General features: G+C 32.7%; 7 protein-coding genes across 7 annotated transcripts; 3 read left to right on the top strand and 4 right to left on the bottom strand.

Annotated features, from left to right (window-relative positions):
- Positions 1 to 8,403: 8,403 nt before the first annotated feature.
- On the top strand, positions 8,404 to 20,913 carry LOC139488302 (uncharacterized). Its single transcript, XM_071273799.1, has 7 exons — positions 8,404 to 8,891; positions 10,396 to 10,484; positions 11,535 to 11,606; positions 12,430 to 12,513; positions 14,767 to 16,158; positions 17,051 to 17,249; positions 18,226 to 20,913. The coding sequence occupies exons 1-7, from the start codon at positions 8,510 to 8,512 to the stop codon at positions 19,278 to 19,280; spliced, it is 3,273 nt and encodes a 1,090-aa protein (XP_071129900.1). The 5' UTR covers positions 8,404 to 8,509; the 3' UTR covers positions 19,281 to 20,913.
- Positions 20,914 to 57,065: 36,152 nt separating this feature from the next.
- Positions 57,066 to 69,921, top strand: LOC139488299 (uncharacterized). The gene is made up of 7 exons (XM_071273797.1): positions 57,066 to 57,899; positions 59,404 to 59,492; positions 60,543 to 60,614; positions 61,438 to 61,521; positions 63,775 to 65,166; positions 66,059 to 66,257; positions 67,234 to 69,921. Exons 1-7 carry the CDS (start codon positions 57,518 to 57,520, stop codon positions 68,286 to 68,288), a joined length of 3,273 nt encoding a protein of 1,090 aa, XP_071129898.1. The 5' UTR covers positions 57,066 to 57,517; the 3' UTR covers positions 68,289 to 69,921.
- Positions 69,922 to 71,160: 1,239 nt separating this feature from the next.
- Positions 71,161 to 89,477, bottom strand: LOC139488301 (polycystin-2-like). The gene is made up of 5 exons (XM_071273798.1): positions 89,245 to 89,477; positions 81,862 to 82,036; positions 80,440 to 81,666; positions 76,052 to 76,184; positions 71,161 to 72,980 (listed from the first exon to the last, which is right to left on the bottom strand). Exons 1-5 carry the CDS (start codon positions 89,401 to 89,403, stop codon positions 72,977 to 72,979), a joined length of 1,698 nt encoding a protein of 565 aa, XP_071129899.1. The 5' UTR covers positions 89,404 to 89,477; the 3' UTR covers positions 71,161 to 72,976.
- Positions 89,478 to 91,501: 2,024 nt separating this feature from the next.
- LOC139489957 (polycystin family receptor for egg jelly-like) lies at positions 91,502 to 150,621 on the bottom strand. Its single transcript, XM_071276807.1, has 24 exons — positions 150,531 to 150,621; positions 150,213 to 150,272; positions 148,072 to 148,131; positions 141,519 to 141,578; positions 135,326 to 135,385; positions 131,523 to 131,653; positions 129,379 to 130,073; positions 127,622 to 127,809; positions 124,875 to 125,045; positions 124,520 to 124,681; positions 123,971 to 124,092; positions 122,366 to 122,530; positions 109,346 to 109,501; positions 108,001 to 108,135; positions 107,626 to 107,746; positions 106,919 to 107,166; positions 102,859 to 103,089; positions 102,223 to 102,679; positions 100,949 to 101,115; positions 97,854 to 98,087; positions 97,342 to 97,512; positions 94,758 to 94,918; positions 92,862 to 93,597; positions 91,502 to 91,630 (listed from the first exon to the last, which is right to left on the bottom strand). Exons 1-24 carry the CDS (start codon positions 150,619 to 150,621, stop codon positions 91,502 to 91,504), a joined length of 4,911 nt encoding a protein of 1,636 aa, XP_071132908.1.
- Positions 150,622 to 153,105: 2,484 nt separating this feature from the next.
- On the bottom strand, positions 153,106 to 214,532 carry LOC139489956 (uncharacterized). Its single transcript, XM_071276806.1, has 12 exons — positions 214,373 to 214,532; positions 212,509 to 212,844; positions 206,463 to 206,597; positions 194,768 to 194,857; positions 194,059 to 194,175; positions 192,762 to 192,973; positions 168,542 to 168,812; positions 158,888 to 158,992; positions 155,272 to 155,331; positions 154,491 to 154,550; positions 153,640 to 153,699; positions 153,106 to 153,173 (listed from the first exon to the last, which is right to left on the bottom strand). The coding sequence occupies exons 1-12, from the start codon at positions 214,395 to 214,397 to the stop codon at positions 153,106 to 153,108; spliced, it is 1,539 nt and encodes a 512-aa protein (XP_071132907.1). The 5' UTR covers positions 214,398 to 214,532.
- A 15,077-nt stretch (positions 214,533 to 229,609) lies between these two features.
- LOC139490316 (polycystin family receptor for egg jelly-like) lies at positions 229,610 to 241,777 on the top strand. The gene is made up of 5 exons (XM_071277145.1): positions 229,610 to 229,774; positions 231,301 to 231,461; positions 232,375 to 233,110; positions 233,798 to 233,918; positions 241,547 to 241,777. The coding sequence occupies exons 1-3, from the start codon at positions 229,676 to 229,678 to the stop codon at positions 233,039 to 233,041; spliced, it is 927 nt and encodes a 308-aa protein (XP_071133246.1). The 5' UTR covers positions 229,610 to 229,675; the 3' UTR covers positions 233,042 to 233,110; positions 233,798 to 233,918; positions 241,547 to 241,777.
- A 10,854-nt stretch (positions 241,778 to 252,631) lies between these two features.
- LOC139489955 (uncharacterized) lies at positions 252,632 to 256,188 on the bottom strand. The gene is made up of 3 exons (XM_071276804.1): positions 255,812 to 256,188; positions 253,338 to 253,522; positions 252,632 to 252,736 (listed from the first exon to the last, which is right to left on the bottom strand). The coding sequence occupies exons 1-3, from the start codon at positions 256,059 to 256,061 to the stop codon at positions 252,632 to 252,634; spliced, it is 540 nt and encodes a 179-aa protein (XP_071132905.1). The 5' UTR covers positions 256,062 to 256,188.
- Between the last annotated feature and the right edge of the window lie 18,903 nt (positions 256,189 to 275,091).

Here is a 275,091-nt window from a genome sequence, read left to right as displayed (position 1 = left end):
AACACCTTAAGAAATTAATGGAAAAAGAATGGAGTAAAAAAACTTCAATTTCAACACGGAACTTAATCACTTGCCTTCCGTCACATTTTGTGTATTAGTCAATGATTTGCTCTCAACTGATATATGAAGGTGGCACGGTAGTATTTCCTGGCCCATAGGGATAATGATAGCCTTTTTAGAATTTTCACCACTTTCTAACACTGCAAAAAAATCTACATTCACACTTAACTGAAGTACTTTCATTTTACTATTCAGAAATGAATTTGAATATGTATCATGACCGTTTACTTTTTTTGCTATTTTTAGAAACCTAAGGCCACTAGTAATTTTAGGTCTTTTATGGTGCAGTGAATACAAAATTCAAAAAAATTCTCAAAAATTCATTTTCATCTGTATGTAAAATTATTTCATATTTTTCTACACCTGATTCATCCCTCAGTTTGGGAAAGTATGTTCAGTTGATACTGTATTTTTTGTCCAATCACACTGTTTAGATACATTTACCTAAGTAGGGTACACAAAAGAGCAACCTAAATTCTGGAATGCAAATACTACCGTGCCACCTGAAATTACTACCTTTTTCGCTATTATATACACATATTTTCAATTAAAGTGCACTGATATATGCCACATACTTTGCTTGTATATGTTTATATTCTATATTTTTGTTGTTATTAAACATCAAATATACTTTTGTCAGAAAAGTCTTATTGTAAAATCAAATTAATAGACGGATAGTTTCAGTAAATATTCCGTGATATGTCAAGTCCGTTGCCACTTTCTCCATTAAGTCCAAATAAAAGACAAAAGTCGTTAAATTTTATGCAGTGCTTAATATGTCAAAAAAACTCGATTGAAATTTGGGTCAATTTACCAGTGTATCTTTTTTTGTATTTTTGTATCTGCATTGAATAAAAAAATGGACGAGGTGAACACCAAGATGTTTCATGTGATAGCTGTTAAATTGAAGAACTCCGTGCAGGCAGTTTATCATAGTTCATGCTACAAAAGTTTCACAAGTAAACATATTTCCCCCCTTTAGAGCGAGGAAGATTCTAATCTGATATTTAATGACGACATACAATTATCGGACTGTTGTCCCTCTGTTTCGGGTATTTGTACGCGTTCTAGAATGCAGTCGTTCAACTGGAGCGCTTGTATATTTTGTTGCAACAAAACATTTTAGAAAGATCAAAAGCTACTCAAGTTTGAATCAGATGAGCGTGTTAATAATTTTTTATCCGTGTCAGATAAAGTTAAAGTTAAAATAGTTTCCCGTCCATCTTTTAAATTTCAAACACTCTGTCATTCTGTTTGCATTACACATTATTTGCTAAAAACGAAAAAAAAAAAATCAAAAAAATCAAAACCCGTGGAAGCAGATATCTCAGATCACGATACTGCTTTTACTTATTTTATTTTGGCTTTTAATGGTCATTCCTCATGACACCGTTACTTGATAGATATAGATCTTTTCTTCCGGCAGATTCTACTTGTAAAATGCAGTCTAAACTCATTGATTTCTATAGAAATTCAGTTGTCAAACAACTTCAACAAGTTCAAAGCAAATATAACATAAAATTTAGTAGCAAAATAACTATTTGAGATGCCGTATCAGCTGCTAGTCAATTGAAAACTGACCTCTAAATATCAATGTCAACTGTAATAGACATAAATAACGGACAGATATTATGGAAGCAGTAATAATTGTGAAAAACCCCAAAAGCAATGAGTAGTCTATAAAAAACCCTGAAGTATCCGCAAATTCAATTTGAGTTCATATCTGACTGTATTGTTCTATTGTTTTGGTTTGATACTTCACCCAATATGATAGTTTAAAAAATAATTTTAAAGTATTGTCCTGCATGACACTTGATTTTTACCTGAAAAAAGAAATTTTTCATAAGATTAAGGTGCTCTAAACATTTTATAGGTTGAAAACTTAATTTTTGAAGTTTGGTTTATAAAACGTCGTTTTAGGAATTTGTTGTATAAAAAAATCTCAATGATTAAATTTCATGTATAATAACAAACATTACTGAAGCCAAAACAGTATCATTTGTATTTCGGTAGAGTTTAGAAATAGAAAAAATGTCAAAAAAGAAACCCTCCCAAATTTTCACAGATTTTTACATATGACCTTTGACCTCAATTTAAAAAAGATGTGACCATATCACGTTCTGACGACAGGCATATTATTATTGTACACGATTTCTTCTTTCCAATGATATATTATATAGGTGTGTGTTCGGTGGGGAGATTAATTAGAAAAAATATGCCTTCAGTCACCGCACTATAAATGAAGTAAGAATTTAGTTTAATTATTTTGGAAAATGTCTTTCAAGTGGCCTGAAAATCTCTCCTGCAACGGTAGCAACTATCGAATGCATATTTAAGTAATATAGTGGTTAGGTTTGGTCTAGACCCACACAATTTGGTTAACCTTTTTGAAGAAATTATCAATCAAGTTGACCTTTAAAGCTGTTCGGAGTTTATCTATATCTCTCTCAAATAGCTCTCATGTTAATAGAAAAAAAGCTAAAAATACTGGAAGACATGGTCCTTCAAGGGCAATGCTGCATGTCAGTAATCGATTGCCAATTTGAATTATAATTATTACATACAAGTATTTTAAGATCTTATCTTGCTGATCATATTTGCAACAGTTTCTCACTAATTCAATAAATAGAGTTTTAAAAAACGCATAAATGTAAAAGTCGTAAAAATGTTAATGTATGGAAAGTAGCCACTTTAAGGACTAGATTGATAATTTCAATTGTGTTAACTGAAATGTGGTGTGGTCTTAGTTTGCTGATCATATTTTTCGGTTATTATAGATTTAAAAAAAAATAAAAAAAAATAGGGAACAAAAACCCGCCAAGAAAATTGTCACGAGTAATTATTGTCAATTACGGTCATTAGGAACAAGTTGTAGACTTGATTTTGTTGGTAGTTATTATATTTTGCAGTTTATAAGTTTTATATCTACAGTTATAATAACGATTGGTTAACAACAACAATACCGATTTCATTTTTTTCAAAAATTATCTATATAAACTATGGAAATGACTTATTCATAATTTCCTGTCAAATCAAGTATTAGCATGACCAGGATTTGCACAGTTCAAGGATGATTTTATGAAACTTTAAAAAACAATGTTTGAAGCGATACATTGATGCATATCTTAATAAACGCATAGTATTCCTTATTCTTTAAAAAATGATGTTTTTAAATTCTATGTTAATGTCAAAACTATTTTATAAAGCCAACAGGTGTGCTCACAGTTATTCGTATAGGTTTTTTTAACTTCAAATCTTTATCTTTATCATCTTATATTTTTTTTTCTATATTTTTCATATTATTTTCGATTGGACTACATGTATTCAATGTGAAACACCATTGAGTTTTTTCAAATATTTTCATTTTTTGTTTAAAAGCACTTCTAAGGTTAAATTAGTATTTTTTCTGAATTTATAATGCTTTGAGTGTCGTTGTTCAACCAACTTTAGTGTGTAAGAATGTATGACTTGGTATAGTAATTTGAAATTGAAAATGAAATAATCCTTTCAAAAGCATTACGAAAGCCATCACGAGTTGGTTGACCATTATTGAATTATATCAGTGTTATAGATGAAGACAGCTAAGTCCCAATCGTTAAAACAACAATCACGTCCTACCTTTCTCCGAATGTGACCTTTTGAATTAGACTTACATCAGGTTTTGTACTAACATAAGCAACACGAAGGGTGCCATATTTTCAGCAGGATCTGTGCACCTGTCTGGAGACATGATATAACCCACGCTTTGTGGTGGGTTTGGTATTACTCAGTCTTTAGTGGTTTAAAATGTCTAGATTGTGTTTTGTATACACTGTTGTTTATTTGTTGGTCTTTTGTTTTATTTTTTTTTTTAGTTTTTTCTCGATTTTTAACTTCACTTTGGTATCTTTCTCTTACCTATTAGTGTATTTGTTTAGTATCCATCGGATTTATCTAGCAGTTCAAGCCAACATATGTTGGGTGTTGCTTGTATGTTGACCTCTTGAATGCCGTTCAATGGTAAGGAATGTTCACACTTTTGATCGTTTTCTCATTGATAATCATACCATTACATCCTTTATATTAATATAGGTCAAATTTGAATCTTTAGACAGACGTAACAAAGGTTCCTTCAATTCTAACGAATAAGTTTTTAGAACTTTTTCCGAACCAATGAATAAATACATCAAGTTTGAGAAGCATAAATACAAAGCACATGAGCAAAAATAAAAGAATACAAAAATTATACCATAGAACAATAACACATTAATGAGATGTATAAATACAGTGCCAAGACGAATGGATATTCCACCAAAAAAAGACTCAACAGTAAAATAAATATTACTAAAGACAAGACATATTAATATATAATACGATATTAAGATGATAAACAACGGTCAGCGTCCAAAATATATACTTCAAGACCATCGTGCATTATTTGTGAAGTTGATACAGATTTTTATCAAGAGTCTTTTAACCTTCCGATGAACTTTTAGAAAGAAAAAAAAACCGGGATGATAAACACGCATTTTTGTGAAAAATAAGAAAAAAAATATATATATAATTAAAAACCAATTGTTCAGAGAACAATTGAAGGTCTTTCCATCAAAACAATGTATTTTGATATGAAAAGTTGTGAAACTAAGTTTAAAATGTCATTTCAATCGTCAAATGATAGCTCCTAGTAAGCTGATTCCAAAAATATATTGTTTCCATACATTTTTTTTAAATAAGGGAGATAATTTGTTACTTCCGGTTTGAAAAATGTTACTTCCGATTATATTTGAATATTTACTTGACACTGATTCCAAAAATATCTGGTTCTATATACTTTTATATTAATAAAGTACAAAAAAATAGCTATTTCCGGTTTACAAAAGGTCACTTCCGGTTGTTTTTTACAAGGTTAAATGGTTTGATACCTTTTTCTAAAAGTTGTATATCTTTATCATGTATACATATAGAATAAAAGCAAAGGTCAAAATCTAGAACGTCAAATTAAGCTATGACCTTGAGATCAATTTCAAGGTCATAAACCAAGGACCTCAAATCAAAAGACCATAGGTCTTTATTATATTTAGTTAATGAGTTATATTACCAAACGCGTATTTTTAAATACAAGAGGGGAGAAAACTCCCTTTTACATTCAACGTACGCTTGCAATCAAAATTTACATCTTACGACATGTCGCAACTGACAATTTAGTAAAAATAATTTGTTGATATCTTATACAGTCTTTGGATATAAGTGAAAATAAGCCAAATTCAAATATTAGAATATGACCTTGACCTTTGACCTTGACCTAATTTTCATTTTTTGGGACCAAGGACCTCAAATCAAAAGATCCTAGGTCTCTATCACTTATGATTTATAAGATAGAAATTCATATCACTTATATCAGATGCATAAGGGGAAATAACTCTCATATGGAGCGGTCATATCGCTTCGGTCAAAATAGGACAAATCATGCGAAGGATATAACGAGCAATTTTGTAAAATAAATTTGTCATAATCTTTTACGGTTGCGAAGGAGATGCGCTAACAAGGAAAACAGTGTTTGGGGAGATAACTCCTACAAAGAAAAGTATTCGTTTACGCAGGGTAAATTTCAAAAGCGCATAAACTGTTCGATATAATATACCAAATATCTAAGCGACATATTGCGAAACAAATGTTTATCGCAAGAACAAAATTAGGCGGAAGAAAAAAAAAATAATCAGAAGAAAAACAATAGGTCTTTCCACAGAAAAGTGGAAAGACCTAATTACTGAAAACAGATCTCTGTGTGTTTCTAGATAAAGCTAGCATGCCTTTAAATAGTTTAATGTATATGAAGTGCTGTTGAAATTTATTGATTTAAAACAAACTGTTTTGGATATAAGTTTCATAAACTGTGAGTTCGTATGGGAATTTGAATAAGCGAGATATAAAAGCATGACGACTTAATTTATAAAAAACCCATTTTAAATGAAAAGTGTCGTCCATGCATGGTAGAAAACACAGTCGCAATAACTTATGAATAATAAAGAAAACAATAACTTACCTGAAATCCTGTAATTGGTATTTCATAAATGATTGCTGTGTTCAAACTTCCACCATTATCGCTCAATGCTATATTTACTTCATATATTCCATAATCCAAAGACTTACTTGAAAAGTCGGTGGTGGCAAATGTGATGGAATTACTACTGATTGGCTTTGATAAAGACTCACTGCCCGTGCTCGTATAGATCGTTGTTTGTGCTGAATTAGATGTAGTATCGGTGATGTTGATAGCAGCTGTTGTTACGGTTGGACTAAGGGTGATATAATTTTGTGAACCTGCTGCAAAATTTGGATTCCCTGTAGAAACATAAAAGCCTTTTTAATTACTAAATATTAGTAAATGATATTTGATTTTTTTGAACTTTGAAGATATCGAGGACATTTTGATTCGATAAAAAGGGCACCAGAAAAAATCAGCATGATATTTAAACAATTACCCTAGATAACTCTTATTACTAGGATAATATCATATCCATTTATTATATGTAATTAAAAGGATACAACAGACACAGCTTAGTCTGTCTCATTTCTTGATTAACATCTGGAAATTGACAATGAGGGTCGGTTGAAAAAAACCCTTACGACAACAGAGATGAGTTCAGCTTCCCAGTCGTGCAATTTACATTTCTATGTAGCAAAATTCCAGCAGCGTCTGCATACGGAGAATATATCTTCCAAGTAGAGATTTCCAATAAAATGACATACGTACCTAACTCGACGTACGCACGTAGCGGGACCGGTTATTGGTAACCTTTTAATTTCGTTAAATGCGTCATTCAAGTTTTAAATAAATATTCCTTATCTTTAAAACCTATTCATAATAAATTTAATCAATATCAAGTATTTCTAAGAAGATGAAAAACGAAAGAATTCATGATTTGTATATATCACGTGATTATTGACATGATGTCACGATTAAAACAGTAAAAAAAGGATTGACTCGTGAAACTGAAACAAAGAATAAAGAATAAAACCAGTAGTTTCTAGTATTTCAAAGTAAACTCCATGCTACATATCACAAATTAAGTATTACAGTTTCATAGAAAGTCTTAAAACAAGACCTTTTGTCTTGTCAAAGGCACAGAGTGTATGTAGACCCATTGGTGTTCATGACTGTATATCTAGCATATTATATGTAGTTTCTATAAAATGCAATGATACTTTATCGGCAAAAGATACATAATAATTTTTTTTTTTGGAATAAAAAAATAGTAAACTTCTTAAGAAAGGAAAAAAATTAATTCAATATGTAGTCTTTAATTTTTAAATCTCATGCTAGATGTCTAATGTTCAGACAATATTGTTTTTAAAAAGTATTTATGAAAGTCAAACGACAATCATCTCAGATTTTTTCGTGCAATATAATTTGTGATTATGGCCGGATCCAAGATATTTGAAAGACATGACGTTGCGTTTCTATGTATATTGTATTTATGATTCTATGCTAGTTTGAATAAATATTGAACCATACACTTGCTTGTATTTCTATTGAGAGCCAAAACCTAAACAAACTCAACATGGAGTACTAACACCTCAAAACCCAACAATGGTGCCGTGACTAACAGAGAGAGAGAATGGACATAAGCAGATTGAAAATCGTTGAGAGCGGGGAACAAAGCAGCGGTGACGAAAGTTTTTAACAAACTGATATGAATTTCTGCCCACAATAAATTATTCAATTAAATTATAGATTTTTTTGGTTTTAGATAGTCGAGTACACCTTTTACCTTCTGGTGTGTTGGAATTTACTTTAAACGCTTAAACTGTTAAAAAAAAAAAGACAACCTTCTCGCTTCGGAATTCATTATTTTAATATTTTCATGCTAAATTTTGTCTTGGTAGGTTTTACAATTCATATTTTGAGAAGAACTGAAATATGGGTCAAGTGAAATGAAAAAAATGATGGGTGTATTTTATTACAAGTTGCTTACTTACTTATCCCATTATCATATTTGTGTCAATACAAACATTCGAAATTTAAGTGCCAGTCTGCCTAAGGATCAGGCAATATCGTATTTTATGTAAACATGCATTGTTAAAAAACATCAACTCCTATACTTTTTTAGAAACCTTACATGACATAAATATTAAAAAAATGAAGCATTAGTTATGTTTTGTTATTGTGATTTATTTCCTGGTACCATGAAGTTGAGACTTATTCCTTATATACCTAAGTAAATTTATCACTTTTGAAAATTAATTTATAGCTATTACCAGATCTGTGTGATTATATCATTATGATTAATAAAACATATTATTACTTGTAATTCTGTCTTTCATCTTCTTTCAGTGGGTTTTTTTGTTTTTCTGATATTATTGATAGCAGAAAATTTTCCATATTTTAGCATGTTTTAATAGAGTTATCTCCCCTTTCGGAACTCTTTATGTTACTAATCATAACAAATGGACGTCACAGTTGACTAACATGACTGGCAGAAGATGTAATTTTTCTATTTTCTGTAACACAGAGTGTGGTTTTTCGCCGTATTTTCAAGAAGATCAAACTGATATATCTATTGCAAATTGTAGTAAAAATATTGAAAACCATCTGGCTTCAGTTGGGCTGAAGTCAGATGATATTCCTACAGAGGGACATTTGATATGCTTCAGGGTAGGAATTTTCTCTGCCTTGAAGTCATATGCTGTTTGCCCATTGCATCGATATGCATTAGGCATTTGTTGGAGAAAAAAGGCAGGCTGTTCACACCCTCAACACTCAGGAAAGGCTAAACCAGATAGAGCAGTGACCCTTGACATGAGCAGAGCCATTTCCATGTATGATGGAAAATTGGTTCCTGTTGGATCAGGTAATGAACAACAAATATTTTAGCACATTATTTTAAAAAATATAAACAGGTTTTGTCACAGGTATTGAGGTCATACATCAATCATAAATCTTTTAAAAAAAGGGGGGGGGGGGTATGAAAAGGGAACATTTCAAACTTGTCCCAAAAAAAAACAAACACAAAACTAAACAAACTATTGAAAATATTCTTAATAAGAATTCTTGCCGTTATATTTTGTGATGAACACTATCAGAGGTGAAAAAGGTGGCATGTGTAATGAATATTTAAAACTTTTTCGAACAGAACATTGATTTAAACAGTGAATATTTGTTTTCAAGGGGGGTTCAGGTCCGAACCCCCTGGCTACGGGTATGACATTTGAATAAATTTTATACATGCTTGTACATATTTTAGGCAGCAAGTGTTCATTGTATGTTTCTAATTCAATTTTAGTAAGAAGTATAAGGAGCAATAAAAAAGAAAGAATAATGCATCAAAATATTAGATACATTATATTATGTACAATTTATATCAGTGCGAGATTCTACAAATCAAAACACACTAGATATTTTTATATGATCAAAGTAGTCTGTTGCTGTCGTCAACAATGCACAAGGCCATGTACACACATAATGGACAAATAAACAACCATGTGGTTTTTGAATATGCATGTACATTGTACATGTATCTTGGAAAATACATTTATGTCTAAAATATTGAGTTTCTATTGAGAAAAAAAAACGTAAATCTCTCTCTATATAGGTAATATTCTTATATAATTTCATACTGCAATCAGCCATTTATTATACAAATACATTGTATCAGGTATAAGTTCATAAGTTGTTTACATGTAAAAATAAATTATCCAATATCCCCACTTCATGATGTTGAGCAAGCTGTATAGTAGGTTATTATTTGGCATGCAAGTACATTTATATTTTGGTCCACCTTTCATGCCTTTCATTCAGTTATGTGATTTTCTTTATAAGATCAGTTACAACTACATGTTCTTACAAATGTCAACAACTAAATTTTCAAACATGTATACAATGTATCATATGCTGATGTAAATTACTGGATAAACAGAATATAAATTTTATTTGTACTTCGGAGTTCCATGACTTCAGTCTAAGACTCTTGCTAATGAACAAAAAAAAAGGCTTGGAGAGGCTAAAGCATAATGAAGTCAATTTAATATCTTCCAACAATACATGTACATGTATTATATACATATAAATACTGCATTAATATAGAGACAAATAGTAAACTACAAGGCCTTCATCAATGAGCACACATTAGAATATGTCATTGTGCACTTACTTTATTTTTATAGAATGATATATATTTATTGAACACGTAACATAATTATATGATGATGAATATCATGATAGTAAATTATTGATTTTTGTAGGTTCATGTATTCATTTAAATATATGTCCTTCAGCCTTATTTTACAAAATGTTTTATACATGTACTGTATGTTGTATGTTCAACTCGTTAAATAAGTTTTTCTTTTTTTATGCAGGAATTTGCCGTAAATGTAGAACTGTCGTCTATGAACAAATTTCAAACTTACATGAAGAAGATATTGATTGTGATGCTTCAGAGCCAGAGGTTTGTAAAAAAAAATAGTTTTTAATATTATGAAAAAAAATATTTGTCAACTTTAAAAGGCATGATAATGACAAGAACGTGTTCAATTATTATAAATAATATCACTGCTTTGTAAAGAAGGGACATGCTGATCCCAACTTTTTATGTGCAAAAGAAACAAGAAGATATTATATGTTATTATACTTCACGTTAAAATGCCATATTTTGATTGACTAAGACAGGGGTGTCAATTTACTCTATCACATGGCTGAGCGGGTGACAATTTTTTTGAATGTTACCCTCTCGTCTACATTGTAGACCAATCAGAAATCGATAATTCAAAGAACAATGAATTGAATTTACATCAAGGAATTAAATACAATGCTTAAGTTCTACATTTTGGCTGAGATTTTATTATCGACTGTTAAAATAAATAAAATCTTGCTTGACTTTTGTTGTTTTTTTCTAATGCCCGTAACGTTTTTATATCCGTGACGTCATAGAAAATACTTTTATAATGAAAGTAATCTGTAAAAGCCAATAATGATAGGACATTCAGTATAATAAATTAAATAACACATAGCTGAGAGGGTGATAGAGCAGATTGGAACCCCTCGAAAAGGCATTGTCAACCTTAGGTTCGCCGCGGTTGACAATGTTTTCTCGGGGTACCAATCTGCTCTAACACCCTCTCAGCTATGTGTTATTTATATAATAGCCAATGACACAACCGATACACCAGAGACAAAAAATTGAAAATGACATAGAAAATCCACACAGTAACACTCCCTCTTTTCTTTTATAAGCCTTTAATGAGGCATGCTTACCAGAGCAAACACTAATCTCCAAGGTTTTAATTTAATCCAAATTTTAGTGAAAACTAGGAGAATGAATTACAAGCAAATCTAAATAGAAAAAAAATTATTCTTACCTTCATGGTCGAAAATATACAAAGATTGTAATGAGCAGAGCTACACAGGGATGTTATTTTTGTTTTTATTTTGCTTAAAAAATCTTAAAACTATCACTGATATAAATAACCATTTAGTCTATGACTTGATTTTTCAACAGTGTATACATGAAAACAGAGAAAAAACAAATGGAGGTTCAGAGAACCAAGCTAGCATGAGTAATAGTTGCAGGGTAAGTGTTTCAATTTGTTTCCATAGAATTAAGTTAAAAAAAAATCATGAACAGGAAAACATGATATAAGAATATGAGGTGACATACAATTATCTACACCAAAATGTAGTAATTGTAAATGTAATGTCTAAAAAAAAGTTGAAATGTAAAAAAACATGCACCTCTGTTTATTATGTGTGATTCAGCAAATGTTCATTCCACATTTCTGCGAATTTCTGGTATTTCCTGATTATCAGACAATGATTCAAATTGATATCTTAGCACTCAAAAATAATCTTTGAAAATGACAATTATGTTCATAGATATAGGAAGATGTGGTGTGAGTGCCAATGAGACAACTCTCCATCCAAATAACAATTTAAAAAAGTAAACCATTTTAGGTCAATTTACAGCCTTCAACACAGAACCTTGGCTCACAGCAAACAACAAGCTATAAAGGGCCCTGAAATTACTAATGCAAAACCATACAAAACAGAAAACCAAGGGTTTAATCTATATAAAAAACGAGAAACACGTATACATTACATAAACAACTGACACCTACTGTACATCAGATTCCTGACTTAGGACAGGTGCAAACATACATGTACCGGAAGCATATTATGCTATAAGCTGATCCATTTTGCCTTGTCAAAATACTGAGTAGCAAATGCAAGCACTGTATTTTGTATGATTCTATATTGTTCATCTCAATTAACATCTTGTATGAAAACTTTAGGGGATTTTTCACAGGTACTTGTTTACCTGTGGGTATTTTGTTTATTGAATAAATATAAAATATGCTTGTTAACCATTCAAACTTATCTACATCTATATTTTATAGGTTGACAGTGGTATTGGGAATGATGAGTATTTTCTGAGAGACAGGTCATCTGAGTCCTACAAGACCATAACAATAGATAGTCAGGTAATTCATGTTTTCTAAATAATCAAAATTATACATGTACATATAACTGTGAAAATTGTGTAAAGGGCATACAACATATTCATAAACATGTATGTTCATGCAGTCTGAAGGGAAAATGAAGATATTGCCATATAGTAATTATTCCCAAGAAAGACATCATTATACCAAATAATATTCATGTTTTATCCAACACTGTAGAAACGGGAGGGACATAGTGTTACCCAATACCTATTGGTATCTTTCTGTACTTATGTTTGCCTGAACCAAATTAATTAACGCATAACGCATAATACCTCAAAACACAATGAGAAAGATGAGGTATGATCATTCGAATGGTATTTACATGTTAATGTTCCATGAGGTACAAAATTGTATGTAGATATAGGAAGATGTGGTATAAGTGCCAGTGAGACAAATCTCCATTCAAGTTACTATTTATAAGAGTAAATCATTATTGATATATTATCATTACGGAGCCTTGGCTCACACGAACAGCAAGCTATAAAGGTCCCTAGGGGTACGTGTTAATGTTCCATATGGCCCAAAATAAAATATTGTTTGTTTCCCCAATCCCGACCAACCCTGCAAAAATGGTCCTACTCATGAAATTGTATTGGCAAAACTAAGTCAAATATTATTTTATTCATTTCTGATTTTCTGGCTTGCTGGATCATCTGATAATATTCAGGCTTTTCGGAAAAATAAAATTATTTACCTACCTACCTACCCACACCTGGCTTGGCAGGGTCGGGATTGGGGAAACAAACAATATATTGATTTAGGCCTATGGTAAAAAATGGTCAAGGTACAAAATGGCCAGGGTACGAGATTTTATGGTGCGAAATTACTGTAACTCATGTGGTTCTTTGATGTGGTCCAAAAGGTCCCAAATTAAACTAAGTTTGATTTTTGTAACAAAATGAAGGTCAAATTTAATAATGACGATTTCAACTTTTACTGTTCAGGAGTTATGGTTCTTGAAAGATTGAAAAATGGCATTTTCAGTCGTGTCCGTGCATTTACGCATGAACTGTTTAACCAAAGCTTTTCAAATTTTAATATGTTGTTACTGATGACAAAATAGAGGTCAAGTTCAATAATGACGATTTTGACTTTTACCGTTCAGGAGTTATGGTTCTTGAAAGAGTGAAAAATGGCTTTTCTAGTCGTGTCCCTACATTTACTCATGAACTGTTCAACTTAGCTTTTCAAATTTTAATATGTTGTTACTGATGACAAAATAGAGGTCAAGTTCAATAATGACGATTTTGACTTTTACCGTTCAGGAGTTATGGTTCTTGAAAGAGTGAAAAATGGCTTTTCTAGTCGTGTCCCTACATTTACTCATGAACTGTTCAACTTAGCTTTTCAAATTTTATTATGCTGTTACTGATGACAAAATGGAGGTCAAGTTTAATCATGACGATTTTGACTTTTACTGTTAGGAGTTATGGTTCTTGAAAGATTGAAAAATGGCATTTCCAGTTGTGTCCGTGCATTTACGCATGAACTCTTCAACCAAAGCTTCCCAAATTTTAATATGTTGTTTCTAATGACAAAATGGAGCTCAAGTTTAATAATGACAATTTTGACTTTTACCGTTCAGGAGTTATGGTTCTTGAAAGATTTAAAAATGGCATTTCCAGTAGTGTCCGTGCATTTACTCATGAACCATTCAACCTAAGCTTTTCAAATTTTAATATGTTGGTACTGATGACTAAATGGAGGTCAAATTTGATATTGATGATTTTCACTTTCACCGTTCATCAGTTATGGTTCTTGTGATATTGGCAGGATACAAATAAATGTTAATAAATCCGGTTTGCTGTCGTTGTGACAGCCTCTTGTTGATTATGGGCCCAGTTTTCAAGTTGGTCCAAATCTACGCCAGAAACCTTATCTGTGTCAACTATTTAATCCAAATTCAGAATTGTATCAAGCTTGAATGTTGTGTCCATACAGAAAATTACGTAATCAAATCTGCCGTAGACTTGGAGAAAACAAAAAACTGCCATAAATTTGATTTATTTGAAGATGTACCGTCACACTTGCAATAGATTAGTAATCTGCAATAGATTTAGAACCGGCCATATATTTGGAAACCTCCATAGATTTTAGTCACACATATATAATAGTGGCAATGTTCTATGTTTCAACATTGTGCCATTTAAGGCTTTTTATTAGGCTACTGTTTTGCATAAAAATTTACCTAATGTAAAATTATGTTGTCTACATACATGTACCTATTTTCAGGAATCATCACAAGGAACAAATTTGTCCCAGACATCTAACTGGAGTAATGAGGGAATGCCTGTAGATTTGAGTACATGCAATAACGTCCTGTCATCTCTATCTAAAGGGGAGATCAGCCCACTAAAATACCAACTCCAATCATCCATAGAGACGGTTAGTAAAACAACACAGCTGTATGTTGAAAGAAAGGCAGATGAGGCAATAAGTGCTGTTTTGAATGCTATTGCACCAGGTCAGAGTAGCATATTGCTAGCTCGTATTTTCAAACAAAAAGCAGACAATAATCAAGGCTCATCTGATAACTACTACGATGAAATGTTTAATTCCCTGATCAAATTGTACAATGAGGCAGATAACAATATTGTCAAGGAACAATTATTGTCAATTATGGCATCCAAAACAACAAAAGAACAACTTTTAAACAGAATTCCAGGACTAACCAAGTATAGAGTTGACAAAGTAAGGATGATGAATTTTCAGTCAATTTATGACCAACATGATCAACCTCCTGTGAAAAGATCAAGAATGGACCCTGTGAAACTTGAACATGCCTTGTCTTTCTTTTTTAACCCAGCTTTCCATCAAATTGTTTCCTATGGCACAAGAGATATAAAATTAGAATCAGGTGAAGTTATAACAGTACCAGAAGTAGTAAGAACAGCTTGTCATTCAACCTTGATTGATATGTATAACTCTTACAGTGAAGAAAATGAGTTTACTCCTTTGAGCCGTGCAACCTTATACAATATTCTTAATGTATGTTCTGCATCAAAGCGCCGAAATCTACATGGTCTTGATAACATAACAGCTGATGGACATAGTGGTTTTGAGTTAATAGAAAAACTTATTAAAGGTATTGAAAATGAAGATATCATATCCCGGGAAAAGAAAAATGAACTTATCCAACAACTGAAATCGGGCAAGGAATATTTGAAAGGGGACTATAAATTACACATATCTCCCAACTCAGAATGTGCTGACCACTGTATTAAATGGGGCCTTAGTGACCCCAAAGTGCCAAATTATCAGTCAAAGTGTGACCATGACCATTCAATCAAATGTGACAGATGTGACAATATATCGTCCGTTTTAATTAAGATATCAAACTTGCCATTTGGTTCTGATGACAAAACTGAGTTGAAACTTGCACTTGATCAAATAGAAAACTGGAAATGCCATATAATGAGAACTGTCAACCAAGACCTTGCCAGAACTGACATGTTTGATAATATGAGTGAATGTCAAGCAGTGATGGTGATTGATTGGGCAATGAAATTCCTCCCTTGCTCACACAGGGAAAAACAGTCAGATTGGTTTGGCCAAAAGGGATTATCATGGCATGTTGCAGTGTGCATCTATAAGGAGAAGAAGGATGATCAAGTTAATTTGAAGGTAATTTTAATCAGATTTTGCAATGTACTGAACATTTTTTTTATGGCCCCGTTTAAATTGATGGTGCCATATAGTTTTACCCTTATCCAACACTCTGCAATAAACCTTCAAATTTAAGCTTAGATCCTCAGCTGATTTTTTTCTATAATTTAGAATTTCAAGACTTTTGAAATTTGTTGAAATAACTGAACTCATCACAGTTACTTTTTTTCTATACACCTTCAGATTTTGAGCTGATTTTTTAGACTACTTTTATGTTTGTGTACACATGTGTTGTTGAAAATGCATTTCTTTCAAATTTTTGAGAGGCAGCCATTTGTGTACTTTTATTTTATAAAAAAAAAATGGATCATCCATGACAGACACTACTTAAAAATTCTGCTTGCATTGCTTTTCAAAATATTATTTTTGTAAATTGTAAGCATCTATTTTTTTTTTCAAACCTGTTTTTATGTAAAAATGTATGTGTGACAATTTCTGGCTTGAAACATACATATTACAAATGATTATAAAACTTTAGTTCAACACTTTCCATTCATAAATATCCACATCTACTCCTAGACCAGTGATGTTTAAGATTTCTACCATTCTATATAGCAAAATATTGAGCACTGAAATTTTACTCAAAGGAGAAAGGAAGGCTACTTCACACTTAGTGCATGCAACTTTCAACATCTATTTAAAGAATTAAATTAAAAACTGTAAGAATGACAATAATAAAGTAATTACTGTAAACCAACTTATTTTTGCGGATACTTTATTTTGTGTTTTACCCTTTCTTGACCGCCTTATTTTTCTACTCGCGAAAGTCGTGAAAATAAATCGCTCGCGAAAATAAGTTGGTTTACAGTATTCATATTTCATATTTTTTAATGAAGTCTTTTTCTTTCAGCACCAAACATTTGTTCATATTTTGGAAAGTGCAAGCAAGCAAGATTGGATTGCTGTAGCAGCTTTCATCAGACATACACTGAGTGAAATTAGTGTTCAGATGGGACATCTCAAAGAAGTGTTTCTGAGGTCTGACAATGCTGGTTGTTACCACTGTGGCAATTTATGGATAGCTTTAAATTGCATTTCCCAACAAACAGGTAATGATTAAAAATGCATTCAACCTAGTAATAAAAAAATATGACATGACTGCCAATGAGATATTTATCCCTCAACGACAAATATAAAAAAGAAGATGTGGTATAATTGCCAATGAGACAACTACCCACAAAAAGACCAAAATGACACAAACATTAACAACTATAGGTCACCATATGGCCTGCAACAATGAGCAAAGCCCATACCGCATATAGTCAGCTATAAAAGGCCCCAATTAGACAATGTAAAACAATTCAAACAAGAAAACTAACGGCCTTATTTATGTAATAAAATGACCGAACAACAAAGATAAATATTCATATGGTTACTGGTCACCATATGAGCTTTAACAATATTCATAACTATAAAAATTTAAAGAAAGCGCATCAAAAACTAGAAATGAAATTATTCATAAAAGAAATCTGACACCTAGAATGATTGTAAGTTGTACATTACTAGCGGGCAGATGTCATCTGACCTTGACCTCATTTTCATGGTTCAGTGGTCAAAGTAAAGTTTTTGAGTTTTGGTCTTTTTATCTAATATTATTTGCCAAAGGTCAACTATATTTGGTGAATGGAAGTATTTTATGATCTATATGTCAGTCTCGCAGGTTTTATTTGACCATGACCTCAATTTCACGGTTCATTGCACAGTGTTATGTTTTTGTATCTTGATCTTTTTGTCTTAAACATAAGTAATAGGTCATGTATATTTGTTGTATGGAAGCATTGTTAGCTGAACATGTCTGTCTGGCATGGTTAATATGACCTTGACCTCATTTTAAGGGTTCATTGGTCTTTGTCAGTTATCTTGGTTAATGTTAAGCTTATGTAACAGTTGTAATAAAGCTTAAAACTTAGGACTATCAACATAATATCAATGATTAGTAAAGAAGGCGTGACATTTCAGTGTGTGCACTCTTGTTATTTTTTTCTCAAGAACTTCAGAAATTTCAAATATGTCTTTGTATTGCAGGTATCAAAATAAAACGATATGACTACAGTGAGGCACAATCAGGAAAATCCTACTGTGATGCTAAAATTGCACATCTTCGACAGAAGATTAGAATGTATGTAGCAAATGGCAACAATGTTACAACAGCAGAGGAAATGAAGCAGGCTATAGATGAAGGATTAGGAGTTGCAGGATGTCAAGTGGCTGTAGTTGATGTGAATGCAGATCAGTCAGAGTTGCAAAAAGTGAAACACAAGTGGAGCGGTATAAACTCAATAACCAACCTGGAAGTGCATGAACATTCAATTACCCAATATAAAGCCTACAACATAGGCAATGGTAAATTAGTAGACAATGTCAACTCCTTATGCTCAACAGATTTATCCCAGGCATTGCCAAATCTTACTATAATTCAACCTTTCACAACACCAAAAGCCCATACTGGCAATATTTCAAAGCCAAAAGAAAACTCCGTCCAATCATCAGAATTAGCAAGCAGAATTTTTGTATGCACAGAGACAGGATGCATTTGTTCTTTCAAATCTTTTTCTGATTTTCAAAGACACAGAGACTTTGAAAAACATGTATACAAACTTGAAAAGATGTCAACGTACGATCACATCAGAATAAAATGGGCTGAGCAATGCAACCAAGAGAACATTGCCCTTTCTCTTAGCAGGACTTCAGTTTCTGGCAGTTCGACAAACTCTCCCATTCACCAAGGTTGGGCACTGAAGAAGGATAAAAAAGTGGTGCGATTTTCTAATGCAGTGAAGAACTATCTAGAAAATATTTTTGTTGAAGGAGATAGAACAGGTAAAAAAGCAAATCCGAATGTTGTTGCTAAAAAGATGAAGACTGCCAGGAATGAAGATGGTGAAAGACTATTTGCTCTAGAACAGTGTTTACAGCCAAGTCAGATAATGTCTTATTTCTCAAGATTGGCTTTATTAACCAGAACAGGAAAGAAGGTTGGCCGAACTGTAAGAATTGCTGATGCTTATGTTGATGATGACAATTTAGTTGACATTTTAAATGATATTGAGATGGACCATGTCAGAGAGCAAATTAGTTAAATTGTATTTAACTTTACCTTCATTTGCATATGTATGACAGATTTTGCATTTTGTTTAGTTCATAATGAGGCAAATATTCTGAACTTGTTATAATTTGTGCTATTACTAAATACTAACATGACAACATCATAATCATATATATACAGAATACTGCATGCCAAGGAATCTTGAGAACTAAGGACCCAACATGAGGGTTTTAAATTTCTTAATTTATTCTTATTTCGTCTAGTTCTATTTTATATCAATATAAATATATATAAATAAACCCTTGCATGTTGCAGAACAAATATGTCAAACGTATATTTGATGTCACTTTTAACATGTTAAAAAAGGTCATTTAAGACTAGATTTTTGTCTTCTTTTCAAAATGAATTTGATCAAGCATTGGTTGCTAAGGAATAACTTTTGTTGTTGTTAAATTGATATCATATCCCCCTCTTTGGTTGTTTAAAGAGAAAAAAATGGTTGTAATGAAATTTTTAGAACATGACAGTGTCAGATACTACTATAATAGTTAATGTAGGTCTCAGAACAATAATTATCTGGTATAAGAAGAAATGAAAAATTTTGAAAATATCTTCCTTTATTTGTTAATACATGTATGCATACAACTGTTTGTCAGTTATAAGTATGGGGGTGTTGAGGACCCATCACAATATTTTTAATGGTTTTTCTTAGATTTTGGTTAAAAATAGGTCTTCAGTTTAAAAAATACATGTTGATGGTATTTTTTTTATTATCTTTTTTTATTTTAATTATTTATTTCGTAACTAGGGGAGTTTATGTTTTTGTTGATGAAATGAGGATATCATTTTATTTACTTCTTTATATAGAATTTATTGATATCTGACCACTAAATTGTCACTTTTTGCACCAGAGAAAACAAATTTATAAAAAAAAATCATCAAATTTTGTTTGTTCATTTTGGTTGTTAAGCACATATTTTGGTTGCTATGTAATACTTTCTGGACCAAAAAATGTAACAATTGACAACACTTGAATGTGACTAGCTGAAATAAATCATATTTAGTCCATGTATATGCATTTAGACTAAAATATTGAATACATTTGTTACAATTTATTTTTTTAGCCTTGTTGCTATAGGGTAACTTTGTTGCTATGGTTACTCAATATTTGGAAAAAACCCACCGAGCTTTTATAAAATAATGAAAGTATGAATACTACTTCATCCATATTTAGTGACACCATGTGTGTGCTGTTCTGGTAATAGAAAATATTTGAACTTGATTTCTGGTCATTTTTGGCTTTTTTGGACATAACGGTCCATGAAGACCCTTCTGTACCTCAAAAATTCTAGAATGAAATAGAATTCCATCAAAACAGCTATTCTTCAAGAATATTTCATAGTTGAAAAAGTTGCTGTACAATGGAGAAGTACTACACTTTATCTGAACATTAGTTTTCATGACACTAAAAAAGTGAAAAACTGTGAGTTTTATGCTAATTTCAACAACTCGTTGCTTTGTAAAAATCATATGGCTCTGTTTCCATAGCAACCATATGTTATTGGTCCGAAAAGTATTTTTTTCTTCAAAACTTGTATTTGAGATGATTTGTGCAAGTTTTTATCAAAATCTGAGACTATCATGTTTTGGTCACTGCCTGATCCTTAGGCAGACTGGCACTTAATGGCAAATTATTTAAAGATTTAAAAAAAAAATGGTTTGGGTTGATAATTAGAATAAACTATATTCCAGCAAAAAATGCGTGTTTATAGAGCAAAACATATATGCAGTGTATTCTCCACTCCGTCATGCTTCAATGCAATAGGACGAAATACGTTGAGTTAGGTCGGTTATGTCGAGTAAAGCCATTTTATTGAAAATCTCTATAAAGACGATAATCCGGGACTTGTATTTCATATCATTATTTCCTTGATAGAGGGTTGCTATAAAATTGACAAGTCCGCGTCAGTATCATGGACAGGATCACCAGTGAAGGTGATACACGACTGAAAAAAAACAACATTTTCAATCATAGTTATACACTAGTATATGGGATTGACTGGTAGCAGGCTAGCCTCACTGAAATGTTACTGACGCTATCCCGAGTTGGATGACCATTATGTAATAACCGTTTCACAGATGATATCACATATGTTCCTTATGTCGTAACTACAATCCCCTTTGCTTTTTTTCACGTATGTGACCTACTGATTCAGACTATTTAACGGGTTTGTAATAACATGAGCAATGCAACGGGTGCCACACATGGAGTAGGATCTGCACATCCTTCTTGAGCATTTGAGATCACCCCCATTTTTTGGTGGGGTTCTTTTTGCCTAGTCTTTAAGTTTTCTATGTTGTGTCTTGTGTACCATAATTTGTCTGTTTGTCTTTTTCTTTTTTAGCCATAGCGTTGTCAGTTTACTTTTGATCTTTGAGTTTGAATGTCCCACTGTTAGCTTTCGCCCTTTTTTACTTGTACGTGCATTAATTACTATTCATATGCCAATAGTTAACTAGGTCTTCCAATATCAATGTTATGTGTGTGTTCATGTGGTTTAAAAGTATCCAAAAGTTAATGGTAAAAAATAAAAAAAATCTTCAATACTTTTGTCAAATAATTTTATTTGTTAATATAGTCTCACTATCACCTATATCTCCCCCCCCCCCCCGAAAAAAAAGGTTATACAAATCATTTTTTGATAAGGACAATAACTCCTATAGGGTGACAAATAGCAAATTCATCTATATGTATTCGGACCTATTTGCAGATCATCTCATGATAGTCAGTCTGCCTATGTAGTTTCTATATATCTACTACAGTTTTCAAAATAATATGCAATAACACAAATTTAAACAATTGATAAAAATTAATAACACTATCTTATATAAAGAGTTGACCAACGATTGCAGCAATATCATTTATATGTAAATCTTGCATTTGACTCATATTTGATCTTTTAAATTCTTTTATTCAATACAGTTTTAAAATTATCGACATAGAGCAAAACATCTTAAAAATCGTGTTAAAAGGCGATGTCTCAAAAAAAATAGTCCACTGACAATTTTAGTCACTGTACTCATCTTGTCTTGCGGATTATTTCTGCTATCTGCAATTTATATTATAATTTAAAAAAACAACAAGAAAACAATTACTCATATAAGAACTCGTCAGCCAGTTTTGATGTGAACAGGCAGAAGTTATATATTATAATATATCTTTATTCTAATTATGTCAGATGTTCTATTTCTAAATTGAGTTTTCAAGATAGTCGGTTTTATTGCCGTTTAATACAACAAGGGTTGTCAGGATTGGTCAAATGAAAGATCAACCATAATGAAAACAAGAAAACTTAATTCATGTACAAAATAATGGATTAAATTGAAGATTATGTCACAGGAGGAAACTAAAAACAAGACATAGATTGATATATACAATTTAAAAAAAAATCGAAAAATAAAAAAAAATGTTTTGTATAATTAAGTAAGATGAATTGGTTAAGAAATATTGATGCTTTAAAATTGAAGATTTGAAAGCGTCTACTGAAGTGCAATTTACAATGTTATCCGGTTGGTCCAGTTGGTAATAGTTCTTGGTTAATATGATTCTTTTCTGTACTGCAGAATGGAATTTGGAAGCTGCTCGAATTAGGATGTCTCGTTTGTCTTTTTTGTGAGATTAGTTTATTATGTTTAGGTATTGCAATTGTTTCGTGTTCAATTTTGAGTCTTTTCTTCTGTCAGAGAGACTGCGCCATTCAAGATGTTGTAACATGCTACCAACTCTTGAGGTTTTCTTTATTTGTTGGTAACAAAATGCGCAGCCCTCCTTTGAACTTTTTCAATGCTATCCATGTCATGTTGTAAGTATCGATCCCAAACAGAGCAAGCATACTCTTGTGATGGTCTTACTAGGGACTTATATGCTTGCTTTTTAATGAATGTTGAGCTTATATTCAGGTTCTTCTTTAGAAAGCCCAGGGTGCTATTAGATTTCTTGCAAATGTATGTTGTTTATGTGCACATCTCATTTTAGGTTGGAACTGATGGTAACTGATGATATCAAGTAACAAACGACATGTGGCGAGTTTTAACATGTTAGCGGGCGCCAAACCTTCTCATGACATGGGGGAGTTGTGGAGCAGTACATCCTATAAACAGCCAGTATGATTACTTCTTTATAGCAAGATAGAAAATTTACTTTAACGTATACATAACAAACATTTTAGAATCTTTGATCAGGCTAATTTTAACTACCTTGTACATCTGTAGCAAGAGCAATTCTGCAGGGGATTCAGAATATGTACCATAAATATTACCAGTCTATTGACTGGTTGACGATGGATAAAAATATTATTAACGTTAAAATAATCCAAACTAAATGAAAATGAAACAGTTTATACAAATGCATGTATAATTGATCGAATAAGACATTAAGGAAATAATTTTGCTTAATTCAACATCATCTGTAGCACCATGAAATTGATATCGTTTCACCTACGCTATATTAATATACCAGGCAAAAAAAGAAACTTCACATTGATTTTCAATTTGAAAATACCACATATATTAATTTCAGATATTTTCATGATTAAAACTAGTAACCTGAATTATTTATCTATCACATTTACTCATTTATAAAAATATCGGAAATGACCTGACGTCATTTTCTGATTTCAAACAAATAAACCATTTTTCAAAAAATTTACCTGTATAGAGTTGGAATCGAACACGATTGTTAACAAAAGATTAAAAATTAAAAAAGTTACACGTAAAACAAAGCCCCGTCTACGCCAAAATGAGAGAGAACGAGCTATCGGGGTGTTGGCAGCAGGAATGACTCAAGTGCAGGTTGTAAATCATTGTAATATCTCTAAAATGACTATTGCAAGGCTTAAGACTCGTCTTAGAGATACTGGCACAAGAAATGATCGCCCCGTAGTGGCAGGTCACGTGAAATGACGTTACATCAAGACAAACACATCTCATCATTCATCTCCGGAATCGATTTGTAAACGAGTCACAAACTGGACGACAAAGGTAGCACTCCACAGTTAGAAAATAAAATTTAAAATGAGCCACAAAATGTTTTATCATCTCCTATTCCTGGATTTCTAATACATTAACCTAACTGTTTGTGTTGTACATGTGCATATGTATGTAATCAGTAAATTCCATAGATTTGATTTTCAAAAGTTAAAAGAGTGAAAATTAATTCCTTTTATGTGTATCCATGGCAACATTCTGCATTTATTTACCATAAAATATTGCAAAAAGGGGGGTGGACATGTCACATATACCCCCAAAATTTGGATCAAACTAGAATTTCAATGCCTTTGAGTGATACCTTTTTAAAAACTGTTTTCTTAAATCTTCCTAATGATCAAATAAAAAATGTGTGTCTTTCGCCTCATGTTTTCGTAAAATCCAATCACAAAGTTCGTGCGATAAAAAGTTGGAAAAAAACCATTACAATAATTGCCGGACCAATGTACGGTAGGGACATGCAAATACGGACTGTCATACAGAAAACAGCTTATATTACATACATTACATAATCCTAATGTTCATATAAACCCAATACAAAGGCTATTTAATATTCAGCTATCCAAAAATGAATTTTATTGCACACTAGCTCTCATATTTGAAAAATCCACAGGAGCCAAAATGAGAAACTACACATCTAACTGTGGAGTGCTACCAAACCCACGGAAGACATAACAACAGAATATCTGCTCAAAAAGTTCGTAACCGATTGCGTCAAGTTGGTGTAAGAGCTCGCTGTCCGTTCAAGGGACCTATCCTTACGCAGCATCACTGGATGGCGCGACTTCAATCGACACGGGTACGGATTCGATGGAATAGGCAAACATGGAGACATGTTCTTTTTACCCATAAATCTAAATTCAACTTGAAATTTAGCGACGGCAGAGCCAGTGTCTACTTGAGACGCAATGAACGATTATCTGATGCGTGCGTGCAGGAAACCGATCGGTTTGGTGTGGCGGAATCATGGTATGGGGCGGAATTACCTACAAGGAACGCACCGAGCTCAAAATAATCGTTGGTAACCTAAATGCAACAAGGTATAGGGACGAAATTCTGGCTCCAGTTGTTCTCCCGTTTCCCCGAAGACATCGTTATAACCACATTTTTCAGCAGGAAAATGCCCGTTGTCACGTGGCACACATTTCGATGACCTTTTTAGAGATTACATTTGTAACCATATTATTCGAGTGTTGACTTGGCCAGCAATGTCTCCAGATTTATCACAAATTGAACATCTTTGGGACGAACTTGGACGACGTATCAGAAATAGCCAAAATCCACCCGGAAACGCTAGTCCAGCTCCGAACAGCACTTTTCAGGGAATGGAACAACCATCCCTCAATATTTTATTCGACGTCTTATTCGACGGAGGTGTCAGGCGGTCATAAATGCAAGAGGTGGTCATACAAGGTATTGACATGTTAACCCGGTTTCTATACTCGTCCTTTTAAAATTGTCCGAAAATGTGCAATATTGTTTTCAATAAAAAAAAAACACTTGTTATTGTTCTATTCAAAATTATGTTAGCTAACTATTCCATCAAATTTTTATCATTTTTTTGTCATAAAAAATTTAAATGATCTTATAAGCATGTAACGTTTTTTTTTTTTGCCTAGTATATTTTAGAATTTTTACGGCTTATTAGATGTTTGTACTTCTTTATCACCTATAATCCATTTTCAGTATTGCTACATACTATACATGTACATTTCAAACGTTTTTAATTTTTTGGAATATAATAAATTCCAGCTAATATAGAATAAAAAAGACAGAAAACGAAATTATTTTCATGAAATTCCGTTGATTGATGTGCACAAAATAATTTTGCAAATCGATGAAGATACCTATTCAAGTATCATATATGACAAATTATATAGCTTTAAGAAAGTTTCCTGTTTATTAGAGAACTTTTATGTATAAATTTATGTCTGCCATGTCAATCGTGTATTCAGTTATACAGTTATTCAGTTTAAGTTATAACAAAAGTCCTGGTCAATACCAACTGCGTGTAATGTACATCTGTATATTCATTACTGTAGTTTTACTATTCTTGTGATGTATAAATTACTGTGCCGTTTTGTTCATTTCATGTATATGTCATAAATCCCAATTGAATATAATTGTGCACTATGTATTGATATTAAGTAGAAATCAATTTTACCTATTATGTCACATAAGAGTAGCGACTAATTAAAAAAAGTGACACTAATTGTAAGAAAATACTAAGGGATTGATTGTTTCTGTCATTAAAAGATTATTACAAATTGAAAATTGTACATTAAAACTTGAATAAGCAACAACACATCAATCATTCTAAACGAATCAAATATTCTTTTCAAATGTCGTTTTAATTTGAATTCGGGATAAAAGAGGACCTAACAAGTCAATATTGTTTTCCTTGAAACATATTATATTGGACCTTTGTATCGTTTGGGGTGTTTGTTCAAACAAAAGACCTATAATTACAAGAAGGAACTACAGGTATAATCCATAGTATACACATTTATTAATGTTTTTTTGTTGCTACAGTAGATACATTAGCAAAAAAAAAAAAAAAGAAGCTAGAATATGTTTCAGTCATATGAAACTTAAAAAATTAAAGAAAAACATGATATGATTAAGATACCGAAATGGCTTAGTTTCAATATCAAACAAGTGAACATAAAATTTCTCGGGGGGATTGGTTAAATCGGCATAAATCTAAGGATGTCGAATTACTTATTCGGTACACTAATTCGCAATTATGTTCCCACTTGCCGTAAACTCATTCAATAAAGCTTTCGTTAGAAATTCAGCCACCAAACAGCGCAAGTGCTAGGTGATTAACGTGATTAATTAGAGAACGTAAAACATAAATATCAAAAATATCAAACTGAAGAGTAAAAGGCTCAAAATTACATTTCACCCAATTTCATCATTTTCCCGCCAAAATGTGGGTGTTGAGGCAAAATATTTTTTTCCTTCTATCGGTGACCTATGTTTTTCATTTGCTCATTCTATTGCAGCTTTTTATATTATAGTTTTGGATCAAGTTAAATAGAACGTTTTTTTGATATTCCGATAAAAATATGTCAAAACCTCTATTTTAACAATCATTTCATTGAAAAATGGTCCCTTTTACGTACCTGTTTGAATGTAAAATTTTGAGCTTAAATGGTCCGTGACCCGTTTTTTTTCAATCGATTAGATTCACTCTCTGTAAATAATAAAAAGAAACAAATATTACGGCACTTCTGATAGAAACTTCGAATAGTCCCGAGCTACCTTAAACGTATATCAAAATTAAAAAAAAAATTAAATAAAAAATTGAAGATGCACAAACTTGATCATATGTATTAACATATTATGTGAATTGTAATCTAGACACCATATATGTAGTTAATAATCGTAATTACCTCAGAACACAACCGACGGTCATTTAACCCGATATTAATAAAAGCAACTGTAGTATACGGCTGTTCAAAAGTATTAAATCGATTGAATAAAGCCCATCTGGGTTACAAAGTAAAACTGAGGTAAACACATAAACTATAAGAGGACAACAACGAAACAACAGAAACACTGAAGTGCAACAAAAAGAACAAACGACAATGAAACACACACAGAATCGAACTATGAGACAAGCGTTTGAGTATGTTATGAATAAAAAAACATGAATATATTATTAAATACTTAAAATTGAGAATGGAAATGGGGAATGTGTCAAAGAGACAACAACCCGACCAAATAAAAAACAACAGCAGAGGGTCACCCACAGGTCTTCAATGTAGCGAGAAATTCCCGCACCCGGAGGCGTCCTTCAGCTGGCCCCTTGAAAGCCCTTGAATGGATTAGTTTCAATATCAAATAAGTGAACGTGAACTTTCTCTCGGGAAAATTGGTTATATTATCAAAATCGTCATCAATCTAAGGATGTTGAATTTTCAAAAACGCTGTAAAATACGGTACACCCTTGGTGACACTAAGATAACGAATGTATTTCGTTTGAACTATTCCTTAACTCATTTTTGAACCAGGATGTAAAATGGAAAAATGGAACTTAAAAATGTCCAGAGTAAAAGTTTTTCAACATCGATGTTGCTGCGCATGGTCAAATACTTTTTTCTTTAACCCTTTAACCCCCAATCCCGCCTGTAGGCGTGATGGCGACAACCATTTTTTGATGGCCCGTATGACCCTCCATACTTTTTTTGAACTGCCCCAGCTGAACTGTCATGATAGCAGGGACTTCAACCAAGCAGTTCATGGTCCATCAACTCTTCTCAGATGTCTGTTCATGAAAATATTGCACTTTGGAAGCCGTTTAAGAGTTCAAAATCGGAAAAACATGAAAAGTAGCCAAAATCAGGTGGGGGTGGGCATCTTTTGATGGCCACTACGTAACTGGAAGTGACTGTTGGCAAAAACTATTATCATATATGCATGCATAGGTGGTATAGGAACACAACGAGGTATAATATGGCCAATAGGAATCTAGTCTGTAAAATCTAGGTCACCGTTTTGTCAAAAATCCATAAAAACGGACATTTAGGCAGACCTGACTTGACAATAATAAATCCCAAGCAAGACACTATAGTCCAATATACTCCCAGCTAGCATGAATGGACTACTGTAACTATAGGGTAATACTTGAATGACAAAAAAACACAGTCGTGTCAGTGTTCACCTCTCAAGGTCGTTTTGAAATCGGAAAATAGACGGAAAATTACCATTTTTCACTGGGGGTGGGTTCAAACCCACGAGAAAATATTCCACCTCCCACCCCACCCCCCACCGATGCCATCCGCCCCCAAATCCCAATAAGTAGTTTAATAGATGAGCATCAGTTACAGCATCAGGAGTTTGCTCATTTGCATATAATTTGCATATGTTTGCAAATTTTCGAAAATGCCTGATTTTCCAAAAATGTCTTGGGGGCGAATGAGTTAAGGAAGGAAATTAAAAAATTTTGTGTTATTTCCTTCCTTAATTTATTTTTTTTGCTTTTTGTATTTTTCTACAAATTTCCATTATTTCTTTATTTTGGCAACATTTTATTTATTAATTTGTTAAGCGAAATTTTATTTATCCCGGTGTTACAAGGGCGGGGTGTTATTTAAACCGGAGTAATTAACCAATTGCTGTATAAAAAATAAAATTGCTAATTTGTTTGTTAAAAAAATCTTTTTAAAAGTTCTCAGTGTTATTTTATTTGCAATTTGACAAACACTCATATACTGTTATATAGCATATGTTATTATTTTTTAATTATTTGAACACACCACTACTCATAATGACCAAGTTATCAACTACAAATGTATAAATGGGTAAAGACAATTAAGATATGACCAAAATGATTATTTAAAACAATCCAAGTTATGATAAAAACTCATAATTTTTGTTGCAGATGTCAATCAGGCCAATTTCAACCAAATCGCTGTTTCAAAATTGTTTCAACAGTTGCGTATTACGCTTGATTTAATTCCGATTTTATTGATATTGTTAAAACTCATCAAATAGTAAAGGTTTATAATGGGTATACCAGACGAGGGTTTCGTCTACACCCAACTCATCAGTGTTACATAAAGCAAAACAGTTACAATTGTAGAAGGTTTTTGGAGTATACCTGACGAGTGTTTCGTATTCATACAAATTATCAGTGTCACTTAAAGAAACACAGTTACAATTGTAGAGGGTTAAAAGAAAAACGAAGTTACAGAGCATTAAAAACCGAAAATTCAGAATGATTTTGTCAAATATGGCTAAGGCAATCTTTTGCCTGTAAAAAATCTACGTATTTCTAATAGTTTAACAGTGAATTAAAAAGGATATTTCATGTCACCACGACAGTGATGAATACTGGACTCCTGCTACCCTCGGGGAAGACACATACACCAGCAGTGGCATCCAATCAGTGCTTGTTAATAATCAGCAAACATACAAGGCCCCGTATTCACTAAAAGAGGGACGAAAGATACCAAAGGGACAGTCAAACTCATAAATCTAAAACAAACTGACAACGCCATGGCGAAAAATGAAAAAGACAAATAGACAAACAATAGTACACATGACACAACATAGAAAAATAAAGAATAAACAACACGAACCCCACCAAAAACTAGGGGTGATCCCAGGTGCTCCGGAAGGGTAAGCAGATCCTGCTCCACATGTGGCACCCGTCGTGTTGATTGTGTGATAACAAATATGGTAAATTGTTTAATTCGGCAGGTCACGTTCAAGAAAGGGAAGGGGATTGTAGTTACGACGTAAGGAACATATCCGATATCATTTGTGAAACGGTTATTCCATAACGGTCAACCAACTCGTGATGGCGTCCGTAAAATTTACGAAGGGATAATTTCAACTTCACTATTTGGAATTCTTGGTTTAATAGCTTCTTTGTGAACAACAACCCTCTATCAAGAAACTCATGATAGGAAATGCAAGCACGGCAATATTGTATCAATTGGGAGATATATACCCCGTATGCTGGAGATACTAAATATGCGATACATTGCAATGAGGAACTCCATGGAGACGCGCGGCTTAATACTCTTGAGAAATTTTATTTCCTAACTTTTTAAACACTTTTTGTGCAAATTGAAAATCTATCTCATTTATTCTACACTTAGATGCAAGGCATTTAGAAAATAAAAATAATTGCACGGTAAGCAACATCCATTAAAACAGCATTGCCAAACTGTATATTTTATGTTAGATTGCTATGTATGTTCTTGTTTATCTCATTTTTTTTAAATTTCATTCTAGATTGAAAAGTATGTGCCAAACCAAGACACAACTTTAATTTTGGTTAGAATGTGTCAATAGTTGTAATAAAACTTCTCTTAAATTATTTTTGATTATTTTGCCTGCGTATGACGTTTCCACAAAGAAACAAATGACTGCATAAACACTACAGTTTTTCTTTGTTTTTATAATAAAGTGCACATTAATACGTAATAGTGGCGTCATTTCACGAAAACTCTTATGTAATTCATTTATATTTCTTAATTTGATGCATTTTGGAATAGCATGTCCAAATTTGAAATAGGTCCTAAAAAATTTTTTTTCTTTAGTCAAAACCGGGTATTAATGCCATACGTTTTACTTTCGACGTGAGGAGTACAAATGTCAAAATATTTTTTTCTATCATGGCGCATTCAATAAAAAAAAAATTTGTGGTTCCTTTTTTATTTTTTAAGTCAGTCATATATTGTTCGGTTTTAAGAACACAGGATACATTTGTAAACATGTATCAATCTCCAGATATTCAACACTAGTACTCGCTTTAGTTTTTAATTGATATCTGTGCTTGAACTTTGTATACGGATGTGAATAATTCATTAGAGATAAATCATCATTTAGCATTGGATAAAATTTCACCAAACTATTGCTAAAAGCGATTTATTTTTTGCTACTTTACTCTCATAAACGATTGATAAAAAACAAATCATTTTATTTTGTTTAATATCTCGAAGCTAATGCCCCTTTAAACGGTACCTAGTCATAACAAAATATGGTCAAACTTCGGGTGAATATGATCGAATTCCACCAAATCCGCTTAGAAAATATCCGAAATCCGAACTACACGGACTACAGGTCACTGACGTTCACCCAATACGTAATTTGCAAGAAATATACAAATTCAAAGTGGTCCGGCAGTGCGATAAACGTAACGTATTGAATTACAGTAGAGTGAAATCTCCTGGATTCATTATGTGTGATACGACGCTTTATTGCAGGATAAATCAATATTATTGTATTTATATGACAGTTAATTAAATAAGCTGTATAATTTATTGCTTTTTCTAATTTTTCTATACATTGTGTTATTGGAAATACCTATGCTTGGATATGCTTTATTCACCTGCACGTATAGAAGCTAGTTGGTGTTCGTGGAGTTCCTGAAGCTCAATCTTGATTTTTCTGTGTAATGTTTTGTAGACTTAGTGTAGTCTTTTTGTCTTTTAGTGTTAACAACACCTACTGACATATATATGATGTAAATATCAAATTTCTCACAATATACAGGTATAACCATGATCCAGTTTCATATATGTAACCAAAATTTATATTTTCAATTTATGAATATTAATTGATTAGTCAAGTGTTCACTAATATTTAAGTCATGAATGCATTATGTATAGTGACAACTTTTCTATATTGCTTCTATAACAATAATGTGTGCAGGAATTCAGCATCGACAAACACCACAAGTAGCATTTGGGAGATAATTTAGGGAGAAATAAAAACATCCTTTCCACCAAAATAAATTAATCAATATTATTATCAAACTCTAGAAGCATTTATAACTAATTGCCTACCTACAAACAAATAGTACTGCAACTGACATCGAAAAAGACGCTTAGTTAACGAGTTTAATGGTCCGGAATAACACACGGCTGCAAATTGTTTTAAATGATAGAATAATATCTATATTTTAATTTCCGTCGGGTCGTAAAAAGTTTCTATGGTCACATTTTTGTATTTTATCCCTTTAATGGGGATACCCCACAATTTGTGGTTTTGGGTAGTTGCCTTAAAATCCAAAAATATATTTTTTGGTTAAATTTCCCGCTATTTTCGTAAATATTTTCTATGCACATATCATCAAGGATCATCGGAATGATGAAGACGTAAATATAATACCATCTCCAAGTAAAACTTTCAAACTTAAAGTTAGCTGTTTTTTAGGTAGAAATTTAACGCGTTTTTCTTTGAAAACGAGAAAACATATGATTCAAAAATAGTATTTGACATTTGAGAGGACAAAACATATTATTGCGATACTGCATGCAAATTTTGATGGGCAAATTCCAAACAATTTTGTCAAAAACTCAAAAATAAAAACATCATTTGTACCTTTTTTAATTACGGAAATTTCCTATCCGTCAATCAGCTCCACCATTTATATTTTCCTTCACCATCAATTTGATAGTTTCGATGTGATTATGTAGATTTTGTAGGAGAAGTTAATTTATTTTTGAGTGATTTGAATATATATAGTAGTTCTTTCGTGTATTTTCTGTAAATAAGTTATATTTTTGTTAATAAAATTTTGACTTTATATAAAAGTTAACCAAATCCTTCGGATAAGAGGTTTTTCCGGATAATGACTATAGTTGACATTGTGTGAAAATACATTGTATGTCAATGTTTAACCTCAGAGCAATTAATATGCATGCAAGTGGTCGGGGGAAAAGTACTATTGAAGATTCGCAGAGATTTGGTGTGTGACAAGGTGATGCTAAAACCAACTTCTCTTAATATTCTGCTTTCCGTGGGCGAATCATCAGTGATGTTATGAGACTTGCACCAGAAGGCAAAATTGGTGCGTCTTTAAATTAGATTGATTGATTGATTGTTGGTTGCTTAACGTCCAGTGACAAATATTTCATGCATGTTCAGGACGAGAACAAGTTAACAATAAAAACAATAGGTAGGTTTTGTCATAATAGAGGCCATTCGGGATGATGATCGGGAAAATTTAGACTGCCACTGGAAAATGATGGTATATTGGATTGGGACAGAAATTTTCCATTGCAACAGGCCACCTTCGGACTCCTCAAAGAGTTGATTCAAGGGTTTTAACATGCAAAGAACGTGACACTCCCTTTACACGAGGCATCGGACTTAACGTCCCCATTCTGACCGGACGTGACTGCGAACTTGATACATCCCGCACAGCCAAACGGACGCCCCACTTCGTTTTACTGCCGGTCGGGAGAAGACCAAGTGACCACATTTCAACAGAAAACAACAGAAATCCATACATGTGATCAAACTGATCGACATGTATCCTCACAACCTGACACTTTTATACGATCTCGCGCTCAGTTTCTTCCTTGTAGTTTGGATATGAAAACAGGGTTTTTATGTAAAAGACAAACCTTTAAAAAAAACCCAGAAAACTACGCAAAACTGAGTCCTCTAAACGTGTTGACAGTCTTTTAAGTTGTGCTTATTAATGTGAGTAATCATTTATCCATGCATAACCAAGTACTTATTGAAGTCAACACCTGTGCAATTAAGTAAAACGGTTACTGAAAAATTAGAATTTGAACTTGCTGTCAGTTCATTAATAACGATTGTTAGTGATGTGATTTGTTCTTCCATAAAAAAAAAAAGCCTTTCTCAAGTAGCACATCCTCTATATATACCGATCAATTTTACATTGTGACACCTTACAATTCAGACACAGTGGGGCCAAGGGATATGAAATAAAGAGTTCAGCTCTGAACTCAATTTAGGGGATGCCATATCTGCTGCAGGAAAATTGAAGTCTATGTTAAGACTTTCAGAATTACACCAAGGTGTGTCTGAAAATATTAAGGATACATTAAAAGAAGAACAATTACTTTACCCTGCCACCAGTGCTCTTATGAGCTATGTCCTCGTTTTGGTATTTCTATGGAAATGCATAGCTTGTTAATAGATATCGGAAGATGTGGTATGAGTGCCAATGATACAACACACCATCCAAGTCACAATTTATAAAAGTAAACCATTATAGGTCACGGTCCGGTCTTCGACACGGAGCCAACGCTCAAAAGTTCATTTGTTAGTTAATTGATAAAATTAACACAAAGGCGCTTCTGAACCGTATATTGTCCCTAAAGATAACAAAAATTCGTAAATGGATGGCTATTTCAAAATCAATCGTTTCTGTAGCAACATTCGCCCCATTACATTTTGGATTGGCAGTGCAGATACATCATGCATATGCATATGGGAATATGGGTCACTAACATTGATCGAAACTTTGTACTCACATTTCTTTTGTGTTTCCTTTGCAAAGGTAAGACTATATCTGACGAGTTTGACCGAATCATGACGGTATTTACGCTCCAGATAGCATTTGTACTCAAAAACTGTGTTTGCTTTGAACAAACTCTGTCCTACGCCGAACTTGTTCTTATAAAAAAGGGAAGTGTCTTGTAATGCTAATACGCGTACTGAATCCGCATATGATGACTAAGAGATTGATTCATGTCCCTATTTTATGAATACTTGAGCTATTGTGTGTCACTTTTAAAAGTTATACAAGGACCATGACTGATTTTGAATTACAACATTAGAAAATTGGCATTGCATTGTATAATTTTTCATCCTTCCCTTAAAAAATTAATGAGTTAACTTTTTTACCAGGATTATCCCACTAAAAAAATGTTCATGCACCAAACTGACTTTGTTTTACACTCATTTTTTTAAAACCTCGCATTCGCCTCGTGTGACTATAGTATAGTTTGTGTTATAACTGCCCTGTCTAGACTTTGCAAATACAAAATGTGTTTATCTATAACTAGATACTAATTTTCACAAAATACACAACCTTTAAGATGCAAAATTAAAAACACTGTTTCAGCGCTTGAATTTTGTTTTTTTCAAAGATAGAAAAAAATATTGAAATAGTTTGATAAACTGGTGTTTTATACTTTAGAAAATAATTCTGTAATATACTATAGTGAAATACTATACACAATATGAAAGTTTATGGATGTGAAAAGGTCAAGGCCACTTCTTCTTTTGCTATGTCTTAAATGGAAAAAAATCAGAAGGTTCCAAATCAACGCCATTTTTTAATGGCAGCTTTTCATATAAGTAGTCAAATTTGTCGTTTCAACATCGTTTCATACCATATGCTTATGATTGAATCGTTTTTGTAGCATTCTATTGAATAAATATCAGAATATTTCTCCTTTTTGTCCTTGTGGTTGAAATGTTGATATTTTTAGGTCTGACCTTTGACCTCAATTTCACAAAATTGTGACCACTCTGGATTTTTACGACCCAAATTTTCTTATTATACACGTTTTCCTCTTTCCATCGATATATAATTTAGGTGTGTGTTCTTCCGGACCATTAAAGTTTTAAAAAATGAACTCTGGTTGCAGTACTAAAACTTAAGTATTACTAAAATTTCTCGTTACAGTTGGTTGAGTAAATCCTTTTATAAACATCGTCAAAATTCAATATACATCGATGCATATCTAATAAAGTCAGTTACACAATACGAACATGATCAAGTAGATATGTAATAATTTTGTTATACAAGCGTAAGATACTAGATAATAATCTAATTAATAGAAAGTCGAAGCCATCTTTACATCTATAATTTGGCAACTTTAACTACTAATGCAAGTGTAGTTTTGGTGTTTATACGAGCTATTTTATATATATATATATATAACGGATGAATTCGAGGTATAATGATGAATTTAACGCAGTATTCTACGATTAGTTACTGATAATAAGTATGACTAACTTATGGGCAATTTACGGATTACTACGAGTATTTTACGGAATGATACTACCTATCGAAGGTTCAACGTGATAGCTTCGACCTTTTTACGTGTTATTCACTTATATTAACAAGTCATTACGGTTTCGCAATTTTCATATCTTTCCCCAAATCGTAAACAATACGTATAGATTATTATACATATCTAGTCGTGAAGTACTCTGGCTTCACCTAAATACACTCGTAATTATCCGTAAACTAATCATAAGCTTACCATAAGAAATCGTACAACAATGAATCGTTTCATGAAATCGATCTACGGGTTAATACGATTTGTTGCTATTTGTTAACGAGCAGTATACGAGACTAGCGGATTGTTTTAAAGTCCTTGATGGGGAAATAGGAAATATTTTGATAAATAGGAAATATTTTGATAGATCAATATATAAAATGTACATATGCCTCACGTTTCACGGATCCTTAAAAGTGTTTGCAAGTTGTTGCGATTTATGGCAAGTTATTCAAACTAGGTTCACACTGCAGATAAGATGAACTCGATAATTTAATTGCCCCAATTTCCTAGACCAAGCTTAACCAAAATGCTTAAGGAGGCCTGCTTACGACTTTACCCGACCGCCATACGACTATAATGACTTTAACCCGAATATTCTCAACTCCTTAATGATACCATCACGACTCCAACCGACAATTAATTGAATACATATTCGATTATTCCAATCAATTTACAATTTTGACACGATCTTTACCTGACTAGCTAGACATAATAAACTATGTTCGATCTTAGCCCGATACTGACAAGACTAGATGGACCTGATCGTGAAGAGTTATAAGTTATAGTCGGGAATCGGTTGGTGATGTACATTTTCAGGATCAAAATGTCTGAACTTTTTATGACCTGCTGCAGCAGAGGGTTATTAAGTATTACATTTGTCCGTTTGCAGTTCTTTAACTTTTAAATTAGTTTTCCCCTACGAAAAATAATAAAAATTATACACAATGCTCATTACCAAAACACATGTCATGTCCAAATTTCCGTTGCGTGACTCTTGTCGTTTTTGTGTTATGCCCCTTATAAGGTAAAATGCAAGATAAGACATTATCTATGTCACATGGACACATTTTTTTATTTATTTGGTTATCATTCATCAAGTTCATGGAATCTCTATATTTTTCGTACATTTATTCAATATCTTCATGGACATAGAGGAGTTGCATTCGTAGGCAAGGTGAATATAGCTCCGAAGAGACGGTTTAATAACTGTGACGAGTTTTTAAAAAGCATAGCAGGCGACTGGCTTAATAACTGCGACGAGCTTTAAAAGAGCATAGCAGACGACTGGCTTTCTAACTGTGAGTAGCTTTAAAAGAGCATAGCAGACGATTAAGAAGGTGTTGACGGCAAAGGGCGCCGATCAATCGAGATAAGTTAGTGGCTAATGTACAAGGCAATCACTATATGGGCAGTATGACAAACTGGTACATGAGCTCAACATACAGGACCCAAATCGTCATGAACTTTTCCGCAGAGTGGACGCTTAATTGTAATAGGAGTTTTGAAAGCGTTTTTAACCCAAATGGTATACATAACACCAATGTTTAGTAATTTGACATGCTTAACCATAATTGATAACTTAATTAGATTGGAAGCTGTTTTACACGAATAGTAGGAAGAGTTGACGCAAGCCGTGAGGACATTCAAACTCATGTGCTTCAGATTGGCGATGACTTACCAGCCATGAAACGATACTCATGCATGTTGAACACTGGATAAAAAGCACGTAAGCATAAAGTATCAAAAAGACTTTGTTGCACTGCACTGCAACGTCAAAGGATTCTTCTCAATTACATTACTGGCCATCGTAGCACAGATTACAAGTTCACATAGTTGCAAATGGAATTGCGTCGGACGTTCAACGTTTCAATCACACTAAAGACCTTAAACGAGGACAGCAACCACTGAATGGCGATAAGAAGAATACACCATACGTCATGAATAAATAACATGATGCATTAACATTGAAAAACCGGATGAAGCCATACTCCATACGTAACATAAATAAGACCAACGTAAGCACCATTTTAATTCAACAGCAGGTTTAGTTGAGTGATAAGACAGTTTGGTTAATGTCATTCATGGTATTATACAGTTACTTGTAATTTATCATAAAAGACGGACGAAAGATACCAGAGATCAAACTCAGAGATCAAACTCAAAGATTGAAAGCACACTGAATAAAGATCTTTATTGACAGATATTCACAGTAAAACAATGTCGTGAACAGAATTTCATAGGGAAATATTATCAAGACTTTCAGGTGACAAAATTTCCTAAACAAGGAAACAATTCATAATGACATATTGTCCTGGACATTTTTTCATTATGAAATAGTGTCTGCTTCTATTTATCTATACAAAAACAAATGCAAACAATAACGACGTGTTAGCTTTAAAAGTGTATTATGAATTTATTTTAATAGTTCATCATCAATTTCCATGTCTTTTGAAACCTTTTTTGTTTTATCTCAACACCATTTTGTCTTTATAAAAGGACGTAACACAACGTCAAATCGTGTATTGGAATAAGCCCAGCCTACTAACCTAATTTGAAATAAACAAGATTTTCATACGTATCTTGTAACCAATCATATTCCTAGAAATTTATAGGAGGTAAGATAACAATAAAATGCCCATTCATGTCGTTTCGATATCAAGCTGAAATTTCTGATTTTTTTCAGAAGACGTCCTGAAAGTGAAAAAAATACCATAAAAATAATAGACATCGCCAAAATACGGGTACTAAGATTTGATTGCCAATGACACAAATTACCACCTGACTCGAAAAAAACATGAATCTACGTTACCATAGGTCATCGTGTGGCCTTCAACAATGAACAATGTTTGTATGGTTTAGTAATAAATCTAAGGCCCGACATAACAAAATTCAAACGAGAATATCAGCTGTTTGATTCATGACATATTGGACAACAAATATCTTCGGCATGTAACCAACGACTACTGAACTATATGCTCCTGATTTGGTACAGGCATATGGCACGCCGTTTTTATATTTATTCAAATTTGAAGATATCTTATTTATTTAACAAGATATCTTATTAAGTATTAAGATATCTTTAATTTTTATAAAATATCTTATTTAATTTGAAAGTAAATAAGATATTTCTATTAGTTTATAAGATATCTCTATTAGTTTATAAGATATCTCTATAAGTTAATAAGATATCTCTATTAATTAATAAGATATCTTATAAAGTATATACGATATCTTACGTCTTTATAAAGATATCTTTTAAATACATACTTAATAAGATATCTTATTAATTAATAGAGATATCTTATAAACTAAAAGAGATGTCTTATTAACTTATGGAGATATCTTATATATTAAATAAGATATCTTTATAACCAATTAAATAAAATATCTCTATTAGTTAATAAGATATCTCTAAAAGTTTATAAGATATCTCTATTAGTTTATAAGATATCTTTATTAGTTTATAAGATATCTCTATTAGCTAATAAGATATCTTTATAAGTTAAAAAGATATCTCTAAAAGTTTATAAGATATCTCTATTAGTTTATAAGATATCTCTATAAGTTAATAAGATATCTCTATTAATTTATAAGATATCTTATAAAGTATATAAGATATCTTACTTCTTTATAAAGATATCTTTTAAATACATACTTTATAAGATATCTTATTAATTGATAGAGATATCTTATAAACTAATAGAGATATCTTATTAATTAATAGAGATATCTTATAAACTAATAGAAATATCTTATTTACTTATGGAGATATCTTATTAAGTAAAAAAGATATCTCTATTATTAACTATATAAAAGATATCTTATATAGTTTATAAGATATCTTATAAATTAATAGAGATATCTTATATTTTAAATAAGATATCTTATATATTTAATAAGATATCTTTATAAACATTTTAATAAGATATCTTATTTAATAAATCAGATATCTCAATTAATATATAATATATCTCATTTTCTTATTAAGATATCTCAATTAGTTTATAAGATATCTTATTTAACTAAATAAGATATCTCGAAATTGAATAAATATAATAACGGCGTGCCATACAGGCACGCCAAATGTAAGACGGAGGATTTAAACCATGTTTTTGAGCGTTAAACAGTACCATAAACAGGGTCATTAGTATAACATCACATTATTAGAATAGACTATTAGACACAACCGACACGTGCATCAATATTATCAAGGAGACAATTAACAGGTTCTTGTGTAATGTTTGATAATTTAAACTTAGAAACTTATATGATTTCTCTTCTTTTTTATAAGACGTGTCTCGGTACTTTTCTTTCCAAAATTTATCTTTTTAGTTTTGATGTTATATTTGTTATTTTCATCAGACTTTGTCAAATGTCTTATAGTTTGTAAATCTTATTTTTTTCTCCATTTTATTCGTTTGTTATGGAAAAGATAATTAATTACCAAGTTCAATTAATAGATTTTAGTTTGGGTTAACTTAATTTATACGATATATTTGGTTTACAGTTTAATTTAGAAGAAAAACCTACATAGCTAGATACATATCTATTTACTAACACAATTCTACATTTAGACGTATTGTAATTTTCATTGTTATTAATAAATGTTATTAGTATATCATTATTACAAACCTAATTTTGAATTATATTCTAATTGTTTTCTGCGTTTTTGGATTTTTTAAAGAAATTCAAATGTGACTCCACTTTGTGTGTTGATTTCTTCTGCTAAATCGGATGTGACTTTTTATACGCCCTGAAATATTTTGACGGGACGTATTATGGTTGACAAATGTCTGCGGTCCGTCCGTCTGTCCGTCTGTCTGTCTGGCGTCCACAGGTCACACCGTAGCTTGAGAACCAATTCTCCAAATTTCATGAAACTTAACAAAGTTACTTCTTATAATGGTCAGACAATCTGTAATATTTTTGGTGATAATAAGATTAAAACTGTTTGAGTTACGGGACTACATAACTAAAACTGGGAGTGTTTTTACAGATGTCGCGCTGTATCTGACAAACGATTTTCGACTGTTGCTTTCAACTATACACACTTCTTAGTTATATCACACCGTATCTTAAAAACCTTAAATGATTATTGCGTAAAACTTTACACAGTTCTTAACTATAGTAATCTAAAGATCTGTATAGTTTTTGGTGATCATAAATGTTTTAAATATCTTAGAGTCATTGAGTTTTTTTGTAAAAAAAATGTTGCACCGTATCTTAGAAACTATTTATGATTATTGCATAAACCTTTACACACAAGACAAAGGGCGTAACATGCGCTCATGGCGCAGCTGTTTATTATGTGCTGATTAATAGTTAGAGGAAGATGTGGTGTGAATGCCAATGAGACAATTCTCCATCCAAATAACAATTATAAAAGTTAACCATTATAGGTCAATGATCGAGAAAGGATCGTGTAGACATCGAGATTGGTCGGAATACAACAAAATTTTCCGTTCAGTACTCGATTATTGCGATCTTTGCTTGACTAATGTTTGATCATTTCCAGATTAACTCGACCAATGTCCAATCGCTTCCAGATCACTGCGACTTCTGTATTTATTTTACCGCAGACCAACTCGACCAATACCCGATCCCTTTGCGACAACATTCGACCACTCTGAAATGATCAGACATTAGTCGAGCAAAGGTCGAAATGATCGAGTACTGATCCGAAATTTTGTTGTATTCCGACCAATCTCGATCTCTACACGATCTTTTCCCGATCAATTCGACCGCTACTCGACGAATTCTTGATCTCTTCTCGAGTGACTTGCTTCTCGGTCCTTACTCGATTGTTTTTGACATGTCTAAAACTCTCGGGTAGATGGTCAGATCGATGACGAACAAGGTAGACTATCCCGAACATCCTTGTCGATTGGGTCAGACCAGTCTCCCGATCACGTAATTTGTCTTGATCGGGCTTGATCGAGTTGATCTGATCGGCAGTGTTAATCTAGCTTAACATGTACTTGTGTTAGCTTTAGAACTTTTTTTAATTAGTCTTGTGTGGACGCTACCCGCGTCTGGCGTGATAAATATAAACCTGGTACCTTTTGATAGCTATTATTTGTGTGTTTCTTTGTCCTATATGTTCTCCCATTTCTTTGTATTGTAGTCCTGTCATGTATTGTTGTCATTTTTATTATATTTAACACTGTCATAAAAGCGGGAACTTTGGCTAGCCACAAACCAAGTTCAACCCACTATTTTTTTCTTAAATGTCCTGTACCAAGTCAGGAAAATGGCCATTGTTTTATTATAAGTCATTTTTGTGTGTGTTACTTTTTAGTGTTGTGTTTCGTATGTGTCGTAGTTCTCCTCTTATATTTGCAAAATGATTTGATATGTTTTCCTCAGTTAGTTTGTAACCGGATATACCTTTATTTATCTGTTATTGGCTTTTATCTAGTTATCAGTAACTGAGATTACTCTCAGATCTGTACTTAGTGACTATTTTTAGATGAACAAGTACCTGGTCACATCAACTCTGTGTTTTTGTTGGATGTTTTTCTATTTGTTTTCATCTGATGAATTAAGACTTTTTCAACTTATGTTTATTGTTTGCTCTTATGTTGAACTGCTACACCACTGTCCCAGGTTATAGGGAAGGATGGGATCCCGCTAACATGTTAAACACCGCCATATTATGTATGTATGTGCCTGTCCAAAGTCAGGAGCCTGCAATTCAGTGTTTATCGTTTGTTGTGTTACATATTTGTTTTTCGCCCATTTTTTTTTACATATATTAAGTTGTTACTTTTCTCGTTTTAATTGTTTTACAATTTCATTTGGGCCTTTTATAGGTGACAATTTGGTATGGGCTTCGTTAATTGTTGAAGGCCGTAAGGCGAATTATAGTTAATAATTTCTGTGTCATTTGGTCTCTTGTGAAAAGTTGTGTCATTGACAATCATACCATAGAGGGTTTTAAATCAGTTGCAGCCTATATATTTGTCTGGCGTATTAAATTATAATCCGGGTACATTTGATAACTATTTGCATTTCAATTGACCAAACGACCAAATAATTTAAAAGGAAACTTTGTTTGATAAGATTGTGCTGAAGTGTTGTATTAAGAGTTGAAAAGTAAAATCTGTCAACAAAAACAAAAAGACCATCCAAAGCATGCATTTAATCTAAAACATCCAAATATTTTTTACACTCCAAGAAAAAAGTGAATTCCATTAATTTTATATGTTTATTACAAAAGTTGATCATAACTTGTTTGGTAGTGTTTAAGGACCTAGTGAATAAATAAACTTATCAGAGATACAATGATTAAAATTTTGTATTTGCGCTAGTTGCGCGTGTCGTCTTTAAAGACGCTCGAATAATAAAAAATATATAAAAGCCAAAAAAGTATAAAAGCTGTAGAGAACTGAGGACCATAAATTGTGATTTTTTTTGTCAAATACAGAAGGTAATCTTTAATACTATTAATTCCCAAAAGCACGGATTAGTTGTAGAACATTACACAAGGCCGAGATGAAACGATCTATTTTTTTGCGTGTAGTTTATTTAACCATTACATAGTAAGGAAATTTAAATGTTAAAAAGAATGCTTAAGCTGTAATGTGGTTATGATCATGATTGTTTACTATAAAGTCAAATAAAAAAATACCGAACTCCGAGGAAAATTCAAAATGGAAAGTTCCTACTCAAATTGGAAAATATAAAAAAAAAAAAAACAACACATCAAACGAATGGATAACGACTAACTATATGACTCTCTAAAACGCATACAGACGTGATTGTAGAAGAATTTAACATTGCATTTAAGAATTTCAGTGTAGTAGTTACGGTGTAACATCATCACATTAGTATCTGCTTTGTCGGCAGGTACAAACACAAACCGTTTTGCGTTTTTCGGTTATAAGCGATACTGAGACCGCGGTATGGGTGTATAACATCAAGTGATAATACTACGTTTACGGAAATCTAAAGTATACGTTTCGAAAAATTCTTTTTATCAATCTTCCGGAAAATTACCTGGTAGTAAATTATTTTAATATTTCAAATATGTTAGACCAATAATCTCATCATAGATACCAGGACTAAATTTTGTATATACGCCAGACGCGCGTTTCGTCTACAAAAGACTCATCAGTGACGCTCGAATCCAAAACAGTTGAAAAAAGCCAAATAAAGTACGAACTTGAAGAGCATTGAGATCTAAAACTCCTAAAAGTGTTCCAAAATACAGCTAAGGTAATCTATGCCTGAGGTAGAAAATCCTTAGTATTTCAAAAATTCTAAATTTTGTAAACAGTTAATTTATAATATAACAATATCATTGATAATTCATGTCAGCACAATGACAAAGCTCAAGCAATTCCTTAATAATTTTCTCGAAAAAGTAATAAATATTTTTTTTTCCAGAATCGCTACTATTTTCTCGGAAAAGTAAGGTATTTATTTCCGGAAACGGAGACTTTGTTTTGGAAGAAACGTCGTCTTTTTTACCCGGAAAAGTAATGCCAATGTGCGGAAACTTAAAACGCAGCGCGCTATAACACGACCATAAGAATCATATCTAAAATTCAACGATTAACAGTTTCAAGTATGAGGATTATTTTTTCTCCCCTGACCTTTGATGGTATTTGACCAATTTTACATAATAATGTATGCCTACCATTGGTTTTAAATATAGATAGATTGTCAAGTTAGGGAGGGATAAATCCTACTTTGTAAAGGATCACTCTGATTCAAACAAAAAATTCTCTGAAACTGATCTTATCAAGATGCTTGAAAAAAGAGATGATTTCAGCTTTTCAATTGTGAACTTTTCATTTCTAAGTAGCAACATTCCAGCAGCACCTGCATACGGGGTATATATCTCCCAATTGACACGATATTCCCGTGCTTGCATTCCCTATCATGATTTTCTTGACAGCTGCTCACAAGGAAACTATTAAATCAAGAGTTCCAAATGGTGAAGTTGAAATCTTCCCTTCGTAAATTTTACGGACGACATCACGAGTTGGTTAACCGTTATGGAATAACCGTTTCACAAATGATGTCGGATATGTTCCTTACGTCGCAACTACAATCCCCTTCCCTTTCATGAATGTGACCTACCGAATGAGGCTACTTACAAGATTCATTATCACATAAACAATACGACGGGTGCCACATGTGGAGCAGGATCTGCTTACCCTTCCAGAGCACCTGAGATCACCCCTAGTTTTTGGTGGGGTTCGTGTTGTTTATTCTTTAGTTTTTTATTTTGTTTCTTGTGTACTATTGTTTGTCTGTTTGTCTTTTTCATTTTTAGCCATGGCGTTGTCAGTTTATTTTAGATTTATGAGTTTTATAAAAGAGGGAGGAAAGATACCAAAGGGACAGTCAAACTGTTATTCCATAACGGTCAACCAACTCGTGATGGCGTCCGTAAAATTTACGAAGGGATGATTTCAACTTCACCATTTAGAACCCTTGGTTAAATAGCTTCCTTGTGAGCATCATGATATCATTAAAACTCATTGAATATGCTGTCTACAGTTGTTTAATAAAAGATGGGAATCTTCAAATTGGTAATATATGTTATTGCCTTTGTCGTTTATGAAGCGTTTCCAGTGGTTGGAATCTTATAAATTATATATTGTGATTGTGTTAACCTAAATATTGGTAAATGATACTTCTGAATTACTTACGTTGTCAGAAGCAGTATAGATTGATGTCCTTTAGACATTGCTATATTTTTTGGAGGTAGTCTTTACCAGTAAGAAGTTTAAACCGTTGTTTTTGGAATTCGTATTGCTCAATTTAGTTTTCATATGTTTTTTAAGTACCAAATAACACAAAACTTTCTTCCTAAAGTGTGAATCGGTTAAAAATTTAATTATTCTCAATTAAAAAAAAAAACACAAAAATAAACAAAACAAAAAACCAAACTTACTTGACCTCATGGGTATTATATCAGCAATTATGTAGTATAATTCACAAACATACTTACCATTTGATGTATTTACAAGAAAGACAAGCACAGAACAAACTATCCACAGTAACATCATGTTTCAGTGTCTTTCATTTCTTTACCGAACTAAGTGCAGTGGATTGCATTTCACAACTGATATGTGTTTGAGTATTGACCCAGCTTCGCATTTGTCTCAACCACTTTTAAAATCCTTTGTAAGTTTATTCATTGGATCAGCCGCGATATTAGTCTGTCTTAAATAATTAAATATATGAGATCGATTTCAAAAACTGTAAATTGAAGAAAACAAAAAGTTTATTTCCCTTGACAGAAAATGAATGTTAAGATTTTAATTTAATGTAATTGTTATAAAGATATTAGTGAAGTCAAAAAAAAAAGGGATAATGGATAATCTTCAGCCTTATTCAGTTGATTATGACTTAATTTCTCTCTCTATTGAGCACACGCTTGTCCTTTTACTTATGTTATATGAAAATGAATAATTATTATTGATATTTGCTAATCAAATATTCGAAGTGCATGACTATTTGTTATATAGATATAAACACCACGATGTCGGAAATTAAATTATACATCCTAATGTATTATGATTTAGGTTAAATTCTTAAAAAATACCTTTTCTGAATTATTGGAAGCTATTATTTTGCATTGAATATAACATTATGGTGACAATAAGATACACCTCTTTATGCTTACATTTCACACCATATGCCCCACTTCAAATACATTCATAGTAAAAAAAGGGGTATTCCAACTTTAAAAAAAGTCTTTAAAAGAGGAACGAAAGATACCAGAATTAAAGGATATTGATAACTTCTTATCTTTTTTCCTAAGAAGTTCCTGTATGAAGTCAGCCTCATAATAATAAAGAAACAAGTCGGCACAATTCGTTCCCATTGGAATGTCGATAGTCTGTTGAAAAACACGTCCTCCGTCAATCAAGAAATCCAGCATCTTGATAATGTCAGTTTCAGAGAATTTTTTGTTTGAATCAGAAGAGATCCTTTACAAAGTAGGATTTATCCCTTCCTAAGACAAGTTCTTTTTTATGAAACAAAGCAATACCAACTGTTTCAATAGAATGTGGAATACTTGCTTTAAAAGTGTTACTTTAAATCCTTAGATGTTTTCAAGGAATTTACGAGGCTAAATAATAAGTTATTTTTTTCTTAAATATAGTCTTATATGTTTCACAGTTAGCATATACATTCAGATATAAAACTTGGCTTGCAAACTTATAGCAAAAGAGCCACAAAAGTTAAATGTTTTGAAATTTGAAATGATAAGAAATGACCTAACGAAAAAATTCAAACTGGATATATCTTACTTCTGCTTATTATGTGCGTTTAAAGAATAACACAAATGGCATATTGATAATTATTTGACAATGAGTTTATAAAAACCTTTAAAATTTGAATAAGATTTCGTTTAACTGTTTACATGGTTATATCAAACCAATAATAATAAACACTACAATATCTAATTATTTCCTACATGTACAATTAGAAGAAATGAAACATACATGTACACATATGAAATAAATACAAGAAGAAACTTATATATTTAGTCTATTACGAATTATAATTCTGCATTAAATGTTTGCAATGCATTTTCCCCCCATAAATGAAACTTGTATTGCAGACTAATAGCAAAGGAGCCTCAAAGGTTCAACGTTTAACACGTGAAATAATGAGGCGCGACCAAATGAGAAAATTTCAAGATGGATAATTTTTACATCTGGAATTTTTATTAGTCGGTTCTGTCTCTGCGTGCATTAATTGTGGTTTTTTTTCCCGTTCTTTTAAAAAAAGATAAGTTTGCATGGTTATGAACATTACCATCTTTTTTGCCACAATATGCACCATTAGACTATCTATATTGGATTGAACATGGTTACAATTATTTAGTTTATTAATAATTCATGTCGTTTTGTTTGATATATATAACAGCTGACACGTGCATCAGTACTGTTCACATATTCATTTCAATCATATTTTCTATAAATGCGTTTAAAGAATTCCACAATTGACATAGCGATAATTATTAGAAAATGATTTTTAACAACCTTTAAAATTTGAATCGGATTTCGATTAACTGTTTACATAATTATAGTAAACCAATAATAATAAAGACGAAAATGTCTAATTATTTCTTAAAGGTACCAATTACAGTTTTTCATATATACATAATTAAAAATAAAACCTTAAACAGAAAAATCTAAATGTATAACCAGCCTCTTAGATTATATATAATTATAAACACATAGATACAATTTTTGAATACATTTTTTTTTAAATTCTAATACTTTTGTGAATTTGGTCCCAAAAAAACAGTCGATATCATTTGTATGGTTAAATGGCTCGATAGACATACAAATGTACTATTAAAGCTTTTTCAAAACTCAACTTAGGTTAGAACTTCCCCAGACAAAGTTGACATCAGAAGGAAAGAGAAGTTTAAAGAACATAAATAAAACTTGGTCTATGTTTTTATTTAGTTTCACGTTGGAAAGATTTTCCATTAATTGCTTTTACTTAGTTTGACTTGATATCAATATAGTGTGGCATTCACATAAAGGTTGTAAGGGCATACTATACAGTTACAGAAGAGGTAATAAGGTGGCTAACATAAAACGATATTGTAAAATCTTAACATGATTGTATTTTACAATTATGAATGACTAATTAAACTTGAAAACGGGAACATCGACCCCTCTTTTAAAAACAAGATATTTTGGCCTAATTATATATGGAGAATACTTGTGCCAACTTTTCTTTAAAAAACCCAACGAAATGTTTTAGATTTGATAACTTAAAGCAAAACACCATTTACTTTTACTTAAATCATGAAAATTATGCTTTAAAGAGGTTTCTCAAAGAATTGTTATTCAAATCATAATTATGTAGAGAAGATATTCAAAATCATTTTGCAAAAATCTGGTTGCGTTCATATTTTGAAACAAAAAGTTAGGTACGTACGTCTAAAATGATAGAAATGCCTTAGAAACATAAAATTTCCCGTAAATGACAAACATGTCGACAAAATTTATCGCTCAAAGTATTACTTGATCTATTTAACTTGACTGGGCGGAGTTTAACCCGTTCGCTCATTATAGACCATTCTATCTATAGAAAGGTGTTTTGGGATATACTCATCAATGAAGTGTCCAGTTATGGTCATAGATCCAGTTAAAATATGTAAAATCTATATCTGTTTCGCATAGTAAATAATGAGACATAGCCGTTGAGTTTCTTGTAAAGTGGAGTTTAAAAACATGTACAAATTTGTCTTATTTTGGAATTCGTGGATATAAAAGAAAAACAAAAATTACAACAGTTGCAAAAGCTGCATTCTATAATGTTTTGGTGCCACTAATAGGTGATTACAAATCAGTAATAATTATAACGGCAATCATCCTTATCAGGCACATCTTCGAGTAGACTGTCCTTTGGCAAATTGAAACGGAAGCTCCGCCCAATCAGTGGAAAACACATTGGTAATACTACATTAAGGTTTAGTCTTTATTACATATTTGAATAAGTTGTATGTAAACTTTCGCCAAAACTGTTTTGTATGACCTGAAAATAAACGAGAAAGTTCTCTTAATCCACAACATTGAATGTGATATATATGTCTTGTTCTTTCAGACATTGATACGTTTCTCTACAGGTCACAATACTGACGTTACCATTTTCATCGTACTTATGTTTGAAAATCAAACACCGTATTTGTCAGTTGATTGTTATTCATGAGGTTTTCATTCTCTTATTCTAAAAAGTTCAATGTCGTTTGCTGATATTTTTAATAGTTATTTTAGAAAGATATGTATTAATTCTGAAGCACTTTCAAATGCAGATGTGTATTTAGTACCAGGTTCTGTACTTAAGGGTTGAAAAAATGTCAAAAATCATTACCCGAAACTCTTCCTTTTTACCGCCACTTCTTTTGCCCAAGTACTTTCATAATTATACAACCGTACTTATGTACTATAATCGTAGCTGTCTACTTACACTGATCGAATGGTTTGTGTATGTACAGAAAAAACTGGGACAGCTATCATAGATAAAATACAGGCAATTGAATTGTATCTTAAAAACCGTTACAGCAAAGAAACTCTAAATATTAAGATTTACCTTTCCCTCTATATGTACCAAAATAAGTAGAAAACTCCTTATAGTAGGAAATACCCATAAAAATACCATTTGTCTGTATCAAATTTTGCCAATTAGCTGAAACAATATAAGAGAGAAACAAAACAAAACTGTAATACGCAAACAAGATTGTTGAAATAAAATAAACAAAATGTATTTATTCGGAAAATATTAATACTGTAAGAGATAGCTACTGTAAACAGCAATTGCTGATAAACAGTTAAAGACATACTAGATATAAGAAGATGTAGTATGAGTGCCAATTGCAATGAGACAACTCTCAAACCAAGTCACAATTTGTAAAAGTAAACCATTATACATTTGCGTAGGTCAATGTAAGGCATTCAACATGGAGCCTTCAACTTGGCTCACTTCGAACAGCAAGCAATAAAAGACCCCCAAAATGACTAATGTAAAACCATCCAAACAGGAAAACCAGTAGTATAATATATATATATATAAAAAAAAGAAACATCAACAAATGAAAACCACTGAACATTAAGAGTTGGTTTCATTTAATAAAAAAGCTTACGACTAAGATTGATCCATTCGGCAATCCTCGGTAGAATCCGCTACTATCTTTCTTAGACGAGAGTACCGAATCGGCAGAGTTGAGAAGAATGAGATTGATCGTAATTAGTTATCAAAGGTACCAGGATTATAATTTAGTACGCCAGACGCGCGTTTATAGTAATAAATGTCTTATATGACGATTCTTGACACACTTAAGTAATATTTTTGTCTTTCTTTTACCACTCTACAAATATGACTTTCAGTCAATATGACTGAAGCAATTTATGGACCAATTGTATCAGTAAAGGATTTTAGATGATTACAATTTCTATTTTATAACATTAACAAACTTTAAGGTCTCGCTCCACAATATTTGTTTGATTTAATTCCACCACTTACATTATACAAAGTATAATTTTTTTCTAAGTATTTACTTCTGTTATGTCTCAAAGACTTATTCTGTTCATCTAGTTATAAGAAACAGTACAAAACTGTTTAAGAAACAGTTATTAGACACCACTACAGACGCTTTTTTAGTAAGAATACATCATCTTTCCATGAAATTATAAATAATGCTTGCTTTTTTATTCTTATTCCTGCCTGGTGTCTGCCGTATATGGATACAGGAAAATAATGGTGTCAACGTTTGCTCCCATTAAAAATGTATGCTGGAATACACATCCTCAAAACCTAACAAAAAAATAAATTAGCAAAAATACCGAACTCCAAAGATAATTCAAACCGGAAAGATTTTTTAACAAATGGCTAAATCAAAAAACTTAAACACATCAAATTGAGAGAAAACAACTGTCATTTTCCTGACTTGGTACAGGCATTTTCTTATGTAGGAAATAGTGAATAAAACATAAATAGCAGTCAACAATTATTTATTAACTTAATCACTAGTTAAAAAAACCTAAATATGTCAAGAATGAAAAACAAAAAGAAATATGTATAGATAAAAACAATAGACAAGAATACAAAAATTTACCATAGAACAAGAGCACAATGACAAGCCACGTCAAATGTATATTACAAAAAAAAAAGACCATACAGTAAAAGTAATAATTAAAAAAATAATAAAAGAATACTATACCACGTTATTAAGATGATAAAAAGTCAGTTCCTAGAATATATACTTCCAAGACCATCGTGTATTATTCGTGTTAATTGGGAAGTTGATACGGAATATTTGTAAATGTCGTGTACTTGTTATTATTTTGTACAGGTTATTACTTGTACAAAATTTTCATACAAGTAATTACTTGTATGATGCCATCATACAGGTTATTACTTGTATAAATATAATTGTACAAGTAATAACCTGTACAAATTTTGTGGAGAAAAAGATAATAACTTGTACAAATCATTATTTTACTTTAGCCTATTTGAAGTTCACAACTTATCGTTCCCCTTTTAACATATAATTCATTATTTTGCCTAATAGGCGAGTGTCATTCAGACCTAAAAAAATATTTTTAATGCACCTATCTAACACAGAGCTATATTATATATCATTCGAAAGGAACAAATGTGTAGATTCCATTTTTCCCGGTCGTAAAAGTGAAATATGGTGCAATTTTTTTTAAATTGGGGTCAAAGGTCATTTATAAAAAATTGAAAGAATAACACTTTTGTAGTATCATTGTCTTATTTTAAGCAGCTAGTTATATAGCTAATTCAAATTTTACTTTACACGATACTATGATAACGTCTCTCTGATTCTTAGTTGCCTATCGTTCATGGTTTTGTGATAATTGACGTCATTTTGACGTTTTCACTCTGCTATAGGTAAAACGGTACTTTCTACAAAAACGACGTATAATAACAAATATTTGACCTTAAATGTGTTAATATTTACTATATTTGATGGTGTGCCATGTGAAATAAAATAAATATGATGAAATATTTGTAAGTTGGACGAGTAAAAGGGAGAGAAAACAACGCAATAAAGAGAGTAAAAAGTAGACGTCTTTGTCACATCAACAGTGAAAATAGTCTCCTGTTTGTTAACAGCCTACAAACCATGTCAAGATCGGAAATCACTATATCTTACATGTTTAATACAATACTTTAATTCCCGTTTTCAAGTAGACCTTGTTGACTATCATGCATGTCCAGATGGAGAATACAAGTGTATCATGCACTACCAGGACCACCTAACCAAATGCAGTGTACTGTGCCCTTTAAAGACAAAAAGAGCAGCTGAAGTGGCTTACCAACTCACTGATATATTTTTGCTTTTGGGAGCTCCACATAAACTGCAAAGTGATAATGGAAGGGAATTTATGGCTAATGTAATTACAGAACTTAAACTCCTTCGGCCAGAGCTTAAATTAGTGCATGTAAAATAGGTACAAAAATTGGAATAATGATCGCTTTCATGAGTCGAAATCAAATTGAAAAGATTCAGAGAAAGGAATTGACAATATTGGACACACCAGAGAACACAGAGGTTAACGTCAGAAAAGCAGTACAATTGCTTTCTTTAATTATATAAGTGGTGGCCAAGGTCATGTTCACTGCAGCTGTCGGGTTGGCTGTAAAACAGGCAAATGTAAATGCAAACAAATGAACTTATTGTGTAATTCAAGATGCCATGCTTCCTTGTCTTGTGCAAACAAATAGGTTTTTTAATCCATTAGGCTTGACTTATATTTCCAATATATATGATATTTTGTATGCAATATTTTGTCATGATGTGTGTTTGAAAATAAATGAATGGAGAATACCAATTTATTTTTGCTTTCAACGACCATGTCACTATGTACCAGAAGTCCGTATTTACATGGCATCTAGCAGTTTAGCTAAATTTGCACAAGGTGTCACTTTAGCTTATATTATTGCTTTGCGTCATTCGTTCATCTGTAATTTTCTAACATTTCAAAAATAATACTGATAAACACTTGAAAATAAGAACAGAAAAACAAACACAATATAAATTTCAAAATATACCAAAGATAGTGGGTTGTACAAGTTATTATCTTTTACTCCACAAAATTTGTACAGGTTATTACTTGTACAATTATATTTATACAAGTAATAACCTGTATGATGGCATCATACGAGTTATTACTTGTATGAAAATTTTGTACAAGTAATAACCTGTACAAAATAATAAAATGTACACGACATAAACAAGATCTCGGTCTCATCTTTTAAACTTTTTGCTCAGACACTGTTGATATTAAAAAAGTCTGTGTGGCAGCTACATGGTGTATTAAAATGGATGTATAGATAAACCTACAATTTTATTATACTGACAACACATGTTTGAGCAAAACAAAAAGACATACTTATGTACATGTAATAGGTAAAATTGTCAAAAACTGACGTAAAGCAGTCAACATAGTGTTATAATCCTAATCACAATAAACCAAATAACCATATAAAGATTTTATTGTGAAGCTTAATGTGACCTACCGAATTAAACTATTTACCGGATTTGTAATCACATAAGCAACACGACGGGTGCCACATGTGGAGCAGGATTTGCTTACCCTTCCGGAGCACCTGAGATCACCCCTAGTTTTTTGGTGGGGTTCGTGTTGTTTTTTCTTTAGTTTTCTATGTTGTGGCATGTGTACTATTGTTTTTCTGTTTGTCTTTTTCATTTTTAGCCATGGCGTTGTCAGTTTGTTTTGGATTTATCAGTTTGACTGTCCATTTGGTATCTTTCGTCCCTCTTTTAACACATATATGTGTAACATGTGTAATACAAGAATACAAAAAGTAATCATGATAACATACTATAAATATATAAATACTGCATAACGCCAACAGTATATTACCAGAAAAGGACTAAACTTTTAAAGGATTACTAGCTACGAGATCTATAAAAAATCTAATATATGTTTTTTGTTTCTCAATCAATAATGAAATGCAAATAGGGAAATAATAATTAGCTTTTAGCAGCCAATATGGTTCAATTTTGTCAAAATAAGCTAAAAAAAAACCATTGAATATAAAATATTCACTTGCAAGTAAATAATTCGATCTCATTGAAGCCGTATTCATGTGAACTTCAATTTAATCCCTCAGCTTGAGATGGATAACACTTTAATTGTATATGTAAAGTTATTTAATAAAGGAAACGAATATAAATATTGAGGTGAAACAAAGCTAAATAATTTGATTGACTGATTCGATCCACAAAAATTCATTCTTATACAGATAAAAACGATGATTGACATTTATTTTTAATCTATAATATGAAATTAAATAGACCTAGAATAATCCAACAGCACGAGTTTGCGTAATCTATTTATATCTATATTTATGTTTACATCGCTTATACATGTATGGTCATCGCATGATTTTAGAGGTCAACTCGATAATTAATTATATGGCGTCTTAACTATAATACATACGAAACAAAGCTACGTATTTTCATGCTCGTGTGCTGTTTATTATTTATTTTAGACTTTTACTAGTTTGGATAAATGTTTTTCATTGTTATAAATGAAATATGAGACAATTTGATTAAAATCGGTGAACATGAATTTGACAGCTAGTGCCCCTTTAAAAATAATATATAAAAAGACAAACAAAAAGAACATTATAATAGATATAGGAAGATGTGGTGTGAGTGCCAATGAGACAACTCTCCATCCAAATAACAATTGAAAAAAAGTAAACCATTATAGGTCAATGTACGGCCTTCAACACGGAGCCTTGGTTCACACCGTGGCTATAAAGGGCCCCAAAATTACTAGTGTAAAACCATTCAAACGGGAAAAAACAACGGTCTAATCTATATAAAAAAAAACGAGAAACGAGAAACATGTATAAATCACATAAACAAACGACAACAACTGTACATTAGATTCCTGACTTAGGACTGGTGCAAACATTTGCAGCGGGATTATTACGTTATAAGAAGAGTCCGAGGTTATAACACGTATACACAATGTACGTAATTATGTTATATACAACGTCAGAATCTAGAATATATACTTCCAGACCATCATGTATTATTTCTGAAATGATACGAATTAATCAACATGCGATTATAAACACACCAAACGAATGGATAATAACTGTCATATTCCTGACTTGGTACAGGCATTTTCTTATGTAGCAATGGTGGATTAAACCTGGTTTAAAAGCTAGCCAAACCGCTCACTTGTTTGGCAGTCGCATCAACAGACACAATTGATAAAAATGTCACAAATAGGGGTATAACAGCGACACGAGCCCCACCAAGAACTAGGGGTGATATCAGGTGCTCTGGAAGGTAAAGCAGATCCTGCTCCACATGGGGCACCCGTCGTGTTATTCTTGCTATTACAAAGGCGGTTAATAGCCGGTAGTTCACATTCGTGAAAAGAGAACACTTATATCCTGCTATCGACATTGAAGGAGCAAAAAACAAAACAATTATTTTTCAAGTCGATCTTTTTTTATAATTAAATTTTAATCGTTATTTAGTGAACAAAAAAAAACAAGCCTTAAACATGTTAAAGCAAATTATAAAAGCGGAAGTCCATTTAAACTGAAAAATCAAACGCTATCAATCAGACGAACAAATGGAAAATAACTGTCATATTCCATTCCTGATATAGTTAATGCATTTTTCGAAGAGAGCGTATTACCATGAACAAAATTGGTTTACATAAACTTAAAGACTAAGTCTTTCGAAAATATGCACACTTAATCATATCTAATTATTAATTTAAGTATTACAAATTTAAAATAAAGGGTCTTCTTTTTTAGGTACAGAAAGACATCAACATTTTGACTATTACTTTCCGGCGCACGCCTGAGTGAGGTTGCTTAATTTCATTTTTCTTTTACTAATTAAACTTTAAATTACAATTTTTATTCAATTTTTAATTTTTACATTTTTTATTCTATATTTTTTCTTAATTTTAAAGTGCCAGTCTGCCTAAGGATCAGGCAATATCGTATTTTATGTAAACATGCATTGTTAAAAAACATCAACTCCTATACTTTTTTAGAAACCTTACATGACATAAATATTAAAAAAATGAAGCATTAGTTATGTTTTGTTATTGTGATTTATTTCCTGGTACCATGAAGTTGAGACTTATTCCTTATATACCTAAGTAAATTTATCACTTTTGAAAATTAATTTATAGCTATTACCAGATCTGTGTGATTATATCATTATGATTAATAAAACATATTATTACTTGTAATTCTGTCTTTCATCTTCTTTCAGTGGGTTTTTTTGTTTTTCTGATATTATTGATAGCAGAAAATTTTCCATATTTTAGCATGTTTTAATAGAGTTATCTCCCCTTTCGGAACTCTTTATGTTACTAATCATAACAAATGGACGTCACAGTTGACTAACATGACTGGCAGAAGATGTAATTTTTCTATTTTCTGTAACACAGAGTGTGGTTTTTCGCCGTATTTTCAAGAAGATCAAACTGATATATCTATTGCAAATTGTAGTAAAAATATTGAAAACCATCTGGCTTCAGTTGGGCTGAAGTCAGATGATATTCCTACAGAGGGACATTTGATATGCTTCAGGGTAGGAATTTTCTCTGCCTTGAAGTCATATGCTGTTTGCCCATTGCATCGATATGCATTAGGCATTTGTTGGAGAAAAAAGGCAGGCTGTTCACACCCTCAACACTCAGGAAAGGCTAAACCAGATAGAGCAGTGACCCTTGACATGAGCAGAGCCATTTCCATGTATGATGGAAAATTGGTTCCTGTTGGATCAGGTAATGAACAACAAATATTTTAGCACATTATTTTAAAAAATATAAACAGGTTTTGTCACAGGTATTGAGGTCATACATCAATCATAAATCTTTTAAAAAAAGGGGGGGGGGGGTATGAAAAGGGAACATTTCAAACTTGTCCCAAAAAAAAACAAACACAAAACTAAACAAACTATTGAAAATATTCTTAATAAGAATTCTTGCCGTTATATTTTGTGATGAACACTATCAGAGGTGAAAAAGGTGGCATGTGTAATGAATATTTAAAACTTTTTCGAACAGAACATTGATTTAAACAGTGAATATTTGTTTTCAAGGGGGGTTCAGGTCCGAACCCCCTGGCTACGGGTATGACATTTGAATAAATTTTATACATGCTTGTACATATTTTAGGCAGCAAGTGTTCATTGTATGTTTCTAATTCAATTTTAGTAAGAAGTATAAGGAGCAATAAAAAAGAAAGAATAATGCATCAAAATATTAGATACATTATATTATGTACAATTTATATCAGTGCGAGATTCTACAAATCAAAACACACTAGATATTTTTATATGATCAAAGTAGTCTGTTGCTGTCGTCAACAATGCACAAGGCCATGTACACACATAATGGACAAATAAACAACCATGTGGTTTTTGAATATGCATGTACATTGTACATGTATCTTGGAAAATACATTTATGTCTAAAATATTGAGTTTCTATTGAGAAAAAAAAACGTAAATCTCTCTCTATATAGGTAATATTCTTATATAATTTCATACTGCAATCAGCCATTTATTATACAAATACATTGTATCAGGTATAAGTTCATAAGTTGTTTACATGTAAAAATAAATTATCCAATATCCCCACTTCATGATGTTGAGCAAGCTGTATAGTAGGTTATTATTTGGCATGCAAGTACATTTATATTTTGGTCCACCTTTCATGCCTTTCATTCAGTTATGTGATTTTCTTTATAAGATCAGTTACAACTACATGTTCTTACAAATGTCAACAACTAAATTTTCAAACATGTATACAATGTATCATATGCTGATGTAAATTACTGGATAAACAGAATATAAATTTTATTTGTACTTCGGAGTTCCATGACTTCAGTCTAAGACTCTTGCTAATGAACAAAAAAAAAGGCTTGGAGAGGCTAAAGCATAATGAAGTCAATTTAATATCTTCCAACAATACATGTACATGTATTATATACATATAAATACTGCATTAATATAGAGACAAATAGTAAACTACAAGGCCTTCATCAATGAGCACACATTAGAATATGTCATTGTGCACTTACTTTATTTTTATAGAATGATATATATTTATTGAACACGTAACATAATTATATGATGATGAATATCATGATAGTAAATTATTGATTTTTGTAGGTTCATGTATTCATTTAAATATATGTCCTTCAGCCTTATTTTACAAAATGTTTTATACATGTACTGTATGTTGTATGTTCAACTCGTTAAATAAGTTTTTCTTTTTTTATGCAGGAATTTGCCGTAAATGTAGAACTGTCGTCTATGAACAAATTTCAAACTTACATGAAGAAGATATTGATTGTGATGCTTCAGAGCCAGAGGTTTGTAAAAAAAAATAGTTTTTAATATTATGAAAAAAAATATTTGTCAACTTTAAAAGGCATGATAATGACAAGAACGTGTTCAATTATTATAAATAATATCACTGCTTTGTAAAGAAGGGACATGCTGATCCCAACTTTTTATGTGCAAAAGAAACAAGAAGATATTATATGTTATTATACTTCACGTTAAAATGCCATATTTTGATTGACTAAGACAGGGGTGTCAATTTACTCTATCACATGGCTGAGCGGGTGACAATTTTTTTGAATGTTACCCTCTCGTCTACATTGTAGACCAATCAGAAATCGATAATTCAAAGAACAATGAATTGAATTTACATCAAGGAATTAAATACAATGCTTAAGTTCTACATTTTGGCTGAGATTTTATTATCGACTGTTAAAATAAATAAAATCTTGCTTGACTTTTGTTGTTTTTTTCTAATGCCCGTAACGTTTTTATATCCGTGACGTCATAGAAAATACTTTTATAATGAAAGTAATCTGTAAAAGCCAATAATGATAGGACATTCAGTATAATAAATTAAATAACACATAGCTGAGAGGGTGATAGAGCAGATTGGAACCCCTCGAAAAGGCATTGTCAACCTTAGGTTCGCCGCGGTTGACAATGTTTTCTCGGGGTACCAATCTGCTCTAACACCCTCTCAGCTATGTGTTATTTATATAATAGCCAATGACACAACCGATACACCAGAGACAAAAAATTGAAAATGACATAGAAAATCCACACAGTAACACTCCCTCTTTTCTTTTATAAGCCTTTAATGAGGCATGCTTACCAGAGCAAACACTAATCTCCAAGGTTTTAATTTAATCCAAATTTTAGTGAAAACTAGGAGAATGAATTACAAGCAAATCTAAATAGAAAAAAAATTATTCTTACCTTCATGGTCGAAAATATACAAAGATTGTAATGAGCAGAGCTACACAGGGATGTTATTTTTGTTTTTATTTTGCTTAAAAAATCTTAAAACTATCACTGATATAAATAACCATTTAGTCTATGACTTGATTTTTCAACAGTGTATACATGAAAACAGAGAAAAAACAAATGGAGGTTCAGAGAACCAAGCTAGCATGAGTAATAGTTGCAGGGTAAGTGTTTCAATTTGTTTCCATAGAATTAAGTTAAAAAAAAATCATGAACAGGAAAACATGATATAAGAATATGAGGTGACATACAATTATCTACACCAAAATGTAGTAATTGTAAATGTAATGTCTAAAAAAAAGTTGAAATGTAAAAAAACATGCACCTCTGTTTATTATGTGTGATTCAGCAAATGTTCATTCCACATTTCTGCGAATTTCTGGTATTTCCTGATTATCAGACAATGATTCAAATTGATATCTTAGCACTCAAAAATAATCTTTGAAAATGACAATTATGTTCATAGATATAGGAAGATGTGGTGTGAGTGCCAATGAGACAACTCTCCATCCAAATAACAATTTAAAAAAGTAAACCATTTTAGGTCAATTTACAGCCTTCAACACAGAACCTTGGCTCACAGCAAACAACAAGCTATAAAGGGCCCTGAAATTACTAATGCAAAACCATACAAAACAGAAAACCAAGGGTTTAATCTATATAAAAAACGAGAAACACGTATACATTACATAAACAACTGACACCTACTGTACATCAGATTCCTGACTTAGGACAGGTGCAAACATACATGTACCGGAAGCATATTATGCTATAAGCTGATCCATTTTGCCTTGTCAAAATACTGAGTAGCAAATGCAAGCACTGTATTTTGTATGATTCTATATTGTTCATCTCAATTAACATCTTGTATGAAAACTTTAGGGGATTTTTCACAGGTACTTGTTTACCTGTGGGTATTTTGTTTATTGAATAAATATAAAATATGCTTGTTAACCATTCAAACTTATCTACATCTATATTTTATAGGTTGACAGTGGTATTGGGAATGATGAGTATTTTCTGAGAGACAGGTCATCTGAGTCCTACAAGACCATAACAATAGATAGTCAGGTAATTCATGTTTTCTAAATAATCAAAATTATACATGTACATATAACTGTGAAAATTGTGTAAAGGGCATACAACATATTCATAAACATGTATGTTCATGCAGTCTGAAGGGAAAATGAAGATATTGCCATATAGTAATTATTCCCAAGAAAGACATCATTATACCAAATAATATTCATGTTTTATCCAACACTGTAGAAACGGGAGGGACATAGTGTTACCCAATACCTATTGGTATCTTTCTGTACTTATGTTTGCCTGAACCAAATTAATTAACGCATAACGCATAATACCTCAAAACACAATGAGAAAGATGAGGTATGATCATTCGAATGGTATTTACATGTTAATGTTCCATGAGGTACAAAATTGTATGTAGATATAGGAAGATGTGGTATAAGTGCCAGTGAGACAAATCTCCATTCAAGTTACTATTTATAAGAGTAAATCATTATTGATATATTATCATTACGGAGCCTTGGCTCACACGAACAGCAAGCTATAAAGGTCCCTAGGGGTACGTGTTAATGTTCCATATGGCCCAAAATAAAATATTGTTTGTTTCCCCAATCCCGACCAACCCTGCAAAAATGGTCCTACTCATGAAATTGTATTGGCAAAACTAAGTCAAATATTATTTTATTCATTTCTGATTTTCTGGCTTGCTGGATCATCTGATAATATTCAGGCTTTTCGGAAAAATAAAATTATTTACCTACCTACCTACCCACACCTGGCTTGGCAGGGTCGGGATTGGGGAAACAAACAATATATTGATTTAGGCCTATGGTAAAAAATGGTCAAGGTACAAAATGGCCAGGGTACGAGATTTTATGGTGCGAAATTACTGTAACTCATGTGGTTCTTTGATGTGGTCCAAAAGGTCCCAAATTAAACTAAGTTTGATTTTTGTAACAAAATGAAGGTCAAATTTAATAATGACGATTTCAACTTTTACTGTTCAGGAGTTATGGTTCTTGAAAGATTGAAAAATGGCATTTTCAGTCGTGTCCGTGCATTTACGCATGAACTGTTTAACCAAAGCTTTTCAAATTTTAATATGTTGTTACTGATGACAAAATAGAGGTCAAGTTCAATAATGACGATTTTGACTTTTACCGTTCAGGAGTTATGGTTCTTGAAAGAGTGAAAAATGGCTTTTCTAGTCGTGTCCCTACATTTACTCATGAACTGTTCAACTTAGCTTTTCAAATTTTAATATGTTGTTACTGATGACAAAATAGAGGTCAAGTTCAATAATGACGATTTTGACTTTTACCGTTCAGGAGTTATGGTTCTTGAAAGAGTGAAAAATGGCTTTTCTAGTCGTGTCCCTACATTTACTCATGAACTGTTCAACTTAGCTTTTCAAATTTTATTATGCTGTTACTGATGACAAAATGGAGGTCAAGTTTAATCATGACGATTTTGACTTTTACTGTTAGGAGTTATGGTTCTTGAAAGATTGAAAAATGGCATTTCCAGTTGTGTCCGTGCATTTACGCATGAACTCTTCAACCAAAGCTTCCCAAATTTTAATATGTTGTTTCTAATGACAAAATGGAGCTCAAGTTTAATAATGACAATTTTGACTTTTACCGTTCAGGAGTTATGGTTCTTGAAAGATTTAAAAATGGCATTTCCAGTAGTGTCCGTGCATTTACTCATGAACCATTCAACCTAAGCTTTTCAAATTTTAATATGTTGGTACTGATGACTAAATGGAGGTCAAATTTGATATTGATGATTTTCACTTTCACCGTTCATCAGTTATGGTTCTTGTGATATTGGCAGGATACAAATAAATGTTAATAAATCCGGTTTGCTGTCGTTGTGACAGCCTCTTGTTGATTATGGGCCCAGTTTTCAAGTTGGTCCAAATCTACGCCAGAAACCTTATCTGTGTCAACTATTTAATCCAAATTCAGAATTGTATCAAGCTTGAATGTTGTGTCCATACAGAAAATTACGTAATCAAATCTGCCGTAGACTTGGAGAAAACAAAAAACTGCCATAAATTTGATTTATTTGAAGATGTACCGTCACACTTGCAATAGATTAGTAATCTGCAATAGATTTAGAACCGGCCATATATTTGGAAACCTCCATAGATTTTAGTCACACATATATAATAGTGGCAATGTTCTATGTTTCAACATTGTGCCATTTAAGGCTTTTTATTAGGCTACTGTTTTGCATAAAAATTTACCTAATGTAAAATTATGTTGTCTACATACATGTACCTATTTTCAGGAATCATCACAAGGAACAAATTTGTCCCAGACATCTAACTGGAGTAATGAGGGAATGCCTGTAGATTTGAGTACATGCAATAACGTCCTGTCATCTCTATCTAAAGGGGAGATCAGCCCACTAAAATACCAACTCCAATCATCCATAGAGACGGTTAGTAAAACAACACAGCTGTATGTTGAAAGAAAGGCAGATGAGGCAATAAGTGCTGTTTTGAATGCTATTGCACCAGGTCAGAGTAGCATATTGCTAGCTCGTATTTTCAAACAAAAAGCAGACAATAATCAAGGCTCATCTGATAACTACTACGATGAAATGTTTAATTCCCTGATCAAATTGTACAATGAGGCAGATAACAATATTGTCAAGGAACAATTATTGTCAATTATGGCATCCAAAACAACAAAAGAACAACTTTTAAACAGAATTCCAGGACTAACCAAGTATAGAGTTGACAAAGTAAGGATGATGAATTTTCAGTCAATTTATGACCAACATGATCAACCTCCTGTGAAAAGATCAAGAATGGACCCTGTGAAACTTGAACATGCCTTGTCTTTCTTTTTTAACCCAGCTTTCCATCAAATTGTTTCCTATGGCACAAGAGATATAAAATTAGAATCAGGTGAAGTTATAACAGTACCAGAAGTAGTAAGAACAGCTTGTCATTCAACCTTGATTGATATGTATAACTCTTACAGTGAAGAAAATGAGTTTACTCCTTTGAGCCGTGCAACCTTATACAATATTCTTAATGTATGTTCTGCATCAAAGCGCCGAAATCTACATGGTCTTGATAACATAACAGCTGATGGACATAGTGGTTTTGAGTTAATAGAAAAACTTATTAAAGGTATTGAAAATGAAGATATCATATCCCGGGAAAAGAAAAATGAACTTATCCAACAACTGAAATCGGGCAAGGAATATTTGAAAGGGGACTATAAATTACACATATCTCCCAACTCAGAATGTGCTGACCACTGTATTAAATGGGGCCTTAGTGACCCCAAAGTGCCAAATTATCAGTCAAAGTGTGACCATGACCATTCAATCAAATGTGACAGATGTGACAATATATCGTCCGTTTTAATTAAGATATCAAACTTGCCATTTGGTTCTGATGACAAAACTGAGTTGAAACTTGCACTTGATCAAATAGAAAACTGGAAATGCCATATAATGAGAACTGTCAACCAAGACCTTGCCAGAACTGACATGTTTGATAATATGAGTGAATGTCAAGCAGTGATGGTGATTGATTGGGCAATGAAATTCCTCCCTTGCTCACACAGGGAAAAACAGTCAGATTGGTTTGGCCAAAAGGGATTATCATGGCATGTTGCAGTGTGCATCTATAAGGAGAAGAAGGATGATCAAGTTAATTTGAAGGTAATTTTAATCAGATTTTGCAATGTACTGAACATTTTTTTTATGGCCCCGTTTAAATTGATGGTGCCATATAGTTTTACCCTTATCCAACACTCTGCAATAAACCTTCAAATTTAAGCTTAGATCCTCAGCTGATTTTTTTCTATAATTTAGAATTTCAAGACTTTTGAAATTTGTTGAAATAACTGAACTCATCACAGTTACTTTTTTTCTATACACCTTCAGATTTTGAGCTGATTTTTTAGACTACTTTTATGTTTGTGTACACATGTGTTGTTGAAAATGCATTTCTTTCAAATTTTTGAGAGGCAGCCATTTGTGTACTTTTATTTTATAAAAAAAAAATGGATCATCCATGACAGACACTACTTAAAAATTCTGCTTGCATTGCTTTTCAAAATATTATTTTTGTAAATTGTAAGCATCTATTTTTTTTTTCAAACCTGTTTTTATGTAAAAATGTATGTGTGACAATTTCTGGCTTGAAACATACATATTACAAATGATTATAAAACTTTAGTTCAACACTTTCCATTCATAAATATCCACATCTACTCCTAGACCAGTGATGTTTAAGATTTCTACCATTCTATATAGCAAAATATTGAGCACTGAAATTTTACTCAAAGGAGAAAGGAAGGCTACTTCACACTTAGTGCATGCAACTTTCAACATCTATTTAAAGAATTAAATTAAAAACTGTAAGAATGACAATAATAAAGTAATTACTGTAAACCAACTTATTTTTGCGGATACTTTATTTTGTGTTTTACCCTTTCTTGACCGCCTTATTTTTCTACTCGCGAAAGTCGTGAAAATAAATCGCTCGCGAAAATAAGTTGGTTTACAGTATTCATATTTCATATTTTTTAATGAAGTCTTTTTCTTTCAGCACCAAACATTTGTTCATATTTTGGAAAGTGCAAGCAAGCAAGATTGGATTGCTGTAGCAGCTTTCATCAGACATACACTGAGTGAAATTAGTGTTCAGATGGGACATCTCAAAGAAGTGTTTCTGAGGTCTGACAATGCTGGTTGTTACCACTGTGGCAATTTATGGATAGCTTTAAATTGCATTTCCCAACAAACAGGTAATGATTAAAAATGCATTCAACCTAGTAATAAAAAAATATGACATGACTGCCAATGAGATATTTATCCCTCAACGACAAATATAAAAAAGAAGATGTGGTATAATTGCCAATGAGACAACTACCCACAAAAAGACCAAAATGACACAAACATTAACAACTATAGGTCACCATATGGCCTGCAACAATGAGCAAAGCCCATACCGCATATAGTCAGCTATAAAAGGCCCCAATTAGACAATGTAAAACAATTCAAACAAGAAAACTAACGGCCTTATTTATGTAATAAAATGACCGAACAACAAAGATAAATATTCATATGGTTACTGGTCACCATATGAGCTTTAACAATATTCATAACTATAAAAATTTAAAGAAAGCGCATCAAAAACTAGAAATGAAATTATTCATAAAAGAAATCTGACACCTAGAATGATTGTAAGTTGTACATTACTAGCGGGCAGATGTCATCTGACCTTGACCTCATTTTCATGGTTCAGTGGTCAAAGTAAAGTTTTTGAGTTTTGGTCTTTTTATCTAATATTATTTGCCAAAGGTCAACTATATTTGGTGAATGGAAGTATTTTATGATCTATATGTCAGTCTCGCAGGTTTTATTTGACCATGACCTCAATTTCACGGTTCATTGCACAGTGTTATGTTTTTGTATCTTGATCTTTTTGTCTTAAACATAAGTAATAGGTCATGTATATTTGTTGTATGGAAGCATTGTTAGCTGAACATGTCTGTCTGGCATGGTTAATATGACCTTGACCTCATTTTAAGGGTTCATTGGTCTTTGTCAGTTATCTTGGTTAATGTTAAGCTTATGTAACAGTTGTAATAAAGCTTAAAACTTAGGACTATCAACATAATATCAATGATTAGTAAAGAAGGCGTGACATTTCAGTGTGTGCACTCTTGTTATTTTTTTCTCAAGAACTTCAGAAATTTCAAATATGTCTTTGTATTGCAGGTATCAAAATAAAACGATATGACTACAGTGAGGCACAATCAGGAAAATCCTACTGTGATGCTAAAATTGCACATCTTCGACAGAAGATTAGAATGTATGTAGCAAATGGCAACAATGTTACAACAGCAGAGGAAATGAAGCAGGCTATAGATGAAGGATTAGGAGTTGCAGGATGTCAAGTGGCTGTAGTTGATGTGAATGCAGATCAGTCAGAGTTGCAAAAAGTGAAACACAAGTGGAGCGGTATAAACTCAATAACCAACCTGGAAGTGCATGAACATTCAATTACCCAATATAAAGCCTACAACATAGGCAATGGTAAATTAGTAGACAATGTCAACTCCTTATGCTCAACAGATTTATCCCAGGCATTGCCAAATCTTACTATAATTCAACCTTTCACAACACCAAAAGCCCATACTGGCAATATTTCAAAGCCAAAAGAAAACTCCGTCCAATCATCAGAATTAGCAAGCAGAATTTTTGTATGCACAGAGACAGGATGCATTTGTTCTTTCAAATCTTTTTCTGATTTTCAAAGACACAGAGACTTTGAAAAACATGTATACAAACTTGAAAAGATGTCAACGTACGATCACATCAGAATAAAATGGGCTGAGCAATGCAACCAAGAGAACATTGCCCTTTCTCTTAGCAGGACTTCAGTTTCTGGCAGTTCGACAAACTCTCCCATTCACCAAGGTTGGGCACTGAAGAAGGATAAAAAAGTGGTGCGATTTTCTAATGCAGTGAAGAACTATCTAGAAAATATTTTTGTTGAAGGAGATAGAACAGGTAAAAAAGCAAATCCGAATGTTGTTGCTAAAAAGATGAAGACTGCCAGGAATGAAGATGGTGAAAGACTATTTGCTCTAGAACAGTGTTTACAGCCAAGTCAGATAATGTCTTATTTCTCAAGATTGGCTTTATTAACCAGAACAGGAAAGAAGGTTGGCCGAACTGTAAGAATTGCTGATGCTTATGTTGATGATGACAATTTAGTTGACATTTTAAATGATATTGAGATGGACCATGTCAGAGAGCAAATTAGTTAAATTGTATTTAACTTTACCTTCATTTGCATATGTATGACAGATTTTGCATTTTGTTTAGTTCATAATGAGGCAAATATTCTGAACTTGTTATAATTTGTGCTATTACTAAATACTAACATGACAACATCATAATCATATATATACAGAATACTGCATGCCAAGGAATCTTGAGAACTAAGGACCCAACATGAGGGTTTTAAATTTCTTAATTTATTCTTATTTCGTCTAGTTCTATTTTATATCAATATAAATATATATAAATAAACCCTTGCATGTTGCAGAACAAATATGTCAAACGTATATTTGATGTCACTTTTAACATGTTAAAAAAGGTCATTTAAGACTAGATTTTTGTCTTCTTTTCAAAATGAATTTGATCAAGCATTGGTTGCTAAGGAATAACTTTTGTTGTTGTTAAATTGATATCATATCCCCCTCTTTGGTTGTTTAAAGAGAAAAAAATGGTTGTAATGAAATTTTTAGAACATGACAGTGTCAGATACTACTATAATAGTTAATGTAGGTCTCAGAACAATAATTATCTGGTATAAGAAGAAATGAAAAATTTTGAAAATATCTTCCTTTATTTGTTAATACATGTATGCATACAACTGTTTGTCAGTTATAAGTATGGGGGTGTTGAGGACCCATCACAATATTTTTAATGGTTTTTCTTAGATTTTGGTTAAAAATAGGTCTTCAGTTTAAAAAATACATGTTGATGGTATTTTTTTTATTATCTTTTTTTATTTTAATTATTTATTTCGTAACTAGGGGAGTTTATGTTTTTGTTGATGAAATGAGGATATCATTTTATTTACTTCTTTATATAGAATTTATTGATATCTGACCACTAAATTGTCACTTTTTGCACCAGAGAAAACAAATTTATAAAAAAAAATCATCAAATTTTGTTTGTTCATTTTGGTTGTTAAGCACATATTTTGGTTGCTATGTAATACTTTCTGGACCAAAAAATGTAACAATTGACAACACTTGAATGTGACTAGCTGAAATAAATCATATTTAGTCCATGTATATGCATTTAGACTAAAATATTGAATACATTTGTTACAATTTATTTTTTTAGCCTTGTTGCTATAGGGTAACTTTGTTGCTATGGTTACTCAATATTTGGAAAAAACCCACCGAGCTTTTATAAAATAATGAAAGTATGAATACTACTTCATCCATATTTAGTGACACCATGTGTGTGCTGTTCTGGTAATAGAAAATATTTGAACTTGATTTCTGGTCATTTTTGGCTTTTTTGGACATAACGGTCCATGAAGACCCTTCTGTACCTCAAAAATTCTAGAATGAAATAGAATTCCATCAAAACAGCTATTCTTCAAGAATATTTCATAGTTGAAAAAGTTGCTGTACAATGGAGAAGTACTACACTTTATCTGAACATTAGTTTTCATGACACTAAAAAAGTGAAAAACTGTGAGTTTTATGCTAATTTCAACAACTCGTTGCTTTGTAAAAATCATATGGCTCTGTTTCCATAGCAACCATATGTTATTGGTCCGAAAAGTATTTTTTTCTTCAAAACTTGTATTTGAGATGATTTGTGCAAGTTTTTATCAAAATCTGAGACTATCATGTTTTGGTCACTGCCTGATCCTTAGGCAGACTGGCACTTAAGATAAAAACAATAGGCAAATTAATTTAAGTGAGAACATGTTTTAAGGAGTACTTCATGAGTTAGTGCATCCTTAATGTTGTCTGTAGAATTTCAGGTGGTAATTTATTCCAATCTTTGATTGTTTGGCTGAAGAATGAGAATTTAAACTGTCTTTGTTGCATTGGAGTTGTCTGTATGCTTGTTGATTAGTAGACCTAGTTTTGGACTGGCTTTTTATGAGAATATCCTGAGGTGGTATTGCAATTTCATTATTTATTACTTTGTGGAACATTTGAAGTCTGGTGTTTAGCTTTCGTTCTTGTAGGGTTTGCCAGTTTAGGTTTTTAAGCATTTCTAGATACACTGCTGTTGTTGTGAAATCTGTTGCAAGCACGTGATCACCATGTAAGTTTGCTGACTCATTGCAATATTACCCTCATATCTGATATTCATATGATTTTACCATGCCTCTAGAGACACAACGAATGTCTAACAAAAATGATAATTTATAACTCGTTAATTTACATTCTAATGGAATTAATTAAAATTCTAATAAAAAAGGGCAATATAAAATTAATTTCATAACTTTTAAATTTGATTTGGATATGAATGTTTAATGAAGTATTTTCCTTTTAAAATGTATAGTGAAAAAATACATAATCACTTACATTATTAAGGGGGGGGGGGGGGGGTGTTAAGGCGAATACTTTGTTAAAATTATGTACCAATCAATAGAAATAAGAAGATGTGGTATGAGTGCCAATGAGAAAACTTTCCATTCAAGTCACAATATATAAAAAGTAATAATATTTAGAAAGTCTGTTTCAAGCATGTCTAAACTTTTATTGCAATAGGACTGTCATATCAAATTTTTAACAATTTTGATATGGATGGCTAATATTTGTGAAATTTTAAATTATAGACCAATTTTCATAAAACAGTCGATTGTGGTAGGTATTATTAATACCAGTGTATCTTTTTTGCGCATACGCATACATTTTACTGAAAAAATCCACAGAAAGACAAAAGATCCTTTTAAAGCATTAATTAGCATCTCTGCCCCCGGCGACAGTTTAAAAAAAAATATTACCAAAAATGGGCAATTATTTCATCGGAAAGAGAAATTATTATCTAATTATTTATAACTAAACATATATTTTACCGCATATGCATGTTTACACAATTTAACGATAAAAAATGTATTTATTTTAAATGACATTTTCTTCTTTACTTTACCCTTCCTTTTGAAGGATGCGAGTCGAAATATTGTGTGTTCGTTGCAAATTACAGCTCTGACTTATTCCAAAGACAGGAAAACATATTTCATCCTAGCCCCCCTCCTAACATCAAATGGGAGTTCCCTAAAGTAAATTCAACCAATACAGGCCATATTTGTTTATAAAATAACCATTATTAATATATCCTAAAGTTAGGACCATCTTAAGACACCTAAATTGTTATTAATAAGTTAGACCAAGTCCTAGGATTGCGACAATGTTTGATAATTATGAAAAAAAAGATGTGGTATGATTGCCAATGAAACAGTTCTCCACGACAGATTTAAATGACACAGATATTAACAACTATATGTCACCGTACGGCCTTCAACAATGAGCAAAGCCCATACCGCATAGTAAGCTATAAATGCTCCGAATTGACAAAAGTAAAACAATTCATACGAGAAAACTAACGGTAAATGTACAAAAAATAAACAATAAACAAATATGTAACACATCAATCAAAGACCACTGACTTGCAGGATTCTGATATAGGGCAGGCAAATACATACAGAATGTGGCGGGGTTAAACATGTAAGCGGGATCCCAACCCTCTCCTAACTCGAAACAATGGTGTAACAGTACAACATAAGAATGAAATATAAAAATCAGTTGAAAAAGGCTTAACTCAGATGGACACAAATAGCAATGCATCTAACAATAACACAGTTGACGTGGCCGGGTACTTGTATATCCCAACAACAAAACGGCACTAAGTTCTGATCTGGGAGTACTCGCAGTTACTGAGAGTTAGTTCAACGCCACGAACAACTAATAAAAAATGATTACAATGTATCTATAAAAGTTTTGTGTTTTATTTAAGGAAAAAATTTAGCAAATAGATAAAAATACACAACCGTGTTTTTTTTCTGGAACCCATTTGAAATTGTCTGTAAGAGTTTTATATTCTGACTTATGGAAATTTAGCCTTATTAATCATTATAGTGTTGTCAACATGAGCATATTAAACACATATAGATCCAGATTTTACAATGAGACCCACCAGTTTGTATGGCAAGTCAAAGTACCACTTAAAAGATCCCCGTGTTCATTAAAAAAAAATGCATTGTACTGAAAAACAAACTATTAATTATGATAAAATGAAACAAGCCAAAGAACTAAATACAGCTATAAAATAGATGCAATAAGTATCTACAACATTTACAATGTTAGCAGTGATATTGTTAGCTTTTTTCAAAACTATCTGTACCCTTTTTTATTGGGAAAATATGCGTCATTTTTATCAAATTGGGAAATTTATAATAAACCATGAACTTGACTGGAACTTCAATTTGCAGACACCTTTAAAGAGGAAAACCCTCATTTGAAATAAGACCCCTTATTGTCAGTGATGATACATAAATTGATCCTCGAATCTGCACATATAGTCATTTTAGGCATGAAAAATGTATAAATGAGTGTTTTTCGGTTTGTATTCATGCACAATTACTACTGAGACTGCACTGTTTGGGAAAAAAGTTGTCTTTTTGGGAATAATTTTAAGCCATTTCTTATTCAAATTGGGATTCTCCTGTAATTTAAGGCAAACAATATCACTGGTTAGGGAAATTGAATAGTGATCATAAGTGTTCTGTTACAGTTGGAGTAACTACATTGGCGAAATCTTTTGATGAGATATTGAAACAGCTTGTTCGTTGAGAAATCATTATACATTTAACACGACTGTCATTTTAGCATAAGTTGTTAATGCACGTATCATTCTTCTGCTAAGTTAAACATTCACACTCATTGAAATGGCGGCAGAGCATCTGATATTTTGTTTACCTGCAATTAAATAATGGTAAAGTATCATTATTTATCATAATTTCTCCTTCTTAAAATCGTTACATCTCCAAATCTTGATAAAAAACTAAATTTTACATAAGTATAAAAAAAGACGATGTGGTATGATTGCCAATGAGACAACTGTCCACAAGAAACCAAAATGACACAGAAATTAACATGTGTCAGTCGATCATCCGTAGGAAGAAAGGAATATTGTATTCCCTTTCTTATTGGATAGATTCGAATACAATATATTTTATTTTATAGCCTGTGTGTATTTTCCCTTTTATGGTAAAGTATTTTATGCACATCAGTTTTGATCATGTCGTAAATAAATCAACTTTTCTTTCAATGAGTGTTAACATTTGATATACAACGTACCGAAATACGATTGTAAGCTCAGGCGCGGATCCAGAAGGGGGGGGGGGGGGGGGTTCCGGGGGTTGGAACCCCCCTTTTTTTGGCCGATCAATGCATTTGAATGGGAGTATATAGCTGGAACCCCCCCTTTACTCTGGGTTGGGAACCCCCCCTTTTTAAAATGGCTGGATCCGCCCCTGAAGCTACCTTTCTACATTTGTCGCTCCGCTCTAAAGAAATGTTCTTCCATTTACTCAAAAACAAAACAGTTTATTTTTGACACAAACAGACATTGATTCAGCTCGTTAATTTTCTTTCTTAGTTGAACATCCTTTCGAAAATTGTATAGTTTTAAGGGGTTGATCATTTACAGATACAGAAAAAACCAGGGACATATCAAAACAGGAAGACGGGTTATGATTAAGGATATAACTTTAAGTCACCGTACGGAATTCAACACTGAGCATGACCAATGTGTATACAATGTATGTAGTTAGCTATAAAAAAAAATGGCAGTGCAAAATGTGAACACTTCATGCGCTTCAAACGAGAATACCGACGGTCTGTTCTATGTTTCAACAAGAAAGAAAAATAAGTATGACAGAAGCTACAAAAAGACAAACATTGAATTATAGGGTCCTGACAGACACAAAATAAACATGGTGGGGTTTAAATGTTTGCGAGTACTACCACCTTCCCTGATCTATAGCAATGGTGTAACAGCACAACATTGGAAGTGAACTAAAAAATATTCAAAGGTTCAACAAGTTGAAATAAATTGATGATGTGTCAGAGGGAAAACTCTTTTTTTTTTTTATATTTCTTGTTTTTTTTGTACTTTAAAATCTTAATAGATATAGGAAGATGTGGTGTGAGTGCCAATGAGACAACTGTCCATACAAATAACAATTTAAAAAGTAAACCATTATAGGTTAAAGTACGGCCTTCAACACGGAGCCTTGGCTCACACCGAACAACAAGCTATAAAGGGCCCCAAAATTACTAGTGTAAAACCATTCAAACGGGAAAACCAACGGTCTAATCTATATAAACAAAACGAGAAACGAGAAACACGTATATATTACATAAACAAACGACAACTACTGTACATCAGATTCCTGACTTAGGACAGGTGCAAACATTTGCAGCGGGATTAAACGTTTTAATGGATCCAAACCTTCTCCCTTTTTCTGAAACAATAGCATAACATCACAACAAAGAAAAACATACGATAAAATATCAATTGGCAGACTTAACTCAATCAAAAATCGTATGATTAAACAATGAACGAATAAATTTGATCTGCGATATCTGAATACAAATGCACAGTTAATTAAATATTAGAGACAAACATTCATGACCAAAAAGCTAACAAACAAATTCAAACACAGGACATGACTCAGAAATATTTAACCAATCAATGTTCACTTTAGAAAAATGCCTAGTTTGCATTTAATTCAGTTGTATGTTGACTTTTTCTATAAAAAATATATAACTACATTGCCCTATTTTCCAGTTCAATACGTTTACATTTATTGAAAGTGTAATATTGAATTAGCTTGGCCCATTTTTCAATGTACAATGTATTCTCTCGTCTCTATGGCCGTTAATAACCCTCTTACAAAGACTATTACCTGTTAAAAGACACCGGTCCATCTTCCGTACACTCAATAAAGGTATTTCACTAAATCAAATTTGTTTAATTCGAATTAACCGGAATCATGTGCAATACGTATAGTCTTTAGTGTATACGTTTCACGATAATTAAAGTTATCTCTGGACCTTGAATCGCCAGACTTTATAAGTTTAAACGTGGTTTTAGTTTATTCATGTTAAATTCGGCTTGTGTTACATATGCTATATATAATTATTTGATTTAGCATCATTTGAGATATTTGTAATTCCTGGGAAGTTAATAGTAAGAAACATATTTGTTTGGCGTTTCAGCGATATTGCAAATGTTTCGCTTTTGAATGCCACCCTCAAGGGACTTTCCTTTTTGAATTTTCCTCGGAGTTCAGTATTTTTGTGCGATTTTACTTTTTCCTCAACTTATATTGTTAGATATCTTTTGAATTAATGCTCGAAACATCTTTTATGTCAATTCGACTTGTTCTTTGTTAGTCTGAAACATGACAAAGGTAATAATTCTATCGTTAATGTCATACGTGGTAGTTCTGATTAAGTGATATTACATCGAATGTTGTCCAGTCTCATGAACTTTGCAGTTCTACACTCAAATCTATGACACATATACACATTGTAGTACAATAAAGAATTTCTCGCTTCATTTATGACAAAATTAAAAAGAAAAGAAATATTGGCGTGCGTCTGTTTTCATGTGGTATATATCGATCGGAATTTAACCTTTTGATAATTTTATCAATGAATCTTTCAACTATTTTTTTTTTTTTACTTTATTGAATATTTTCCCTCTAAACACCCTTCTATCACTCTGACCGAACGATGACACAATTTACGGAAAATACATAAATACTTGCTATTTCAGAACAAATACGGAATTTAATCGTTTAAATATGGTGAGACAGTAGTCGTGATATTTTCAAATTACTATTCGATAGGTCTATGCTGTGTTAAACTTTATATTACTTCGGTTTTGTCAATTTTAAACCAGAATTTTTTACTTAAAATATTTCCTTCCTTTAAAAAGTAAGCACTCATTGTGTACACGGGAAAAAAATCATGCTTACTTATTGGTATCAAAAATACGTTTTGATCTCTTTTTGAAGTCTGTAGTAACTCGTTGAAACTTTTTATCATCATCAGAATCATTAAAGGCTTTTCTTATGTCGTACAGGATACCAATAGATGTATTCTGAAATGCTACAAAGAATTAAAAAGAAATAAAACATTATATTACTTCCTATTCTTGAAATATTCGTTTTTTAAGTTTTCCAGGTAACACGAAAAAAAATCTTACTATCTTATTCACAACATTTATGTTCTTGCTTGATGTGTCGTTTATGAGTTATTTTGATGTTTTTTTCGGCGTTTTTCTTTTGATCATTGCGCTCCTCTTTTATACTGCGTAGGGTTTATGATTAACGCCTTGGTATTTCCTCTCACGTTTTTCAGGAGTTATTTGAAAGAAAAATTAGAAGATAATAGATTAATCGCAAGAAGTTCATGTCAGTAATACAAACCGTTGGAGTTTATAGTTTCTGCGAAGCAACCTAATCTAGTGGAAGTGTGAACCAGATGTGGATACTAAAATATGTCAGATATCTATTAGATACAAACAATTTTGACTTCTCTACCCTTTACACTAGTATCCTAATTGTAAACTTAGATTGCAATAATTAGTCTAACTATATTCCATAAAAAAGAGACGGCTAATGCAGATACACATATTGTGTATGGGCAGGAGCAACATAAAGATTGGAACAAAAAATGGAATGTAATATTCACTGAAACTGATGTGATCAGTTTACTTGATGTTTTGAAATAACAACATTAGCATGGTTTCGTTTCAAGGACGTGTTTTTTTTAATAAACACTCGACAATCCTATTGGAATCATCCTGCTCTCCTTGTATAAATGTTTTTCTTTTTATTAGTATTAGACATTCATCATATAGGAGCTTCTAACGAAAAACTAATAAAACCTTGAATCATCATTTAATTTGACGATCCGCTTTCTAAATGATAACCTCTCTCTGAAAAAACTTTGGTGACTACTAGTATGTTGATTTATCTAATTGAACTTGGGTAGAAGTAAACTACAAATACAACTAATTCACCTTCAATTTTAGACTCACGTCTAGAAATTGACAATGAGGAGATATAGAGAACTAAGCTCTCCGACAAAAGAGACGAATTCATTTTCAAATATGAACTTTCAATTTTTTCTGAAGCAACATTCCAACATTGGTTGTATATGGAATAAAAATCTCTCTCATGTTGATACCGTATAACCGGGCTTCAGTTTTCTATCATGGTTTCCTTAACAGTGGTTTCCTGCTTACAAGGAAGCGTTTGACCCATGGTTTCAAGCCGTAGAGTCTAAATCATTCCTTCGAAAGTTGTACCGACTCTAAAAGAGACTATTTTGGAATATCTATGTCACAGAAGATATAGTTGCTAAAGCTGTGTATTTTTTTTATTTTACTTAATTATTTGTCTTCGTGCCATTATGTTTCTTTTTGTCGTATGAATTTTGACGTGACTCGGTATTTATGCATCCCGCCATCAGGTGATTTACTTTTTTTACTCTTACATTCCTGGTGCAGTTGTGTCCTGTGGTGCGATTGGCCATAAAGGTTATACAGGGTTGATTATTTTTGGCTGACCCTAAAAGTACCAATTCAGAGGCAGCAACCTAACAACAGGGAAGATAGATCTTAACCTGATGAACAATTTTACCACATGTCGGATTTGCTCTTTATGCTTTATTTTCAGAGATATATCCCAAAAACTTCATTGTACCCCCATATTCTAGAAATGGCGGCCATCTTGGATGATTGACAGGGTCATCAGATAAATTTTTTAAACTTCATACCCTAAGGATGATTTAGGTCAAGTTTGCCTTAGTTTGGCCTAGAAGTTTCAGAGGAGAAGATAACGGACAACGAAGACCACGACGGACGACGGACGCCAAGTTATGAGAAAAGCTCACTTGGCCCTTTTGGCCAGATGAGCTGAAAACTTGACAAAATCAAACGCTCGGCTATACCAGCATAGTAATACATTTGTCTGTTGGAGCATGAGTATGTGCGTCCATCCGTTCGTTTCCGGTCTATCAAATTAAAATACTTGGCGCTAAGCGATGCATTGGCATTATTATTCACCTTTACTAGAAATTGTGACGCTTACATAGAAATCATGATTGAGATCAGTTCATTCAACCACCCTCCACATATATACAAACATTTCTATTTTTGAGTTCTGGATGAAAGATGGCATCATTTTTCAACACTTCTAGAGGAAATGTCGAAGACAAAAAAGGTACGTTGATGGTCATGGTAACAACTACCTAATGATCTCCGTGAATAACATGTACAAACATGTTTCATTGAAAATCATTGTTAAAAACGCTCCAAATCGTTTTAGCTCTGTTTTAGAGAATAACATGACGATTCAGATAGTTGAATATCTAAAAAAACTTGAAGTCTGAACGGGGATCTGTACTAGACGCAAACTTTTACATTACGGGGTCTATGGAAAGTTGTCTCACTGGTAATTAACCACATCTTCATATTTTTATAACGAAGATTTAAGTAAATCCCATTCTTTTGTCAAGCTTAATGGGATGACACGTTTCAAGAAATCTGCATAATACAAACGTCTAAACATTTGATTCGTCCAATATTACTATAATTTACATAATTTTAGTATCTTTTGGATAGTATGCAATGATTAAACTAGAGGCTCTTAAAAGCCTGTGTCGCTCACCTTGGTCTATGTGTGTATTAATCAAAGGACACAGATGGATTCATGACAAAATTGTGTTTTGGTGATGGTGATGTGTTTGTAGATCTTACTTTTCTGAATATTCCCGCTGCTTACAATTATCTCTATCTATACTGAACTTGGCCCAGTAGTTACACTGGAAAATCTTTCGAAAAAATTTACAAAATTTATGAAAATTGTGAAAATTGACTATTAAGGGCAATAACTCCTTAAGGGGTCAACTGACCATTTTTGTCATGTGACTTTTTTTGTAGATCTTACTTTGCTAAACATTATTACTGTTTACAGTTAATCTCTATCTATAATAATATTCAAGATAATAACCAAAAGCTACAAAATTTTCTTAAAATTACCAACTCAGGGGCAGCAAACTAACAACGTATTGCCTGAATGGTCAGTGCAGATAGACTTTGGCCTTATGAACAATTGTACCCTTCAAATTTGCTCTAAATGCTTTGGTTTCAGGGATATATGCCAAAATCTACATTTTACCCCTATGCTCTATTTTTAGTCATGGCGTCCATCTTGGTTGGTTGGCCTAGTCACCGGACAAATTTTTCTAACTACATACCCCAATGATGTTTGTGGTCAAGTTTGGTTAAATTTGTATCAGTAGTTTCAGAGAAGAAGATTTTTATAAAAGTAAATGACGACGGACGACGGACGCCAAGTGATGAAAAAGCTCACTTGGCCCAGGTGAGCTAAAAATGAAATAACAAAAATACAGGACTTATCGAACAAAATGGTGGGTTAATTTTTATTTTGTAGCTAGCTTAACCTCCCGCCTGTAGAACAGTTGTATTGAGTTCCGTTATATTGGCAAAATTGCGAGAGCAACCAACCAGACATAATTGCTTAACGTGAAATAAATTGATCCAACAGCAAAAACTGTGTTAATATATTTCATATATTAATATATCAAATTGTTAAAAGTCTTGAGTATAGACAGATATATATCTAAATGAAAGAGTCCAATATTGCCGAATAATTGTTACTATGAGACCGTTCCTGTTCTATAAATTTAATGTAGAATGTGACATTAGAAGATCCATAAAGGAACAGTATTTTATTATCAAATTCGAGCCATGACTAAATGCGCATAAGGCTTTCAATAGCGTTACAATTGGTACTTAACTACCGTCTCATAGTTTATTCGCCTTTCATCTGAAGATTGTTGTAAAACATGAAAGAAATTGTGAAGATTAAATGCATTATCCGTTGTCACTACACATAGTCAGACATAAGAACCAAAAATTTGCGAAAGCAAATTTACAGATCTAACATTGTTGGGTTGATGTTTAGACGAGTTGTATATATATATATATATATATACAACATAGTTAAATCAAATAATCAAAAGTTGTTGTTTAAAGTAAATATAATCTAGTGAGGTATAGTAAACATAATGACTTTATGTCAGCTAAAAAATCCATATTACTTATAATTAAATAACAATAAAAAATATATATCCCTTCCGTTGGTATAAATAGAATCATCATAGATATTTAAATGGCATATATCCCTTTTACTTTTAAAATCGCACCACAATCTTATTATTAACATGCGATGGGCTCTCTTTAATAACTTATATCAATATCCTATACTTTTAAAATTCGTAATTATATTTCTTAAGAGACAAGAATTTTTTTGGTTGTTAGAAAAACACTTACGTTGCTTTTTGTAATTTGTCGTAGGTTCTGACTTCCTTACGAACATATTCTTAAATTTATTCCACAAAAATTCAATCAATTCTTCTGCCTTGCTTCGTTTGTTTATGGTATGTACTGCACTGATACTCTCACCAAGAATGGCTATAAACATGGTCAGTAATGTAAATACTATCAGCAGGATGAAAGTAAAGAAATAAAATTGTGCTATAATTGGATCCTTCTCATTTATTTCTGTGAATTTGCTCTTTCCAATCATGCTAATGAATAATGTTCCCATAGACTCAAATATATCACGATATGATTCAATATATTTTCCAAATAGCAAATATCCAAGAGCGGCATAACACAAAAATACGTAAAGAATAAAAATACCAAACCAGAATAAATCCTTTGCACAATTATTCAAAACCAGGAAAATCTTACTAAATCGTTTGTCATAGCCTAGAATACCGACCAATCTCAATGTTGAAAATGATAACAAAGTAGCATGCAGCAAATTAAACAACAAGTCCCATATTGCAATATGCTGAAAATTTATAAATTGCTTCGGATCTTCCTTGAATTTTTCCATGGTTTGTGATGCAAGAATATGACGTCCGGCATACATTGAAATGCACACAAAACTCAGGGTAATGCAAGAACAGTCTAGAATGTTCCAGATACTTTTAAAAAACGTTTTTCTCTTCTTTATAATACCTGACACGACCTTGCCTGTTAAAGCGACTAAAAATAATAAAAATAATATTTCGCAAATTAATGTGTAGATACCATTCGTACCAAGATGAAAATATATTCGGAATGGATATATAGTATACGAGGTAACTATTCCTCCTGTCTCAGGAAATTCTGCTAAAAACATGTTGTACGCCAATAGGTTGAGACCGGGTGCATATAAGTTGAACTCTAGATAAATAGCTCGTGTATTTCTATCAATCCATAAATAGTCTGTTAATTCGTTTAAAGTTCTGTTTGAAAAATCAAAGTTTACAGCTAGTTCCGTAATATATCCGCCACCTCCGTATGTGCTATAGCGTCCAGGTATGGGGATACCCCATATATCAACGGCACTCGTGAATTTCCACCCAGCATACGAAAATGAACGTGCCTCTCTTTCTTTGTCACATATACCACTCACCCAACCAAAACAAAAATCTCTGTTTTCTTCCATCGGTAAGTCATATTTCGGTCTCGTTCGAATTCTACCAAAAAATGAAAAGACTTCAGAAGCTGCAAATAAAAAGAAAATAACAATCTGTAAAAAATGTTTAGTAAAAGTGTTTGTTTCAAGCAAACATATTTAAATACTCTTTTTATTTTGTTACTACATGTACTATGATTGATGAATATAACCCAACCTTAAGTCGTAATGTAATTTGAATTTCATATGAACGTTATAATATAAGATAAAATGATTGTCCTTACAATTTGTGACCCGAAGTTGTCTCAGTCGAGGTGGTCCAACTCTGAAACTTGTCAAATCATGGAAATTTTGTCTTAGTCTCCAATGTAAACGTTCTCCTGTATAATCAGTTTCAGGATACAACTCTGGAAACGCTGTATATCGCAGCCATTTCATATAATCCTTGACGTGTGTTATCTAAAAAAAATATTAGTTTATGTGTTTCTTTATTTAATGCACTTATTTGTTTAAAGGATCTCCGTAATTACAATTTTAATCACACAAATTAGCAGAATCATATTTGCATCATGGCTACAACAATTAATTTTTTATACTAATATTCACGTATACTAATGACAAACGTTATATAGAAAGTATACCATTAAGCCTGACATATTTATAGAAAAGAACAACCCGTATTGTTTGCTCACACCTTAAATATGTCTCTTACTCCTTATAAACTAGATAATAAGTTCTTTCCACTTTTGTGAAAAGATATATTGTTTTTTCTTCTGATTACAATATTTTTTTCTTCTTCCGCCACAACGGTGCTTTGTGGTTTCGCTTTTGAATTGCGCTTTTGAAACTGACCCTGTTTAGCCGAACACTTTTTTGAAAGAGTTATCTCCCCAAACACTGTTTTTCTTGTGTACGCAACTCCTTCGTAACCGTTATAGATTATGACAAAATTAAATATTGAATAGAAACCATATGTTGTTTTTTTTAATAATTTATTTTTTTCTTCATGAATTTACAAGTATTAACATATATTTATCTTGAAGCACAATAAGCAAGCAAATGAAATAAATAAGCATACTAAGCATTCTATGAACTATCTCTTGGAAATCTATGGATTTACGTATAGTAATAACATTATCATTAATATAGTAATTATAGTAGTGCACGAAATATATGAGCATATGGTATGGTATAACAGTATACACATAATTTCAAATGCTCATATACATACATCTTTAAATTTAATTAATGACCTTAGCCCAAGGGTTCCAGTACAAGTTGTGTTCTTCCACACTTACGTATTTTGAAGAAATATGTTTCTCTAAAATCAAGTTTTCTTTTATGTAATTTTGAAGACCTTTTATATTTGGTTTTATATCTTGCATCTTACATCTGTAAATAAAGTACTTCGTCAGTAAGATAACTTTATTTTTAATAAAATTCAGTTGATAATTTTCATAGAGGCCAAAAATGACAATTTTCAAATTAAGTGGAATATCGATAAGAACCTTATCGAAAATACATGAATTTAGATTGTGCCAAATGTCGGTTACAATATGACAACCCCAAAGTAAATGTTCTATAGTTTCAGGCTCTTCCTTGCAAAATGTACACAAATCACAATTAACAAGCTTCATTTTAAAAAGTAAAGCATCTGTCCCTAAAATATAATGAATAATTCTATATTGAAACCAACATAACCTAGAGTTTTTTGAAACCTTGGTTACACACAAGTGTATTTTTTTCCAATTTTCTACAATTTTGTTAAGAATACCTTCCCATTTTTTCCTGCTTCAAAATCTGTAGGTAAAATTCCTTGATTTAAAATAGTATACATGTCCTTTGAGCCCTTTTCGGACTTGAAGAAAATATTAAAGTTAAAAGGTATATTAGCCTGATGTTTTTTTCTCTTTCAGTGTTGATTCCAATGTCTTGTAGCCACCTTTTTAGTGCTAATATAAGTCCATAAAACTGTAGAAAAATGGGTTTGAAATTAACATAATTTCAAAATTTTCATACGTTAATATATTTCCATTTTCATCTAACCGGTCATTTATAGTCCATACCCCATGATGTGCCCAATTTTTATAGTAAACGCTGACATTATCAATTTTAATATGTTCGTTATGCCATATAGATGTAGAAATGACTTCCTCAAAATAAAATGGATGTCCGAGTTTTGACATAGTTTTCCATGCATGAAAAACTTCATCCCAAAATTTGTTTTTTGATTTTTTAATAATTCCAAAATAAGCCAACTCTGTAAAATTTATATTTTGGGTGGAGGTAAATAATTGAATCCATTTAGATTTTGACTTAAATAATCTTCCAACCCAAGTAATTGAACCCTTGTATAAAATTACTCAAATCAATCATTTTTAGCCCCCCTCGGAAGTATTCCTGACTTAGAAGATCCCGCTTTATCTTGTCAGGCTTATCATCCCAAATGAATGAATACATTTTACTATTAAGTTGACTTATTATATTATCATCTGGACCTGGGATGGACAGGAACAGATGATTAAATTTTGATATAATTAATGATTTATAATTGTTATTTTACCAAACGGGGTAAGTGACTGTTTTGACATTTTTGTAATATTTTTTCTATTTCTTGTATTCGAGGAGCATAATTTAGATTTAACATTCTATCTAAATCAACACAAAAGTGATACCCAATAATTTGAAGGTACTGAAACCCCATTTCAGTCTCCACTTTACACATATTTTGTCTTCACTATGTTTTTTACTACCTATCCATATAACGTTTGTTTTGTCTTAGTTAATTTTCAGTCCTGATACCTCAGCATAGAATTGTAATACACGGAGATATGCATCCAGCGAGGAAGGCGACCCATCTAAAATAAGTGATGTGTCGTCTGCATATTGAGACAAGATATACTCTGAATCGTATCTCGTAATACCCTTTATCTCATCACTACCTCTTACTAAGATGCCTAATATTTCAGCACATAGCAAGAAAATGTAAGGAGATAAAGGACACCCTGTATACAGCCTCTCTCCACACGGAAAAAGTCTGACAGACAGCAGTTCTGGGTGACAGTAGATGTAACATCATTATAAAATGTTTTTATCCAGTTCATAATAGAGTCTCCAAAATTAAAATTCTTCAGTGTTTCAAAAAGAAAGGCCCATGATATAGAGTCAAAGGCCTTCTCAAAATCAATGAGTAATAAAATACCAGGGATATCATTTTCTGTAAATTGTAAAATATCATATATAAGTCTACAGTTCTCCCCAATAAATCTACCCGGGATTAAGCCTGTTTGATCAGAATCAATTATTCTGTTTAGAACTGACTTTATCCTCTCAGAAATACAACTAGAAGCTAGTTTGTATGTTGAATTCAAAAGTGTAATTGGACGCCATTTTTTTAAGAACTGTTTTGACTTGCCTTCTTTAGGAAAACCATCTGACCCAGGACTTTTATTATTTTTCATCCTAATCAAAGCTTGCGTTAATTCAGCAAAAGAAATGTTACCTTCTAATGATTCTTTTTCGATATCATTTAATTTAGATGTCAAAGATGGTAATTCCCTTGATAGGTTTACTTTTTTAAGGCATTCTTGTCTTTTGTAAATTTTTTCATAAAATATTTTTGATTATTTTAAAATTTCTTTTTGCTTTTCTACTACAGTATTTTCATCAGTAACTAGTTTTTTTTATAGTTTTGTTGACAAAGCTTTGTGTTTCTAAATTACAAAAGAAATTTGTTGGTCTCTCTCCTTCTTCAATCCATTGGGTTCTTGACCTAACATATTGACCTTTAACCTTGTTCTGTCTCAAAATTCTAAGTTGACATTTTTTGGCTTCTATTTCATCAAGAGTGTCCTCTATACTTACCTCATTTTCTAAATTTTGTATCTCCTCAGTCAGTTGGATTTCCTGTTTTGTCCTTTCTCTTTTTATACATGTTGAATAAGAAATAGTCTTATCGCTAATCTCAAGGAGAAGGGTCTCCAACAATAGTTGATCATTAATTGAAGAAACAATATCTAAATAATCAATACTATGTTAAGCATCCCCTCTATGCACTGGCATTTTGTATTGCTCAACTGTGTTAGTAATTTGTTGTTTAATTAGTTTTACATATTCAGGATCTTGAAGGAGAGAGTTATTAAACTTCCAGAGGCCTCTGCCTTTTATAAATTCATTTATTTTTAAAGTCAAAATCACTGGTGAATGATCTGACCTGTAGCTATTACCAATGTTTACTTCACAAATGTTATCTATAAGGCTTTCAGAAATCAAAAAGAAATCTAATCTAGATTGTTTAAAAGGGGTTTTCCTTCTCGATGTAAACCTTTTAACATGAGGGTATATTTCTCTGAATGGGTCGACAAGATTCTTATATTCTTTAATTTCTAAAATTTTCTCTCTAGATCTTGGATTGTTTATATTTATATAGTTATGGGTATCAAGGTTGAAATTTTGAACAATATTAAAGTCCCCACAAATAGTACAGAGCTGATTTCCAAAGAAATCTATAATTTCTGTTAAGTTGTCATAGAAGCAGGGAGTATCAATATTTGGCCCATAAACATTTATCAGAGTAAATCTCTTGTCTTCAATATATAAGATCCAATCCCACCAGATTGCCATCTCAATCTTTTTTAACTCTGTGTATTTTATAGTCAAAATTATTTTTAAACAGTATAGCAACTTCTCGTTTGTTTAAAGCAAATGAATTGAAAACACAATGGCATTTCCATTTTTTTTTATCAAAACTTCATCTTGTTCTATAAAGTGTGTATCCTGGAGACAATATATATTGAAATCTTTTGAATTAAGGTAATCAAAAATATCTCCCCGTTTTTCCTTCATGTGAAGTCCTTGACAATTATAGGACATTATTTTAATGTTTTTTTCCTTCCATCATGATATTTGTTCTTCAACTGTGAAGTATGATATTTGTAAAAACAAAGGAAAAATAGTTCATGCGAGACATCAGGACTGATTTCATAATATTTAACTTCCTGAAAAAAATATTCATATATATGCCAAATACCAGAAATCCATGTTTTGTAATAAAAATATACATAAAATAAACAAACAAAAAAGAAAAAGAAACACATTTAAAACATATAATATGAAACGAAGATATTTCTGATCTTAATGTAGATTTACATGTGTTCTAGGGGAGATAACTCAATGTGTTTTAGATCAAAATTAAGCCAGGCTAAGTTTTGTACTGATCTGCATAATAATATGTACTACATCTCAATATTTAAACACCATTTCTAAAAAACTTATAATTAATAAATTAGGTTTAAACATTAAATAATTGTGTCGACAAAAGAGAAGAGATCACACAAGAAGCACCTTAACCCCACAACATGTCCATTGTTATGTGCTTCTTTATCCGATCTGGTCAAGTTTTTCTTATGTTTATATCACATCACTACAACATGTGAGGTGTCACTTTGCATCTTTGGATTTAAATAAGCATACACAATTTGTTAATTTATTATAATTGAGATCAAAAACTAAATATTCATTTTTTAAAGCTCACCTTAAGGTATAAATTTCTATCCTCTTTTGAGTATTGAATGTACAAAATGTACATGTTTTATTTCAATCTTAATGTTTATTTTTAAGAAATGTAGAGTCTTAAAGGTATAAAAAAAAAAAGCACTTCGCACATCCTCCAATTGTTTATATATACACTTCTTAAGGTGATCTTATAAATTAACACACATTGAAATAGACTAAAGCATGCATTTTCTCTAGATATATAAACACCTGAACACAAAATGCGGAACGAAAAAAAAAAAAAACACATTAAAACATACAATACCTACACAGCTACTTTTGCATAGGTACTATTTCTGTACCAAAAACCTGTAGTACTGGAAATCTACTTTTAATATTCAGTACTATTTTGCTCCTTTAAAATTATTGTATTATTTAGGTACCTGTATTTTACAGTACTTGATTTTTAATTGCCATTTAAGTACTACAGATTTTTGGTTGCACGGTTACATTTTCAGAATTTTGAAAGTTTGTCTTTTTCAAATCTTATTAAGTTATGATGTTCAAACATGGAATACTGTGATCATTGTTGGTTTTATTTTTGTACCAATATTTTTAGTACAAATCAAGTACTGGAAAATACAAGTACATACATATTACAATTATTCAAAAGTAAAGAAATAGTACTAAATATTAAAAGTAAATTTCCAGTACTACATATTTTAAGTACAGAAATAGTACCGACGCAAAAGTAGCTGTGTATATGTAAGCTAAATCATGCATGCATTTATTCAACATAACAATAAAAGCCAAGAAAAAAAGCTATATATCAACCATATGTTTTTTAGAATCAGCGTACAATAAGCTATCATTTGACGTTGATATAACATTTTAAACCGGATTTTACTATTGCCATATCAAAAAACATGTTCTTTTGGTGGTTTTTAATTACATTATAGGTTGATATCATTATTATCAATATAACTATATTTAGTAGGAATTTACATCAGTGGTAACTTGGAGGCAAAGTAGTTTATCAATGTTCAAATCTCGTTAATCCATCTGGAATATACAAATCTAGAGAAAAACAAACAGAACCTGAGGGAATCGAAAAATCTACAAACCAATAGAAACCGAATGAGTCCACACATCATCCGCCATGTAAATCTATATTCAGTTTGATTGTCATAATAGGAAAAAGGACACAATTGATAAATTGACAGATCAGATGCAATTCTTGATTATAAGATTTCAGACCGCAATAACAGGACTTTGTGAGTTGAAACACAGACACCACAGTTCATGATGGTGACCGTAAAACAAAATTATAGTCGGTCTTCCTCCTGGAGTTGTTTCCGTCAGGATCACACTATTGTTAAAGAAAGCCAGTATCATGTAAACACGCATGCGCGTTACGTGTCAATTGAGATATGTAAACGTCAAACGATAGGGAAAAGGGTAAGTCCCTGTAGAGAATGGGAAGTTGACAGGAAATCGTCACGTATGTCATAAATCCTTGAAATATGATGTTAAAGAACGTTATGCATTTATGCTTGTTTTTTAAGAAAGAATATGTTTTCTTTCAGAGCACGCCAAAAGTTTTGCCTGATTTAGTTTAATAAGAAAAATGTATGCCCTGACACCTGTTTTTTAATTAAAAAAATGAGCGTAATGGCATTTATATTTGATAGAGATATCACATAACTTATTTCCTTTAATTGCTTAAGAAACGATAGAAATCTAGTTACAACACTACAACACTACACATTAATTCAGAAAATTAAGAAATACCAGAGTTAGTTTGTAAGATATACAACGTAAAGAGACACATACATTCTTTGGAGTGTTTTTAAAAAATAATTAATTTATTTAATATTAATTATTTTATCAAATACATATAGGATGAATTTATTAAAATGCACACAATATTTTGTTTCAAAAAAATTTCCAGAGTTCTTATTTTGAAAGTTTTTAAATTTGGCAAGCATCCACCAAATCATTTGAAACTTGTGAAATATATCAAGGACCAAATACACGCATTTCTAGTGTGAATGTGTCATATTAAATATTTGTCCTACCAGGGTTATTGTACAATGTATTTTGATTTGTTTAAATATTTTACCTTGCTCAATAAACGTAGTTTTTTGTAATTTGACTGTGAAGCATTACCTTACCTTGCCAAACTGCTGCAGTGTTTTATTTTCAGGAGTCAGAAGCCTGGTGGCAATGTTTTGATGAAAATTATAAGATCTGTCATCTTTATAACTGTAGCTTATGCTAAATATAATCCATAAACAGAAACACGTAATGAGGACTTGTTCTATACTTTCCATTATTTTTATTTCTTTATGCCTTTCGTTGCGAGCTTGTTCTATTTTCGAATGGTTTAGTGGTGACGCAGTCAATCGTTTATCTGCAAAAATTGTAAACATTTAGATAAACCTGCTATTTTCCTTTCACTTCACAGATATAGTCTTAAATAGTCACATTAATCTTAAAAAACCATCTGATAAGTCTGAAACTAAAAAAACGATAAGGCTTGTTAAGAGTTTAAGTTAACTTTCTGATATTCTGTTGTTTGAAATTCATTACCGTTCTGACATATTACTTGCAGTTAATACTGTACTGTCCAGTAGATGTTTAGACAATTCAGAATGTAATTATTTTGTACACGTAATTAACAACTACTGAACGGTCAGAACATTGACTGTTTATATCTTAATTGACTACAAATTTCTGAACAGTACCGAAGAGATTAAGTTTGATAGTTTACTGCAACACTGAACTTAAATTAATAATCCATTGTTCAGTTTTTTAAGGGGTGTTCAGATCAAAATGATCCTTACAGTTCAAAACTGGTTTATTAGTGCTTATTATATTTTATTTCTTTGCATTTCGATACAGACATGTGTGCATATTTTGGATACGAGAAATATCTCTACATGCCAGAAATAGATAACAGGCCACAACCGTAAGCGAAAACATTTTCTCATATGGTTTTGGCCTGTTATCAATATCTTCCATGAAGAGATATTTCTCGTATAACACCGCACGGAGTTTTATACCAAAAAGTGATATGAAGATTTTTATTACATTCTGAAGCGTACAAAAAGCTTTAAAATGTCTGATTTTGAAGTTTGACAACGAAACATGACATATGACGTCATACGTGTAATGTGGAAAAGATTAGATCAACGATCCGCTGAATTTTTAGTTTACACAATGACAGTGTTGACCATAAGAGAAAAAGGTTTAACAACTTGTGAGAATTGGATATTATTAGAGTACATAGTGTATTAGGGATTCCGCTTACATGTTTAACCCCGCCACATTATTTATGTATGTGCCTGTCCCAATTCAGGAGCCTGTCATTCAGCGGTTGTCGTTTGTTTATGTGTTACATATTTGTTTTTCGTTCATTTTTTTATTTAAATGAGGCCGTTAGTTTTCTCGTTTGAATTGTTTTACATTGTCATATTGGGGCCTTTTATAGCTGACTATGCGGTATGGGCTTTGCTCATTGTTGAAGGCCGTACGGTGACCTATAGTTGTTAATGTCTGTGTTATTTTGGTCTCTTGTGGACAGTTGTCTCGTTGGCAATCATACCACATCTTCTTTTTTTTTTTTTTTTTTTTTTATATATATACGATATATATGGGGTCAGTAAATTTCATATGGGGTGAGAGCCAAGCACACTGTTTAACGAATTTATCTTACCGACTATCTTAACATGTGGTATTTAGACTAGTGGGCTATCAAAGTGATCAAGTCTGCAATATTGAGAACCTACTGACAAATGCCAACAATAATAACTTGAAAGCTTTTGATGTGTTTTATGGATTTATTTCAATCGTTCATTATCAATTTCTACGATTATTGAAATCTTTCAGATTTTTCCTAACAAAAGGACGTAACATCACTACTTTCCGTGTATTGAAATAAACTACGCCTACTAACCCAATATGAAATATACACGGTCTCCACGCGATTGCATTTAACCAATCAAATTCAAAAACATGCATAGGAAGTAAGACAATACTTGCTTTGAGCTCTAGCTATTTTATTTTAATAGAAATAATAAACTCGAGTTGATATCAACAATTATCACTCGTTATGAAACCTATAAGTATCGTAGTCATGCATGCACCAAAAGTGAATTATACAAAGCCGAAATATGCATCATTCAGTTGTCTTTCAATTGAGATCCATGGTCAATATCCTACTTCTAAATCGACCAAAATCTAAAACGTTTTGAATAGTTGTTAGCAGAGACTATCTAACGAGCTAAATTCAAATTTATCCACGATTTTAGAATCCCATCAACGTACCAGTCTAAGGCAAATATAGTCATTAGTGGTAATGACAGACAAATTTGCGTTTTAAATATTTATATGCCAAGCAAATACATAAAAATGTCTCACATGCACCAATCACTTACTTATTTTGTATCCCAAAGTGTGCCTATAGTTTTTGAGAATGAATGACCTTTCAAGTCCTGTAGGTCTGAACTTGTTGGTTTGCTTTACTAACATTGCAAATACTGCAGACATAACTATGATCTATTAAATAAAACACAAGTTATCAACTATGTAACCAGTAATTCTCAATAAGGTGCCTTTAAACAGTAATGCATACGGGTCATAAAAACATAAACGGGATAAATTGTCTGAATCAGATGCAAATTTCGACATTTAATGTCTTGTCTAGAATGATTAGAAGATTTAAAATGCTTAAACAAAAGTTAAAGAGCTGATCAAACGAAAATATAGTCAAATCCGGACAAAGAAATCAGGTTGACATCAGGTTTCTTGAAGTTGAAATGCCTTTAAAAACAGCAAACTTAAAACAAACAATATCCGTACTTAAAAAAAAAACAGTTATTGGCATGGCACGGGTTATTTTCTTCTCATATATTTTATGATAGTATGATACTAAACCCCTAACAGGAGGGATTATGCCTGATATTCATATGATGAAGACATAATCTTTCAATCAGTTTAATTGAGGTCTGGAGCTGGTATGTCAGTTAACTGCTAGTAGTCTGTTGTTATTTATGTATTATTGTCATTTTTTTTTTATTTTCTTTTGTTACATCTTTTGACATCGGACTCGGACTTCTCTTGAACTGAATTTTAATGTGCGTATTGTTATGCGTTTACTTTTCTACATTGGCTAGAGGTATAAGGGGAGGGTTGAGATCTCATAAACATGATTAACCCCGCCAAGTCAGGAGCCTCTGGCCTTTGTTAGTCTTGTATGATTTTTAATTTTAGTTTCTTGTGTATAATTCGGAGTTTAGTATAACATCCATTATCCCTGTACAAGTATACATATTTTTAGGGGCCAGCTGAAGGACACCTACGGGTACGGGAATTCTCACTACATTGAAGACCAATTGGTGGCCTTTGGCTGTTGTCTGCTCTATGGTCGGGTTGTTGTCGCTTTGACACATTCCCCATTTCCTTTCTCAATTATTATTTAAATTCAGTACAATCGTAGACAAATTGTGTGTAATAAACATGATAAAATCAACGTTAACAATTTTACCATGTTGTCTAAATGATCCCGATATATTTGACAGCATTCGAAAAAATATTTGAAAAAACAATTACCACTTTCATTGACCGCAAATGTCGAAAGTATAAAAAAAACCATAAAATCCGGAAAAGAACAAAACACAAATTGGACTAAACTGGATAACAATATCCGTCTACTTTTAACAGATGATCAGTAAATTAGTTACAATAATGAAATATATATTTTAAATTTGTTAAACTATATGTTACTTACCTTCAATGGATCTAGTAGAAAGATCGAGCTAAAGAAAGACAGAAAAAACTGTCCAAGCCATCTCTCAGACTTATTTTTCCCCCATTCAACGCTATAAAGAGACAAGAAGACGGAACATGCTCCTATTCCTGATAGTGCCAAAATCCATGCTATATATTGAAACCAATATGGAAAAATAGTACTTTCAGTGTTGAAAAGTCCCTTTGAAACGAGAGGTTTCTCTAACTCACGACTCTCTGCCAATATTCTATCCAACCAAAAATCCAATACCGGTATTCTATATTTTCGTGAAGTATTTGTAGTGTCAGTAATGGTTTCCCTGTATTTACTTTTACTAAACATCAAAATTACTAATAAGGTGGTAGGTGTTGAAATTAGAGCAGATATTAATGCAATGTAACTTGCTGTCAGTGAGAATGAAAAGGGACCAACATGAATATCTGATCCAGCATTTGAATACTGGTCTTCATCACGAAAATATATTGCATTTCCTATCATTGTTAAAAAAACAAATAACAGGAAACATGTAAGTCTCTGACATCTTGTATAATGGCTGCTTGTCGGCCGGAAGAATATTGAAATCCACATATGGTTATCAGCCAAGTTTTCTTTTATTTTCAGGGTAAACATATTTGAGAACGTCGTGACATTTTCTTTTCCACAAACTGGTAGGATAGCATCTACACTGCTATCAACTGTATCTAAGCATAGCCATTTACCACATAGGAAAATAAACCTGCATGAAGATTTAAGATGTACATATCAAAGTTCAATGGAATTCATATAATATATTTACTTATTTACTAATTTGAATGAAAAATAACCGTATTCATTAAATTAGCGAGATAATGTATCTCACAATGCATTAAGGTTCCACTAAAGTCAAAATATAGGACACTTCATAAACATCTAAACTTTGCCTGTATTTTTCAACCTATAATGAATAAAGTCATAAACTATGAGAACATATGTTCATTTAAACATACTTTACATATACACATTGTGTAAATTGTCAATAAACTTGAAATTGTTATGTTGTGGCCAAACCGGTTTTTGGGGTGGACACTAAATTTTCAAAAAAATCTGCAGGCCTGAAAGACGACTTAATTTGCTTAACATTGGTATGGACGAATACTGTTACATGTAATGCAGGGCAAGCGAATGCTGATTTGTCACAAACATATGTTTTAATGGCATATTTGTCCAATTTCTGTATTGTACCTTCGATATTCGTTCACTTAGATACATGAAATTAAATGAAACTCGAAAATCAATACATTTTATAAAAAATCAACATGCGCTTGCCCTGCATTATATGTAATAGTATTCTTCCATACCAATTTTAAGCAAATTAAGTCGTCTTGCAGGCCTGCCGATTTTTTTGAAAATTTAGTGTTCACCCCAAGAACCGGTTTGGCCACAACATAACAATTTCAAGATTATTTAAAATTTATACAATGTGTATATGTAAAGTATGTTTAAATGAACATATGTTCTCATAGTTTATGACTTTATTCATTATAGGTTGAAAAATACAGGCAAAGTTTAGATGTTTATGAAGTGTCCTATATTTTGACTTTAGTGGAACCTTAACTAAAAGGTGAAAATGCATTCTAATTTTTCTGATGCGTATTTTTGGCAAAACAAAGTACCAAATACTTCATATTTGTTGAATTTGGAGGTTTTAAATTAGATTTCCGAGTGTTTGTTAGACGACACGGATTATTCCAAGGTTATGTCATATAAAGAAATAAAATTGTCAAACATTTTACTTGATGGACCCTTTTCGCCTCTAAAAGTTCACCATTGAAGATATATATTGTAACCTGGATTATCTGAACATCAATAAATGCAGTTTATGAATATAAACTACCCTGATTTAAATAATCACACTACCTTTCCCTCTTTTGTATGTCTTCAACATCAACACGAGTTAAATACCATGATGAAGACTCGCCCTCACCCGAGTTATCATGCCATATGTAAACATAGCTTAAGTCTCCTAGCGGATATGGTGTTGACATCAGGAAATGTACAACACTTGCAGCTGGTATTTCCTGAAATTGAAATCAAATGAGATTGTTTGAATACAAAACAAAGATACATGATGAAACGACAATATTGTTTTTCTTTATTTCCACAAAAAAACCGTAACAATTTAAAATGCGTATTAGGGATCCGTAAAAGGACAATACTTTCTCTTTGAATGTATATTACAATTTTATTGCAATGTGACATGGGAAAAACAGAAACTAGTTCTTCTAAAGTGAAACCCTTTGATTGCAATTTTAATTTATACACAATTATTGCCCTTCACCTGGCAAAATTGGAAACGATGATAAGATGTTTTAAAACGGTTTATTTTTATTTTTCTCTAAATGGTAAATTATTTTCATTTTTAAATTGGCATAATAAATTCCAATGGTCGGTGTCCTTTTTGAAAGCATCTATTCTATCAAAATTGAAATAAATGATACCACAGATACAGTTAATAAAATTGAGAATTGAAATTGGGAATGTGTCAAAGAGTCAAAAACCCAACCATAGAGCAGACAAAAGCCGGAGTCCACCAATGGGTCTTCAACGCAGCGAGAAGCTCCCGCAACGGAGGCGTCCTTCGGCTGGCCTCTAAACAAATATGTTTACTAGTTCAGTGATGATGGACGTCATACTAAACTCCGAATTATACACAAGAAACTAAAATTAAAAAGCATACAAGACTAACAAAGGCCAGAGGCTCCTGACTTGGAACAGGCGCAAAAATGCGGCGGGGTTAAACATGTTTTTGATATCTCAACCCTACCCCTATACCTCTTGCCGATATATAAAAAAACAAACGCATCACAATATACACAGTAAAACTCAGTTTCAGAGAAGTCAGAGTCCGCTGTCATAAGAGGTAACAAAAGAAAAGAAAAAAAATCTGCCTCATATAGATCCTTACTTTCATCTAGAAATTGACAATGAAGATTGGTTGAGAACTAAAGCGAATAAGATTAATCAACGAATTTGTATTGTTGTGAACAATGTATTAAGTCATTATATATATCAAAGTAACAAGTAAAATATGTGTGATTCGCATCAACTCCTGAAAGATATTGGGTGCATCAATAGGGTAAGCGTCTCCTGCTATGTATGCCTTTCCCGCCATGCAAATCCGTACTCGTCAAAATGTCATCAGGAGTAGAACACACTTGGTAAATCAACAGATCAGACTTACAAAGCGACATCTAACAGGCTATTATTTGAACTTGGAATTATTTTTAATTATGGAATTTGCATAATTTCTTGTGTTTAAAATTTTTTAATAAATTCCCTGATATTTGGTATTATGATCTTTTGAGCAGTTAATTACATTTTCCGTACAATGTATTTTGGTTACATAGTGTTGTGCGCGGCACAGTACATTCTATTGAAAATATAATATTTTCCTTGTAATAGACAGTGTTGTGCGCAGCACAGAACATTTCAGTACAGAATAAACATTGAATTTATTAAAAATTTCAATAACAAGAAATCAAGCAAATTCCATAATTAAAAATAATTCCAAGTTCAAATAATAGCCTGTTATCTGTAATATTACAATTTTGGAACTCTCGGTAAATTTACAGATCATTATATTCTGGTATCTTATAATCTAAGACCGCGAACAAATGTTTCTAATGAGTTGAGACACAGGCGATCGTATTGGTCAACACATTGGTGATTGTGACCATAAAATATGAAGTTTCAATTTCACTGGCTCGTCCTCATTACTCTGTTTCCTCAATTTTGTTTGTAAGTAGCACATCCGTTTTCAATGACGTCTGTATAGTGTAAACAGATTGGCAGTCATACTATATTTTCTTATTTCTTTATATATGCACAGATAGTATACTACTGTTGGGAAATTGGAAGTTGACAATTGAAAATTATCACGTTCGTAACAAAATACAGTTCAAAGTCCTTCACACATGACCGATTAAGATATCACATAATTATATTTGTTTTCTTTTCAAGGTCCGAAATTAACACTACAACAATAAGGATCTAGATCGCAGAAAAGAGGGACGAAAGATAGTCAAACTCATAGATTGAAAATAAACTGACAACGCTATGGCTAAAAATAAAAAAGACAACCAGACAGAGAATAGTACAGAAGACACAAAAAAGAAAACTAAAGACTAAGCAACACAAATCCCACCAAAAACTGGGGTTGATCTCAGATGGTCCGGAGGGGTAAACATATCCTGCTCCATATGTGGCACCCGTCGTGTTACTTATGTTATTACAATCCGTTAAATAGTCTAATTCGGTAGGTCACATTCGTGAAAAGGGATGGGCATTGTAGTTACGACATAAGGAAAAAAGTCAACTTTGATATCGAGAAAAACGAATGGCATTTAATCATATTCAAAACAAACTAAATAATATGATAAAACTGTTATGTGTGAAGATTTTACTTTTTTTTAACTTAAAACTAAAAAGAATACAGGCTTACCGATCTGACGCCATCATATAATTCCCGTATTCCTGTACCCCCATCTTTTCCATGAATTATAAAGCCTATCCTGGACTTTGTACCTGCCCCTCTCCTCATTCCTGTATAGACTGTTACAAGGTAATAATATGTGTCGTCCACGAAGTTGTCAATTAATGGAGTAACTCCCCACTAAAAAGATAGAAATCCTGACTGAATTCATGTTTATAAATTTTAGTAACATTCCAATTTTTTTATATTGTTTATTAGATTGTATCATATGTGTCACTGAAGACTTAAAATAGTTTTAAATCCATACTGGAGGATAAACAACATGATCAAAATATTTTTAAAATATTCCGTGCACAATGATTCTTAATTGTGTTTGCCTACAGTTAATTTTAGTAAAAACTTAAAAGCATAAAAAAACACCGGTTTTTATTCTTCATTGCATTTGATTTTGATACTTTAATTTTGTTTTATATTTTCAGTAGATCAACACTTACAAAAATAAATCAGTGAAACAATTTTACCCTTGCAATATCTCTCTTATCTTGATGTCTCGCCCAAATTAGTAACAGTACGTAAATCACTAATATCGTTATAATAGTCCCGATCACAGGACCTTGATTGGTTATATCAAAACGTAAGAACACTGTTGAGAAATCGATTGTATTTGGCGCCACATAAAAAGTGTTACCAAAGGTTAAACCAAAAGCTGGACGACATGTACATTCTATGATATCTTGCCTTGGAAACCAATCCATCTGAAAATAACCAACACAAATTTATATCAATATCACATACTCAAATTGTATTGCTCTAATTGATCCGCTACACTTTTTAGCTAGTTCCTTGCTATTGCATTATAAAGACTACACGAACCTTTACAGTGAAAGCTTACGAAAATGATTTAATTTTTTTTTTTTACATATATCTTATATCTTGTAATGTTTGCTGAGAATTATTTCTAGAATGGCAATTTAGAACGCAAATGAAAATAATAATATACAAGTTATGGACTGTCGCCTGTTCAGCTTTCCAGGTAAGTTGCCAGTTTCAGGTCAGAAATTTCAAAAACATCAGTACAACCAAATGCATACAACAAATAATAAACTCGCATTAACTCGTCTTAGTCAGAGTAATCCCACAGATGAAGCTCAGTCTATTTTTACATCTTGACCTATATCAAGCCTTTAATCATAATGACCAGTTAAGTATTATACTTTACGAGAAAATATATGATCTCAGCTTTCCATTTGTGAACTTCATACTGCTATATAGCAAATATCAGCACCTGCATATGGAGTATATATCTCCCAGGTATTCCAAAGAATCTGTTCCGTATAATGATGTACGGACTTTATCATGTTCAAATTATGTTTACCACAACCCCGTCCTCTGTTTATATTTTTCGATTATGACACTTTCGGTTGCGACTGATCAACGATTTTTTTCTTGTCAATGGTAATATGATGAATGTTTTTTGGTTAATCAGGTTTATATCACCTTTAGGAGCACGAAAGATCACACCGGTTTTTGTAGGATTTGACTCAGTCTTCGGTTCTTTTGTGTAGTGTTTTGTACACTGTTGTTTGTTTTTTTATCGTTTTTTTTTCTTTTGACCATTGGACTTTCTGTTAAACTTTAACGTTTGGTGTTCGATTGCTCCCTTTGCATCCTCTACTTCTTATTCCATTAATAGAGGATTGTGCTTACATTGAAGTTGTTGACCAAAAGGTTACTAATGGTCAAGGTGAAGTCATATCTTTACAAATATTGCAATGGTTTTCACCACAATTTCGTTCTCTTTCCCTTGACATCACTAAATGCGCCTTATCATCAAATGTGTACTGTTTTAAGCAGCATGACTGGTTCTCACCTTTATTTTAGTGTGTGGTGTGGTGTATACTGTTTTTTTGTCTGTTCATTGTTTTCATTTTAGTCATGATATTGTCATTTTTCTTTCGACCTAAGGACTTAATTGTTCCCAAGTATATTGTGTCTATTATTTTATTCCATTGATATTCAGTCAAATCTTTAAAACGTAGTAGCTAGCTAAAAAAACACACACAAATATAAAAGGTATCCATATGTGTTATACGCCGTTAGTTTTCTCGTTTGAATTGATTTACATTGTCTTATCGGGGCCTTTTATAGCTGACTATGCGGTATGGACTTTGCTCATTGTTGAAGGCCGTACGGTGACATATATTTGTTAATATCTGTGTCATTTTGGTCTTTTGTGGATAGTTGTCTCATTGGCAATCATACCACATCTTCTTTTTTTATACAGTTTATCGTATCGTAACATTAAAATCATTTTGTTCAATTGTTTCATTTAATAGACACCACTTAAGTATAGGATTTTGTAAACTTTTTTTTATATACACCTCAAAAATCCTAAAACCAGGAAATTAAACAAAGAAAAACAAACTTGTGTCTAATATTTAACTGTCGTTAAATTAATAAATACACATTGAAAACTTAGACCTTGTAAACAGATTAATTGTTATAATGTACCAATATGAGATGGACCTTTAAAGTTGTATACATTAGAGGCATTGTTAATGCATGCAAATACTACATCTACAACGACATTCATGAATTTGTAAAATTTCAATTAATGTGCATAAAAACTTACTATATTATTATGACCTGTTTTGTGTATATTTGCTTTTTGTATTCTCATTTTTTTAATGTTTGTGAATTGAAAATTCAAATATGGGGTATTCTAATTGGTTTATAGCAATATCCATTTCATAATTTTTTGAAATATTTATAATTAGTCTTTTTATTATTACATTTGTTTTACAGTCGAAACTGACTAATGAACATAAACTTTTCCTTATGAAGCCCCGAACAGCATTGCAAATCCTTACAATGTGTCTTTCCTTTTCTTGACGCGAGTATATGTTAATTTCATAAATATCAGTCACAAATAGTTATCAAAGGTACCAGGATTATAATTGAATATGCCAGACGAGCCTTTCGTCTACATAAAACTCATAAGTGACGCTCAGATCAAAATAGTTATAAAGCCAGACAAGTACAAAGTTGAAGAGCATTGAGGACCCAAAATTCCAAAATGTTGTGCCAAATACGGTTAAGGTAATCTATTCATGGGATAAGAAAATCCTTAGTTTTTTTTGAAAAAATCAAGTTTTGTAACAGAAAATTCATAAAAATGACCAAATCATTGATATTCATGCCAACACCGAAGTGCTGACTACTGGGCTAGTGATACCCTCGTTGACGAAACGTCCATTAGCAGTGACATCGACCAAGTGGTATAAATAGTTATCAAAGGTACAAGGATTATATTTTAATACGCCAGACGAGCGTTTCGTCTACATAAGACTCATCAGTGACGCTCATATCAAAATAGTTATAAAGCCAAACAAGTTCATAGTCGAAGAGCATTGAGGACCCAAAATTCCGAAATGTTGTGCCAAATAGTGATAAGGTAATATATTCTGGCGATAAGAAAATCCTTAGTTCTTGAAACGTCTGCCCTTTTTCTCGAAAAAACAAAGACAAAAACTCAGACTTAAGTTATTTTAGTATATCTCTACATTTAAATCATGTGGTAACAGTAAAAATCATGTAAAGATATAAGATTGATTACCTCGCAGTTGATTGAATCCCATGATTGTCTTTTGGGATCCCACTCTTTACAATTTGACGTCACTATATGCAGATTATATGGCATCAGTTCTGGTTCTGATATGTTGTATGACATATTAGCATATCTTCCGGTGATTGGTTCCCATACATAACCAAGGGATCCAAAACCTGTCAACCGAAGAAAAAAAATATACTAGACAATGACAACATACCATTCAGTATAGTACATTAAAGTACACATATCTTAGACGTTGATAGAGTAGATTGTTACCCCTCGAAAAAAAGTTGTTTTCTCGGAGCAACAGTTTGCTGTATAAACTTTTAAGCTATTTGTGAGTTACTTAATTTTTGTTAAAGTCAACTTAATACATGTGTAATATCACGATTAAATGGTTTCACTTATTTGAGTCTTTATCTCTACGTAGATTGTACGGACGCCATCACGAGTTGGTTCACCGTAATTGAATATCTGTTACAAAGACGATATCGGACATGTTCCTTATATCTTAACTACAATCCCGTTCCCTTTTCACGAAAGGGACCTACTGAATTAGACCTTTTACCTTTATTTGTGACAATTTTACTATGAAAAGTCTATCAAATATGCCAAAAAACGTCACTTTTCAGATCGATTTTGTCAAAAATGAAAGTGGCCGCATCCGTGTTCATCCTCAACCTTTATATATGTTGTGTATTATCATCCAATACAACTTACATTTCAATATTATGAATGAACACGAATGCGGCAACTTTCATTTTAGACGGAAACCGTCTAAAAATTAACCAAAATGCTAACATTTTGAAGAGTTCAGTAATTTAGCATGACTTAATGATGCTATAACGCGATATTTGTGCATTGTATTGTCAAAAACAGCTTATATTTATGTAGCAGAAGCATTTTACGTTCCAAAATATAGCTTAAAGATTACATTTTCACAATTCTCCAAAAATGCTATATTTTGGGGCCAAAAAAGGGTCTTACTGAACCTACTCCTTTGACACGACTGTCGTACAAGTGAGAGGTTTAGCGCTGTAAAACCAGGTTCAATCCACCATTTTCTACATTTGAAAATGCCTGTACCAAGTCTAGAATATGACAGTTTTTGTCCATTCGTTTTTTATGTGTTTTGTCATTTGATTTTACCATGTGATTAGGGACTTTTCGATTTGATTTTCCTCTGAGTTCAGTATTTTTGTGATTTTACTTTTTACCGTTAGAGCATCTAACTCAATTTCTTTACAGAATACGATTAATGTTTGTTCCTAATGGCTTACCCACTTTACTGTTTGCATGCAGGGCAACATGCATCTCACCCGTTGAAGAAAACAACTGAGGAGGGAAGCATATCATTCTGTCATTGTCAGGTGACGTTCTTCCTTTGGCGTCATAATTTAAGTGAGTTGGCTGCGAATCGAATTTGACATAGACGTCATATGACGTAACACAATCTGGAACGCCCTGTACTGGAAGAACTGACACACACACGTAGTCTCCATTGTCACGATAGAAAAATGAGTGGTAAAAGAGATTAGAAGCATCCCCTTCTGTGTACACAGGTATGTTCTGAGAAAACTGTAAAGCTCGAGTAGTTTGGTTAATTGCAACCATGAAATTGGCCGGAATAAAAGTTTCATAATTTTTATCTTTTAGAAACAACTTATGGACGTTTGACGTAACTAAAGCTGTGTCTGAACTACCGGCTATATACACATTCTGTGGGAAATCTGCAATCTACAATACAAAATAAAATATATTATATTTGATACTTGAAATGCAAATTACCAAAATGTCTAATTTTTTAATAGTAAACACACAGTACTAAAAGCGCTATTTCCAGTTGGTTGGTATACTAGCTTTTAGATCAACTATCATAAAAATAATTTGGAAATTGTAAAATTAGGCATTCTTACTCCAAGTGAAGTTATGTCATTCATATCGCCTAGCCTCATAGGAATTGTCGAGTTCTGGAGTATATCATTTGGTACTTCACTAAAGGAGCTCTCTTGAATTCTTGCTTTAATTATGTAAAGATTTACATGTTTTGTGTTGAAGATTGTTTTACAGCCTTTACATATCATATTCAATCCCTGGTCATTCATCACTTGCAAAGCTGTGTCGATTGATGTATCTGTTAATGATGCCTGAAAATATTGAGGAAAATAATTACTTATTACTTTAAACCTTTTTGATAAAACTTGAGGCAACAATAGTTTACCGATGTTCAATCTCATAAATCCATTAACTGCAAGAATTCAAAATGGAGCAAGATCTGGTGCGTTGAATGGGAAAGCGTCTCCTACTATATATTCATTATCTGCCTTGAGAATCCATACTAAGTCAAAATGTCGAATCTGTGAATAGGGCACAATCGGTAATTTAACGATTTGGCATTCCAACTGTTTTGATAAGAGTGCAATTGGGTCAAGATCTTTAACTGTTTTTACATAGGCGGTAATGGTAACGTTTTTTCCTGTAGCTCAGTCCATATCGTAAACTTGGATATGTATGATATCTCATTTCGAAGCTGTGACATTTTCGGGGTACGAAGTGAGATTACTTTTTCCGTAAATTAGCATACCCCGAACATCCTTTTGTGATGCGGCTCCTTGTGGTAAAATATCCCCCTTTTAACACAATAAGTTCTTTGAAAATTTAATACTTTGAACACATTTAATAGCTCCATAGGTTTTACACATTTATTCTATGTTTCTCTACTTTCCTAATCACCACAAATGGTTAAGTTCAGTCATTTGTAAAAAATAGAAACATGTCCAATATCACTACACAGAGATTTTATCTTTACACGTGACTTTTGAGTTCCTCATTTCGAGGCGAATTAGGGATGTTGTCCCAATTGATGAATCTTCTGTAGACTTCCATACTCTATCACTGAAGTCTACATACTGTGAGTGAACAAGAAATAGATAACAATTGGAAAAGTAAAATTATCACGTGTGTCGTAGTTTATAGCTGTGAAAAGCGTATGAATAGTTACAGTCATATTGATATTCTACAAGTTTATTTTAAACATTCTGTATTTATTACCACAATAATGCATTATCTCCCCAATAAAGCGGTAGCAGTTTCATTTTAAATTTTCGAGTTTCGTACAAAAAAGAATACTTAAATTAAGATTTTATATCGGTTTAAGGTATGGATAGCAGGTGAATGATTCCCTGTCGACGCAACCGGGATCGCTTCTTTTGAAGTTGGTGTGATTCAATCAGTTTTTGTTTGTTAGCTGAATTTTTATCCCCTTAATCGAGCTACGATATTTGAATATTGATAAACTACTGTCGCCTTGATTAATTTATTTTCGAAATATATATCATATCAATTCATATTTTTTTTTATGTTTTCCACTATTATGAAACATTCGTAGCAAAGCCACAATTTTGATGACTCAGATTATAGTTACCGATTGTCATAAATGTTTCTAGGTATGTTTTGAACCAAGTCTTTCTAATTGTAAAGTTGATGCCAATTCTGAAAAGTTTTTGCAGACAACATAAAATTTCCTAATGAATTATATTTGTTTCACAGATAATCAGTATCATGTTCACTTGCACTAGTAATTCCGTCTTTTTTTTTGTGATTGTGAAATCATTGAATGTGACGTATCATCGGAGGTTGGCTGTCCCTTATGGAGGAGGAAGTACATTCTACAGCATAAGAGTCCACTTTTTGTTTTCCGGTGGAAAGTTTTGTGTATGATTTTTGTTTTAGTTGGTCATTTTTCGTGGTGTTCTACAAGTGAGAGGTTTAGCTAGCTATAAAACCAGGTTCAATCCACCATTTTCTACATTTGAAAATGCCTGTACCAAGTCAGGAATATGACAGTTCTTGTCCATTCGTTTTTGATGCGTTTTGTTATTTGATTTTGCCATGTGATTATGGACTCTCCGAATTGATTTTCCTCTGAGTTCAGTATTTTTGTGATTTAACCTTTTATCTAGCTTTCTTCAACATACGGTTTTTGGTTGTCCCTTTGATTTATTCTGTATTTTGAATAAGTGACTAGGAATTTTCCTTTAAATATATATCAGAAAACGTGATATAGCTTTTGTTCAAATTGAAAATATGTGTGTGTGATATCGACTTTAAAGTCATATGACCCTTCAAATTTAACAAAAAAGTTGAATATGTTAACTATAGTAGAATGGCCCAGTTTTACTATAAAATACGTGTACATGGTTTTTCTGCTTAAATATTATCCTTTGTTTTATTATAATGTTTCGAAATGAACTGCTATAAAAGTCTTCCGTTCTCTTATTCGCCGACAACTTCTTCTCCGTATACAGTGACCTTAACCACTACACCTTTCGTCAGAAATTCGACAACTGCACAGCATAAGTGCAAAGGAATAAAGACAGAGATAAAAAAGTTAATTAACGTGGAGAGAAGATTTTACCAAAAAATCAATACACGAAATGATTTAATAATGACTAATTTAACAAGCAAATGGGTACTCGTGAAAAATTCAAATAAAAATACGTCGCTCTTTTATCTCACTTATTGTTTAAATGCTCCAAGATTTTGTGTTGAATGTTTATCAATAGGTAATGATTGATAAACTTCGGCACAAAGACCCGAAAGTGAGTAAGCTCCCAAATTTTACGATTAACAATCACAGAGTGAAATATTTAGTTGTCGATCGTATAATACTGTTTCATAATAAATATAAACAAGAATGTGTCCACAGTACCCGGATGCCCCCCTCGCACGATCATTTTTTTTTTATGTTCAGTGGACCGTGAAATTGGGGTAAAAATCTAATTTTGCATTTAAGGGGGATCGCGGGTCTAAATCATTTTTTCTAATTTAATATAGGATTTCTATATATTTTTCTATAAATGAACTTTATCTTATACTTAATAGAAAAATGAAATAAAAAAATGGGGTCACCGTTCATTTACGCTCACAATCTGCCTTCGAAAGAAGCATACATTTTTGTTAATGTCCTTTTTTTCTGTTTAACTGATAGGAGAAATAGCTGTAATATAGAAATAAAAAAATAACTAAATTACAGAAATCGCTTAAATTTTACAATTATTTAGTTTATGTACAGCTTATTCCAAAACAACAATAAAAAATATAGGTCACCGATGAGTTAAAAAAAACATTTCAATTTTAATGCCAAAAAATGGCATTTTTGCACCAAAGGGAGATAATCTGGAGCTTTTTCAATGATATCTGCATTTTAAAAGTCATCTGGGGCCAACAAGAATTGATTTTTTGGAATGATTTTAGTACCATATGATAAAGTAACAACTACTTAAGGTAATAAATAAAATTTGTAATGAAAAATAAATGTTTAATTTTTTTCTGAAAATCTTATACCCGCGAGCCTCCTTAAATATAGAAAGTTCATATCATAGGGAACATATGTACTAATTTTGAAGTTGATTGGACTTCAACTTCATCAAAAACTACCTTGACCACAAATTTTAACCTGAAACGGGACGAACGGTTGGACGGACGAACGGACGGACAAACTGAAGCACAAACTAGAAAACATAATGCCCCTCTACTATCGTAGGTAGGCCATAAAAAAAGAACGTGCACAGAGGACTTAGTTAAACATATATGTATGCATTAGTTAAACCATTTCCTTACATTTTATCAGAAACTCAATCCATACGATTTAAAATAAATGTCAATGTACATTACATTGTAGAAACCATGAATTTAAACTTTGGAAGTCGATACCGTTAACCTTAGGTTGAGCATTCAGGAACCGCCACAAACACCGTATTTATGTTAGCATTGGTTAACATGAAGTAAATACGAATATATGTTCAGGACTTAACAAATTCATAGTAGCAATAATAGCCGTTATAAAAAAAATTATTGTGTTATTGTGTAAATAAACTCATCATAGATACCAGGACTAAATTGTATTTGTATTTTTTTTCTTTGAAAACGAAAAATATATGGCTCCTCATGCCGTATATTTAAAATAATGAATACCAATATTTGTTTTTCCTCAAACTCGGCCTGTGATATTCTCGCCCTCAATAAGTATAGTCCAGTGCGCTCCTCTGGACTTAATTCACTATCTTCCATTTTACTGTAAGCATCATCTCCGTACATCTTTACAAAAAAGTCTACTTGTTTTCTTGCGTCAGCAGTTGTTGCAGATATCAATGGCAAACTTTTCTCCGGAAAATTTGATGTCAGTGTTGTTCCAACAACAGCAGACACTAATGTCATGATAGCTAAAAATATAATTGATTCCAATTCACTTTACTACAACAAATTTGTTTTTGAAACATTCCGAAATTTACCGCATGATACGAAATACATCAACATCAACATAGACAAGACAGTAACCAAACGTCAAAAATAAATGAAATCTACAGACGACCAAATGACCATAGGTGTCTAATTGGCAATATTGAACCGTCTTCTCATTTTATGGTGAACACAATTGAGCTTTCCTAATAACTACTTCTTTAAACAAGTTTTTCAGTCTTACTTAATACAACTGAAGAGTGAATTCCGTCTCACATTTCAATAAATAGAATATCAATATATTACATAACCTTTCATATAACGGTCTATTGAACAAAAGTTATCAAATAATAGAATAATAAATGTTGCTTCTCATAATTTAGTATCATCACTTTTAATTCTTTCATAACAAAATTTTCTAGTATTTTAGATATAGTTCTCACCAGTTGATGTTGAGTCTAAATGAAGGTCTGAGCTATCGAACACACCATTAGTTAATAATGCAGTTTCACTTGCGTTTTTTAAACTTGTAGCAAGATTTGTTAGTGCATTGGATCCTGAAATCTGAAAAACAAATGCAACGAATTAAATTAAATTAAGCTGTTTATGCAAAAAAAATTAAAATGATTTCGGCGAACATTTTTAATCATGAATATTCACACTTTCATCTGGAATAAACTAATTTCTTTTCATATTTCTTCTTTTTCTTTAATTTCGGAGAATGCAATATTTGCTTACTTATTTATAAAAATCTTACTTGCATCTCTTGATTTTAACTCATAATGTTTCGGCAATTTAATTCATTTTATAAGACTTACCCCTGCAAAGTTATTAACTAGTTTATTATCACTGAGTGCAGTGGCGAATGCAGTGGTTGCCATTTCTGTCATGTAAAACGTTGAGTCATCCGACATTAACTTAACTTCCATTTCTTTTGTCAAATTCTCAATAGCCTTGAAAAAATTAATTAAGTTTAAAATACTTGGTAATTCTTATTTGCATATCAGACTACCTTGATTCGGATAACTGTCAGGTATTATTAGTTATAGTGTGTAAGTGACATAATACGATATATACGGGGTCAGTAAATTCCATATGGGGTATAAGTGCAGCCCGAATCCTATTTGTAATTTACTGACCCCGTATATATCGTTTTAGGTCACTATCACACTATGTAACGAATTTATCTTACAGACTATCTTTATTTGTTGAATTTAGACCAAAGTTGTCTCATTTGCAATCATACTACATCTTCTTATGTTTATATTAAAGTGTTCAATTTTAAGAACCTACTTCCATTGTTCTGCACAAAAAACAAATGTTAACAATAACAATTTAATATAAACAAGCTTGATATAACAATATTAAACGGAACTTATAATACATTTAAATAATCAAATAGTGTCAAAGTCGGTAACCACTACTAACCGTGTATTGAAATAAACCCTGCCTCCCTACTAACCTAATATGGAATTATACGGTCTCCACGCGGACGATTTTACCAATCATATTCCTAGAAATGTATAGGAGGTACATGTAAGATAAGCCAAAGTTTATGACAAACGCGAGGATTTTAATTTTCCTATAGTTAACTTTCCAATTCTGTGTAGCAACATTCCAGCGGCACCAGCATATGGAGTATGTGTGTCTCAATTGGAACGTTACTCTAGAGCTAGCTCAAAGTACGTTGATTTTGTTGAACGAGGAATACTGCTTTCTCAAAAGTTGCTAAGAAAGGGCTATGAATCAATCTAATTAAGGTCATCACTCAAGAAATTTTTACGGTCGCCATCATAAGCCAATTGGCCATTATGACAAAAGTGTATCAGAAATCATATCTGATATTCTTCCTCAGTCATAATAACCTTCTATCATTACCCAATTGAACAAAGAAATAACACGACGGGTGTCGTATACGGTGTAGGAAATGCTTACCCTTCCGGAGCACCCGAATTCACTACCGGTTGTTTCTTATTTATTATTCATAACTGTTGATGTAAATGTCTTTTGGTTTTACGAGTCTTTGTTAACTCCTTGGTTTTGATTGTAATTGTCTTGACGTAGAATACGTATAATAAATTATTTGATTTTGTATAAATTAGACAATTATTGAATCAGTATTTAATATAAACAAACTTACTCGCTCAAATCAAATATACCCACCTGTACAATAACCACCTTAACAGGATCTTGATAATATTTTAGCAGATCATTCAGTATGTCGTCATATGGTTTTGTTCCATTCTTTGTGGCTTCCAATAATCCAGAAACCAATTCTAACGGATTGTCCGTGGTATTAAACGTCTCTGGTTGTATTGGCTAAAAAAATATAAGCTATACTATAAGTTACTTTTTTGTACACTAATAAAAGTTATAAATGCTAGTTGACATGACTATTTTTATCAAGTGACTCCAATTTTATAACGTTTAATTTCATAAAGATTATATCTTCTTTTCTATAATTTTTCAAATGTAAGGCATTATTTCATTGTATTGTTATCTTTATTATTTCTACTGTTGTAGTTCTTTTTGTTTCTGTTGTTGGATTATTGAGGTTTCCATTTTTGCAATTTTTCCAATATAAACAATAGATTTGGTTTGATTGCCAATGAGACAACTATCCACTAAAGTTCAAATGTAGTTGACATAAGAAAACTAAACTATAAAAATCAGTTGAAAAAGACTTAACTCATCAGATCGATATAAAGAAAAAACATCAAACAAAAACACAGACAGGACATGGCATGGTACATATCAATCCCTCATCCGAACAACAAAAAAATCACTAAGTACAGATCCGGGAGTACTTGCAACTACTGACAGCTTGTTCAAAGCCAAATACAACTAATAATAAGTATAAAAAATCATGTATCTAAGACTAAAATATCAATCAGTACGTATCCAACATCCAATGGATTTGTGATAGAGACATCATTAACAGTCTGAGAAAAACATGTCCTTGTGCAGTGCAAAAATATTAAAATCGACAGATTGTAGTATCGTGAAAGTACATTAGTGTATGTATAACAATAAGTTTTAGTATGGCTTTATTTTACTGATAACTAAATCAATATGTATACCAATAAAAACAATATTCATAGATTTCTTGACAGTGTTGAATAGGTAACCTATTATAATACGTTAATTTAAAGGAATGATAAGTGTACCCGTATCATATCTAAATTACCGGGCTCGGCTAACAACATCACCGTAAAATTAAGATATGCTATTCCGTTTTAAATAAGTTTTCTACAGGTACAGCCAAATTTTCTATTGAAGAATTCTCAAAAGATATTGTTAACAAAATCCCTGACTTCAGTTGGGATATATAAACATCGTAAATATAGAAAAGAAGAGATCAAAATGACACAGAAATTAACAACTATAGGTCACCTTAAGACGGTTGGGATATCGTAGACTTCGAATTAGCATTTCAATATTTGCAAATAAATTTCTACTTATCAAATGTCACACTATTTAGAAAGCAATTTGTTTTCAAACATGCGTATTTGTGTTACTGATAGCACATGTTATGACCTCATGATTTTGATATCTTTTTTTAAAGCGATAATGAAAACTATTAATACTCTAGGGCATTTGTATAAGATGCTATTGTGTGATGCTCTTATCACGTGTTATCTTACTGATTCAATCTTACTTCTATATACATGTGTGCGTATTGCAGCACCAATGTACCTAGTTCAAATTTTTAAACTGAAATCAGATAAAAACATGAATAATTCTTACTCCTTGAGAGGTCTTACTCAAGGTAATCTGATAGTTTCTAAGCCAAAAGCTGAGCGGTTTAAGAAAACTTTGGTTTATTCTAGATCAGTGTTATGGTATTGACAACGAAACAAAATACTTAAATTCTAAAACAAATTGATTTTTGATTTTTCTATCACATGTACCTTTAGCTCTTGCACAGTTAAGATCGTATCATGTAATCATTGATACATTGATCTGTTTGATTGTTAAAAATAACCAAAACATGCAGTAATGTGTAAATATCCTCTTTTGTTTTGTTATTTTTATGTCACTAACTTTTGAAATACAGAATGTTGTATTACTGATTTATTTTAATATTGATAAGGACACTATATTGACAGGGTCCGACTTTGTGGTGTTACATCTTACAGAGCCTATCTGGATTACTTTGTAACGAATTTAGCTAAAACCGAAGTTAAAGGACGTCCTATACTTGCAGTAAGATGGGGGTTGGTTTTTTGTTGTTGTCTCCGTTTTGACAAACACATTATAACTTTTACTGTGCATGTACTGATTTGAAGTCAAGGACGGTTCCATATGTTTTGTTTTTCTATAATCTTATCATGGTACTTTCTTATAAACGCAGTTTCACCAGACTACTTTAATTTTTATTTTCTGCTAAAAACAAAGTCTTTTATATTCGCGAAAATAAATCACTCGCGAAAATAAGTTGGTTTTCGGTATATCGTAACATAACGAAAACTTGATTAAGACGAATTCTTATGCTTCCATTTCGCAAAGTTTATAGTTAGATTGGTTTTAAATTTTTCTGGGTAAATTTAAAATATGATTCCCCATAGAGTTCCAATGGGAACTATTTGCCACAATGCCTTACATAAGCTGATGAACGTTTTTGTGGTCTACCAATCATGAATCATGTAAAACGTAAAACCTATAAGGTATTCAGGTTCAATTAGGTACATTTTTAAATAATAATTAATCCGATTCAAAGTTTCCAATACTAGTAAGTGTTAATCTCTGTGGTCATATATATGATTTTTTTTAAATCTACAATGCAGCCTTTTGTGAGAATTTAGATGAAATTTGCGTAGTGGTTTAAATTAAAACTACAGAATTACATTATTTCTTTCCCTGTTGAATATCAGATATGAGATATATTACTGAAAATGATTGCAACAGATTTTATTGATATGAATTATCAAAGGTACAAGGATTATAATTTACTACGGCAGACGCGCGTTTTGTCTACATAAGACTCATCAGTGACGCTCATATCAAAATATGTATAAAGCCAAACAAGTACAAAGTTAAAGAGCATTGGGGATCCAAAATTCTAGAAGGTTGTGCCAAATACAGCTAAGGTAATCTATGCCTGGGATAAGAAAATCCTTAGTTTTTGTAAGCAGGAAATTTATAAAAATGACCACATTATTGATATTCAGATCAACACCGAAGTGTTGACTACTGGGCTGGTGATACCCTCGGGGACGAAACGTTCACCAGCAGTGGCATCGACCCAGTGGTGTAAATAGTTATCGAAGGTACCAGGATTATAATTTACTACGGCAAACGCGCGTTTCGTCTACATAAGACTCATCAGTGACGCTCATATCAAAATATTTATAAAGCCAAACAAGTACAAAATTAAAGTTATCAATCTGGCCAAAGGTAGTTTTAATTCTAAAAAGCAAAATGTCTGTCTTATCAGATTTTGTGGTTAGTTTTTATATCGAGTAGAGAAATCATATTTTCACTAAACTAAGCTTTGACGGAAACTAGTTGATCAAAAACGTTCAGATATTTTTAACAAGATTCTAGAAATAGATATTTGACATGTTTGTGGCAATATTAGTTTACCTTTGTTCAAATCTATACCTATACTGCATAACAAGCTATAAATGCGACGACATGCAAAAGTGTAAAACAATTTAAAAGAGGGACGAAAGATACCAAACGGACAGTCAAACTCATAAATCTAAAATAAACTGACAACGCCATGGCTAAAAATGAAAAAGACAAACAATAGTACACATGACACAAAGAATAAATAACACGAACCCCACCAAAAACTAGGGGTGATCTCATGTGCTCCGGAAGGGTATGATGTTACGCACGGAACTGGTGACACTCAAGAAAAAATACCGTGTCATAAGCAACAATTGGTCACTATATTGTCGCTGCTACTAGAAAACATATACATTTAACATCAAAATAAGATTTTATAAATAACGTCATTTTTCTCGTGTCCCGCGTTACAAATAGATGCCGATATTTGGGCAAAATTTGCTGAAGATTGGTGATTTTTTCACCAAAAGTCAGCATTTTCGGGCAGCGCAACGTTCAACGTCATAGCATTGTGACGTCAAAAAATTTGAACACAACCAGTACTAGAAGCGAAGCAATGGGCCCCTGAATGAGATATTAAAAAGTGTCCAACAAGCAGGGAAATATTTAAGCCGAACTTACGGACTTGATTTTTATGAACAGAATACTGGTAAGTTAATCAATATTGGTATCAAAATTATGTACAAAGACTCGCCTTTTAAATCATTTATTTTTTTTCTTTGTTGTTACGTCGGTTTACACAGGTCGGAATTTGTCACAACTACAGTTTTCACACATTTTCCAGCACTAATCCGTCGAATGAGATTAAATCAATTTGTTATATTGAATAATTCCTTAATTCTATTTACCGCTTAAAAAATTACAAACCTTTCTTCGCATTTTGCGCCTTGAAACATGACAATGCGCCCAGGTTTGCACAAATTACAAACAAAACCGCATGTCCAATAAAATGTCCCATACATGGAACTCAGTTTTTGAAAGTTACACGTAACGTTACAGACGTTTTTTGTTGTTGATAATTGTCAAAATGATTAATGTATGCATTGTATGGCCTTTCGAGGGCCCTTGATTTGAATAAATAAATTAGTCTATTCAGAAGCGAGAAAAAAATTCGCTCCTAATAATTTGAAGATAATTTTATCTGTGAAAATCAATCGGATATTATTCAGTTGTTATTAAACTATTCAAGATTATCTGCAAGTGTTTGTATTTGTATTTATTTTTTGTCATCGTAAATCTGTCCTAATCGTATCTAAAATAACTTATATATTAAAACTTTCATAATTATTTCAGTGAAAAAAAAGGATGTCATCTAAGGAAGGACTTGAACAGTACAAACAAGAAAAGCTTTAAAAGCGACGAGAACAAAGGCTTGAATCTTATTACAGAAATAGAAATCTAAAGGAAAACGAATATTCTTTATCAGATGAGGCAGTACGACAAAGACAACATAGAGAGAAACAAGAGAAAGAACAAATGAGACGGGTCAAAGAAACGAAGAGAAAACGGAAATATAGAAAGAGAAAACGTGAAGAAAATATCAATGATCAAAGGCAAAACGAGGATTTAAATATGCGAAATTCTTTCGATAATAGAACAGAAAAACATCGGACATTGAAGAAACTGAAACTGGCCGTACCAAAGAGCCTAGACAGGCGGGTGACAACCATGGTCGCATACTTGCAAAATTCGAACTCGACGACTGTGAGAAAACTGCAATCTTCTGAAGTGATTTCTTTGCCGGAGGAAATAGAAGAACACAAAACATCAAAAACCTTGACGGAAGATTTAAAAATTGTTATTGACAACTGTAAGAGAAAAAGATCGGATGACTCTTTGAAAACGATGAATGTTATCATTTCATCAGTAAGTGGTGAAAAAATCAGTGACAATAAATGCAGAAAGAAACTGGCTAGGAAATTGGGATTACCGGTAAGAAGAGTTAGCCGTGGTCATGCAATAAGAACAAGAATACTTAAATCTGAAAAATTAAGCTGGACTTACACAAATAGAAAAACTAGATGAGATGCAATAATACCTGACACGAAGAAACGTATTTATGAGTTCTGGTGTAAGCCTGGTATTTCTCGTCCGACTGGTAACAAGGCAGATATCAAAAGGATCCGCATTGGTCCGAAAACTTATTCAAGCCACATGACACACATACTAGAAAAAACACAGACCGATGTGTATTTGAATAATATCGGAGAAATCCCCTCTATTAAAATAGCTCAAAGAATGTTTGAAAGGTGCAAACCCTACTTTGTGCGACCCGTCCGACCTAAGGATAGACAAACATGTTGCTGCAAGTACCATTTATAATTTAAAACTGTCTTTAAATCGTGTATGGAATTCCGAAAGAAACTTTTGATAGAAAATAAACCGAATGAATGCTATTCTACTCCTGTGTACGATTCAATATCTGATGTCGTTAATGCAACATTATACGAAAAAGTTGATGGTTCACACAATTTACAGTGCCTTAAAAGAAACTGTTTCGATTGTGGAGTTAAAATCTTGAATTTTCTGCCTTGTGAACTTGATGTATCTGACACTGCGGAATTTGTAAAGTGGGAAAAGTTTGAAAATGTAAGCGTTAATGTTAAAGGGAACAAAACCATAAAGAAACTAATGCTCGTGAAAAAAGAAAGTCAAGTTGGTGAGTTGTTTTCATATTTCAGAAAACTAATTGAAACTTTTCCAGTGCATCAGCACAGAGCTACATGGCAAAATGAACAATTTCAAAATCTTGTTAGAAATCTCCCAGAAAAGCAATGTGTTTGTGTGCATCACTTTAGTGAAAATTACAGGTGTTCCGAGCTTACCGAGATTCAAAGTGCTTACTTTCAAAAACCGAAAAGTTGGTCCATGTTACTATTCTACATAGACATGCATTGCTAGAATACGATGGTGTTGATAGTTCAGAAGACTTTCCTGAAATTATCACGGAACAATTTTTCGTTATAAGCCCAGACTTAGTTCATGATCAATACTTTGTTCACAAAGTCCAAAATTATATAGCGGAATATTTACAGTCGATTTCATATTCAGTAGAAACAATGCACGAGTTTACTGACAGGTGTACAGCCCAGTATAAGAGCAGACACTGTTTCGGAGATATTAGTCAAACAAGCGACGACTTTGGATATCAACATTTCACAAGAAATTTCTTCGAAACTTCCTATGCAAAAGGTATTTATAATAATTTAGTTTATTATCCTCGAACTTACTACTTTGATTGCCTTTAAATACAGTTGAATGTCAGTCCGTCTGTCAGTCTCTACGCTAGATATCTTGGACACAGATTTAATGATTTTTCTCACATTTTCGAGTACAATGGAATATATATAATTTAGCTTTTGATTGAATATTTATGAGTTATTTGTGTAAAATGTAAATATTTTAAAAACGGTCGGGTATTCACATTATCGGTAAACTGTTTTTTTTCAATCCGTCACATTATGGGTTAATGTTTGAAAACATTATTCTAGAAAGTTTTGTTTTTTAACATGTTTTTTTCTATTATATCGAATTTGAAATAAATGTATTTTGATAAAACATGTGCGTCGGACTAAATTACAGCTGACACAAAAATAAATACGTTGTATCAAGGAACAGGGCTTTTATTTCTGTTCTTCATCTTGGCAGTCGCTATAGTGTATTGAGTGTATCTGTTATATTTCTCATGACTTTCGGTATTGTTACTATTAAAAATTGTAAACCTTGAACGCGGTAAAATGGTAAGGTCCAATGTCATGCAGTTGACATAAAAAAAAAACTTATCTGTGCATTCCAGGACCACAATACGCTGCTGGATGAATTATTAAGAGACAAGCCGACTGTGCAATTTTACGCGGACAGACTCAGATAAGGACAGCAAAAGATCTCTATAAATACGCGAATTCATTTCTAACACAACCGAGGTCACATTGCATGAGAAGAATATTCCGATATGCGGAAACGATTCACCGTGACAACATACTGTCTATTAAGCCGGTGCCTATCATTCGATCTCTTCACCAAGTAAGAGCTAGTCGTGATTCTGCTAAAGGATTGATAAATATCAGTGAATTGTCTTGTTTCTGTGTAAACTGTTTTCATCACATGTATGACCAGTGTTATAATTCGATAAAAACTGGTGGTTATACTGAATGGGAAATGAAGCGAGAATACAGAGCGGATGCACAAGAAAATGAAGAAAATAAACAAGTGTCTTTGCAAGAATTAGTTTCGGTTGGTCAATTAGTTGCGTTATATACTGACGACGATGAGGAGGAGTACTACATGCTGAAAGTAGAGAAAAGCATGGAAACGTTACGCATTGACACAACGGATTCTTGGGGATCTTCACTCTCTGCGGGAACACCTGTGTTTCGTGGTCTATATTACAACAAAACGAACTCGCCTTTTCAATATCGTCTTGTGGACAGGAAAGCGGTTGTACCTGCTGCGTCAGTGGTCTATATTTGTTCGGAAGTAACCGCAAACAATGTCATTCGAAACACAGAAGAAACGCATTTAAATGTTTTAGAATGTATTAATGAAATAAAATGCTAGAAATTTATTAATCAGTATTTATCCCTATAAAGAAACAGAAGTTATAGAAACCAATAATATATGAAAATAGATACATGTACATGTAGGGAATGCTTTAAAGAGGTAACTAGAGGCTCTAAAGAGCCTGTGTCTCTCACCTTGGTCTATGTGAATATTAAACAAAGGAAGCAGATGGATTCATGACAAAATTGTGTTTTAGTGATGGTGATGTGTTTGTACATCTTACTTTACTGAACATTCTTGCTGCTTACAATTATCTCTATCTATAATGAACTTGGCCCAGTAGTTTCAGAGGAGAAGATTTTTGTAAAAGATAACAAGTTTTAGGAAAAATGGTTAAACATTGACTATAAAGGGCAATAACTCCTAAAGGGGTCAACTGACCATTTCGGTCATGTTGACTTATTTGTAGATCTTACTTTTCCGACATTTATTGCTTTTTACAGTTTATCTCTATGTATAAAAATATTCAAGATAATAACCAAAAACAGCAAAATTTCCTTAAAATTACCAATTCAGGGGCAGCAACCCAACAACGGGTTGTCCGATTCATCTGAAAATTTCAGGGCAGATAGATCTTGACCTGATAAACAATTTTACTTCATGTCAGATTTACTTTTAATGCTTTGGTTTTTGAGTTATATGCCAAAAACTGAATTTTACCCCTATGTTCTATTTTTAGCCGTGGCAGCCATCTTGGTTGGTTGACCGGGTCACGCCACACATTTTTTAAATTAGATATCCCAATGATGATTGTGGCCAAGTTTGGTTTAATTTGGCCCAGTAGTTTCAGAGGAGAAGATTTTTGTAAAAGATTACTAAGATTTACGAAAAATGGTTAAAAATTGACTATGAAGGGCAATAACTCCTAAAGGGGTCAACTGACCATTTCGGTCATGTTGACTTATTTGTAAATCTTACTTTGCTGAACATTATTGCTGTTTATAGTTTATCTCTATCTATAATAATATTCAAGATAATAACCAAAAACAGCAAAAATTCCCTAAAATTACCAATTCAGGGGCAGCATCCCAACAACGGGTTGTAGGATTCATCTGAAAATTTGAGGGCAGATAGATCTTGACCTGATACACAATTTTACCCCTTGTCAGATTTGCTCTTAATGCTTTGGTTTTTGAGTTATAAGCCAAAAACTGAATTTTACCCCTATGTTCTATTTTTAGCCGTGGCAGCCATCTTGGTTGGTTGACCGGGTCACGCCACACATTTTTTAAATTAGATATCCCAATGATGATTGTGGCCAAGTTTGGTTTAATTTGGCCCAGTAGTTTCAGAGGAGAAGATTTTTGTAAAAGATAACAAGTTTTAGGAAAAATGGTTAAACATTGACTATAAAGGGCAATAACTCCTAAAGGGGTCAACTGACCATTTCGGTCATGTTGACTTATTTTTAGATCTTACTTTTCCGACATTTATTGCTTTTTACAGTTTATCTCTATGTATAAAAATATTCAAGATAATAACCAAAAACAGCAAAATTTCCTTAAAATTACCAATTCAGGGGCAGCAACCCAACAACGGGTTGTCCGATTCATCTGAAAATTTCAGGGCAGATAGATCTTGACCTGATAAACAATTTTACTTCATGTCAGATTTACTTTTAATGCTTTGGTTTTTGAGTTATATGCCAAAAACTGAATTTTACCCCTATGTTCTATTTTTAGCCGTGGCAGCCATCTTGGTTGGTTGACCGGGTCACGCCACACATTTTTTAAATTAGATATCCCAATGATGATTGTGGCCAAGTTTGGTTTAATTTGGCCCAGTAGTTTCAGAGGAGAAGATTTTTGTAAAAGATTACTAAGATTTACGAAAAATGGTTAAAAATTGACTATGAAGGGCAATAACTCCTAAAGGGGTCAACTGACCATTTCGGTCATGTTGACTTATTTGTAAATCTTACTTTGCTGAACATTATTGCTGTTTATAGTTTATCTCTATCTATAATAATATTCAAGATAATAACCAAAAACAGCAAAAATTCCCTAAAATTACCAATTCAGGGGCAGTAACCCAACAACGGGTTGTAGGATTTATCTGAAAATTTGAGGGCAGATAGATCTTGACCTGATACACAATTTTATTCCATGTCAGATTTGCTCTAAATGCTTTGGTTTTTGAGTTATAAGCCAAAAACTGCATTTTACCCTATGTTCTATTTTTAGCCATGGCGGCCATCTTGGTTGGTTGGCGGGGTCACGCCACACTTTTTTTAAACTAGATACCCCAATGATGATTGTGGCCAAGTTTGGTATAATTTGGCCCAGTAGTTTCAGAGGAGAAGATTTTTGTAAAAGTTAACGACGACGGACGACGACGACGACGGACGCCAAGTGATGGGAAAAGCTCACTTGGCCCTTCGGGCCAGGTGAGCTAAAAACGAATTGGGGGACAATCATGACAAACCTAAATGCACACGTTAGTTTAACAACAAGCGACTTGGATAAAACGTCAGTCAAAAAGTGTATTTCGATGTTATTTTAATGTAACGTCAGGTATCACCAGTATCGTGCGTAACGTCTCAGCAGATCCTGCTCCACATGTGGCACCCGTCGTGTTGCTTATGTTATAACAAATACGGTAAATAGCCTAATTCGGTAGGTCACATTCATGAAAGGGAAGAGGATTGTAGTTACGACGTAAGGAACATATCCGATATCATTTGTGAAACGGCTATTCCATAACGGTCAACCAACTTGTGATGGCGTCCGTAAAATTTACGAAGGGATGATTTCAACTTCACCATTTGGAACTCTTTGTTTAATAGCTTCCTTGTGAGCAGCAACCCTCTATCAAGAAAATCATGATAGGAAATGCAAGCACGGGAATATCGTATCAATTGGGAGATATATACCCCGTATGCAGGTGCTGCTGGAATGTTGCTACTTAGAAATGGAAAGTTCACAATTGGAAAGCTGAAATCATCTCTTTCGTCGTAAAGTTTTGTTTTCAACCGACCCTCATTGTCAGTTTCTAGATGTAAGTCAAGATATGAGGCCGACTTAACTGTATCTGTAGTATCCTTTATCTCTAGTTCGAGATGGGAAAGATGCGTTCCACATAATCACCAAATTTTAAATTATTTAGTGAAAGAACATCATCTATATAGCGGAAAGTAAAGTTAAAGAATATTGCTAAGTTCTTATCTTTCTTCCTAAGAAGTTCATGCATGAAGTCAGCCTCATAATAATAAAGAAACAAGTCGGCAAGTTGAGGGGCACAGTTTGATCCCATTGGAATGCCGACAGTCTGTTGAAAAACACGTCCTCCGAACGTAACAAATATGTTGTCAATCAAGAAATCAAGCATCTTGATAATATCAGTTTCAGAGAATTTTTTGTTTGAATCAGAGTGATCCTTTACAAAGTAGGATTTATCCCTCCCTAAGACAAGATACCTGTGTCTACGTTGGCCATTCTTTTTTATCTACATTGGCCATTTCTTTTTTATGACATTTTTTGGCAGATTTGATATATTTTCGTATTTAGCTAGAATCGGAGCGTTTTTAATCATTACATCAGTTAAAATTTTTCACATAAACTAATTGGATCAATTGAAATGGACACTTAAGTGTTTAAAAAGTGTCCAAAATCTTTTGTCAGATGAACCTGAAATTTGAGCCCAAAATTGGCCATTACCGGACCTACTCCTTTGATACATATTATACAGCAATACACTACATGAACTGTATAACAGGTTCCTGAATCAGGCCAGGCACCTATAACATGTGTCCTTACCTTACATGAGACATAAATGTCATAACACAGCATCATACCGATTATAAGGATCAATTGAAAGAGATTTGACTCATCAGATCGATACAAATAAAGACAGCAGTAGTATACCGCTGTTCGAAAGACATAAATCAATTGAGAGAAAAAAAATCCGGGTTACAAACTAAAACTGAGGTTTACACATCAACTATAAGAGGAAAACAACGAAACAACAGAAACACTGATGTGCAACAAAAAAACAAAACGACAATGCAACACACACAGAAACGAACTATCAAAAAACAACTGTCATTTTCCTGACTTGGTACAGGACATTTTAAGAAAAACTGGTGGGTTGAACCTGGTTTTGCAGCTAGCCACACAAAAAAATCGAACAAAAAGTCTTTTCTTACAAACTTTCTATATCTGAGTGCACTCGTGGTTATTTAAAGCTAGGGCAAAGTCAATAACAAATAATCATATCATTTGTCCAAGTACTCATCCAATTGAAAAGGTTTATAGAAATCATAAACGGTCAAAGAAAACATAAATGATCTTTTGCAATGCCAAAATATAAGAATCGACGGAATACAGGATCGTGATAGATTTACATCAAAATGAGCAATAATGTTTAGTTATTTTTGTAACTATTTGATAACAAAATAAAAAAAAAATAGCAGTCTTAAATTAATAAAGAAGACAGTAAGATATCGACAGGATAAGTAAAAGAAAAAAAAAACAATAGTAATTAGATTGTGACATAGTATAATTATTCAATTCTAAAAAAATACAGAATTTGAATTTATTCGGTACAATTTTGTTAATAAGATAAAAACTTTAATATCTTATCGCCGAAACCTATAATTGTAATCCAACTCGTATCTTTAGATACCAAAAAACAAATCCTTACCACGATCTGCATTTTTTTTATCGATTACAATTAAGTTATTTGGTACTATTTGTCTTTGGTCATTTTTATAAATTCCTGTTGACAAAACTAAGGATTTTCTTATCCTAGGCATAGATTACCTTAGCCGTAGTTGGCAATTTTTTTTGGAATTTTGGATCCTCAATGCTTTTCAACTTTGTACTTGTTTGGCTTTATAAATATTTTGATATGAGCGTCACGGATGAGTCTAATGTAGACGAAACGCGCGTCTGGCGTACTTAATCATAATCCTGGTACCTTTGATAACTATAATCATAAATACATAAAATGATAATTATTTAAACCGATATACGAAATATGAATTTGGTAAGCACAGTTGGTTTTCATATGTTTAGGGGTATGGTGACTGTGAGTGTGTCTCTTACTTACTATTAATGCAATAGAAGCCACAATAATGGAAGCCTGGTAAATGATCTGCTTAGGATCATTGCTGATTCGTGCTTCAATCATGCCGTCATTTACTAGTTCGGTAATAGTGTTAATCAGCTCTGTATCTGATTGTGTAGATCTATCAGTATTAATGACATTATTAACCTGAAAATGATAAGATACAAAGTATTTTCATTTTTTTTCTCCACAAATAGAAAACAAGAATAGAACTGTAGATTGGTGGACGTCATTTTCCGATTTAAGTCATTATTTCACAGAATATTTTCAAATGCTATTTTAGATAATTTAGTTAGTCTTTAAAAAAATGTAAAATCACAAGAATACTGAACTCAGAGGAAAATCAATTCGGAAAGTCCATAATCACATGGCAAAATCAAATAACAAAACACATAAAAACGAATGGACAAGAACTGTCATATTCCTGACTTGGTACAGGCATTTTCAAATGTCGAAAATGGTGGATTAAACCTGGTTTTATAGCGCTAACCCTCTCACTTTGATGACAGTCTCATCAAATTCCGTTATATTTACAATGATGCGTTAACTAAACAGACACAATAAATAAAATATTCAAAATATGGGTACAGCAGTCATCATCGTGTAACAATTTTAAAAGGAACAATTTAACAGAACACAAAAACATCTATCTACAAACACATTCGTTGATTTGCGTGTCTGACGTCAGAAAATTTTATACGTCACATATATTTGTCGTTTAGTGTACATAAAAACCATTTTAAAATTTCACATGGCTAATGTTAGCATACAGGGTTACAAAATCAAAAGTATGTAAGAATAAATTTCAGAAATAGACCGATATTTGAAATAGTCCAACAGTTATATAGAATTTATAAGAATCCACAAATAGTTAATTCCACTACGCGATTGAATGATTTTGACGTTTGTGGTTCAACGTATTTTGTAATTCATAATAGAAATATATCATAATGACATAAAATAGAAATATATCATAATGACATAAAATAGAACAGTATCATACTGACGGGATCTTTTAAAGTACAGAGTCACGTTATAAGAACCAAAGAAATACAAAAAGTCGCATATACAAAACACACAACCAAAATATGAAAGACAATACAAACACATTGACGGGATGTATAAATACGGAGACACGTTAAACGGATATCACATAAGACAATCCAACAGTAAAAGTAATATTAATAATAGAACAAAGACAAATGAAAGAACAATAAAACACGTTGTTAAGATGATAAACAACATCAGTACGCAGAATCTATACATCAAGACCATCATGTATTATTTGCGAAAGTGATACGGAATATTTATCACCAAGGTTTTGGAACCTTCCGATGAACGTTTTTAAAAAAAGGACGAGACGTTCTTTGACATACCCCTGGTTCATCAACTTTCTACTCAGACACTGATGACGTTTTACAAAGTCTGAGTAGGAGCTTCAAGCCCTTTAATATCGAATAAGTTGGGAAATACATATCCCATATGCAGGTGAATTTGGTATATTGCTACTAAGGTGGGGGAAATTTATAATAATAAAACAGGTTGCTTATGTGCTGGGCAATAAAGTTTTCGAAAGGTGAGAATTACCGTTACTTGTAAATCCACTGTAGTGTATCCGTTGTAGAAATCTATGATATTAACCCTTATGATGCTATGAAAATTATTTTCTGGATCTCCTACTGCTAACGTTGTAATAATACTGCTGCCTTCTAAAATAAAGAATATTATTACTAAAAAACAGTTCGACGAAGATAAATCTTTCTTTTCAATATCCAGCAAAACTACATGGATATATTTTTAAAAAAGCAAAAATTCTTACTAAAGTGCAAGAGATTTACAAGTTAAACTGTTATTTTCTATTCTGACAAAGTTGCATTTCATCTTATTCATCAAGACTATTTTTTTTTTTTTGTTATTTATTTTTTTTCTTCTTTTGTTGTATTTTCATTATTTGCCTTATTTTCAAATTATATTTTTAATATTGTGTATTTTTGTATGATGATATATTCTTAAAATGATGACGAATAAATAGCTTAAAACTAAAGTCAAAGCTGGTCAGAGATACCTGAAAAAATATATTCTTCTTATCTTTTTATAATGAATATATATTATTAGTACGTATACACCAGTACAAACCTGACAACAAAGATTCAGCTATACCAGTCGTGGTGTTTCTCACATGATAGATAGAGTATGTTAACAATTCATTTCCATCATCTGCTCTGTTTTGTATATATCTGTATCCTTCATCAAACCAGTTTTTACAAGCTATAGTAAACTTAGTTTTAACAGTAATGCCTAAAAAAGAAACATTTGATATTTCTATTATCAAGAGAGCAGTATTATCTTTATTTTACCATGCGTGATCAATGGTTCGACTTCGGTTAGTACCAAATTTCAAATTATCTCATGCAGAACTACATATTCTTTTATCCGAATTGTTTTAAATCTCAATTCAAACAAAATTTAAACTATATAAATATATTCATACCTGTATTAGGAGTTATAGAACATGAACCACCATATGGTGGAGCATTCACAGACACGATATAATCTGCCTCCGATTTAGATCTCCCGGGTGTTCTGATCAATAGATGAAATCTTATTCTATCCATTTCTCGAAAGGCATCGGTTCTGATACCTATCTCATCAGCAGTGAGACCTAAAAAGTTCAAAATTACAAGAATGAGATCTTAACTATAGTTAAATGCGCTGATTTAGATACTGGAGTAGGAGAAATTGTGCCATATAGCATTTCTATTGTGCACACTTCAACAAGAAATCATTAATTAACATTAAAAACAAAATTTATAATATACAAATAACATCCAACCCTATAGTATGTAAATAAAAGCAACAGTAGTATATAAACTCCACATAGATACCAGGACTAAATTTAGTATATACGCCAGACGCGCGTTTCGTCTACAAAAGACTCATCAGTGACGCTCGAATCCAAAAAAGTTTAAAAGGCCAAATAAAGTACGAAGTTGAAGAGCCTCGAGGACCAAAATTCCTAAAGGTTTTGCCAAATACAGCTAAGGTAATCATCTATGCCTGAGGTAAAAAAGCCTTAGTATTTCAAAAAATTCAAAAATTGGTAAACAGTAAATTTATAAATATATATAACCATATCAATGACAATTCATGTCAGCACAAAAAGTGAAGACTACTGGGCTTGTGATACCCTCAGGGAAATAAATCTCCACCAGCATTGGCATCGACCCAGTGGTTGTAAATAAACTCATCATAGATACCAGGACTAAATTTAGTATAAACGTCAGACGCGCGTTTCGTCTACAAAGGACTCATCAGTGACGCTCGAATCCAAAAAAGTTAAAAAGGCCAAATAAAGTACGAAGTTGAAGAGCATTGAGGACCAAAGTTCCTAAAGGTTTTGCCAAATACAGCTAAGGTAATCTATGCCTGAGGTAGAAAAGCCTTAGTATTTCAAAACATTCAAAAATTGGTAAACAGTAAATTTATAAATATAACCATATCAATGACAATTCACGTCAGCACAAAGTGCTGACTACTGGGCTTGTGATACCCTCGGGGAAATAATTCTCCACCAGCAGTGGCATCGACCCAGTGGTTGTAAATAAACTCATCATTAGATACCAGGACTAAATTTAGAATATACTCCAGACGCGCGGTTTGAAACTAATTTAATTAATCAATAGAAAAAAAAACAAATCCGGGTTACAAGCTAAAACTGAGGGAAACGCATTAAATATAAGAGGAGAACAATGACACAACATTAAAATGTAACACACACAGAAAGGAACTAAGCATTAGACAAGATCCGATGAAAATAACAAATATATCATCAAAACTAAATAAAAAAAAGATAAAAAGATAAAAAATTACCGTGACACGTCTTATAGCAATGTGAATTCACACTCAAATACAAAAGGAAACAAACAACACAACAAAAACACGACGTTAAAATGTAACTACACAGAAACGAAGAATAATATAACAATGGCCATATTCCTGACTTGGTACAGGGCATTTTTTAAAGAAAAAATGGTGGGTTGAACCTGGTTTTGTGGCATGCCAAACCTCCCGCTTTAATGGAAATGTTAACTATAACATTAAAATGACAACATAACATTACAATACTACAATACAAATAAATAAGAGAACATGTTGGACAAAGAAACACACAAATAATAGCTAATAAAAGACACCAGGTTTAAATTTTAATACACCAGAAGTGCGTTATGTCCACACAAGACTAGCGAGTGACGCCCAGAAACAAAACTTTTGAAAGCCAAAACAAGTACAAAGTTGAACAGCACCGAGGACCAAAAGTTTAAAAAGTTGTGCCCAATACGGCTGGGGTTTTCTGCTTGGGATAAGAACATCCTTATTATTTAGAATAATTTATACTTTTGCAAACAGTAAATTTTATAAAATGACTATATAATAGACATACATGATAAAACTGAAGTATTAACTAATTACATAAAAAAAACCCGGATACATTACATAAACCAACACAAATAAATAAACACCCGTGATTGGGTTTCTAATAGAAATCGATGTTTGCTAATACACGTTTCCGTTTAACGATTTTATGAAAACATCACTGAACTATTACAAGGTTATTTTTTTACAGTGTTTTAAGAAATATACCTAGTTTTTCGCACATTTGATGTATAAAATCAATAAAATGTGTGGACTTTTGAAATCCACACTTACTTTGGCTTAAAATTATTCTATGAGAAATAAAAAAATATAACCATTACAGACATGTATTTAGTCATTATGTTTATGTTGAAACTTTGTCGCATTTATCTCATTAATGAATTTTATTTGTAATTCAGTAGTTTTGCTTTGAACTCAAGTTTAAGTACATTGATAGACCGTTCGTCTGATTATTAACACTGCTTTTTGTCGAATAATGTTTTATGTAGTTCTTGCTGCAATATTGCATTTATAAGGCTATAGCTATAGCCTGATGTAATGTGAGTTATGTTTAGCGTTTTTCGTCTGTAAAAGTATCAAGCGCTTACAAAGTTAAAACGTCGTGTAAACGACAAGAAGATAGAACTCTGAAACAATATGAAGAAATTTTTCAAAGATTCAAAGCGTATACGTAATTGGTCGTAAATACGTACAGTGTTTTTTTATTTAAATTTCATTACAATTTGTACTATGAATTAGCACAAATAACATGTTTTGCAGGTTTTGCAATAAGTTTTTATTAATATAACAAATGTGGTCACTTACTGGTCACTATAAGTAGTGACTGGTTGATTCTTGGTACAGAATTCAGACTGTCGAATACTTCTGTCGTGTGATTGTACACGAGTATTGACCACTCGTACTTGGTGTCTGATAAGCTACATTCTGGACAATCTGCATTAAGGATCAGTAAAGAGTTGAGGGACAACTTTGGAAGACAGTTCTTTCTGCACCTGAAATAAAAATTCAGAATTTACTCAATCTTATAGAAATTCCCCAACTCCCTAATTATCCGTTATCTTAAGGTCCGGTCGTTTGCTGCCCAGGATGTATCAATTCGTAGCTATATCCGCTTGGAATTTGGTTAAATATCTCGTGTAGGAAAAGTGTAACGCTTTCATTAACATTGTTTCTTTTATATTGCGCGTTTTGTCTGTTACTACAGTGACATTTATGACTTCAATGAAACTAATGTAGGTATAACTGATAAATAAGTATGCCATGGGTTTCATTGCAACACATTATTTAAAATCGTTCAAAAAAAGTTTCCTTTAAAAGTACAACGATTTAACTTTTATAAACTTATCATTTAAGGTTGTCAATTTAACACTGAAGTGAAGATTTTGGAATATTTTCTTTATTAGTACCAACATTTATGATGTCTTTGATCAATTAAGAAATAACTATGCATTCCTTAATAATTATGTGGACATATGGTTCCATCTTCTTATTTATACATTGCACTTACAAGTGTATTCGGAATAGTACAATATTCTGATTTTCTCAGATTGTTTATGACGTATGTACATTAAATCTGCTGGTTGTGTACAGTAACTGATTGATATATAATTCTGTGTAAACATGATTTTTTTTCATTGTAATTGGCTTTAAAATAGTTCCAGCACTCTTAGATTGTGTACTTTGTGTCTTTTTTGTTTTGTCTTTTTATTGATTGTTTTTGTTTTTTTGCACTTCGAATAGATCTGATGAGTCAAGCCTTCACAACAGTTTGGTCTGATGTTGCGCTGTTATACCATTGTCCGTAGTAAATGTTGAGCGCTGAGACACATATTCAAATCCACCACATTCTTTATGTGTCTATTTAATGTCAATTAAGATCCTGTAATTCAGTGTTGTTGGTTGTTGTTTGTCGTATTTGTTTTAGTTTATTATTTATTTTTGTACGTAAATGAGGTTGTTGGTTAATTCATTTGATTAGTTTTTCAGATTTCCTCATGTCGGGCCTTCCATAGTTTACTACTTGTATATGCTATGGGTTTTGCTCATTTGTCGAAGGGTAAACAGTGACCTATAGTTGCTAAAATCCACGTTCTTTTGTCTCTGTTGGATGATTGTGTAATTGGTAATTATACCTCATATATTTCTTTTTTTTTAATTATTTTCATAACAAACCATTACAAATTATGAAGACAACTGAACAACTGAAAGCGAAATTGAGTCGTGAAATTTTATATGTACCAAACAGTAAAATAATAAATATACCGAACTGCAAGGAAAATTCAAAACGAAAAATGACTAAGTCCCTCATCAAATGGCAAAAGTAAAAGCTCACCAAACGAATGGAAAACAACTGTCATATTCGTGACTTAGTACAGACATTTCCTTGTGCATATAATTCCATTAAATTAACAAAGATGTGTAAGCAAAACAAACAGACATAATAGGTAAAAATGTCACAAATTGGGGTACAGCAGTTAACGTTGTATTATAATCTTAACCACTATAAAAAAAACCAACACAAAATGGCATATAGACCTTCTAATATAACCATTAATACTTACAGTATGTTAATCGTCGGGGCGTGCCCAATTTGCACTTTTACAGCTTGAAGAGCAGTTGCTGATCTGATAGTGTCTGCACTTCCTAATAAGTTTTTATCCTTTATGTTTGTTATTTTCTTGGTTTTTACATGTAACAAATACCACGTATCTAAAGTAAGGTTTTCTGATGGTATTGTCCATTTTGCTCCCCATGAAGATTCATTGCAACTTGTTCCAAGGGTTATAATGTCTGGAGCTCCCGGTAACCCAAATTTCCCAAGAACTGTGTCCACTTGTGACTGGTTAAGACCTTTGCGACAACACCATTCATAGTTAAAAGGTACACTTTTGTATTTTTGAACTTTATCATATGTTACAGGACCAGCATCTATAACCAAATCATTATATTTGCTAATGTATCTAACTGAGCCTCCTTGAATACTTGTAATTATCGGCGGTAATTTATATTCAATGTAAATTTCGTCCTCCAAAAATTGGCCAGAATCTGTCAGATTAACAACCATTCTAAGCAAATAGTTTCCCTCTGGTATTGACTCTTTTCCAAAGGAGATTGCAGCAGATTTTGGCTGATTTCCTGGATTAGCAAAATATTTGTCTTTAATATATGTACCATTTTGGAGTTTTCGCCATAAATCCCAGTTGTAGTCCCTATGACTGTTTTGACAGATCAGTGCTACAACAACTTTGCTTGTTATCTAAAAGCACAAAAAATTTAATACAGTTGGTCCTACAATAAGTATTTGCTTTCAACTTTTTAAAAGCAATGATATTTTTTCGACCAAAAAACATATTCTACAGTAGTCAAAAGGCTATTTGTTTAATTGATTATCAAGATCCATCCATCCAGTGAAGTTTACGACTTCTACTGTATTTCCAGCCATCCTCTAACAGGGAAATCTTTAAAGCCGATTTCAACAAATTGAGCCCAAGAGCTACATGATTTTTTTTTTTATTATATTGCCTTATGTTAGATAACATACAATACTTTAAAACGAGCATATTTAAAGGATTCCAATCGGGGTCATACTTAGTTGCTTATATGATTGAATAATTGCAACTCTATATTTGTATAGCTTTCCTGATATGTCATTTCAATAATATTTACAAAACAAAATTATGTGTCCATAGGAAACCGATGTCATTTTTTGTTCGTACAACACTTATATTACATTTCAATATTCAATGAACCATGAAATCTGGGTCGAAACCCTATTTTCGCATATATATTAAACAGTTCACTTTTTAAGTGAACATGAATTTAGGTCACAAGCTATCATAAACAAAAACTTTAACCTACCGTTATTCAAAGATTGAACCTAATACGCGACGATAGAGTTAAAGGGATACAAACAGACGGACGGGTGAACAGACCGGAAAACATAAGACCCCTTTAGTATCAAAAGCGGAGAATATTAAAGTGTCACATGCAATCAATGAAATTCTAATGTTATGCATAAAAACGTACTTACTGGGAAATTATTGTGAAATTCTGTAAGCAAAATTCTATAAGGTTTAAAAAACTTGTGGGATTCAAGCCCTTGACTGCGTGAAATAATTCATGGGTGAACAGTCACACCATTTTTTAATAATAGTCAAACACTATAATGCGTTCATGAATTCTAGTTTGTACGGTGAACAGGTTAGTGGGTGGAGGGGGTATCTGTTGATACCAGCTGTTTCAATAACTTAAGAACCGTTTAAACATTGCTTCTCAAATTTTAATATTGGACACAATGGATTACCGAGGTCAAGTCTGATTTAAATGACTCGATAACAATTGAAAGATGATTAATGATCATTGATTACTTAAACATTAGAGAAAATGTTTTCAACGATAAATAATGTATTATATATGAATGAAATATTTAAATTTGAAAATTTGTATTATTTGCAGGTTATCGCTTTTTGGGACAGATATTACATTCAAAGAATTTATACATGTTTTTTGGTGGGGGACTAATAACTTAATAATATTGTTTTCTCTTCCAACAATCAAAAAACAAATTGAATTCCAAACATGTAGTACTTTTCTGCAGACCCGGACCTTTTTTTGGCTGGTTAGTCATACCGTATAATTTAGAATAAAAATATATTAACCTTTATCTGATCCTAACTAAATGCGAATATAGATGAATTAAACATACCGTATTATCATTAGTTATCAGCATGAGTAATGGATCGTTTTCATCTTTATGATTAGTACCGAATAGAGTTTTGATTTCAAAACAGTCAGACTCCATATAAACGGACGTTGTAGTATATCCAAAATCGGTACCTACAACATAGTTTGATGCAACAAAGTTGATTAAAAGAAGAGTATGCTACATGTACAATCATATTGTTGCAAGAAAGAATATATTTATAAAAAGAATTAAAACTAATTGTTCATGGAACAATTGAAGGTCTTTCCGTTTCAATTTTCTAAATAATTGGTAAGCAGCTTTTCAGTTTCGACGCATAACACTACTTGTACTTGGTAGATGCATATTATATCGATTGTGTTATTGCTCATTTCCATTGAAACATAGTACTGAAATGAGATTAAGCCCTGAACGGAAGAATATATACTGTAGTGATGAAAGTTGGGATCAGTTTTGATAACTAAATCAACTTCGAAGAAATTCATTTTATACTAAAGATAAGGCTTATCTGCATATTTAGTCTTGTGCGACTACAAAACAGTATTTAAATTAAAAGCAGAATATTTGAAATCGAACCTACCTTCCCTTTGCGATGAAGGTGATGTTGACAACCTTTCCACGGTTGTAAACTTTGTTGTATCTAACATATGGAGTAAACAAGTGTTTAATTATTATGCACGTTCTCAATATGTCTCAAAAGTATTGACCTTAGATCATCCTAGTATTGAAAAATTATACATGTCAGATGGATAATTATGTTTTCTGACGTCCTGTGTATGACAAACATACTTTTTTGTAGCCAAATATTGATATGAGCCTATCTTTTTTTTTAAATCCGAGTTCATGCAAGGGAGTTGAAAACAAATATTCTAAGAAAAGATATATAAATAGTCTGAAATTAGTATTCATGCCAAGTATTTCTTTATTTGAAACAAAGAACAATTCTTCACTATTTTTTGAAAAGTGCAAATTTAACAAAAAAAAAGGTAAATTCAATGGTAGTATTACACCTAGTAGAAGAATACGGTTCTTTGTATAGTACCATCTGATGCTTTTCATCTGTCATTAAAAAATTTCAAAAATTACATGTATCACATGCATATCTACAAATTTTTTGCATACGCGCATCTTTTCCAGTTTTGCCCGAAAACACTATTTTGGCAGATACATATATCGATTGTTTTATTGCTCTGTCCTAATGTCATCAAGTACCGAATTGTTTTGGATCATCGAAGGGCACAATGTATACCACAATAACGAAAGGCGGCAGTATCTGTTCTGATAGGTAACAACATTTTGATTAATTTTTATTATATTAAGGATAAGGCCTGTGTGCATATTGAGTCTTTTGTGACTACCAAACAGTATTTAATAATTTATAAATAAGCATTTCTGAAATTAGACATACCGTGCCTTTGTGTTGATGCTGATGTTGACAATCTTTCCACTGTTGTAACACTTGTTGTATCTAAAATATGGAGAAAACAATTGTTTAATTGTTATGCGCGTTCTCAATATGTCTCAAAAGTATTGAAGTCAGATCATCTTAGTATTGAAAAATTCTTCATATCAGATATAATTATGTTTTTCGAACGTCATGCGCATGACAACCATACTTTTTTTTTTTGGTCGCCAAATATTGATATTAGCCTAAATTTTTTTAATCCGAGTTCAAGGGAGTTGAAAAAATCCTTTTAAGAAACTTTGATTATAAGTATTCTTAATTTGGTATATTACAATACATCATTTAAACACAAAAACATAAGACCTGTCCTTTGTGTGATTTTTAAAATATTGTCGAACATGTTTGAATACCGTTTGTTCACAAATGCAGCAACAGTGTCCTCACTGACCACATGGAGCTTCCTTAGTTTAACGTATACAGGTCTAGTATAATAAAATGACTTTAGGTCATCTACGTATACATTTGTTAAATTTTAAAAGTATAACAGAATGGGCTGTGTGCTTATTTAGACTTGTGTGACTACAAAACAGTATTCAATTTTTAAATAAACATTTATGTAATTGAACATACCGTCAATTTGTGATGAGGTTGACGTTGACCACATTTCATTTGTTGTAAAAATTGTTGTATCTAAAATATAGGGAAAACAAGTGATTAAGTGTTTCGCACGTTCTCAAAATATCCCTGAAGAATGGACACCAGGTTTTCCTAGCATTAAAAAAGTGTATGTTTCAGATATAATTATGGATTTTTTTCCGGCGTAATGTGCATAAAAAACACACTTTTTTTTTATTTGTCGCCAAATATTGACATTATCCTATCTTTATTATATATCGGAGTTCAAGGGAGTTGAACAAAAATGTCTGAGAAAAGATATATAAATAGTCTTAAATTTGTATTCAAGAATGCATTCCTTGAACAAACAAAATCCAAACATTAAGCTTATCTTCTGTGTACATTTTTACATATTGTCGAACATGTTTAATACACTTTGTTCACCAATGCAGAGACAGTGTCGTCTGGTATACCTTTGTATACCAACGCAGACATCACTGACCAGATGGAGTATTCTTGTTTAACATGTACAATATATCAAAAAGAAGATGTGGTATGATTGCCAATGAGACAACTGTCCACAAGAGACCAAAATCACACAGATATTACCAACTATAGGTCACCGTACGGCCTCCAACAATGAGCAAAGCCCATACTGCATAGTCAGCTATCAAAGGCCCCGATAAGACAATGTAAAACAATTCAAACGAGAAAACTAACGGCCTTATTTATATAAATAAAATGAACGAAAAACAAATATGTAACACATAAACAAACGACAACCACTGAATTACAGGCTCCTGACTTGGGACAGGCACATATATAAACAAGACTGGTATGTAAAATGCATTCAGGTGACTTTCATGTTTTAAATTTGATAAATATAAAAGAATGGACGGTTTGCATCCTCCTTTGTATATCATTGTAGGTTTAATACCAACAATTCGTACTACGTCACATCCGGTTGCATACGAAACAGACTCTAAATATTCCATTGAATTTGATAGTTGTAGGAAATTAATCCTTAATTTCATTGCAGTAACAAATTTCTGGGTAATAAACATATATCTTGGATGTTTCAAATCACCATTCTTTAATATATTTGGTGTTTCTATAGAATATTTTGGAAACTTGAGGTTACATGGTTACTAAAACTTTTACACAGATAAAAAAAAAGAGGTAAACATTTGATTGGTTTACTTCCAGTGATGGTTATTTTTCTTAAATGCAATGACATGTTAAGTGAAAAATTGTCTATAGTACTCGACAGGATAAAACTTTACTCGTGCCAAGTAGTTCCTTATTTGAAACAAAGATAAATTCTGCACAATTGTTTGAAAAGTGCAAATTTAACAAAGACAAATAGGGTAAATTCAATGGTGGTATTTCACCTTGTAGAAGAATATGGTTCTTTGTATAGTACCACCTGATGCTCTTCATCCGTCATCAAAACATTTTCAAAATATTACATGTATCACATGCATATCTACACAATTTTTGCATGCACGCATCTTTTTCAATTTTTCCCCATCACACTATTTTGGCAGATAAATATATCAATTGTTTTATTGCTCTTTCCAAGTGTCACCAAGTACCGAATTGATTTGGAGCCCCGAAGGGCACTATGTATACCACAGTAATGAAAGGCGGTACCAGTTCTGATAGCTTACAACATTTCGATTAATTCTTGTTATATTAAAGATAAGGCCTGTGTGCATATTGAGCCTTGTGTGACTACCAAGCATATTTAAAAATTTTAAATAAGCCTTTATGAAATAAGACATACCGTCACTTTGTGATGAAGGTGATGTTGACAATCTTTCCACTGTTGTAACACTTGATGTATCTAAAATATAGGGAAACGAGTGTTTAATTATTATGCGCGTTCTCAATATGTCTCAAAAGTATTGACCTCAGATCATCCTAGTATTAAAAATTCTATTTGTCAGATATAATTATGTTTTTCTAACGTCATGTGCATGACAAACATACTTTTTTTTTTTTTTTTGTCGCCAAATATTGATATAGCATATTTTTTTAATCCGCGTTAAAGGGAGTTGAAAAAAATATTGTGGAACATATTTGAATACCCTTTGTTCACAACACTGACCTCACTGATCACATGGAATCTCCAAAATGACACAGACATTAACAACTATAGGTCACCATAAGGCCTCCAACAATGAGCAAAGCCCATACCGCATAGTCAGCTATCAAAGGCCCCGATAAGACAATGTAAAACAATTCAAACGAGAAAACTAACGGCCTTATTTATATAAATAAAATGAACGAAAAAAAATTATGTAACACATAAACAAACGACAACCACTGAATTACAGGCTCCTGATTTGGGACAGGCACATATATAAACAAGACTGGTATGTAAAATGACTTCAGGTGACTTTCATGTTTTAAATTTGATAAATATAACAGAATGGACGGTTTGCATCCTCCTTTGTATATCATTGTAGGTTTAATACCAACAATTCGTACTACGTCACATCCGGTTGCATACGAAACAGACTCTACATATTCCATTGAATTTGATAGTTGTAGGAAATTAATCCTTAATTTCATTGCAGTAACAAATTTCTGGGTAATAAACATATATCTTGGATGTTTCAAAGCACCATTCTTTAATATATTTGGTGTTTCTATAGAATATTTTGGAAACTTGAGGTTAAATGGTTAGATGTACTAAAACTTTTACACAGATAAAAAAAGAGGTAAACATTTGATTGGTTTACTTCCAGTGATGGTTATTTTTCTTAAATGCAATGACATGTTAAGTGAAAAATTGTCTATAGTACTCGACAGGATAAAACTTTACTCGTGCCAAGTAGTTCCTTATTTGAAACAAAGATAAATTTTGCACAATTGTTTGAAAAGTGCAAATTTAACAAAGACAAATAGGGTAAATTGAATGGTGGTATTTCACCTTGTAGAAGAATATGGTTCTTTGTATAGTTTCACCTGATGCTCTTCATCCGTCATCAAAACATTTTCAAAATATTACATGTATCACATGCATATCTACACAATTATTGCATACACGCATCTTTTTCAATTTTTCCCCATCACACTGTTTTGGCAGATACATATATCAATTGTTTTATTGCTCTTTTCAAGTGTCACCAAGTACCGAATTGATTTGGAGCCCCGAAGGGCACTATGTATACCACAGTAATGAAAGGCGGTACCAGTTCTGATAGCTTACAACATTTCGATTCATTCTTGTTATATTAAAGAAAAGGCCTGTGTGCATATTGAGCCTTGTGTGACTACCAAGCATATTTAAATATTTTAAATAAGCCTTTATGAAATAAGACATACCGTCACTTTGTGATGAAGGTGATGTTGACAATCTTTCCACTGTTGTAACACTTGATGTATCTAAAATATAGGGAAACGAGTGTTTAATTATTATGCGCGTTCTCAATATGTCTCAAAAGTATTGACCTCAGATCATCCTAGTATTAAAAATTCTATTTGTCAGATATAATTATGTTTTTCTAACGTCATGTGCATGACAAACATACTTTTGGTTTTTTTTTTTGTCGCCAAATATTGATATAGCATATTTTTTTAATCCGTGTTAAAGGGAGTTGAAAAAAATATTGTGGAACATATTTGAATACCCTTTGTTCACAACACTGACCTCACTGATCACATGGAATCTCCAAAATGACACAGACATTAACAACTATAGGTCACCATAAGGCCTCCAACAATGAGCAAAGCCCATACCGCATAGTCAGCTATCAAAGGCCCCGATAAGACAATGTAAAACAATTCAAACGAGAAAACTAAACGCCTTATTTATATAAATAAAATGAACGAAAAAAAATTATGTAACACATAAACAAACGACAACCACTGAATTACAGGCTCCTGACTTGGGACAGGCACATATATAAACAAGACTGGTATGTAAAATGACTTCAGGTGACTTTCATGTTTTAAATTTGATAAATATAACAGAATGGACAGTTTGCATCCTCCTTTGTATATCATTGTAGGTTTAATACCAACAATTCGTACTACGTCACATCTGGTTGCATACGAAACAGACTCTACATATTCCATTGAATTTGATAGTTGTAGGAAATTAATCCTTAATTTCATTGCAGTAACAAATTTCTGGGTAATAAACATATATCTTGGATGTTTCAAAGCACCATTCTTTAATATATTTGGTGTTTCTATAGAATATTTTGGAAACTTGAGGTTAAATGGTTACATGTACTAAAACTTTTACACAGATAAAAAAAAGAGGTAAACATTTGATTGGTTTACTTCCAGTGATGGTTATTTTTCTTAAATGCAATGACATGTTAAGTGAAAAATTGTCTATAGTACTCGACAGGATAAAACTTTACTCGTGCCAAGTAGTTCCTTATTTGAAACAAAGATAAATTTTGCACAATTGTTTGAAAAGTGCAAATTTAACAAAGACAAATAGGGTAAATTGAATGGTGGTATTTCACCTTGTAGAAGAATATGGTTCTTTGTATAGTTTCACCTGATGCTCTTCATCCGTCATCAAAACATTTTCAAAATATTACATGTATCACATGCATATCTACACAATTATTGCATACACGCATCTTTTTCAATTTTTCCCCATCACACTTTTTTGGCAGATACATATATCAATTGTTTTATTGCTCTTTTCAAGTGTCACCAAGTACCGAATTGATTTGGAGCCCCGAAGGGCACTATGTATACCACAGTAATGAAAGGCGGTACCAGTTCTGATAGCTTACAACATTTCGATTCATTCTTGTTATATTAAAGATAAGGCCTGTGTGCATATTGAGCCTTGTGTCACTACCAAGAATATTTAAATATTTTAAATAAGCCTTTATGAAATAAGACATACCGTCACTTTGTGATGAAGGTGATGTTGACAATCTTTCCACTGTTGTAACACTTGATGTATCTAAAATATAGGGAAACAAGTGTTTAATTATTATGCGCGTTCTCAATATGTCTCAAAAGTATTGACCTCAGATCATCCTAGTATTAAAAATTCTATTTGTCAGATACAATTATGTTTTTCTAACGTCATGTGCATAACAAACATACTTTTGGTTTTTTTTTTGTCGCCAAATATTGATATAGCATATTTTTTTTAACCGTGTTAAAGGGACTTGAAAAAAATATTGTGGAACACATTTGAATACCCTTTTTTCACAACACTGACCTCACTGATCACATGGAATCTCCAAAATGACACAGACATTAACAACTATAGGTCACCATAAGGCCTCCAACAATGAGCAAAGCCCATACTGCATAGTCAGCTATCAAAGGCCCCGATAAGACAATGTAAAACAATTCAAACGAGAAAACTAACGGCCTTATTTATATAAATAAAATGAACGAAAAAAAATTATGTCACACATAAACAAACGACAACCACTGAATTACAGGCTCCTGACTTGGGACAGGCACATATATAAACAAGACTGGTATGTAAAAATGACTTCAGGTGACTTTCATGTTTTAAATTTGATAAATATAACAGAATGGACGGTTTGCATCCTCCTTTGTATATCATTGTAGGTTTAATACCAACAATTCGTACTACGTCACATCCGGTTGCATACGAAACAGACTCTACATATTCCATTGAATTTGATAGTTGTAGGAAATTAATCCTTAATTTCATTGCAGTAACAAATTTCTGGGTAATAAACATATATCTTGGATGTTTCAAAGCACCATTCTTTAATATATTTGGTGTTTCTATAGAATATTTTGGAAACTTGAGGTTAAATGGTTACATGTACTAAAACTTTTACACAGATAAAAAAAAGAGGTAAACATTTGATTGGTTTACTTCCAGTGATGGTTATTTTTCTTAAATGCAATGACATGTTAAGTGAAAAATTGTCTATAGTACTCGACAGGATAAAACTTTACTCGTGCCAAGTAGTTCCTTATTTGAAACAAAGATAAATTTTGCACAATTGTTTGAAAAGTGCAAATTTAACAAAGACAAATAGGGTAAATTGAATGGTGGTATTTCACCTTGTAGAAGAATATGGTTCTTTGTATAGTTTCACCTGATGCTCTTCATCCGTCATCAAAACATTTTCAAAATATTACATGTATCACATGCATATCTACACAATTATTGCATACACGCATCTTTTTCAATTTTTCCCCATCACACTGTTTTGGCAGATACATATATCAATTGTTTTATTGCTCTTTTCAAGTGTCACCAAGTACCGAATTGATTTGGAGCCCCGAAGGGCACTATGTATACCACAGTAATGAAAGGCGGTACCAGTTCTGATAGCTTACAACATTTCGATTCATTCTTGTTATATTAAAGATAAGGCCTGTGTGCATATTGAGCCTTGTGTCACTACCAAGAATATTTAAATATTTTAAATAAGCCTTTATGAAATAAGACATACCGTCACTTTGTGTTGAAGGTGATGTTGACAATCTTTCCACTGTTGTAACACTTGATGTATCTAAAATATAGGGAAACAAGTGTTTAATTATTATGCGCGTTCTCAATATGTCTCAAAAGTATTGACCTCAGATCATCCTAGTATTAAAAATTCTATTTGTCAGATACAATTATGTTTTTCTAACGTCATGTGCATAACAAACATACTTTTGGTTTTTTTTTGTCGCCAAATATTGATATAGCATATTTTTTTTAACCGTGTTAAAGGGACTTGAAAAAAATATTGTGGAACACATTTGAATACCCTTTTTTCACAACACTGACCTCACTGATCACATGGAATCTCCAAAATGACACAGACATTAACAACTATAGGTCACCATAAGGCCTCCAACAATGAGCAAAGCCCATACTGCATAGTCAGCTATCAAAGGCCCCGATAAGACAATGTAAAACAATTCAAACGAGAAAACTAACGGCCTTATTTATATAAATAAAATGAACGAAAAAAAATTATGTCACACATAAACAAACGACAACCACTGAATTACAGGCTCCTGACTTGGGACAGGCACATATATAAACAAGACTGGTATGTAAAAATGACTTCAGGTGACTTTCATGTTTTAAATTTGATAAATATAACAGAATGGACGGTTTGCATCCTCCTTTGTATATCATTGTAGGTTTAATACCAACAATTCGTACTACGTCACATCCGGTTGCATACGAAACAGACTCTACATATTCCATTGAATTTGATAGTTGTAGGAAATTAATCCTTAATTTCATTGCAGTAACAAATTTCTGGGTAATAAACATATATCTTGGATGTTTCAAAGCACCATTCTTTAATATATTTGGTGTTTCTATAGAATATTTTGGAAACTTGAGGTTAAATGGTTACATGTACTAAAACTTTTACACAGATAAAAAAAAGAGGTAAACATTTGATTGGTTTACTTCCAGTGATGGTTATTTTTCTTAAATGCAATGACATGTTAAGTGAAAAATTGTCTATAGTACTCGACAGGATAAAACTTTACTCGTGCCAAGTAGTTCCTTATTTGAAACAAAGATAAATTTTGCACAATTGTTTGAAAAGTGCAAATTTAACAAAGACAAATAGGGTAAATTGAATGGTGGTATTTCACCTTGTAGAAGAATATGGTTCTTTGTATAGTTTCACCTGATGCTCTTCATCCGTCATCAAAACATTTTCAAAATATTACATGTATCACATGCATATCTACACAATTATTGCATACACGCATCTTTTTCAATTTTTCCCCATCACACTTTTTTGGCAGATACATATATCAATTGTTTTATTGCTCTTTTCAAGTGTCACCAAGTACCGAATTGATTTGGAGCCCCGAAGGGCACTATGTATACCACAGTAATGAAAGGCGGTACCAGTTCTGATAGCTTACAACATTTCGATTCATTCTTGTTATATTAAAGATAAGGCCTGTGTGCATATTGAGCCTTGTGTGACTACCAAGAATATTTAAATATTTTAAATAAGCCTTTATGAAATAAGGCATACCGTCACTTTGTGATGAAGGTGATGTTGACAATCTTTCCACTGTTGTAACACTTGATGTATCTAAAATATAGGGAAACAAGTGTTTAATTATTATGCGCGTTCTCAATATGTCTCAAAAGTATTGACCTCAGATCATCCTAGTATTAAAAATTCTATTTGTTAGATACAATTATGTTTTTCTAACGTCATGTGCATAACAAACATACTTTTGGTTTTTTTTTTGTCGCCAAATATTGATATAGCATATTTTTTTAATCCGTGTTAAAGGGAGTTGAAAAAATATTGTGGAACATATTTGAATACCCTTTGTTCACAACACTGACCTCACTGATCACATGGAATCTCCAAAATGACACAGACATTAACAACTATAGGTCACCATAAGGCCTCCAACAATGAGCAAAGCCCATACCGCATAGTCAGCTATCAAAGGCCCCGATAAGACAATGTAAAACAATTCAAACGAGAAAACTAACGGCCTTATTTATATAAATAAAATGAACGAAAAACAAATATGTAACACATAAACAAACGACAACCACTGAATTACAGGCTCCTTACTTGGGACAGGCACATATATAAACAAGACTGGTATGTAAAATGACTTCAGGTGACTTTCATGTTTTAAATTTGATAAATATAACAGAATGGACTGTTTGCATCCTCCTTTGTATATCATTGTAGGTTTAATACCAACAATTCGTACTACGTCACATCCGGTTGCATACGAAACAGAGTCTAAATATTCCATTGAATTTGATAGTTGTAGGAAATTAATCCTTAATTTCATTGCAGTAACAAATTTCTGGGTAATAAACATATATCTTGGATGTTTCAAAGCACCATTCTTTAATATATTTGGTGTTTCTATAGAATATTTTGGAAACTTGAGGTTACATGGTTACTAAACCTTTTTCACAGATAAAAAAAAAGAGGTAAACATTTGATTGGTTTACTTCCAGTGATGGTTATTTTTCTTAAATGCAATGACATGTTAAGTGAAAAATTGTCTATAGTACTCGACAGGATAAAACTTTACTCGTGCCAAGTAGTTCCTTATTTGAAACAAAGATAAATTTTGCACAATTGTTTGAAAAGTGCAAATTTAACAAAGACAAATAGGGTAAATTGAATGGTGGTATTTCACCTTGTAGAAGAATATGGTTCTTTGTATAGTTTCACCTGATGCTCTTCATCCGTCATCAAAACATTTTCAAAATATTACATGTATCACATGCATATCTACACAATTATTGCATACACGCATCTTTTTCAATTTTTCCCCATCACACTATTTTGGCAGATACATATATCAATTGTTTTATTGCTCTTTTCAAGTGTCACCAAGTACCGAATTGATTTGGAGCCCCGAAGGGCACTATGTATACCACAGTAATGAAAGGCGGTACCAGTTCTGATAGCCTACAACATTTCGATTAATTCTTGTTATATTAAAGATAAGGCCTGTGTGCATATTGAGCCTTGTGTCACTACCAAGAATATTTAAATATTTTAAATAAGCCTTTATGAAATAAGACATACCGTCACTTTGTGATGAAGGTGATGTTGACAATCTTTCCACTGTTGTAACACTTGATGTATCTAAAATATAGGGAAACAAGTGTTTAATTATTATGCGCGTTCTCAATATGTCTCAAAAGTATTGACCTCAGATCATCCTAGTATTAAAAATTCTATTTGTCAGATACAATTATGTTTTTCTAACGTCATGTGCATAACAAACATACTTTTGGTTTTTTTTTTTGTCGCCAAATATTGATATAGCATATTTTTTTAATCCGTGTTAAAGGGAGTTGAAAAAATATTGTGGAACATATTTGAATACCCTTTGTTCACAACACTGACCTCACTGATCACATGGAATCTCCAAAATGACACAGACATTAACAACTATAGGTCACCATAAGGCCTCCAACAATGAGCAAAGCCCATACCGCATAGTCAGCTATCAAAGGCCCCGATAAGACAATGTAAAACAATTCAAACGAGAAAACTAACGGCCTTATTTATATAAATAAAATGAACGAAAAACAAATATGTAACACATAAACAAACGACAACCACTGAATTACAGGCTCCTGACTTGGGACAGGCACATATATAAACAAGACTGGTACGTAAAATGACTTCAGGTGACTTTCATGTTTTAAATTTGATAAATATAACAGAATGGACGGTTTGCATCCTCCTTTGTATATCATTGTAGGTTTAATACCAACAATTCGTACTACGTCACATCCGGTTGCATACGAAACAGAGTCTAAATATTCCATTGAATTTGATAGTTGTAGGAAATTAATCCTTAATTTCATTGCAGTAACAAATTTCTGGGCAATAAACATATATCTTGGATGTTTCAAAGCACCATTCTTTAATATATTTGGTGTTTCTATAGAATATTTTGGAAACTTGAGGTTACATGGTTACTAAAACTTTTACACAGATAAAAAAAAAAGAGGTAAACATTTGATTGGTTTACTTCCAGTGATGGTTATTTTTCTTAAATGCAATGACATGTTAAGTGAAAAATTGTCTATAGTACTTGACAGGATAAAACTTTACTCGTGCCAAGTAGTTCCTTATTTGAAACAAAGATAAATTCTGCACAATTGTTTGAAAAGTGCAAATTTAACAAAGACAAATAGGGTAAATTCAAAGGTGGTATTTCACCTTGTAGAAGAATATGGTTCTTTGTATAGTACCACCTGATGCTCTTCATCCGTCATCAAAACATTTTCAAAATATTACATGTATCACATGCATATCTACACAATTTTTGCATGCACGAATCTTTTTCAATTTTTCCCCATCACACTATTTTGGCAGATACATATATCAATTGTTTTATTGCTCTTTCAAAGTGTCACCAAGTACTGATTTGATTTGGAGCCCCGAAGGGCACTATGTATACCACAGTAATGAAAGGCGGTACCAGTTCTGATAGCTTACAACATATCGATTAATTCTTGTTATATTAAAGATAAGGCCTGTGTGCATATTGAGCCTTGTGTGACTACCAAGCATATTTAAAAATTTTAAATAAGCCTTTATGAAATAAGACATACCGTCACTTTGTGATGAAGGTGATGTTGACAATCTTTCCACTGTTGTAACACTTGATGTATCTAAAATATAGGGAAACAAGTGTTTAATTATTATGCGCGTTCTCAATATGTCTCAAAAGTATTGACCTCAGATCATCCTAGTATTAAAAATTCTATTTGTCAGATATAATTATGTTTTTCTAACATCATGTGCATGACAAACATACTTTTGGTGGTTTTTTTTGTCGCCAAATATTGATATAGCATATTTTTTTAATCCGTGTTAAAGGGAGTTGAAAAAAATATTGTGGAACATATTTGAATACCCTTTGTTCACAACACTGACCTCACTGATCACATGGAATCTCCTGTGTTTGACGAGTACAGGTCAGGTATAACAAAATGACTTTAGGTCATCTACGTATACATTTGTTAAATTTGAAAAGTATAACAGAATGGCCTGTAGGTAACCTCTTTTGTATATCATTGAAGAAGAATGTGGTCTTATGTATAGTACCATCTGATTATTTTCATCAGTCATCATTTTTTTTAAAATAATTACGTGCATATGTAGAACATTGTTGCATGTACGTATCTTTTCAGTTTCTCCGCAAAACACCATTTTGATAGATGCATATATCAATTCTTTTTTGCTCCTACCAATTTTCAAAAAGTACAAAAAATAAGTTCAAGCGTCAAAGGGCATACTGTATACCGCAGTGATGAAAGGTTAACACTGATAGCTAACCCAATTTAGAGCAAACTAATTTTATATTAAAGATGAGGGCTGTGTGCATATTTAGTCTTATGTGACTACAAAACAGTTTTCTAATTTCAATTCAGCTTTTATGAAATTGAACATACCGTCAAGTTGTGATGAGGTTGACGTTGACCACCTTTCATTTGTTGTAAACATTGTTGTATCTGAAATATAGGGAAAAAATTAATTGTTACGCACGTTCTCAAAATATCCCTTAAAAATGGACGTAAGTTTTTCCTAGCAATAAAAAAGTGTACGTTTCAGATCTCATTATATTTTTCCGGCGTTAAGTCAATAAAAAACACACAAACACATAACAAAGATTTAAAAATAGTATAAAATTGGTATGCAATAATACATCCCTTAAAACATAAAAACATTAGATATATCTTCTGTGTACATTTTAAGATATTGTCGAACATGTCAAATACACTTTGCAGAGACAATTAATCATACATTTCATTGCAGTTACACATTCTGGGTCATAAACATATATCTTGGGTGTTTCAAATCATCATTATTTTTTTATTTGGTGTTTCTATAGAATATTTTGGAAACTTGAGGTTACATGGTTACTAAAGCTTGTAAACAGGTAAAAAAGAGGTAACAATTTGATTGGTTAACTTCCAGTGATGTTTTTTTTTCTTATATACATTAAAACTGTATGTGAAAGTTTGTCTATAATACTGGGCTGGATAAAACTTTACTCATGCCAAGTATTTCTTTATTTGAAACAAAGAACAATTCTTCACTATTTTTGGAAAAGTGCAAATTTAACAAAAACTAATAACTTAAAGGTAAATTCAATGGTAGTATTACACCTTGTAGAAGAATACGGATCTTTGTATAGTACCATCTGATGCTTTTCATCTGTCATTAAAACATTTTCAAAATATTACATGTATCACATGCATATCTACAAAATTTTCGCATTTATGAAATTGAACATACCGTCAATTTGTGATGAGGTTGACGTTGACCACATTTCATTTGTTGTAAAAAATGTTGTATCTAAAATATAGGGAAAACAAGTGATTAAGTGTTTCGCACGTTTTCAAAATATCCCTGAAGAATGGACATCAGGTTTTCCTAGCATTAAAAATGTGTACGTTTCAGATATAATTATGGATTTTTTCCAGCGTAATGTGCATAAAAAACACATTTTTTTATTTGTCGCCAAATATTGACATTATCCTTTCTTTTTTTTATCGGAGTTCAAGGGAGTTGAACAAAAATGTCTAAGAAAAGATATATAAATAGTCTTAAATTGGTATTCAAGAATGCAATCCTTAAACAAACAAAAACCAAACATTAAGCCTATCTTCTGTGTACATTTGTACACACTGTCAAACATGTTTAATACACTTTGTTCACCAATGCAGAGACAGGTTCGTCTGGTATACCTTTGTATACCAACGCAAACATCACTGACAAGATGGAATATTCTTGTTTAACATGTACAATATATCAAAAAGAAGATGTGGTATGATTGCTAATGAGACAACTGTCCACAAGAGACCAAAATGACACAGACATTAACAACTATAGGTCACCATACGGCCTTCAACAATGAACAAAGCCCATACCGCATAGTCAGCTATAAAAGGACCCGATAAGACAATGTAAAACAATTCAAACGAGAAAACTAACGGCCTTATTTATATAAAAAAAAATGAACGAAAAACAAATATGTAACACACGTACATAAACAAATGACAACCACTGAATTACAGGCTCCTGACTTGGTACAGGCACATACAAAAACAAGACTGGTATACAAAATGACAATTGACTTCAGGTGACTTTCATTTATTTTTAAATTTGATACATATAATAGAATGGACTGTGGGCAACCTCCTTTGTATATCATTGTAGATTTAATACCACCAATTCGTACTACGTCACATCCGGTTGCATACAAAACAGAGTCTAGAAAAAAATAATAATCCCTTGAATTTGACAGCTGTAGAAAAGTAATCCTACATTGCATTGCAGTAACACTTTTCTTGGTCATAAACATATATCTTGGATGTTTCAAAGCACCATTCTTTAATATATTTGGTGTTTCTATAGAATATTTTGGAAACTTGAGGTTACATGGTTACTAAAGCTTTTACACAGGTAAAAAAGAGGTGAGCATTTGATTGGTTTACTTCCAGTGATGGTTATTTGTCTTAAATGCAATGACATGTTATGTGGAAAATTGTCGACAGGATAAAGCTTTACTCGTGTCAAGTAGGACCTTATTTGAAACAAAGATAAATTCTGCACTATTGTTTGAAAAATGCAAATTTAACAAAGACTAATAGGGTAAATTCAAAGGTGGTATTTCACCTTGTAGAAGAATATGGTTCTTTGTATAGTACCACCTGATGCTCTTCATCCGTCATCAAAACATTTTCAAAATATTACATGTTTCACATGCATATCTACACAATTTTCGCATACACGCATCTTTTTCAATTTTTCCCCATCACACTATTTTGGCAGATACATATATCAATTGTTTTATTGCTCTTTTCAAGTGTCACCAAGTACCGAATTGATTTGGAGCCCCGAAAGGCACTATGTATACCACGGTAATGAAAGGCGGTACCAGTTCTGATACTTACAACATATCGATTAATTCTTGTTATATTAAAGATAAGGCCTGTGTGCATATTGAGCCTTGTGTGACTACCAAGCATATTTAAAAATTTCAAATAAGCCTTTATGAAGTTAGACATACCGTCACTTTGTGATGAAGGTGATGTTGACAATCTTTCCACTGTTGTAACACTTGATGTATCTAAAATATAGGGAAACAAGTGTATAATTATTATGCGCGTTCTCAATATGTCTCAAAAGTATTGACCTCAGATCATCCTAGTATTAAAAATTCTATATGTCAGATATTATTATGTTTTTCTAACGTCATGTGCATGACAAACATTCTTTTGGGGTTTTTTTGTCGCCAAATATTGATATATGATATTTTTTTTTAATCCGAGTTAAAGGGAGTTGAAAAAAATCCTTTTACGAAACTTTGAAAATAAGTAGTCTTAATTTGGTATAAAACAATAAGTCCTTTAAACACAAAAACATTAGACCTGTCTTCTGTGTGATTTTTCAAATATTGTGGAACATATTTGAATACCCTTTGTTCACCAATGCAGATACAGTGTCCTACGGTATATCTTTGTAATACAACACTGACCTCACTGATCACATGAAATCTCCTTTGTTTGACGTATACAGGTCAGACATAACAAAATGACTTTAGGTCATCTACGTATGCATTTGTTAAATTTGAAAAGTATAACAGAATGGCCTGTAGGTAACCTCCTTTGTATATCATTGAAGTAGAATGTGGTCTTATGTGTAGTACCATCTGATTATTTTCATCTGTCATAATTTTGAGAATTTTTTTTAAATAATTACGTGCATATGTAGAACATTGTTGCATGTACGTATCTTTTCAGTTTCTCCGCAAAACACCATTTTGATAGATGCATATATCGATTCTTTTTTGCTCCTACCAATTTTCAAAAAGTACCAAAATGAGTTTAAGCCTCAAAGGGCATACTGTTAACCCCAGTGATGAAAGGCTAACACTGATAGCCAACCCAATTTCGAGCAAACTTATTTTATATTAAAGATGAGGGGTGTGTGCATATTTAGTTTTATGTGACTACAAAACTGTTTTCTAATTTCAATTCAGCATTTATACGTCAATTTGTGATGAGGTTGACGTTGACCACCTTTCATTTGTTGTAAACATTGTTGTATCTCAAATATAGGGAAACAATTTATTGTTACGCACGTTCTCAAAATATCCCTTAAAAATGGACGTCAGTTTTTCCTAGTAATAAAAAAGTGTACTTTTCAGATATAATTATGTTTTTCCGGCGTTAAGTCAATAACAAACACACTTTTTGTTTATTTGTCGCCAAATATTGACATATCTTTTGAGTTTGAAGGAGTTGACAAAAGTTTTTTGTATAAAAAGATTTAAAAACAGTATAAAATTGGTATGCAATAATACATCCCTTCAAACACAAAAGCATTAGATATATCTTCTGTGTACATTTTAAGATATTGTCGAACATGTTAAATACACTTTGCAGAGACAGTTAATCCTATATTTCATTGCAGTAACACATTTCTGGATCATAAACATATATCTTGGGTGTTTCAAATCATCATTATTTTTTTATTTGGAGTTTCTATAGAATATTTTGGAAACTTGAGGTTACATGGTTACTAAAGCTTGTACACAGGTAAAAAAGAGGTAAACATTTGATTGGTTAACTTCCAGTGATGTTTTTTCTTATATACATTGAAACTGTATGTGAAAGTTTGTCTATAGTACTGGGCAGGAAAAACTTTACTCATGCCAATTATTTCTTTATTTGAAACAAAGATAAATTCTGCAATATTTTTTTGAAAAGTAAATTTTTAACAAAGAGTTATTGGGGAAAATCAATGGTGGTTTTAAACCTTGTAGAGGAATATGGTTCTTTTTAAAGTACCACCTGATGCTTTTCATCCGTCATCAAAATATTTTCAAATTATTACATATATCACATGCATGTGTTCAAAATTGTCGCATATACGCATTTTCTTTTATTTTTGCCCGAAAACACATTTTGACAGATACATATATCGATTGTTTTATTGCTCTTTCCAAGTGTCACCAAGTACCGAATTAAGTTTGAGCCCCGAAGGGCACAATGTAAACCACCATAATGAAAGGGTTACACTGATAGCTAACACCATTTCGATTAATTCTGGTTAATTAAAGATAAATCCTGTGTGCATATTGAGTCTGGTGAGACTACCAAACAGTATTTAGAAATTTCAAATAAGCACTTATGATATAAAACATACCGTCACTTTGTGATGATGTTGATGTCGACAATGTTTTCACTGTTGTAACTTCTGTTCTTTCTAAAATTTGGGAAAAACAAGTGATTAATTGTCACGTACGTTTTTAAAGTGTCCAAAAGAATCGACCTCAAGTCATCCTAGCATTGAAGATTTTAAGAAAAATTGGAAATAGATAGCCACAATTAGTATAACATAATAAATCCCTTAAACACAAAAAAAAAAAACCTCAGGCCTATCACTCTGTAAATTTTAGAATAGTGTCGAACCTGTTTAATATCCCTTTGCCCATTAATGTCAAAATAGTGTCCACAGATATACCTTTGTATACCAATGCAGACTTCACTGACCAGAGGTCATCTCCTGTGCTTAACATGTACGGGACTAGTATAACAAAAGTACTATAGGTCATTTCTGTTGTTTGTTAAATTTGTAAATAAGTATAACATAATGGCATGTGGGTATCCCTCTTTGATATCATTGTAGAAAAATATGATTCTGTGTATAGTACCACCTGATGCGTTTCGACAGTCATTAAACATTTATAAAAAAAAATATTAAGTGTATCACATTCATATCTATAAAATAGTCGCATGTACGCAACTTTTCAGTTTTGACGCAATAGTTATCAAAGGTACCAGGATTATAATTTAGTACGCCAGACGCGCGTTTCGTCTACATAAGACTCATCAGTGACGCTCATATCAAAATATTTATGAAGCCAAACAAGTACAAAGTTGAAGAGCATTGTGGATCACAAATTCCAAAAAGTTGTGCCAAATACGGGTAAGGTAATCTATGCCTGGGATAAGAAAATCCTTAGTTTTTCGAAAAATTCAAAGTTTTGTAAACAGAAAATTCATACAAATGACCACATGATTGATATTCATGTCAACACCGAAGTGTTGACTACTGGGCTGGTGATACCCCCGGGGACGAAAACACTATTTTGATAGATGCATATTATATCGATTGTTTAATTGTACATATCCATTGTCACAAAGCACCAAAATGAGATTGAGCCCCGAAGGCAAGAATGTATACTGCAGTGATGAAAGGTGGGATTTAATCTGATAACTAAAAAAAACTTCGAAGAAATTTATTTTATACTAAAGATAAGGCTTATCTGCACAATTAGTCTTGGTCGACTACAAAACAGTATTTAGATTAAAAGCAAAATATTTGAAATCGAACCTACCTTCCCTTTGTGATGAAGATGATGTTGACAACGTTTCCTTTGTTGTCACACTTGTTGTATCTAAAATATTGGGAAAACAAGTGTTTAATTGTTATGTGCGTTCTCAAAATGTATTAACAGTATTGACCTCAGATCATCCTAATATTGAAAATTCTACATGTCAGATATAATTAGGTTTTTCTAACGCCATGTGCATGACAAACATTCATTTGTTTTTATGTTGCCAAATATAGATATGAGCCTATATTTTTTTGATCCGGATAAAGGATTTCTTACAAAGAAACTTTGAAAATAAGTAGTCTTAATTTGGTATAAAACAATAAATCCTTTAAACACAAAAACATTAAATCTTTCTTCTGTGTGATTTTTAAAATATTGTCGAACATATTTGAACACACTTTGTTCACCAATGCAGAGACAGTTTCCTCCGGTATACCTTTGTTATACAAACCTGACCTCACTGATAAAACGGAATCTCCTTTGTTCAACATGTACAGGACTAGTAGAGCAAAATGAATTTTAGTCATCTACGTATTCATTTGTTAAATTTGATAAGGCGGGATCTGTTCTGATAGCTCACAATTTTTGATTCGAGCGTCACTGATGAGTCTTTTTGTAGACGAAACGCGTCTGGTGTAAATATTAAATTTTAATACTGGCATCTATGATGAGTTTATTACACATTTCGAATACATTAATTTTATATTAAAGATGAGGCATGTGTGCATATTTAGTTTTGTTTGACTACAAAACCATATTTAATTTCAAATAAGCTTTTATAGAAATGAACATACCCTCAATTTGTGATGAGGTTGACGTCAACCACCTTTCCTTTGTTGTTAAAATTGTTGTATCTAAAATGTTGGAAAACAAGTGATTAATTGTTACGCACGTTTTCAAAATATCCATTAAGAATGGACGTCAGGTTTTCCTAGCATTCAAACAAGTCTACGTTTCAGATATAATTATGTTTTCCCGGCATAATGTGCTTAACAAACATATTTATTGTTTATGTCTCCAAACATTGACATGCTGCTATCTTTTTTTTAATCGAAATTTAAAAATTTTGAATAAGTATATATAAATAGACTAAAATTGGTAGAAATAATACATCTATTAAACACAAAAACATTAGGTCTATCTTCTGTGTAAATTAAAAAAAAAGTGTCGAACATGTTTAATACACTTAGTTCACCAAGGCAGAGACAGTGCTCTCTGGTATACATTTGTATACCAACACAGACCTCACTGACCAGATTGAATCTATTTAACATTTAAAGGAGTGGTATACCAAATGACTTCAGGTGATTTTCATTTGTTAAAATGCACAAATAAAAAAGGAATGGACTGTGGACATCCTCCTTTGTATATCATTGTAGGTGTAATACCGCCAATTCATAGTACGTCACATCCGGTTGCATACGAAATAGGGTGGAAAAAAATATTCAATTGAATTAGACAGTTGTAGAAAATAATCCTAAAATTTCATTGCAGTAACAAATTTCTGGGTCATCAACATATATCTTGGGTATTTCAAAGCACCGTTATTTTTTTATTTGGTGTTTCTATAGAATATTTTGAAAACTTGAGGTAACATGGTTACTAAAACTACAAAGGTAAAACAGAAAACATTTGATTTGTTAACTTCCAGTGATGGTTATTTTCTTATATGCAATGAAATGGTATGTGAAAGTTTGTCTATAGTACTGGGTAGGATAAAACTTTACTCATGCCAAGTAGTTCCTTATTTGAAACAGAGACAAATTCTGCACAATTTATTGAAAAGTTCACTTTTAACAAAGACTTATAGGGGGAAATCAATGGTGGTATTAAACCTTGTAGAGGAATACGGTTCTTTGTATAGTACCACCTGATGCTTTTCATCAGTCATCAAAACATTATCAAAATATTACGTTTATCACATGCATATCTACAAAATTGTCGCATACACAAATCTTTTTTCAGTTTTGCCCAAAAACACTGTTTTGGCAGATTCATATATCGATTGTTGTTTTGCTCCTTCTCAGTGTCACCAAGTACCGAATAGAGTTTGAGCCCCGAAGGGTACAGTGTATGCCACAGAGTTGAAATGAAGTATCTGTTCTGATAGCTAACACCATTTCGATTAATTCCTGTTATATTAAAGATAAGGCCTGTGTGCATATTGAGTCTTGTGAGACAACCAACCAGTATTTAAAAATTTCGATTATGCATATATGAAATAAGACATACCGTCACTTTGTGATGATATTGATGTCGACAATGTTTTCACTGTTGTAATATCTGTTGTTTCTAAAATGTGTGAAAAACAAGTGATTAATTGTCACACACATTCTTAAAGTGTTCAAAAAAACCGACCTCAGGCCATCCTAGCATTGAATTTTTTAAGAAAAATTAAATATAAATAGCCAAAATTGGTATAACATAATACATGCTTTAAACACAAAAAAACCTCAGGCCTTTGTATTCACTCTGTAAATTTTAAAATAGTGTCGAACATGTTTTAAATCCCTTTTCCAAGTAATGCCAAAATAGTGAACTCCGATATACCTTTGTATACCAATGCAGATTTCACTGACCAGAAGTTATATCAACATTGCATTAACATGTACAGGACTAGTATAACAAAATGAGTTCAGATCATTTCCGTTTGTTAGATTTGATTAGTATAACATAATGGCCTGTGGGTACCCCTCTTTGTATATCATTGTAGAAAAATATAGTTGTGTGTATAGAACCTCCTGATGCTTTTCATCAGTCAACAAAAAATTCTCAAAAATATTAATTGTATCACATTCATATCTATAAAATTGTCGCATTTACGCAGCTTTTCGGTTTCATTGCAAAACACTGTTTTTGGTAGATGAAAATATCGATTGTTTTATTGCTCCTTCACATTGTAACAAAGTACAGAAACGAGTTCGAGCCACGAAGGGGACAATGTATACTGCAGTGATGAAAGGCGGGACCTGTTCGAGCAAATTCATTTCATACGAAAGATAAAAGCTGTTTGAATATTTAGTCTTGTGTGACTACAAAACAGTATTTAAATTTGAAATCAGCATATATAAAATCGAACATACCGTCACTTTGTGATGAAGTTGATGTCGATAACCTTTCTACTGTTGTAAACTGTGTTGTATCTACAATATGTGGAAAAGAAGTGATTAATTGTGACGCATATACTAAATTGTTCGACCTCAGGTAATCCTTGAATAGAAAAAGTCTACTTTTCATATATACTTATGTTTTACTGATTTAATGCGCATGCCAAATATACTTATATTTTTTGCCGCCAAAAATTGATATGAGTATATCCTTATTTAATCGGAGTTAATTAAGGAATGACTGTAATATTTTTTCCGTCTATGAAGAAATAACATAAAAAATTTGGTGCACACTGAATAACGCGCTGTCGAATAGACAGAAAAAATATTACAGTCATTTCTTATAATTTAATTCTAAATTCCATTTCAAACCGTAGAAAACCATGAAAAAACGTTGACGACGTCACGGTCACATGACTAAATGATGTCTATGGGCTGCTAACAAAATAACGTCAGCCAATTAGAAGACGCGTTACTTCCAAAATTAAATTATAGGGAGATGAAAAAAGTTTTTTTAAAAACGTTGAATATATATAGTTTTGAATTGGTATAAAATAATAAATTCCTTAAACATAAAAAACCTCAACCTATCTCCTTTGTTAATTTTAAAATGATGTCGTTCATATTTTCCAATCCTTTATCCATCAAAGCGAAAACAGTTTCCCCCGGTATACCTTTGTATACCAACGCTGAACTCACTGACCAGATGTTATCACTTTTGGTTCTAAAAAAAAAGCATTTCTGAAATTAGACATACCGTGCCTTTGTGTTGATGCTGATGTCGATAACCTGTCCACTGTTGTAAACTGTGTTGTATCTAAAATATGTGGAAAAGAAGTGATTAATTGGGACGCATGTTCTCAAAATGTACTAAATTGTTCGATCTCAGGTCATCCTAGCATCGAAAAAGTCTACGTTTTATATATATTTATGTTTTTCTAATTTAATGAACATGCCAAATATACTTATATTTTTTGCAGCCAAAAATTGATATGAGTATATCCTTTTTTAAACGGAGTTAAAGGGAGATGATAAAAGTTTTTAAAAAAAAGTTGAAAATATATAGTTTTGAATTGGCCATGGTATAGAATAATAAATTCCTTAAACAAAAAAAAACTCTATCTCCTTTGTTAATTTTAAAATGATGTCGATCATGTTTTCCAATGCTTTGTCCATCAAAGCGAAAACAGTTTCTCCCGGTATACCTTTGTATACCAACGCTGAACTCACTAACCAGATGTTATCTCCTTTGGTTAAGGTGTACAGTATTAGTATAATAGAATGAATAATAGAGAGGCAAAAGATACCAGAGGGACATTCAAACTCATAAGTCGAAAATAAACTGACATCGTCATGGCTAAAACAGAAAAAGACAAACAGAGAAACAATAGTAAACAAAACACATCATAAAAAACTAGACTAAGCAACACTAACCCCATCGGAAACTGAGGTGATCTCAGGTATTCCGGAAGGGTAATACGATCCTGGGAATTTTCTCTATATGTGGCATCTGTCGTTTTGCCCATGTAAGTACACTTCCGGTAATAAGTCTAATTCGGAAGGTCACATTCGTGAAAAGTGGACGGGATTTTAGTTACGACATTATGCACATATTCCTATTATCTGTGAAACGGTCGATTTTAAAATAGTGTCGAACATGTTTAAAATCCCTTTGGATTTGGTAAAACTTTTAGGAATTTTGGTCCTCAATGCTCTTCAACTTCGTACTTTATTTGGCCTTTTTAACTTTTTTGGATTCGAGCGCGCGTCTGGCGTATATACAAAATTTAGTCCTGGTATCTATGATGAGTTTATTTCCAGTAATGGTAAAATAGTGTCTTCCTGTATACATTTGTATACCAATACAGATTTCACTGACCAGAGGTTATCTCAACATTTCATTGACATGTACATCATTAAATATTTCCATACACCAAATATAGTAGACATTTTGCTTATAGTATCTGATATATGGACTTGACCACGAAAACGAAACCTTGTCCACTGATCTATGAAATGAGATCGAGGTCAAATCAAAACTTTCTGACGGGCATGATGCCCTTTCAAAGTACGCACATACTTAATATAGTTATCCTTTTACTCATAATAAGAAAGAAATTAAAATTATAAAAAATCTTAACTTTTTTTAAGTAATCACTGAACCATGAAAAAAGGTCAAGGACACTGAACATATGACAGACGGAAACTTCATAACATAAGGCATATATATACAAAGTATGAAGCATCAAGGTCTCCCATCTTCTAAAAAGCTTTTAAGAAGTAATTATAAGCTAACAACGTCGCCGCCGGATCACTATCCCTATGTCGAGCTTTCTGCAACTAAATTTTCAGGCTCGACAAACAAATTACTTCAGATCATTTCCATTTGTTAAATTTGATATAAGTATAATAGAATGGCATGTGGGTATCACCCTTTGCATATCGTTGTAGAAGAAAATAGTCCTATGTATAGTACCACCTGATGGCATTTGTCTCTGTGCTGTATAGATTAGTAACATGTTGATAGAATAACAAACAGAAATATCTCCCTAATAAGCAGATTTGCTTGCAGTGTGTTATGTAGATGACAATCCAAAATTGTGAATTAATCAAACAAAGATTCATATAAAGGATTAAAATCTAGGGCAAAGTAATATAAAACGATAGTCAGGTTTTGGGGCACGCGTGATTTTATAGGTTCGCATCATATGAGAGTCATGTCCTATATGCGATATTGACTATTGTCCTTTGATTTGTACATAGTTTTAATCATAATTTTCCACAACATTTGCTCTCAGTAATACAAAAGGATACACGTTTCACTTAATAAAATGTTTAGGAGTCCGGGAGCCAATATTCTATAATTTAGATTCGATTTACTGTGAATGTTTGATGTAACAACTGTATTTTGTATTTTTGTTATGAGCATCTTTAAACATATATGTTTGAAATGAGTACAAATCAGTGCCTTCGGGGAAAATTTAAATGTTAAAATTTACGTCATTGAATAAAATATGCGTGTGTTATCTGTTTTTCAATGTAAAAGAACTGTACATTGATTTACATCACTAAAAATACATAATTGATAATGATTTCAAACCAAACAGTTTATGACGTAGCAAAGGAAAACCCTGTTGGTTTAGTAATTTGAAATCGGGTTAAAACAAGGATCTATGACGTAAGTCACGTTTCAGTTTTTTTTCTTATTTCTGTTAATTGTCCATTGTTAAGCTGCAACATACCATCTGTAAATCATGTATCATATTACATTAAAGTATATCGATAAATAATGCCAGTAATTTCTCTCATTACGGCAATGAAATTGCCGAGGAAGGAATACATTTACTATAATGCTACTACATTGTCTGCGAGAAATTATTCCACACGTTCATTGGTCGGCACCATAAGTTTTCATCGTTGCAGTGAATATAAATCATTACGAACGCTTCATCTATGCCATGGATTCTATAGCTAATGCCAATATGAAACTATAACTGGTCACAAAACCAGGTTCAAACCTACATTTATTTTTAAAATGTCCTGTACCAAGTTAGGAAAATGGCAGTTATCTTATAGTTCGTTTCTGTGTGTGTTGCATTGTCGTTTGTTTTGTTCACTTCAGTGCACGTGTTTCTGTTGTTTCGTTGTTTTCCTCTTATAGTTGTTATGTTTCCCTCGGTTTTGATTTGTGACCTCGATTTGGTTTTGTCTTAATCGATTTATGACTTTCGAACAGCGGTATACTACTGTTGCCTTTATATATAATGTTGATTAAAACACATTTTGTTGTATAATTCGTGTGTCCGATACGCTTTTTGAAGATTTAACTTCATTAAAAACACTCGAATGTAAAAACGAAGAACCGGATCATGAGGGACCTTAAAAGGAAAGCCTGTTTTTTGTCGACAATACTAGTCTCACTCTGATTGGTGTTCTTTTAAATCCGATTTTTTCACTCCCGTTTTGTTTAATTAATATCTGAAAATGTGAGATGCAATATACCCTTATATTAAAATCAGCCCTAGTTTTTGGTGGGGTTCGTGTTGCTTATTATCTAGTTTTCTATGTTGTGTCATTATACTATTATTTGTCTGTTTGTTGTTTATATTTTTAGCCATGGCGTTGTCAGTATATTTTCGATTTATGGATTTGACTGTCCCTCTGGTATCTTTCGTCCCTCACTATATTGAATGTTCATTATTAAAATGTTTTTGTTTGGTTTTGTTTTTCTTACTAAAAATAATCTGCGTTTTTGCTTGATAACTCGTAACGGAATTTCCTTTTTATATTGTTTGACTTTTTGACATTTTAAGAATAAAGTGTTCTAAAATAAAAAAGAAATAAAGATATACTATTAGATAAAATATAATAACCGTTATCACAGAACTGTCCTTCCTTTCCACTTCCTGTACAGTTGCATTCTGGTCCTCTGTCTGATGCACCTGCACATGGAAACACACCACATGCTGGCCATGGTTCTACAAAGAAACGTGAATGTCAATGGTGACATTTACATATTTAATGTACATATTAATTGTATAAAATCCATTACAGAGTATTCAAAAAAAGATGCTTTCTAAATTCTTTTACGGTAAATGTGATTGACCTGTCAAAATACGGAGATACTGAAGTCATCTCTCTCCATCAGAAAAATAAACCCTTACAATAGTTGGGACAAGATCCCTAATGCGCCTTGAAATGAGGAACTCAAAAGTCACGTGTAAACAAAAATTCTCTGTGTAGTGATATTTGACACTTTTCTATGATAAACAAGTGACTGAGCTTAACCATTTGAGTTAATTTAGAAAGTAGGGGAACACAGAATAAATGTGTAAAATCTATGGAGCTATTAAATGTGTTCAAAGTATTAAATTTTCAAAGAACTTTTTGTGTTAAAAATGGGATTATTTACCATGAGGAGCCGCATCACAAAAGGATACTCGAGGTTTGCTAATTTACGGAAAAAGTAATCTCACTTCGTACCCCGAAAATTTAACCACATATGTCAAAATGTCTCAGCTTCGAAACGAGCCATCACACATATCCAAGTTAACGATATGGACTGAGCAACAGAAGAAAACGTTACCATTACGGCCTATGGAAAAACTAATGCGCATCTGTACCCAGTTACTACATCTTTACTTTAGGTTCCGTTTTGGTCCCCGTTATGTTCTATTTAATGTCCGACCTTTTAAATGAACCGAACATAATAACAGTACGATTATTTCTTATACAGTTATACATGTATGAAGTTAACTCGAAGAATTGTAAGATGCTGATTTGTAACTAAAATATACGCATTCGTTATTTCCACCTTGTAAAAGAGAGCTTTTATTAGCTGGATGATAATTGCCAGGTCTTCAAATATTCGTACGTTGCAATTTCCGTCAAATCATTATTATCAAAGTTCAAGGACGGATCATATCTTATTTTTAAGATGTCAGCTTTTTTGCATATTATTTCTTCTGAATAATACAACAAACTATGAAGACAAGAAAACCTTTAAGGTTGTACTTAGGTGAGGTTAGATGAAAACTAATAAATCAAGAATTAAAAATTGATACTATAAGCTGGTAGTGCATTCGTTAAGGATAAAAAAAAATAACTAAAAATATTGATAATTCATGGTCCTCCTTTTCGAGATATTTGAGATTCAAAATATGGCGGGAAAAGACTAACTCAGACTTTTACCTTATATTTGCATTGGTATTATTTGGGCCTCAGACAAAAATAGAGAAAATCAAGATTCTTCTAAAATTTTGGTAAATGACCTTTCTGAGCTATTTAGTCTTATATGAAAACAAAAATTGGGTGTTATGGGACAAAATATTTTACCTAGTATTGTATGGAAAAACACCAAGGAATCCAAACATTTGACACGAATTCTAAAACCTCACCTAAGTACATCCTTAAGACCCGGGATGAACAGTCGCTTATCAAAAGTACTTTAAAATATTGAATAATTAATTGACGTGTTCGATTACTCGACCGGGTCACACCAACGCCTCGTATTTGGCAGTTGCTGCTTCTCAATTAAGCAAGTGGCAATAAGAAGATAAGGGAGATATTGGTTGGCTCGGAGACAGAAAATGTGTAGGATGACATTTCGTATTGCGAACTGCTACCTTGTGAACAAGAGCGTTGAAAGTTTGGATCAGTGTGTCTGTCCATTAAAAAGCAGGCTTCGTTTCCATATTGCTTAAAAAGTTTCTCGACTTAACTATGCATTTTATTTGACGATGGACGCTAAACGTCACTATCATTTTCATAATAAAAATAAAGATCTTATATTGATATAGTGAGTAAAAAAAAATTGATATTTCTAAATCAACGGTGCGTTTGGTGTTATTTTGGTTAAGATTTGGTACCAATACATATGTGTTCTGGTTTTCCTATGTGGTTTTTTTTCACCAGACATGATAAACTTTTTTTTCTTTTCATCGGTGTGTTTATGTAACAAAAGTTTTAACACGTTTCCTTGGCCGGATATTTGTGAAAAGAAGCGGAGTTTGATCATAGACTACGGGGTTTACAGAAGTCATTAACCTATACCAGAACTGAGAACTAACAATTCACATCTGAATGGCAGAAGGGTATGTTCAAGTCACATATCCGACCTGACTTATTTATGAATTTGTGACAATCAAAAAACGAAATTTGAAGTCAAGCGCGAACACAAGATTTGTATTATTATCCGATTGTCCATGCACAACATGATCGTATTTCTATACCCCAATATATATATTAATTGCATGTAAGTGAGACATGCATTATTTATTTATTTGTTATTGTAACTGGAGAAGATAATTACCTGGTATCACAACTCTTTTATGTAAAATCAAAATATGAGAATAAAGTACAAATGTACGCATCGATGAACATCAAAATAGAAAATAGCTCGAAATGGTGTCACGTTTTGACTTACATTTCCTTATATTTAAATAAAAAATGAGAGTTAAACATATATGGATAATACCCACATCTGAATATGATATAAAATAGTTTTCTGCAAACAAAATATATTTTTGTTTACATAGTTATAATAATAGGATTTACGTAAAAGATAAATATTTAATTAGAAAATTTGCACTCACATGTAGTAACGTTATAAATAACTTCATTTTAGTGAAGGGCAGCATGCAATGCATTTGGTCTAAAAAAAACTTGTACTACGTATTTATTAAGTGAGAACATGAGTAACGATTGTCATATTATTCTTAAAATGAATATTAAAAAAATTATGTATTTTTAATTCTAAAACAATCCTATCGATGTCATGGATTCTTCTTTCTGTAAGATCGATACGACGAACTATTGCATTACTGTTTTACTTCTGTTGATAAACATAGATTGTAATGATACATGTCAGGACTGTTTGAGGGGGGAACGATTTCTTTAAAACATAAACACCAGTATTGTTATTATATTGCCATATATGCATGTAGTTGTAAATTGAAATTTTACTAGTAATTGTTTTATGATTGAAATTCCTATATAACTGTTAGCGTTTACGAAAATTTAACATTGTCAAGAATCAGTCCGGTCCGTAATGCGCATGCGTCACTGGTCATAGATTTTATCTATGAATTCGATATATAGAAGTCAACGGGAAATACATTTCAATTGACGATTTAAACATTTTCTTATAAAAAATTGGTTTCACCTTTGTTTGCATTATGTTCTTCAATATTTTAGCAAACAGGTAATATTTTTATTTATTTTTTCGGATTTTTCTTTCTTGATACCAATTTAACTTTAGTAACAGTCATTGTTACAAATACTTACATGGTAAAAAGTAATTGATAACCAATAAGGGCACATCTTTAAAAAATATTTTAAAATACTAAATCAAAGTACATTTATTTGACCTTGTTATCATTTAAAAGTAGAAAGATTGCAGAATCTTTTGATATAAGTTTCGACATTTAAAAATATATTACTCTTGATACCATCTTTAATACAAAAATGAACATTTTACCAATATTCAATGACGAGCGTCACGATTAGTGTAAAATGATATACACGAGCACTAAGATGTCATGCAGCGCTGTATATATCATTATACATCACAAAATAGATTTTTCGTATTTAAAATTAGTAATTTATAAATGTTTTAATTGGTATATGTTTAAAAATTTTACTGTACACGTTATCTTTGTTACAACTTAAATTATATACACATGTATAAATCTATATTTCGTATTAAACATAAATAAAATATTTAAAAAACAATGGTTTAAAATTAATCGTGCACTATTATTTTCAAATTAAAAAAAAACCAAATTGAAATACATTATAGTCAATATGTTTCAAATTTATTTATATGAAGATTTTATAAGTATTAGCAGCTTACTATCAGACTATACAAATATTCAAAATTAGGTAATGATAGTATAATCTCTATGAGAAGGTCACAACGTGACAAAACCAATAAAGTTAAGATTCGGTTAATTAAAAAGAAGTAATTGAGAGCTGCAGGTACATGAGGATATACTAAACAAGAGTAGGTGGTCGACTCTGGGTATAAGGATGTATCAATATCAATCATTCATCATAGTCATCATATATTTATATAAGGCCAAGAGATTCAGTGTACGAAACAATGAAACAAGAATAACTATATATTTTTCTCGATATGATGGCAAAACAGTACTGTAAATTGTTATAATAATAACTTGGAGCTTCTCTGTACCGGTTATACAATATATAACGTTTCCTTCAAAGATATGAGAGTTTAGTAAAAAAAAACAAACTAATATTTCGTGATAGAATAATAAAGGATATCGGGTATCAACCCATGACAGAAATATATAGTTTGATGACAAATTATTTCTTGAAAGAGAAAAAAAAATAAATACAGCATTACTCTTCACAAAAGAAGAATGACCAGTGTCGTATTCTTTCTTTCAAATTAAACACAGAATATAGTGCGTGTGGCATTTATTACTTGGTAGCATGATTAAGAGATCACTTTTGGGTGGTGCTTTAGATGAAATGGTTGACCAGTTTATAATACCCTTGATCTGAACATGGAAGAAAAATGTTAATATAACACTTCCATGATCTGTACATAGTATGCGATTGTTGCATTGTCCACTTGTAATATTGTAAAGTAAGATGTTTGATAACCTCCCGCGGAGTACATGTATGATAGGAGATAAACAACTTGTAAATAGTCGATCGATACATTTTTGTACAATATTGATACTTTTTGCTAGAATATTTTCTCTAAGAATCGCATCTCATATTTGTGCAATGATCAATGTGAGTTTGGTTTATTTCGTTCTCTACTATGCATAATTAAGATTGTTTGGTGTCGAGACATAGCGAGTTTATTTCATAAAGAGTTGTTTATTACGCCAATATTTTTATAAAGAAAATTTCAGTTAACATTTCTCGTATTGGTGCTTTTGGCAAAGACCTCCCCCCTTTTTCTCGATGGAAACAATTTGTATTTTAATTTTATTCCATATGTCAACTAATTAACGCCTTATTTGCCATGCATGGCGTTGTCAGTATTTTTAAGTGTTTTTTTTCGACTTGTTAGTCATGAGTGTCCCCTTGGTGTCTGCAGCCTCTGTTTTGAAAGATTGACCCGACCCGACGGACTACGCCATAAAAAAAAAAGAATATAAAATATGATTGATCATGCATTTTATATCAATCAACGAAGAATCTTGGCTATTCTTATGACCAACACTAGGCTTCTTTGTATGTCATTCTCTATAGGAGTATTAGTACTGAGTTCAAAACGTATTGTTCCAACTTCTCTTGTATCCCACAACCCTTTTAAGTAGAGTTTGCGCACTAGTATTCACAACTTGCATTGAGTTCATAGGCTTACAAGTTATTAAAGTTTGAAATTTGTATTAAGTATTGTACTTTTATGGTTATAGGACCTGAATTACTTCAGTTAACGTTCATGTCAGAAAAAAACGAGCCGCGTCTGTACGGGCTATCACAAGACAACCATTTCTGGTCGTAAGCATTACTTTCTTTACGTGTATAGACATTTTATTGATAACTATTCATAATATTACAATGGGATTGAATTGTAATATAGCCTAACGTCCTATGGTTCCTTTGTTAACATTTAGTATTGGATTGGGTCAAAATAATTGTTGTTGAGAAAAACACACTTATTTCTTTAAATGCAACTTATGTTTATGTACGAATAATATGACCGAATTATGTGATTATATATATTTGTTCCAAGCCAGGACCATGTAGCCTGAGTATTGCCATATCTAGGCGTTATTTGGTTATTTCTGTCATTTGGTTGCTGTCTCATTGCCGTTAACATCATCTTTTATTATAGCTCTCAATTAAAACACATTTATGTTATGCTTGTGACGTGACGACTTTTAAATTGATGAATGTTGCTCGAGTAAACGATTGCCGATTTATCGAATGAGCAAAACAAGGGGGAGCTATATTTATTTAACTGGCAAACTTTTATATCAAAGATTCAAACTACGAAAAGAAAAAAAGGACAAAAACCGACCTACAATTATTACAAGCGAAATGTTAAGTGGTATTAACACACACAATTTTTTTTTAAACAAATCCCAATCATTCCTCGAAAAAAAAATGATAATAAAAAATCTATTAAAAAAATAATAATATAAAACTTAAAACAAAAGACACTTTGTTAATTGTAACAACCAGCTAACGTATCAAAACTGAAATAAAATAGAGAATGGAAACAGGGAATGTGTCAAAGGGATAGCAGCTTGTTATAGATGCATTCATAAGCGCTCAATGGGTTTTACGAAAATTTTTAGAAAACTATATCCAAAATGTTAACATAGTCGGTTCTTGATATATTATCAATTTCCATGATATAATCAGAACATTTATTGTGTATGTTTATAACATGAATTTTAAGATAAGAGACAAAAAGTACAAGGTGCTAATTGCCAGACCTGGATATTTAACCACACACGCTAGGATAGATTGATAACAATGTAGGCTAGAGTTATCAGTCCTTGAAATAAATTTATTGACAAGATTGGATTACCTCCCTTAAACCGGACTAATTCTTGGCAATGACTTCGAAATTTTAGCATTGACCTTGATACATTTTTATATTTGTTTTTTTTATAGGTGTTTATCCTTTAAATTTTTTTCACCTTTTCGGTCATATAAATACAACTAATGTTAATATACCTTACATAAATCATAAACAGTTCTATAGAGTAACACGTTATCACATGACAAATGTATTTAACGACCAGTTTCAGCTTCGAACTAGTTCAGGATCGGTTTGAACATCAAATGCAGGAGGTGCTTCAAACAATTTAGAAACCGAAACCAGTTTAAATAAAACAAACACGACCATAGTTTAAAAAGGTCATTCAAGGGGAAGATACTGGAATACTGTAAATTAGTAACACAATTAGTAAAGTAAAGGATTTCAATAGAGATGATCGCACATATAAGGTTAAAAGGCAAGAGATTTTTATAACACAGAACATAAAATTAAATAATGAAATAAATTTTTCATGTTGTGCTTCTACTAAAACTTCCGAAAAGTGTCCAAGGAGAATATCATACATAAGTTTAAGAGACGAAGTTATAGAAACGAGGAAGTATATTATTGAAAATGGGAAACTGATGCATTTTAAAGACCTTAATTTTATGTAGTTTTAATTTGTGGCAGTCCATCCAATCAAACGGAGAACAGTTCCCCCTTTATAGTAACGAAACTCAATAAGTGATATGTTTTCAACGCATTAAAAAATGAAGAACCAAAATAGTTGAAAACACTTTGATGAAAACGGAACAATTTTCCTACAGAACCATATTTTTATTATTCGGTTTTGAAAAAGTTTGTCCCCGTATTAAAGTGACAATTTTTCTTCAATATGTTCATTTACAAGTATTAGTGTTTATTCAAAATAGATTTTTCGATCGTTTTCACGAGAACACAGATTTATGAATGTGACCTACCGAATTAGACTATTTACCGGATTTGTAATCACATAAGCAACACGACGGGTGCCACATGTGGAGCAGGATCTGCTTACCCTTCCGGAGCACCTGAGATCACCCCTAGTTTTTGGTGGGGTTCGTGTTGTTTATTCTTTAGTTTTCTATGTTGTGTCATACGTACTGTTGTTTTTCTGTTTGTCTTTTTCATTTTCAGCCATGGCGTTGTCAGTTTGTTTTAGATTTATGAGTTTGACTGTCCCTTTGGTATCTTTCGTCCCTCTTTTACATACACAATAAGAAATTGTCAGAATGCATATCTAATATTACATGTATTAGATTTAAAAAATATATACACGTTATCAATTACGGTCACCTATTCTGAAACAATGCTCCATATGTATACTTTGAGGTAATGAGACATTTTATTGCCGTGGTGACTGTCCGCGAATGCAGTAATCGACCTTTGATGTATTTGTGTTCATACACCTTCCTAATTTGTTTCTTTCAATTTAATGATTACAATTTTGGGTTATGAATTTCAAGATAAAGGTAATGGTTTTAGTCCAGTTGAAAAAATTGAAAACATGTATGTCTAAAGCTGTCGAACTGAATTAAAGACTCCTTTTAAAGGGACACTAGCTACGAGATGCATAAACAATTTAAATTATGTTTTTTTCGATCATTAATGAAAGTGACATAATGAAATACTAATTCGCTATTAGCAGCCAGTATGTTTCAATTTTGTCAAAATAAGCTAAGAAACATCGATGATGAATTATTCACTGGCAAATGAATAATTCGAACTCATTGAATCCGTATTCATGTGAACTTTAATTTAACCCCTTAGCTAGAGATGGATTATGCATGATTGATACGTGTTAGGCTATTAAAAGAGAATGGCAGCATTGAAAGTGAAACAAAGGTAAATCATTTGATTGACTGAATCGATCCACCAAAAATCATTCTTATACAAGTACAATCGAAAGTTCTTAACCTTAAATTGAAATCAAACTGACATAGAAAAATTCAATTGCAAGAGGTTCATATATCTATTTGTATTTAGGTTTATGTTCATATCGTGTTACGTGACCGTCGGTATTTTTTGGGGTCATCATCTCGATAGTTAGTTAGATGGCGTATAAGCTAAACTACATACCAAACGAAGCTACATTGTACATCTAATCGAGCCAATGCACTGTAAATTGCTTATTTTAGACTTTTTTATAAATTGAATGTTTGACTTTCTTATAAATCTCATATGAGAATTTGAGTCAAATCGGTGAATATGAATTTGACAGCTAGTGTCCCTTTAACTTATAAAAGTGTCCATATTTTGAGTTAGAACTGGTAGATTTTTCTATAATTTTGATTTAATATCTCCCAAACGTAGTTCACTACGCTGTAATAAAAATAATTGAGATAACGCACCAGTCAAGGGATTTTTGTAATTTGTATCTATTGTTCTGAAGAAATGCACTACAAAAAAAAACTCTGTAATCGAGCCTCGATATGGGGTAATATGTAATATAGTCGAAATGAATAGATTAATGCAAGTATTTTTATATAGATATAACCTGATTAGTTAAACTTTATGTATATTGAAACTACTATTAACCTGTATTATTGGAGTCTAAAATGAAAGTGGCCGCATTCGTGTTCATTCATAATATTGAAATGTAAGTTGTATTTGATGATATAACATAACATATACAAAGCTTGAGGATGAACACGGATGCGGCCACTTTCATTTTTGACAAAAAACATCTGAAAAGTGACGTTTTTTGGAATATTTTATAGATTTTTCATATTTAAGCTTCAATCGGAGCGTTTTTAATGACTAAATCAGCTAGAACTTTTACATAAACTAGTTGAATCAATATTTAAATAGACACTTAAGTGTTTAAAAAGTGTCCAAAATCTTTCGTTCGATGAACCTGAAATTTGAGGCCAAAATCGGCCCTTACCGGGCCTACTCCTTTATTATCTTATTTTGGCGAAAAGGACATATGGTTTGTGACGCATATATAATGCAAATTGGCTCCCCTGCATACCACCGAAAGAGAGAACGCATTGCTACAAATCGTTTATCATACCTCCTAATGTGAGTACATTGAACGTTATCATCAGTGCCACGTCATTTTCACTCAGACAGTGTTGAAGATTCTGTGAACCCCATAAACCATCCAATAACAGAACACACCCGGATGTATTGACAAACGGTGTCCAATAGTAAATTTTGTCATCAGTAAAGCCATAAATGAATGATCCAAACTTTGTATTATTACTGTCTGTCGTCCCGTCTGTCATAGATGAACCAGCTGGATAGAACTGGTAGCCCTGATTATTTCCACTTTCTGCTTTTATCTGAAATGGACGAATTACCCTTTTAATGTCTGCAGTATTATCACTATTGTTCTGGTTTAGTCAATTAATGCACTAGAAACATATGTAGTCTCTTACCGAAGTAAGAGCTAAGGTAAACATAAAGAAGAATTATTTTTTTAATTGTGTTATCCAGTTTGTGATATATGAAACAGCTTGATTTTTATTTTTCTCTGATCTCCGATTTTACCTACAAAATGAAATAACGACGTCGTTGAGGACTAGGAACAAATTCAATCAAATCATATGAAACAAAAAACATATCAGCTTGCTGATAATTTTTGCTATTTACTGTATCTATGATCATTCTGCTATAGTTTTGCCAAAAGCATTAGAAGGATAAAAATCGTCATTTAAGGACGATAACTTCAATAAAGAGTCGGCTGACAATTCGTCCATGTTGATTTTTTCGTAGATCTTTTTTATATCTTTTATTGTTTACAAGGTTATATGCAACCATTAAAAAAAGGAAAAAATAGTCAATTAAGTGCAATACAAAGCCAACTTCTATACTGAAGGAGCTATCAGACATTTTTCTCAAATTAGACATACTAGGTAGATCTTGACATTTAAACATATTTCCCTTGTCAGATTTTCTCTATTAGAACGTTTTAAAGATAATATACAAAACATACCGGCTATGTGTGTTGGTCGGCACGAATAAAATTGTTAAATGTGTTCTGGACATCATTAAAACCTTTCATAAAAATGTTGGTTGAAATGAGTATTGGTATTAATTTCAGAGAAACAGTTCAAGACGGACCTACGAACAATAGTCATAATCGTCATTTAAAGACAATTTATTCAGAAGAAAATACTGTTTAAATAAAAACTTGTATCTATGCTTTGCAGGTAGTCATATTAATATATATATATGTCTTAATTATAATACAATTTAAAACCCATGTGATCATAGCTGATACCTGACAAATAATTTCAATTAAAGAACCACTTAGTAGTATCTTAATAAATATAACGTGACGGTACCCAAATTGCACCTATTTTGACAGTTTTTTCATCTACGTTTTTTTATGATGAAAACAAAAATGTCCATTCTGTGTTTATTTTGTAGCCCTATCCTTCTTTATTATAAAGGTACACCAATTTGATTTTTATTCCATATGGAATCATAGAAAAATTGGTCTAAACTGACCTACAAACCATCAATGATTCTGAAATTAGGAGTACCCAAATTGCTTCCATGCTTAAATTCACATAGTCAAAAGTCTAATAACAGAGTATGGAACGCCGGAACTGTCTTATAGTGTAAATGTTTAATGTGTTTTGTCGATTTGCCTTTACGTCCTGTCATTTCTTCTTTATGTTATGTGCAGATACCTTTATTTCCTGACACGGCATCTCTTTGTTATGTAAAATTAGTAATTTGTTTGGTCAAACAATTGTATGATATGTCATTGCTAAACTTTGTTGTGTAAAATATGCATTTCATTATGCTGTAACTACTATATATTCTGTGAATAGTTCGAAACTTTATGATCAACCACCTTTTCATTCTCTTATATTTTATCTATGCTGTGTCTATTCTTCTTTTACGTAAAGTCAGTTAATATGTGCGTCCTGTCTCAAGTGTTATTGTTATGTCAAATGTTCTAAAGCTTTTGTTTTGATACACCTTTGTTCTATGTAAATCTCATGATATTATAGTATTTTGGCATTATGTTTTGTTTATACATATGTATCTCCAGTGAAAAACCAAATACATCATGGTATAATTCATATGCGTTTTGCCGAACAATTGGTACTCTCTTTGAGCATTTATTACGTCATGTGCAAATGCCATTTACATTATGTGCAAACAACTAAATAAATACGTTTTGTGCAAACCTCGTTTACCTTATGTGCAAACATCGTTCACCCTGTGTGCAAACATCGTTTACCCTGTGTGCAAACCTCGTTTACCTTATGTGCAAACACCTATTACGTGATGTGCAAATACCTATTAAGTTATGTATAAAAACTACATCATTATGTGCAAACACTATTACGTTATGTGCAAATACCGCTTACGTTATGTGCAAACACGTATTACGTTATGTCCAAACACCTATTACGTTATGTCCAAACACCAATTAAGTTATGTGCAAACACCTATTACGTTCTGGTAAACGCTTTTTTGACACAGATTAAAACAAAACGCATCAATGATATGCATTTTGAAAATGAGGAAAATTAAAAGTTTGACCTTTCTAACAAACTGTGGATTTTTATATTAATTATATTGATTGGTGTAAAAATGCTATATACATACAATGTATCTAGTTTTATGGGAAATTATTTTGCTCTACGCAAGAGTGTGCGTTATGCATCCATGCTTTGAAAATTTGTTTACTTTACTTGTTGAAAATTAAAACAAATATACAGACACGACTTTAGTTTTCAAATGGTGCAACCGAAAGGAACAATACGATATAAAATAAAAGATGTGGTACGAATGCTAATGTGACAACTCTTCACAAAAGACCAGGATGATTTGTTATTACCTTCCAAATAGGGTTTTCATCTAGCGTGAAACATGTACTTTTTTACTGTCTAGATTAATGCTACAAATGTAATGACGTCTCCCACGATTCATGTAGCAGCTAAGGAATCCTACAAATGTTTTAGATTTTTTTTTTTTCATATTAAAAACTGCATTATCCTGTAATCTACAAAAATGTTGCATACACATTTTTTTTTGAATGAAAGGGTTATCAGCCTTGTTTCACCTTCACTGGCCATACTCGAAATTAAATCCAGCAACTTGAAACTCCAGATAATGACTTTCATTTATCCGTATTTGGTCCGGTAACTTTTCGAACCGTGTCATCAAGAACGATACAAAAAAATAAATATTAAAGTAAATTGAAATGTTTTCTTCTATTATTCTTTTTATAAGTGATATGCATATCGTTTATTTTGTTGTCTATAAGAATAAATAAATAATTTCGTTGCTAAAATGGACATCTTAACATAATTTTCCTTTTGAATTTCAGAAAAAACCTGACTATCTATAAAAAAGATGTGGTATGAATGCCAATGAGACAATTCTCCACGAGAGACCAAATGACAAAGAAATAAATAACAATATATAGATCTTCGTATGGCCTTTAACAAAACACTCATACCGAATAGTCATCTACTCTATTTATTTTTCTACCCCATTTAATTTTTCACCAGTTAAAAAAAAATGGTTACAGTTAAGTAATTCGCTTTTATCCTGCAATTAGCTAGTTATTGCATACAAATAACAGATAAACAAATTTTTTTTTTTGCTTTGTTTGTACATGTACAAATAAATTTCCCTGCTACCCGTATCCATGTTGATCAATCGGTAATATATTTCTCTCTGGGTAATCTTCATTTTGGGGTTTTCTTCGAGTCCGCGTTTCAATAATTGTAAAAATCAAAGACAATGGTTAAGATTTAAACAACTTATGCTCAAATACCAGGTGTAAATTGTAAACAATATATGTACATTGTCAGAAATATAAAATGTATTAGTTCTCGCTGCGAAACAGGAGAAAATTCGGTAAGCCTCGCTTTTCGTCCTGTTTCTAAAGCTCGTACAAATAAATTTCACGTTTACCGACAAAGTACATTTATAATCAATACATTATTCCACAGTTGTTGATATATATAAACGAAGATGTGGTATGATTGCCAATGAGACAACTATCCACAAAAAGACCAAAATGACACAGACATTAAAACAACTATAGGTCACCGTACGGCCTGTTGATATAAATTTATCTTTTTGTTCAATATTTCAACGAATATCGTCGTATAAACTAGAAGCATCAACCTATTTTCCGAACGGAGAGTCATAAATTCAATGAATATTATTGCGGGATATACGGTATAAACGGTAAGCTTCGATGCGTTTAGTTATGAACGCGAATGGTTCGATAAATATAGCTAAATACACAATTAAGCCAAATGTTCATAAAAGGGATTTGCTGCACATCATTATTTAAGAAATCTTCTGTTTAAAAATTTAAAATTTCATACAAATATATTCTTTTGGATCTAAATGTTATCATTCTAAAATATGTTTTGACAGTTTCCGTTAAATATTGCCATTTTTAGATATATCGGTGCCCCTTTTCTCGGCTACTGTTAAAGCGAAACGGTTTTTTTTATTAATAGGTTGCGAGGCATGAAGTTCATATGATTCAATCCAAATTATCCTAAAAGTGCGGTAACAATCTTGAATTGATGCAATCTTGTTCGCCTTGAAATCGACGTAACATATTTAGTCAAAATTCTTAAAATAAAATCACCTATATAACGAAAAGAAAACCGTAAAGACTTTAACACGAAAGGGAAGGCTTAAATTCTTCTGTAATTTTCTTGCTACTAATTATAAATTAAGAAAGTCATGTTTTGTATTGTTGGAATTTCGGAACCCTCTTATTCATCCGTTTAAAGCACCATGAAACAATTGCCAGCTAACTCCCAGTTTTCAAAAATTCTTTAAATGTGCAGTATGTCATTGATACGGTTTGAGTTCTCAAAATGAATCAAGATAAAATAAAAATAACAAGACATTTATAAAAAATATAAAACCCTTGTTATGTTTTATCAATTTTTGAGAACATCTTTAGGTTGAAGATATTAATCAAAGTACTGAAGTACTGAACATCGGATGACCGCAAGTTCTAGTGGACGGTCACAAGCACTTGTCTTAGAAAACAAAATCACATCTCTTTACCTGAAAGTGACGTTAAAGTACAGATATATATATTTTTTCTGTGCGTGGATGATAAATTCAACCTCATCGTAGAAGTGATACAAATCAGTAAACTCTGGTTTTTTGTGTTATACATTATTTTAATATTTGTAAATTACAGTTAAAGGTATGTATAATTTTTATCCATTTGTATATCATTCTATTGCACTATATTAATTATAGTGCTGTGCAAGTGCATGGTGGACACTCTGCTGTAATAATTCGATTTTTCTGATAGATTGAATTTGAGTGGGCATTCATATTTTACAGCAAAACATTCAATGTCCCACGCAGAGAGAGGGAACAAAGACAGATAACTTTGCATGTGAGATTGCAAACGTTCTTATAAATATTAAATTTGTTTTGCTTTATTTATGTTTCTAACGAGTTTAACGACATTTTCATATCATTAATTTATGTTCAAAACACAAATTTAACTATGTGTATTATATTTCAGATCAAATGTTATTTATTCATGGTCGTTTTATTATGCATATATATTACACACTGAAATTGAAAATTGAAATATCAATCATTAATAAGTGTTTATTTGCATTGCTAATCTGCAATATGCACGATTTGTTTGCTAAAAAATGTTCCTGTACAATGTTTTCAAAAATGCACTAATGTATTTTATGACTTTTGTCAATCTAGGCACACCTCGAGAATCGTGTCTATATATTTGTAAATATTTTAATTTTCAACAAGTAAAGTGAACAAAATATAAAAAGAATGGATGTATAACGCACACTCTTTAAAGGGGCACTAGCTACGAGATATATAAAAAATATAAAGTTTGATTTTTTTCTGTTCAATCAATAATGAAAGTGAAAAAGTGAAATAACAATTCGCTTTTTGCAGCCAAAAAGGTTCAATTTTGTCAAATTACGCTAAGAAACATTGATAATTAGTAATTCACTTGCAAGTAAATGAGTCGACCTCTTTAAATCCGTATTCAAGTCAACTTCAATTTAACCCCTAGCTAGAGATTGACAACGCATGCATTGTACGTATACTGGTTATTTAAAGAAAAAGAATGTCAACAATGAAAGTGAAACTACGGTAAATCATTTGATTACTAATTCGATGCACATAAAATCATTCTTATACGGTTAAAAACAATGAGAAACATCTATTTTTAATCTATAAAATAAAATAAAACAGACCTATAAAAATCCAATTGCACGTGTTGGTTTAATCTATTCATATCTTTATTTATGTTTACATCGCTTATATGGTCATCTGAGGTCAAATCGATAGGTAATTAGATGGCGTCTTGACTAAAATACACACGAAACGAACGTATATTTTATCTACCCCATGCTCTGTAAACTGTTTATTTTAGACTTTTGATAGTTTGGATAAATGTTTTACATTGTTGTAAATCAAATATGTGAATTTATGTCAAATCGGTGACCATGAATTTGACAGCTAGTGCCCCTTTAAATAGAACAAAAAACTAAATATTTATATACCATTTTTATATCAATCAATATATAAAAATACTACATTTCCAATACTAAATCAACATCCCGATGCCACAGTGTGGGAACGGAATTGTACGGTTTTCTAATAAGTTGGTCATTCGGGAGACTGTCAAGCGGGGCTCCGACATTTGCAAAATAACAAGTTGCTTGATGAAAACTTTGATGAACTCTTATGCCACTATAAAACGTTTCTGTTTCAAGTTTTGATAGCTAAAACATTCTTTTTTGTAAATATGAACTAATAAAATAATAAGAAAGATATATGCATCCAAACGTTTTCCTTAGAATGGTGGAGCTCCGTGTAAAACAATCAAAATTGTCACACAACAGCGATCAAAAATGTCAAATAAACATCGAAATATCAATGTTTGCTACCTGAATTTTCACATGTACCTTTTCTGGTATATAGTCTTACCTGTCTGAAAGTTTCAAAGCCATTGTCCCAGTAGGAATCCAAATATTTTTATTTTCTCCATGTCGGATATTTTTATTGACTGTACAATCGCTTGCAAGTTTACTGTAATATCACTCGGAGCCTTCCTGTACAATCGCTTGGAGCTTTTCTTTTCATCGTTTGGACAACCAGACTACTAAGAAAGGAGTGTTACCTACTTTACCTTGTAATGACTTCACGATTCAGCTAACAAGCAAGCTAGTCAAAGGTATTAGCTTTACCTACACACTCATTGCATTTTGCTGTAATAGTTTCTTGTGGCATATGACTAATTATAACTCTTAAGTAGATAATGCTTACTACTACATCTCTTCTGCCACATTAATGATCAGTTTATGTTTTCCATGATACTTTTGTCATATAAATATTTATTAAAACTACTGCAATCCAATAAAATACATGTCTGGCATGATTTTTCTCTCCTTTTTCTGTTACGATTTAATAACTTACAGTTAGTTATTTGGTATTGTTATCAATTTTTTTAAAACCTAAATTACACACTCAAAAGTGTTACTGATGTTTGAAGCTTTTATTTGAATGGATGCAGCCTGCATTAGCGTATCCGGTATGCGGAGAGAGGGAGTTTAGGTGGTTGAAACCCCCTTTTTTCGATTTTTTTTTATTTTGTGGACGTTTCATGGTGTTCCGTGGTTTGGACCCCCTCCCCTTTTTTCAGAAAGGCGGGATCCGCACCTGGTCTGATATCGTCAATGATAGTGTTAAATGATAATCCGATCATTCAACAGATTTATTTTAGTTTGGTCTTGTGCTGTTCTAGTTTTGGGTAGAAATGAGCGCACAAATATTTTTCAACCCTGCCAATTTCTTTATGTACCTGTTCCAAGTCAAGAGCCCGTAGTTCAGTGGTTGTCGTTGGTTCATGTCTGTCATATATGTTTTTTCGTAAATTGTTTTATTATGAATTATACCGTCAGTTAAATTATTTTCATGTCGGGACCTTTTATAGTCGACTTTAATTACTTAAATCCATTCAGTATTTTTTTTAAACTTTGACAATCATATCACATCTCCTTATTTTTATATTGAAAATATAAATGTGGTTTCAATTGATAAAATGTTGTTCTCACTAAAAAAAAACAAAAAAACTGTTTCGTTCGTTTGTCGGATCTAAGACTACTATAACACATGTGTTATAGTAGTCTCAGGTCGGATGCTATAGTTGGGATTATTGAAAAGTTCCTGAATCATGACATTGATATAAAAAAAATCATGTTGAAGGATTTTGTGTTTTCTCTGTCTTTCAGATAACAAGTCCTCTCCCATCCTAGATAACATTTGATTTACTGGAGCTTTTTCTACCAGTAGCTATAGTAGCTATAGTAGCTATAGCTTGTGATAAACAGACATCTCATTTGAAATTATACCACATCTTCTTATTTTAATATCATGCTTATTTACATATACGTGTCTTTTCTTGGATCAGGGGTTAGCAACCACCATTCCACATTCGAATTCCTTTATCGAGTTATAGGCGAGTGATATGAGAGCCAAATTTACATTTTTAATGCACCTACCTAACACACGGCTAAATTATATATCACTAGAAAGCTAAGAATGTGTACTTTCTAAATATCCCGGTCGTCAAAAGAAATTATTGTGCATTTTTTTTAAATCGAGGTCAAAGGTCATGGGTGCAATTTCAATTCACGGATACTTCCAGTTGTAAAATTGGGTCAAAACAAATGCAAAAACGAAACAATTTTATAGGAATGCTGTATTACTGTTGGAAAAATACATTTCTATCATAATATTAATTAATTTTGGTTGATTTTAACGGTAACACATGTTACATAACGTTTTCTCTCGGAGTCTTTGAAAATCAACCATTTAAGTCACACAAATGTATCTGTAGTCGCCATTGCATTATATAAATCTTATAATACCTCCATATCATTTGATTGCACGTATTTACAAACATATATCTGCAAATTTGATATAAATAATCCGAAACAAAATATTTGAAGCAAGAGGAAAATATAACATATGACGTATTTTTAATTGTTTAGAAAAGTCCCATGATGAGCTGTTCATTAAAATTGAGGAAGCGTATGATCTCTTGTTAGTTTGAAAGCCTGCCAACCGCTTCAAGATCAGACAACCATAGAGCAGATTTTCTTTTATTATTGTAGTGCAATATGTTGATATAGAAAAAAGAAGAACACATTAACAACTCATACATCACTAAATCAGATATGATAAGAGTACTAACCAACATAACTTAAATGAGTAAAGTGCTACTAGTATATTTATATCAACAAATTGATAGTTTTAATATAAAACATCACAAGGAAAACATGATCACTCATTGTACGTCAAACTGTGTTTGATTTTTCTTCAGTCGGCCGCCGTGTATCTTGAGATAAATAATTAATCAAACAACACTTGACAAAGTAGTTTGTACTCTTTTTAAATTACGCTAGTGATGACGTTCGGCTACTTTGGCACTAAGTATAACTTTTGTTTTTTTATCTTGTTTCACCGCTTCAAACGGATGACAAGGCTATCCTAATATTGAACCTTTTATTTGGCTTTCTGATGTTAAAATCCCGTTAGCGTATAACCTAAATGATCGAAACGTCGGACCAATGGGATGTTGGACCATTTAGGTGTCGGAATATTGCGATATCGGAATATTATAGCTTCATTTAAACTTGTAATCTCATTATTCTTATCGGTCAACATATCCATACAAAGACAACTTCCTTGGCATGGGCATATATCAGTACAGCAGAGGTTTTGCTCAAAGCGGACACAAGATCTACTATATACAGATTGAATTAAAAAATTGGAATGGACATGAGGGATTTGTCAAAGAGACAACCGGCGCTAAAAAGCAGGCAACGGCTCAAAACCACCAATGGGTCGTCAATGCAGCAAGAAACTCCCAAATCTGGAGGCGTTCTTCAGCTGGCCCCTACACAAAAATGTACTAGTTTGAAATGATAATGCTTCGAAATATACTCAAGAAGTTAAAATAAAAGTTATACAAAACTAAGAAAGGCAAGAGGCTCCTGACTTGGGACAGGCGCAAAATTGCGGCGGGGTGAAATATGTTTTTGGAAATCTCAACCCTCCCCCTATACCCATACCAATGCGTGAACAGATCAAATCTTGTAGAAAGTCGAATGAAATCATACCGGACCGATGTTGCCTTTTAGCCAACCAAATTCATACGGAGGTCTGTTATTGTTTCTGTAGTTAGGTCGACATTGTCTTGGATAAAATTTTAACCCCCAGAAGAAAAATAATGCCATGTAGAATGGATGCCCCATTTTTATTGTTTCTAATCTCCTGATCAGTCAAACTTGTTGATAGTTATCAAAGGTGTGTCCATAAATACGGTGCATTTGTAGTGATAAACCTACATGAAAAAGAGTAAAAACAATATTTATAGATAATAGACATTCTACTAAAGCCATACATCTAAGAACTTTGTCAATAGGAATATCGTACGCTTTATTAACTACCGCAGATGTGTCATCATCTAAAAGCTTAAGACAATACAGAAATGTTTTTAAAGCAGATGGCATAATTTCAATTGAATAATCCAGTGAAATGTTTTTAGATAATGGATAAGGTGATTGGATTACAACTCTACCCCTATATCTGCTTCCGTAAAATACTAGTAGCTGCATAAAGTGCTTGCAACCAGTTTCACAGTCACTGCTCAGATCTTTAATTTTGACAGACCGTATATCGCATCATTTAAAACGGGTAATTTTCCGTCATTACGGCATATGACAAAATTATAGAGCTACTGTATACAATATTGGACGCATCTTGGCCTTGTTGAAGCTGTATGCATGTAACTATTAATTGACCATGGTTTTTTAGTTTTTGTTGAAGCTGATCATATGTTGTGTAGTTTTCTCGGCGGCGATCCTCGGGCAGAAATCAGTAAGCCCGGTTCACTGATCAAGTAATTAAAGTTGTTAACCAGAATACTTCCTTGTGTACAGGCACGTCATCTTTAATCGTCGAAATGTTAGTAAAAGCTGTTTTATGTTCAGAACTAAATAGCTCTTTAATTTCTGATTTCAAAGTTTGTAGCAAATATTTAGCGATGCAAGCTCGATGGTATAAAGATTTAATAGTAAAATTATCATGAGTTATTTTGTAAATCATATCATTGTAGGAGATATATGTAGTAACACTCAAAACAGCTTTAGTTTGCTCCTCAGAGGATACCTTATGAAGTTGTGTAACTTGCTTATAGGCTTTATACATTTGCAAAATATACAAACAGACAAATCAGAATGAGTTGTAGATCTGCTGCCCTCCGGGCTCGTTGATATATGAGAAGAGACTGGTCGGTAGAATTTGTACATGTAGTACAAAGTCTTTGTACAGACAAAACAGAAGATGATAGGTTGTGCTTACTTTTGAAATATTTATAGCAACTCTTATGATATTTTGTATTTTCAAATGGGATGTTTTCATTTTTTTCATATTCATCGACCAGTCTTCTGTAAACTTTATCTTTTCGTTTTCCCACTGCGGCAATGCAACTGTATCTTCATTTAAGTGTTTAACTACATAATTTCTATATATGTAATAAATACATGACAGACTATGCATCTGTGTCAATAAATGGATATTTTTTTTTGCTTTTTAGCAAAGGAAGGGTTTCATTGTGAACTGGACTGTGAAAATTTCGGACACGACTCGGAAGATTTTCTACAATTTTCCGATACGATTCCTTTTTTAGAAAGGGGTGAATTCTACAGAACTCAAAAACTATGTTTTACTTTGATTTGATCATTATTTCGGACGATTTTATATCTATTTAAGCTACACTGAAGTTAAAGATAGAAATAGAGCCGCTTAAATATGATTTATCGTACTCTAAAAGCACTATTAAGTACACGGAAATCGACTAATATATTCAGTAAAAAACGATAACGAAATAGATAAGGGATTCCGGAAATTATAGTGATTTTACCCAACATCATAAAATTACAGAAATTCGTGATTTTAAGAAATGTTGAGATAAAGTCTTGATCTTAAATGAAAAAACGATAACTGACGAGTAATTTGGTGTGTTCTAAAACGGATAGAGAGCAAAAACATTTAATAAAAAATTAATTGTAGATCCGAAAAGGTCGGGATTATGAAAATTTTGGTACAAAATGTCAAATATTTAGAAGGAATGCAAAAGCATGCGGAGTTACAGTTATAAATATTGTTTTTCATTATTTTAAGAATCTAATTCACTTAATTATTCTGTCTAAAAGAAGAGATACGACTTATTTCCTTTGTTTGAAAAACATGTCGTAATTTTATAATCTTCAACTAATTTCTGAAATAAACGTCAATTTTACAAAAACTGCACCGTACGATTTTGTGACGACCGGGCAAAAATCAAAGTTTAATCATTATTCTTTCATTTAAAAAAAAAATTAGCCGTGTGTTAGGTGGGTGCATTAAAGTCTTGAACTAGACGTCTTTTTCAAATATTACACTCGCCTATTACAATATCCCGATCCTTTGATGAAAAATTCTTTGTTGTATTGTTCAAATATGTATTTATCATTTTTTTTTAAAATTGCTGGTAAATAATATATTAAGTAAAATTCAAAATATGCTAATTACCCTTCTAGAGCATCTAGTCACCTTTCGGTAAAAATAAATATCTATTTTGTACGAGGACTATTTTCATTTTTATTTTAGATGATATTCTTAACATATTTTGTACTGTCCTTTTCTTTTTGTCTTGTATACGTATTCAGTGGTTGTTTGTATGTGTTACATGTTTGTTTTTCGTTCATTTTTTGTACATAAATAAGCCGTTAGTTTTCTCGTTTTACATTGTTATTTCGGTGCATTTTATATTTTATGACTATGCGGTATGGGCTTTGTTCATTGTTGACGACCGTACGGTGACCTATAGTTGGTAATTTTTGTGTCATTTTGGTCTTTTGTGGAGAGTTGTCTCTTTGGCAGTCATACCACACCTTCTTTTTTTATATCTATTGTACACATTTTGTTTTTGTCTCTGCTATAGTCACCTTAAAAGGGTTGCTTGATAGAATCTTAATTGTCAAAATGACTGGTTTTGTGCATATTTTCACTTCAAATACCATAGATGAATATAATAGGACAGCAAGAAACAACCAATGCAATGCATATGCAATGCATGTGCAATGTATTTAATAAATTTGGCCAAGCAATTTTACAGGAAAGCTCCAAGTGATTGTACAGGAAGGCTCCGAATGATATTACAGTAAACTTGCAAGCGATTGTACAGTCAATAAAAATATCCGACATGGAGAAAATGAATATATTTGGATTTCTACTGAGACAATGGCTTTGAAACTTTCAGACAGGTAAGATATATATCAGAAAAGGTACATGTGAAAATTCAGGTAGCAAACATTGATTTTTCGATGTTTATTTGACATTTTTGATCGCTGTTGTGTGACAATTTTGATCGTTTTACACGGAGCTCCACCATTCTAAGGAAAACGTTTGGATGCATATATCTTTCTTATTATTTTATTGATTCATATTTACATAAATAATGTTTTAGCTATCAAAACTTGAAACAGAAACGTTTTATAGTAGCATTAGAGTTCATCAAAGTTTCCATCAAGCAACTTGTTATTTTGCAAATGTCGGAGCCCCGCTTGACAGTCTCCCGAATGACCAAATTATTAGAAAACCGTACAGTTCCGTTCCCACACTGTGGATGCACATATATGACCTTCAGTTCACATTCAGCATCCAATGGATATTACCTTGAAAAAGAATACAACGAAGTAGTTCAGAGCTTTTTAGAAAGCTAAAACTAATAAGTTTCTTAATTTTCAAAGTGTATATCACTGATGCGTTTTGTTTTAATCTGTGTCAAAAAAACGTTTACCAGAACGTAATAGGTGTTTGCACATAACGTAATTGGTGTTTGGACATAACGTAATAGGTGTTTGGACATAACGTAATAGATGTTTGGACATAATGTAATAGGCATTTGCACATAACTTACATGGTGTTTGCACATAATGTAAGCGGTATTTGCACATAACGTAATAGTGTTTGCACATAATGATGTAGTTGTTATACATAACTTAATAGGTATTTGCACATAACGCAATATGTCTTTGCACATAAGGTAAACTATGTTGCACATAGGGTACACGATTTTTGCACATAAGGGGAACGATGTTTGCACAAAAGGTAAACGAGAATTGCACAAAACGTATAAGTTGTTTGCACATAATGTAAATGGCATTTGCACATGACGTAATGAATGCTCACAGAGAGTATCAATTGTTCGGCAAAACGCATAGGAACTATACCATGATGTGTTGTGTTTTTCACTGGAGATACATATGTATTAACACAACATAACGCCAAAAGACTATAATATCATGAAGTTTACATAGAACAAAAGTGTATTAAAACAAAACCTTTAGAACATTCGGCATAATAATAACACTTGAGACAGGACGCAATTTTTAACTGACTTACGTAAAAGAAGAATAGACAGAACATAGGTAAAATATGAGAGAATGTAAAGGTGGTTGATCATGAAGTTTCGAAGTATTCACAGAATATATAGTAGTAAAAGCATGATGTAAAGCCTATTGTACGCAACAAACTTTAGCAATGACATATAATACTACTGTTTGACCAAACAAATCACTAATTTGACATATCACAGAGATGCCGTGCCAAGAAATACAGACATTTGCACATAATATAAAGAAGAAACGACAGGACGTAAAGACAAAGTGACAGAGCACATTAAATATGTACACTATAAGACAGTTCCGGCGTTCCATAACAGAGCTTTTGTTTATTTCTTTCAAATATTTTGAACAATTGGATATTAGTCCATGCTTACTCTTCATTATTTTTTAAATGGATACTTGTAACATATTGTATATGCTCATTTTAAAAAGATGACGTTTTGATGACGTGGCATGGCGACGTTTCAGTACATTTTGATTTTTCAGTAAATACTTCATCTGTTGATAGATACTGTGAACGTTTTGTGCATATCTAAATAGTTTTACCTATGTTGAAAGATGTGCTTAGTATCAAATCATAAAAAAAACAAATTGTTTAGTCTAATCTTGTAAGATTTTCGCTGCTAGTTTTGCTAAATAGGTGCAATTTGGGTACTCGGTGCAATTTGGGTACCGTTACGTTACAGTATGAAGCATAAAACAAAACAAAAATTCTATTAGTTACAAATGAAATGTAAAGTTCATACCCGCCTCATACACACCTTAAATTCCAAATTAAAAGAGTAGGAGGGAGTTTCTATTTTTTAAAGGAACAAACGACGAAACGAAATGTTCTTAAACAAATTAAGGATGTACTTAGGCATTTAGGTGAGGTTTTGGAATAAGTGTAAAATGTTCGGACTCCTTGGTGTTTTTCCATCCCATGCAAGGTAAACTATTTTGCCCCATAACATCTATTTATCTTTTAACATAAGACTTAATAGCTCATGAAAGGTCATTAGACAAAATTTAAGCAGATTCTTAATTTTCTTTCTTTTGATTTGAGACCCAAATAATATCAATGCAAATATAACGTAAAAGTCCGAGTCAGCTTTTTTCCGCCATATTTTATAAATCAAATATCTCGAACAGGAGCTCCATGACCTATCAATATTTTTCACTTATTTTAATCCTTAACTAACACTCTTCCAGTTTAAAGTATCAATTTTGAATTCTTGATTTATTTAATTTTACCTGAGGTCACATTAGTACATCATTAACTACGTTGATCGAAGTTTCGAAGATAAACTAAGGCATATTTAAGCATAAAAATTTTAATTATTAAAAATGTTGACTACCTGCCTTCTGGTGTTTCTAAAAAGTGATAATTATTGAGTTCTACTTTAAAACTGAAATTTTTATCCAATATCATTCACTGTACTGAGTGACCAAAATGAATGGAAACTTATTGTCATCTCCTGAAAAGGCAATTAACGTTACGTACACTATCAAAAGCTATCCAAGTGGTCTGAACCAATTCCTGTTTATTTATTTGATTCTTTGGTTCGTCCTATTCTTACATATAATTGTAAAATTTGGTATATAGATGTTTGGTATAATGCACTTGCTAGAGCTAGAAAAAATTATTCATTTTTGGATAAACTGATTTTTAAAATATGAGTCCCCCTAAAAAAATTCACAATAAGTTTTGTAAATTTACACTTCGAATAAAGAAATGTGCCAGTTACATTAATGCCTCTAGATTTGAATTAGGAAGATTCTCCCTTTATTGTGTCATTGCCACACAGTCAATTTTGTATGAAGAACGACTTTTCAGTGAAAACTCATCTGATTTACTAGTGTTATTTTCTTTTAAAGTCACTTCATAATCAAGGTATATAATCATGGTACTAATATGTAAATCATATGAGGTCCGACCATAATATGGAAACCCAAAGATGAACCTATAAACAAATACAGAGCTTTTAGGATTTTTGCAAAAAATACTATAAATATATACTTCACCAAAGATATAAAGAAATATGTGGCAATACAATATCATCTCTTGGTAAAAATAGTAATCTCTGTTGTTTAAGCATATAAAGACTGAATATAAACAAGAATTTTATTTGAAAACTTATATCCAAATTTAGAAGTTTTGGAAGGTTAATTCATTCATTTCCTTTTATTATGTTAAATAAAGAAAGATTTAAGACATGTCTTTTTCAACGATTTAAAAACCCAGATACAAAGATTTTTCTGATAAAAAAAATGAAACATATTCTAAACGATCTACGAGGTCATATGTTGTGTTTAATATTTAAAATGTCCAAGAAAGGCTCAAATGATCTCTTGATTGGTTGTATTCAAGAATAAGTGCCATTGTTAGTGTAAAATTAAATGTTTATAATTGATGCATGACTTTATTTTGCAGCGTTTCATTCATGGTTTAGTTTTAGTGGTTTAAGGATTTTCTTATTATTTGAAAAATATTAAAAAAAAATGAGTTATAGACATTGGGTGCCACAACAGAACATAGAATAAGTAGACATCTCTATATGTTTCCTGACTGTGAGTATGAATGTAATTCATATAATATTTTAGTGAGGAATTGTCCTTTTTTATTTACAGTTTAAATCAATAAATACATTTGAGTTACAACTAATATTATTTCACAGCCAATATTTTGGTTCGGCTTTTTAAATCAAATACTATTTCATTATGTCAAGGAAATCTTTTGATAAAATGTCTTTAAACGTTCAAAATATATTCAAAACTTAATTCAACTTATTTTGATTTTTTTCTGTTTATTCACAATTCAATTTTTTGTCAGCTTCAATCACTGTGGTAAATCCGTTCAATCCGATAAATGTGCTTCGGGTCAGTTGTTACTCGTTTATAGAAACTCTTTGTTTTGAACTGTAAATAGACCCAAATATAGGATAATTCTTGACTTAGAACATTCTCACCCCTTCTCTTCCAATAAAAAGCTAGTTTTTCCCTCTAACTTTCATAGTACATGGCTTTCCATGCAATATGAATACATGAATGACTTTTCAATGTAGATTAGTTATGAAAGTGAACTCTTAATGACTGCACTAACGAAGTGTATAATCTCCCAAGGAATTGTTCTTGGGAAATTAGCATACTGATAAAAGATGAATAAGAACATGACTTACATTCATTCGATCTTCTCAATTAAGAGACATCAAATCCTACAATTTCATTGGTCGAGAGCAATTTGCTATATTCTAATTGCTTAATAAAGTATAATAAAAACTGATTTTAAATTAAATTGAAAGGCAGTCTAAATTAAACCATGACCAGAGATGTGTTCACTGTTTAATTAAAATGAAGTGAAACCAATGGTCCACTTACCAATTCACTAAATTATTTATTTTGATTCTTCCTTAAAGGGAAACTTCGCCAAAAAATCAAAAATTGATATTATGTTCATTCTGTATAAAAATGCTCAAATTCATAGATATTAAAGTTTTTATTCCGCTAGATAAGCGATCAATTCTCTGCGTTCGGCCATTTTGTCTTCTTTCCCGATGAATAACAACGATATGTCTATAAACCACAAAGGAACAAAACTACAGTAACCGATGTAGTCGTAATTGCGTGTCGATATCTTGTCAATCGTACGGTTGTTTTATCCGACTAACTAACTTGATACGGAAAATATTCTTATTGTTTTAAACTACCATGGTCTGTTGTTTTTAAACTGTTGAAATTGGAATTATGTAAAAAGTCAAAGTTGAAATCATAAATAAGTGTTCCGTGAAAATTGTTTTCGAAAATCTAATTTGTTCATCTATACTATTAAACGAGAAGACCTCATTTTGGGTGTCGCTTCTCTTCTTTCCACAATAAATTAATCTACACGCCTCTGTGTCCTATAGGTACAGTGCATAGTCGCATTTGTCATCCATTCATATGATTATTCAGATTGAGTTATTTTGGGAGAAAAACGAGAAAAAAGGCATCCGGATATTGTCCCGTCATTGACCGAAATTTTAAGTCGATTAGACTTCCGGTTTGCGTTTTTCTGTATACGTTGAACATACATATATATATACAAAGAATAAAGTGTATTTTCAGAATTCTATCTGCTATCATTTTCAAGTTTACTATCTACGGCGGTCACAGAGTTTATAAAAACAGAGAGAGTAAAATTGGACGTAATTTTAAGTCAGATTAGACTTTCGGTTTACGTTTTTCTGTATACTTTGAACATACGTATATACAAAGAATAAAGCGTATTTTTAGAATTCTATTTGCTATCATTTTTAAGTTTACTATCTACGGCGGTCACAGAGTTTATTAAATGGAGAGAGTCTGTAAACCATATCAATGACCACCATGGATCGATTAGTAAACTTAGAATTTACTATCTACGGCGGTCACAGAGTTTATTAAATAGAGAGAGTCTGTATATAATAATCACGTGTGTATACTATACCAATGACCACCATGAATCGATTAGTAAACTTAGAATTAAAAGTAAATACACTATATTTATATAGTTACTGTAATGAATGTTCATAATATAAGCGCTAAAAATATTCATGTGAACTTTTGATACCTTTTCTAAAATTCTCCAGTCATTAAATCTTTTACAAAATTCATTGATTACAAAAAAAAGAAGATGTGGTATGATTGCCATGTTGAGTCAACTCTCCACAAGAGACCAATATGAAACAGAAATTAACAACTATAGGTCACCGTACGACCTTCCACAACGAGGAAAGCCCATACCCCATACTCAGCTTTAAAAAGGCCCCGAACTGACAATGTAAAACAATTCAAACCAGAAAACTAGCGGCCTTATTATGCACAAAAAATGAACGAAAAACGAATATGTACATGTAAAACATAAACAAACGACAACCACTGAATTACAGTCTCCTTACTTAAATGTTCATAACATACTAAATTTATGTTCATATTGAAATTGATAGAAAACAAAAACTTGGGAATTTTGGAAATAATGACCTATGACTTATGATACTTTTGCTGAAATTCTCCAGTCATTCAATATTTTACAAAATTCTTCCAAAAACACTTTACATACTTATACTACGCTCTGAATGAACGCGATTTCGCGGGTGTGTTCTAGTAATTCTTTAAAATAATAAACTTTTTTCAAATAAATTCTGATCTTTCCTCATCTGATCACCAGCATGGCTAAAGGTCTTACTTCCAAAGGTATTGTGAGGGGTGTGAGGTGACACGTCCAGTTATTCAAGCGATTTCCTGTCGGGCTTGCAAGTTCATGCATCGTTTCACTTCTGCAGGTATTGATCAGTGTACACGGCCGATAACTTATAACTTTCCATTTTGAACTATCAGATATATAATATACAACTCTGTCTTACTTGTCATTACCAGAGACATATAATACTGTATTATATGTCTCTGTCATTACTAAACTCATACGCTTGTTTATAAATAACATTTCTGGTGTAAAGAATATTATTCATAAAAATATAAATAATACCCAAAAAATAAAATTTGATGAAATTAAAATCTATTTAAATACTTTTTCCAAGGGTGAATTTGGGAAAATGTAATATATACTCATTGTCAATAGTGAAGGACAAATTGGAACATACCAGAAATATTGATTTTAAAAAATGTACGCACTTGTCGACGATTCGTTTATACGACTGGGTAGAAAGATACGGAACTATAATAGCGCAATTTAAGATATATACATGTATACATTGAACATAAGAAAACAACATATATTTTGAATAAATTGAGGTAAAAGATTTGTAAATAGACTAGTCCACGTATGCCAACGGTATGTAATCATCGACTGTCGATAGACTATTGTATACCAGAAGAAGAAAAAGAAGAAGAAGAAGAGAACCAATTTGATTTAAATACAGGTCGATGTATAATTTGCTTTGGTTCATCGGAGTTGTGGACATAGTAAAATCACAAATTTATATTTCAATAAGATTGTTCTCGAACAAAGGAAGGAATTCGTCATCACAATTGTTATATATGCCACTGGACGAACACTGATTATCCCCAAGGGATGTGAATATTTTGCTGGGAAACTATTGAGTATTAAAGTTTCAAATTAATTTCGGGATTTATTTTCTTTCTTGGTATTCAATAACAGAAAAAAAAAAATTACTTGTCCGCTAAATAGGGGTATTCTTGTCAGATAAACGACTTTTAGTTATATTTAAAAAAAATAGGGAAATATGACATTGGTTCTGTCTTTTTTTTTAAACATCGTTAAAAGATGTGTGTCTAAGGTGAACGCCACAAGAACCCTGTAATACTAGTACGAGAGGATAACATTGAGAATGGAAATGGGGAATGTGCCAAAGAGACAACAACCCGACCATAGAAAAAAAAAAACAACAGCAGAAGGTCACCAACAGGTCTTCAATGTAGCGAAAAATTCCCGCACCCGGAGGCGTCCTTCAGCTGGCCCCTAAACAGATATATACTAGTTCAGTGATAATTAACGCCATACTAATTTCCAAAACTAAAATTAAAATAGTACAAGAATAATATAGCACGTAAACATTCCTTCTCAATAATATGGTTGTATTGGAAAGCTTTTCATACAGATTGACAACTCATGGTCCGATATGCATGTAATATTTGCCACATGACGCCCATAGTTCTTTCTGCCATCATCATCTTATTCTTTGATATTGCTGTAAACATCGATGGTTCACACCCAAACAAAATGGGAGTAATGTACCTTCAGAGCTTCTCCGTGTTATAAACTTGTGAAACTTAATATATAGACGAAATTTCTGTATTGAAATGAATCTACATCTCACAAACAGGATTTTCAAATAACGATTTTGAGTAATCACCTTACAAACCAATATAAACGTATGGCAAGATATAACCATGAAGGAATTTAGTTTTTGTCAGACGCAAGAACTCATCACTATCATAAACGTATACGTATATATGCATGCAGTTTCAAATATCAAGAACAAGCGGTCGATGTCGATAGTCCGTTTTCTATCTGTTCAGAGTTAGACATGTCACTTGTTCATTCTTGGAAGTCTTCATATTCCCCATCCAACGATGGGAACTCTTTCTGGTTGTGTTGACTATAAATGCTTGTATGGTAATTCTGTCGTTTATCTGTACAAGTGGTTGCATTTCCTCTCCTTTCCCAACAAACAAACTAACGAAACGCTTCTAGTCTGCTTTCTCTGGAGCTCATCCTCAATGGCGCTTATACGTCAGGAAACTTACATGTAGAATGAAATTCAAAACAGTGTGGCTGTGGCCATTGAGTGACACATTAAATTCATCCATTGGCTGGGACAATTTAGGTGAACGTTTGTATGTAACGACCACTGCTCACTATGTACTTTTTAAAGACACTTAAACTATGGGGTCACCAAAGGTTCTCAACACCTTAATAAAGTAATTCGAAAAATTAATCAGAAATAACACGATGTTTTGATTTATAACAATTATATAAATCAAAACATAAAGGTTATTCCTGATTAGTTTTTCGAATTATTTTATAATTAAAGGCGTTAAGAAACCTTTGGTGGCCCCACAGTTTAAATGTCTATCGTAGGTTTGTCGTGAACAGTGGTCGTTACAGACAAACGTTCACGTAAATTATCCCAGACAATGGATGAATTTAATATGTCAATCAACTGCCACAGCCACACTGTTTTGAATTTCATTCTATACTAATAATGATTGTTTCAAGAACAACGATGTATGGACGAACTATTCTAAATTCGTCAATATCAGTTATGCATGACTAAAATATAATTTGTATTACAACTACTGTATTACTTATTTGGATTAATGACGGCTATCATGTTCAACATTGCACAAATATTATCATAGAATTTTTTTTAAAAATCCTCAAAAATCCTCAAAAAAAATAATGCCTTAGCTTAGATAATTAGTATTCTTTTCACAAAAAGTTCGTGTAAATGATTGTCAAATGAATTTAATTATGTAAGAATGAAATGTTAAAAAGAAACTAAAAAAAAAATCATGCATGTTGTACGTTGTATTTTTTTTCAATTAAAAACTTTAAAATTGCGATAGTTTTATGAGCATTTAAACACAGCCAGATTTGAATACAAGTTAAGAAATTCCGGTAAAGTCAATGATATCAAACTGATGTGCAATGGTATATCGAATTGGGTAATATTGCATTTAGTTTTTATTAAAGATTACAACTACTATTTTTTACTTCATATTTGAATATTTACGCCAATTGCCGCTAAGAAAGTAATAAAAAAATGTTTCCTTTTATTTTTTATACACTTTCGGAATTACGAATCTGAATTTTATTTTCAATTAATTTACACAATTAACTTATTGTATCTTTATTCTCATCGTGTATTAAATCTACGTGTATTAAATACAGCATACTCTTTCTAATCCTTTCTGTCAAGTTATTCTTTCCAAATAACAACATTCATACCTGTGTACGCTTGAACTCACACCAGCGGCTTAATAGCTACAAGGTAAACGAATTGACCTCAAGCCGAAAAATATACAGTGACCTTTACAAAATAATATACACATTAGTTGCATTGAAATGATTATCAAAACAATAACGGTAAATAGAACTGAACTATTTTCAGTTCAATGTCAGTAAAAATGTTCAATAAATATTTTATGAAAAAAATCTCAACAATAATGAATGAAATTTATACGAAAACATTTACTAGAGATAATTTTATAGGAGTTTAATTCAATCAATACAAATCGGTATATGCATATTCATTTTCGTTCATTCTTATATTGTGGTTAATAACTACGACCATTCATCAGCTGTGCGCTTTTAATTACGTATATTGTCGATAAGCTATAAGAGTTAAACGGATTTTATTTTTTCCCAGAATTCAACACATCGGGCTAAAACGTCACGACCCACTCGAGAATTCAACCAAAAAAGTTACAAATACTTGATTTTCTCCGTTATTAGAAGGAATATAAATTTAAAACTTTGCAAATGTGTTTTTTATGTTAAGATGAACATATTTAGATGATAAGTAAAAAAATTGCGGAATTTCCCTTTAATTATTCATTTTTATTTTCATATTGGTAATTTTGTAGGTCTTACATTGTTGATCATTGTTGATCATTGTTGCCATTTAAAGGTTATACCTTTTTAGATAATTGACAAAAATTTGCAAAACAATCGTCAATTCCGAGCATTAAATTTTTATCAAGAGTCATCTGAAAACTTTTGTGAAAGTAGACCTGGACAATTTGAGCATATTTTCCCTATCAGTTTTCTCTATTCCTTGTTGTTTTTAAGATAAGAGGATTAATGTATTTTACCCTCATGGTCTACTTTTACCAATGGTGACCATATTTGTAGAGTGGCCGAACTAAAAATACAAACTTTACTAGATACCGCAAGGATCATTCATTTAACAGTTTGGTTGAAATTGGTTCTGATCAGTAGTTTGAGAGGAGGTCTTTGGAAAAGTTGCAGACGTATGACGGCAGACGACAAGTGATAGCAAACTACATGACCAAGAAACAGTACAACGTACACAAATCATAGAGCTAGTTAAGTATTGTGACTCATGGCCCGTGCGGGAAATACCTACAAAAATGAATAAAAAGAACGGTTCTCATGGTAGACATTAATAATTCATTTTGTTTTCAGTTAATAAATGAATAACAAATAAGAGAAAGGAATATGCAAACTCATTGGATCCCATTGCCCCGAAAGGGTAAGCAGATCCTGCTTCATATCTGGCACCCTTAAGTACAAATTATCTATTAGAAAAACTGAATTCGTAAACTTACCGAAAACAGAAGCAAATTGTTGTTATCTTGAAATGAGTACCCAGCTGGAACAGATATAAAGCTGGAACTCGGTATGTACGAGGTTTGCTCTAGGACGATTGGTGTGTGGTTAAAACTTTTAAAATCCCATACAAATGCCCTCACTCTTACTGTTTCGCTGTATCCGAAATCACCGGATTCTCCCCAACCATTTATAGCATTAAATGGAACGCCTGTATTTAGAATGTGAAACCATTAACATAACAGATATTACAGACGATGAATGGTATTCTAATGTATATGATAAAATATATTGCAGCTTTTTCACTTGACAATGTGGTAATGACTTTTCCTTGTATATTGACTTGGAACTTATCTTGAGTGGATAGCTTTTACTTAACTGTAGCTTTTTGGTAAAACCAATCAATAAAAGCGCCGTTCTTTTGCTTCGGGTTTGTCAAGTACACGTACAAAGTTGTGAATAAACTTTGTGTAATAATTTGTATTTCATCTGAGTCGTCGTGCAAAAGTATGACACGGATTCAACAGTTAAAGCTTTATATGAATAGATTGGTGTTCACATCAAGGAAGAAAGTTTTTATGTATATCAAGACGACAACACTGAATATGAAACCTGCTGTGTACATGTCTGACTTGCTTAACCGGACTTCTACAGCCGTATAGACAACCATTATTGCTTACTTTCAATTAATTTGGCCTCTGGTGGATAGTGGTCTCACTGACAATCAAACTTCATCCCCTCATTTGTATATTCAATGTGTTAGATATATAGGAGTCCTCAGAAACATATGACCCTATCCGGACACAATATTAACATATCGAGCCCACCAGATTTTGATATTACTAGACAAGGAGCAAATATCAATTTTTAGGTCTTTGGTTTGATAAACCAGGGATGGAGCCCACCGAGTTGGTTTCTAGCTAAGAAAAACATAGTATATTCTTGTTTTATTTGTTTTACTTTTTTGAGAGATCAAATATTGTTTCACACTCTGATAACGTAAAGATGTTGAATAGATAATGTTTTGAGTTAGTGAAAATTGTTCCTTCTTAGTAATCCCTATTGGAATAAACCATATAAGACATGATAGAAACTTATTACTGACTACACAGAAAAAAATGTTAAACAAAGAAGGTTGTTTTTGTGATTTTGTTACGTCTTTGTGCTTTGAATTTTTCCTGTGTCATTGTCATGACCACGGGGGCGCATCTTTTTTTGTGCTAACGAAATGTTATTGATTTAACTCGTTCAAAAAGGAAAAAGTATATGATTTGACTTATCAACAATATTTCTTACCATTAGCACTCGACGATCCTGCTCCTCTTTTTGGAACCCATAATCTGATTTGACTATCGCTAAATGCGAAAACGACACCTCCAAATGGGTGACTGGATGTTTCATAAAATACGCTACCTGATGATCAGAAGAAATGTAACCTAAATAAATACCTTTGCAGGACACTCAATATATAATACATCATGATAGAGCACATAAGTTATTTGAACTATTTTTTTTATATCTAATCACACGTTATAACAAACAATCAAACAACTAGGTTTCTATTGCTACTTATTCATCCATTTTATAACCACTTTATAAAGCAAAAATAGAAGGCAAACTGTTTTTGTTTCCCACGGTTTTTTTTTATAGTGTAAGTATATAGATACTGTCAAACTTTACAATATATGCATGCATGGACATCGCCATCATGGATATGGTGCTTACACTCTGTGTTTTTTAGATAGGCTAAGGTATTTGCTTGTAGTACAAACAATAGAACTTGCAGGCTTAGTTATTTTCCAGTAATACTAACAATAATTAATCTGCATGAAGAAGTAAATTAACAGCGTGTTGCTCTTATTTTAATATTTTATGGAAAAAAACAGTTACCGTTTTCTTTTCGATGCCACCTTTTCGACAATGGTACTAATGATAAGACATTTTCATGATGGCGAGGTAGATGTGTCGTGTGACAATAAGATTCTTACTTATAGCAATACATTACCTTGTGCCTCATAAACCCAGCCTTGATCAGTATGCACCCTTACAATAACCCATGTGGCTGTATGTCCATTTGTTAAAGACTTGAAGTCACCTAACGTAAAATAAGAATAATGCATAAAGAAAGTTCACGATATTACACCAAAAAATATTCATGCTTATCATCTTATTATGCACCATCTCAAATTCTTACTTATACGTATTTAAATGTAGTCTTATTTTATAAGAATTCGGAGGTCCATATCATTTGCTTTCAACGTTTTTTATCGGATTTATTTTACTATCAATGCTAAACAACGTTTCAAAAAACGTAGTTAAAAAATCTCATAAAAACGTTGAAAGCAAACGATATTGACTTACGAAGTCATATATTATAGAACGAAAGTACAGGGTGCTTTTCATGTCCGTGTTTAAAACAATTAATCAAACAAACAAAATTATGTATTGGTAATATCAGTCAAAATAATAAGATTTAAGACAGCCGGTTCTTCATTTAGATAAAAATCTTACAAATGCATTGAATTTCTCTCCAAAAAAGCACATTTTATTGTATATCCAGACCGATTACTACATCTGCATTTGGTCCGGGAACACAGTTATCTACCTATAATTTTCGTTGATCGTTGTAGTTCCCTTTAAGTTCAGCTTTTTTTTTTCTTCTTTGTCTTTTATTTTCGACAGTTTTGTTATTTGTTTGTATTTAGGTGAAAGATGAGACTTCAAATATGCTGTCTGAAAAAAATAATCTTTTGAATGATTTGGTCAGGTAAATAAAGGTATAATTCCCTCTTCGAGGAAGCTCTCTGGTTTCATCCTTATCAGTGTCTTTATGTTTGGTGTTACAAGAAGAGCATGAGCTTGTAGACGATTCTAATTTTTTTTATATGTTTTGGGATAAAAGTCAAACTTAGTTCCCTTTAATTTCAGTGTAATTTTTCTTATATTTTTCTTTGTCTGATTTTGGAATTTTTATTTATGATAACCTTAATTAAAAAGGTATAAGTATTCTGGATTATAATATAACCTTTATCTTTAGTCTCTTCTACTGAATCAAACGCTTGACTCAAAATGCCGTCCGCATTATACCGGACCATACTCAATACAAAGAGCATGTCTTGACGCATTTCGTTTTGTAATAAAAATGCACGAAACAGTCAACCTTGACCTGCTGGCCCATATTAACACATGGATTTAACAGGAATAAGCAAACCAGCAACTTTGACATTTGTAAAATCTACTCACTTGTCAAAGTTTGAAAAAATATAGACAAAGAAAGGTTACTGAGGGGTTTCGTGTAACAAAACAAATAAAAATCTTATAATTCATGGTTTGATAAATAGGCTATCCGTTCTTTTGTCATTTCTTAATCAATGTTAACCAATAAACTCATCATAGATACCAGATTTAAAATGTTATACTTAGCCAAACGCGCGTTTCGTCTACACGGGTGTCATTCGGTTTAACAAGAGAAATGGTAAATATTGTATTTACTAGAAGGGAAAGGGAGCATCCACCTGTATTTTTTGGGATAAATGGTGAAGAGGTTGAGAAAATAAATATTCACTGTCATCTTGGGATAACCTTTCAGTCATCAGCTTCATGGCACACGCATATTGATATTATTTATAAAAAAGCATGCTCTCGTCTTTCTGTGCTTCGTCAAGTTAAACACTTATTAGATAGGAGTTCACTTATACGTATTTATTATGCTTTTATTAGACCTATATTAGAATATGGTGATGTTATTTGGGGCAATTGCTCCCAGCATGAGACTGAGCTTCTTGAAAATATTCAGATAGAAGCTGCTAGAATTATTACAGGATTACGACGAAATTCCTCCAGACAAAAACTTTATATTGAATTAGGTTTAGAAACTCTGGAGAATAGACGTAATAAACATAAGCTTATACTATTCTACAAAATATTAAATGGGATGACACCTGCATACTTATATGAGTTAATTCAGCCATATCTTCCCAGACAAACCCCTTATACTTTGAGGAATGAAAATAACACTTTTCACCCGCCTCTTGCTAGAACTAGCTCTTATTTTAATAGTTTCATTCCTTCCACTATAAGACTTTGGAATAGTCTTCCTTTGAGTTTACAAAAATCACCAAGTTTGGGTATATTTAGAAGTGGACTAGATAAGTTTTATAGGACTGATGATATATTTAAACCTTTCAACTATGGGATAAGGAAACTAAATATAAGTCATTGTCAACTCAGAAATAATGCTAGCAACCTTAAATCTCATTTGTTTAATCAGTTCTTATCCGAGAACACTTTTTGCACAAACTGTAACCAACCTGTTGAGGATAACCAACATTTCTTTTTTATTTGCCCTAAGTATAATGATGTAAGACAGATCCTTCTTGATTCCATTTACTCCATTGTTGATAATGTTGACATAAATATTGAATTACTACTTTTTGGAAACAGATTATTTTCATATGATATGAATATTGCTATTTTTAAATCTGTTCAGAAATATATCAGTGACACTCAACGTTTTGTTTGAAACTTACTTTAATTTTTGTTTCATCTATTTTTATTTTTTATTTTTTTTCTACACTCCAACATTAATTCATTTATTCCACTAAGCAAGCTTAGTGTCTCTTTCAAGCCATATATATATTTCTAATGACTTATAAAGGATATTTGCATGTTTCAAGGTACTTTAAATAACTGATGATTAATTGCCTATATATTTAAATATATTTTGCATTTAGTAAGTAACACTGTTAACATATATTTGCTCGTGTGTGCTCACAAGTAGCATGCATGTTCCACTATATTGCATTATTTTAAATACAGTTGTTGTGATTGAATTATACCTTGTACATGTAATATGGAGAGAGCTTTTATAGGCTGTGTCTGTTGCTCAATCCTTTTCATATCATAATGAATAAAATATGTTTAAAATCAAGAGAAATGGTCGTGAAAGAATATCTAACGGCAGTCATGTATTGAGAGACGATCGTGAAAGCTCTGGTAACGGATAGTTTAACTTATTTGTGAAACACCTGCTTTCAAGTCGACAGCAAATTAACAAGTGCCCGATACGGGAATTCCAAAATTCTAATTCAAGCTGATACGGAAATTCCAAAATTCTGATTCAAGCTGCGAGCGCCATCTATGGCCATGCCGAATATGGCAATGAGCTACAGACTGCAACACCCACGCACCCACTCAAATATTCGATTGAATTAAACCAGATTATTGAAAATATAAAATTTTTATAATCTCTATTAATTACAAATAACACGCTTTTTGTACCTATAATGGTCATATTTCAGTTTATCATGACATATTTGAAATTTAATCTTTAATGTATCTGATAGTACAGTAAAATTAAAGTATGTTCTTCCCTTAAAAGCATTAATTTGTATATGAAAACCTTGAATTTGTTGAATTTCCATCAAACTTGCTCGTGAAAGATCAGGCAACGCATTATTTTGATCAAATTACAAATTAATGCTTTTAAGGGAAGAACATACTTTAATTTTACTGTACTATCAGATACATTAAAGATTAAATTTCAAATATGTCATGATAAACTGAAATATGACCATTATAGGTACAAAAAGCGTGTTATTTGTAATTAATAGAGATTATAAAAATTTTATATTTTCAATAATCTGGTTTAATTCAATCGAATATTTGAGTGGGTGCGTGGGTGTTGCAGTCTGTAGCTCATTGCCATATTCGGCATGGCCATAGATGGCGCTCGCAGCTTGAATCAGAATTTTGGAATTTCCGTATCAGCTTGAATTAGAATTTTGGAATTCCCGTATCGGGCACTTGTTAATTTGCTGTCGACTTGAAAGCAGGTGTTTCACAAATAAGTTAAACTATCCGTTACCAGAGCTTTCACGATCGTCTCTCAATACTTGACTGCCGTTAGATATTCTTTCACGACCATTTCTCTTGATTTTAAACATATTTTATTCATTAAGATATGAAAAGGATTGAGCAATAGACACAGCCTATAAAAGCTCTCTCCATATTACATGTACAAGGTATAATTCAATCACAACAACTGTATTTAAAATAATGCAATATAGTGGAACATGCATGCTACTTGTGAGCACACACGAGCAAATATATGTTAACAGTGTTACTTACTAAATGCAAAATATATTTAAATATATAGGCAATTAATCATCAGTTATTTAAAGTACCTTGAAACATGCAAATATCCTTTATAAGTCATTAGAAATATATATATGGCTTGAAAGAGACACTAAGCTTGCTTAGTGGAATAATTGAATTAATGTTGGAGTGTAGAAAAAAAATAAAAAATAAAAATAGATGAAACAAAAATTAAAGTAAGTTTCAAACAAAACGTTGAGTGTCACTGATATATTTCTGAACAGATTTAAAAATAGCAACATTCATATCATATGAAAATAATCTGTTTCCAAAAAGTAGTAATTCAATATTTATGTCAACATTATCAACAATGGAGTAAATGGAATCAAGAAGGATCTGTCTTACATCATTATACTTAGGGCAAATAAAAAAGAAATGTTGGTTATCCTCAACAGGTTGGTTACAGTTTGTGCAAAAAGTGTTCTCGGATAAGAACTGATTAAACAAATGAGATTTAAGGTTGCTAGCATTATTTCTGAGTTGACAATGACTTATATTTAGTTTCCTTATCCCATAGTTGAAAGGTTTAAATATATCATCAGTCCTATAAAACTTATCTAGTCCACTTCTAAATATACCCAAACTTGGTGATTTTTGTAAACTCAAAGGAAGACTATTCCAAAGTCTTATAGTGGAAGGAATGAAACTATTAAAATAAGAGCTAGTTCTAGCAAGAGGCGGGTGAAAAGTGTTATTTTCATTCCTCAAAGTATAAGGGGTTTGTCTGGGAAGATATGGCTGAACTAACTCATATAAGTATGCAGGTGTCATCCCATTTAATATTTTGTAGAATAGTATAAGCTTATGTTTATTACGTCTATTCTCCAGAGTTTCTAAACCTAATTCAATATAAAGTTTTTGTCTGGAGGAATTTCGTCGTAATCCTGTAATAATTCTAGCAGCTTCTATCTGAATATTTTCAAGAAGCTCAGTCTCATGCTGGGAGCAATTGCCCCAAATAACATCACCATATTCTAATATAGGTCTAATAAAAGCATAATAAATACGTATAAGTGAACTCCTATCTAATAAGTGTTTAACTTGACGAAGCACAGAAAGACGAGAGCATGCTTTTTTATAAATAATATCAATATGCGTGTGCCATGAAGCTGATGACTGAAAGGTTATCCCAAGATGACAGTGAATATTTATTTTCTCAACCTCTTCACCATTTATCCCAAAAAATACAGGTGGATGCTCCCTTTCCCTTCTAGTAAATACAATATTTACCATTTCTCTTGTTAAACCGAATGACACCCGTGTAGACGAAACGCGCGTTTGGCTAAGTATAACATTTTAAATCTGGTATCTATGATGAGTTTATTGGTTAACATTGATTAAGAAATGACAAAAGAACGGATAGCCTATTTATCAAACCATGAATTATAAGATTTTTATTTGTTTTGTTACACGAAACCCCTCAGTAACCTTTCTTTGTCTATATTTTTTCAAACTTTGACAAGTGAGTAGATTTTACAAATGTCAAAGTTGCTGGTTTGCTTATTCCTGTTAAATCCATGTGTTAATATGGGCCAGCAGGTCAAGGTTGACTGTTTCGTGCATTTTTATTACAAAACGAAATGCGTCAAGACATGCTCTTTGTATTGAGTATGGTCCGGTATAATGCGGACGGCATTTTGAGTCAAGCGTTTGATTCAGTAGAAGAGACTAAAGATAAAGGTTATATTATAATCCAGAATACTTATACCTTTTTAATTAAGGTTATCATAAATAAAAATTCCAAAATCAGACAAAGAAAAATATAAGAAAAATTACACTGAAATTAAAGGGAACTAAGTTTGACTTTTATCCCAAAAAAAGCCCCTTAAAAGCATTAATTTGTATATGAAAACCTTGAATTTGTTGAATTTCCATCAAACTTGCTCGTGAAAGATCAGGCAACGCATTATTTTGATCGTGAAAGATAATGCGTGACCAGACTTTATACTAGTAATCAGAATTCAGTATTTCTTTTACCATTTGATAAACCTGCAATTGGTTGAAGTCTGTTACTATTTTATATTTGATAAGGATGAACATTATAGATTGCACTTTGTGAATACAGCTGTTTCTCTAATTACACCTCTTTTGGTGAGATCTAGAATATTCATAGAAAATTAATTTTGTTTACCAGTTATGCTCTCTGTGCTCCATCTCATAGAGACATAACTTGGGAATGTTACCAGTAGATATACATGTCCATATTGTTTACATTGAAATCTGTAGTAACCCTTCATTCGAGGTAGGAGCAGTTAAGAAAATTTGTGTTAGTTTCAACTCTGAAATTTACAGGGCATATAAACGTTGAAAATATATCGCACAGCACTATATTTTGACCTTTGAAAAATTGTAGTGCATATGAACTTTCAATTCTAGGATAAGATTTATTTCATAACTTCTTAGTGGATATGCAACGTTTAATCCAAACTGATATCCATAAAAAAAAAATCAGCAAAACAGCATCTTTTATACTACAGACTATAGAATACCATAGCGCAAATGCTGTAATGTCTCGTCTGCTTTACTTATGATAGTATATTTGTTAAACGTCTATAATATCAAGGGTTTTACTAGAAGTGTCAAATGCGCTTAAGGTAGATAGGGTGTCTTCCTCCATCTTGGATTTTGAAATACTAGAAAACAAGGTCTAGATCTTTGATGAAATGTGCAAATTTTTATAGTAGTAGGTAATTCATGTGTAAGAATTTTCATTATAATATAGAAAATGCCATGTTTGATCATATTTATGATTGTATTTTACAAAATAAAGAATTCTTTTGTTTGATTCATTTTTTTCCAACTTTGTCAAATAAGGGGAGGCAACTCAAATGCAAGGGCAGATAATTCAGATAATGTTACTTTTACAATAGAATGTGTTAGGAATTTACCCATTTTTGCATGTAGCAAGAAAACGAGTCCGGTGACCCCATTTTTTCTTTTTCTTATCTGAAAGCATAATATTGAAGCTATCTTCTCATATTTTATCTCAAAATTCTATGGTGTGGTTTGCGTTTTATGGCGGAAAAATGGGTTTTCCATGCATAAACTATACAAAATCTTGACAATTTTGAACAACCTGTAGCGTGAAAATAAGTCTGGTGACCCATTCTTTTTATTAATGTTTTTAAACAAGCAGGATATGAACTACATTTTGGCAAATTATTAAAAGATTCTATGGATTATAATTTAGACACCCCATCTACCTTAAGATTGTAAATGGTTAATAAAAAGAGTTCAAGGTCAGATGAACCATGTCATACAGATCTCTACAAATATCCCGTACACCAAATAAATGTGTTCCGATCCTTACAGTTCCTTAGAAACTGACAAATGTTATGCTTGGCCAATTAATTCGGAACATAAGGTCAAAAGTATATGAACCCTGACCGACAGCCATACATAGACATCTTACAATCATTCAATATATCAAATACAATTTACGTCATCATGGTCATATATGAAACATGCAGACAGACATGTACACTATACACGAAATACCTTGACACTATAGCATACAGGTATCTATACTATTAAACGAGAAGACCTCATTTTGTGTGTCGCTTCTCTTCCTTCCACAATAAATCAATCATCATGCCTCTGTGTCCTATAGGTAACATGCATAGTCGCATTTGTTATCCATTCTTATGATTATTCAGATTGAGTTATTTTGGGAGAAAAACGGCAAAAAAGGAGTCCGGATATGATTCCGTCATCACCCTGAATTTTAGTCATAGATAAGACTTCCGGTTTAAAACATCCACAAATACAACCAATCGTATGTAAGATAACAAAAATGAAAAATAAATAAGCCAATAAGAGCGTTCTCAATATCATGGTATTTAGATAAGTAAAACATGTGACACAAGTACAACCAATCGTATGATAGATAACAAAATGAAGAATAAACAAGCCATTCAGAGCGTTCTCCTTATCATGGTGTTTAGATCGCAAGAACCACAATTATTATACCTCTTTAGAGAGAAGAATTATTTTCGGCGTTTATCTACATGTAAACTACGATAATACTACTTTAATACATTTATATAGAGCAGGGGCGGACCCAGCCATTTTAAAAGGGGTTTCCCAACCTAGAGTTAAGGGAGGGGTTCCAGCTACATGCTCCCATTCAAATGCATTGATCGGCCAAAAAAGGGGGGTTTCAATCCCCGGAACCCTCCCCCTGGATCCGCCAATGTAGAGACTCTCCGTATTCTGTCAGGGACTTTCTATGTTAGTATAGAAAGTCCTTGATTCTGTTTACTCTTTTCTTTGAAATATTTACTAAAAGGGGTCATACCACTTGTATATACATGCATAGTCGCATTTGTCATCCATTCTTATGATTAATCAGATTGAGTTATTTTTGGAGAAAAACGGCAAAAAAGGAGTCCGGATATGATTCCGTCATCACCCTGAATTATAGTCATAGATAAGACTTCCGGTTTGAAACATGTACAAATACAACCAATCATATGAAAGATAACAAAAATGAAAAATAAATAAGCCAATCAGAGCGTTCTCAATATCATGGTATTTAGATCGCAAGAACCACAACTATTATACCTCCTTATAGAGGAGAATTATTTTCGGCGTTTATCTACATGTAAACTACGATAATACTACTTCAAAATATAGAGACTGTCTGTATTCTGTCTACTGTTTTCTTTGAAAGGTTAACGTTTACTATCTAAGGGGTCATACCAGTTGCATGTATATTAAAATAAGTAAAACATGTGACACAAGTACAACCAATTGTACTCTAGAAAACATAATGCCCATAAATGGGGCATAAATATTTATGGTTGAAAGGGAAAATAGTGATTTGGCAAAAATGAAAGTAAGGTAGAGATTAGAGGGAGGCAGGACCTTTTACGGGGCGTCGGGATCGGGTGATTTTAAGCTCGGGATTTGGGGATTTAACTTACGGAATCCGGGAATATATTTTTCAATTTCGGGATTTGAATTTCTTTAAATTCTGCATCTCGGGATTTCATGATTTTAAACCCGGGATTTCGGGATCGGGACCCCTCCGACCACCTTTCAAATTAGCCTAAGTCGGTCTTAGTTATTTATACATGATTCATATCCTACCATTGGTATGTTAGTAAGTCTCTCAAAAGAAAAGGCACTGATGTATTGTCCTAGAAGCATATTTTATTAGACTAATAATGGTCTATATAAGCAGTTACATTTATTTCATGTTTGAAACGGTGCAAATTTATTTGATTTGACTTTTAACAAAATCATTGTAGTAAAGGAGAAGAATAATTGTGGTCTGAGGCCAGAAACACGGAAATAATTGAATTTAACAGAAAGGATACAAATATCGGACTTTGGAAAAAGGGAGAGGGCTTTTGATACCTTTTATGAAATTCTCCATACATAATATTTTTTACAAAAAATCATCCTACAACAGTTCACAAGCTGTATATGCCTGCGATTTCGCAGGTGTGTTCTAGTATACCCAAAAGACTAAACAACATAAAACGAACATTGCCGAATGAGGCATCATAATGAGCTCGATGTTATTTGAAACCTTGCATAAGTCGAAAATGTACACCTTACAATCATAACTACAGACAGTTATCCTAAAGCTTAACGAATCCGCGATACGGACTTGACCACAAAAATGAATCTTCATCCATGTTATGAGGCAAATTCGGGGTCATGTAGTTTATAGGATCCAATATACAACATTTGGGTATCCTATAACTCGTGATAAGTGAGTACTTCATGGCAATAAAAAGCTTCATCCTACAATCATCCAACTATTTTACTTTTCATTTTCTGAAAATATTAATACTTTGAAATGCTTAAACCTATTAAGGATGTTGACCTATCTAGCTTTTCTCAATACCAATAACAAATATAAATTATAATATAATTGAGGAATAATTTGAACGTCTTCGTAGCATCAGATCTTTCACGATCCTTTTCACAATCTTCAAAAATGCGGTACGCGTTCTTTCACGATCCGAAAAATCAATTTTGTGTAAATAGTTTTTTATTTGCCAAGTTTCAGATTATGTTTATACAAAAAAACTATGAGAACCATTTGATTCATTCATATAGAATGCCCTTATTCGGATAAAAGTAGTTTTTCTAGTCGAATTTGTGAAAAAAATCATGTTTGTTTACATTTTTTATGTCAATGAAATGTCGAGAAGCAATCTGCCTTTTGTTGTTTTGTAATTACTATGTTCTTTAAAAACTGGATATTCTCACATACTGATCATAATGTTGAACCATTTTGACAGACAGTTTTCTTTTGTCGTTAATTTGTCTGTGTAATTAATTAAATTAGAATATTTATTGACCTTTCATATGTCTTCTCGATTAAACGTCTTTCACGATCCGTTACCAGAACTTGCACGATCGTCTCTCAATACTTGACCGCCGTTCGATATTCTTTCACGATCATTTCTCTCGTTAAACCGAATGACACCCGTGGTCTTCAGACCACACCAGTGACGCTCGAATCAAAAATTGTGAAAAAGGACAAATAAAGAACGAATTTGGAGAATTTCTAAACGTTTTGCCAAATACAGCTAAGGTAATTTATTCCTGTAGTAGAAAAGCCTTAGTAATTCAAAAATTCAAAGTTTTGTTAACATTTAGTTTTTAATTATGAACATATCAATAATAACTCAAGTCAACACAGAAGTGCTGACTACTGGGTTGGTGATACCCTTGGGGAAATAAATCTCCACCAGCAGTGGCATCGATACCAGGATTAAAATATTATATTTACGCCAAACGCGCGTGTCGTCTACAAAAGACACATCAGTGAAGCTTGAATCAAAAAATGTTTAAAAGGCAAAATACAGAGCGAAGTTGAAGAGCATTGAGGACCTAAACGTTTTGCCAAATACAGCTAAGGTAATCTATTCCTGAGGTAGAAAAGCCTAAGTAATTCAAAAATTCAAAGTTTTGGTAACAGTTAATTTATAATTATGAACATATCAATGATAGCTAAACTCAAGCAGATTAAAAAAATCTAAATTGCATACTTATTCTAAATTTAATAACATCTTTAAAAGCTCAAAAGCGAATCTTATTTAAGTCACATTTAGAAATTTTTGTATTGAAAAAAGCTTGACACAATTTAGAATAAGGGTTAATCAGTGAAAAATTAACAAAAATCGACATAAAAGAATCGATAAAGATAAATTATTTTACTTGTATTGTTAAGGCTAAAATACATGTATGCAGGTTGAAGACGAGTGTCTTTTTTTAATGGAATGCACTCCATATAAAAAGGAAAAGCATTTTTTTTTTGATAATGTAAACAAATCATTCATATTTCAAACTGCGGGCTATTTATTTGGTCGGTGTCTAGTAAGTCTGAAAAATAAGAAGAAATTTTCAATTCACTAAAGATACATGTAGTTTATGGAATAAATATTAAAAAGGGTTAATATTCTGTGAATATTTGTATATACAGTTTTGATAAGGGATTATTCGCAATAGCGAAAAATGTTCAGCCAAAATTCTACAGAAAAATTTATCAGCATTTGATCAATTTTAGAAAAGTTTTCACACACCTGAGCTCATTTGAATTTCTTCAGAGATGAATTGAGGTCTCGGAAGTGAGCATGCTCTCCAAACTCTTGCTCTCACATGTCCTACTGAAAACGATCGAGTTATTGAATCGTTACCATTAAATGTAGTACTATTCCCTGAAATAGACAACAACTGCAATGATATAATAGCTTCAGACAACAGCTAGTCATAAATATTTTTTTTTTTTCATTTTAATTTCTTTTTTATTTTACAAACGGTTTTGCATTCATGAAGAAAACACATAAAACCCTTTTTTGTTCACTTCTTGTTTGGGAATCTCCAGTTAAATGTTCAGCAACAATAAATTTTCAAGCGATTAGACCAAAAAGGTTGGTTTATGTTAATGTTGCTTTGGTATTAAAAATGTAAAGAATACGTCCAAACTTTGGATGTCAGTAATCGATTTTTTCAATACTATCAGAGCCTTATTGTCAAACAATCTTTAAATCAATTTTTAACACACATGTAATCAAGTAGAACAATGGAAAACTGACTTTAGACGGTGTTTGTTGTTTGGTTAGTTCGAGAGTTGAACTTTTCAAACAGTTTATGACAAAACCCAGTAAAGACCTGTCTAAATTGCATTTAATTGATAAATTCAACAACACTTACCAATATATTGATGATATTTTTTCGTTAAACCAATCAAGAATTTTCTAAATATGCTACCGAAATTTACTCAAAGGAACTTACTTTAAATAAATCAAATTTAAACGGTTATAACTGTCCTAGATTTAGATATTTCTGTTTTACACGGGAAACTGCACACTAAAAATTACGAGAAAGGGGACGATGTTTCGTTACCTATTGTTAATTTTCCCTTTTTGGATGGTGATCTTCCTTTTGGCACCATCTTACGGTGGTTATATTTGACAACTCGTTCGCTATGCTCGAATCTGTTGTGACGCTTTTGATTAACTGGTAAATTATTAAGCCACGGATTTCGTTACCACAATTTACTTAAAACTTTACTCAATTCTTCAATATATGTAAAGATTTGGTTTTGAAGTTTGGTTGTACCTGTACAAAAACTTATTTCAAACGGGATAGCACATTCTCAGTTTATCGGAATGTTGTTTACCGAGACCGGAAATTTAGAAACTATATAATCCATCCTTTAAATAAACGTTTTTAAAAGGTTTCTAATTCAACGCTGTAATTAGATCATTGAATATTGTTTTATTGGTGTTATTATTGATTTTGTTATCAGTAAATCAAAATCAAACTAAATATTATTGGTATATACATATACACATGCATGGATCTACAATCTGCCGATACCTGTATCTTGGCACTGTACAAGGTCATGTTTTTCTCTGACTGTTTATGACGACTTTACACTAAATCCATTAGATGTTGGATGTGAACTGATTGATAATTAGTCTTAGATGCATGATTTTTTTATTAGTTGTTAGTGGCTTTGAAATAGCTGTCAGTAACTGAGTTAATATAAAGCATTTTTCAACTGATTTTTTTAGTTCGTTCTAATGTTGTACTGTCAAACCACTGTTCCAGGTTAGGAGAGGGTTGGGATCCCACTAAAATGTTTAACTCTGACATATTCTGTATGTATGTGCCTGTCCCAAGTCAGGACCCTATAATTCAGTGGTTGTCTTTGGTTAATCTTTTACATATCTCTTTTTTGTTCATTGTTTGTACATACATTAGGCCATTAGTCTTCTCGTTGGAATTGTATTACATTGTCATTTCGGAGCGTCTTAAAGCTGACTATGCGGTATGGGCTTTGGTCATTGTTGAAGGCTGTACTGTGAGTTATAATTGTAAATTGTTGTGTCATTTGGTCGCTTGTGAAAGTTGTCTCATTGGCAATCATACCACATCTTCTTTTTTTATATTTGTATCAATACAGCTGAGAGTTCGATACGTATACGCAAATGACAATATTTTAAAAACTTTAATAAACGAAAAATATACTAACAATTTAAAAGAATGAACAATACTTATTAAAAAGTAAAATTAATAAAGATATCCTAATATTTACATTTAAATATTGAAATACAAAAAGAGAGCTGTCCAGAACTGATCGGAATCTGTTCTAGAAAAGAGCTGTCAGAATCTGTGCATGGTTACAGCTTTCAAAAAGTGTCACATTGATAGTTAAAAACAGTTTATGAACAGACTTTAAGGTGGCTCGGTACTTTAACAGTGCGCATTTTTAACGCATGTGTCAAACGATGAGCGCGTGTTCTTCCTCTTAAGGGGGCTCGCGGGTCTAAATGATTTTTTTTATTTAATATAGGATTTCTCTATATTTTTTTATAAATGAACTTTATCTTACACTTAAAAGAAAAATGAAATAAAAAAATGGGGTCACTGTTCATTTACGCTCACAATCTGCTTTCGAAAGAAGCATACATTCTTGTTAATGTCCTTTTTTTCTGTAGAACTAATAGGAGAAATAGCGGTAATATCGAAATAGAAAAAGAACTAAATTACAGAAATCGCTAAAATTTTACAATTATTTAGTTTATGTACAGCTTATTCGAAAACAACAACAAAAAATATAGGTCACCGATGAGTTAAAAAAAGATATTTTAATTTTATTGCCAAAAAAATGGCATTTTTGCACCAAAGGGAGATAATTTGGAGCTTTTTAAGTGATATCTACATTTTAAAAGTCCGCTGGGGACAACACAAATTGATTTTTTGGAATGATTTTTGTACCACATGATAAAGTAACAACTACTTAAGGTAATGAATAAAATCTGTAATGAAAAATTAATGTTTTAAAATAATTTTTTTCTAAAAATCTTATACCCGCGAACCTCCTTAAAAACGTGCCGGGGAGCGCCCTGGTCCGCTGTCGATAAGCGATGCAAAACGAAAATACAATTTCTACCCCAAAAAAAAGAGGAAAGTATTCAAGAGTATATTTTTAAATAGATAGTGTTATTTGTTCATTTTTCACAAAATTGCAAAAGGACAAAAATAATAGCGTGTGTCGTACATTAAAAAAAGAAGAAAAATGTAAGAAGTGGTACATTGTATGACTGCCGATGACATGTAACGTTCTACCTTCACCAATGGAAATTGGTCCGAAACAACTGCTACGTATGCATGACCTTCAACCACGATTAAAATCCGTACTGTATAAAATACTATAAAAGAGGGACGAAAGATACCAGAGGGACAGTCAAACTCATAAATCGAATATAAACTGACAACGCCATGGCTATAAAATGAAAAAGCCAAACAGACAAACAATAGTACACATGACACAACATAGAAAACTAGAGAATAAACAACACAAACCCCAACAAAAACTAAAGGTGATCTCTGGTATAAAATGCACCGTAAGTTCATCTGCACTCTATCAGTTTTGCATATTATTACACTTTCCACCGTCATAAACAAGTTTTCGACCTTGACTATCTCTATTTTCAAAAAATTGTAGTTTTTTTCACAACAAAATTCTTTGCAATATTTTATTATTTTTTTTAACAAAAACGTTTTTGAATATAACCAACTAAAGGTATGCATTTTTCAATAAGCTTGCTTAGTAGCATACTTTTTCATATACTACGTCCACGTTTAAGTATTATTCAAGTTCTGTTTATTCGAATGAACAATTGTTTAAGTAAACATGATTACTTGACAGTCACATCCAACGTTTTCTGTACATATTTACATTCTTTATGAGCAAAGAATTCGAAGAGCACGAAAAACTTGAAAAAACACTTTAAAACAACTGCTTCCTTCTCTTATTGAAGTTTGTTTTCGCTGTATTTGTGCGAACATTAGCGTAATGTGAATATTCAATAAATTATCTTATATTGATACATGTAACATAATACATATATAACACATAGCTGAGAGGGTGATAGAGCAGAGTGTTACCCCGAGAAAACATTGTCAACCGCGGCCAGACCAAGGTTGAAAATGTTTTTTCGAGGGGTACAAATCTGCTCTATCACTCGTTCAACTATAAGTTATTTGATTTATTATACTGAATGTCCTATTATTATTGCCTTTTACAGATGAATTGTATTTAAAAGTATTGTCTATGGCGTCACGTACATAACAACGTAACGGGTATTAGAAAAATCCACAGAATTTATCTTTTTTTATTTTGAGAGTCAAATAATAGAATCTGAGCCAAAACGTTGATCTTTAGGATTGTTTTTAATAACTTGATGCAAATTCAATTCATTGTACTTTAAATTATCGATTTGTGCTTTGTCTTGACGAGAGGGTGACATGCAAAAAAAATGTCACCCGCTCAGTCATGTGATTTAGTAAATTAATACCCTCGTATTAGCCAATCAAAATATAGCATTTTAACGTGAGATATAATAACATTCGATGATATCCAGAACTCCAGCAACACATTTTGATTATATATTTTTTTACAAACTTCAATAAATTACTGTTTGTGACCTTCGATCATCGATGAAAATAAGTTAATAGTAATCTTGACCTAATATTCAGACACCTGTGCTTTTATACTACAATGCTTTTGGCATATGATATAAGAACCGATCTTTACTGTACCAATTTCTCAATTCAGTGTTTTTAAACTGATACCGATATTAACATGCTGCTTCACGGTATTGTTCGTTATTCAATTGAATGGAATACATTATGAGGCCCACCGCCCAGGTAAATTCCCTGGCCAATGACTATCGCAATACGTTTTCCAAATTTAGGAATTTAGGAATTTGGTAATTGTATCTTATTTTGAAATTATTTGCTGAATTCGTTCTAAAGTTTTTCTAGAGTCGATGGTTTCGTAGCTTGTTTGTGTCGAGTGACAGAGATCATGAGTTCGAACCCGACCGAATAAAGCCAAAGAACAAGTTATAATGAATTATTATAAAATAACTTACAATTGATTTAAAAGCTTATTCTTCAATTGATTTTCGTTCTTATTTACGCAAAACATCGATATGGCTTGATAAAGTTGTATATGATAATTTAGTAATTCACCTCTGCTTCAAAATTTATTTATTATAACGTTTCTCATATTTAAAATATTACATCTTTGGAATACAAAAATGAACTGTTAATATTTCATTTGGTTGAAAATGCAAGTCTTTGTTTGAGTCACTGAATTAACTAAACAAAAACAATAAAGTTTGTGTCTTATTATAGATTTATCAGGACAAGGAATCTTATTTAAAAAGATAGGCATTCAAAGGAACACCAAATTCAAGAAAAAATGGATATATTTTTTTAAATGTAACAAAGCAGAACCAATAAAAGACACAGTGGAAATGTATTTTAATAACCTGGTTGTAGGGAGTTAAATTTGGAATTGATTTTTTATTGACAATGACAATTTTAGAACTTGGTCCTTTGTTGACAACTTTGTACTGTCAAATATTGAAACTTGTAATTTTATAAGTACAGTAGAATGAATATGCAAGCTAACATGGTGACTACAGGAATACAGAACATAAAAACGCATATTATTACTAAATTTGGCTATATGTTTTTGTTAACAGTTAAATAATTTGCTTTGGAGTTAAAATAAAACGTACATGGCTACCTGGGTTATTCATAACAAAATAAAAGATCATTAATATTTTATAGTTCTATATTTTAGTATTTTAATCCTATCGCTACTTAAGAAACTTCAATTGAAAGGTAGCCATTTTACTATCAAAATGTCTTCCTTCTGTACATTTTACAGTGTTATCATTTCGGGCTTTCACAATTACAGAAAATTTTATATATGTACAGTTCTGAAATTGATACACATGAACATTTTACATTTGTACAGTGCTGCAATTGAAAGTTTATATATAAATTTTATAGAACATTTTATGAATAAATGTGTTCGAAAATCCGATTCACGGTGAAATACAAAGAGACTCGTTAAAACGAAAATAATTTGACAGGGTATTTTCTTTCGGTCTATAGCCTAAATACTTCGACAAGTTTGGAAAGTGTAAGATCTTTAAACAGCAAGTAAAATATAAAATCTGAGACGCAAAAAGAGGCATCAATTGATTTGTAAATTGTTTTGAAAGTATTTAGAACCAAGCTGTTAGTAAACATACTTACCCAAATACACTAGTGAACCTGTACAATACGGGTTCGTACAATCTTTTGGTCCTGGTGCCATTATCTTGATTGTTTCATTATTATATACATACAGAACTCCTCCAAATGGCAAAGCATTATCATTTCCTCTCTGTGCAGATCCTGTTGCTAAGAACCACATGTCCTTATTTAAAAACGTATCAAACACTTTGACCTGCACTTCAACCTTAAGAGGTAGTCCGTTTAAACCATGTGAAATGTCTACTTCTGGATTTATGTAGGCTGATATTGACTTCCAGCTACTAATAAAATCTGGAGGTGCTAATGCGTTCGAAATATTGAATACCAAAGTTTTCACTGCAACAAAAAGGATATCAATGAGGGCAGTAACACCACTAATGTTTTAGAATCATGAACTTAAAAACCATGAAAAACAGACAGACGCCCTTAACTTTCAATAAGTTTTTTCTCTGAATATTTATCTAGAGTTAACGAAAAATCCGCATCTTAAAACCCCAGTCCTACAAGACCACGATCGCACCACGCTGACTGCGTTCTTAAATTGATTCAGATTGTGGTGAGGTCGCGGTATGAGCGGAATGAAAATGTTAATTTTCGTTGTTTTCAAGATGATACTAAGTCCTCAATAAGTTTCTAAAACGATCACGCTACGATTAAACCACGTTCTCACCACGCTCTTTCAACGATTATCATACTTCTACGCTCATCACGTTCTCACTACGACCATACCACGAGTTACCCGATTGTAACACGATCTTACCATGCTTCTACTGCGATTATAGCACGTTCTTAAAAACAAATTAAAAAATGTGACATTTTTTTTTGGTATAACAGAGTTAAATTACATTTGTCACTGTATCTATAATACTAAAATTACGAGGTCCAATTTATCAGCCGTCATCACGTAAAAACGACGAATTAAACAATTCAACTTTATATACAACTAATATAGTACAAAGGTGTAGATTAAAAATTACCCCCCTCCAGGCCCTTTTGTTTTCCACGTAATTAATATTGCCAATAATTAGGAAGTTCCGGGTCGAGTCCGATACCAATACCAATAGTATAATCACCTGTTACCTATTACCTTATCTGTACGTTCCGCATCTGACAGGCGCACCACCAAACGGTGTATTCAGGATTAATATGCTATACACACGGGTCATAATTACAGGGTTGACACTACTAAATTGTCAAATTGTTACCTATTGTAGTATTTTAATCCGCAAGACTTTCTAAGATAACAATACGAATACTAAAAATCTGGACTAAAAATAAGTTTCAATTTGTTAGCGGGCATGACGTAAAACAGCGAATCAAAGAATTCAACTTTATTTATAACTAATATAGGACAATGCTGTTGATTAAAAAATACTCCATTCCAGGACCTTTTGTTTTCCAAATAATTAATATTACCACTAATTGATAAGTTCCAGTTCGACGGGTTCAAACAGAAAGATTTGAAAGCAGAGAAAATTGTGTATCTTATAATCGGCATGACTTTATCAGATGACAGTACTAATACTAAAATAAGGCTTGCACATAGTTATATACTTTAATTCAGTCACGGACCCGCAATATTACGGGTGTGTTCTAGTCGTTTATAAGGTTGAAGGAAAAAAGTCGTGCATGCTATAAATGCATTGAATGTTCAGTGTTGATAATTCATTTAGATAATCGGCCGTCAACCTTCAAAGATTAAATTACTTTGTAAAACCCACTTAGGACTAAGATATATCGTCAAACATTCCTAAGAAAGCTTTGTGAAACTGGCAACTGAATCGTAAGTCAAAGTTAGTTTCTACTTGATACAATAAAACCTTAAAACATTTCATAAGTTATACGTTAAAAATATCTTACTTACTCAGTGCAAAAAAGATAGTCCACATTTTGCTCACCCTAAATCATTGACACAAAATAAAGAATATATCTACTTGATCCAGTTGTCAAACATCTACTGAGCAAAAGTATGGGTATTTGATTATCTAACTTGTCATCCAATCAGTATTACTCTCAGCACAACATATACACTGTAAATGATAACAACATCCAATAATCATCGAGTAAAATTCATTTAAAGAACTGATAATGAATAAAAACATACCGATGATCGTGTGTTTAAAACAAATAAGGTACTAATCATCATGGGACCAACTATTGTTTAGAAAATTATTTTAGAAAAACTTTTATATTAACCGATTAAATCCATCTTTTAATCTACAAAATACAATCTAATGTGAAAGTTTCAACATTTTCCAAATTATTAATTCATGTATAATGATAGTATCGATTTTCAGAATAAAGCCAGCCTAAAAATATTTAGTAAATATTTTATAAAAATAATCTTTTTTCTAAGGTTTTTATTTTTAAAACATATTATATTTTTTCAATGGAAACAACAGCAAAAATCAATTATCTATCCATAACCCAAATTTCAGCATTAAATTGCTACATGCAAGAATGGTAGTAAAAAACATAAAGTACGTGTTCCGTTTTTTGTTGTGGTTGTTGTGGTTTTTTTTTTTTTTTTTTTTTTTTTTGTTGTTACAAAAAAATGTATCGATGCTTAGTCTTCATGAACTAAAACTTCTAAAAACTAAAAACTGAATCTTCTTTATTTGGTTGGTAAATCTGGAATGATAGCCATAGTTTCGATTATCAAAGTTTCCTAGTATGACTAGGAATTACATTTAAGAAGACATTAGAGTTTATTGGCACATAATAGGTTTGGAATGCATACCTTATAGGACTATATTATGACCTCTTTGAAAATTCTATACGCAAAGACTTTGGGTATGCATTACTGTTATGTAAGAGTTTATTGTGCATATCAGAGTTTAACCATGACCACCACGCTGGGGATGTATATATTGGACAACCTTTTTAAGACTTTGTTAAGAATATCGGAGTATGTGCACACACAAGGCATTGGGAATGAATACCTTGCATGAATATTATTTGACTTTTTTGTGCACATCATAGTTAATTCCACACGCACAAGCAGTTGGCTATTTATTACTTGTATGAATATGATCAGAATTAACACCAGAGTTGATCAACGATTAAGATATACTAAGGCATTTTAGTGGACTTCATATTTAAATACATGTCAAATTGTTATAAAATCCTGTAATAAAAGGTTATCGTTGGATAAATCCATTAGGACGTAATACTCGCATGACCATTTTTGGATAAATTCATTTTCACGACGTACATGTATTCGTGACACCACTTTTGCTCTTAATCATTACGCTGTCGACCGCGAGCATATGAGGACCTTTCACCACATAATGAATCACCGCACAGGACGATTTCAAAACTAATACTGTTAAATCGTTATAATATTTGCCACTGGACGTTTTTTGATAACCTGTCATTTAGAAGTTAATTTTCGTTTTTAGATGATGTCCTCCTACATTTTTGTAAAGTAAACAATTGAATAGAAAATGAATTACCATGGTCAACTAATGAATTTAGTTGCCTTATAATTACCACAACCATTTTAATAACAAGTTTAGGGTATGTATAAAGCAAGATCAGATCAACTCAATGGTTCCGATTGTCCAAATACGATACAGTCACAGGGAAGGTAATGACGTTGCTAACGTAAAATGTTATTTTCGCGACGTCAAACTATGAAATATCGGGAAAAGATGCATTTTTCGAATGATTTTAATCATTCAAACTGATTTAATTTGAAAACGAGTGCATGAACCCCTATTTTTTAAAATAGCAATTTGTTTCATTTTACAAGGAGATTATGTGACCCAAATTTTATAAAACTGTAAATATAGCGCAATTTTTTTAATGTTAATAAACATGCATAAACTCGCCGGTATTTTTGAAAAAACGGAGAAAACGATAAGACCCAATAACGTTAGCGGAGGTGTCATTTTGTTAGCGTAATCGTAAACACGCACACCTTAGGTTGACAGACGTTGCGGCCATAATATTTGGACCACCTATAAAAAATTGATATCGACTTGTAGCACAGGAACAGGGCAACAAATTCATACCCGTAGATGTATGCTTTGTTGTAACAACTTTCGGCATTTAGCACACTCCCGGAAATCTATGACAGTCTGGAAAGTCACTTCCGTTTTATGAATTGTGGACAAACTATACATGCGACCCCCTATAAATAGCTGTAGCAAGTTAGAATACTGCCGGGGCAACTAACTTATAACACCAAAGTTGTGCTCAACCGAAAAACTCGCCGGTATTTTTGAAAAAACGGAGAAAACGATAAGACACAATAACGTTAGCGGAGGTGTCATTTTGTTAGCGTAATCGTAAACACGCACACCTTAGGTTGACAGACGTTGCGGCCATAATATTTGGGCCACCTATAAAAAATTGATATCGACTCGTAGCACAGGAACAGGGCAACAAATTCATACCCGTAGATGTATGCTTTGTTGTAACAACTTTCGGCATTTAGCACACTCCCGGAAATCTATGACAGTCTGGAAAGTCACTTCCGTTTTATGAATTGTGGACAAACTATACATGCGACCCCCTATAAATAGCTGCAGCAAGTTAGCATACTGCCGGGGCAACTAACTTATAACACCAAAGTTGTGCTCAACCGATAAACTCGCCGGTATTTTTGAAAAAACGGAGAAAACGATAAGACACAATAACGTTAGCGGAGGTGTCATTTTGTTAGCGTAATCGTAAACACGCACACCTTAGGTTGACAGACGTTGCGGCCATAATATTTGGGCCACCTATAAAAAATTGATCTCGACTTGTAGCACAGGAACAGGGCAACAAATTCATACCCGTAGATGTATGCTTTGTTGTAACAACTTTCGGCATTTAGCACACTCCCGGAAATCTATGACAGTCTGGAAAGTCACTTCCGTTTTATGAATTGTGGACAAACTATACATGCGACCCCCTATAAATAGCTGCAGCAAGTTAGCATACTGCCGGGGCAACTAACTTATAACACCAAAGTTGTGCTCAACCGATAAACTCGCCGGTATTTTTGAAAAAAACGGAGAAAACGATAAGACCCAATAACGTTAGCGGAGGTGTCATTTTGTTAGCGTAATCGTAAACACGCACACCTTAGGTTGACAGACGTTGCGGCCATAATATTTGGGCCACCTATAAAAAATTGATCTCGACTTGTAGCACAGGAACAGGGCAACAAATTCATACCCGTAGATGTATGCTTTGTTGTAACAACTTTCGGCATTTAGCACACTCCCAGAAATCTATGACAGTCTGGAAAGTCACTTCCGTTTTATGAATTGTGGACAAACTATACATGCGACCCCCTATAAATAGCTGCAGCAAGTTAGCATACTGCCGGGGCAACTAACTTATAACACCAAAGTTGTGCTCAACCGATAAACTCGCCGGTATTTTTGAAAAAAAACGGAGAAAACGATAAGACCCAATAACGTTAGTGGAGGTGTCATTTTGTTAGCGTAATCGTAAACACGCACACCTTAGGTTGACAGACGTTGCGGCCATAATATTTGGGCCACCTATAAAAAATTGATATCGACTTGTAGCACAGGAACAGGGCATCAAATTCATACCCGTAGATGTATGTTTTATTGTAACAACTTTCGGCATTTAGCACACTCCCGGAAATCTATGACAGTCTGGAAAGTCACTTCCGTTTTATGAATTGTGGACAAACTATACATGCGACCCCCTATAAATAGCTGTAGCAAGTTAGAATACTGCCGGGGCAACTAACTTATAACACCAAAGTTGTGCTCAACCGAAAAACTCGCCGGTATTTTTGAAAAAACGGAGAAAACGATAAGACCCAATAACGTTAGCGGAGGTGTCATTTTGTTAGCGTAATCGTAAACACGCACACCTTAGGTTGACAGACGTTGCGGCCATAATATTTGGGCCACCTATAAAAAATTGATATCGACTCGTAGCACAGGAACAGGGCAACAAATTCATACCCGTAGATGTATGCTTTGTTGTAACAACTTTCGGCATTTAGCCCACTCCCGGAAATCTATGACAGTCTGGAAAGTCACTTCCGTTTTAGGAATTGTGGACAAACTATACATGCGACCCCCTATAAATAGCTGTAGCAAGTTAGCATACTGCCGGGGCAACTAACTTATAACACCAAAGTTGTGCTCAACCGATAAACTCGCCGGTATTTTTGAAAAAACGGAGAAAACGATAAGACCCAATAACGTTAGCGGAGGTGTCATTTTGTTAGCGTAATCGTAAACACGCAGACCTTAGGTTGACAGACGTTGCGGCCATAATATTTGGGCCACCTATAAAAAATTGATCTCGACTTGCAGCACAGGAACAGGGCAACAAATTCATACCCGTAGATGTATGCTTTGTTGTAACAACTTTCGGCATTTAGCATCTCCCGGAAATCTATGACAGTCTGGAAAGTCACTTCCGTTTTAGGAATTGTGGACAAACTATACATGCGACCCCCTATAAATAGCTGTAGCAAGTTAGAATACTGCCGGGGCAACTAACTTATAACACCAAAGTTGTGCTCAACCGAAAAACTCGCCGGTATTTTTGAAAAAACGGAGAAAACGATAAGACCCAATAACGTTAGCGGAGGTGTCATTTTGTTAGCGTAATCGTAAACACGCACACCTTAGGTTGACAGACGTTGCGGCCATAATATTTGGGCCACCTATAAAAAATTGATATCGACTCGTAGCACAGGAACAGGGCAACAAATTCATACCCGTAGATGTATGCTTTGTTGTAACAACTTTCGGCATTTAGCCCACTCCCGGAAATCTATGACAGTCTGGAAAGTCACTTCCGTTTTATGAATTGTGGACAAACTATACATGCGACCCCCTATAAATAGCTGCAGCAAGTTAGCATACTGCCGGGGCAACTAACTTATAACACCAAAGTTGTGCTCAACCGATAAACTCGCCGGTATTTTTGAAAAAACGGAGAAAACGATAAGACCCAATAACGTTAGCGGAGGTGTCATTTTGTTAGCGTAATCGTAAACACGCAGACCTTAGGTTGACAGACGTTGCGGCCATAATATTTGGGCCACCTATAAAAAATTGATCTCGACTTGTAGCACAGGAACAGGGCAACAAATTCATACCCGTAGATGTATGCTTTGTTGTAACAACTTTCGGCATTTAGCATCTCCCGGAAATCTATGACAGTCTGGAAAGTCACTTCCGTTTTAGGAATTGTGGACAAACTATATATGCGACCCCCTATAAATAACTGCAGCAAGTTAGCATACTGCCGGGGCAACTAACTTATAACACCAAAGTTGTGCTCAACCGATAAACTCGCCGGTATTTTTGAAAAAAACGGAGAAAACGATAAGACCCAATAACGTTAGCGGAGGTGTCATTTTGTTAGCGTAATCGTAAACACGCACACCTTAGGTTGACAGACGTTGCGGCCATAATATTTGGGCCACCTATAAAAAATTGATCTCGACTTGTAGCACAGGAACAGGGCAACAAATTCATACCCGTAGATGTATGCTTTATTGTAACAACTTTCGGCATTTAGCACACTCCCGGAAATCTATGACAGTCTGGAAAGTCACTTCCGTTTTATGAATTGTGGACAAACTATCCATGCAACCCCCTATAAATAGCTGCAGCAAGTTAGCATACTGCCGGGGCAACTAATTTATAACACTAAAGTTGTGCTCAACCGATAAACTCGCCGGTATTTTTGAAAAAACGGAGAAAACGATAAGCCGACCCAATAACGTTAGCGGAGGTGTCATTTTGTTAGCCTAAGCGTAAACACGCACACCTTAGGTTGACAGACGTTGCAGCCATAATATTTGGGCCACCTATAAAAAATTGATCTCGACTTGTAGCGCAGGAACAGGGCAACAAATTCATACCCGTAGATGTATGCGTTGTTGTAACAACTTTCGGCATTTAGCACACTCCCGGAAATCTATGACAGTCTGGAAAGTCACTTCCGTTTTATGAATTGTGGACAAACTACACATGCGACCCCCTATAAATAGCTGCAGCAAATTAGCATACTGCCGGGGCAACTAACTTATAACACTAAAGTTGTGCTCAACCGATAAACTCGCCGGTATTTTTGAAAAAAACGGAGAAAACGATAAGACCCAATAACGTTAGAGGAGGTGTCATTTTGTTAGCGTAATCGTAAACACGCACACCTTAGGTTGACAGACGTTGCGGCCATAATATTTGGGCCACCTATAAAAAATTGATCTCGACTTGTAGCACAGGAACAGGGCAACAAATTCATACCCGTAGATGTATGCTTTGTTGTAACAACTTTCGGCATTTAGCATCTCCCGGAAATCTATGACAGTCTGGAAAGTCACTTCCGTTTTATGAATTGTGGACAAACTATACATGCGACCCCCTATAAATAGCTGCAGCAAGTTAGCATACTGCCGGGGCAACTAACTTATAACACCAAAGTTGTGCTCGACCGATAAACTCGCCGGTATTTTTGAAAAAAACGGAGAAAACGATAAGACCCAATAACGTTAGCGGAGGTGTCATTTTGTTAGCGTAATCGTAAACACGCACACCTTAGGTTGACAGACGTTGCGGCCATAATATTTGGGCCACCTATAAAAAATTGATATCGACTTGTAGCACAGGAACAGGGCAACAAATTCATACCCGTAGATGTATGCTTTGTTGTAACAACTTTCGGCATTTAGCACACTCCCGGAAATCTATGACAGTCTGGAAAGTCACTTCCGTTTTATGAATTGTGGACAAACTACACATGCGACCCCCTATAAATAGCTGCAGCAAATTAGCATACTGCCGGGGCAACTAACTTATAACACTAAAGTTGTGCTCAACCGATAAACTCGCCGGTATTTTTGAAAAAGACGGAGAAAACGATAAGACACAATAACGTTAGCGGAGGTGTCATTTTGTTAGCGTAATCGTAAACACGCACACCTTAGGTTGACAGACGTTGCGGCCATAATATTTGGGCCACCTATAAAAAATTGTTCTCGACTTGTAGCACAGGAACAGGGCAACAAATGCATACCCGTAGATGTATGCTTTGTTGTAACAACTTTCGGCATTTAGCACACTCCCGGAAATCTATGACAGTCTGGAAAGTCACTTCCGTTTTATGAATTGTGGACAAACTATACATGCGACCCCCTATAAATAGCTGCAGCAAGTTAGCATACTGCCAGGGCAACTAACTTATAACACCAAAGTTGTGTTCAACCGATAAACTTTAGCGGAGGTGTCATTTTGTTAGCGTATTCATAAACACGCACACCTTAGGTTGACAGACGTTGCGGCCATAATATTTGGGCCACCTATAAAAAATTGATATCGACTTGTAGCACAGGAACAGGGCAACAAATTCATACCCGTAGATGTATGCTTTGTTGTAACAACTTTCGGCATTTAGCACACTCCCGGAAATCTATGACAGTCTGGAAAGTCACTTCCGTTTTAGGAATTGTAGACAAACTATACATGCGACCCCCTATAAATAGCTGCAGCAAGTTAGCATACTGCCGGAACAACTGACTTATAACACCAAAGTTGTGCTCAATCGATAAACTTCCCCGGTATTTTTGAAAAAACGGAGAAAACGATAAGACCCAATAACGTTAGCGGAGGTGTCATTTTGTTAGCGTAATCGTAAACACGCAGACCTTAGGTTGACAGACGTTGCGGCCATAATATTTGGGCCACCTATAAAAAATTGATCTCGACTTGTAGCACAGGAACAGGGCAACAAATTCATACCCGTAGATGTATGCTTTGTTGTAACAACTTTCGGCATTTAGCATCTCCCGGAAATCTATGACAGTCTGGAAAGTCACTTCCGTTTTAGGAATTGTGGACAAACTATACATGCGACCCCCTATAAATAGCTGCAGCAAGTTAGCATACTGCCGGAGCAACTAACTTATAACACCAAAGTTGTGCTCAACCGATAAACTCGCCGGTATTTTTGAAAAAAACGGAGAAAACGATAAGACCCAATAACGTTAGCGGAGGTGTCATTTTGTTAGCGTAATCGTAAACACGCACACCTTAGGTTGACAGACGTTGCGGCCATAATATTTGGGCCACCTATAAAAAATTGATCTCGACTTGTAGCACAGGAACAGGGCAACAAATTCATACCCGTAGATGTATGCTTTATTGTAACAACTTTCGGCATTTAGCACACTCCCGGAAATCTATGACAGTCTGGAAAGTCACTTCCGTTTTATGAATTGTGGACAAACTATCCATGCAACCCCCTATAAATAGCTGCAGCAAGTTAGCATACTGCCGGGGCAACTAATTTATAACACTAAAGTTGTGCTCAACCGATAAACTCGCCGGTATTTTTGAAAAAACGGAGAAAACGATAAGCCGACCCAATAACGTTAGCGGAGGTGTCATTTTGTTAGCCTAAGCGTAAACACGCACACCTTAGGTTGACAGACGTTGCAGCCATAATATTTGGGCCACCTATAAAAAATTGATCTCGACTTGTAGCGCAGGAACAGGGCAACAAATTCATACCCGTAGATGTATGCGTTGTTGTAACAACTTTCGGCATTTAGCACACTCCCGGAAATCTATGACAGTCTGGAAAGTCACTTCCGTTTTATGAATTGTGGACAAACTACACATGCGACCCCCTATAAATAGCTGCAGCAAATTAGCATACTGCCGGGGCAACTAACTTATAACACTAAAGTTGTGCTCAACCGATAAACTCGCCGGTATTTTTGAAAAAAACGGAGAAAACGATAAGACCCAATAACGTTAGAGGAGGTGTCATTTTGTTAGCGTAATCGTAAACACGCACACCTTAGGTTGACAGACGTTGCGGCCATAATATTTGGGCCACCTATAAAAAATTGATCTCGACTTGTAGCACAGGAACAGGGCAACAAATTCATACCCGTAGATGTATGCTTTGTTGTAACAACTTTCGGCATTTAGCATCTCCCGGAAATCTATGACAGTCTGGAAAGTCACTTCCGTTTTATGAATTGTGGACAAACTATACATGCGACCCCCTATAAATAGCTGCAGCAAGTTAGCATACTGCCGGGGCAACTAACTTATAACACCAAAGTTGTGCTCGACCGATAAACTCGCCGGTATTTTTGAAAAAAACGGAGAAAACGATAAGACCCAATAACGTTAGCGGAGGTGTCATGTTGTTAGCGTAATCGTAAACACGCACACCTTAGGTTGACAGACGTTGCGGCCATAATATTTGGGCCACCTATAAAAAATTGATATCGACTTGTAGCACAGGAACAGGGCAACAAATTCATACCCGTAGATGTATGCTTTGTTGTAACAACTTTCGGCATTTAGCACACTCCCGGAAATCTATGACAGTCTGGAAAGTCACTTCTGTTTTATGAATTGTGGACAAACTATACATGCGACCCCCTATGAATATCTGCCGCAAGTTAGCTTACTGCCGGAGCAACCAACTTATAACACCAAAGTTGTGCTCAACTGATAAACTAGTCGGTATTTTTGAAAAAAACGGAGAAAACGATAAGACCCAATAACGTTAGCGGAGGTGTCATTTTGTTAGAGTAATCGTAAACACGCACACCTTAGGTTGACAGACGTTGCGGCCATAATATTTGGGCCACCTATAAAAAATTGATATCGACTTGTAGCACAGGAACAGGGCAACAAATTGATATCCGTAGATGTATGCTTTGTTGTAAAAACTCTCGGCATTTAGCACACTCCCGGAAATCTATGACAGTCTGGAAAGTCACTTCCGTTTTATGAATTGTGGACAAACTATACATGCGACCCCCTATAAATAGCTGCAGCAAATTAGCATACTGCCAGGGCAACTAACTTATAACACCAAAGTTGTGCTCAACCGATAAACTCGCCGGTATTTTTGAAAAAGACGGAGAAAACGATAAGACACAATAACGTTAGCGGAGGTGTCATTTTGTTAGCGTAATCGTAAACACGCACACCTTAGGTTGACAGACGTTGCGGCCATAATATTTGGGCCACCTATAAAAAATTGTTCTCGACTTGTAGCACAGGAACAGGGCAACAAATGCATACCCGTAGATGTATGCTTTGTTGTAACAACTTTCGGCATTTAGCACACTCCCGGAAATCTATGACAGTCTGGAAAGTCACTTCCGTTTTATGAATTGTGGACAAACTATACATGCGACCCCCTATAAATAGCTGCAGCAAGTTAGCATACTGCCAGGGCAACTAACTTATAACACCAAAGTTGTGTTCAACCGATAAACTTTAGCGGAGGTGTCATTTTGTTAGCGTATTCATAAACACGCACACCTTAGGTTGACAGACGTTGCGGCCATAATATTTGGGCCACCTATAAAAAATTGATATCGACTTGTAGCACAGGAACAGGGCAACAAATTCATACCCGTAGATGTATGCTTTGTTGTAACAACTTTCGGCATTTAGCACACTCCCGGAAATATATGACAGTCTGGAAAGTCACTTCCGTTTTAGGAATTGTAGACAAACTATACATGCGACCCCCTATAAATAGCTGCAGCAAGTTAGCATACTGCCGGAACAACTGACTTATAACACCAAAGTTGTGCTCAATCGATAAACTTCCCCGGTATTTTTGAAAAAACGGAGAAAACGATAAGACCCAATAACGTTAGCGGAGGTGTCATTTTGTTAGCGTAATCGTAAACACGCAGACCTTAGGTTGACAAACGTTGCGGCCATAATATTTGGGCCACCTATAAAAAATTGATCTCGACTTGTAGCACAGGAACAGGGCAACAAATTCATACCCGTAGATGTATGCTTTGTTGTAACAACTTTCGGCATTTAGCATCTCCCGGAAATCTATGACAGTCTGGAAAGTCACTTCCGTTTTAGGAATTGTGGACAAACTATACATGCGACCCCCTATAAATAGCTGCAGCAAGTTAGCATACTGCCGGGGCAACTAACTTATAACACCAAAGTTGTGCTCAACCGATAAACTCGCCGGTATTTTTGAAAAAAACGGAGAAAACGATAAGACCCAATAACGTTAGCGGAGGTGTCATTTTGTTAGCGTAATCGTAAACACGCACACCTTAGGTTGACAGACGTTGCGGCCATAATATTTGGGCCACCTATAAAAAATTGATCTCGACTTGTAGCACAGGAACAGGGCAACAAATTCATACCCGTAGATGTATGCTTTATTGTAACAACTTTCGGCATTTAGCACACTCCCGGAAATCTATGACAGTCTGGAAAGTCACTTCCGTTTTATGAATTGTGGACAAACTATCCATGCAACCCCCTATAAATAGCTGCAGCAAGTTAGCATACTGCCGGGGCAACTAATTTATAACACTAAAGTTGTGCTCAACCGATAAACTCGCCGGTATTTTTGAAAAAACGGAGAAAACGATAAGCCGACCCAATAACGTTAGCGGAGGTGTCATTTTGTTAGCCTAAGCGTAAACACGCACACCTTAGGTTGACAGACGTTGCAGCCATAATATTTGGGCCACCTATAAAAAATTGATCTCGACTTGTAGCGCAGGAACAGGGCAACAAATTCATACCCGTAGATGTATGCGTTGTTGTAACAACTTTCGGCATTTAGCACACTCCCGGAAATCTATGACAGTCTGGAAAGTCACTTCCGTTTTATGAATTGTGGACAAACTACACATGCGACCCCCTATAAATAGCTGCAGCAAATTAGCATACTGCCGGGGCAACTAACTTATAACACTAAAGTTGTGCTCAACCGATAAACTCGCCGGTATTTTTGAAAAAAACGGAGAAAACGATAAGACCCAATAACGTTAGAGGAGGTGTCATTTTGTTAGCGTAATCGTAAACACGCACACCTTAGGTTGACAGACGTTGCGGCCATAATATTTGGGCCACCTATAAAAAATTGATCTCGACTTGTAGCACAGGAACAGGGCAACAAATTCATACCCGTAGATGTATGCTTTGTTGTAACAACTTTCGGCATTTAGCATCTCCCGGAAATCTATGACAGTCTGGAAAGTCACTTCCGTTTTATGAATTGTGGACAAACTATACATGCGACCCCCTATAAATAGCTGCAGCAAGTTAGCATACTGCCGGGGCAACTAACTTATAACACCAAAGTTGTGCTCGACCGATAAACTCGCCGGTATTTTTGAAAAAAACGGAGAAAACGATAAGACCCAATAACGTTAGCGGAGGTGTCATTTTGTTAGCGTAATCGTAAACACGCACACCTTAGGTTGACAGACGTTGCGGCCATAATATTTGGGCCACCTATAAAAAATTGATATCGACTTGTAGCACAGGAACAGGGCAACAAATTCATACCCGTAGATGTATGCTTTGTTGTAACAACTTTCGGCATTTAGCACACTCCCGGAAATCTATGACAGTCTGGAAAGTCACTTCTGTTTTATGAATTGTAGACAAACTATACATGCGACCCCCTATGAATATCTGCCGCAAGTTAGCTTACTGCCGGAGCAACCAACTTATAACACCAAAGTTGTGCTCAACTGATAAACTAGTCGGTATTTTTGAAAAAAACGGAGAAAACGATAAGACCCAATAACGTTAGCGGAGGTGTCATTTTGTTAGAGTAATCGTAAACACGCACACCTTAGGTTGACAGACGTTGCGGCCATAATATTTGGGCCACCCATAAAAAATTGATATCGACTTGTAGCACAGGAACAGGGCAACAAATTGATATCCGTAGATGTATGCTTTGTTGTAAAAACTCTCGGCATTTAGCACACTCCCGGAAATCTATGACAGTCTGGAAAGTCACTTCCGTTTTATGAATTGTGGACAAACTATACATGCGACCCCCTATAAATAGCTGCAGCAAATTAGCATACTGCCGGGGCAACTAACTTATAACACCAAAGTTGTGCTCAACCGATAAACTCGCCGGTATTTTTGAAAAAGACGGAGAAAACGATAAGACACAATAACGTTAGCGGAGGTGTCATTTTGTTAGCGTAATCGTAAACACGCACACCTTAGGTTGACAGACGTTGCGGCCATAATATTTGGGCCACCTATAAAAAATTGTTCTCGACTTGTAGCACAGGAACAGGGCAACAAATGCATACCCGTAGATGTATGCTTTGTTGTAACAACTTTCGGCATTTAGCACACTCCCGGAAATCTATGACAGTCTGGAAAGTCACTTCCGTTTTATGAATTGTGGACAAACTATACATGCGACCCCCTATAAATAGCTGCAGCAAGTTAGCATACTGCCAGGGCAACTAACTTATAACACCAAAGTTGTGTTCAACCGATAAACTTTAGCGGAGGTGTCATTTTGTTAGCGTATTCATAAACACGCACACCTTAGGTTGACAGACGTTGCGGCCATAATATTTGGGCCACCTATAAAAAATTGATATCGACTTGTAGCACAGGAACAGGGCAACAAATTCATACCCGTAGATGTATGCTTTGTTGTAACAACTTTCGGCATTTAGCACACTCCCGGAAATCTATGACAGTCTGGAAAGTCACTTCCGTTTTAGGAATTGTAGACAAACTATACATGCGACCCCCTATAAATAGCTGCAGCAAGTTAGCATACTGCCGGAGCAACTGACTTATAACACCAAAGTTGTGCTCAATCGATAAACTTCCCCGGTATTTTTGAAAAAACGGAGAAAACGATAAGACCCAATAACGCTAGCGGAGGTGTCATTTTGTTAACGTAATTGTAAACACGCACACCTTAGGTTGACAGACGTTGCGGCCTCAATTTAAATTACTGTGAGTTTGTTTGCTGTTGTATGCATTTGGTTGTACTAATAGTTTTTAAATTTTTGTCCTGAAACAGGCAAATAACATGAAAAGCTACGCAGGCGACAGTTCATAACTTTTATTTTCATTTGCGTTCTAAATTGGCATTCTAAAAAAAAATCTATGAAAAATAATTTTATTTAAATCATTATTTACGTATTAAGCTTTCACTGTCAAGGTTTGTGTAGTCTTTATATTGAAATAGCAAGTAACTACCTTAAGATTGTAACGGATCAATTAGAAAAATACAATTTGAATATATGATATTGATATAAATTTTGTGTTGGTTATTTTCAGATTGATTGGTTTCCAAGGCAAGATATCATAGAATGTACCTGTCGTCCAGCTTTTGGTTTAACATTTGGTAACACGTTTTATGTGGCGCCAAATACAATCGACTTCTCCACAGTTTTCTTACGTTTTGATATAACAAATCAAGGTCCTGTGATCGGGACTCTTATAACGATATTAATGATTTACGTACTGTTACTAATTTGGGCGAGACATCAAGATAAGAGAGATATTTCTAGGGTAAAGTTCTTTTCACTGATTTATATTTTGTAAAACAGTAGTTATATTAAATGTTGCATTTCTGGGAATATTGACAATGCAATTTCCCATAGGAACTCCTTTTACAGCTAAAACTGTACCACTTTAACTATGAAGTTTTGAAAAAAGTCTTATCCTAGAATTGAAAGTTCATATGCAGTTACAACTTTTTTCAAAGGTCAAAACATAGGGCTGTGTGGCATTTTTTCAACGTTTATATGCCTTGAACTTTTCAGAGTTTAAACTAACACTAATTTTCTTAACTACCCCTAACTCGAATGAAGGGTTACCCCCGATTTTAATGTAAACAATACGCAAATGTATATTTACTGGTAACATTCCCAAGTGATGTCTCTGTGAGATGGAACACAGAGAGCATAACAGGGAGCCAGTATTTAAACAAAATTAAATTTTTATGAATATTCAAGATCGCCGAATAAGAGGCGTGGTTTGAGAAACAGCTGTATTTACAAAGTGCAACCTAAAAGAGTCAAAACCAAAATGCATTAAAGAACAAGAACACTATTTCTTTTTTTTGTTTTTGCAGTTTTTACAAAAAATAATTGTGTGAAAACACAATGAAGAATCATTGTGCATGACGTATTTTAGAAATATTTTGATTACGTCGTTTATCTAGTATGAACTTAATATTAATTTTAAGTCTTTAGTAATCAGTGGTGCAATCGAATTAATACTAATAAAACTTACAATGTTACTTAAATGTATAAACAATAAATTCAGCCAGTTTTTTTTTTTTTTTTATTTTTCAGTTTGGAGTTACACCTTTAGTTGACAACTTCGTTGACGACACATATTATTACCTTGTAACTGTTTATACAGGAATGAAAAGAGGGGCAGGTACCAAGTCCAGGATAGGCTTTATAGTGCATGGAAAAGATGAAGATACAGGGATACGGGAATTATCCGTTGGTTTAAGATCGGTAAGCCTGTTTTCTTTGTTCAAAATAGTGAAATTTTCACACTTCACATTGTTTTCATATATGATTCATAGTTTTGATTCGATTATGATCCAATCTCATTACCCTGTTTACGCACCTTATCTCGCTCTGTCAGGATTTGATGCGAATCACACATATTTTAAAATTGAGAATGAAAACGGAATGTGTCGATGAGACAACAATACGACTAAAGAGCTAAAGCATCCAAAGGCCAGCAATGGGTCCTCAACAAAGCGAGAAAATCCAGCACCTTGAGGCGGGATTCAGCTGACTTCTCTCATTGTTATATACATTCGTAACCTATTTGTGAGATCTGAACATAGGGGAACTTCTATTCCTTTACTTAATTAGTTATTAAAGGTACAAGGATTATAATTAAGTACGCCAAACGCGCGTTTGGTCTACATTAGACTCACCAGTGATGCTCTTATGAAAAGATTTATAAAGCCAAACAAGTACAAACCGTCATCATTTAAAAGAAAACTTTAAATTGTGCTTTATAATTTAATTTCACAGTTTGTCGTATCTTATTTTGCCAGATATTTAAAGTTTACAAAGATACACAGCTACTTGAGTACATGTAATATTGATGTACAGTTCTAAAAATGCATATCAAATGTACATCTGTAAAGCTGTATATAAACTGTACATCTGCAAAGCTGTGTATCAAATGTACATTTTGTAAAGCTGTACACAAACTGTACAGCTGTAAAGCTGTATATAAACAGTTTAAATGCAACTTTCCAGCTGAAGGACGCCTCCGGGTGCGGGAGTTTCTCGCTACATTGAAGACCCCATTGGGGGCCTTCGGCTGTTTTCTGCTCTATGGTCGGGTTGTTGTCGCTTTGACACATTCCCTATTTCCTTTCTCAATTTTAACTTTACAGATGTACAGTTTATATACAGCTTAACAGATGTCAACCAACTCGTGATAGCTTCTGTACATTTTTTAAAGAAATAGAAAAAATCACCACTTGAAACTCTTGCAATTGTTTGGTTTAATAGATTACTTGTAAGCAGAGACCTCTGTTCCAAACATTTTCCATATCGCTGCTGGAATATTGCTACATGGAAGTGGAAAACTCCCAATTTGGGAAGCTGGATTCATTTCTTTTGTCATAACGTTTTATTCTTAAGCTCGATATGAAGCAGACTTAACTGTATCTGTTGTATTATTTATTTCAAGTTCGATGGGGTAGATGCTTTCAACGAGGACGCCAACATTAAAATTTACAGAAACATAATTAACGTTTATCAGCTTTCCAAGTTCTTAGAAAAAAATGTTGCCTGGTGAAGGGCATGAACTGTGTATAAATTGAAATTGAAATCAAACTGTTTAACAATTGAAGAATCACTTTCTGTTTTTCGATGTACAATAAAACAGAATAAGTTATCCCTGTATGGCCTCAATAAGCATTTTGAAATGGTTTTACGGTTTTTCTGTGGCAATTTAAAGAATTTCAAAGACAAATATGTCGTTATATTCAAATATTTAATTTTTGTTTCAGGAAATACCAACTGCAAGTGTTGTACATTTTCTAATGTCAACACCATATCCGTTAGGAGACTTGAGCTATGTGTACATATGGCATGACAATTCTGGTGAAGGCGAGTCTTCGTCATGGTATTTAAACCGCGTTGATGTCGAAGACATACAAAAGAGGGAAAGGTAATATTTAAATCAAGGTATATAATATTATATTAATAAACTGCATTTATTGGAGTTGTGACGATCGGTATTAAACCGTTTCTTTTATTTTTCAGAGTGGGAATGTTATAGCCGTGAAGGGCAAATCAAGGAAAACATTGGACAGATTAGTTTTTTCTATATGACATTTTCTTAAATTACTATTAATGCTTGTCGTCTAACAAACCCGCAGGAATCTATTTTAAATCCTACTGATTCAACAAGTATGAATAATACAATATGCATCAGATAGATTAGAATGTATTTTTACCTTTTGAATACGATAATGTTTACTGGTCTGTGCTTCCGTTCGTTCGTTCGTCCGTTCGTCTAACCGTCCCTCTTCAGGCCTCAGATCAAAATTAATTCCCTTTGTTCGTGGAATATATTTGGCCAAAATGAAAGTAGGGTAGAAATCAGCCTTCGTAATTTATTCAAGATTCAAATCCTACCATTGGCATGCTAATATGGCCCTCAAAAGAAAAAGCACTGATGGATTGTCCTTGGACAAGCATAGTTTATTAGAAAAATAATGGTCTATAAGCAGTTAAATTAATTTCATGTTTGTAGCGGTGCAAATTTTTTAATTGAATTTGACTTTAACTAAAAATGCATTGTAGCCAAGGGGAAGAATAATTGTGTTCTGAGGCCTTCAGGTTAAAGATTTTGGTCGAGAAAGTTTTTGATGAAGTTGAAGTCCAATCAACTTCAAACTTATGTCCCATGTTCCCTGTGATATGATCTGCCTAATTTTAATGCAAAATTTTACGGTCCACTGAACATAGAAAATGAACGTTTGAGTGGGGCATTCGTGTACTATGGACACATTTTTGTTTATTCCAATATAGTAAATAAATTGTATGAATTCAATTGAACTTTGATATGTACATTGCAGGTTTATTTTCCTATGTGGTAAATGGCTATGCTTAGATACAGTTGATAGCAGTGTAGATGCTGTCCTTCCAGTTTGTGGAAAAGAAAATGTCACCACTTTCTTAAATATGTTTTACCTTAATGTAAAAGAAAACTTAGCTGATAACCATATGTGGATTTCAATATTCTTCCGGCCAACAAGCAGCCATTATACAAGGTGTCAGAGACTTACATGCTTCCTGTTGTTTGTTTTTTTAACAATGATAGGAAATGCAATATATTTTCGTGACGAAGACGAATATTCAAATGCTGGATCAAATATTCGTGTTGGTCCCTTTTCATTCTCATTGACAGCAATTTACATTGCATTTATATCTGCTCTGATTTCAACACCTACCACCGTATTAGTAATTTTGATGTTCAGTAAAAGTAAACACAGGAAAAACAACACTGATACTAAAGATACTTCACGAAAATATAGAATACCGGTATTGGATTTTTGGTTGGATAGATTAATGGCAGATAGTCGTAATTTAGAGAAAGCTCTCGTTTCAAAGGGACTTTTCAACACTGAAAGTACTATTTTTCCATATTGGTTTCAATATATAGCATGGATTTTGGCACTATCAGGAATAGGAGCATGTTCCGTCTTCTTGTCTTTTTATAGCGTCGAATGGGGGCAAAACTAGTCTGAGAAATGGCTGGGACAGTTTTTCCTGTCTTTCTTTAGCTCGATCTTTCTACTGGATCCATTGAAGGTAAGTAACATATAGTTTAACAAATTTAAGATATATATTTTCATTGTTGTAACTAATTTACTGATCATCAGTTAAAAGTAGACGGCTTTTCTAATCCAGTTCAGCCCAATTTGTGTTTTGTTCTCTTCAACATTTTGTATATTTTAAATTACCACATTAGTGGTCAATGAAAGTGGAAATTGTTTTTCCAAATATTTTTCGAATATTGTCAAATATTTCGGGATCATTTAGAAAACATGCCCATGCGTTCGTTAAAATTGGTAACGTTGATTTTACCATGTTTGTTACACACAATGTGTCAATATATCTAATGGTACACTCCTAGTCCCCAAGAGTACCAGAAGCCCAGTAGCAATTGTACGATTGTACTGAATTTAAAGTACGTATATTGTTTGTTTTAAATTTGCTGTTTTAAAAGGCATTTTAACTTAAAGAATAAATCTCCCTCGTGTCAACCTGATTCTTTGTCCGGATTTGACTATATTTTCATTCAAGATCATCTCTTTAACTTTTGTTTAAGTATTTAAATCTTCTAATCATCTTAGACGAGACATAAAATGTCGAAATTTGCTGCTGATGCAGAAAATTTGTCTCGTTTGTGTTTTTACAACCCGTATTCATTACTGTCTGAATGCACCTTATTGAGAATTACGGATAATAGTTGATAATTTGTGTTTTATTAAATAGATCATAGTTATGTCTGCAGTATTTGCAATGTTAATAAAGCAAACCAACAAGTTCAGACCTACAGGACTGGCAAGGTCATTCATTCTCAAGAACTACAGGCACACTTTTGGATACCAAAAAAGTAAGTGATTGGTGCATGTGAGATGTATTTATGTATTTGCTCGTCATATAAATAGTTAACACGCAAACTTGTCTGTCATTACCACTGCCTGAGATTGATTTGTTAATAGGATTCTAAAACTGTGGATTTTGAATGACGCTCGTTAAATAGTCTCTGCTAACAACTATTCTAAACGTTTTAGATTTGGGTCGATTTAGAAGTAGGCATATTGTCTCGAAATGTTCCTGTTTTTTTTCTCTAAAATGACTCGCTGACATAAACTTTACTTGTTTAACTATTGATGAGTCTTATCCAGTTATTAGGAACAATAACGGATTGATAAGTGTATTATATGTAACACTATGACATCACTTAATTCAAAAACTTTCGGTTTATATTAAATACTTAACCCCAGGTGTTTGCCGAATGTCAAAAATAAAGCAAGGTTTCTCGTGAAAACATAAACATCACTTTTACCAGTAGATAATCAGACAAATAAAAGATACATTTGTGATAGGAAACGGTAGCCCTAAATTAACTTAAAATTTGAACACATTTACAGATGCAGCCGGTCTGTTTGGCTTAAATAGTCATTCTCGATATTGAACATGGATCGCAATTGAAAGACAACTGAATGATGCATGTTCCGGCTTTGCATAGTTCACTTTATGATGTATGCATGGCTACGATACTGATAGGTTTCATAACGAATGAGAATTTGATATTGGTTGATATAAACTCGAGTCATTTAATTTCAATGAAGTAATTATTGAGACTTCAGCGAGTTAATTATTACTAATTAAATGAAATAGCGAGAGTTGATATCAAGTTTTGTCTTACCGCCTATACATTTCTTGAATGTGATTGGTTAAATGCAATCCATGGAGACCGTGTATATTTTATTTTGGGTTAGTAGGCGTGGTTTATTTCGATACACGGAAAGTACTGATGTTACGTCCTTTTATTGAGAAAAAATCTGAAAGGTTTTGATAATCGTAGAAATTGATGATGAACGATTGAAATAAATCCACAAAACACATTAAAAGCTTACAAATTGTTATTGTTGGCATTTATCAGTAGGTTCTTAATATTGCAGACTTGGCCACTTTGATAGTCCGCTAGTCTATATACCGCATGGTAAGATATTCGGTAAGATAAATTCGTTACACAGTGTGCTTCTGACTTAATACGATATATTGTAACGCCGCCTCCCTGGTGCTAGAGTCGGCCACCAGAGAACACAGGGTCACAAATAAAAAGGGATTTAAAGGATCTATAAAGTGTAAGGTTCGACGTCCACTATTAACCGTCGGACCAAAACACGTTACAGAAAGGGAAAACGTATACTTGTATTTATATATAGTTCTCAGTTATGAAATAAAATATCTGAATAAAATAAAGTTTCATATATTATTAATATCAAAAATAATCCACGCCGGAGAGAATGGGTCTTGCAGGATCCGTCACTGGTCTGGTCAGGTTCCCGGTTAAGGTTGGTCTTACATAGACACACACAACTAGTACATATACTTCAACAGTCAAGTAACAAGGTTGTCACTTATTTTGTATCTTTCTATAATCTCAATTAAAGAATTAAAACACCTTTCTTCATTATAGAACTAAGAAGACAATAACTAAGTATAACACATTAAATGACATATTAATCATGTCAAAACCGCCAACATAACTCTTAATGTACACTGTCACCGACACTGTCACCGTCACCGGTAACCGTATTTAGCACCGTCACCGTCACCGTGACCGGTGACTGTATTTGTCACCGTCACCGTCACCCGTATTTAGCACCGTCACCGGCACCCGTATATAGCACCGCCACCGGCACCGACAATCTTAAATTAAAACAAAGTTAACTTTCAACGCTTGTCTGTATTTCTCAGACATATTCCAGCTTCTATTAAAGTTTGTCACTATCCATTCATTGTCAACCCAACACTCCGTCGTTTCTGTTGTTGTTTTGGTATTTATACTTTCGACTGACCAATGACAGAGCTTGTTACATATTGTTTACCAATCGGCAACCATGGATCATATTAGGGAAACTCCCGTAATGTTGATACTGTTTGTAAACTTTTGTACTTTGATTTCTGTCCACTCTGGTTTCAGGTTTTTCCTTTACTTCTGATATTTAGGCTTGCAAACATTGTAAAATATTTCACCAGCAAAACCATTTGATCATTCATTGCTCCATAAACACTGACCAGAAGTTAGGTCACTCATGTGTCTATCTCTATTGAACAAATCTGTCGTTTCTATCTATTCCTAAATAATTATTACTTTCTTTTTCTCTTAGTTTTCCTATACAGCCCTATTTTGTATTACATATACCTATTTCACTTTATATTATACGTTCTGGCTTGCAAATATTGTAAAGATATTTAAGCAAACCCGCTTCTACTAAGCTTTACTCCATAAACATCGACCAATAATCTGGTCACTCATGTTTATCTCTATTGAGCAAATTTCTCTTTCTATCAATTTATTATTCTTTACTATTTATTCTTCCAGTTTTTGACAACATTATTTGACATTGCCTATACTATTTCTCTCTTTTATACATGTACTAATATTCGGGCTTGCAAACATTGTAAAGATATTTAAGCAAACCCGCTTTTGTCAAGCTTTGCTCCATAGACACTGACCAGAAATTAGGTCAAACCTGTGTCTATATCTTTTGAGCAATCAATTACAACTTTACTATCTGATCAGGAAAATATGACATGTACACGCAGCCTTTCTTTTGGAAGGTGCCTCGTTGTGTACCTCTCGTTATCTTCAGATCAAATGTCTTCTTCATTCTTATTGCTCAAGTCTCAAGAATCATACCTTCAAGGTATACATTTGACTGGCCAAGCCAAAATATCTACATATCAGTATTTAACTGAGAATTTCTTGTCATGTATTGAGCTTTTATCATCTAGCTCAACTCTACATACTCTTCTATTATTATTTTTCACATTTTACTCACAATACGAGTTTTGAGAACAATTCTCTTGATAGGGATACCGACTAAGATCGTAATAATATATTTGTATCCTGCTAGTGTGCTCAACAATTGTATAAAGCACTACCTACAACCAGAGTTTCTAACCCGATTATCAGCTGACCTTCTATTTTGTTTTTAATTTCTGCATCAGAAATTACCAGTACTGATCAGCATATTCACCAAAAGTGTTTATAAGTTTTAATCAAATTGCAACAAAATAGTATTTAGCGCCACTGCAGGCTTTGCCTTTAGTTATCATTTATATCTAAAGCGGAACTTCTAAAATCTCTGCTACGAAGATTTTACAGCAAGAGGCTTTACCTCTTATTTTGAGACAAGGGCTAACCTTATCTTTGATTATTAAACAATTCTTAGTAAAAAGAAATCAACATAATATCTATACATATAAGATCTGTTTCGGTATAATAATTGTCCAAAACAAATCTATCTTCAAAATCAAACACTAGCCCCAACTTAAACGAGCATACGAACTTTTAATTGCATATATACATCTATAGTAGCCAAAACAAAACAACTGTTTTGGTGGCACAACACAATATTAAAATAATAGTATTCACAGTGTCGAGAAATCATTCTCTCTCGTGACTGGACATATTATTCCGTTTTCCTAACGACGAAATGCTCCTCTATTGTTAAAATTTCTATTGGAATTATTTTTATTTCCTCTATAATTATTATCTCCTCGGAATTGCTGATCATTTTGATTTTTGATAATAAGTACTTCACTCGTCAAAGATTCAATACTTTGTTTGATTTCATTTATTTCCCGTTTCAGATCAGGCTCTTGAACGGTTTCAATATCGACAATGCGAACATTTCGACCTTTCCGTATATCGGCAACTCGTAATGCTTCGAGTCTAACAGCAATATTTTCTGCCTCATTTATTGATTTTGGTCCAACCTCCCTTAATCTGAGACGTACTTCTGTCTCAGGTATTGCATCAATAAAAGAATCTAAAGCTAATGTGTCCCTAACCAGTGGAGAGGTACCAGGATAAGCCCTACGTGTCAGTTTCTTAATAGACTGAGCTAATTCAGGCAGACTTTCATTTTTAAATCGTACTCGTGTTTGCAACTCTGCTCTAAACACTTCAGCTCTATTGACTGAACCAAACCTATTCTTAAGAGTGGTGACCAAACTGTCAAAATTGTGTAGTTCCCCATCTGTGATTTCATTTAATATAGCCCGAGCACTTCCAGATAAACTACTGGCCAAAAGTAAGGCCTTAGTCTTAGGGTCCCAATCATTTAGTTCTGCCAATAAATTAAATTGGGTCAAATACTCCTCCAAATCATCCGAGCCGTCATATATTTGTGGTTTTATTTTGCAAGAAATATCAGATTTTGACCGTCGGATATTTGGAATATGACTGTTATTTTTATCAGTTCTGTCTTGCCGGGTTATGTGTTCCAGACTACTTGCTGGGGTTTCTACTCCCCTTCCCAAAATTGGAGTGGACCTATTTTCCATAGCTTGCCCTTCAAATTTTGCAAACAACTGATTCATATCCTTTGAAAAATCGGAAAAACATTTGTCCATCCGAAGTTTCATTTCTGAACGTGCCTCTGCCAGCATTCTCTCCGTTGTTCTATAAATTTCAGAACTTTGTTTCTCTAATAAATTGTCATGCATAGTTGCATCAGCTTCATCACAAATCTCATTGAGATGTGGGCCAAAAGTAACGACGTTTGAATCATCCATTTTATATAATTAATTTGCTTAAAGTACAAACACTAACAGACTCTATAAATCAATCCCACCGCTGCCACCAAATTGTAACGCCGCCTCCCTGGTGCTAGAGTCGGCCACCAGAGAACACAGGGTCACAAATAAAAAGGGATTTAAAGGATCTATAAAGTGTAAGGTTCGACGTCCACTATTAACCGTCGGACCAAAACACGTTACAGAAAGGGAAAACGTATACTTGTATTTATATATAGTTCTCAGTTATGAAATAAAATATCTGAATAAAATAAAGTTTCATATTTTATTAATATCAAAAATAATCCACGCCGGAGAGAATGGGTCTTGCAGGATCCGTCACTGGTCTGGTCAGGTTCCCGGTTAAGGTTGGTCTTACATAGACACACACAACTAGTACATATACTTCAACAGTCAAGTAACAAGGTTGTCACTTATTTTGTATCTTTCTATAATCTCAATTAAAGGATTAAAACACCTTTCTTCATTATAGAACTAAGAAGACAATAACTAAGTATAACACATTAAATGACATATTAATCATGTCAAAACCGCCAACATAACTCTTAATGTACACTGTCACCGACACTGTCACCGTCACCGGTAACCGTATTTAGCACCGTCACCGTCACCGTGACCGGTGACTGTATTTGTCACCGTCACCGTCACCCGTATTTAGCACCGTCACCGGCACCCGTATAAAGCACCGCCACCGGCACCGACAATCTTAAATTAAAACAAAGTTAACTTTCAACGCTTGTCTGTATTTCTCAGACATATTCCAGCTTCTATTAAAGTTTGTCACTATCCATTCATTGTCAACCCAACACTCCGTCGTTTCTGTTGTTGTTTTGGTATTTATACTTTCGACTGACCAATGACAGAGCTTGTTACATATTGTTTACCAATCGGCAACCATGGATCATATTAGGGAAACTCCCGTAATGTTGATACTGTTTGTAAACAATGATTGATCTTCATCAATAAAGATGGGTTTCGACATTAAATTTATAAGTAGATCATTAGAACAGTCTTATTTGAGTTTATAGTATAATAAGGTAACTACCGCGAAAATACGGAATCAGTACGTGAACTGAAACTTCTTAACAAACTAACATACACAAATCTGTCGTATCATGAAAACAACAGCCAAAATAACAAATGACAAGTCTTACACTACTTGTAACATTAGACATCTCACTAACATCTATAGTTTTATCCTCAATAATTTCAAGAAACTATACAGACATAGGTTAACTATAAAAAGGGGGGAATGTCGGCATTACAATATATGGGGTAAGTTAATTCCATATGGGGATTCGAGCTACGCTATAACTCCATATGGAATTTACTGACCCGATATATATCGTTTAGATCACTATTACACTATGTACACTAATGATATCTAAGTTGTTAAACCCTTTTCTCTTATGGTCAACACTTCCATCGTGTAAGCTAAAAATTCAGCGGATCGTTGATCTAGTCTCTTAAAAACACAAAACACTCACACTTTTCACCTGAAAATTATATTTTTTTCAAATTATATTACATTCTGAGGCTTAATTTTTTTTTAAATGTCTGATGTTCAAGTTGAGGGCATTCGACGTCATACTGGTATGTACAAAAGACTAGATCAAATGATTCGCGGGATTTGTAATTCAACACAATAAAACCAGTTATCAAAGGTAGCCGGATTATAATTTAATACGCCAGAGGCGCGTTTCGCCTACATAAGACTCATCAGTGACCCTCAGATCAAAAAAATTATAAAGCCAAACAAGTACAATATTGAAGAGCATTGAGGATTTAAAATTCCAAAACGTTGTGCCAAATACAGCTTAGTTAATCTATTCCTGGGATAAGAAAGTCCTTAGTTTTTCGAAAAATTCAAAGTTTTGTAACAAAATGCCCATATAATTGATATTCATGTCAACACCGAAGTGCTGACTACTGGGCTGGTGATACGAAACGTCCACCAGCAGTGGCATCGACCCAGTGGTGTAAACAGTTATCAAAGGTACCAGGATTAAAATTTAATACGCCAGACGCGCGTTTCGTCTACATAAGACTCATCAGTGACGCTAAGATCAAAAACGTTATAAAGCCAAACAAGAACAATATCGAAGAGCATTGAGGACCAAACATTCCAAAAAGTTGTGCCAAATGCGGCTAAGCTGCAAAAGTGTTGACAATAAGAGAAATAGGTTAAACAACTTGTGAGAATTGAACATCGCTTGATATCAACTCTCGTTATTTAATTTAAATAGTAATATTTATTATATTGGAATTAAATAACTCGAGTTGATATCAAGCGATATTTAAAGCCTCGGTAAACACATCATATTTCTTAGAAATTTGAATTTTAAAAATAGTGTAACGTTGTCTCAGCTATTTGGTACTTATCGTATTTCACAAAATGTATTTCTTGATAACTATACACACATGTTTGTATCCATATTCAAAAATATAAAATATAACAAACACTAATAAACCAGTTTTGAACTGAAACGACCATTTTGGTCTGAACATCCTTTAAAAAACTGAACAATGGATTATTTATTCAAGTCCAGTGTTTCAGTCAACTTTCAAACTTATTGTCTTCGGTAAATTCAGTACTGTTCAGAAATTTGTAGTCAATTATGATATAAACAGTCTATGTTCAGAACATTCAGTAGTTGTTAATTACAGGTACAAAATAACAACATTCTGAATTGTCTAAACAGCTAATGAACAGTACAGTATTAACTGCACGTCTGAATGGTAATGAATTTCAAACGACAAAATATCTAAAAAAACAAATTCTTAAACTGTTTTTTAGTTTCAGACTTTTTAAATATTAAAATGACTATTTATACTTAAAACCTGTTTACTAGTGAAAGGAAAAAATAAACAGGTTTATCTAAATGTTTACAATGTTTGCAGATAAACGACTGCCTGTGTTACCACTTAACCATTCGTCAATCGAAAAAGCTCGAAACGAAAGGCAGAAAGGCATTCAAATGATGGAAAGTATCCAACAAGTCCTCATTACGTGTTTCTTTTTATGGATTATATTTAGCATAAGCTACAGTTATAAAGATGACAGATCTTATAATTTTCATCAAAACATTGCCACCAAGCTTCTGAATCCTCAAAATAAAACACTGCGACAGTTTGACAAGGTAAGTCAAATCACAAGAAAACTCCTAGAACGTTTATTGAGCAAGGTAAAATATTAAAACAAAGCACAATACCTTGTACAATAACCCTAGTAGGATAAATATGAAATATGGCACATTCAAATCAAATATACGTGTATTGGGTATCTTTGATATATTTCCAAGTTTCAAGTGATTTGATGCACCCTTGCTAAAGTTATCGTCCGCAAATATAGTTTGAACCTCCTAGGGCAGAACTCTTGAAATATTATAGTCCGTGTATAGTTATATAGAATAAAGATCTCATTTTATATTTCATCCCATATCTATCTGATAAAATCATTAATATTAATTGAATTAAATATAAATAAATTAAAAAAAAACCTCCAAATTAGACATTTTCAAAATCAAAGAATGTATGTGTCTCGTTACGTGTTATATCTAACAACTAAATCCGATATTTCTTAATTTATTTGATTTACTGTGTAGTGTTGTAAGAAAACTAGACTTAGGGTCTTTATTTCTATCTTTTTTAGAGTAATTAACAGAAATAAGTTATGTGATATCTCTATTAAATATAAATGGCATTACGCTATTATTTCTGATTAAAAAACAGGAGCCAGAGCATACATTTTTCTAAGGAAACTAAAATAGGCAAAAAACATTTGGCATGCTCAGGAAGAAAACATATTCTTTCAATAAAAAAAAACAAGCATAAATGCATAACGTTCTTTAACATCATATTACAAGGATCTATGACATACGTGACCATTTCCCGTTCACTTCCCATTCTCTAAAGGGACTTACCCTCTTTCCTATCGTTTGACGTTTACATATCTCAATTGACACGTAACGCGCATGCGTGTTTACATTATACTGCCTTTCTTTAACAATGTTTTGATCCTGACGGAAACAACTCCAGGAGAAAAAAAGACTGGAATTTTGTTTTACGGTCACCATCATGAACTGTGGTGTCTGTGTTTCAACTCAAATGAGCCCTGTTATTGCGGTCTGAGATCTTTATAATCAAGAATTTTGTCTGATCTGTCAATTTACCAAAAAATAAATTCACAAAAATACTGGATTCCGAGGAAATTCAAAACGGAAAGTCCCTAATCAAATGGCAAAATCAAAGGATAAAACACATCAAACGAATGGACAACAACTGTCATATTCCTGACTTGTACGGTACGGACATTTTCAAATGTAGAAAATAGTAGATTGCACCTGGTTTTGGTTTTACAGCGCTAAACCTCTCACTTGTACGACAGTCGCGTCAAATTTAATAATAATGATAATGATGCGTGAACAAAACAAACAGACACAATCGGTAAAAATGTCACAAATAAAGGTAAAAAGTCTAATTCGGCCTACTTCTTTTTATGAGAATCAAACTGAATGTTGATTTGCATGGTGGATATGTATGGACTCATTCGGTTTCTCCAGATTTGTAGTTTTTTCGATTCCCTCAAGTTCTGATTGTTTTTATCTAGATTTGTATATTCCAGATGAATTTGCGAGATTTGAACATTGATAGACTAATATTGCCTCCAAGTTACCACTGATGTAAATTCTTAATAAATATAATTATATTGAGAATAATGATATCAACCTTTAATATTATTATTCAGTTTATAAGACAGTTTATAAGACATACAAAACTTTACGACAAAAGAGATGATTTCAGATTTCCAATTGTGAACTTTCCATTTCTAAGTAGCAACATTCCAGCAGCACCTGCATACGGGGTATATATCTTCCAATTGATACGATATTCCCGTGCTTGCATTTCCTATCATGATTTTCTTGATAGAGGAATGTTGCTCACAAGGAAGCTATTAAACCAAGAGTTCCAAATGGTGAAGTTGAAATCATCCTTTCGTAAATTTTACGGACGCCATCACGAGTTGGTTGACCGTTATGGAAAAACCGTTTCACAAATGATATCGGATATGTTCCTTACGTCGTAACTACAATCCCCTTCCCTTTCATGAATGTGACCTAAAGAATTAGACTATTTACAGGATTTGAGATAACCCCTAGTTTTTGGTGGGGTTCGTGTTCTTTAGTTTTCTATGTTGTGTCATGTGTACTATTGTTTGTCTGTTTGTCGTTTTCAGTTTAGCCATGGCGTCGTCAGTTTATTTTCGATTTATAAGTTTTATTGTCCCTTTGGTATCTTTCGTTCCTCTTTAATAAGAAGTTTGAGATATATTTAAGGTGGGACGATATTGACTGAAGTGTGAACAAACAATACGGGTTGTTCTTTTCTATAATTATGTCCTGCCTCAATGTATAGTTTCTATACAACGTTTGTAATTAGTATTGGTGAATGTTAGTATAAAAAGTTACATTTTAATTGTGGTAGCCACGATGCAAATATGATTCTGCTATTTTGTGTGATTAAAATTGTAATTACGGAGATCCTTTGAAAAGTGCATTAATAAAGAAACACATAAACTAGATAACACACGTAAAGGATTATATGAAATGGCTGCGATATACAGCGTTTCCAGAGTTGTATCCTGAAACTGATTATACAGGAGAACGTTTGCATTGGAGACTAAGACAAAATTTCCATGATGTGACAAGTTTTAGAGTTGGACCACCTCGACTAAGACAACTTCGGGTCACAGATTGTAAGGACAATCATTTTATCTTATCTCGTTACGTTCATGTGAAATTAAAATTACATTAGGACTTGAGATTGGGTTATATTCATCAATCATAGTAACAAAATAAAAATTAAAAAAAACAGAGTATTTAAACATTTTTGCTTGAAACAAACACTTTTTCCAAACATTTTTTTACAAATTGCTATATTTTTTTTTGCAGCTTCTGAAGTGCTTCCATTTTTTGGTAAAATTCGAACAAGACCGAAATACTACTTACCGATGGAAGAAAACAGAGATTTTTGTTTTGGTTGGGTTAGTGGTATATGTGACAAAAAAAGAGAGGCACGTTCATTTTCGTATGCTGGGTGGAAATTCACGAGTGCCGTTGATATATGGGGTATTCCCATACCTGGACGCTATAGCACATACGGAGGTGGCGGATATATTACCGAACTAGCTGTAAACTTTGATTTTTCAAACAGAACCTTAAACAAATTAACAGACTATTTATGGATTGATAGAAATACACGCGCTATTTATTTAGAGTTCAACTTATATGCACCGGATCTCAACCTATTCGCGTACAGCATGTTTTAGCAGAATTTCCTGAGACAGAAGGTATAGTTACCTCGTATTCTATTTATCCATTTCGAATTTATTTTCATCATGGTACGAATGGTATCTACAAATTAATTTGCGAAATATTATTTTTATTATTTTTAGTCGCTTTAACAGGCAAGGTCGTGTCAGGTATTATGGAGAAAAAGAAAAACATTTTTTAAAGGTGTCTGGAACATTCTTGACTGTTCTTGCATATCCCTGAGTTTTGTGTGCATTTCAATGTATGCTGGGCGTCATATTCTTGCATCACAAACCATTGAAAAATTCAAAGAAGATCCGAAACAATTTATAAATTTTCAGCATATTGCAATATGGGACCTGTTGTTTAATTTGCTGCATGCTACTTTGTTATCATTTTCAACATTAAGATTGGTCGGTATTCTAGGTTATGACAAACGAGTTGGTTATATTTTCTTAGTTTTTAATAATTGTGCAAAGGATTTATTCTGGTTTGGTATTTGTATTCTATACGTATTTCTGTGTTATGCCGCTCTAGGATATTTGCTGTTCGGAAAATATATTGAATCATATCGTGATATATTTGAATCTATGGGAACATTATTCATTAGCATGATGGGAAAAAGCAAATTCACAGAAATAAATGCGAAGGATCCAATTATAGCACAATTTTATTTCTTTACTTTCATCGTGGTGATAGTATTTACATTACTGACGATGTTTATGGCCATTCTTGGTGAGAGTATCAGTGCAGTACATACCATGAACAAACGAAACAAGGCGGAAGAATTGATTGATTGCTTGTGGGATAAAATTAAGAATATGTTCGTAAGAAAGTCAGAACCTACGAAAAATTCCAAAAAGCAACGTAAGTATCTTGAGGGTTATTAACTTTGTAATAATTGTGGAAGAAAATAACATCTTGCTAGTTGAGATACTTTATGATTGTAAGATGAAGAGATACGTAACAATAATGTTACGTTTCATTACAATTAGTGTGCGCGAAAGTACGGAAAACAATTATAACATAACGTTCTACAGTCTTTTGGTCTATATTCACGACATTCTAGGGGCCTCAAAATGCATAAGAAATGAAAAACAATTAAAATGATAAATAAGCAAAACTATTAAAGTTTTATAAATAGATCATATTGACAGTTTTTTGTTGGTGCAATTTCACTTTACGTTAACTGTCCATCACAAAGTCCTTTAACAGTTACAATAGTTCTAACGGATATAACTTCACTATTGGTCGTGTGATAACTAGTCCTCTAGAGGTCCGTACTTTTGATGCTCGAATGAGGCTTTTCCTCCTTTGGTGACGTCTTCTGTTGTTCCTAATCTCCATAAAGGTCGTGGTTATTCACTTTCTAGTTGAACTACATCACCGATGTTAAATTGCCACGTATGTTTTCCGGAGGCTCGATGATATTCACGTTATCCGGTAAGATATTCATTAGATAAACGTTTTGCGAAATAGTCCAATAAAAATCCCTTTATCTCAAATAGTTTGTTTGCTGTTATCGTATCAAGTTCTTGAATATTCGCGTTGTGTTTGTCGTTGTGCATCTCTGTCGTCGTAATAATCCTTCCGTGTAAAAGATGAGATAGCGTCAATAGTTCGGGATCTCTTATGTCTGAAAACATATATGAAAGTTTATTATAGTTTCAATCTCAGTGAGGATTGTTGTCGAATATTGTTCGCTGACGAGTGCCTTACAAAAAACTTTCTTTAATGTCATTTTCGTTAAGCCAATTAGACGTGTTCACCATCCGCCATACCACGGCGCTCCTATGAGAACGAATTCCCAGTTGATATGCATATTCAGCTGACTTTGAAGAGCATTTGACGCGGCTACAAATGTAGGTGCGTTATCGGAATAAATAGTTGGTGGTGTTCCTTTTCGACTGATAAAACGTCTAAATGCTAAAATAAAAGTGTTCAATGACAAATCAGGTAAAACTTCCAAATGTATAGCTCGTATACATGCACATGTGAATAAACATATATATATATATATATACCTTCCGCGGCTGTGTTGATGTATCCTTGATATGTAGAGGTCCAGCAAAAGCTATCCCAGTTGTTCAAAAGGGTATGGTGTCTTTTACTCGATCCTTTGGTAGTGGTGGTGGTTCCGGTCTGTTTAGCAGTTTTCCAATTATTTTTTGACATTGTACGCATTTGCGTTAAGCCCCAATCCCACTAGACCACGATCGCACCACGCTCACTGCGATCTAAAATAAGTTTAGATCGTGGTGAGGTCGCAGTACGAACGGCCTGAATATGTAAATTTTCGTTGCTTTCGTGATGCTGCTACGTCCTCATTACGCTTCTTTAACGATCCCGACACGATTAGACCACGTTCTCACCGCGCTTATTCTGCGACCTCACTACGCTTATCAAGATCTTTCTACGCTCTTCATGTTCTTACTACGACCATACCACGAGTTATCCGATTGTAACAAAATCTTACTGCGATTATAGCACGTTCTAACCACGATTATTCTACGTCCATACTGCGATCTTACTACGTTCTCAGCAATAACGTCAACATCGTGTTCTATATCAATACAGTTCCATTTCTTCTATTTCTGATTTATACGTAGATTTCTCGGAAACAATACAGTCATGCCATTAAAATCTACCAGAACATGTGGGCGTGGTGGTAGGGGTTGATGTAGAGGCAGAGGTAGCAAAGTAACGAATCCTGATCAAGCGGAGAGGTCGGACCGACCAATCCAACCTATTGGTGGTCCATAAAGTTTAAATGACGATATTTTAGTGAACGATAGCAGAGATGACACAGATGTGTAAATAGATATAGGACGATGTGGTATGAGTGCCAATGAGACAACTCTCCATCCAAGTAACAATTTATAAAAGTAAACCATTATAGGCCAAGGTACGGCCTTCAACACGGAGCCTTAGCTCACACCGAACAGAACGCTATAAAGGGCCCAAAATATTACTAGTGGAAAAACATTTAAATGGGAAAACTAACGGTCTAATCTATATAAAAACTAGAAGCATGGTTGAGCCGTTAGAGCAAATGGCTAATTACATTCAGACAAACAAAATCTAGAGAGCTTTTTTATATATTCTATGTGAAAATTACAATGAGAATGATGGTCGTAGTGTGAACGTAGTCAGGTCGTAAGAAGAGCGTGATGAGGACGACAAGAGCGTGCTAGAATCGTACTATGGTCCTGAACAGCGTGGTATAGTCGTAGTGGAAGCGTAGTTGGGTCGCGGTGAGAACGTGATGGTCGTCATGATAACGTCGCTGTGAGATCGTAGCGCAGTCTCTCCGAAAAAAATTCACGATTTCGCTCTTGCTATGATTGTACAGCGACATTTGCAATCTTACTATGATGTAAGTGCGCTCTCATGACGCTTCTACTACGACCTGACTTCAATCTACACGATCGTACTACGATCACCAAAATTTGCATTTGTTTCACAGATCGTAGTGCGATCGTGGCCTAGTGGGACTGCGGTATTAGACGCTGGTCACATATTTTCAAATTTCTGGTATCCAGTATGATTACCTTATATGTGTTATTGTCTGGCTGACTATATGTAGATGTCCTAGATGTGCGTCCATAATAACAAAACCTGTAAGTTTGTGTTTCTTTGGTTATAAAATAGGAAACTTCGCGTTTTCTTCTAGAGATGAATTTTGTATCCTGCCTTTACATCGTATGATTTCCTTTTCATCCAGATATAAACTTAACTGTTGTACTAGCAGCAGTCATTTAACTTGGACTTCACGAAATATGTTCTAGCTCTTTCACGTACCTGTCTTGTTGTGTATCTTTGATCCATAAATCCATAGCTAATGAAATTTCCTCTTTTGTTAGAATTGTCTTGAGCTTCCTGTCAACTTGTGAACTCCTTTGTCGATATGGACGGGGTTTTTTTCTGACAGTTCTTAACGAATTTCAGGACACATCCAGTTACAGTTAAAAGTTTATTTAGATCAGAATACCTATACATGTTTATGATCTGTGATATTCACTGCGGATCACTTGTTATTTTTTTGTCAATTATGTGTTCCTTAGGTCCAGTGATATTAGATAGCTGAGTGCTTATAGGGGTCGTGTTTGAATCTATCTTTTAACGGGATGGTGCAGTATGTAGTGGATTCGTCCATGTTTGCGATCTGTTTCTGTGGAGGGTACCTTTTTTCTATGAAGTGTCATCTCCTGTTCTTTGATTATCTTATAGTATAGATTTAACACACCTGGATCTTTAGCTAACCTAGCTATTACATTCTGGGTTCTTCTTTTTGCTACATATTCATTAGTGGGTAACTCTGGTGATCTGGTTTCTATAGTAGTTTTGCGACATATTTATTTTCGTTTTGGTACTCAAACATTAGGTTTTGTACATTTTTAATATTTTCTTCAGAATCCGTCTCTTATCTGCTCGACTCAATTTTCCAAAATTTCTGTAAATCGCACTCCTCAGGTTTGTGCGCCACTTCAACATTCATCATCGTAGAGTTCCATTGTGCAGTGTTAGTACCTGTGTTCAGTGGTCCTAATAGGAAATAGCCTATTTTGGATTTAACAGCTGTTGGTCCGTCACCTCGAATAACTTCATCTTGTACTAAAGACCAGTAGTACTCTTTTCCAACGAGAAGCAAGTAACTGTTGGGCAAGTTGTAATCCTCGTAAATAGGACAAGCTGTTGATGTTTACCCGTTTCTTTATATTTATCGGTGCGGCAGTTTTTGAAACATTAATTACTTCAATTTGGAATTCTTTCTTTTCTTTCGGTCTCAACCGATAATGCTGCTCTCTCCAGGTTGCGTACCTCACCTTCTTTCCCGCCAAATGCTGAAATTTGCATGCTTACTATACCAGTTGGTTTGATATGGAGTTTTTCTACTAGTTCTTGAGATAATAACAAGTTTTGTGCGCCTTCATCAAGTAGAATTTTAATCATAACACTTTCATCATGGTACCATAGGGGCGTTACGGCAGTTTTTAATAAAATTTAGGTATGTGCTGTAACAGCAGAATGCATAGCGGCGCTCTTTGTTTTCGTGGTACTTAGTTCATCTTCATTTCAAGGTTTTGTTACGACTTATTTTTTTTTACTAGAAGTGGAATTTCCATCTTTTAAATTATTATGGCAGATGCTACTCTGATGTTTCTTACTGCAATTTCGGCAACTATATTGTGACTTACATTCCGAAACCTTGTGATTACCGAAACAGTTAAAGCAAACTCGTTTTCCTTTACAATTTTTGTGCGTGCGTTTATATCAATGATCTTTTAGATTTATTTGGATGATGCGAGTTTTGACCAAAACAAAAAAAAAAACGGGTTTTTATTCTTAAATTTACCATTTTCGTTTCTATCTATAGACCCTGTTAACCTCTATCTTTTATTTGTAGTTTCCGTCACGAACGATGTGGTGGGGATAATATCGTTTTCAATAGGATTGGCGTTAGCGGTCTCTTGGATACAATTCTTCATTGCTTTGCGTAAACTTGAAGTATCCAAATTATCATTACCGTGATTTCGAGAAATGTTTTGTCTGACAAAACATGGAAGATTGTTGAGTATAAGTGGTAATAATAGGCTTCCGTGCGATTCCTGATATTGACCCATTCAATCTAGTTCACGTATATTACTTTATATTATGCAGGCAAATCTAGCACGTTTTGCATGTATGCGTTTACTATTTTGTGTTATTGGCAAAAATTTGTATTAGTCAATTGCAACCCCAATATACTCTGGCTAGCTTCTGCCTAAAATTGTGATTTTAGATAGTTAAATCGTTGCACGTCACTCAATGAAGGATTTTCATGTAAGAAATTATTATAGGAATCCCAAAGGGCTGACCATTCTCGTAGATTTCGACCGAAAGTTGGCAGGTTGAGTTTAGGCAATTTGTTATAATGAATTGACAGTGTAGAGGTGGGCATGCTTGATTGGCTTAAGCTTGTTTGCTCTGAGTTAAAAAAAAAAATATCTGGTTAGAATGTTCTTGCACGCTGGAGTTATTATATATAAAATCTGATGCATTTGGGTTAAGTGCTAATTGATTTTTAGACTGACTTACTTCTTTGATAAACTTCTAAATTTCCGCTTTTCCAATTTGAATCTCTTACTCTTATATGTCAACTTCTTCAGTTTCTTTGTCGAGGTCTTCTTCTTCTTCTTCTTCTTCTTCTTCAATTTCTTCGTCGAGGTCTTCTTCTTCAATAAATTCTAAAATCTTCTCATTAAGGTTGGACTATGTCTTGTGCTTGGTTTTGATAAGCTCCATCATGGAATTTAGGTTGACGGGTCTTCTTTTTTCAGTAGCTTTATTACTGCTCGTCGATGTGCTGTTCGTACTGTTTTGAATTTCGAACTCATATCTAGTTGTGGTTTTTCGTCACGGCACCAATGTCTTGAGGGTTATCAACTTCTAAATACTTGTTGAAGAAAATAACATCTTACTAGTTGAGATGTTTTATGATAGTAAGATTAAGAGATACGTAACAATAATGTACGTTACATTAATATATTACAATTAGTGTGCGCGAGTGTACGGGAAACAATTACATAACATAACGTTCTAAAGTTCTTGGCCTATATTCACGCTAGTAAGTGGGTTTTTTTTTTAATACACAAAAAATATTTCTTGTCTCTTAAGGACAAATTAAGAATTTTAAAAGTATAGTATATTGATAAATGCTATTCATACAGGAATTTCTTATGAAGAAAATAAGAAGGTAGCAATATCCCTTTACTTTACTTTCCGCTATATAGATGATGTTCTCTCACTAAATCATACAAAATTTGGTGAATATGTTGAACGAATCTATCCCATCGCACTAGCTATATATATATAGATATAAAGGATACTACAGATACAGTTGAATCAGCCTCATACCTTGACTTACATCTAAAATTGACAATGAGTGTCGGTTGAAAACAAAACTTTACAACAAAAGAGATGATTCTAGCTTCCCAATTGTGAACTTTCAATTTCTATGTAGCAACATTCCAGCAGCGCCTGCATACGGAATATATATCTCCCAATTGAAACGATATTCCTGGGCTTGTATTTCTTATCATGTTTTCTTTGATAGAGGGTTGCTGCTCACAAGAAATTTATTAAACCAAGAGTTCAAACGGTGAAGTAGATATCATCCCTTCCTAAATTTTACGGACGCCATCCCCAGTTGGTTGACCGTTATGGAAAAACCGTTTCACAGATGATATCGGATACATTTGTATGTCCCTTACGTTTGAAATACATATATGAATGAATTCATAAATAATTTATTAAAATGCAACCTGAATTTCCATAATATAATACATATGTTATGAACATCATTGTTATTTTCAGCCAGCCTTATAGGCTTACGAAGCACTGTCATCTTTAAACATTATTATACATGTATAGCTACATTTGGTTTTATATAAAATATTAAGTTTTACAATTACCCTTCCCTTTTCACGAATATGACCTACCGAATAATACTAATTACCGCATTTGTTATAACACAAGGAACACAACGGGTACCACAGGCGGAACATGATCTGCTTACTCTTCCATTACGTGTTGACAACGTCGTCTAGTGAACCGTATCACTGAGCGCCGAAATCCTTACTCAGGCGCTTCCGGTTGTCCTACTATGGGTTTTAATGTCCCCCTCCGGTATCTTTCATCCCTCTTTTACAAAGTCAAGTTTACCTGTTAAGCTATTGTAATTAAATCCGGATCCCCGTTTCTGCCAACCTGCATCAAAACTGACCTCAAGCTCCAACTCCTAAAATTCATGATTTTTTTTTAAATTAGTCATTGCAATAAGGTAGTTAACAATTTTTTTAAATTTCTTAAATTTATATTGTCCATTTTAGCTTCATATAAAAGAATTATAAAAAAAAAAAAAAACAGTCAAAAATTAACAAATTTTATTAATCCTTTTGAAATAAATTTATTGATCTGTTTCAGCCCAATATTTAACATATATATATAATATATATATATATATATATATATATATATATATATATATATATATTTATTATATATAGAAGTCTAAAAAAAAAAGACCAACCAGTAAATATTCTGAATTGTACCAGATCGTCTAGAATAGACGATACTCATGCAGATAAGGAAAAAAATTATAAGTTTATATGTTTTGTGTACAAGATATTTGCAGTATAGGCTTTGCTCATTGTTTAAGGCCGTAGGGTGACCTATGGTTGATAATTCCTGTGTAATTTGGTATTCTGTGGAGAGATGTCTCATTGGCTACAACTTTTTCTTATTTTGATATTATGTATAAGTCAGCTTTGAAAGAGGTCTAGCAGTAGATTAAAATGTAAAGTCAAATTTATTATAATATGATATACATGTAGTATTACCTTATCTGCAGAAATTTCCTTTTCCAGTTGTTGGGCATTCTTACATGATTCTTCAGCAGCAGACACAAAGATTTTTCCAATTTTCTTCTCATGTTTTTGGAAGCAAGATTTACTCATCACTGGCAAGTTACATTCTGTCAGAAAGTTTCTTATTTGTGCATATCCTAGGCCAGCATGAATCATTCCTACATGAAATAAAACATTTTATGAAACAAAAATTACATTTAAATTGGTTTTAGCTTATTGACATGAGTAATTTCATAACATAAATAGAAGGAAATTGATTCATTTTGAATTAATAGTACAAAATGTACCTGATTACATATAACTCTTTGATTTGTACAAAATGTAAAATTGAGAAATGAAGTTGGGAATGTATTAAAGCCCCACCATAGAGCAGACAAGAGCCGAAGGCCACCAATGATTCTTCAATGTAGTGAGAAACTCCTGTACCCGGAGGCGTCCTTCAGCTGGCCCCTAAGCAAATATGTACATGTATACTAGTTCAGTAATAATGGACTTCATAAATAAGTTTGAATTCATATATTTTACAATTATTGTAATTACTTGACATTTTAGATTATAGATGACTATGTGTTATGGGTTTTGTTCATTGTTGAAGGCTGTTCAGTGACCCACAGCGGCTAACTTTTACATCCTTTGGTCTTTGATTGAAAGTTATCTTTTAGGCAATCATACCACATCTTCTAATTTTTATAATTATTCTCATAAACCTAGCAATAAGTACAATAGCATTTAGTGGCAGATCCAGAACTTTATGCAAGAGGGGGGGGGGCTGACTTACATAAGGGGACAACTCCAGTCACACTTCAGTGCTTCTCTATATTATCAACCAAATTTTTTCCCATGTTAGGCCTCCCCCCCCTTCTGAATTCTCATTTGGCATTTCATTGATTATAAATACCAATTAATTTGATACAAATTAAATGAGAACATCTATATCAAAGGCAAGAATAAATACAAATATTTGTATAATATAAATGTGTTTCCAAATTTTACATGATTAAGTTTTTGGTGTCAAAACTATCAGAAAATGACATAGTTTTATTTCAGAAGCTGCTCATTGTTGAAGGCTGTACGGTTAATACCTATAGTTTTTAATGTTTGTCGTCATTTTGGTCTTTTGTGGATAGTTGTCTCATGGGCAATAATACCACATCTTCTATTTTATATGTATACAATGTTTATGAATTTGATATGATATATATATATATGTTTGTATGTTTTGTATTGCTTGGTGTCAATCCGGTAATTTTGAATTTCAAACAAACAAAAATTACTTACTAATTACTTAGGGATGAAAAAAAAATATGGAAATTAAGTTTTTTATCCTACATTTAACTTTTGATGTGGTCCCTTACATGTACTAACTGTTTGCAACATTAAACCTTGATTTGATATTTTGTCATACATAATATATATCTATTTATGTAATGTAATATCATGTTAATGCGGTGGAAGACATCATTATACTTGTATTGATTTTCCTGATTTAATAAAAACTTAGAAACTTGAACAAAATAAAAGGACAAGTTTTAAAGAGTATTAAAAGAAAACTGGCAGTAACATATTTCAAAAAATGTTGAAACTGGCCTGAGACTACTATAAATAGTAGTATTAGAACTGGCACATAAATTTTGGTAAGCTTTGAAACTTTTGAAACTTTGAAAATGAAATTCCTTGTAGCACCTAACTTTTGAAACTTTAAAAATAAAATTCCTTGTAGTTTCACCTTTTTTCATTTTACATACAACTAGAGTTATATATGTTATGCTGTTACACAATTTAAACAGTAGACTAGGGATTAAATTTTAGAATGGCTAGACATAAATAAGAATAACAAATGGAAGTTTTTAACAAACTTGACTGGCTATACAGCCCTTGCACGGTTGGTCAAACTCCAGCAACTTGACAAAGGAAGTTTATTATTTTTTCATTTATGTAAACAATATACTGCACATTAATAACATTCATTGCAATTATTAATTTAAATATAAACTTTGAAAAATCATTTTATCTTTTTGATACTCGAAAATATCTTTTCTTATAGATAACCTATTGTAAAAGACTTTTTTGAAACGAAACATAATTTGGAGGACAATTTCAAATGGGAAAAAATCAGGGGAAGTAACTATACACACAATTATGTATTTAAAATTTATAGAAGTCAATCTCATCTTCTCTAAAATATTATCTACAGATACAATCTAAATAGATATGTATGCAACATTTTTCTACTTTTGTGGGGTGAAATAGGAAATGTACACGATAATGTACAAGAGTTGTATTAGATGTAATAAACAGATAGCGATAAAACGGGAAAAAAAGGTGTGCTTACTGCTTAGCTCGTAGTACGCTGTTTACAATTACATGCATTGGGGGTATGTCCTTTATCTGTACAAAAATAGAAATAAGTTTTGATTAAAAAAGTATTGATATATTTAATTATCTACCTATAACTATCTTGGCAGTGATATTGAATGATCCAGTTGGACCGACTTTTCCAGTTGGCACATCTGTCACTGTTCGGCATTCTTGGTTGGTGCACATTATGTGGAGATAACTGCCAAATCCTATTGTTCTTTCATGGATGGTATCATGCAGGTGCAAAGGAACATTGCACCTACAACAGTACATCTTTTCCGCCAGGACACCCAATTCTACGATGCGTCTGCCAACTTGCCAATCATTGTCTATCACCATTCCTTCGATTTCATCCTCCACTTCCTCTTCAGCCCCGATATCGATGTAATTATGTTTTACATAAGTATGGTCATTAGTGTTTTGTAAGTTTATAGACCTGTTTAAATTTTTAAAAAAGTTCGAGCGTTTAGATTTTATTTTCGATTGGAACAAACCTCTCATTGTTGTTAATCAGCGTCTGTCACAGTATCCAAGGTAAACGATCTGTGTACACAGATGCTTGAAATTAAGGGCCGTAATAAAACGCATCAATGACACCAAGTGTATGTGTACGAGTTATTCCCCTTACCCCAGGTCTACCACCTTAATTAATTGCTAATTTTAAGGAAATTTTGCTGTTTTTGGTTATTATCTTGAATACTATAATAGATAGAGATAACCTGTAAAAGCAATAATGTTCAGCAAAGTAAGATTTACAAATAAGTCAACATGACTGAAATGGTCAATTGACCTCCTAAGGAGTTAATGTCCTTTATAGTCAATTTTTAACAATTTTCATTGGGCCAAGTTCATTATAGATAGAGATAATTCTAAGCAGCAAAGATGTTCAGTAAAGTAAGATGTACAAACACATCACCATCACCAAAACACAATTTGTCATGAATCCGTCTGTTTCTTTTGTTTAATATTCACATATATACCAAGGTGAGCGACACAGACTTTTTAGAGCCTCTAGTTATTTTTAGCCATGGCGTTGTCAGTTTATTTTCAATCTATGAGTGTGGCTGTCCCTTTTGTATCATTCTTCCCTCTTCTATTAAAGAGAGCCAATCTCGTGGTAATAAGTAGATTGTGATGCGATTCTAAAAAATAAAAGGGATATATCATTTATATGATGATTTTATTTATACCAACTGAGGGGATATATTTTGTATTGTATTTGTATAAGTTCAATTATAAGAGATATGTATCAATATACCAGCAATGTTGGAAGGTTGCTTCAGAAAAAATTGAAAGTTCATGTTTGAAAAATGAATTTGTCTCTTTTGTCGGAGAGCTTAGTTCTCAACATCTCCTCATTGTCAATTTCTAGATTCGAGCCTAAATTTGAAGGTGAATTAGTGTTATGTGTAGTTAACTTCTATCAAGTTCCATTAGATAAATTAACATACCAGTAGTCACCATAAGCTTTTTCAGAGAGAGGAAATAATTTATAAAGCGGATCGTTAAATTAAAGGATGATTCAAGGTTCTTTTAGTTTTTCGTTAGAAGCTCCTATATGAAGAGTATCTAATACTAATAAAAAGAAAAACATTTCGGCAAGAAGAGCAGGGGTGATTCCAATAAGATTGCCGAGTGTTTCTTTAAAAACACTTCCTTGAAACGAAATTATGATAATGATGTTATTTCAAACCATGAAGTATACGGATCAAATCAGATTTAGTTAATATTTCATTTCATTTTTTGTTACAATGTTTATTTTGCTCCCGCCCAAACACGATATGTGTATCTGTATTAGCCATCTTTTTTGTTGAATATCGTTAGACTTTTTCTTTTAATCTAAGTTTACAATGAGGATACTAGTGTAAAGGGTAGATAAGTCAAGATTGTTTGTATCTAACAGATATCTGACATATTTTAGTACTCACATCTGATGCATACATCCACTAGATAAGATGCTTCGCAGAATCTATAAAACCCAACGTTTTGTATTACTGATATAAACTTCTTGCGATAATCGATTATCTTTAATTTTTCATTCAAATAACTCATGAAACGTGAGAGGAAATACCAAGGCGGCAATCATAAACCATACGCCGTATAAAAACAAGGAGCGCAATAACCGTAAGAAAAACGCCGAATAAAACAACAAAATAAAACATATGAACGACACATCGAGCAAAAAAAACCTTATTATTGTACTTTAGATAGAAAGATTTTGTTTCGCGTAACCTCGAAAACTTATAAACGAGTATTTCACGAATACGAAGTAATATAATGTTTTATTTTTTTTAAATTCTTTGTAGTTTTTCAGAATACATGTATTGGTATCCTGTACGACATAAGAAAAGCCTTTAATGATTCTGATGATGATAAAAAGTTTCAACGAGTTACTACAGACTTCAAAAAGAGAGCATTTTTGATACCAATAAGTAAGCATGATTTTTTTTTCGTGTTCACAATGGATGCTTATCTTTTAAAGGAAGGGAATATGTTAAGTTAAAAATATATATGTCTTGAAATTGACAAAAACCGAAGTAATATAAATTTTAACACAGCATAGATCTATCGTATAGTAATTTTATAATATCAAGTATACTGTCTCATCACCATATTTAAGGTAGCACAATACAAAGATTTTTTTACTTCCAATCACTAACCTTTGAAATGCTGTAACTTTCTTATGAATGCATAGAAAATAACAAAAGAGGTATACATAGATAGATAAAAGATAATTCTTTTAAATGAATGCAATATTTTTATTATGCAATCATTATGTAATCAATTATTATGTAATTAGTGGCAACATGTGGATAAGTTCACTTGAATGAATTTAGCTCTATCATCTTTTTAACTATACAGAAAATTTTAACGAAATCTTAATCAACACATCATGGGCTTCAAAAGGGTGTCTCAGATTGTCTCTATGGTATTCCATTCTCTCATAAATCTCTAATTAGTGTAAACATCCTAACCACATAAAAGAAGATAATGTTTAATTAGGTGTAAAATTTGTTCTATACATTCTATCTGAAATCTGAGACACCCTTTTGTAGATAATGGCCATAAGAACAACATATAATAAAATCGACCCTCTAGGGATACCTATGAAGAAGCTAATTTCATTTGAAAGTGGAAATTTGGTGAAAAATATTTTAGACACAGTTAATATTATAATTGGTTACATAATTGTTGCATAATACTAACATTGCATTAATTTGAAAGAGTACTCTGTTAGCTATCCAAAACTACCACTTTTATAAATTTTCAAGCATTATTAAGAAAGTTACAGCATTTTAAAACTTGGGAGTTGGAGTTATAAAATCTTTGTATTGTGCTACCTTAAACGATCAAATTCCTTATTTGTTCTGAAAAAGCAAATATCTTTTTATACAATGTAATGTGTGACCGTTCGGTCAGAGGGTGTTTAGAGGGAAAATATTCACTAATTTAAAAACAATTAGTTGAAAGATTCATTGATAAAATAATCAAAAGGTTAAATTCCTATCGATATATACCATATGTAAACAGACGCACGCCAATATTTCTTTTTAATTTTGTCATAAATAAAGCGAGAAATTCTTTATTATACTACAATGTAAATATGTGTATTAGATGTGAGTGTATAACTGCAAAGTTCATGAGATTGGACAACATTCGATGTAATATCACTTAATCAGAACTTCCATCTATGACATTTCATAAAAGAAAGAATTATTACTTTTGTCGTGTTTCAGACTAACAAAGAACAAGGCGACTTTTGAAATAAAAGATGTTTTGAACATTTCCAAAAATAAGTTGAGGAAAAGTAAAATCACAAAAAATACTGAAACTCCGAGGAAAACTCAAAAAGGAAAGTCCCTTGAGGGTGGCATTCAAAACCGAAAAATTTGCAAAATCGCTGTGAAACTCCAAACAAATACATGTCTTACTATAAATTACCTCGGAATTATAAATATTTTAAATGATGCAAAGGAAAATATTCAACTTTATCGAAATCAAATTATATAAAGCTTATAAAACCCAAGCAAAATTTAACATGAAAACAAATTAAAACCACGACGATTCAAGGTGTCGTATCTGTACCAGAGATAACTTTAACAACCGTGAATCGTATACACTAAACACTAAATGCAGTGCACATGATTCCGGTTAGTTAGAATTAAACAAATTTGATTTCGAGTGTACAGAAGATGTACCGGTGTCTGTTAACAGATAATAGTCTTTCTAAACAGTACAATAGTTATCAAAGGTACCAGGATTATAATTTAGTACGCCAGACGCGCGTTTCGTCTACATAAGACTCATCAGTGACGCTCATATCAAAATAGTTATAAAGCCAAACAGGTACAAAGTCGAAGAGCATTGAGGATCCGAAATTCCAAGAAGTTGTGCCAAATACGGCTAAGGTAATCTATTCCTGGGATAAAAAAAAATCCTTAGTTTTACGATAAATTCAAAGTTTTGTATACAGGAAATTTATAAAAATGACCACATAATTGATATTCAAGTCAACACCGAAGTGCTGACTACTGGGCTGGTGATACCCTCGGGGACGAAACGTCCACCAGCAGTGGCATCGACCCAGTGGTGTAAATAGTTATCAAAGGTACCTGGATTATAATTTAGTACGCCAGACGCGCGTTTCGTCTACATAAGACTCAAAGGATTGACGCTCATATCAAAATAGTTATAAAGCCAAACAGGTACAAAGTGGAAGAGCATTGAGGATCCAAAATTCCAAGAAGTTGTGCCAAATACGGCTAAGGTAATCTATTCCTGGGATAAGAAAATCCTTAGTTTTACGATACAAACGTATTGATCTTGACTATAGAGACTATGCAGTTAGATTTTTTTTATAGAAACAGTTCAAATATAACTGAATTGGTAGGGAAAATCGTCATGAAAATTTTTACATAAAGTTTTACAAGAGATAAAAAAGAAATACATTTTATCCTCATTTGTTTTATGTTGTGCTGTTACACCTTTGATATAGATCAGGGAAAGTGAGAGTGCTCGCAAAAATGTTAATCAAGCCACTTTGAATTTCAAATTCGTAGTGTGTCTGTCCCTAATCAGAAACCTTTAATTCAGTAGATGTCTGTAGGTGGTTTCTGTCATATATTTTTTTATAGGTCTGTATTGTTTCAGCACAGAACAGTACTCTCGTGTGCACATTTTGTACTCCCAGGGTCTTTTATAGTTTACTAACTATATAAATTGGTCTTGCTCAGTATTGAAGGCTGTACGATGACCTATAGTTGCTTACGTCAATCATGTCAATGTCCTTATTGGCAGTAATATCACGTTTTCGTGTTTTGATATTTCCCTGGTTTTTCGTGATCTGTAAATGAATAACAACTTAAAACTATGCCATGATTTTCTACAAAGAATGAATTTAAACGAGCTGTATCAATGTCTGTTTGTGTCCGCAAGATGCTGTTTATTTTTTTGGTTATATTGAAAATCCTTTCTTTGGAGCCACAAAAATAGAATGTTAGCTTACAACTATTTATCGATACGTTGTGTTACAATTGATGACACTCATTGAAAGAAAAGTTGATTTATTTATGATATGATCAAAATTGATGTGGAAATATGCTTTTCTACCTACGAAGGATCGATTGACTCAGTCATAATGTTAAATATTAATTTTAGGGTAGCGTATACTTTAGTGTATCATTCGTAAGTAGTTAATATCTAACGAAAATATATTAAACTATCAAATCAATGTAAAGATAGCGTATAACATAACGTATGTCTGATATCAAGATATCAAAAAATGGGTCAATTACAAATGTCGAGATAGCATTGCGTGAAATATCTAGAATTATAGACTATAATACAATTATTTGTAAACGTAAAACCTAGTGCCAATGTCAATTTGAGATTCAAATTTAAAATAGAAATAAAGATAAGTATTTAGACTTTTTTATCATTTTATTGCAGATAAACAAAATATCAGATGCTCCGCCGTCATTTCAATGTGTGTGCATGTTAAAATTAACAGAAGAATGATACACACATTAACAACTTTGCGTGCTAACAGGACAGTCGTGTGTAATATACAAGGATCTTCTAACAGACAAGATGGTTTGTTATCTCATCGGAAGATTTCACCAAAGCAGTTACTACAGCTTTAACAGAACACATATACACACTACTAACTTTCCCTAACATTGTAGATCCTTATTACATATCAGTTCTTTGTTTTTTCCCTTTATCATTATTAGCGTGCGACCTCTTGTTCTCTTTTCTATCACCATAAATTCCCATGACAGTTTGTTTCGAATATTTTGCAGTATAGGGAATACACTATCTTGCTTTACATTCGGGTCTGTTCAGACTTTGTACGGCCGAAAATAAAGGTGGGTTTAATTTTAAAATCCTATGTGAAGTTTTTGTTTGATAATCATCTAAATGATTATAATCCTGGTACCTTTGATAACAACTGACAACAATATTTTGAAAAAATAAGGCACGTCAGTATATACAGTATTTAAAACAATTTTAAATGGGTTCCAGAAGGGCAACGGTTGTATCTTTAAGACTCGAAAGGAAATAAAATCGATTATATATGGATCGACAGGGTTAAATTCATTTATTGGGGTTATTTTTAAATCACACAAGAGGTTCATGAGTTTAATGTTCCACATTGTTACTTGTCTACTATAGTCCTTAATGTTGTTGGTTTTTAATATATAAATTAAACAGTGAAATCGGTAGGATACTATGGAGGATACTATTTTGATAGTGTAATCGACAAAATGTAAATATTCATATTGAATATAACTGTTTGGTGCATTTTCAGCCTTATTTTTTTTTTCTCATATATATAGTATTGATCGTTTATTAATCTTTTGTGTTTTATTGTTAAGCTGTTTGCCTTCGTTATTATGTCTATTACATATATTGAAACATTTATGCAGCTTAGTTTGCTACATTAGACATCAGAGATATTCCCATATGTGTTACTGCTTAGCAATTTGCATTAATATTAATACCACAGACAAAAAAATATATTTTTCTCTGTTGTGATTATCTTTAGTGTTGTTTTTTTTAAATGGTACAATTATTTGATATTAACGTTACTAGTATTTGTTTTTTTTTTACTAAATAAAACAATAAAATGTTATAGATAGTTATCATTTTTTATATTTGAGAAATATAATGTGAACTTATTCTAAAAAGTAAAAACACAAAAATACTGAACTCCGAGGAAAATTCAAAAAGGAAAATCAAAAATCAAAAGGCAAAATCAAAAGTCCAAACACAATGGATAACAACTGTCATATTCCTGACTTGTAAACAGTCTGGTATAAATATAAACAATAACATACGCTATAAAATTTATCGCCGTGGGATATCATACGGCATGTTGTTGATAGTAAACAAGAAGGTAAAAGTATGAATGAGTTTGTCATTGACAACATATTTGTTGAATTTGGAAACAAACTTTTTCAGCAAGTTGTCGGCATTCCTATATATGGGAACAAACTGTACGCCTCTCCTTGTCGATATCTTCAATTTTTCATATGAGTCAGAGTTTCTTCACACAATTGTCAAAAACAAAAATTTTAAGAATTCTGATCATTTAATGTCACATTCTGATTGGGTTCTATAGGTATATCCTGCAGAACTAGAAATTGGGAAAAAACAATTGACGCGGCTTCAACCGCCTCATTTTGGACTTGTACCTCGAAATTTACAATAGCGGTCATCTCAATACCATAATCTATTTGTGAGACGATTTTCATTTTGCACTATTAAATTTCCCCCACCTTAGCAGCAATATACCAACTTCACCTGCGTGTGGGATATATATTTCCCAACTCATTCGATATTCAAGAGCTTGCAGCTGCTACTGTAGATTGGCGTATGCATTTGGGATAAACATGTGAATGTAGGTTTCGTCATGAAAAGTTTTGTGCAGTCAAAAGTACAGAAATTAGAGTGCACATCTACTAACAAGGCAATTCAATAGGTATGAACTACATGCAATAGCGCAGACTCTAAAAACGTAGGCTTCAGGCAAATCATGTCACGTCCAAGAAAGATATGAAAACTTGATCTTGAAACATATGTAGCAGGTATCAATTATAATGTTCTTATTATTTCGATACTCACTTAGTCGCAGTATTTGTAATAATAACCAATTTTATTTGCTAATTGAAAATTAAGCGGAATAAAATAATTTAAGACAGCAGAGAAGATAATTCTGTTTTAATTGGTTATTACTAACCGACTTAAATAAAAGAGTGAGCTATCAATACTGTAAATGTATTATGTCTCTAGTCTGGTCAAAGGGTCAAAGTGTCCTACTTAATTAAACGATAAATTGTTGAAATTAGATAACATGTTTTCACGTGCAGAGAAATTTCACTTATGACCAATGCATGATTGGATATCATCTTTCTTATTGGTCAATGATCTTGCGGGTCAGTACGAGTTCACGTGTAAGTGTATTGTGGTCACTTCCTTTTATCATCAGCATTTGATGTGTTAACTTGTGATTCTTATCAAACAATTTGTTCAAAATTATATGTGATTTTGTTTTTTGTTTAATGGATAATTTTGGACTGGAGTGATTTCATTTTAGCTATTTCAGGTAAAATCGAACTATACTTTTAATTTTAAGCTATTCTATGCTTACATTTTGAACAAACGTACAGTTAAATTTTTTTTTTAACCATTCTTCCATTCGGATAGAATTCACGATTTAGATTTATGCCAAACATGAGCAGTTGGTCAAATTCATTTCTTTGTCAAAGAGATAGTGGGTCAAATTGATTTTCATGTGGGTGGCGACACTTTGCGTTTGCGATCAAAATGTAATTATTTATCATTTATCTGATGATTAACCTGATGCTGTAATTTTACAAGTTACTGAATCCTTCACAGCATCATTATGTTTGCAGAACGTATATCCGCCATATGTATTTGTAAGATACATGATTCGTTTAAATTTAACTACAATTAAAAATTGGATTATTGCATAACGATAATAATACCATACATGATAGAATGCAAAGTTATACACTTATATTTTTTACGATGTTATTAACGGTTCCATACATTTTAAGTACTCTATATGAAAGAGCAAGACATTTTAAGTTTTAATGCTAAGCTATTGTGTTACAAACCCATTTGCCTTACTTGTTTGGGTAAGGTTGACGATATTTCAATTGGTGCAGTGAACTTGACTGCTTGTACGTATGACCTCTGTGTATGTGCTTTTTCAATTACGTTTTATACAGAGTTCATTTTGCTACTTTCGTAAATCTCGTCACGGCAGTTTGGTTTGAGCATATTTTAATTTTGCAAGTTAGCCTAATCGCTATAATTGTTAGTATTTTAATTTATGCAAGTGTACCTTGTTTGCTTTATGTAATCGGTATAAAAAGGATATGTCTCTTACCTATATCGCAACCCAATGCTTATTTATTACGAACCAATTTACCTGTCTTTGCCTGTTTGGGTAATGTGGACGATATTTAAATTTTCGCAGAGGGCGTGGTTGCTTGTACTTATGTCCTCTGTGTATTATTTTCTCAGAGGTTGTGGTAGCTTGGTCTATGACCTCTGTGTATTTACTTTTGCAAATATTGTAGTATGTAGTGGGTATTGTTTTATGCTTCGTCATGCAATTCATGCTGCTTTGGTTTTTGCAGAGGTTGTAGTAGCTTGGTCTATGATCTCTGCATTGTTTTATGCTTCGTCATGAAACTCATGCTACTCTTTCAGAGGTCGTAGTAGCTTGGTCTATGACCTCTGTGTATTTGCTTTTGTAAAGTTAATATGTAGTGGGTTTTGTTTTATGCTTCGTCATGAAACGCATGTTATATTTTTGCAGAGGTCGTAGTAGCTTGGTCTATGATCTCTGTATTGTTTTATGCTTCGTCATGAAACTCATGCTAAACTACTTTTAATTATTATTTCGTCATGGTGATTGGTTTGGAATAAATTAATTTTGTAATCAATTCTTTAGCTACATACAAAATTGTCAGTATTTTGAGACATGTAGCCAGATTTACATGTTTGTCAGTTTGTAATACATGTTTTTAATGTATTATTTTATTTATCTTTACTAGTATAATTCATGTACATGATATAGTTTGGGATGCGATGAACGTAATTGATAATTTTTATGTCGATACTTATGCACTGTAAGGTCGTTTGCTTTTTTCTATATACTAGATTTATTAATAAAAATAACATTGGACAAGACATATATATATATATACTGATGATATTTTAAAGTTCATACTCTTCATTTAATACATGATAAAAACATCTTTTCTGTTTAATGGTTGATTATTAAAGAAGAGAATCTATGATAATTTAATTATCGCATATCATTCCTTAACATTCATTATGTTTTGTTTTTTAAGGGGAATTTAATTTCATCCATTATTTTATATTTTTTTTTGTTTATTTCATGCCTTAACTATGGACGAAGAGCGCTCAGAATGGTATTCACCTACGAAAGAACTTTTCCCATTGAAGGACACGTGCAATAAAGCGTGATATCAACAACTTACATATACTTTCATTTGTCAGCGGTATGCCATAAGTCCGATAATACAAACATACGAATATTGATGGTTTGCTGTTTCACTGACATTAATGACACATACCTAATTTAGGTTAGAATTTTGATCCAGAAGTGCGAGTCGTATCAACATTGACTAACCAAAGCCTAATTTTACTGTTTTATAAATACAAATTTACAAAATACGACTTCGATCAGCATTTTGATACACAACTGGACCCTAGTTACAATGACAGCTCAAAGCACCTATTGTTATTCCACCATCTCTTTAAAGTTGACTATGTCGTTAATTGTCTAGGACTCTCGTTACTTAATTACAGCACTTAGTTTTAGAGGAAGGAAAATAAAACAAACAAAGACTTCTGCCGCAGTTCATGGATGGAATGGTCCTATTAGTATTTGTGATTCAAGGATTGAAGTCAAATACGTTTATGGAATTTTACAGCTAAAAAGAATAAATTTAGTATCAGAACTTTATACTTCAGCTGCTGCGGGTCAGTATTACCTGACAAAACATTATGATCTTTATTTCATATAATTACAACTGTCTTGTTTTGGGTCAGCATTGCTTGCCAAAACATTTTATGATTTTTATTTCTTATAATTACAACTGTCTTGTTTTGGGCCAGCATTGCCTGCCAAAACGTTTTATTATCTTTATCTCTTATAATTATAACTGTCTTGTTTTGGGTCAGCATTGCCTGCCAAAATGTTTTATTATCTTTATTTCTTATAATTACAACTGTTTTGTTTTGGGTCAGCATTGCCTGCCAAAACATTTTATGATTTTATTTCATATAATTACAACTGTCTTGTTTTGGGTCAGCATTGCCTGCAAAAACGTTTTATTATCTTTATTTCTTATAATTACAACTGTCTTGTTTTGGGTCAGCATTGCCTGTCAAAACGTTTTATCATTTTATCTCATATAATTACAACTGTCTTGTTTTGGGTCAGCATTGCCTGCCAAAACGTTTTATTATCTTTATTTCTTATATTTACAAATGTCTTGTTTTGGGTCAGCATTGCCTGCCAAAACGTTTTAATATCTTTAATTCATATAATTACAACCGTCTTGTTTTGGGTCAGCATTGGCTGCCAAAACGGTTTTTATCTTTATTTCACATAATTTCAACCGTATCTTGTTTCAGGTCAGCATTGCCTGCTAAAACGTTTGTGATCTTTATTTCATACGATTTGTGTCTTTATTGCCGCCCTCCTGCCGATGCTGTCTTAACACATTGTTGGGGTGTCAATGGGATCATTCGATAGGCTACCTTAAAATTATTTTTTAATTTCATGGCTCGGTTTAACTTCCTGTATGTATACATGAATAGTTCGTAAATCAGGTTATGATTTTTAATGTTGCCTATCTAATTCATATTAAGTTTTCAAATCATATATATAAAAAGACTTGATGGTTTATTCCAATGTTGTCTAAATGCTATGGTCTTTAGAGGTAAATCCATCACAAACCAAAGTTTTTATATTTAACTAAACTAGTTATTAACTAAATTGGATTTTTCTTTTGGTTAAATGTTTATAGTATGTGTCAAAAGCTATAAATATTTACTCGGTTAAAACTTACATCTTTTAACTTTTATCGCAATTAAGAGGTAGAAATGAATTTATTTTATGTAAGTTTCTAGTAAGTCTGGTGTATTCCCCCTTTTTTATAGTGATATTATCGATATAAAATATTACTATTAATATTGAATGGTGATGTTCACCAGTCATTAAATTTCTAAAAAGCTGTATATTAAAAATTGTGACTAAAACTTTTCTTTTTACCGTATTTTACGAAAATTATTTCTATAGTTTCATATCAATTCGGATCACAACAAAATTAACTGAGAGTTAATAAAGGTTTACACTAAATACTTATTTACTAATTTCAATTTAAAAACTTTTACCCTATGGAATTCACCCCGCCACATTATGTATGTATGTGCCTGTCCCAAGTTAGGAGCCTGTAGTTCAGTGGTTGTCGTTTGTTTAAGTGTTACATTTAAGTTTTTCGTTCATATTTTTTTTTTATATAAATAAGGCCGTTAGTTTTCTCGTTTGAATTGTTTTACATGGTCATTTTGGGGCCTTTTATAGCTGACTATGCAATATGGGCTTTGCTCATTGTTGAAGGCCGTGCGATGACCTATAGTCTTTAATATCCGTGTCAGTTTGGTCTCTTGTGGTGAACTGTCTCATTGGCAATTATACCATCTTCTTTTTTATATTTATACATTTTCGATTGAAAAATGTCAAGTGTAGTATGATCATCCTTTGCTCATGATCCCTTACAGAAATAGTCAGATATACAACTTCGTATTTAGGAAGGATCCAGGGCTTCGTAAAAATTTACTTTAGTTTTGTTTGAATTTTCACTGGCCGGAATAAGATTTACACCTTTAATCATTGTTACCAGTAATATCTTGGTATATGATAATACGAATTTTTAATATTTCTGCTAAATGTGGAAACGTTTTACATAATAAAGTGATATGTGTTTGGTGTACATGTATGTGAATGTATTTTTTTTCAAGTCATATATAATTGTATTCACGTCGCCAGAGTCCTCGGGTGGGGGATCCGCTCTTTCAGCCTTAGAGTGGATTTCAGATCCACTCTTTCAGCGTAAGAGTGGATTTGTGGCAGATTTTTCTCCCCACCTTTGCTATTCTTTGTCATTTATTCAATTGACATGATATTAGTTGATGTAATTTCGTATTAATTATGTATTATTATTTCATATTAAATATGAACTTTTATGTCAAATGTTTTATTTGCAAAATGTATTTTTTGCATTTTATGATTTTGAATAAATGACCTTTTTTCGTCAGTTTAGTTTTATATCATATAGCAAATCAAGCTCAGACTCTGGCATGTGTATACATAGTATGTTTATGGTATCTAGCTGTCTGTCTTAAAACCAATTTTATTTGCTAATTGAAAATTAAGCGGAATAAAATAATTTAAGACAGCAGAGAAGATAATTCTGTTTTAATTGGTTATTACTAACCGACTTAAATAAAAGAGTGAGCTATCAATACTGTAAATGTATTATGTCTCTAGTCTGGTCATAGGGTCAAAGTGTCCTACTTAATTAAACGATAAATTGTTGAAATTAGATAACATGTTTTCACGTGCAGAGAAATTTCACTTATGACCAATGCATGATTGGATATCATCTTTCTTATTGGTCAATGATCTTGCGGGTCAGTACGAGTTCACGTGTAAGTGTATTGTGGTCACTTCCTTTTATCATCAGCATTTGATGTGTTAACTTGTGATTCTTATCAAACAATTTGTTCAAAATTCCCACCCACATACCGCCCTTAATGTTATCTTTTGAAGTAGATATGTATATATGTTTATGGGGCAGATTTTTCTCCCCACCTTTGCTATTCTTTGTCATTTATTCAATTGACATGATATTAGTTGATGTAATTTTGTATTAATTATGTATTATTATTTCATATTAAATATGAACTTTTATGTCAAATGTTTTATTTGCAAAATGTATTTTTTGCATTTTATGATTTTGAATAAATGACCTTTTTTCGTCAGTTTAGTTTTATATCATATAGCAAATCAAGCTCAGACTCTGGCATGTGTATACATAGTATGTTTATGGTATCTAGCTGTCTGTCTTAAAAAACTATTCGCAAATTTCTTGAATTTTACAGTTTTCTCATTTTAATTACAGGTACCTTTATAGTCACCATGAGTAACTATATATAGATGTGTCATTTTTTTTTTGTTCCGATGCTTGGCTGTCTCAATGATATATTATTCACATCTTTTGTTTTTCTTGTGTTTATTATTCTTGTATGAGTCATCTCGAATGTATATTGGTATTTTGGTTGTTTATGTCTTACTGATATATTACCAACATCTTTTTATTCAGGAATTTATTGCCTTGCAATAAAATCACCACAAACAGTTATGTGGCTTTTGGTTAGTTGTGTCGTTAGTTTTCTCCTCTTTGATTCATTGCCCTTGTATCTTGGTACTCATATAGTTATCACCCTGCCTTTAGAGTCATCACGGTCAACTTGAGTGTTATGTTGTGTAGGTTGCTCATTTGTTGTATCAAAGACACATAAAAGTCATCTCTTGTTATTTTATACTTATCACCCTGCCTTTCGAGTCCCCATGAAGATCTATCTTTCTGTTACGTCCTTAGTTTGTAGTCTCATATAAATATCACCCACATCCCTTGCTAGTTATTGATGATTTAATACCGTGCCTTTATATTCACAACGATATGTATCCTATGGTGTTTGATGATTCATTTGTATATAACTGGTACCCTCATATATCTTGTATCCACATAACTTTACGCTTCCTCTAGAAAAAACACAATCAATACCTTTGTTTCTAGTAATTGTTTTATTTCTGTGCATTTTGTTGATCTGATGATTTCTGCCGTTTCAAACTGGGTTTTTTTTTTCTCAATTTTAATTGTTTTTTATTTATTGTTGTTGAATTTCTAAACAATTTCCCCAAAATAGGATAGAATTAGGATAGAGACTGAAAACTAAGGACACAACTAAAGGACTCACAACTCTTCGTTGTGACTCTAAAGGGACAAGGTAAAAAAAGCATTAATTACAAGTCTAAACTAAATTCATTTTCTTAGTTTTCGTATGACAAGTGGTCAATGGCTGGATAGAATAGTGCATTATCTGAAAAAGGCCCTTTAAATACACCCTCTTTTAAAATCGTATCCAATGCGGTGGTCTAAGCTATATCTATTTGTATTTTATTTTTATGACAAGCTGTCAATGGCGGAAAAGGATAGTGCAAAACCTAAAACAAGGTTCTTCAAAAATTTAATGTAATGCAATGGTCTAAACGACATCATTCTTTTTCTTTTGACAAGCGATTAATGGAGTAAATGGATAGTGCAATTGCTAAAAAAATGTTAAAGCACCCTCCTCCTAAGATCGAATTTAAGATGCTGGTCTACGCAGCACATTCATTTTTCTTTTTTCAAATGAGAATCGGTCGTTTGCTGGAATGCATAGTGCAAAAACAAAAAAGTGTCACGCTATGCACAATTCCATATATGACAGAACATGACCTACTCAAAGATAAAAAAGATATCATTCATGTTAAAAGTTGCTATATGATATAGAAAAAGACAAAGGTAACAACATACTTTATTTTGAAAGACTCTATAAAAGAATGAATTTGATAGAAAAATATATTTTAGTATGCAACGAATATAAATAATCTACAAGGAGATCATATAGGACGGACAATAGTATAATCTAAGATGATATCAACACCTTAAATAATAAAAGAACGATTCTAAAATAGCATATAAGACCACTTTACGATATAGAATGATAAAAAAAATATAATGCCAGAAGTGACATCATATATAATAAGATGGTAAAATTTGTTTCCTTAAATAAGAATTAAATATGATTATCTACAATATTCTGAATTCCTATGTGTTTGTGTTTTTTTTTAAGAAAAAAACATTACACCAAATAAAATTAACATTAATGAACAAATATTGTTTTACGTGCTGAATTTCGAAAACACTTACATAAAAGAAAATCACAACAGATAAAACTGAAATGTTAGCCATAAAGTACTAGATAATTTATTAATATACTGTAGATCGATAATCAGCAGAACAGCAGTAACAATTAAGGAAATAAATATGTTTCCTAGGTTATATAACAAGAGTCAGCAAATATAACGATTATAACATCTTTTAAAAAACTTAACATTACTTAGCGATCAACACTAGTTAAATGATACAAGACAATACGGACGATTTCAAATAAAGCTTATATACACCATTAAGCATTTTCTCTACCATGATATCACAGTTTCTGCTTCATCAGTATCTACGCGAAAAATGTATTAAAGACTTGAATTTATCGCTTTAATAGAATCAATGTTCCTGCTACACGACTTCTCTCATTAAAATCTGCGAATAAATTCGTTCATGAGGTGGCATGACCTTTTTGGGACGTCGGGATCTGGTGTTTTTAAGCTCGGGTTTTCGATATTGTGATTTAAATTTCTTTTAATTCGGGACTTCGGGGATTTCATGTTTTTTTAGCCCGAGATTTCGGGATATGGACCCCTCCTACACCCCTCTTTCCGCCCGTCCATAGTTCATATAATTAAAGCATGTGATGTTTCAATAAGGCTAGGTGAAATGCTCGGTTCTATTTTTTCTTTTAACCACCTTCTTTGAGAAGATCGCTACTATTGTTTTTGAGATTTTGTCAGATAATCGGAATCCTCTGGTTTTAGCCATTAATTGTCATTTTAATTTTTACCCGCTAACCATTACTTTTCATTTGATGATTTTATTTGATAGTTTTCAAAAAGCCATATTTGAAAATCATATAAAATCCTTGTTATCTAATTAGATTTAAAAGCCATATTTGAAAGTCTTATAAAATCCTTTTTATTTATATAGTTTTAAAAGCCATATTTGAAAATGTTATGAAATCCCTGTAATTTATGTACTTTTGAAAGTCATATTTGAAAATCTAAGAAAATCATTGTAATTGTAACATGTTTTATGAATGGAAAAAGGTGCCAATGTTAAATGTATGAAACATCTACAATTAATCTATTCCCGTATTTTTTGTTAACTTAGATTTTGGAATATATCTTGAAAAAATGGATTATCATTACTGCAAAGATTACTATTAGGAATATGTTTACAGGGACACAGAAGAATTGGTAACAAAATTTGCATTATTGATTGTAAAAAATATCAAATTTATATTATTATTTACAGAATCATATAAAAATCTACATGCACCAGTGTTTAAAAATACATTGCTTGTTATGAAACGTTTTGGTATCGTTTGAAAGCAGTACAACTAGAAACAAAACAACCATTAAAGTGTAAAACCACCATTGATTTTCCCATTTAAATGTTTGTTAAATTTGCACTTTTCAAAAAATTGGGCAGAATTTATCTTGGTTTTAAATAAAGAAATACTTGCCATGAGTGAAGTTTTATCCTGTCGAAGACTATAGAAGAAAAATCATATAACATTTCATTGCATATAATAAAATAACCATCAATGGAAGTTAACCAATCAAAATTTCCCCCTTATCTAACCTGTGTATAAGCTTCAGTGACCATGTAACTTCCAAAATATTCTATAGAAACCTCAAATAAAACAAAAATGGTGCTGTGAAATACCCAAGATGTATGTTTATGACCCAGAAATGTACAGCAATGAAATGTGGGATTAATTACCCACAACTGTTAAATTCAAGGGAATATCTTTTTTCGACATAATTCCGTATGAAACTGTATGTGACGTACCATAATTTGGTGGTATAACACCTAAACTGAAAACATATTAGATATGTAATGTACTTAAACATTAATAAATTGACGAAAACAATATCTATAGAAACACAAGATGGCCTAAAGTACTAGATATTAAAAAGTCAATAAACAAGAAGATTTTCAAAGACTATATTAAAAAGAAGATGTTGTATGATTGCCAACGAAACAACTCTCCACAAGAGACCAAATGTAGGCTTTTTTGTATCCAATTCCTACATTTATTTTTTATCAACACGAAAAAAGTCAATAGAATATAACGATTAAAACAAAATATCTCACACAAATTCTATTTGTGTTGTCGTCAGTATAAACGAAGAACAAATGGCGACGTGGCGTGTACTCTAACAAAACTGTGACCCAATGACAATAAAAAAAAATTGAGATCTACATACAGTCTTTACAATTGAGATCTCATTAATACACTTTATTAATAACAAGATTAATCGGAATTGAATAATTTTCATTTTTGTATTTAATCATAATATTTAAGTTTAGTTAAGTCTTCAATTATTTTGTGTATTTACACTTTGTTGACGAATGTTCATAGAATTGTATTCCAAATGTTTGTCCTTCATTAGTATCATTACAGCTAATGTAAGTCGAATTGCAGATTCTTATATACATATATAGATTGTAACCCTAGACTCAATTTAATAAAAAAGAATTTTCAATATTTAAACTAAAAAAATTATTGATATAAATAAGAGAACATTTTAATAGCTACGAGAACAAAAATAACATATCCATAAAGCAAACATCCAATGAATCTTTCTTTAGAAGCATTATCTTTCACATGATTTAATTATATTATAAAACCGCAAGTCCTAAATTGTGTTAAGCAAACTAAGAAAGATCGTTGTAAAAGTACATTCAAGGCTGTCATTTAAAACATATTGTATATGGTTGATACATGTAACTTCCTGTTGTTAAGTTCAACCTGCACATTGCAACCATGACAGACCATCTGATATTTACCTTACCTGCAAAAGAAACAGTATAATTTAAAACATCATCAATATTTAACTTAGGGGGCAAACCATTTAACTTCAAAGGGGGAGGGGTATGTATTTTTGTCGGAGTCAGAAAATGTTTTGTTTAGTTTCGACGCTATCAATCATTTTTTTTCTCCAAAATTTAACACTATAAGGTATGAAGAAAATCGGGATTCAAAATATTTTTTTAGTTTTTAGAGGTCTGCTTGGCCACACTATTTTTTATTTCATAGAATTGGTGACGAGAATATTTCTTCAGTATAAAAACATAACACCCTCGCCCTCCCCTATTTTAAGTGAACTGGTCGTACAAAATGATCAATACGTTGGGGTTTTTTTTTGATTTTTTATTGTTTATATTGCAATTGACTACTGATAGTCTGTTAGGTAGATTTATTGGAAATTTTAATTTAACAATGTTTTATTTAATAACTCTGCACAACTAACAATACTAAACGAGGGATATATTTAACGATATAAATA

The sequence above is a fragment of the Mytilus edulis genome, chromosome 9 (assembly GCF_963676685.1).
Source record: "Mytilus edulis chromosome 9, xbMytEdul2.2, whole genome shotgun sequence".
NCBI classification, from domain to species: domain Eukaryota; kingdom Metazoa; phylum Mollusca; class Bivalvia; order Mytilida; family Mytilidae; genus Mytilus; species Mytilus edulis.
The sequence above is the reverse complement of the archived record's forward strand: the minus strand, read 5'-3'. Positions and strand labels throughout refer to the sequence as shown.

What these genes read in the sequence shown, in the direction of transcription:
- LOC139490316 (XM_071277145.1), top strand. Translation starts at nt 229,676, where the DNA reads ATGAAAAGAGGGGCAGGTACCAAGTCCAGGATAGGCTTTATAGTGCAT. An exon ending in TATCCGTTGGTTTAAGATCG is followed by an intron (nt 229,775 to 231,300) that starts GTAAGCCTGTTT and finishes TTTTTGTTTCAG; the next exon opens with GAAATACCAACTGCAAGTGT. An exon ending in GACATACAAAAGAGGGAAAG is followed by an intron (nt 231,462 to 232,374) that starts GTAATATTTAAA and finishes TGTACATTGCAG; the next exon opens with GTTTATTTTCCTATGTGGTA.
- LOC139488302 (XM_071273799.1), top strand. Translation starts at nt 8,510, where the DNA reads ATGACTGGCAGAAGATGTAATTTTTCTATTTTCTGTAACACAGAGTGT. An exon ending in ATTGGTTCCTGTTGGATCAG is followed by an intron (nt 8,892 to 10,395) that starts GTAATGAACAAC and finishes TTTTTTATGCAG; the next exon opens with GAATTTGCCGTAAATGTAGA. An exon ending in GTGATGCTTCAGAGCCAGAG is followed by an intron (nt 10,485 to 11,534) that starts GTTTGTAAAAAA and finishes ATTTTTCAACAG; the next exon opens with TGTATACATGAAAACAGAGA.
- LOC139489955 (XM_071276804.1), bottom strand. Translation starts at nt 256,061, where the DNA reads ATGGTGATAGACAATGATTGGCAAGTTGGCAGACGCATCGTAGAATTG. An exon ending in CACTGCCAAGATAGTTATAG is followed by an intron (nt 253,523 to 255,811) that starts GTAGATAATTAA and finishes TATTTCATGTAG; the next exon opens with GAATGATTCATGCTGGCCTA. An exon ending in AGGAAATTTCTGCAGATAAG is followed by an intron (nt 252,737 to 253,337) that starts GTAATACTACAT and finishes CATGAATTTTAG; the next exon opens with GAGTTGGAGCTTGAGGTCAG.
- LOC139489956 (XM_071276806.1), bottom strand. Translation starts at nt 214,397, where the DNA reads ATGTGGACTATCTTTTTTGCACTGA. An exon ending in CTGGGTTTATGAGGCACAAG is followed by an intron (nt 194,176 to 194,767) that starts GTAATGTATTGC and finishes TCTGATCATCAG; the next exon opens with GTAGCGTATTTTATGAAACA. An exon ending in CAATGTACTCACATTAGGAG is followed by an intron (nt 158,993 to 168,541) that starts GTATGATAAACG and finishes GTTTCTTTGTAG; the next exon opens with AACCATGGCCAGCATGTGGT.
- LOC139488299 (XM_071273797.1), top strand. Translation starts at nt 57,518, where the DNA reads ATGACTGGCAGAAGATGTAATTTTTCTATTTTCTGTAACACAGAGTGT. An exon ending in GCATGAGTAATAGTTGCAGG is followed by an intron (nt 60,615 to 61,437) that starts GTAAGTGTTTCA and finishes TATATTTTATAG; the next exon opens with GTTGACAGTGGTATTGGGAA. An exon ending in TTGCATTTCCCAACAAACAG is followed by an intron (nt 66,258 to 67,233) that starts GTAATGATTAAA and finishes TTTGTATTGCAG; the next exon opens with GTATCAAAATAAAACGATAT.
- LOC139488301 (XM_071273798.1), bottom strand. Translation starts at nt 89,403, where the DNA reads ATGGAAAGTATAGAACAAGTCCTCATTACGTGTTTCTGTTTATGGATT. An exon ending in ACAACTTCGGGTCACAAATT is followed by an intron (nt 81,667 to 81,861) that starts GTAAGGACAATC and finishes TTTTATTTGCAG; the next exon opens with CTTCTGAAGTCTTTTCATTT. An exon ending in GACAAATTACAAAAAGCAAC is followed by an intron (nt 76,185 to 80,439) that starts GTAAGTGTTTTT and finishes AATTCTTTGTAG; the next exon opens with CATTTCAGAATACATCTATT.
- LOC139489957 (XM_071276807.1), bottom strand. Translation starts at nt 150,621, where the DNA reads ATGACCTATAGTACTTTTGTTATACTAGTCCCGTACATGTTAAGCACA. An exon ending in ACCTTCATCACAAAGTGACG is followed by an intron (nt 141,579 to 148,071) that starts GTATGTCTAACT and finishes CCTATATTTTAG; the next exon opens with ATACATCAAGTGTTACAACA. An exon ending in GCCCCGACGATTAACATACT is followed by an intron (nt 127,810 to 129,378) that starts GTAAGTATTAAT and finishes TTTTTATTTCAG; the next exon opens with GTGCAGAAAGAACTGTCTTC.